We start from the raw sequence: 288,358 nt of genomic DNA, 5'->3' as shown, positions 1-288,358 counted from the left end.
TTTAAAAGACACACACACACACAAAGGAAAGAAAACAAAAATAAGTCTTGTTTCCTTTTATTATATTTTTAAAGATCCAGCATTTGAATAGAATTCACATTTTACTATCTGTAATACTCACAAAAATAACTCCAGGCAATATTTCCTAAGATTAGAATTCAGAATAAATGAAAGTAAGTTCCATATCAAATTAAAAATATATAGAGAATATATCAAAACTTGAATAATTTAATAAACTCAAAATTAGAACCTTCATCTTGAAAAAGAATCCTTTCTAAATTTCTATTAACGGCCTTTTATTGGAGGCTCTATTTAGTCTAGACTGACTTGTTAGGGTACTGTACATTCTTCCCATCGTCAGCCGGTAACATAAAGCTTTTTCTTGAGCCAGTTTATTTGAAAATCCTGACATCAAAATCATTCCTGATTTCAATCATTCCTGAGTAATTCTATCCAACTATCTCAGATATATATCTCTATGTTCTCACCTTTAATTTGACCTGCTCAAAGGTCTTGCCCATAGGAATATACACTCATTGCCTAAGCTGCTTAGCAAGGTTGTGTGTGTGTGTGTGTATGTGTGTGTGTGTGTGTGTGTGTAATGAAAACTTAGCAAGTGATATAGTAAACATTTTATAAATCCTTATTTTTATGTATCTAAATTTCCCCACATCATATAAATTTTTTAAAAAGGAAATAATATATCTCATTCTTTTATCCAAATGGTGTTAAGGATTTCTTTAGTTAAAAAACTGGAGTCTATAGCTTCGTTGGAGAAGCCCCCAAATGCCCACTGGTTTCCAGGTCAGTGACTGACTGATATTTCCCCCTAGATTTACCTTCATAAGCACTAACTCAACAAGTTTAAAAAAGAGAGGGGAAAAAATCTATCTAGTTAGTCCACAAGCCAGCTTCCTAGTTCTAATAACTGATCTATTACAAGATGAAGTCAGATATGCAAACCCTCACTGTCTATCTCGCACTAATATCAGATATTAGTTCCCTTGTTAGGAATGTCTCATCTCGGATTTATGGAACTCTGAAAGCCAACCATCTCTTACTCCCATAACGACCTTCCTTCCTTAATCTTCCCACTGCTATTACTCTGCTGCACATTACCCATCACTTCACAAACAGATCACGTGCCAAAATGTCTTCTTCCACCCTCCCCTCTCCCCCATTCATGTTATTTGCAAGACCTTCCTCCTCTTAGCATTGCCTACAACAAGACACCCACCTGCTCAAAAACGTTGACAGGTCAAGGTCTACAGCACCCAGTTCAGACAAAAACTGACTTTGCAAGCTCACCATCTCTCCCTCTCTGGGCTCCTCAGTCTCTTCAGTGTCCTCCAAATGAATTTTACCCTTTCCTCTCGAATGCTGGACTCATAGTCTTTTTTTCTTCTTTTGGATCCCCTGACATCATTCTCTTCAACTAGCTGAATCTTGGCCAAGATCTAACCCAAATCTCACCTCTAGGAAGTCTTCTTCAGCCACCCCAACTAAAAGAAATCACTCCTTCCTCTAAGTCAGGGGTCTACAAATGACAGTTGAGAGCCGAACTCTGCCCACAGCATGTTTCTGCAAAGCTTCATTGGAACACTGTCATGCCCTCTGCTTATGTAGTGTCTAAGGCTGCTTGTGTTCTACAACACCACAGCTGAGTACTTGCTGCAGCCACTTGTAAACCACAATGCCTAAAACATTTACTTTCTGGTAACTTGCCAGAATAAAGTTTTCTGACTCATAGAGGGACGATAGCTAACCTTTTTTTAAATGAGTACTATATACCAGGTACTGTGTTAAATGCTTTCAATGTAATATCTCAATCATCATTTCACAATAGCCTAATCAAGCTTGTTATCCTAGTACCCCCATTTGAAGATGTAACTCCACCCCTACTGGCACCCCTCTTAACCACTGTGTGGTGGTATACCACCATTCCTGGACGTGTGTAAATTATAAAACTTTAATATGCATTCCATCCATTTGATAAGTATGACTCATTATCCGGATTTAAGGACAGTACCTGGCATATTGTGGGAAGTTAATAAATATATGGTAAGTGAATAAATTGGTTATTAGTTATTTTCCCTGTATGTCTTATATACCCATATACATGGCAAGCTAACTTGAAAAGTATATACCTAATCTTCTATTTTATATCCCTCACAGCATCTAGCAAGATGTTTTTCACATAAAACTGACCCCAAAATAAAATTTGGTGTGTGGTGTGTGTGTGTGTGTGTGTGTGTGTGTGTGTGTGTATATATATATATATATATATATGTATGTATATATATGTATATATATGTATGTATATGTATATATGTATATGTATATATGTATATATGTATATATGTATATATATGTATGTATGTATATATATGTATATATGTATATATGTATATATATGTATGTATGTATATATATGTATGTATGTGTGTGTATATGTATGTATATATATACACACACACACAGTGAAATGCAAACCTAGGGGTATGTATATATATATATATATATATATATATATATATATATATATATATATACTTTAAGCATCTCATTGGAAAGGGGAATCTCGTAAGTACAGAGCACTTCCAGATGGTTCCTTCACAGATAACTATGGCTGTACTACACATAGCTACTACTTGATTTCTCCAAATAAAGCACTTACCTTTGCATGGTCAATACGACTACTTAGTTCTTTGGATGCAAATCCCCCAAATATGAGACTGTGGATGGCTCCTATTCTTGCACATGCCAGCATGGTATACATCGCCTGCGGTATCATGGGCATGTAGATAACCACAGTGTCACCTTTTTTGACACCATGCTTGACCAAAACACCAGCGAGCTTAGAGACCTACAACAAAATCATTACATCAGCAAAGTGTTTTCTGTGTTATTTCACTAGACTTCTAAGTTAAGACAGTAACACAAGAAGTTGATCATCCTCTTGGTAGTGGATTAAAGAAGGCTGAGTAACACATATTTGATGATGATGTGAGCTTAGACAGTGAGAGTAATAACAGTCATAACAAACAGTATGACAATAATTGACTATGAACCAACTTATTATTATTATGCCACATGAACTCTATGGCCTAAATTTGCTTAATTATTAATTCAGCAACATATTTACTGAGCAACTATGATGTACCAGACACTGTGTTTAGAGTTAGGAACATAATGATGAAAAACAAACACACAGATATATCCCCATGGAGCTTTTATTCTAAAGGGCAAATCTGTCAAGTGAACAGAAAAGTAAAATAATGGCAAATTTAGACATACATTGGGTTAACTATTAAAAGAGACAAGAACATGTTAGGAAAGAAAACATATCATCTACTTATAAGGTAAGTAAGATAGATTCTGTTATTATTATTCTTATTTTAAATATAAGGTAGCTGAGACTCAGATATAATAAACAGCTAACTCAGAAGCCGAGAGGTAGTAAATACAGCCAGGATACCATCACAAATATTTTGACCTCATATTCTTTGCCCTTTCTATTGCTTCGAGCCAATTATTTTTTCTTTGAAGTTTTTTATACTAATTATCTATACAAAGTGACTGCCCTGTACATTGAGACCAAACATACAAACTTTGCTTAAATTTTAACATGTGTTTTGGAAATTAAAACAGGTTATGAAAAAAACGCCCAGACCTATGAAAAAGAAGTTCAACATTCTTTCACTTAAAAAATGTATATTGAGCACCTGTATATGGCAGACATTATTTTCTGATACACCAGTAAACAAAACAGGACAAAGATCTCTTATGGTTTAGCAGAAGAAATACAATAAACATAATTAGTAAGTGATCTATTATGTGAAAAGGTAGTCAGTACTATTGGGGGGGAGGGCAGGACAAAATGGAGGGACTGAGAATACAGAAAATGTAATTCTCAGTGGGAAGGTGAGGGTAAACCTCATTCAGAAAGTAGCACTTTAGCAAGGAATGTAAAAGTTAAGAATGAGTGGAGTATACTATTTCAGACAAAGAGAACACCAGCACAGAGGTGTGAGGGAGATCATTTGTGATGTGATGGAGGAAAAGCAAGGAGACTAGGGAGCTGGAACAGAAAGAACAAGTGAGAAAGTGGTCGTAGATGAGGTCAGAGAGCTAACGAAAGGACTGTAGGGGTCCAGTGGGCAACTGGAAGGACTTTGGCTTGCCTTTGGATGTGGCTGCTCAAGATAATGAACAGAGGAGACCTGTGACAAGGAATTGGGCCGCAGGGCTATTTATATGGATCCTTTCATTTTATTCCGCCTTTCCTACTTTTTCAACAATTTGAAAGGATTTGGGATCCTGATCATTCTTCCTTTTTCTCTTTATTCCCTTCCTCTGTGCAGAGGGGGAAAGATGTGGTCAAAATTAAGGGCTCTGGTGAAAGACAGAAAGTAACAAACAGCTATCTTAGAGTTTTATTCTCTCCTATTTGTATGGTATAATTTAGTGCTATTTTTTAAGAACTCAAAGCTGCCCAGCATCAAGTTATGAGAAAGATACACCAAAGTGATATAATCATGAACTCTAATTCTTTCTGGAGCTAAAGACCAAAATAAACACTGGAAGGTTCTATCCAAATCCTCAGTGTGCAATCCATGCAGAAAAGTACCATGCTCTGTGATCACATTACTGGGTATCCCATTTAAGCTACAGCACTAGGAGAGACCAATGAGAAGTCTGTCCTATTTACAGCTATAACTTCAGCATCTTGAATAGTGCCTATTGTTGAATAAAAATAACCTTCAACCAACACCCAATCTAGTAGTTATTCAGTAACTTTATATTCTAGTCTCACTTCTCAATGTTGCTGAAAGATGTCCCCCAAAACTTTTCTGTCCTTTGAAAGAAATGAAATCAATGAATTCAAAAAAGTTTTTGAAAAAAAGATCTCAAAATGACCCAATGCGACCCCAAGAAGTATTTAAGTTGGAGTCATGTCACAGCTTCAAAAAAATGAGCCAACATATTAAATTAGAATGTTTCATATACAAATCCAGTTTTCCAGGTTCTCCTGAAAAACTGTCAAGTCTAGCAACACCGAGCCTGTGTTCTTGAATAACAACTATCAACTGAACCTGATGATCAGCTACTAGGTTGAGCTCACCATTCCTGGGGGTATTATTTACAGAGAATTAATTTTTCTTTCAATCCTGAGTTTAAAATGTATTCTTCTACATCTTGTTTATTTTATATCATATGCTTAAACCATAGTTCTATACCCATTAAGGTGTGATATATACTGATAATGAATTTTTTTCCCACCCACTTCTCCCACTTATGTTATCTACTTGGCTCCAGCATCTGAATTGTGAACCACTTCCCTGAACGAAGACAACCTTCAGTAAATTAGGCTGCAGCAGGTGTGTACAACCACTAGATGGCGCCCATCTGGCCTTCTTAAACTGGCTTCCTGTAGCCATTCAATGTTTTGATACTGTGCTAACCACACCAGAGTTGCTCTAGAGAAAAAAAGCTATATGTGATCAACAGAGAAAATCTATTTTTCAGTAGTTTTCCAGGGCTAAATGCCGCTCCAGTAAAAGTTTACATTGTAAATTATGTAAATGATATGCATGTATGAAATTATATCGATATAAATGATATACATATATGAAATTTTACATATATATTTATATATATGAATGAAAACAGGGGAAAACATTCATTTCTGGTGAGATTTCTAATAAATATGCATATGGAAAACAAAATAATAACTCATTGCAAGAATGGACATTGGTTTAATATGAACATATGTGATAATATTTCATTCAAAAGTATTTCTTACTAATATTAAATCTAGAATTAGTTTAATATGGGAGACCTAGAACAGAATACTTAGGTCTTACTTCAGACACAATACAATCATTTTGAAAAGAAGGGTGAGCAGCAGCAAACAGAGGAAAAATCTAGAAATCCCAGTCACCTGAAAGTTCATAATCACTCAAATAAAGTGCTATGAAGCTTCAACACAAAGGGGGATGTGATGATTGCTATTTCAGGGCTCGCCTTGCTTTTATTGACCTTCAGATGTAAAATTATCAAAGAGAAAGAAATTCTATATTCTTTTTGTTTAATGTTATAGTCTTATCCTACCATAGATATCTGAATGTAAATTTATAATTTCTATCGCTATCCAAAGAGAAAATATTTAACATATATCTTGTATAATTTATAGTTTCTCAACTATATAGTTAAAGGAAAGTTAAATCATGTGTAATTCACCCAATCCATATTCATTTTTGCACCTTCTTAAAGGTGTGTTTTAATTTGTAAACAATTTAATCATTTTATCACTCACATACCACCAAATTTGGTTTTTAGTCTGAGTTAAGGGCAGGACCTATGCTATGCGATCATGGTCAGGCCATGCCCCTCCGCTAGCATGATGATAACTGAGCTTTGAAGGAAGCCTGAAGAAACAAAATGAATACACGTATTCATTTAGATACAACATTATTTGTTTCTTCCCACTAGAGACTATATGAATTAATCATTATTTTGGTACTAATTTAAAACCATTCTAACATATGAGTGCCCTGTTATTGATTCAATTTATACAGTATCAGCTATGTATACTAAAGTCAAGTTTGCAAGTCAGATGCAAAAGAGGAAGACATAGTCCTTAAAGCAAAGCAATTCAGAGTCCAGGGAAAAATAATATGAATAAATAGTAATACCAACATAAGAAAATACAGTAACAGATATTTGTTATATAAAATAGTATACACATGTATTTGGTTTATATGTAACACGTGCTTATTTTGACAAAGGTAAAAACTTTAAATTTTAAAATTATAAAATGAAAACATGCTCATATAAATAATAAAAAAGAATTTTATAGATTTTTTTATGTATTCATCCCACAAAATCTTCATTCACAAGCAGTCTGTGGGTTAGTATAGTTTCATGATCAAATGCCCAGGACACAAATATAAACATTAGGTGAAACTGACCAAACACTATGTTCTATAGAGCAAATTAGCACTTGCTTCACAAGCAGCAAGTGTGTCCATCTAAAGAAAATAATGTTTGTATGAGAAAGATAGAGCTGGTGTCCAAATTATAGCAAAAAGATAATAATTATGGGCAATTTCAGGGCCATGTCAAAGAAAATTATATGAAAGAGAAGACATGAGGAAGCCTGTTTTCAAGCTGCAGTGATGTCACCCTGCAAACCCTGGTCTAATCAATCACAGAAAATATAACTAATTGAAAAACCAATTATAGTATCTGAGAAAACAGTCTTCTTTTCCAAGGATTCTACTTGAAAAATATTCAGAAACCTTCCCTTAGTATGCTATATAAAACCACCCTGAAAAATGGGGAGCAAGCAGGGAATTTACAAGTGGCTGCTTTATAAAAGTTCGAATCAGACTTGTTTCAAGCCTAGTAGGTATAGCCAGAGATCCTAAGTAAAGATATGCACATGGAATAGTTTCCCCAAGGCACAAAGTGGTGGTATCCTTTAAGTGCCCATGCAAGCAACTGTTGCTATCGTTAAGGAGATTTTAGGCTAAAGGGGACCTATTTATTTCTCTCTTGGACCATTTGTCATCTCTTGACTTCCAATCTTGCCCACCACAGCTTCCTCTTTGGAGAAATCAAAGTGATGGAGCTTTCCATCATACTTAGAATAAAATACAGTCTTTCTAATGGTGTGCAAGGTCCTATGGAATCTGACTCCCGGAGGCTCCCACAACCTCACCTTCTTCCACTCTCTTCTCATGGTGGGCCTCCGGGTGCCCCATGGTGGTCCAAGTCTGTTCTTGTTCTGGGGCCTCTGTTTCACCTGAACATGGTTGTCTCCCAGCCTGCATTTGGGTTTGTGTCACTGGGTCATCTCCTCGATGACAAGTAATTTTCTCTGACATACATCTAAAATGGCAGCCCAAGTCACTCTGTAGCATATTTTTCTTTACTTATATGGTATAATTTTTCATTTATGGTGTATTATCTTTTTATTCATAATGTAGCTCCCTAATTAGAATGCAACTTCCCTATGGGAAAAGATTATAATATTCACTACTGCAGTCTATGATGCCCACAGTAGTGCCATATAGATCAGGTGCCCTAAAAGTATGTTTTAATAAATAAATTAATTCATTTTAAAAAAAATGAATTCAAAACAGTCTACTGATTTTGTTGAGTTGACTTTCTAAAAGTCAGAGTTTAGCCACTCTGAAGATAATACAAATCATCTATTAAGAATCTATCAATGAATGATAAAAATAATCAGTTAAGCAAATGTAAGAATAAAAGCCATGAACCAGAATTTCTTCAGGCTTGCGAGAAAGCCAAGTAAGGTAAATGTTATAAGCAGAGTTTTAGCTGAGGCAGGATATAAACCTTCACAGTCAGGCAATGCACTAAAACAAGGAAATTTCTCACCATATTAAAAAATAAAAATTTCCCAGTGTAAAAAGAAACTCACAATGTGGAGGAAACAAGTGATATTTTTGGAAATAATTATTTCTCTCAGACAAGGATTACATTTTTCTTTACTTTTCAATGGATGAGTTACTATTCTTTCTATATAATATGAGAGTATGCTATGAGGTCTGTATTAGACATTGTGTTGGTCTAAAAACAAATACATAAATAAAATATTAACTCTATCTTCAAGGGGTATTACTTTAGCCAAGAAATACGCTAATAAGTAGATATACTAATAAGTAATGTAAAAAGCAAAAATAAACCCATACATGGAGAAAGGTACAAATAAAGTGTTCTGGACTTCAAATCATGGTGAAATAGTTTCTGTTGTAGAGGGAAGTGAAAAGAAGTGAGGTTACACATCAAACAATCTCAAAAAGTCTGCTGAGAAAATTCAAAGGGAATGGTTGCATTGTTATTTTGGTTGATGTAAAAATTTAATTTGGACATTTGTATTTTGAATACATGACTCTAAACATGGAAAAAGGAAGCTAGGAGATACTAAAATGTTGTTTTCTCATTTAATTAATTCCTATATTATCTATCAAATTGGTATAATATTTATTTTATTTACATGGAATATTCTTAGAATCTAATCTAACAAATTTTATTAAGTTGAGAAGTTATTCAAAACAAACTTTTAGCTACAATTTTGATAAAAATGTAAATCAGTAGTTGGTGCCTACTCACGTACAACTTCACATGAAATACAAGCGTCTACTAAAACATATATTACAACATTGCATTATACAAAATAGCTCACAATTGTTTTTAAATTTTTTAATGTTTATTTATTTTTGAGAGAGAGAGAAAGACAGGGTGTGAGTGAGGGAGGGGCAGAAAGAAAGGGAGACACAAAATCTGAAGCAGGCTCCAGGCTCTGAGCTGTCAGCCCAGAACCTGACACAGGGCTCGAACGCACAAACCACGAGATCATGACCTGAGCAGAAGTCAGATGCTTAGCTGACTGAGCCACCCAGGTGCCCCCAAAATAGCTCACAAAAATTAAGGCTTATGGGAAAATAAGACTTAACCAGACCACTCAAAAATCAACATAACTAGAACTCTTTAACATTCATTTAACATAATATCATGTTCAATAGATCATTTACAGCCTTAAACAGTGGAAAAACGCTTCCTGTTTTAAGGTATTCTATCAGAAGGCGTTCACTTCTAAATATCCTTGCAAAGAATGACCAGTCAAAATAGCACTGTGTAGACTTTATCATTAACGATTTTTAAAACAGGGGAGAATATTTTCTTAGCTTTAGATTCTGAAAGGCACTTAACTCATCAACACTTGCGCTAAAGGATCTTCATCATTTTTTTCTTGAGGTTTTCAGATATTGAAAAGATGTTCGCTTTAAATTGTGAGAAAGTTCCTGCAACTTGCTAACAAGGTAACAACAATCCAATAGGAGAATGAATGGGCAAAAGATCCAAATGAGCACTCCAGAAAAGTGAAACAAATGGCCAATAAGCACGGGTGAAGGAGCTCAGTTTCAGCAGTCATTAGGGAAAAGTATCACAATGTGATACCACCACACATTCACCCGAAAGGCCCAGATTAAAAGGCGCCCAGGGGGGGCGCCTGGGTGGCTCAATTGGTTAGGTGTCTGACTTCAGCTCAGGTCATGATCTCGCAGTATGTGGGTGTGAGCCCTGCATCAGGCTCTGTGCTAACAGGTCAGAGCCTGGAGCCTGTTCTGGATTCTGTGTCTCCCCACCTCTTTCTCCCCCTACCCTGCTCTCTCTCTCTCTCTCTCTCTCTCTCTCTCTCTCTCTCTCAAAAATGGATAAACGTTAAATAACTAAAAAAAGAAAAAAAAAAGACTTGGGATTCTCAATGCCAACTATTGACAACTAGCATTCTCATACACTGCAAGGGGGAATGGTAAATAGGTACAACCAGTCTGGAAAACTATTACACGAAAGAATCTCATGAACAAAAAGTTGAGTAAAAAAAAGCCAGACACAAATGAGTGCATCCTATTATTCAATTTATACAAAGTTCAAAAACAAGGAAATGTCATCATGGATGGTGTATCAACGTCTGCATGATAATCCCATAAAGGCTGAATGAGAAATGACTAACATGAGGCATGGTATGTGCTTCTGGGGGTGGAGATCTTCTGTCACCTGATCTGGTTATGAGGGTGTGTTCTCTTTGTGAAAAATCCAACACGGTTCTGTGTACTCATCTGAATGTATATTACATTTCATTAAAAGTTGACAAAGTGGCATGCGAGGAAAAAATCTACACAAAACACTGTGAATGAAGTTCAACCTCAAACCAGCATCATTCACGGAATGATGATTCCAGCATCAAGCACGGAAAAGGTAATTCACCTTACAGAGACGTACTTTTTAGCAGAGCCGACTGCAGTACAACTGAAGTTCTTATTGCTTATTTAAGAAGCTTAAAGAACGAAAACTGTGCACGCGCCCTGTTGCATTCTTTCCCCTCAACAAGGCAAGTGCTGGCAGGGCTGAATTTCTGCAGGTTCGGCGCATTTTTGCATTTCCAGTTCTTGCTTAAGAAAATGATGATGATGTGACAAAGAAATATCAGATTATCATACCCTGACATACTTCCGGAAGTTGGAAATCACACTTTGAAAAGAGCACCTTAAAGGGCAGAGCTGGAGAAAGGACTTCTCGTGGGACATGACCCTTGATTTCAGAGTAATTTTCTCCTCCAAATTACTCAAACTTCATAATTACAACCACTGTAATCATATTTCAAACAATTGCCTTCAGTGGAGATCATCGACACTTTCAGTTTCAATTAAATCAAGAAAATTTGGCACACTCTGGGCTTCCTCAATTCTCCCTGTGTATGTATATATATATATATATATATATATATATATATATATATATATATATTCATGAAAATTTCTAGTGGTCACGTTTTTATTTAGCAAATAAATAAAAATTCACAATTGTTTGAATGCCAAAAATAAAAATAAAAAAATAAAGCAAACTCAGAGGTAATTCAAAATGAAATTGGAGATAGAGAAAACAAACTCAAAAAAATTAAAGTAGGAATTTCTTAAAATGATGAATACGGTATATAACATATACAGCCAAATACAAACAAAAACTCTCATACACACCCCTTTACTTTGCTGAGGTTTAATATAACCACTAACTTGAAAAGAGCTAGGGACGCCTGGGTGGTGCAGTCAGTTAAGCGTCCGACTTCGGCTCAGGTCATGATCTCACAGTCTGTGAGTTTGAGCCCCACATCAGGCTCTGTGCTGACAGCTTGGAGCCTGGAGCCTGCTTCGGATTCTGTGTCTCCCTCTCCCTCTGCCCCTCCCCCACTCGTGCATGGTCTCTCTCTCTCTCTCTCTCTCTTTCAAATGTAAATAAACATTTAAAAACTTTGTAAAGAGAAGAAAAGAGCTACCAAGAGAAGGGCACAATAAACATATACATTTCTCCTGGAATGCAGACCTGGGTGTAAGTGTGGAAAATTCAAAGAGGAAATATTCATCTTGAACTTCCAAGCCAAATGTAAATAGGCTACAATTCTTCAGAGATAGTAAGAGGTCAGAATTTGCCTAGAAAGAAGTTCAAGTTATATTACTGATCCAATTCAAAGGTAAGAAGTTCCCACAATAAAGGAAGTTAGAGTCATTTAAAAATTTCAAATACAGTTTCATTCATTCCTTCATCATTGAACATGTTTGCTATGTACCAGGCACTATTCGGTGAACAGAACAAAAACCCCTTCCCCTTCCTTCCCTGATGGAAAGCACATTCTAGAAGAGGACCCAGCACTAAAGAAGACAGACAAGTAAAATATAAACAAAGGTACTGAGTAATAAGTGGCAAAATTAAAAAGAAAGTGGAAAAGGAAGATCCGAAGTGATGTGCACATGGGAACATTTGTGTTCAATACGGCCAGGGAAAATCTCATTGAGAAAGTAATACCCAGGTCCTATGAACCATAAGATATCTGGAAGAAAACTATTTCCAGCAGAAGGTAGGTAAGTACAAAGCCTCTAAGTTGGGAGTGGAGCAAGCTGACAGTTGGCTCCATGAGGCAGGGGGCTGCGGTGTGGGATGCAGTGGGGCTGGGGAGTAGGTCACCGGAGGCAATCATGCAGAAGCACAGGTCACAGCGGGGAGCGGCTTTTGCTTTTTTTCTTTCCATGCTCTCAGAATTAAGAACAAATCTGTAGTGCCACACTCAGAGTTCTCGAGAGTCTGGCTCATGGGAGTCCCATCCCCCAACCACTTGTGCTTTCTGCCAAAGCCACTGCGGAGGTGCTAGGATCTCCCTGCCCTGAAGATCTCTGGAGGTGCTATTTTCTCTGTCTACAGGACTCTCCTGTCCACCACTTCCCTTCCCACTTTTGGTGGTTTGGCAATTTTAGGCACTGATTCTTCCAGAAAGTCTTTCTATGCCATATTAACGGTTGGCTGAACTGCATGTTTTCCCATGTGTTTCCACAGAATATACTACTACCCTCGAACATCACCTTGATTGTGTTTATATGGGTTTCTTAGCTCCTTAAAGTTATGGAATGGTGCATTTAGCTTGTATCCTTTGTTCCTAACAGGGTTTGGCATACAAAGTCAATACTTGTTGAATGAATAAAGAATGGATCTTGAACAAGGTTCAAATCACTATACAAAAATCTTAATAAAGGGTTGTATGAACTATCAGATCTACATAAAAAATGAAAGTTTCAGAAAAGCTCTACTTCTGAATCATTCAGATCTTTTATGTCACTGAAACAATTTAGTCTAACATTTGTCTGTCCGCTAATTAAATAAGAAATGCTAACTAACTTAATCAAGTTTTACATAGCCAGAAACTCCCAGTAGAAACGAGATGGGGGAGGTTAAAACAAGTTAAAGTACAAAGCCACTTCTCTTTGTTTGTGCTCAATGGCATTACCATTAAATCTTTCTTCCTCTGTCTTCTCTACTTAATAAAATAAAGGCCACAGGGAACCAGGAGCAGGTAATCAAAGTCAAGCACAATGCCTCCCTCTTTCCTAACACTTCTTCCTTTAGTACTTTAGAGAAGAAAAGCCTGGGGAATCAGAAGCTGTCAGCAGGTGAGAGAAACAGGCCTTTTAAGTACTTTGATGTCAGGCTAAACTGAAACCAATGAACCAGTACAAACCTCAAAAGGGTCTAAGAGTCCAGACTCCATATTAGAAAATCAAGATGGGTTAGCAGAAATGCTTCTAGGCAAAATGTATGTTTATCATATACACTCATACATACAATTGACCAAAAAAAAAAAAAGAAAATGAGCAAATTACTTAACTCTTCTTATTTTATGATTCTCTAAGGCTTTCTCTTAGTTTTTCTTTAGTTTTTTTAATGTTTTTATTTATTTCTGAGAGAAAGAGAGTGTGCAAGCGGGGAAACGCAGAGAGAGCAGGAGACACAGAATCCAAAGCAGGCTCCAGGCTCTGAGCTGTCAGCACAGAGCCCAACACGGGGCTAGAACTCACATACTGTGAGATCATGACCGGAGCTGAAGTTAGATATTTAGCCAACTAAAGTCTTAGGTGGCCCAGGTGCTCCTAAAGCCTTCCTGTTGACTCTGATGTTTGGTTATGAATCAAATTCAATATTGGCATAGATAATACTGTGTAATATACAAATAAGCTTCCTAATCTGTATACTAATTAAGATTCACCAGTGTCTTAGGCCTTAAATTAATAAAATGAAACTGTGACAATATGCCCAAATCATAGGAATAAGATTTTAATCATAGACAAAACCTCATCTAAAAGCTGAAAATGTAAACCTACAATAAAACAAAGAGTATAACAGGTTATCGGGAAATTTCATTCTCTTCGAATAAAACATGGCTTCAGATGAGTAACAAGGTCATTTGCTAATGGAGTTCTTTCTCTCTTCAGGCTCAGTGTGAGCTCTGTCTCTGTTTAATTCATTCTGAAAATAGAGTTCCCACTTACACCCAATACAAAGTATCCAACAGTATCTTTGTGGCAGTATTTTGTTTTGTTCTGTGTTGGGCTGCCCAGCATTTGAACTTCCCTCTTACTATCTTGGAATTCCTACTATGAAATCAAAAGAGGAAAAGACATCTCTTTCTCCACTGCCTGGTGCTTTAGGCATGTAACCTAAAATTGGCCACGTAGGTGTTCCTAATATGTCAATCTAGGAGATTAATTCAAGTCAGCAAGTCTAGTTACCAATTTGTAGGTTCTCCTTAAATTTTTACCGCTGCCCCTTCTCTCTTGGGGCTACTTTTTTCTGAATCGAGCTCGTCAGTCTTCCCTTTTCATGAATTCCTCTTATATTTACATCAGCTGAAGCTGGCATTTGTTGATACAACCAGGTTGAGACCCAGCTTGAGCAAAACTAGTTTAAATTTTCTCTTAATTGTTTGCAACAACTCAGGATTGAGACATTGGATTGTCCCAGTTGCCTTTTTCGAAATCTCTTAGAAAAATAAACAAGAATATTGCTAACATAAAAGGGTATAATTTCAGAGAGTCAAGGAAAGTTGACCAGATTTTCTAAAAATCCAGCACAAACACCAAATAGGTTTAAAAAGCAAAAGAAGAGAATGTGTTTCCACAAGCCCTAACTTAAAAGCAAATGCTTCCAAACCCTACTGTGACACACTTTGCCCAATCAGTAGTTCTCAACTAGTAACCATTTTGCCACCCAGGGGACATTTAGCAAGGTTTGGAGACATTTTGGTCATCACAACTGCTGGAGGGGTGCTATTGGCATCTAATGGTTAAAGACCAGGAATGCTGCTAAACATCATACAATGTACATACCAGCACCCCACAGCAAAGAATTCTCTGCTTTAAAAATGTCAACAGTGTCAAGGTTGAGAAACCCTGCCCTATACTATTATCTCCCTTTAAATCAATATAAGTAAATGTCCCACAGAATATGTGTTACATAGTCCACAATACCCAAATCCTTTTACAATTACTTGTGAAACCTCATTTCCACCCTAATGTTCAAAGAAAATCTCATGGGGTATCTGGGTAGCTTAGTTGGTTGAGCGACCGACTTTGGCTTAGGTCATGATCTCAGGGTTCCTGAGTTCGAGCCCCATGTCGGGCTCTATGCTGACAGCTCGGGGTCTGGAGCCTGTTTCATATTCTGTGTCTCCCTCTCTCTCTCTCTGCCCCTCCACTGCTTGTGCATGTGTGCTCTCTCTCTCTCTCAAAAAAGAAGGAAGGAAGGAAGGAAGGAAGGAAGGAAGGAAGGAAGGAAGGAAGGAAGGAAGGAAGGAAGGAAGAGAAAGAAAAGAGTGAGTCTCATAATTCATCTGTCAGTATTATAATTCACCCAAGAACTAAACAGATGGGAAAGAACAACAAAAAGGAACAAATAAGGGAAAGGCACAGTATGTAAAAAGACCTGTAAAGGGCCAGGAGTGCCTAAGGGCAAGACAGGATCCCCAGGGTGAAGAAGAGTTGTGTTTATGGCAAAGAATATCTGGAAATAAAGCTTGCAGAATTGCTGTGATCAGATTCCAAATGTCTTCTACATCACAGGAGTCTAGATTATACTAAGTAGTAGTAATTTTTTTAAATGTTTATTTACTTATTTTGAGAGAGAGACAGAGGGAGAGAGAGAATCACAAGCAGGCTCCACTATATCAGCGCAGAGCCCAACACGGGACTCGATCCCACCAACCTTGAGATCATGACTTGAGCTGAAATCAAGAGTTGGACGCTTAACAGACTGAGCCACCCAGGCACCCCTAAGTAACAGTAATTTTTAAAGAAAACATTTTTAACTAGTTGTTCCTTAGGGAGAAAACTCTGGTGTCACACTAGGTGGTGATCTAACGTGAGAGGAGGCTGGTCATCGGGAGGTTGGGAGAGGCTGCTGCACTGGTACAAGAGCTGAGAGGAGCCAGGCTGACAGGATGGCAACATGGGTGGAAGCAGAGGCCAGGAGAGGATTTGAACATATTCTTAGAGTCTTGCTCACCTCTCCCTGTAAAATGAGTATTCTCCAGTACAATAACATATAAATATAAGGGATAAAAACTCAATTAGTTAACATACCTCTATTTTTTCCAATGTGCATCAAAAGAAAAGCAAAGTAACACGTCAGTGAATTAAGTGAATTAAAGTTTGAACAATATGAATGCATTTTAAGTAATTTCGATAGCATTTCCAAACAGCATATACAGAAAGTGTATGATATTACCTGCTCCAGAACTTCTTTGTAGGTAATAGTTGCCTTAGTATCAGTAACAGGACTGTCATAGATGATAGCAATCTTATCTCCTTGACCATTTTCAATATGACGATCAACGGCATTGTAACAAATGTTAAGCATTCCTTCCACAAACCTGAAAAATTGGAAGGTAAAGGTTAATAATCCTTTCCAAAATATACTGTTGCTTAACTAGGTTGTATATTTCTAGTTTGGCAGCGCTGCCCTTAAATTAGTGCTTCCCGTGGCACACATGCAATGCCAGGTAATATCTAGAAAGTAGACATTTAAGACGGTAAAGAAGTGACATCTTTGTTTTCATATGTGTTTGCTTTTATGTGCACTAGAAAAAAAATATACCTCACACTTCAAGGCGACAGCTTTGTAGATTTTATTGCTTAGGACGGAACGACAGTATAGACACCAAAATAATCTACGTGAAATGGATGAAATGAATTGTATGTAAGTACAGCGCAGCCCACAGAAGCGTTAGGCTGAGAGAACAAATGGCAGACGTATGACTGAGTTTGGGTAACTGCTGTAAACAGACCAGCTTACTGGAAAATTCAATTCTCCTTTAAAAGAGCTACACACACACACACACACACACACACACACACACACACACACACATATTTGTTTCAATTAAGTGGGATGCCTCCAATTGCCCAAATGGATAAGCTCTATTCTGCACGTTTGAAATGCTCCATAATTTGAATAAAGTATGGACATGCATATAACATTTTAATTAATTTTTTCAAAAACTTTTGCAATTTCGTACTCTTCATCTCCCAATTTATCAACGCCTTCCTCTGAAAACACAGACATCATGTAGATGGATGGAGATAACGTTTTGAAAAATATAGCTCATTTTTTTTCCAAAAGAAAAAGTTTTGCATTTGCCCCTTCTCTAGGAGGAGGGGATTAAACCAAAGCATATAAGGACAGTAATGGTCTATTTGTCCCAACATCAGGCTAACAAATATCATAACAATGCAAAATAACAGGAAAAAAAAAACATTGAAGCAAGAAGAAAAAGTCCTGTCAGATAGCAGAACATCACCTTCAGGTCTTCACCCAAAAAGCCCTATGTGAAATGAGGCAGTGAATTAAAAGCAGCTATAGATACAGTGGCAGCATTAAGAAATAACACATAGAGAACGCAACAGGAGGAGGGATCACTTACTCAGGGTCAAATGACCCTATATACTTCAATAACCCGAATATGACTACCTGACAGCATAGCACAAGGAGCAGTTAATGTAAAGATTCTGAATCACCAAGTGTGAAAGATTCAGTGTTTGTTCAAAAATACCGTCTCTTCCCCTTGCCCCCCCTCCACGAGTGGAGAATACTTCCCTTGTTTGGGGCTCATGCAGGTGACTGTGCTTTGGCCAAAGAGCTGACATAAGTCAAGCAGAGGCGTGAAGGCACCTGTGCCTGCTCTCCTTCACCTCTACTTTCTCCAGAAGAGCCTCCTTCACCTCTACTTTCTCCAGAAGAGCCTCCGGGTGTCTGTGACTGCTGCCTCCTCGGCCTAGTATCCAAAGCAAATATTTGCAGGTGGAGGAGAGCCCAAGAAGCAGGAAGTGTAGCCCAGTCAGATACATGTCTAGGAGCAACGTTTCCTGTCATCTGACCCCATGACAACCTAGAGATACGTGGAAATAACTGCCGAATATGTTATGATTTGGACATTTGGTATGATGATTTGACATGCAGCATAATTGTGGCTTTAATTAGCTAACATGCCAAGAAAAAAGATAGTTTGCTCAATGTTTTGTATCAGAAAGAAGAAAAGATGTTTTATGGAATTTTCCCACAAGAATATTTATTTGTATTGTTTTTGTTTTTGTTTCTGAAAAGAACACGTTTCGGACACATGGAATATTGGCTTGCTAGAATACTTCTTGATGTTGTTATTATTGTCCTTCTCTTTATCTACAACTTCTACTCTACCACTCTGTGCTCAACAGTTAATTACACTCATGACATTGCACAATAAAGAGGCCCTCTCAATGCCAAAGATTGATGAAGGATTCACTTTATCATTTGCTGACTATTCTCCTACGTCTTCTTCCTTCTCAATATCTTTCACGGAGTCTACTTCCTCTGCCAGATCTTTGACAGATCTTTGACAGATCTCTGCCAGATCTTTGATGGATAAGGTTCCATATCCATCCCTTGGCTCACTCTGTATATACTCCCTGGGTGATCTTAATACTCATATGGCTTTAACTTCCATTCTCAGCTCCAGCCCTGGCCTCTTTTCTGAACTCCATACTCTTATAGCCAACAGTCTGCTGGACATTGAAGGGAGTCCAGAATGAACCTCCCCAAAACATGCTACTTTGGAATGTAGGTTATTTTGGGTAGAAGACAATCAAGTACCAAGACTCAGGAAGACTTTTTAACCTCCCCTCTTTATTGTCTCTAAGAATTTAGATAGAGGGCCTAGTCCAAGGAAAGGCTTATCACTGAAGATAAGTACAAAGAGTATGGGCTGGGCATGGTAGGGGTGGAGTGGGGAGTGGAGAGTACTTGGCAGTTTGTTCAATTCCTCTCTGTATCCCGTGGCCTTTGCATGGCATGGCAAACGTTTGTTTACCAAACGCTTGCTCCTCCCATCTTCCTGTGAACTGTCTTCCTTCCCTTTGAAACTCTAGGCCCCTACCCCCTTCTCCTTAGCTCAGGATGGCATATAAACCTCAACAGTCTGACTCTCTTCAAACCTCTCATGTCTGTGTGAGACTCCCATACATCCAAAATTAATTTTTCTCCTATTAATTTCACTTTATGTCAATTTAATTAATAGATCAGCCAAAAGAATGACAAAGGATACAGGATTTCCTCCCCAACAACATCTATTTGGAAAGAATAACATGTCCAAAACAATAGCCATTTTCACCCTATCTCAACCCGTAGCCCCATGCCAAATGCAAACCCTCCCCTTCTCCTGTTTTCCATATTTCAAGGAACCACCTTGCATCCAAGGACCTGAATTAGAAACCCCACAGTCAGATTTGACCCCTCATTCTCTACATTCAGTTGGGTATATGTAACATTACATTAGTCTCTGTAAATACTCAGTTCTCTCATTCACAACCTGGGTTAGAATTACTGCCTCCTAATTAATCCTCCTGCCCCAGGCCTTACCCTATCCTCTCAAGTCATCTCTCTATGCTATTAGAATGTTTTTCCTCAATAAGTCAAACTGAGAAAGACAAATTTCATGATTTCACTCAAATGCAGAATCTAAAAAACAAAACAAATGAATAAACAAACAAAAAGGAGAATCAGACCTATAAATATAGAGAACAAACTGATGGTTGCCAGAGGGAAGGAGGTGGGGGATGTGTGAAAGGGAGTGGGAGATACAGGCTTCCAGTTATGTAATGAAGTCACAAAGATGAAAAGCGCAGCCTAGGCAATGTAGGTAATGATACAATAGCATTTTACAACGACAGAAGGTAGTTCCACATGTAGTGAGTGAGCATAGTATAACGTATAAATTGAATCACTATGCCGTACACCTGAAACTAATGTAAATTGTGTGTCAACAATACTCAAATTAAAAAAAAAAGTTTTTAAAGAATGTTTTTCCTCATAAATGTTCTCATACCAACTATTTGGTGCTCAAAGTCATTTACTACTGTTGCATGAAGTTCAGAATAAAAACTATGTATCTTTAGATGGCATGCAAAGACCATTCATCTCAGCTTTATTTCTCCTCATCCAACTTCCCACACTCCAGCTCTAATGAATTATAAAATCTATATTTCCTGAATCCGCTCAGCTGCGGATTCTTTCTGTGACTGTTCTCCACCTTTACCTTTACCTTTACTCCACCTTTACCTCCCCCAAGCAGTTCCAAAGCCCTATGCACACATCTCTACCATAGTACTTACCACATTGTATTAACAATTGGTCTACCTACTGATATATTTCCCTCATTATACTGTAATCTACCTTACAGCAGAGAAAATGCCTTATTCTCCTTATAGTCCTAGTGATGTCGGAGTGTGGGACAAGCTGAGGGCAAAACACAGGCTAACAGCAACCTCCCCACCAAGTGGAATGTGTGATATTCCTCAGACACTCCTGGCTACTCAAGAACAAAGGAAAGGTGTTTTAAATGCTTGCCATGGGAATGTGGGAAACTAAGGCAAATGAAAAATTAAATTCCCTTCCTGCCTACAGCCCATTGACAAGTCCTTGAAACTGGCAGAGTGACCTCCTTCTAGAAGCCCAGCTGCCTGGATGATGACACTTTTAGGAGCAAAAGAGAATCTTGGTTTAACATTATCCCAACCTTGAAGATCCTGTAAGTCTACTTGCTTTATCTCAACTGCCCCCAAGACATATGCTGGCAATCGTACTCCAAGATTATGCCCCCCCAATATGCATCTGAAGGGTCTCATGACTGAGGTTTTACTAAACAGTAATAAATGGTATTTCGCTACCAACAGCTAGCCCCTCAAGGTCTTGGAAATCTTGCTTCCAAAATTCCTTAGAGACTTACTCTATCCCTGACCCCCCGTCTCCCAACCTGAGGGTAGAGAGCTGCTCTTCTGCCCAAGTGTCCTATCCCCATGCTTTAATAACATCACCTTTTGCATCAAAGACTTCTTCAAGAATTCTTTCTTGGCTGTTGGCTCCAGATCACCCCACCATCACCCCAAAACTTCATCACTAGGATCTACTACAGAAGCTCTTCTGTATTTGGATGCAGTATATATTTGATAAATCAATGAATAAAAATATTAGCAGGTGTTCAAGAAACATTGGATTTAGAATCCAGCTAGAGTAGCCAAGGTAGTTTTTACTAACTCATTTTAAAGTTGAGAGAGCAGAGACTTAAAAAGAGTAATTCCCAGGACATTTGGCAAGAAATTCAAGAATGCCACACTTGTAACCCAAATCTTTAGGCATCTAGACGTGTATCATTATTCACATCATATTAATTCACTCATTTATCAATTATTTATTTACTATCAAGTTCACAGATTCTTTCCTCTGTGGTCTCCATTCTGCTATTGAGCCAATTCAGAGAATTTTTATTTTGGTAAATGTATTTTTCAGCTCTAAAATTTCCACTTGGTTCTTTTTTATATCTTTAATTTCTTTGCTGAAGCTTTCTTTTATTGAGGCTTTTTTTTAATTTTTTTTAACATTTTATTTATTTTTGAGACAGAGAGAGAGAGAGCATGAACAGGGGAGGGTCAGAGAAAGAGGGAGACACAGAATCCGAAACAGGCTCCAGGCTCTGAGCTGTCAGCACAGAGCCCGTCGCAGGGCTCGAACCCACGGACCCCGAGATCATGACCCGGGCCGAAGTCGGACGCTCAACCGACTGAGCCACCCAGGCGCCCCTATTAAGGCTTTTAAAAAATATATTTTGTGTATGTTTATAATTATTTGTTGAAGCATTTTCATGATGGCTGCTTTAAAGTCCTTATCAGAGTGTTCCAATCTCTGTGTCATCTCAGTTTCAGCGAGTGATTTAGGGTTGTATCCTGGACATCGTGGGCATCTTACTGAGACGGTGGAGCTTATTTAAAGATTCTATTTAAATTCCAGACCTCCTCTAACACTGTGTCAATGGAGGAGAGGGACGTCTCATTACTCCCAGGTACAGATGTGTTAGTCCCTGTTCCCCTAATGGCCTCTTTCGACACTGGTGGGCGTGAGGGGTATCTCATTACTGCCGGACTAGGGTAAAAGTTCAGGATCCCACTAGGCTTCCATGACACTGGCTAAGAGCAGGGGAAATACGTACCAGTTTAGTATATAGGTTACTATACCCTAGGGTTTCTTTTTGAAGGATACCCTTACAGAAGTTTTGAAAATTTTAAGGGCTCCCTTTAGGAGGGCAGAAAGGAAATTCAGAGGGAAGGGCCTGCAAACAGTGTTAAACAAGAACTGCCGCAGGAGATGACAAATTGGCACGGCTCCAGAGGTGGTAAGAGTTAGTGCATATACCACTATAAACTGGCTCAATTAAAGATTGGTTTACTGTGGTTGACTGGACCAAGTGACCTGCAAGGGGCCTTCCGGCTCAAAGATTTGATTATTCCACTATGACAAGATTCTTATTTCATTTTAACTCAAATCATTTCAGTAAAGGTCAACTGAAAGCCTTCTATGTGATAGCTCCTCATTGTCCCTTGTAAATTCATGAGTAGGTTCCAAAGGGTTTGCCTCCCCAGATTATTAAAATAACTGATGCCCCCCTCTAGACAACTGAGAAAATAATTTTAGAGTATTTTCTCTTATTTTTTATATATGTAAATATTTTGCCTCTATGTTTAAGATTGCATTATGAGCTTTTCCCAAGAGCCTGAAAATTTAAAAAAAAAACAACAACACACATTTAATGATGGCATCATATTACATTCAATGGCTATTCAATAATAAAGTTAACTCTGTATTGTTGCAAATTGCCTTTCATAATATTGTCATTATTTTAAATGATCCTGAAATGATGTTTCTTACAAAGAAATATTGGTTACATTGTTTTTTTATTACATTTGCAGGCAAATGTCATTCCTACAATCAAACACATACATCAAATAATTAAATTCCTTCTGGAAATATTGAATCAATTTATATTACAATCAACATTACCTGAAATTCCATTTTATCACACTCCTCCAAATACAGATTATTCTCAATCTTCTTCAATTTGAGAATTGAAAAATAGTTTCAATTTTAGTTTCTCTGGTTACTGGTATTAAGTATAATGTCTTACCAAGTTTTAAAAGCACTTTATACAGAACATTAGACTTAAGTCTGACACTATTACAAATTATTTTCTCAATTTATTCACTAATTTTAATTCATGCCATTTCCTGATATAAAAATATTTTAAATTTGTTAGGGTGCCTGGGTGGGTCAGTTGGTGAAGTGTCCTACTGTTGATTTTGGCTCAGGTCATGATCTCATGGTTCATGCCATCAAACCCCATGTCAGATTCTGCGTTGACAGTGCAGGGTCTGCTTGGAATTCTCTCACTCTCTCTCTCTCTCTCTCTCTCTACCCCTCCCTCCCTCCATCTCTCTCAAAATAAATAAACATTTTAAAACTATCTGAAATTTGCATATAGTCAAATACTCATCATTTTCCTTTACAATTTCTTTGTCTAAGAAACTTCATACTACTCTCTTCTGGTTTCAGTTTTTATATTGATCTTTGATATGAGCCAATAAATATTCATACATGTATAAAACTTGTAGGTAATACATGTTATACAGAATATATTATACATATGTATTGTAGGACAACTGTGCATGTATACATATTATGCACATGTACATAATATACGTGTGTGTGTGTATACACACATATTCAAAAGTTCTGGCTACAAAGAACCTTCAAATCACATAAGAGACATCTACACATAGATGTATCACATGACGTCTGTGTGTGTATGTGTGTGTTGATATTAAATGATAGTACAATTATATTTATTTATCCTTAGTCAATTTTACAAGCATCAATGTTTGACTAATGCTTACTGTCCTCATTTTTTTATGATGCTTCATTCTTCCCATATGTATTATGCATACATACACACACACACACACACACATATATATATATATATATATATATATATATATATATATATATATATCAGAGTCTCTGTCAAGGCTATGTAGTTTCTAGCTATAACTACTGGAATGTTCTGTCAGTAGAGTCTTGTGAATAGTTCTCTCTTTAAACTCAGTCAGCTTTAAGTTCTGTTGAAGAAAGAAAGGAAAAAACCTCATATTCTATTCTACCCCATCTCTGCCCTGAATTCCTTCTGCAGAAAATTGAAAGAAATCTGAATGCACCCCACAGCTCACTCGAAAAACAGAAAAAAATATAAAACTGAAATGAAATTGATAGCAGCAGTGGAACCACTAGAAATGGAGTGACCACAAGATCACAGCAGTGGCAAATTGGGGGACTACATGAAGCAAACAGAAGCAGAATGACTGCTAAACCCAGAAGTCATGCCAAACAGGGAGGATGCGAGTGGACTCCTGACATGGAAAGATTCTTAGATACTATTAGATTAAAGAAAGAAAATAATGTGTAGAAAAATTATGTAACCATACTATAGAATACATTTATGGGGAAACTATAAACCCCAAGCAGGTAATTAAAAGGCTCATTAAAAGGCTCTCAATAGAACTCTGAACTATTTCCAAGATCAGAGGCAAGCAGGAATAAAAAACAGGCCATAAATGTTTGGATGTATTAACACATAAGCCACACCTACATACATGTCGCACAAACTTGCACCAGCCCAGAGGCTAACTTTCTGAAACAAGTTTCTGCGTGAATGATCTAGGAGTAGGACAAGAACAAGGTTCTATATAATTTCCAGGAGGCCTAGGAACCCCACATACCATTGCCACCTGGAAATCCCCTCTTTTCTCTCAATCACAGTAAGAAGGATTTAAGTAACCAAAATCTACATTTACTGACACATGAACTAAGATCCTTACCTGGATTCTGAGATGAACTCCACTTAGCTACCTGAACTTGGCCACTCAGATGAGTGAGTGAGTGAGTGAGTGTGTGTGTGTGTGTGTGTGTGTGTGTGTGTGTAGGTGTTCATGTAGGTGTGTATGAACATATATATGAAAAAGAAGACAGCATAAAGCTGAGATGCGGGAAAGGCATATTGTCAACATAAATAACAAGGGGAAAGGCATATTTTTAACTTCAACAATATCTAAAGTGTACCTAAAAATCAATACAGAAAAAATTAAAAACCCAGTAGGTAAAGAATCTCAGCACACCATCCATAGAGGAAAAAAATGATAATGGTCAATAAGCAAAAAAAGATGATGCTCAGCTTCACTGACAATCAGGAAAATGAACATTAAAACAATAATAATATTCCATTTCTCCCCATTGGATTGATACAAAGATACAATACACAGTAGTGTTAACTCAGCCAAAGCAAGTTGCCTGTATGTTTATCTCTGTGCTTGTAGAAAAGCACAAGAAGGTGGGGCGCCTGGATGACTCAGTTGATTAAGCATCCGACTTTAGCTCAGGTCATGAGCTCACGGATCAGGGGCTCAAGCCCCACATCAGGCTCTGTGCTGAGAGCTCAGAGCCTGGAGCCTGCTTGGAGTTCTGTGTCTCCCTCTCTCTCTCAGCCCCTCTCCCACTAGCTGTCTGTCTGTCTCTCTCTCAAAAATAAATAAACATAAAAAATTTTAAAAAAAATAAAAAATAAAAGCACAAGAAAGAGTCTAGAAAAATGTACAAGAGAGGTAAAGTTGGGTAAAAGAAAAATTGAGGTGCAATACAGAAAATAGTCTATATTTTTCTGTAATAAATACTTCTGTGTGATTTGATTTTTACCAATATTCTTTTATGTATTAAATATATTTTAATAAAAATATAAATTTTAATAGAAGATTGCTTGGCTCTTGGATTGACCAAATCATCAACTCCATATCATTATAACTGCCACTAATGAAAAAAAATAATTTAATTAATTAATTAATTAGAACATCTCTTTTCAATTTTCTTCTGGTAAAAAGGAGTATTTCTTATACTTATGACAACATCTAAACTCAGTTTTAAAAAACTAAAACGGGCCATCAAATTTTTGCTTTTCCTTTTTATTTATTTTTCTCACCAGAATCAACCTCAAGCAGATATATAGTAATACTAAGAATGGCTAGACAGAACCTTCAAATCGCATAGACAGATCTACTATAAATCTGTGTTCATCATTCTTGCTTGCTGCCCACTGTGATTTTGGTTGCCCTCATTCCAGGCGCTTGTAACACTGCACTAGAAATGAGGCACGGCCACAAAGTTTGCTGTGGCCCATGATGTGGCTACAGAAATAATGCAAGAAGTCTTTAAGATTCAGTGTGTGTTTTCCACATTTCCTTCTCTGTGTCACAAGGACCAGTGACATTCCAAATGGTGACAGCACTGTCGATCTGTATTTTTTTAAGTTTATGTATTTATTTTGAGAGAGAGAGAGAGAAAAAGAGAGGGAGAGAGAGGGAGGGGCACAGAGGAAAAGAAAGAGGGAATCCCAAGCCATCTCCATGCTGTCAGCACACAGCCCAATTTAGGGTTTGAACTCACGAACCATGAGATCATGTCCTGGGCTGAAATCAAGAGCCAGATGCTCAACTGACTGAGCCACCCAGGTGTCCCCAACCTGTATTCTTGAGTGAACACGGATGATATGAAACAAATTTGCTGCGTAATCAAAGATACATTTACATGAGTGAGATACACCTGGGCTATTTTAAACTAGGGTTATTTGAAAGCTGTTTACTCCTGCAGCACAGCCTAGTCTATTCCGACTGAGAGAAAAGTCCCCAGACCCATCCATTTTGGTAAATTCAAACAAACTTTAAAATTGTCATGTTTTACAATTTTAGAGGCAGAGGGATACATTCCAGGGCAAAAGAAATGAGTGTAATCTCAGCTGGTATAATTATGTAGTCACTATAGAATTGTTAGATGTCCCTGAAAAGAAGCCAAGGTGCACCATCATCTGTGTCTGAGCTCAGAGAGGTGGAGCTGAGAGGCTTCAGAAGGAGCTCCTTTAAGAAGAAAGCTCTTGGGGCGCCTGGGTGGCTCAGTTGGTTAAGTATCAGACTCTTGATTTTGGCTCAGGCCATGATCCCAGGGTCGTGGGATCAAGCCCTGCACTGAGCTCTGCAATGACAGCACAGAGTCTGTTTGGAATTCTCTCTCTCTCTGCCCTCTCCCCCACTCACTCTCTCTCTGTCTCTCAAAAATAAATAAATGTCTAAAAAAAGAAGAAAGCTCTTGAAATTCTTTTGAGGCTTCTTCTTATGCATAATTTTCTATTTTCCCTTGCCTTTTCCTCATTAACCCTGCTAGTTTACATCCAGAATAAAAACTTTGACTCAGTTCTTCGGAGGGAAGCTTGTTTGAATTTGACTTCTTCTTTAGAAGAACTAAAGACTAAAATGTTCCTCTCAATTTCACCACTCCCTCCTATTTCAAGAACAAAACTTATTGTACTTTCAATAGCGTGGACTATGAAACTCTTTCACAAACTGCCATATTTCAATCTGCATGAAATAGTTATTAACATGAGTATATTTGGTAGTTGCAATGTTGCAACCCTCTCTGTAGTCCCAGCTAGTGATTTCTGTACTGGACATACATTTTCTACTAAATAACTGGAAAGTCCAACATATAATTTACCTTCTGATATGAGCTCCTTTTCCTGGATCATATTACAATGTCCTTCCTTGATGATCTCCTATTTGGGTTTTTATTTTGGCACAATTTCAGAAAAAAAAATTCAAGTTCTTTTTCAAAAGTTAAATAAATCTAAGGATAACATACTGAAAAGAATTTGAGGGTAATGGATATATTTGGTTATCTACCTACTAAAATACTAAATCTATATTAGGAATGTGTAACATTTATAAGAAATAATTTATTATATTATAGGCAGACTTTGGCAGATTATAACCTCCAATATTAACTATCAATAATTATTTCCTCAGCGCTCCTCGGTGGCTCAGTCAGTTAAGCATCTGACTTTGGCTCAGGTCATGATCTTGCAATTTGTGAGTTAGAGCCCCACATTGGACTCTGTGCTGATGGCTCAGAGCCTGGATCCTGCTTCAGATTCTGTGTCTCTCTCTCTGTCCCTCCTCTGCTCAAGATAAATAAATAAAAACATTAACTTTTTTTAAATAATGATTTTCTCTTCAAATGTTTTTTTTTTTTAGCCAACAAATTTAACAATAATTTGTTGTTGGTTCGACCTGAAACTGTTAAGAAAAGGCAAAAAATATAATTGGGAACACGTCCACCATTCTGATTTACAGAACATACTGATTTACAGGCATACTGATTTACAATAACTATAATAAGAAGCAAAATGTGGCCAACTTCCTGGCAGAGGTAGAAACAAAGTGTGATGAAAGCACAGTAAAAAAGAGATTAATTCTGGCTAGGGGAATGTGGTTAGGAACTGGTGATGTTGCAAGGAATGTAGTCTAGTTATAAAGGTCTGAGCCTTGAGGTCAAAAGACCAGAGCTCAAATCTCGGGCATGTCATGTAATAGTTGCAGGCCTGCAGGCAAATTAACATGCCTAGGTATTTCTTCCTCCATCTATAAAACCAGGAAAACAAAACAAAGAAAACCCAACAACATAGCACTTACTCTATACCAAGACAACACTATGAACATTTAACACACATTCATTCAATTTTCATAATGACTCAATGTAGACACCAATATCGTCTTCATCTTACAGATGAGGAAACTGAGGTATGGAGAGGTTAAGTGGCCTAGTCGAGGTCCACACTGGTGTGTTACAGGCTTGGACTGGATGTCAAGCAGTCAGGCTCCAAGTCACAACCTCTTATTCTGCACTGAGGAGTTAATACGAAAGTACTCTACACTCTCCACAAACATGCTTTCATACACATTTCCTTGACTCCTTTCAATAACCCTATTAGGCAATTACTATCATTATACACATTTACAAATGGGGAAACTAGATTAGATAAGTTATGAAAGCACAGTTTTGTGGCAATGGGTATGATTGGGGCTGAAGCAGGACATAAGGGGAGGGCGACTGTTTCAAGACTTTTTTGCAATAATAATGTTGTGGTGATAGAGATGGAAGGGAGGGAAGGGTTTGAGAAATACAGAAGACTGAAAAAAGAATTTTAGAGAAAAAGAGGAAGAGAATGAAAAGAATGCATATCAAAGAAACTGGGGCTCAAGGGGAGTCAGCAAACTATAGTCACATGCCAAATCTGGCCCACAATCTATGTGAATAAAGTTTTATTGAAACACAACCACACTCCATTGTTTCTGTATTCTCTGTGGCTGCTTTTGCTTGATAATAGCAAGATTGAGTGCTTGCAACAGAATCTATCTGACCCGCAAAACCAAAAATACTTACCATTTGACCTGTTAAAAACTTTGCCAGTCTTATCTCTAGTGAAGGCTTGTACAACAGAAATTTCTGTGATGATGGAAGTTTTCTGTACCTTCACTGTTCAATTGCATAGCCACAGGTAGCTGGCTAAATTTAAATTTTAATTAATTAAAAGTAAATGCAATTCAAAATTTAGTTCTTCAGTCACACTAGCCAACCTTTCAAGTGCTCAGTTAGTCACACTTGGCTAATGTTACTGCAGGACTGAATTTTAATCTTAATTCAAATTAAACTTAAATTAAAATAGCCACATGTGGCTACCAACTTTCCTGTTGGACACTGCACTTGTAGGGAATTTAGAGGAGGCAGAGGTGGTCCCCAGAGTCAAATACTGAAGGGAGATCAAATGAGGTAGGACTTCAAGTCAATCCATTGAATTAAGGAACAAACAGGTACTGGTGATCTTGGGGACAGCAGTTTGCATACAGTGATGAGGATTGAGGCTCCCTGCAGTGGATATAAGGGGTATAAGGGAAAAGGATATGTAGGGGTATAAGGGAGAGAAAAGCCTGGAGTATAGACAATGTGGCTGAGAAGTGAGGATATCAAGAGAAGGGGGATGCTCTGACATCTCTTTGGGCTTGTGCAAATCTTTCAACTGGCTTTTATCTAAAAGGGTGAAAAGTGAAGGCAGTTGAGGGGAGGCAGCATTGAAAATTAATGGAAATATGATTCTTTAATGCCAATGGCAAGTGGAACATGTGCAAAAAGTAGGCAAAGTTCAGGTTCTGTTTTAAAAGTGCATTAATGCCGCTGAAATAGGAGATGTGTGTTTAGCGTGGAGCATAACCTGAACTAAAGCAACGAAGATGAGAGTAAGCCTTATCTGAAAAGCCTGGAATGCCTAGTTAAGGAAGGGCAGGCCATTAAAGGGTTCAGAGCTGGAGAATGCTGTGCTTAGAAATGGATTTCAGGTCAGTCTTGAGAGGCAAAGGAGGAAATGGAATCAGCTAGGATCTATACTGACTAGCCAAGAAAGGCAAAGTAAGTAATGAAAACTTGGGGTAAGAGGAACTATTATAGAAACAAATTAAAAAGGAACTAGAAGTAGGGGAAGAGTGACATCAAAGAAAATTGAGGGTTTTTTTTCCCCATCTCTGGATGCCAAGTTTATGTTGTCTTTAAGGGAGACCTGGAATAAGAAGAAAAAGAAACAGTTTTGAAGTATGAAAAGGAATCACCAGTATGCCAGGTTCTGCATCTGGAAATTTATATGCATCAAATCATTTAATCCACACACTATCCCTTGAGGAAGACACTGTTATTCCCATGTTATAGATGAGAAATGAGCCTCAGAGAGGTCAAATAACTCCCCAGAATTATAAAACTAACACATGGCAGACTATAGCCCAGTGCTTTCTGCCTCTAAGGAAAATGTGATGAGTTTCCAATTTTACATGTCTGTCTGCTTATTTGAGTAATTCGTGAACCTTCACGAGAAGCTGTTTCCTGTGCGCAGAGACCACATGCTAGCTCATTAATGGCACACAGCAAATGCTCAATAATTATTTTTAAGTAAATGCCTGCAAGTGTGAATGAACGTGAATTGAAATAGTACTCTTCTGACACATTAACACAAAATAAGAAAAAGAGTCTCATGAGGTAAACACTCAGTAAAAACAATGACAAGCTCCAAAGACTACTATTGCACACAAACAGACAAGGCTTTAAGCATTTTGAAGAGGGCATCACATTGCTTTCTTCACACAGGGACATCTCATCTAAATTACAGATACTTGGCCTTGAGCAGTATCAACTGACTGTTCCAGGAAACCCTCCAAATTGGGTAATTGCCTACTTGGGGCAGCATAATAACCTTACGTTAATTTAACCACTAGGGATATTGTTTTTGTAAACGTACTTGGAAAGCACATCTCTCTATAGGACAATTATTTTAACAGAAAAACCTAACACAAAGAGAGCGACATTCTTTAGCCCTACCAATCCTTTATACATGAGTACGTGTGTGCAGAACCTGGCCCCATCCACCAGCCCTAGCCACAGACTGTCCCATCTCAACATGAAAGGACAGCCCAGGCATCTGCATCTCTGCCAGATCATCTCGGATTAAAACTGAGTGAATTGCCAAAGGTGAGAAATGCAGCCAACAGGAAAAAAGAATAGAAAGAAAGACTTTCAAGAAATCAATACCTGTTATCTGAACTGGATCCACACTGTCAATGAAGAGAAAAGGCATGAATGAAGGATTTTAAAGATCCACAGACTGTGAGTCATGTCCGACAGTTAAATTCAAAGCTGAAAGTAAAGACACCATTTTGCCTTGTTTGCCTCATTTTTATTCTAGAGGAAATGCAGGAAAAACAGGGTTTAAGCAAACAGAAATAGGATTCAGTTTAATATAAAAAATAAAAGAGAAAATTATAATGAATTAAATTAATATTAAAGGTCAAATGTTAAAGATACAATTGAAATACATTTGAATTTCAAAGCACAAATCTATTAAGATTTAAATATAATCATAAATGAATATAAATTTAAAAGAACATTTTAAAGAAAAGTAAACTGCATCATTCTGCCCTCTTCAAGACAGTATTTAGCATACTCTTAGGAGCAGAGGTCCTCAATCAACCAACTAAGAAACAAGCCATGATGAGCTCATAAGGAACTAAACTCCAAACTGGGGCAGGTTCCTAGAAAACCAGACTTACAGATCAGGGTGCTCAAAAGGTCCCCAGAAGGTAACCCTGGAACCTCAAAACTATCCAGAGAACCAGGAAGGGACGGAAGAAAAGGTACACCTCCAATGTCAATCAGTATTGGTTGAAGAGAAGAAAAAGAGGTCTCAGAATTTAATACTGATAACAATGATGAAGTGATGAAGAAAGAACAAAAAAAAAAAAAAGGGAAGAGGGGAGGAAAGGAGAAGAGAGATAGTGGCCCCAGGACCACGCAGCGGAGAAGGAAGCTAATTTGTTAATATGGTGTTACTTTACTCTGGTTAAGGAGAAATAGGAAGTGAGGCGAGAAATAGGTAAGGATTGAAACTAATGTGCTCTAACCATGAGAACGTTAGGACTGTATATTTTTTCCTATTTTCACATTGCATTTTCATCTTAGCTATCCATTTCTTTCTCTTTAAGGCTATAACTCATGTAGAATTACACACCACAATGTTCTGATGAAACTCTCCTCTACAGCTGAGGCTCCCAGAACGCAGACACCACGTTCATTAACTCATTCTGCACAACACTTAGCTCATGTCCACAGAGAGATGTTTAATACAAGCTCTTATTAAAGAGGAGGAATACAATCAGTCATCTTAGAATGTCTGAAAAGAGCTTTTTTTTCCCACTGAGCTACATAAATTATTCTGAGATTGTTTCTACAAAGATTGTGTAGTTGGCAGAGCTACAAAGGGGGCATCAATTTTGTTTTCCTGCTTAAAACAAAAAGATTTAAAGGAAATGTGATACAACATTAAGATTTTACAAAGCCCAGTGTTCGATGTCCACTAGATTATTATCTTTATTTATTCTTCAGATATTTCATAAGGAAGAAGGTTGTGATACCTTATTCACAGTATTAATGTTTTTGAACAAAAAATTTGACTCTATATTAGAAAGGGTATAATATCTCTTTGATCTAGAAATCTAAGAATTCATCAGCAAGAAGAAAGGAAAGAAAGAAGCAGAGAAAGACAGAGACAGAGAGAGAAATCTTCAGAATGCTGTATCCAAAGATGTAAGTATATCTGCCTGTTTATAATAACAATAAAGAGAAACAACCTAAATTTCAGCATGAAGGGATTGTGAAATAAATAACATTCATCCAATATGTTAAAACATTCTGCAAACATTAAAAATCACTGAATAGAAGAATAGAAGAATGGAAAAAAATAGCTTATTGCAGTGGAAAAAAGACCTGTCAATAGTATGGATAGTATAATTCCATTTTTCTGTAAGAACAAAAATAGAGACCTAGAGTGTCAAACAGACTTACAGACATATAGAGTTTTAAAAAGCAAAACACATACACAATAAATATGTGTGCCTGCAAACACTGGTGAATCTGATTAAAGTTTATTAGTTTAGTTCATTGTACTGTGTCAATGTAGATTTTGGTTTTGATAATATAATAGTTTTGGTTTTGATAATATACTAGTTGTGTAAGACATCACCACTAGGAAAGGCCGAGGGAGAGGCACAAACAAATCTCTTTGCACTATTATTGTACCTTCTTGTGAGTCTACAATCATTACAAAATAAAAATTTTAAATGAAATAAAAAGGCTGAAGGAAAATATGCAAAATATGCCAAGATATACACTGAGAATGTATTGAGATATTGAACTATACAGCCGATTTTCCATCTATTTCAGCTTTCCTGAGTTTACCCAATTAGAATTTAAAGAACTATTGCTTCTTTATGGGGAAAAAAAAGCATAAACCTAAATTTTAATCAAGTTTTTTTTAATGTTTATTTATTTTTGAGAGAGACAGAAATAGAGCATCAGCAGGGGAGGGGCAGAGAGAGAGGGAGAAACAGAATCTGAAGCAGGCTCCAGGCCCTGAGCTGTCAGCACAGAGCCCAATGTGGGGCTCAAACCCACAGACCACAAAATCATGATCTGAGTCAAAGTCGGACGCCCAACTGACTGAGCCACACAGGTGCCCCTAATCAAAATTATTTTAATAAAGCAATGTCACTGAAGAGGCCATGTCAATTCAAACCTAGGTCTCAAACCTAGGCCTTGTAATCATAAAACCTCTGCTCTCTTAATTAAACCCTACTATGTCCCATCCAACTTCCCACCTTCGTTCGTCACCGAAACAACCTTACACTCAGATACAAGCATGCATGCTATGGACATATCTACAAAGATCATCTAATTTGACTAGATACTATTGAACATAACTTAAAATTTTTATTATGCCTTTTTCCCTAGCCTTATCCTCAAAATAATCTGAGAACAATATCACAAACTGTATCTTTGCTTTATCCTTGTCAATGTCCCCAATATCTACATATGTATTATATTCATAAATAAAACATTTTCCATTAACATTTCCATAATATGAAACTTGAATACAGTGCAGTTTACTCAATTATCCAAGAGTTCATCGTCTAGCTGGTTCTAAGCCCATTATTTCCCTTTATTTTCTTTGTTGTTACTTGTCTTCTCCTCACTTTCCTGTGTATTAGCACCTCTAGCAGAAAATGAGAGATTGTACAAATGGATAAAATTTAAAATGGCTGATTCTCTTATCTATGAAAAGATTCATTAGTTAGAAAATGGCTTCTGTTGACCAAAATGTGAGGTTCTATACTCTAGCTATTCACACCTCAACAGTCAAAGGTAATTCAGGGTAGAGTCAATTGTCAAATAAAACAAATTTTATTACCCATATTTTCAAAAATTATAACTAGATAGTACATAGCACTCATAATTACTCTTTTTAAACAGGAAAATGAAAGCTATCTCATTGCACACAAACACACTTTTTTCCTTTGATGTATGAAATTGCCCTTCAAAGTTACAATCTATCTGGAATCTCATTCAGTATCTGGAATAGCTCCTGGATTGTAGAAGGCATTTAATAAATGTTCAATGAATGAACAAGAGAAAGAAAGAATGAATGAACAAATGAGTTAATGAATAAATAAATTCTAGAGCCAAAAATACTCCACTCTTATAAATATAGTAGGACCACAAACACATAGGTGTGTATATATGTATATATGTGCCTGGCTTGTTTTTAAATCTGAAACACTGGTATTATGAGCATAAAATAGGATTAACTGGAGAGGAATTATGATACAGTGAGATGCTGACACACTCCAAAGTCTAACACATCTGGTTTTTCATCCCAGATCTGCCACCTGCATGCCAAGTAAACATGAACAAGGTACTTAATCTTCCCTAAATTCTTCTTTCAGAACGTATGTGCTTGAGAAATTAAATAACTATGGTAACGATGCATTGTTATCATTACTGTAATAAAATATTATGTATTCTGTAACACTTCACCACTCACTCACAAACTCACACACACACGTGTGTGCACACTTACTCATACAAATACACACATATAGAGTAAAATCATCTTCTAGGATTTAAGCAATTCTGATTTAAGAGTATTATTATTTCCATCAGATACAGACTTTGAAATAACTAGATATGTAATTAAAAAAAGGAAAATCTTCCTAATTAAAGATATTTTTTACTGATTATAAATTTAAAAATTAAATTTTTTATAAGTTAATTAAACCTAGATAAGAGAAAATGTCATCAAATTAGATCGACTAATCATGTAATTACAAATCACATTTCAAATAGCTCTTAAAATATTCAGGCAAAATAATGAAATGTTTCTAGTAGACACATGTAGCAGGTGTTAAACAGTCAGGACCCAGAATTTTAAAACACTAATAAAGGGGCGCCTGGTGGCTCAGTCGGTTAAGCATCCGAGTTCGGCTCAGGTCATGATCTCGCAGTCTGTGGGTTGGAGCCCCACGTCGGGCTCTGTGCTGACAGCTCAGAGCTTGGAGCCTGTTTCAGATTCTGTATCTCCCTCTTTCTCTGACTCTCCCCTGTTCATGCTCTCTCTCTGTCTCAAAAATAAATAAATGTTAAAAAAAAATAAAATAAATAAAACAATTAATAAAAATCAGTTTTATATTTTCAAAATTTAAGTGCTTAACAGAATATATTCAGCTTTTACTCCAAATAACAAAATATTAAGATTTGTATCATTATTTATGGCAATACCATAAATGTGTCCTAGAAATATAATATTTTTAGGTTATCTCATTGCTATCACTTTTTTACTTTTTATTGTTTTTTTAATTAAAGTATAATTGACATATAGCATTATACAGGCTTCAGGTATACAACATAATGATTCAACATTTGTACACACTGCTAAATCATTACCACAATAAGTCTAGTTATCATCCATCACCACGCACAAAATTTTTGTCTTTTTTTTTCTTTCTTCTTGTGATGAGGACTTTTAAGGTTTACTCTCTTCATAATTTCCAAATATGCAATACAGTATTATTAAGTATAGTCATCATGCTATATCCCCATGACATTTATTTTATAACTGGAAGTTTGTACCTTTTGACCCCCTTCACCCATTTCATCCAACCCCCTTCCGCTCCCCACTCTGGCAACCACCAATCTATTCTCTGTATCTGTGAGCTTAGGTTTTTGTTTTGTTTTGTTTTGTTTAGATTCCACCTATAAGTGAGGCCATTCAGTATTTGTCTTTTATCACTTTTAAGCAATAATTTTCATTTGATCAATAAAATTTGGTTTATTTGGTTAACTTATTGACTACAAAATGACTAATAACTGACAATATGGTAATATGTTATTGGTCCAACTATTAAATCTGAAACTGGGAATCTGGTATGTTCCAGAGAGACTTTTTCAGTCCCTACTCACATGGGCACTGGGTCTGTACCACATAAGTAAAGTATTTTCTTTCCATGTAATATGTGTGTTTTTGGCTCGATGACTAGAAACTCATGCTGACTGTAAAATAGTCTCTACTACAACTTAAAGATAAATGAGCTAAAGAGAAGCAAAGAAAGCCAACTGCCTCATAATGGCACTTAGACCCATGAAGAATGCAAACTGGTGTACCCACTCTAGAGAACAAATGGAGGTTCCTCAAAAAGTTAAAACTACTCTACAATCTAGCAATTGCTAGACTTATAGCAGCATTATCAACAACAGCCAAATTATGGAAAAAGTCCAAATGTTCATCAACTGATGAATGGAAAATGGTGGTATATACATACAATGGACTATTACTCAGCCATCAAAAGGAATGAAATCTAGCCATTTGCAATAACACGGATGGAGTTAGAGAGTATTATGCTAAGCGAAATAAGTCAGGCAGAGAAAGACAAATACCATATGATTTCACTCATATATGGAATTTAAGGAACAAAACAAAACAAAAACATAAGGGGAAATTAAAAAAAAAAAAAAGGAGAGGGAGGCAAACCATAAAAGAGACTTTTAACTATAGAAGACAAACTGAGAGTTGCTGGAGGAGAGCTGGGTGACGGGATGGGCTGAATGGGTGATGGGTATCAAGGAGGGCACTTGTTGTGATGAGGACTGGGTGTTAAATGTAAGTAAAGAAACACTAAATTCTACTCCTGAAACTAATATTACACTGTATGTTAACTAACTGGAATTTAAATAAAAATTTGGAGGAAAAAAAAAGAAAATTTCAAACTCTTTGATGCCTTGATAGAAAGAAGATTCATAAGTCATTTTGGGTTCAGGTAGGATGGATGATTCAGGTAATATCTACCTACAATCTATATAGGAACCCCAATTTAAGATAGATTAAGAAAGTACATCTGCACATGGCAAAGTTTTTAAATCAGAGCAACTGATATCCACAAGGTTATCTGCATTCCACTGTGGATATAAAGGTGACTGAATCCTGATCCCTGCCCTTCTATTACCTAGTATGATTGGTTAAATTGCTGGTAAAGTATCCGCGGAGTGTGAGCTTATCAAGTGGATGTATAGTGGATGGAAATGAGTACTGAGTTATTCTTTGCCAAACTACTTAAAGGGAAATAAGATTCAAGGTGATGTGATTTTTAGGGGGAAAAAAACAACACTTAGTCAAGAACACATGTAAAAGTTGATTCTGGGAAAGCGGTGAAGATTTACAATTCCTCTAAGATGAGAGAATGGAAGATACATGGAAGCACAATTGACACAGGACAAAAAGGGAAACTACATCTCTGATTAAAAATTTTTAGAATTGTAACATAGTTCTCATTCTTTTGTACCCTCTAGGTCCTGATGTCTAAACAGTCACAGGACAACCAGACAGAAGTTAAAGAGCGCAGTTACAACTCATTACAGAAATTGTACTTCATAGTGTGTGACCCAACTGGTTGAAAAATTAAGTCCACCACTATATGGCAAGTCATTTAATCTCTCTGTCCTTTTGTTTACAGAGCTATAAAAGTGCATTATATCTATTTCATAAGGTGTTGGAAGGAGTCAAAGAATACATATATAGTTTTAGCACAGGGCCTGAGCCACAGTAAGTGTTCCATAATTAGTTAACTGCTTTTGTATTGCCATAGTTGTTAGTATTAAAGAATGGAAAAGCTCAGGCATGAGCTAGAGAACAATTACATGTGAATTCCCTTCTCAATCCATTACAGACTCTACAAACATCCCAAATTTCAATGTGGCACATCCTCTAAATACTCAAAGAAAGCATTTTAACATTTTTACATCACATGTTCCCCAAAGTTTGTTACATCTATGCAATAACACAGTAAGTGGGAGAGCCTACAACTCATTGTCCTTGTACTAAATTTTTAAAAATTATATATATTTTAAAAATATATATAATATAAATTATATATATCATAATCATATATATGATCCTATATAATATTATACATCATACATAATCATGTATATGAGTATATGTGATGATATATAATATTATATACCATATATAATCAGATAATCTATGATATATAATATTATATATATATAAGCTGTATGCAGTATGATTCCTGAGAAACTCATCTCTGCACTTAACATAAGCCATTTATCAAGGTCTGTCCATGCACACTAGGATCAAGATGAAAGCAACAAAAGAAAAACAGGAAAGAATACTGTAAATGAATGTGTAAATCAGTAATAAATGCAGTAAACAAAATCAACAAGTTCCATAATTACAAACATACAAGAAGTCAAGTATTTTCTTTTACTGAAAGGTTGGAGGGAAAAAAAGTTCAAATATTCATACTTAGATGAATTAATTAGACTGTTCCTATCTTCTAATAAAAATATTAAAGCATAATGCAAGCAATGAATAATGTGGTCATTATAGATTTTCCTTAAGCCAGAAAACCAACAGAGCATTTTTTAGAGAGAAGATTAATACTACTTTCTAGAGTCCAAGAAAAATTTCTAAGATAGGTAACAATTAATATAAAGCCTCTCTTCCCCCAACTTTGAGACTGTGGTACACATTTGAAATATTTTACGTATAAAACATGGTTTATTTTTTTCAAAGAGTATCAACATATTATTCCATATATATAATATGGATATTTTCCAAATGTTTCTGGGAATTAGATCTAGATGTTCTAAATTACTTTTAGTGGTTTCCTTGGAGAAGGGATAAAAAAAGAAAGAAAAACTAAAATTAATTGAGATGCTTTTTAAAAAAATTTTTTAATGTTTATTTTTTGAGAGAGAGAGACAGACAACAGAGCACAAGTGGGGGAGCGGTAGAGAGAGAGGGAGGCACAGAATCCGAAGCAGGCTCCAGGCTCTGAACTGTCAGCACAGAGCCCCACAGGGGGCTCGAACTCAAAAACAGTGAGATCATTACCTGAGCCAAAGTTAGACACTTAACTGATGGAGCCACCCAGGCGCCCCTAATTGAGATTCTTATTACAGAAACACTATAATGTATTTAGAAAGAGTACAGATGCTAAGCTCAGACTACCTGGGTTCAAATCCTATATCTGCTACTTACTAGATTTATAAGATTAGGCAAGTTTCTTAAACTCTCCATATCTTCATTCCCACACCCATTAAATGAGAATAAAAAACTGAGGAGTGCCTGGATGGCTCAGTCCGTTAAGCGTCAGACTTCAGCTCAGGTCATGATCTCCCAGCTCATGAGTTCGAGGCCCGTGTGGGGCTCTGTGCTGAGGAAATATTATTTCCTATTATTTCCTTCTCAGTCAAAAAGACAGGACAGATTGCACTGCAGTAACAATTGCAAACTCTCTGTAACTTGCAAAAACAAATGTCTATGTCTTATTCATATGACTTCACTGCGGGGTGGGCTCCCCAAAGCATTGACATCAATGATTTTTGCTCAGCAATGCAGATTACATCTATTACACACATGTTCCACGATGGTGGAGAAGACCGGAGAACTATAGACTGAAGCACTCACAGCTAAAGGCTTCACCCTGAAGTGACACACCTTCCTCTTCTCACCGCCTTGGCCAAAGCTAACCATATAACCCTGGGTATAGGGGGATATCCAATCCCCCTGCATGTCTGAGGTAGAAAACAGATACCACTGACTAATAATAACCATCACAGACTAATTTTATAATTCTCCCATTTTACAATTATTTTGGGCAAAGCACTGTTCAAAGACTGGAACCAAAATTCTAATCTCTAGGAATCATTTGTTTTCTCCACTAATAATGATCCTTGACTTTTTTTTTCTCCTACCCACCAAAATCGGGTGTCTAACAAACTCCCATTGGTAACTGGCAAACTTCATTTGGCCTTGATGAAGGCAGGGAGTAGGGATGAAGGCAAAGTCAGGGCATCTGTGGTTTAGAAAAGCACTTAACTCTCAGCTGAGAGTCAATACAACCCTGTAAAAATAAGAAAAACTGTGGAGAGAAAGCAAAGTTAGATTTGTACAAAAATGGACTTTTCTAAGCTCCAATGCTTTGCTTACAATTATTTAGCAAACAGTCAATGATACTGATGCTATATCCCTTTGACTACTATCATACCAACTTTTTTTTTTTTTTTTTTTTTTTACAAATATCTATATTGGTCATGTCTAAGGTAGATACTGAACATTCTTTTTTTTTTTTTTAAATCTTCCTAAAGTTCTTTTACCTAACTAATGCATCCACTTAGGAGAGAGGTCTTGAAAGATTATACTTGGGAAATGTTTTTATTCTAATATCAAAACCTAAGGAGAAGTTATTCCTATTGTCCAGAGTCAGCTTTTAAGTCAAAGACCTATGGAAATTAATTGCTTCCCTTCCACTTAGAAAAATTTATATTTTAAATCAGTAAAATTCACTATTTACCTAAAAGTCATAAACTAAATTCTACTGCTCTCTAGCTTAGAATCTGAAAGTGCTGCTTCTTTTTATCATTATTATTATTGTTGTTGTTGTTAGCTATTCTAGGACTTTCAACTGGACTATTTCAAACTCAAAATTCTTTTTTTTAAGTATATTTATTTATTTTTGAGAGAGAGCAAGTGAGTGGAAGAGGGGCAGAGAGAGAGGGAGAGAGAATTCCAAGTGGACTCCACACTGAGAGTACAGAGCCTGATGCAAGACTCAAACTCACGAACCACAAGATTGTGATCTGAGTGGAAACCAAGAGTCAGAGGTTTACCTGACTGAGCCACCCTGGTGCCCCTCCAAGTTAAAATTCTTAAACTTCAGTTTTCCTAGATATCATAAGAAGAATACCCCTCCTTTCCATGCACTGTCCTTTACCTCATTTGGCCCCAATACTAGCACAAGCACACAGAATCTGTCATAATAAATTCTCTATCTACATGGTTTAGCTAAAATATTTGAGTTCCACATTCAGATGTGCTTCTAAAACTACAATTTAAAGAGGTTCTTAGATTCATATATATTGTCACAAAGATTCATTAGCCTCCTACATATTTCTCTTGCAAATGTCACACCACAATGGAAAGCAATGAGTTGCTGCTTGTTGCTTATCAAACTGGAATTCTTTTTAAAAAGCAGCAGAAGCAACAGCAGCAGCGGAGGTAACAACAGAAGCAAATAACTTCGACCACTGGATTTCTTCCCCTCAACTAATAGTATAAGGCATGAACAAAGGAAGACTAAGCCACCTTCCAGGAGGTGCTAAGCCTTTGGATTTTCCCCTACACCTGGTACTTGATCAGGTCACAGCCGATTGAATTTCCATTGTTCATTGATTGTGCCATTTGTGAGGCAATCCATCCTTGCTTTTGTAATTGCAGCGTTCCTGTAGTTCACTTCTTTCTGCCCTGAAGGCTCGGCAGCATGAGGAGTGAGAAAATTAGATATGGCACAGCCTCAAGCTGCTGACCTTCAGAATATAAAATAAGGCCCATCTTTTAAAATTGGTCTTTCTTGATGAGGTTACTCTGCAGGACTATATTTCCAGCAGGCAATTTTTCATGCTGACCATGTACCTTCTTAAAATATTTTTTGTATTTATAAAAAAAAATGATAATTTAAATTTTAAATATGCCTGTACTGTGCACAATATTATGAATAAATTCATTTCATTTAGAGTTTGTCAAAAGGGGACCGATTTTTCATTTTTAGGTAAACCTCTCACCTTCAAACCAGAATTAAATATCATTTTAATAAAATCTGATAAATATGAAGGAAACTTCACAGACTCTTAATAAGTTTAAAAAAAATTCCCAAACAGTTTAATGTGGCTAACCAGTTGACTGCCAAAGTACTAAGATTCAGTAGCAAAATTAAATTACCTCCCGGTTACATAAAAATCCACATTATATTTTGCTTATTTGTTTTCCTTTGAAACACAGTCAAACTCAGAAAAGTTGCAAATACAAGAATAAAAAAAGGTTTTTTCCCTCTGAACCAGTTACTTACATGATGCCTAATAACCCCAGAATAATTTAACAAATCAACAAATTTTAATTATTTCACCCCTTTTCAACTGTCCGTATCTTCCCTGTCAAACTCACAATCAAATGTGGGATATCTAGCTTAATAGAATTGTTCCAGTATATAACAAGAACATACAGATTGCCTGAGTAGCTCTTTATTTCAACATTTAGGCTTTTCCATTGGGTTTCTTCCATGAACTTCTAGTATCTAAACAAACAAAAAAGATAAGAAACCACACAAAGTTCAACTTGCAAAAACAGGGAGAGCTGCTGATGAGGAATGGGTTTCAGAATAAGCAAAATTCCCTTCATTCCTATGTCACAGATTTCATCACTTCTGCCATTAGACAGAAGTTTCTCCTAAAAGGGGAGGAAGGAAAAGTAAAGATGATGAGGAAACTTACATAACCCAGGTACCTCCACACACAGTCATCTGGTCTCCGTACCTGTCTCTAACCCCTCTGCCATCGGTTCACTCTGTAACACACTATTCTCGCTTTGGCCTCCATCTCTACATTGATACCACATTATGAAAAGTCACTGAGGGTTTCTGAATCAAAACTGCCTGTTCAATCCTCAATAGCCTCAAAACATCTCCAGAGCCCTTGACCTCTACTGACTTCCCCTATTTTTATCTCTTCTCTCCCTCATGCTCCATGACACTAAAATATCCTGCTCTTCCTTTTACTTCTTTGACCAAGTCTCATTCTTACGGGGTATTTTTTTTTCTTTCTTCTACTTGTCTCCAAAGTTCACTTCTTAGTATTTTGCTCTTCCTCTCTCTCTCTCCCCCTCCACCCCACTCTCCACTCAACATTCACAGGCTTTAACTCTCACATCTTTTTAACTTATAGTTAAATCTATAATTCTACATAAGCTCCACCCAGTTTTCAACCCATTAACTTTCACTTCACAATCAGTTGCTCCAGTTGGACATCTGACTCAAATTCTTGCAGTTACCATAAATTCCTTCCTTCCCTGAATCCCTCTGCCAGGAAGTCATGATGTCTCATTTAGCCTTCCATAGGGGCTACTCAGTTCCAGCCAAGTGTTGCCCATTGCAGATGGATATTCAGCTTTTTTTTTCCAAAAGAAGACCAAAACTTGAATTGTTAATAGAAATGTAGATTTTAAATAAAATCTTCCAATGTTTAAATACTGAGAACTACCTAAATAAACAAAAACTCAGCACCTGGGGCAAACAAAACCTACCTTCAGGTTTACAGTCAGATTGTGACTTGTAGCCTAAGACATAAATACAAATCCCTTTTTCTTATTATTCCAAGATTTTTAAAACCATCCTGAAACTACCTTCTGAATCTGAGGTGAGTAGTGCCCCGCCTTCCCTGCCCAATTGTGGTTTCACTTTCTGGTGTTTCAGTTACCTGAGGTCAATCTCAGGCCTAATGTGATCTCACAGTGCCTATGTCATTCATTGCACTTGATCTCATTCTGTAGGCATTTTATCATCTCACGTCATCACAAGAGGAAAGGTGAGTACAGTACAATAAGATATTTTGAGAGAGAGAGACCACTTTCACATAATGTTTATTACAAGCTATTGTTATCATAATTCTATTTTATTAGTTGCTGTTAATCTCTTACTGAGCCTAATTTATAAATTAAATTTTATGATAGGTATGCATGCATAGGAAAAAACAGTATATAAGTGTTTAGTTCTATCCATGGTTTCAGGCATCCACTGTGGATCTTGGAATGTATAAGGGGGATAAAGGGGACAATCCAAAATAACCTCTACAAGCCAACTGCTCTACTACATTATTCTCTAAGCACACTTGATTCTTTCTAACCTCTATGCCTGTCATGTTTGTTTCCCACACACAAAAAGTTTTTTCCTAAGTCCTATTTTCAAACGCTATCATTTCTCTGAAAACCTCCCAGACCACATTAGCTTATGGGAATATCTTGCCCAAATCCAAAGACATTCATACCTAGTATTGTGTGTCAGGCACAGTCTCAGACACTTTACAAGCCCCTCTCCACCCCATATAATCCCAAAAAATTGATACTACAATCATTCTCATTTTATAAATAAGGGTATTGAAGCTGGCCCAAGGTAAGTGGCAGAACTGGAGTTGAACTCATAACTGTTTTTTTCCAGTGCAGAAAGAAGAGTAGGAAATTCATGTTTTGGTCATGCATTATATGATATATTATGTACCAGGAAAAAAAATCAAAAAATCCGTAACATGACTCACAAGGCCATTCACCATATGGCTATTTTCTTCCATTTCTTGATAATTTCCCCATCATTCCTTAAGCCCCGGCTACATTAGTCTTCTTTCAGTTTCTACAATCTACTGAGCTACTGCATACTTCATGGCCTTTGCATATACTGTGTTCTTTGCCTGGAATGTTCCTCCCCACTTCTCATGTCTAATCTCTACTCATTGGAATCTCAGTTTAAATATCATTTCCTCAAGACTCCTCCCATGATCCTTCTAGAGAAGACTATGTTAAATCCACCACTAACCATTGTACTGAATAGTATGTACTGCAATTCTAAATAAATAGCTCTGTGATAGTTTAGTCAATGTATGTCCCCCCTGCTACTATGTGGTGAGTTTCTTCACTACCTTTTCCACAATTTTCTCTGTATTATCCACACAGTAAGTTAATGATTGATATCTTTAACTCTATGAACCATTTTAAGACTTGGAGGGATTAAACAACCTTTATCTCATAGCTAGTAAGTGAGATCTTGCATGTTGAAAAAACTATACTCCATTATAGAAATGTTAACCAACCTGAAACCATTTTCTAATAATCTGCATTAAGTTGGAGTCTTTCCTTTTCAGCTTATAGTCACTGTTAATAAATATTAAATTCTAAATCAAATAGTACATGAGAGTCTTATCATGGAACATTGTTTAAATAAAAATAAACAAAAATGGGATTGTAATGCTTCCATAGAAAGGAATAAATTGATGAACTAGACAGAAGAGTCAACCACAATGTGTAATGCAAAAGTAGATTGCCTAATCTTTATATCACAGAGTGGCAGCTCGATTTCAACTTCAGGATAGGCAGCAGGATGCCTAATTCTTGAGGAGAAACTAACCAAACATCCATTTTGTTGTTTCAGGATTAGAGAAACTACTAGGAATTCTAATTGCTTCCCCTTTGGCTATAGTTTTCCACTAAAGTCTCTGAAATAGATATTTCATCACCGCAGAAACCAGGTGTCAACAATGTGAATTAACCACCAAGCTGAGAAAAAGGTGGTTCTTCACAACTTCCTAAAGCACCTACATATAACTGGGATTTATTTTCCAAAGATTGTAGAGATTACAGTACCAGAAGTGTATTGGGGCATCTGGGTGGTTCAGTCAGTTGAGCATCCGATTTCAGGTCAGGTCATGATCTCATGGCTCATGGGTCCAAGTCAGGCTCTTTGGAATCTGTGCCTCCGTCTCTCCCTGCCCCTCCCCAACACTCTCTCTCTTTCTCTCTCTCTCTTTCAAAAATAAACATTAAAAAAATTTTTTAAAGGAAATATATTTTACAGGGCTATTGACTTCAGTGGAAAGTTCCTTCAGTCTATCACCCTTAACGATTTCTATCCCATGTTGAAATACAAATCAAAACCACATTGAGATACCACCTCACACTGCTAAGAGTGGCTAAAATTAACAATTCAGGAAACAACAGATGTTGGCAAGGATGTGGAGAAACAGGAACACTTTTGCACTGTTGGTGGGAATGCAAACTGGTATGGCTGCTCTGGAAAACAGTGTGGAGGTTCCTTAAAAAAATTAAAAATAGAATTACCCTATGACCCAGCAATAGCACTACTAGGAATTTATCCAAAGGATATGGGAGTGCTGATTTGTAGGGACACGCATACCCAAATGTTTATAACAGTGCTACCAACAATAGTCAAATTATGGAAAGAACCCAAATGTCCATCAACTGATGAATGGATAAAGAAGATGTGGTTTATACATACAATGGAATACTACTCAGCAATGAGAAAGAATGAAATCTGCCATTTGCAACAATGTGGATGAAACTGGAGGGTATTATGCTAAGTGAAATAAGTCTGTCAGAGAAAGACAGATATCATATGTTTTCACTCATACTTGGAATTTGAGAAACTTAACAGAAGACCATGGGGGAAGGGAAGGAAAAATAAGATACAAACAGAGAGGGAGGCAAACCATAAGAGACTCTTAAATTCAGACAACAAACTGAGGGTTGATGGGCATGCAGGTTCGGTGGGGGATGGGGACAATGGGTGATGGGCACTTGGTGTTATATATAAGTGATGAATTATGGGAATCTACTCCTGAAGCCAAGACTACACTGTATGTTGGCTAACTTGACAAAAAAAAGAGATTTCTATCCCATGTTTATACTCCTGCATATGTAAATTACCATTGGGTAGTTTATGCCACTGTGAAAGCTAATATGCATTACTATTTATGTGTTGGAGCTTCTGATAGGCCTGCAGATTCTGAGCGGAGTTTACTTTCATGAAAAACAAACAGACAAGATTATAATGAAAAAAGAGAAGCCAAAGGGCATCAGAGATCTTGACTCCCTGTATGTCAGCTCCATCTAGAAGTTAGCTACAGCACCCTATGAACTCCTCAGTTTTCTTAAAGATTTGGCTACCCACATCCACATTTCCAAGACCCCAGCTTCGAAGAAAATAAGCAAATCTCTTTCACATCAAATTGTGCCTATATCCTCTTACTATCTCCCAAAGACATATAGTAGCAAAAATCAGCAAATCTATGCATTCTGTTACTTTACTATAATTTTTTAAACTCATGTCAGCTCTGCCCTAGACCCTAGGGATATAAAGATAAAAAGAGAGAGAGAGAGAGAGAGACATTCCTCCTGCCCTTGAATTTAGCTTTATAGAAAACTGTTAACCAATGAGGAGTGTCTGCAAATAAGTGTCCAACACAGTAATGGATTCTACTTGAAAATGAAAAGTCTTATTGATGAAGTTTAAAATTAGATATGTGATCTTCCACCTCGATTTCCCTGCCCAAATCTGCTCTGCCAACCAAAATTTTTAGTAAGATTGAATCACTCTTCTGAAATAAATACAAAGTCAAAGACTTATCTTTTTTCACTTTGATCTTTTGGGCTGCTGTAAACAGGTTTGGCCATGCGATTCCAATTCCAAGAGCTCAAAGATGAAGAGTTCAGCTACAGTATTATCAAAAATCAGTGACCTACAATGTACTGAAGTTTTAAAAATACAAAGACCTTTTGGCAAAAATTCTCATTAAAAACATTTTATGCACACAATTTTAGAAAATTTAGGCGAGGAGTTAAAGATGAAGAAGAAAAAAAAAAAAAAACAGAAAGAAAACCTCCAGGTCTAAAATGTCTACTTGATGAACTTTTGATTTCTGCATTCTCTGCACTCACCTAGGCCCTTGCCAACCCCAACCAAGCCTCTAACAATCTGTCCTTTCCCTTTCATTGCCACTGTCACTGCCTTACATCTGGCCCCCATTGGTTTTTACTTAGAAAAACTAACTTCTCTGCACATGGTTTTAAGGGGAGGGGAGGGTCACATAAATAATTTCAGTACCACACCTTAGGACAGATATGCAGACACAGACCTTTGAGAATACACTCTTAGGAAAGTTATTTAATTTCTGTTTTGATCTGAGAAACACAAAGAGGGTTTTCTGCTCCTGAAATAATTGTGGTTTAAGAGTGCAAAGATAGCTAGCTACTCTTCCTCCAACATTTATAAGGTCTATTTCATCCAAGACATGGTCTTCAGTCTTAATCCTCATACTATTTCCACATTTATATATAAAGAAATGGAAGCAGAGATTAAATAACTTGGCTGTGAACACACTGCCAGTAACTGGGAGAGCCAGAGCTCAAACCCAGTATTCTGGCTCCACAGACCATGCGGTTAGTCACCATGACTCCCAAAAAGCAGGGGTCTTATATTACTCATGGGCATACACACAGTGCTTGAATCACTGTTGGCCCTGTTAAAAAGGGTTAGTCGAACACCACTGAAACAACTGAACTAGAAGAGAACATGTGTTCAGATTCTAAAGGAAAACAATGTAAATATTCCAAACATTGAAGAGAGAACCAGGCATAGTGACAATATAGAACAGACTCTGATGGGCTTGGCCTTTCTCCATTCCATCTCCCCTGCTCTCAACAAGGAGACATTTGTCAAATGCAAACCTGATTGTGTCATTCCCCCAACTCACTGCTGGGAATTTGGAAATTTGGGAAACTCCACTGTAGTGTTTCTCAAACTTTTACAAGAAACAACTCTCCCTAATGGCTGGCAGATGAGAGCAACCACACATAGCCTAAAGAACACCCAGAACTCTGAGCTCTCATAGCTGTGTGCCTCACCCTTACTATTCCGGCAAGCCTGGCATTTATTCTACAATGTATCTGTTTTGTTGTAATGCAAAACTGATGTGTATAACTACTTATAATTTCAACTGCAGACAAAAAAAAATTGTATTCCTACCATGATTTCTAGCACTACCTGGCTATATGTGCATAATTTTGGAGAACCTCATATCACAGCTCCCTATACACGACAGGGCTATGGATCTAACCCAATCTACTGGTCAACACACAGAAATCCCTTCCCCTCCCAACCCTTGACCACCTCTCCGGTCAACACAATTATTTGCAACCACGGTTACCAGCCAAATTTCAGCCACCTCCTGGTCTTAATAATTAGATCTTTGCCGACCTTGAGAAGATATAACCATACTTCCAGACCCTACTTAGGTGTGATTTTATTGAAGTCTTTCCTCAAATCTCTTCCTCCCTGCAGTATAGGGCACTTGACAGTACTTCCCTATTTGTTTCCGTGGTTGTCTCCTACACTAGACAGTGCTGTCCGTGGAGACAGACCCTTGTTTTTGACCGTGGAACATCTCCAATGCCAAGTGGAGTCCTGCCATATTGGTAAATCTCTGGTCTATAGGAAGCTCGGCTCAAAATGGGTAAGCGAATTCCTCAAGAGAAGGGAGGAGAGTTGACTCTGGAACTAAATGAGATTCGAATGAAAAGATCTGAACACGTCTCCGCTCTTGATTTCCTGTCCGGACACAAGGCCGGATTCCCAGAGAAAGGGACGATAAGCCCTGTCGCCCAAAAGTCGTGAGAGCTCTGGCTAGGCGAAGGAGGCACTCACCAACTGGTGGAAGGCGGGTATCTGTTCTCCAGCGTTTTGGTCCAGGGCTTGTACCAGCTGATCTGCTCGGCGGCTTTGCCCCAGAACCTCTCGGGGTCGGCCACCGAGGCCGCGAAGTGGGTCTTGTACTCGCCGCCACCGCCGGCCGAAGACAGCGCTCGGCAGCCCCGACCCCCGAGCGCGCCCCGCGGGCCGGGGGCCAAGTAAGCCCTGCGGGCAGTGCCCGCGCCCCGGGCCGGCGAGGACCCGGGCAGGGGCCCCCCGAGTCCCCCGGCGCCGGTGACTTTGCGACACTGCAGCCAGGACGGCTTCATCGCCGCGGGCTGGCCCCCCGCCGGCAGCGCTGCCCGCGGTCCGGAGTGCACTTCTCGGGCGAAGACTGGGGCTCTGGCGACTTCCTGAGGCCCTCGGGGAGCAGGCGGGAGGCGGAGGCAGATCCCGAGGTGAGCCCGGGGCCCAGGAGTTTGGAAGTCACACTGGAGTTGCCGGGAAAAGCCGACCTGGAGCGGAGGGGGTGGGGACGAAGCAACAGGCTGGAGTGTTGGGGCTCGGGGGCTCGGGGTGGGAGGCCACAGAGAGGAATCCAGCCGCTCGGTGCATTCCCGACCCCGCGGCTCCCCCGGGAAACGCTGCAGACCCTCCAGCGGCCCTCGGAAGAGGCCGACGCGCCCAACTGTTTTCAAACAAACAAGTCGTGCGCAGCTTCTCGGGCTTCCTCTTTGGACTGCGAGCTGGTGGAAGCGCACCGCCTCTGGCCTGCGGCGGAAACCCACCGTCGTGGGCTTCGCGGCAAGGCCCCTGCACCGTTTGCGGTGTTCGTTTATTTTTTAAACTCGGCCCAGCCCCGGGATATTAAAAGCACAAGCGGCTCCAGGGCAAGGACTGCTCCAGGATTTCATCACAGCTGAGAGGGTAGGAGGAGTGGAGAAAGGTTGCAAAGAATTGAGTATTGCTTCGTGAGAGTGATTGACAGGCCGCTTGAACTCGGATTCACCTGCTGCCCGACTCCCCACAGGTGTAGGAGCTGAAAACAGAACCGACTTGTTGCATCTCTTCCTTTCCAATTTGCGTCCTTCGAGTTTCTGTGTCCATTTATTTATTTATTTATTTATTCATTCTTTTTTTTTTTTTAATGAGAAAACAAGAAAGCCAAAAGGAGGAGCTAGGTAAAGACGTGAATCAAACAAAAGGGAGAAAGAGGAAGCTGGGGAAAATGAAAACACAAAGGCCCTATAAATTATTATCTGGGTTTAACATTCTAAAAGCGCTTTCGCTGTTTTTTACACCCTAGTGAAATTCAGATGCGATCTTGTTTGCCTTAGCATTTGCCATTTTATTTGTAAAATTGTGTATCCCCAAATCAGAGGTGAGAAATAGCGGAATGTCCCCTGCCCCTGGGAAGGATAGTAAACTTGAGAAGCTGTTGCCAGTTTACTCTGTAGCAACAGAATAATGCAGAGATAAAGGCTAAACAGAACAGAGATAAATCTAATGCACAACTTAGAAAAGTTAAATAACCACTTCAGTTATTCCCTTTCAACTGAGAAACAAGGCACTAGACTTTTCCCTGACACCTGCAGCCTACTTTATTCCTTCCAAAGGTTTCACATCAAATGATTTCCAATGCCAAGAGTCACTCGCTACCACTTGAACTCAGAGATAAAGCCATTTCACTTCCTAGTCTCCTCCTTTCCTCTGCCCAGTTGCTTAATGCTGCTCCCTGGTATACAAGATCCCTTAACTCCAAATTATCCCCTATTGTATTACAATGATGTCCAGTTCCCTTATTTGCTTAAGAAATGTGTGAGCACCTACCCTGCAAGATATGGTTTGTTGGGGGAGATTTGAAGGAGGGAAGCAGACATTATTGGCACCTACTATGTATACATGTGGTGCTCCCCTTTCAAATATGTTAGTGCCTATGATTCTCAAAGAAGTGCTAAGAAGTTGGAACTATTATCCCCATGTTTACAAATGGAGATTAGAGATAAATTAACTTGCTTGAGGGCAAGCAAAATAGGATTCAGACCTTGTTGATGCTCAGAGTTTGGCAGCCCCTGCACATTTCAGAACTTGAATGCCCTTGACACTGATCACCATGGCCTCAAAGTGGAGGGCTCTCTCAGAGTCGGTTTGCTCCACTTCTGTTCCTTACCCCAGAATACTCTACAAATAGTATCATTTTCTCTGTGTGTCATGACTGGAATAAGGTAGGGAATCTGACTCTGAAATCTATCATTTTTGCACTAAGCTGATAATCTTCCTATTTAGAAAGAGACAGAGACAGAAACAGAAGGCGACAAGGAGGGAAGGAAGGAAGGAAGGAAGGAAGGAAGGAAGGAAGGAAGGAAGGAAGGAAGGAAGGAAGGAAGAAAGGAAGGGGAAGATTTTAGACCTCCAATAAAATATGACAAATTGGGGCGCCTGGGTGGCACAGTCGGTTAAGCGTCCGACTTCAATCAGGTCACGATCTCGCGGTCCGTGAGTTCGAGCCCCGCGTCAGGCTCTGGGCTAATGGCTCAGAGCCTGAAGCCTGTTTCCGATTCTGTGTCTCCCTCTCTCTCTGACCCTCCCCTGTTCATGCTCTGTCTCTCTCTGTCCCAAAAATAAATAAACGTTGAAAAAAAAATTAAAAAAAATATATGACAAATTGAGTATCCACATCCATTCCTCTCCTACAAACCCCACTGAAAGAGAATCTAAGAGGGGCAGTAGTAGTGGTGGTAAAAACCTACAAGGGCAAAGAATAGGAGAAAATATATCAAATGAGAATTACAGGGTCACTTAAAGGTGAAGAGGGTCTTGAATTTAACTGCTTTTGTTGGAGAAAGGGATTTTCTCTTCAGAAACTTGGAATGTCTCAGGATTTCAAGGCCCTGATTTCCTCTGAAGGTTCAGAATGAAGGTTTAGGGCTTAAAAACAGAAGCATTAATTGAAACATTGTGTGAAATGAAGACTATCACATTGCTGGGTGAAACCATTTTCTCTGGACCTGGCAATACATGGTCTTATTTTAAGTAATTGTACAAAATAGATTACTGGGTCCCTTGGATGGGTTAGTTGGTTGAGCCATCCAACTCTTGATGTCAGATCAGGTCATGATCTCACAGTCATGAGATCAAGCCCCATGTGGAACTTAGAGCTGAGCATGGAGCCTACTTAAGATCCTCTCTCTCCCTCTTCCTCTACCCCTCCCCCACACAAATGCACATGCTCTCTGAGAGAGAGAGAGAGAAAGAAAGAAAGAAACAAAAAAATAAAGAAAGAAAAAAGGGAGAGAGGAAAGAGAGACAGAGAAAGGAAGGAAGAAAAGAAGGAAGGAGGAAAGAAAGAAAGGGAAAGAGAAAGAAAAATAAAGAAAAGAAAGAAAAAGAAGGGAGGGAAAGAGGAAAGAGAGAGAGAGAAAGGAAGGAAGGAAAGAAGGAGGAAAGAAAGAAAGAAAGAAAGAAAGAAAGAAAGAAAGAAAGAAAGAAAGAAAGAAAGAAAAGTTCTTGAAAAAAAAATAGATTGTTAATGTAAGTTCCAGTTCAGGCCACAGGAAGAGCATGAGTGAAGACATAGTCCAGCAAAGGCAAAGATAATAGTGTATAAGTAGAACACGAGTGAGCAATGAGACTAGAAATTTTTATTGGAGCTCAATATGGAAGTGCAAAATAATGCCAAATGCAGACCAGAGTCAGAGGGTACACACTGGCCTTTAAATTAAGCCACTCAAAGCCTGTTGACTGGCCACTAAGCTTAAGATCATTAACCACTGAGTCTCATTTTGGATCCTAGTGCTGGTGAAATTTGGAAAATTATTTACTCTCTTACACTGTAATATCAGTATCTGTATTCTGAGGCTCACAATCCTTATTTAACAGGATTGTTGCAAGATTTAAATATGTGTACATTGATTAGCATCAGGTCAGTAGCAAAACAAGCCAATTTAGGACAGCAGCCAAGCCTATAAACAACCAACCAACCTTAAAGGTCAACCACAAAAGCCTCCAGCTTCATCAACATACCTAAAAATTTACAATCAGAAAATTATGAAAGAACTTATTTTAATTTAAATGTGCATGGGGGCAGTCAATTAAGCATCCAACTTCGGCTCAGGTCATGATCTCACATGTTTGTGCGTTCGAGTCCTATGTTGGGCTCTGTGCTGCCAGCTCAGAGCCTGGAGCCTGCCTCGGATTCTGTGTCTCCCTCTCTCTGCCCCTCCCCCACTTGCACTCTGTCTCTGTCTTTCTCTCCCTCTCAAATATAAATATTAAAAAAAATAATAACTAAAAACTTAAATTTAAATTTAAGAAAAAGCATGGGGATATCTGCATGGTTCAGTCAAATGAGCATCAGACTCTTGATTTCAACCCAGGTCATGATCCCAGGGTCCCAAGATTGAGCCCCACATCATGCAGGCTCTGTGCTGAGCATGGAGCCTGCATATGAACGTTTCTCTCTCTCCTTCCCCTCCTCTGTCCCACTCTCTCTTGCTGTCTCTAAAATATAAACAAGCAAACAAACAAACATGCATATACATTCTGTACTGCTTCAAAAAATAAAACTGTATATTTAACTAATTTGGGGACAGGTTAATCACAACCTTTGCAATGGTTATACCTCTAAACCTCCAGCTTTTTAATACAAAATATTTATTTTCTTGTGTGTCAATAAATTGTGTATATATTTTTCATTTATTTATCATTATGATAAGTGTACTCTTTAATCCCCATCCCCTATTTCCCTCATCCTCTCCCCACCTCCCCTCTGGTAACTATCAGTTTGTTCTCTATAGTTAAAAGTGTGTTTCTTGATTTCTCTCTCTCTTTTTCTTCCCTTGCTCATTTATTTTGTTTCTTAAATTCCATATATCAGTGAGATCATATGGTAATGGTATTTGTTTTTCTCTGAGTAACATATTTTGCTCAGCATTATACTCTCTATCTCTATTCATGTTGCTGCAAATGGCAAGATTTCATTCTTTTTGATGACTGAATAACATGCCATTGTGTATATATACCACATTTTCTTTACCCATTTATCTATCGCTGGACCCTTGAGCTGCTTCCATTGTTTGGGTATTATAAATAATGCTGCAATAAACGTAGGGGTGCATATATCCCTTCAAATTAGTGTTTTTGTATTCTTAAGGTAAATACCCAGTAGTGTGATTACTAGATTTTAGGGTAGTTCTATTTTTAATTTTTTGAGGAAACTCCATATTGTTTTCCACAAAGCCCGCATCCATTTGTATTCCCACCAACAGTCCATGAGGATTCCTTTTTCTCCATATCCTCCCCAATACTTATTGTTTTGTGTTTTTTATTTTAACCATTCTGAAAGGTATGAGGTGATATGTTATTGTGGTTTTGGTTTCATTTCCCTGATGATGAGTGATGTTGGGTTGTTTCATGTGTCTGTTGGCCATCTGGATGTCTTCTTTGGAGAAATGTCTGTTCATGTCTTTTACCCATTTTTATATTGGACCACTTGAAGGGTATTGAGTTGTATCAATTCCTTATGTATTCTGGGTTTTATTTATACTTAACTCTTTTTTTTTTTTGGTTTCAGGAGTAGAATTTAATGATTCTTACATACAATACCCAGTGCTCATCATAACAAATGCCCTCCTTAATACCAATAACCCATTTAGCCCATCACCCAACCACCTCCCTCTCCCAACTCTCAGTTTGTTCTCTGTAGTTAAGAGTCTCTTATGGTTTGCTTCCCTCTTTCTTTTTTTCCCTTGCCATATGTTCATCTGTCTTCTTTCTTAAATTAGACATATGAGTGAAATTATATGGTATTTGTCTTTGACTGACTTGTTTCACTTAGAATAATACACTCTAGCTCCATCCATTTGTTGTTACAAATGCAAGATTTTATTTCTTTTTTATGACTAAGTAATATTCCATTGCATGTGTGTGTGTATGTGTGTGTGTGTATGTATGTGTATATGTATATATATTTATATACATATATATTTATATATAAATATATGTATATGTATATGTATACATATACATATATATGTATATAAATATATATGTATATGTATACATATACATATATGTATATATGTGTGTGTATATATGTATATATATATATTTATATACATATACACATACATACACACACATAACACATATCTTCATTATCCATTCATTAGTAGGTGAACATTTGGGCTCTTTCCATAGTTTGGCTATTGTTGATAATGCTATTCTAAACATCGGGGTACATATGCCCCTTCAAATCATTATTTTTGTATCCTTTGAATAAATACCTAGTAGTGCAATTTCTGGGTTGCTGGTTAGTTCTATTTTTAACTTTTTGAGGAATCTCCATACTGTTTTCCACAGTGGCTGCACCAGTTTTCTTTCCCACCAATAAAGTAAGAGGGTTCCCCTTTCTCTGCATCCTCACCAATGAAAAAAAGACAGTCTCTTCAACAAATGGTGTTGAGAAAACTGTACAGCAACGTGCAAAAGGATGAAACTGGACCACTTTTTTTACACCAAAATGAAAAATAAATTCAAAATGGAATAAAGATTTAAATGTGAGACCTGAAACCATAAAAATTCTAGAAAAGAATACAGAAAGTAACTTCTTTGTCATTGGCCATAGCAACTTTTCTCTAGATATATATCCTGAAGCAAGGAAAACAAAAGCAAAAATAAATTATTGAGACTACATCAGAATAAAAATTTCTGCCCAGCAAAGGAAACAATTAACAAAACTAAAAGACAACCTACATAATGGGAGAAGATATTTGCAAAAGACAAATCTGATAAAGGGTTAATGACCAAAATATATAAAGAACTGATACAACTCAATGCCCCAAAATGAATAATCCAATTTAAAAATGGGCAGAAGACATGAACAGACATTTTTCCAAAGAAGATATCCAGATGGCCAACAGACACATGATAAGATGCTCAACATCACTGATTATCAGGGAAGTGCAAATCAAAACTACCATGAGATTTCACTTCACACCTGTCAGAATGGCTAAAATCACTAACACAAGAAACAATAGCTGTTGGCAAGGATGTGGAAAAAGGAGAACCCTCTTGCACTGTTGGTGGGAATGCAAATTGGTGTAGCCACTGTTGAAAGCAGTATGGAGGTTCCTCAAAAAGTTAAAAGTAAAACTACCCTACAACCCAATAATTACACTACCAGGTATTTACCCAAAGGATACAAACATTTAAAAAGTTTTTTTAAAGAAGTATGGTCATCTGAAAGGGCAGGAGAATCTGGACTGTGTTCACTCATGTGGCTGTTCGCAGAAAACTGCTACAGCTCACTGAGCTGTTTAGAGGGCATGGCAGCTGCCTTTCCCAAGATGAGTGATTTAAGGGTGTGTGTGTGTGTGTGTGTGTGTGTGTGTGTGTGTGAGAGAGAGAGAGAGAGAGAGAGAGAGGCAGAGACAGACAGAAAGAAACCAAGACAGACTCCACAATCTTTCATGATCCAATCTCAGAAAGGCAATTTGTCACTGCTTTTATGCCACTGATCACACAAACTCTAGTGCAAAGTGGGAGGAGACTACACGAGGGTGTGCATAGCAAGAGTCTAGATGATTGGGGACCATTTGGAGACTGGATACCTTTGGTTTGTTATAATGACTGGTGATTGTTATTAGCATGGGCAAAGAGCAAGGATTTTAAAGTCTTGAACAAGAAAGAATTGTATCCACTCTTTAAACTGTCAACAGTGTTGCCAAATAGCTCTTCTATGCTTTGTGTACATTACCTTTTCCCATATGTACACACCTGGGCCTCTCCATACCTGGCTTCTGGCAATTCCCTATAAAATGCTATTTCTTCTGATCTCCACAAATCTTCCTTCTGGCTGCAGTGCCTTCTTCACTTTGGCAACCCTTCAAACTCCCTCTTTAGGATTTAGTACAAATACCTTCATCTCCTGGATGCATTCCCTGATCACATTAAGCAGATGAGCCCTTGCTTTTCTCTGCCTTGTTTACATCTTTGTTATAGTACTTACAGTACTTATTACACTGCTGTAACTACCTTTGCCAGCTTTCTCCCTTAGAAGACTAAGAGTCCCAGCAGGAACATGTTGTATAATCTTAGTTTAATCTCTGCGTCCCCATACCTTACACAGTCCCTGCACACAGCAAATACTTCTTAATACAAGTTTGTTGAATGAATGAACCACTTAGTGAGATGTTGTGTGTGTTGGTGGACATGTGTTTACAAGGATGGTGGCATTTGAGAGAGAACTGCAGAACGTAAGAGCTTGAGAACTGGTGTGTTCTCTTTCAACCCATATTCTGCTTTGTTGCATTCATGTCTTATTCAAGTGAAAATTCACCTTCACATTTCATATGTTTTTACAATAAACATCTCGTATCTTTGACAAAAGGATAACCGAAAGTTGTGTTTTCATAGATCATGTTTGCAAATTTTAGGGGACACTACCTGATTAATACACTTATCTTTTGGAAAATGTTCATGTTAAAGAGCTTAGGATCCAGTACAAACCAAGAAAGAAGAATCGTGCCTCAGTATATTTAATGATGTTTAAATGTTGAACTCCAAGAGTTAATACATGCATCTTATGTTGCAGCCACTACAATTTATTAAACTGGATCTACAATAATAGGATAAAAGGTTACTATCCTCAAAGATAAATGGGCTAAGTTATGAACAACAGTAATCTGAAGCTATGAAAACTGAAGTTTACTATGCTAAAAGAGTTAATGCAGTATGTAAATGGATTAACTTAAGGAGTAGCTTATTAACAGAAGCACCTGTGCTATTTAGGCATCATTTAGTAGCCTCCTAAGGCTTGGGGCTTTACTTCTGGTGTTTGATCCCAGAATTGTCTGTGTTTGTGTATTTCTATTTATGAAAGATTCAGCCTGCCAGTCATGATCATGCCTTGACTGACTTCCACTAAATCTTCCAGATACTGAATGGCTTCCTGGACCTTCACATGGTCCTAAACTCCTCCGATGCTCTTAGAAATATAGCTATTTCAATGTATATTCATTCATTCAGGTAGCCTTTTGGCAAAGAGCAATTCAATGTCAACTATATGTTAGGCATATATATGGATAATAGAGGTCAAAAAGAAAGACACTTTTAGCTATATCTCTTGATATTTAGTTTCTAGTGGGCAAATATCGGAAATACTAATCTAGCACATTATAATACAATAAATAAATATTACAGATAAGGATGTGAACTGTGGTGAAAATAAAACAAAGTAAAGGGTGCATGAGTGACTTCCCTTAGGAGGTGATATTTAAACTAAGTCCTGAATTATAGGAAAGAACTGCCATGATGAATATCTGGGGAATGAGAACTTTAGAGAAACAGAGACTAACAAGTGCAAGGTTTCCATTGTTGGAACAAGTCTGGCAAGTATGGGAGTCAGAAAGTTAACAAGTATAGTTGGAGCATGTCAAAAGATGGAGAGGTGCAGTATGAGAGACGGGAGGAGCTAGATCAAGAAGGAAGACTATGGAAAGAGGCTCAGATTTTGTTTTAAATTCAGTTGAGAGCCATGGGGTAGATTTCAAAAACCGAAGGGATGTTCTGACCCTCCTAAGCTGGTAACATAATCATTTGCTCCTGAATTTACATCTGTGACAAAAGATCTTCAAAGTATCTAAAAGTAGAGGTGGCTTGGGTTTCAGAAGAGTACACTGTCTCTTGTATTTACAATGTTCACATATCATGGAGCTTCAATACAGAGTCCCACCCTGACTCAAGTTCAGGAAGTCCTTTCTCCTAGATTCTATATTCTACTTTTACCTTTTGGTCAGACAGGCACTCAATTCTTCAGTCATTCTCAGCCTTTTTAACTCCCTTGTCAGGTCCATATTAGAGAGCTATAAGGAAACTTCCCCCTCCACATCTCCTCCTCCCCTCCCAAAAAAACAAATGAACCCCCAAAACTCAAATGTCTCAAACTCCATCCCAGGCTTCTTAAGACTAAAAATGATTAAATGGATTAGGCCCTTAAAAATACAATTTTAACACAGCCAGATAATGCCAAATATTCCTTGCTCATTCAGTGTCATAACTGATCATTATTTTTTACAAATTGGAGCACATTCAATGGATATTCTAGGCCCAGAACATTCAGACCGCTTAAGAAAGTTCTTAACCTACTAACTTTAGATAAAAGATCATTTACTTTAAGATATTTCTTACCCCTGGGGCACCTGGGTGGCTCAGTCAGCTAAGCATCTGACTTTGGCTCAGGTCATGATCTCACCATTTGTGGGTCCGAGCCCCACATCAGGCTCTGTGCTGACAGCTCAGAGCCTAGAGCCTACCTCAGATTCTGTGTCTCCCTCTCTCTCCCCTCCTCCCCAGCTCACCATCTGTCTTTCTCCCTCTGTCAAAAAATAAATAAACATAAAAAAAAATTTTAAAGATATTTCTTACCCCTTTCCTCAAAAATTCTCCTCCTCAATATTATCAAGACCATGCTTTTTCCATATAAGGTTTCTATAATGGAAAACTATTAAAAACAAACAAAAGTGCACCTTGTATAAACAAGTATAACCGAGGTAGAAAGAGACTCAGTTATGTGGATGCCCCCTTTATACTTTGTCTTCCTGGGACTCGATGCTTCAGGAACTAAAGTAAACCTTTATTTCTGTCTTTGAACAATATTGTTATAAATAACTCTTAGACCCCAATCAATATTTGAAGTAAAAATTTAGATTTAAAAAAAAAACAAAATGTCCTTAAACATGAGCATTTATGTTTTTGGGATTAGACAAGGAATAATAGAAAAGTGACTAACTTTGCATCTCTGTACTTCTTTATTATCTACCAGATGTGTAAATATATAATGTCCATTGGTTTTGATAGCACTACAAGGAACGTCTGTGTGCAGCAGCACTGTTGTCAGACTCTGTAGAGGGAAAATAAATTTGAACCTCAACACCATAAATGCATTTTTGGTTATGAAAAAGTCCAAGCTGTTAAAATTATGTTGTAATTAAGGTAGGTAACAAAATTCTTAAGTTTATATGGAAGTCAAAACAATTACGTATGGCAAAGCAAATGCTTTTACAGTGAAACATAAATTAAATATATCCTAAGGATTTGGTTGTGTTGTATATAACTGAATGATGATCAAATTTTCTTTTGTTAAGTTCACCTTCAAGTTGGCTTTTTTCTCCACAAATAGCATTAGAAAATAACACTTAAGTGATTTATTGTAATATAAATTTAAATGAATTCAAAATAGAGAATGATGTGAATGTTTAACTGAACTGCCACAGTTTTACTTTTGGTAATTTGATCAAGATTTTGTGCAAGATCTAAATCCAGGAGACTTGGGTTTTGTAGGTAATACTTTTCCTTCACTTCTCAAAAAATAAACTTAGCCAGCTTAGGTTAGAAAAATTATAATTGGTAAGCTTGCAAAGGAAAGGTTCAGCCCAGTTCAAATTTCTCTTTTGGAGATGGAACATAGGTTTTAAAAAATAACATTAACAAATAATAATGATTCAATTATCATGCAATCAAAACAGATTTATTAAGAACTAAAAGAGCAGAACTTTTTTTATATGTAATTTATTTATTTTTTAATTTATATCCAAGTTAGTTAGCATATGGTGCAACAATGATTTCAGTAGTAGATTCCTTTTAATGCCCCTTGCCCATTTGCCCATCCCCCCTCCCACAACCCCTCCAGCAATCCTCTTTGTTTTCTATATTTAAGAGTCTTTTATGTTTTGTCCGCCTTCCTGTTTTCATACTATTTTTGCTTCCCTTCCCTTATGTTCATCTGTTTTGTATCTTAAAGTCTTCATATGAGCAAAATCATATGATATTTGTCTTTCCCTGACTGACTAATTTTGCTTAGCATCATACCTTCTAGTTCTATCCACGTAGTCGCAAATGGCAAGATTTCATTCTTTTTGAATGCTGAGTAATACTCCATTGTATATATATATATTGCATTTTCTTTATCCATTCATCCATCAGTGGACATTTGGGCTCTTTCCTAAAAGAGCACAACTCTTTATTTAAATTCTACTCTGAATTTACCTGTAAGCTCCCCACTTATTAAAAAAAAAGTGGTCTTTATCCATTCTGTAGAGGTAAATTAATAAAATTTGAGGTGCACAATTTGAAGATATATCTGTTCAAAATACATGTGGAAACATTGATAATAAACATGTGTAGCTAACATTTATCCAGAGGAGAGAAAAATAGAGAAAGGAAACAAGAATATTTAAAAATTGTATGATTTTTTCCACTCTGCACAATAACCTTTGATGTGGACCAAATAAGCTGTAAATTCTAGGCCATCAAAACAAAGGAGTAATTATCAAAGAGAGAACCAGAGAGAAATTATTATCATGTAGACGTTAAGAGTTCAGGCTCTGGACTCAGACAGTCCTTGATTTCAGTCCACATTCTGTCTCTTATTAGCTGTATAATTTGAGGTAAGTCTTTTATTTCAAGACTCAGTTGCCTCATGTTTAAAATGAGAATAATACTGGGAAGATTAAGTAAGGTCATGTATATGAAGTACTTGGTACAATGCTTAATTCATTGTTCACACTAAACAATGGTTATTTCCATTCATCCATTCAACATCTATTTATTAGGTACCAGGTATATATGCAAGGTATTCTGCTGGTGAATAGGAATATAACAGAAGCAAGATTCTTGTCATGGAACTTAATAAGAAGGACAGAAAATTAAATAATCCATTATAAGAAAGTGCTGTGGGAATATGGGAGCACATGATCATTCTTGAAGAGGGTGGGGGAAGAGGTAAACCAGAGAAAGCTGCTTGGAGATGATTTTTAAAAGTTTAGAAATGCAGGAATAGACAGGGGTTAAGCAAGAAACAAGGTAAGAAATGCTCCAGACAGAGGAAAAAGCATATGCAAATAGGCCTATTACTTTTCAGAGATTGAGATGGACATACACTTTTCCTATCGTCACCTCTAGTTATTTTTACTTACCGTGACCTCTGTCTAGCATACTTTTCTGCCTCTTTGTATGCTCCCTCCCCATTCCACCTCACCCATACACAGTGGTTTCTAATGGTCAAGGAAAGGTGTTATCAGGACCTACAAGGTCATATTAGTACTGTTTAAATCACACAAAGTTATATGAAATTTATTTTCAGAGCCACAAGAAGTCATTGAAGGTTTTTAAGTGTGTGTGTGTGTGTGTGTGTGTGTGTGTGTGTGTGTGAAAGAGAGAGAGAGAGAGACAGAGAGAGAGAGAGATAGAGTGCATATGTATGTGACACCATTGCTTCCTGGAGGGTACTATTCTTCATTGTACTTTACTTAGACAGCATCAACTTACATTGAGAAGAGGAGAAATGGATCTTCCTGGATGCTGAGAAAAAGACCCACGGATGAAATGGTCCAGAAGCTGAAAGTTATAGCATTAATTTAAGATTTATATAGCTCTATAGTCAGTGTGAAAACAGTACCTGCTGTGATACTAAACTCATATATGCAGCAAGAAGAGAAACTGAACCCAGCAGAGTATAAAGGCATAAATGTTCAGAATGTGCAGCCCAAAAGATAGTGACAGCTGTGGTGACAACAGAAACATGACTGTCTGCTGAGAAAACTCACAAGAGGCTTTTATGCCAGATTGCGATGCAAGAAATGGACCGTAATGGGTCAGAGACAGAAGAGAAATTGGGAAAATAATTTGATATGCTTATTATACTCCAAATAAACTCCATATTTCTCCACTTAACTTAGAAGTTTCTCTGATGTCTATGCTCTCTTTACCTCCCTTTCCTCATCTCTTGCCACATCCCCAAGTTGCCTCTGGACTTTCACTTTCTTTATGCCTGCTTCTCATCCCCTGCTGCTTTATACATGGTTTCATTTTGCTAGATCATTCTTTCCTTATCCACTTGCTTAATTTCTCCCTAGCCTTCAGATCTGTCCTTCTATGTTGATTGTTCAAGAAAGCTTTTCTAAGCACAGTATATGCCTCTGGTTACATTCTTCGCCTGTCAGAGCACTTCCCACACTTTACTCTCTGCCCCAACAAACTATAACTTGTGAAAGTAAGGATCGAACTTCCAGAGGAATCATGGAATCCATGATAGCACTGTTGCATAGTGGCCGTTTAATAAGTGTTGGAGGCTGGATCTGACCTGCCAGTTGACTGACTGACTGAATGAATGAATGAGATAAAAAAAAATCAAAACAAAAAGACTTAAAAGAACACATGAAAAGAAAGAAGGGAGAGCAGGACACTGTAATGACGCTTTACCCACAATGTTTAAAAAGATTTTACTGCTCATCTTTGTATTGCTTCATTATCAGTGTATAAAAATGTAACAGATTTCTGTATATTGATTTTGTATCCTACTACATTCATTTATCAGTTCTTGTAGTTTTTGATGGAATCTTCAGGGTTTTCTATGTATAGTATAATGTCATCTGCAAGTTGAGAAAGTTTTACTTCTTCCTTACCAATTCGGATGCCTTTTATTCCTTTTTGCTCTCTGATTGCTGTGGCTAGGACTTCTTAGTACTATGTTGAATAAAAGGGGTGAGAGAGGACATCCCTGTCTTATTCCTGACCTTAGGGGAAAAGCTCTCCGTTTTTCACCATTGAGTACGATGTTTGCTGCGGTTTTTTCATATATGACCTTTATATTGAGGTAGATTTCCTCTAAGCCTCTTTTGTTGAAGGTTTTTTATCATGAATAGATGTTGTACTTTATCAAATGTCTTTTTTTCATCTATTGAAATGATCATATGGTTGTCAACCTTTCTCTTGTTGATGCAATGTATCACATTGATTGATATGTGAATATTGAACCGCCCTTGCATCCCAGGAATAAATCTCACTTGATCATGGTAAATGATTTTTTTTCATGTATTGTTGGATTTGATTTGCTAGTATTTTGTTGAGGATTTTTGCATCTATGTTCATTGGAAATATTGGCCTGTAGTTTTCTTTTTTTGTAATGTCTTTATCTGGTTTTGGTATCAGGGTAATGCAGGCTTCATAGAATGAATTTAGAAGGGTTTTTTTTCTCTTCTATTTTTTGGAATAGTTTGAGAAACTAAGTATTAACTCTTCTTCTTTGGTAGAATTCACCTGTGAAGTCACCTGGTCCTGGACTTTTGTTTATTGGGAGGTCTTTTGGGGAGGTTTTTTGTTTCTTTGTTTATAACTATTTCAATTTCATTGTTGGTAATCAGTCTGTTCAAATTTTCTATTTCTTCTTGGTTCAGTTTTGGTAGGTTAAATGTGTCTAGGAATTCCTTTCATTTCTTCCTAGTTGTTCAATTTGTTGGTGTAGAGGTTTTCATAATATTCTGTTCAACTGTTTGCATTTTTGTGGTGCTGGTTCTTATTTCTTCTCTTTCAGTAGTAATTTTGTTCATTTAAGCCCTCTCTTTTAAATTTAAATATCAAATGTCTGTAATGCAGTGTCAATTAAAATAAATTAGAAGTGACACCTGTCGCCAAGCTTGAGTAACTAGAATTTTGAGAAAATAAGAAACTTAACGTTCTTCATATGACTCTTTTGAATATACAAAGCAATAGGCCATGTTTCAACATCTAGTAAATAATAGAAGGCTGAATAATATTTACAAGTCAGATACCTTTGAAGACAGTAAGATATAACAGCAAGTTTTGGGTAATATTCCTTTCTTGTTATATCTTGCCATCATAAAATTTATATTTTATCACCTATAAATGTAGTAATTTGTTTGAAAGAAGATCTCCTATGAGATTTTAGTTTTATGATCATTATTTTTATTACTAACCTCAAGATTCTTGTTGCTTGTTTACTTGGGGTTATGGAAAATAGTACTTAATCTCTGTAGATATTTTTCTTTAGTAAATTGGATTTAAAAGCAAATTTAACCTGCTGGCAATTATTTAATTGCTCTTATTATAATTAAATCAATCTTTGCAAAAGAATTAAGTCAACATGTATACAAGATTGTTCAGAGTCTCAGGAAATTAGGATCAATGAATTAATTCAATTAGGATTAAATAAAATAGTGTTGAGTGTAACAGAAATATTTGTAAAAAATAATGCCATTACTATATCAGCAAGAATCTGTGAACTTAAACCAAGATTCCTTAATTTTTATAGAACACTGGCAAAGCCCACCCAGTTGATGATCAATATCTATGTTCTCTTATGTTTGGCACACTACTACACTACATTCTAGCCCCTTATGATGTGGGGCCAAGAGTTCAAGTTCTGGACAGCTAATGTGGGCCTGAATGATGTGTATTCTCCAAGCCTGGTTCCTAAACCTTTGAACAAGATGCTCCAGATCCTTTTTCTACCTGTTTGCTATCTAGCTGCAGAAAATCCTTTGGAAGTCTCCAAGACCTTAGAACGTAGTGGAAATACATGACAGAAGCCTACATCCCTGAGAAACCATGAAGAATAACATCTACCACTTCCTGGCTTAGAGGTGATATGAGTAAAAAATAAATCTCTACTATGGTAAGCCATCGAGATTTAGGGATAGTTTATTACAGTAGATAGTCTAATCTGAAAAATATAGAGGATATGAAGAAGATTCTAAACTTAGTCTGATGCTTTCCTTTCTTAAATACCACCCAACATGCTCAACCTTGCTACATACTGAATTATCATTAATTGTGTACAAATTGGTCTCAACAAAGATAGCATTGATCTGGATATTGCTAGGAAATCTATTTATCAATTGTTTCCTGCATTTTTATAATAAAAAATGTGAGTTTAAATTAGAAGTATATAGTATTTACCGTAGAGCCAAACTATTCTCCTTTTGTCCCACAGAACACTAAAACACCTTTGTTAGTTCTTAGTAATACTTTCCTCTCCCACATGGTCTGTATTTTCTGTAAGATCATTTTACTGGACAATTTCCTATTGGTAGAAAAAGAATATTTTGGGCTTCTAGGGAGTCTGATTTAATGAAAATCCATATTAGTAGTCAAAACCCATTTTATCAAATCCTATCATGAAATACTCATTCAAATTAAAGTTAATCCTCATTTTATTTCATCTTATAAAATGAATATACTTTCTTCTGTCTATTTAAAAAAAAACAAAATTATATGCTAGTTATCAGACTGACTAGCTATTAGCAATATAAAGTTTCTCATTCTTTAAATACATAGAAAGAGTTTGGTCATGATGGCTAACAAAAGTAGTACCATTATTTCTAAAGTACTATACATTATTTTCACTTAATTATACCCAGAAGCCACATCAGAATAACAAGGAATCACTGTTATTCTAAAATAGCATTTTTGGATTACTAATTTTATGTGTGAATGCAATGTTCCCCTTAATTCTAAAAGGAAGTGAGCATTTTGTATTACATTAAATTTCTCATTTTACAGATGAAAATATTGAGATTCAGAGCAGGAAGGTAACTTGTTTAAGGATCCACAGCTAATAAGTGGGAGAGCTGCATTTGACCCTAATGAGATTGGCTCTGATAGCTTGACCTTTTAATGACTAAATCCGTTGACCAGAATTTTTCAGACTGGAGAACTTACAGATTGTTGAGAATGTATCTGTGGTTCCCTAAGGGTCTATAGACCCTAACTGAGAAAGACTACAATTAACTACTGAACATAGTCTCATTATAGCTTGGTCTAGTACAACTATAAACACAAATTTACACAGAAACTACAAGGCAGTTGCACGATGATAAAAGAAGCTATAGAATTACCTAAAATATGTGTGTACATACATGCACATCTGTCTATCCATCCATTTATTCATCCAGTTATTGAAGACTCTGGACTTGGTTGTGCACAAATAGAGACATTAGTTTTCTCTAATCACTGCCTTTGCAGTGCTCTGGAAGCAGTCTCTAAATCTAGGTCTGCACACAGCTGTAACACCAAGACTTTAAAAGTAATAAAGGAGCAAGGGTACTTGAAAGAGTATCAGTTTCCATACACTCAATTTCTTATGTGTTCTTTTCTAATACTGATCTAGTTTTGAGAGATCTGTGGGAGAGACTCAAAGGCAGTTTCTCCCTCTCCATCTCTCTCTCTCCCTGTGTCTCCCTGAGGCACACACTTCAAAAATCTCCCTGGACATCAAAGAAAGTGATTTCAAAATATTGACCTAAGAAAATATATCACCGTCAATGGATAACCAAGGAAATATACACCATTTTACGACTTGTGCCTTTCCCTATCTTGTAGACATTTCTGTTAAAGCTGAAAAACTGACACTCAAAATAGATTGGTTTTGTTAATTATTGTTTAAACAATACATGTTCCATCTTCCCACTTTTGCCAAAGAATGCATCAATTTTGAGGGGGTTCCACAAAAGCAAAGCAAGTAACATATGGGTAAGAAATATTAAAAATTGAAAACAGCTTTTTTCATGTATTTAAATGTAAGCAGTTCTTTTCAGCTTTCTCATCTTTGGGACATGTTTTTAGATGAAAAGAAAAATTTTGAAGAGTTAAAGCAGTATAGGTTAATGAAGTAGATCCTTTTAATATAATTGGAATATTTTTTGAGACCACCAAAATTTTCAAGATACTTTGGATAAAATTTTTATGATTTCTTTCAGAGTTGGTATGTATTATTCAACAAAGGAGTTAAAACCTGTTTTATCAAGTCATATCATGAAATACTTATTCTAATTACTCAGTTCTCCTCTTATCTCATCTTATAAAATGACTATATTTTCTACTTTTTATTTATGAAAAATAAAGGTATATACTAGCTTCTAGACTGGTTAGGTTTCAACAATAGAGAAATTTCCCTTTGTTAAGATATAAGGAAAGTTTGATCATGATGGCTAGTAAAATTGATAGTGTTCTTTCTAATTTCATATGGAAAAATTTAATTATTCCCAGTGACCAAGTAACAGACCCTGATAGATGAATGTACACATATTTAACAAGGAAATATTTCTGGGTAAATAAATGATTTATGATCTAGGCTTTGTATTACATGCATTACTTTTAAAAATTAGTAATAAGAAATAGCACATTGATTTACAATTTTGTTTTATAAATTATTATAAAATTGTATGAATTAATCTTATCTTGATTGAGAGGATTCTATCTTACAAGACATGTTCTATACTATTTTTCTCAGTTTTTTGTAATACTTTTGAAAACGAGTATTAACATGCTTACTTGACTAGAAAAATGCCATTAGACTTTCCTTATCACAAAGTATTTTTTTCTGTTTTCCAAGTTTTATTTTTAAGAGGTATCTATTGATATTTCTTGAATATGTCTCTTCTTTATTCACTGGTATGTATAATTGCATTTAAACTGCAGCATAATGATTTGTCCAAGTATTAGTGTCATCAGTTCAAGTGCAAAAACTTGCTTGGCAAATAGTAATGTTATGTTTACAATTAGTAGTGTCGTTGACTTATTAAATAAGTGCGATGATAGCCATTTTGTAACATAGTATTGTTTGAGGATGAGAAGACAGAATCAGTAACTATGCTATAAGCCAGCATACTGTATTTTGCTAAGATTTTTATTGCCCAAATTGAGATTTAGAGAACACCATCTAATCTGTAGCACACAGCAATCCATGTTGTATCACACAAGGAGTCTGTGGTGTGTGCCAAACAACTCTATTAACAGGCAAGAGAGAGTGTAATTTAACGAAACAAACAAGGATAGGATAGGCTGCCACTTCAAAAGGTCACAGATAGCCAATTTAATGTAAAACTTTTTTCTTTTCTACTGATGAACACTACTCTGGTTTGGATTCAGTTTATTAGGTTTTCTGTTCCCTCTTTCTTGATTTACTTTCACTTCTGTAAGAACACATTCTCAAGTCCCTTCCTAACAAAGAGGTCGTCAGAGGTAATACTGCATCTATGAATACTTTAAAATGGCTTTAGTTGACCCTTACATTTGATTAGGTGTTTTGGTTGTTTATTAAATTCTGACTAGCAAATCATTTCCCAACAGAATTTTGAAGATGCTACTCCATTAGATTCTCGCATCCAGTGTTACTGCTAACATTTTGAGATTGGTATAATTCCTATTATTTTGTAAGAAGACTTGTTTTTCTGCCTGAAAACCTGTTAAGATCTTCCCTTCATCCCTGGAATATTGAAATATTCAAAGTGCCTCACTGTGGGTTCTGGGTATTTTTGCCCATCTATTATACGAGGTATTTGATGGGTTCTTTCAGTCTTAAGACTCCTGGCTCTTTAGCTCTGGGAACTTCTTTTCTGTCATTTCGTTAGAATTTCCTCTTTATCACCTTTGTTCTTTTTTCTGGAAATTGTAGTATCTGATATTAGACTCTCATCAGAAAGCATTTTCTCTAAGATTTTATTTTGAAGTAATCGCTACTCCACCATGGGGCTTGAACTTACAACCCTGAGATCAAGAGTTGTATACTCTACCAACTGAGCCAGCCAGGTGCTCCAGATAGTATTTTTGATAATGTGTTTTTCTTTCTTTCTTTGTTTTTTTTTTGTTTGTTTGGCAATGAGAAATGGTTTTACTAACTAAATTGCACAGTAATCAAGCTTAGCTAAATCTGCAGCTCCAAAGTTTTTTTTTGTAAAGCTTATTTAAAGCATATGGCCAGAGAAAAACATATTATCAAAAATATTATATTGGCAAATATATATTAAAATTTAGATTAATTTATTTTCCAAACATCTCTGAGTACATTGAGGGGAGTTTTAATTTAGTGGGTGAGAGAACAAACTAAAGCAAGATGATCTGAATGGAAATCCTGGCTTCACCACTTTCTAGCCAGGAGATATTAGGCAAGTGACTTAACCTCTCCATGCTTCAATTTTCATCTTTTTTTAAAGAGGTTTATTTATTTATTTATTTTGAGAGAAAGAGAGAGAAAGAGAGAGAGAGAGAGAAAGAGTGAGGGAGAATCCAAGCAGGCTCTACACTGACAGCACAGAGCCCAACGCAGGGCTTGATCTCACAAACTGTGAGATCATGACCTGAGCCAAAATCAAGAGTTGGATGCTTGACCAAGTGAGCCACCTAGGTGCCCCTCAATTTTCATCTTTAGAATGAGGTATCAACAAGACCCATCCATAAGGTTGTGATGAGGATTGAATTGTTAGTAGATAGGTTAAGCTGTATGAAATTTCTGTGCCAAACCTTTTGACCTATAAGTTCAGTTTCATGGGGTTCAACCTAATATAAAAAGTTCTTAGAACAAACAGTGCCTGTCATATGGTGAGAAATATACAGAATAAGTCTAAGCTATGATTCAGTTCAACTAGATACTATTAGAGTAACTGTTACAGATAACAGTTGTTTGGTAAGTTTTGGTACAGCCATTTCAGAATACTTCCCAGAATTGGAGAAAGCAAATGATTTTCGCCTCTAGGTAACAAATCATTTTGCAAGTCGGTGCTTTTCAAATTATTCGCTTTTGACAAAACTGAAGGAAGACCTAACTGAGCTATGACTAAATAGCTCATTAGCAGTTATTTTTGGTGATAGATTACTGTGCTATTTTTACTTATAACATAGAAAGAGTTCAAATAAGTGAGTGATGTTTATATTAAAAAATACTATCATTCCTATCAACATATTTATATAGGCATATTTTTAGCTCTATACAACTATAAAAAACAGATATGGAATTGATCCTTAATTTGTTGTATTCTAACATTAAATGATATTAATCTTTGCATGTATTAACTAATATTTTTAAATTTAAATTTATAGATAACTTAATCTCATTAGGAGATTCATTTTTAATTATTTTATATTTGTAATAAAATTTTACCTTTTGTTATTTTGGATGACATTTGTAGAATATGTTGTTTCGATGAATTGCACACAATTTTAAAATAACTTGATCCAGAAAAAAATACATGTTAAACCTATAGGAAATTTTTAACAAATTAATAAATTAAGTTTAATGTATATCCTTAATCTAATTCTCTTAATTCTGAACAGATAGGCATAAATCAACAAATATGCTACATAGAAAAATGTTCAACTGGGGAATAAGATACTACTATTGACTTCTAATTTCGTGGAGTATCACTTCTTGAGGCTTTCTCTCTTGGATTTAGTAAACACCATTTCTCCACTGTTGAGGCAAAGAAGTGAAAACCCTGGGTTAATAATTTACAATCTGGATACAGCTCAGCTGTCCCTATTCCCTGAGGTTCTGCTTAAATAAATAGGGTTGGGATAGAAAGTAGGGCAATGATAGGTAGGTAACAGCTAAGCTATTTGTAATCAGCCATCAGAGAGATCGTGGACCCTTAATTATTTCTAACATTCTTCAGAATGTAGAATTGTGCTGGAATCCAGCTCCAGCAAGTCCAGGGGTTCCCGAAGGATGGACGGCATCCAGCGAAAAAGTGAAAATAAAACAAAAATAAAATAAAACAACTAAAATATAAGAAACTAAAATAAAATAAAAATGGGCACAGACTTTTCCTCAATATTGAAGCCAATGACTAAATATATTACAACTATTTAAGGCGATGCATATATTTATTAATATAATAGTATTGCCCAAGAGTACAACATGTTGTTTCCCAAATGGCAGTGTCTGTTTGGTAAGATCATCTGATTTAGTCAGTGGTCAGTCTTCTGGCAGCTTCCACATCATTAACAACCTGAGAACCTGATTGCAAGTGGGACATTTCTGACCTATTGAAATACCTGGTGTTCGAAGATTCGTGCAACTTGTCTACTAGCTACAACCTTGATTCAATATTTTATATTATGAATGGACATTTTCAACAAGCTTGGGTATTTGATTTCTCTGCCCACATCAAAGGAGAAGGAGAAGAACTGAAAGCTTCATTTGAGAATTCATGCATTCATTCCAAAGACATTTTTGAAAGAACTTCCCATGTGCTCAGCCCTGCACTGACAAACTAACATGTTGTGTAATAGTGAAATAACAGCAAGGGGTGGGATAGAAAAACAACCATACTAAAACCAAGAATAAAACTGATGGTCATGAAAATGACTCTGAGTTGTTAAAATAAAGCTAAATTGTACCTATGATTTTCTTTTTGTGAAAGCAAATAAAAATGTCCTTATATAAAATATTGAATCAAGGTTCTAGTCAATAGACAACAGAAAAACAACCATACTAAAACTACGAATAAAATTGATGGTCATGGAAAGGACTCTAAATTATTAAAGTTAGAGCTAAATTATGCTTATGATTTTCTTTTTCTGAAAACAAATAGGAAGTGTGTTTATTTTAGTAGAATTTTTGAAATTTTCTCATCATTTTATAGGATTGTAACTTAAAATACATATTGTTGAAAATGTGATCTTTAATACTTAATTTGGTATTCTTATATAAAATTCATTTATTGAAGCAGTGAATTTCACAACAGCAGCAGGTATATGACAATATTACCACGCAGTGCCTCACTGTTTCTTTAGAAACTTTTAGAATTTATTTTCATAAAAAATAACAATCTCTAAAGGCCAGTAGAGAAATTTAATAAGCTTGAGATTAATTATGATTCCATTATGTCTCAGAAAATGGACATTGTGTAATAAGGCACAGCTAGATTCCCTGGAGAAACCACAGTAGTTATTTTCAATTGGCTATTTCTATTAGATACAGGAACAGCACCAAGAAGCTTTAAAAATGTAATAGTCTCTGTCCATCCTAGAGGACTAAATCAGTAGTTTGAAATGCAATGTTATTCTGGATTTCAAAATAGAATATTCTGAATATGTACACGCATTAATATTAGCGGTCATTCAGAAAAGTAATCAAACATCGCGCGTGTTAAACTAGCCATGTAGAATGCCATGAGTTCATAAGTTCAAGAGCTTCATAAAATATTCCTGTGGGCAAGTAAACGTTTAAATAAAAATTGAACAGAGAAGCCTCAGGTCTATAGCTTAATGTATTTTCTGGTCTAAGTTACATGTACATTATCACATTTTGTGCACATATAGAATGCACAGTTTCCAAAAATAAACACAAATGGTCACCACCAATCAAATTATTAACATCCCAGTAAAATTCAATTTGGCTAAAACCCAAAATTGGCATTCTCATGTCTGATCTCCTAAAGATGTTCTTTGTTTTCTGTATAATATGTACTCATTGTTTTAACCTACCAACATACCTCAAGGCTAGTCATTACCAAAAATAGCTATACATGATCATTCACATATTTTGAAATGTAAAGTTGATAATTATTTCTAAGCAAATGTTTTATATTTTACTTGCAACTTACTGATTTCTAGGCTTTCCCCAAGAATAGCGGTTTTGAACCAATAATCCTACATTATTCTTGTTATGTTTCTATAAAAGCGTTCTGTTAACAGTTCTTATTATCCCATTATATGTAATTAGAGTTATAAGTGCAAATGAAATAAAAATAAAAATTTGACCGGATGTTTGGTTCATCCATTTGTAAAGCAACTGAATAAAATGAAAACCTGCCATCTGTTCTATGTATTAAAATTCCACCTCTTTGCAACATGGTCTATTGTAGCCTTTTCATGTTATTTTGATTTCCAGAGGAAATATATTCAGATCTTTTTTGATGGCGTATTTCAAAATATTTTGGACTCTCAGCAACTTTATGAATTTATGGTTCTTGATACATATCAGTTTTACCTTCCATTCCTTACTTTTACATTACAAATCTATGGACATGTTTTAAATAATTAAAATAACTTTTACCTTATTTTCTTGAATGATAAAAAAAATTTAAAAAATCTGTTTCCCTAGGCACAATCACTGAAATCCCAAAAGAATGAGTCTTTAGATGTAATAAAATTGGGAAAAAATAGAGTTTTTTAAGTAATAATATTGTATAAAATCACCAGATGACATCTCCTAGTCTCTATAGAAGATTTCTGTTCTCTTGGTAGAAAAAACATTTGAAAGAACAAAATGAATTATTCTGTACCAGAAAGGAGCTGTTTCCAAGTACTCACTTTATTTTTGTATGTCCTTTCCTCACTTGTTAGTTTCTTGCTTCCATGTTTACTGATGTTAACAAAAAGATTATTTATTGCCTATGTAAACTATAAGGTTTATTACCAAGGAAAGACCTAGAAGCAACCACTAAAATTCTCTTCTTAAAATCTCTCTCTAAGAATATAAACTCCAGGGTGTAAATCAAATGTCTGACTGATGTTCATAATGTGACAGTGGTACTTCTGATTCAAAGCTGAGTTCTGCTGTAATAGGCATAGCCAGAAGGCAAAATTAAATGTGCAATGTCTAAACTGAGTTCACTGATCATCTTGTTTTCCTCTGAGAACCTCAAGCTGTGGTTTACAAACAGTTTTCTTACAGGATGTGCCCTAAAATAAAAAACTGATTTTAACTTATCTGTTACCTTGGGGCTTTGTTTACTCTCCTAAATGGAAAAGCAGCAGGATATTAAAGAAAGAATTCTGGAAAAGTACGCGATCTAGAACTGTTTCCCCAGCCTTTTGATGTGGTCACATGTTATGTAGAAATAACTGACTCAACAAAAATGAATGTTTTTGTGTATCTGCTTGTTTGAGATGGCTTAGGGGTTTTTGTATTCTAATGTGTTTGGTGAATCCTCAAAAGGAAATATAGATAAAAGTGGTACAAACAGTGGTTTCACCACAGCATGCATGTTTTGTTGATTTCTTATGAAGATTTGATCTCAAATGAAGGTACTTTGGGAAATGTTGGCCTGGTAGAAGCTAATGTTAATACTTTGTTTTAAAGAAGCAATTATGAAAAGTTTAATACTATCATTAATGATGTTTTTTTCTTCTTTAAGTGTGATATTAGTGAATGAGAAGATCTGAAATATTTTTTGATTCCAATTTTTATTGGGACATAGTCTATAACATTTTAGGTGTGATGTGTATCATCACATATTTTCTCAAAGAGAAATGTCTGTATATGTGGAAAACCTGAGTGAGTCACTGAATTTTTCACATTTCTATATGAGATGTGTTGATGCAGACTGTGACGTGGCATGGATTGTTCAAATAAATTATTTGAAAGTTTTTGCTGAATCATATAGAATATTAAAGTATGAAGATGTCAATGGAACTGTTTAATAAATTTACCTCTCTTGCTTTAAGGAAATCCCAGTTCAAGGAGATAAAGTAAAATGTTCAAGTCTAAGTATTAGAAAAGAAAAAAAAAACAGCAAAAACTAAGAAAAACAGTAATAAACAGGATATCTGTTTTTTTTCTCTCTTGTATCTTTAGGGAACCCAAAGATTTCCAGCCCTGGCTCTTGTCTCGATGACATGGGCTTCCATTCCCAAGGCCCCATCATGGTCCCTGGTAGCTGCTGGCATTTCAGCATTTATGTGTTTGTTCTAAGCAGCAACAAGAGGAGGATGAAAGGATTCTCTCTTTCTCTTTTTTAAAATATTTATTTATTTATTTATTTATTTTGACAGAGAGAAAGAGAAAAAAACATGAGTGGGAGAGTGGGGGAGGGGCAGACAGAGAGGGAATGAGAGAGAATTGTAAGCAGGATACATGTTCAGCAAGAAGCCCAACTTGGGGCTCAGTCTCACAACTGGGACATCATGATGTGAGCTGATATCAAGAGTCAGATGCTTAACTAACTGAGCCATCCCAGTGCCCCAAAAGGATTCTCTTTAAGAGCATTTTCTGGAAGTTGCACACCCCTCTCTCCTCATATCCATCATTAGAATTTAGGCATATGGTCAAAACCTAAAGGCAAGGAAGCCATATGCCCAGATAAAAATTGAGAAGAAAGTGAGAATAGTGATTAAGGGATAATTAACAACCTCTGCCACTCAGGAAGCCAATTAAGGCATCAGCTTTTTAGATTTACTGTTTTTTCTTTAAATTAAAAAAAAGTTTATTGAGGGAGGGGCCAAGATGGCCAAACAGCATGGAAGTTTTTTTTTTTTGCGTCACCCGTCCCTGAAATACAGCCAGATCAACAATAAACCATCCCGCACACCTAGAAAACTGATTTGAGGATTAACACAACAACCTGAACCAGAGAACTCAGCAGGTACCCGGCCTGGAGAGGTGAACTGGGGGAGAGAGAAGCTGCAGAGGGCAGGGAGCTGTTTTTGCTTGAGGAGAGAGTATGGAGATGGGGGAACAGAGTATGGAAAGCATCCCCCCCACCCCTGCCCAAGCAGCTGGAGAGAAAAGAAAGAGTACACAAGGGACTGAAGAAAAAAGGGATAAAGGAGAAAGGAGAGGGTTTAAATTCCATTAAGACTTTGTAAACAGAGGGAGTGCAGAGTCTGAAACTCCACAGCTTGATACCTGGCGGTGCTCTGGTGGGAAGGGCGAATCCCCAGGAGCAGAGAGCGAGGTCCTCAGGGTCCTCAGGCCACATGGGAGAGGCAGTTCCCCTGCTGGGAGGACATTTAGTAAAGTCTGTGTGGCCACCCCACAGGCCAACGTCCCAGCAGACCCTGGAGAACAACCACATTGCTGTTGTTGGAACAATGACATTAAGGAGGAAGCCTGGTGCCAGATGCGTGTTGTGATTTTCCATAAACCCTGAAGCACTGCTGCTACATGATCGCGTGAACTTTTTCTGGGACCGGCTGGCATTCAGCCAGAGTCTCTGATCATCATCAGCAGCACGGTCTCCCAAATGTTCCTGGAGGCAGGCCAGCACCCAGCCATTTCTCAGTGAGACCCTCTCCCAGAAGGTATGACCCTCTCCCAGAAGGGTCAAAACTATAGTCCCTCAGAAGTGAGAGGTTGGGAACCCCACAGCTGCATCTGAGATAAAACTCAGGAGGGAGGTGCTGCCTGGCAATCTGATGGCTTGGTCATGGACAGTGTAAAAGCAGACAGTGGATGGAAGCCAGAGACAAAGGAGGAATGTGCAATTGCTAGTTGGGGAGAACAGAGTTCTGATACTAAAGACTGGGTAGCTGGATGACGCCATTTTCACTCCTCCAACACCTGTGCATACACACCTACAGGCGCCACAGCAATCCACCTCAGTAAGCTAAGCAACATCATCTAGTGGAGAATGGAGCTGTTACACTAAGCCCCGCCCACCTGGGCCAACCTTGCTCTTCAGGAACATCACAAATCTCTCTGCTTGTTTAGTTTACAGACTATAAAATGCTTCATAGTTTGACTTCTAAGGGAAACCTATGTAATTTCAGTTGTACTTCAGTCTGATTGCTGCTCCATCTGTTCAATTTTTTTTCTTTTCTTATTCTTGAATACAGAAAGAGAAAAAATTTATTTTTATTTTCCATTTCTCTTATAAATACTTTAATTTATTTTTCTACTATATTTTTTACTTTTTTGTAAATTTTTCAAATTCTATTTTATTACTTCCATCATTTTATTTTATTCTATTTCATTGTATTCAAATTTTCAGATTTTCAAACATTTTCCTATTTTTTGTTTGTTTCTTTCTTTTCTTATCTTTCCCTTTTTTTCTCTAATCTATCAAGTTCCTTTCGACAACCAGACCAGAACACACCTAAGATGTAGCATCCCTTATTTGATTTTTTGTGTTGTTTTTAATTTTTTAATTGTATTTTTTTTACCTTATTAATTCCTTTTCTTCCTTTAAAAAGATGAAATGAAGGAATTCACCCCAAAAGAAAGAACAGGAAGAAATGACAACCAGGGACTTAATCATCACAGATACAGACAAAATGTCTGAACCAGAATTTAGAATCATGATAGTAAGAATACTAGCTGGAGTTGAAAACAGATTAGAATCCCTTTCGCTGGAGATAAAAGCTAGTCAGAATGAAATAAAAAATGGTATAACTGAGATGCAATCTCCAATGGATGCCACAGCAGCAAGGATAGTTGAAGCAGAGCACCAAATCAGTGTTACAGAGGACAACTTTACAGAGAACAATGAAGCAGAAAAAAAGAGGGAGACTAAGACAAAAGATCAAATTTAAGAATTAGAGAAATCAGTGACTCATTAAAAAGGAACAACATCAGAATCATAGAGGACCCAGAAGATGAAGAGAGACTAAAAGGGGTAGAAGGGCTATGTGAGCAAATCATAGAGGAAAACTTTCCTAACCTGGGGAAAAACACAGACATCAAAATCCAGGAAGCACAGAGGACTCCCATTAGATTCAACAAAAACCAACCATCAACAAGGCATATCTTAGCCAAATTCACAAAATATTCAGAAATATTCAAAAATGTGCAGCCAAGACTTCTTTATCCAGCAAGGCTGTCATTCAAAATAGAAAGAGAGATAAAAAGTTTCCCAGACAAACAAAATTAAAGGAGTTTGTGACAACTAAACCAGCCCTGCAAGAAATTTTAAGGGGGGCTTTCTGAGAAGAGAAAAGACGGGGGGGGGGGAAGAGCAAAAGCAACAAAGGCTAGAAAGGACCAGAGAACACCACCAGAAACTCCAACTCTACAGGCAACATAAAGGCAATTAATTCATATCTTTCAGTACTTACTCTAAATTTCAATGGACTAAATGCTCTGATCAAAAGACATAAGGTAACAGAATGGATAAGAAAACAAGATCCATCTGTATGCTGTTTACAAGAGACCCACTTTAGACCTAAAGACACATTCAGATTGAAAGTAAGGGGATGGAGAACCTTCTATCATGCTAATGGTAGACAAAGGAAGCCAGAGTAGCCATACTTATATCAATCTAGACTTTAACATAAAGACTGTAACAAGAGATGAAGAAGGGCATCATATCATTATTAAGGGGTCTATCCACCAAGAAGATCTAACAATTGTAAACAGTTGTGCTCTAAATGTGAAAGCACCTGAATATATAAATCACTTAATCACAAACATAAAGAAATTCATTGATACTAATACCATAATAGTAGGGGACTTCAACACCCCACTTACAACAATGGACAGATCATCTAATCAGAAAATCAACAAAGAAATAATGGCTTTGAATGACACACTTGACCGGATGGACTTAACAGATATATTCAAAACATTTCATCCTAAAGCAGCAGAATACAAATTCTTCTCCAGTGCACATGGGACATTCTCCAGAATAGATCACATACTGGGACACAAATAAGCCCTCAACAAGTACAAAAAGGTCAAGATCATACCGTGCATATTTTCAGACTACCACGCTCAAAATCAAAATCAACCACAAGAAAAAATTTGGAAAGATAACAAATACTTGGAGACTGAAGAACATCTTACTAAAGAATGAATGGGCTAACCAAGAAGTTAAACAGAAAATTAAAAAGTACATAGAAGCCAATGAAAATGGCAACACTGCAGCCCAAAACCTCTGGGAGGCAGCAAAGGCAGTCATAAGAGGGAAGTAGATAGCAATCCAGGCCTTCCTAAAGAATGAAGAAAGGTCTCAGATACACAACCTAACCTTATACCTTAAAGATCTGGAAAAAGAACAGCAAATAAAACCTGAAACCAGCAGAAGACAGGAAATAATAAAGATTAGAGCAGAAATCAATGCAATCAAAACTAAAAAAACAGTAGAACTGATCAATGAAACCCAAAGCTGGTTCTTTGAAAGAATTAACAAAATTAATAAACATCTAACCAGTTTGATCCAAAAGAAAAAGGAAAGGACCCAAATAAATAAAGTCAAGAATGGAAGAGGGACATCACAACCAACACAACAGAAATGCAAATAAGAGAATATTAGGAGCAATTATACACCAATAAATTGGACAGTCTGGAAGAAATGGAAAAATTCCTAGAAACATATAAACTACCAAAACTGAAACAGAAAGAAATAGAAAATTTGAACAGACCATAACCAGTAAAGAAATTGAATTAATAATCAAAAATATCCCCAAAAACAAGAGTCCAGGGCCAGATGGCTTTCCATGGGAATTCTACCAAACATTTAAGGAAGAGTTAACACCTATTCTCTTGAAGCTGTTCCAAAATATTGAAATGAAAGGAAAACTTCCAAACTCTTTCTATGAAACCAGCATTACCTTGATTCCAAAACCAAAGATCCCCATAAAATGAGAACTGTAGGACCAATTTCCCTGATGAACATGGATACAAAAATCCTCAACAAGATATTGACCAACCGGATCTATCAATACATTTAAAAAAATATTCACCATGACCAAGTGGGATTTATACCTGGGATGAAGGGCTGGTTCAATATCCACAAAACAACCAATGTGATTCATTACATCAATAAAAGAAAGGACAAGAACCACATGATTCTCTCAATATATGCAGAGAAAGCATTTGACAAAAGATGGCATCATTTCTTGATGAAAACCCTCAAAAAAAGTAGGGATAAAAGGATCATACGTCAAGATCATAAAAGCCATATATGAAAGCTAGTATCATCCTCAATGGGGAAAAACTGAGAGCTTCCCCCTAAGATCAGGAACAAGACAGGGATGTCCACTCTGGCCACTGTTATTCAACATAGTATTGGAAGTCTTAGCCTCGGTAAGACAACACAAAGAAATAAAAGCATCTAAATCAGCCAGGAGGAGGTCAAACTTTCACTCTTTGCAGATGACCTGATACTCTATATGGAAAACCCAAAAGATTCCACCAAAAAACTACTAGAACTGATCCATAAATTCAGCAAAGTTGCAGGATATAAAATCAATGCACATAAATCGGTTGCATTCTTATACACCAACAATAAAGCAACAGAAAGAGAAATCAAGGAATCGATCCCATTTAAAACTGCAACAAAAACCATAAAATACATAGGAATAAATCTAACCAAAGAGGTGAAAAATCTATATGCTGAAAACTATAGAAAGTTCATGAAAGAAATTGAAGAAGTCACCCAAAAAGAATAGAAATAGATTCCACGCTCCTGATAGGAGGAACAAATATTGTTAAAATGTCAATACTACCCAAAGCAATCTACATATTCAATGCAATCCCTATCAAAATAACACCAGCATTCTTCACAGAGCTAGAACAAATAATCCTAAAATTTGTATGGAAACAGAAAATACCCCGAATAGCCAAAGCAATCTTGAAAAAGAAAACCAAAGCAGGAGGCATCACAATCCCAGACTTCAAGCTATACTACAAATCTGTAATCATAAGAAAGTATGGTACTATCACAAGAACAGACACTCAGATCAATGGAACAGAATAGAGAACCCAGAAATGAACCCACAGACGTATGTCCAACTAATCTTTGACAAAGCAGGAAAGAATATCCAGTGGAATAAAGACAGTCTCTTCAGCAAGTGGTGCTGGAAAAACTGGACAGCGACATGCAGAAAAATGAACCTGGATCACTTTCTTAGACCATACACAAAAATAAACTCAAAATGGATGAAAGACCTAAACGTAAGACAGGAAGCCATCAAAATCCTCGAGGAGAAAGCAGGCAAAAACCTCTTTAATCTTGGCTGCAGAAACTTCTTACTCAACACGTCTCCAGAGGCAAGGGAAACAAAAGCAAAAATGAACTATTGGGACCTCATCAAAATAAAAAGCTTCTTTCTGCACAGCGAAGGAAATAATCAGCAAAACTAAAAGGCAACCGACAGAATGGGAGAAGATATTTGCAAATGACATATCAGATAAAGGGTTAGTATCCAAAATCTATAGAGAACTTATCAAACTCAACACCCAAAACAAATAATCCAGTGAAGAAATGGGCAAAAGACATGAATAGACACTTCTCCAAAGAAGACATCCAGATGGCCTACTGGCACATGAAAAAATGCTCAATATCACTCATCATCCAAGAAATACAAATCAAAACCACACTGAGATACTACCTCACACCTATCGGAATGGCTAACTTTAACAACTCAGGCAACAACAGATGTTAGTGAAGATGTGAAGAAAGAAGATTTCTTTTGCAATGTTGGTGGGAATGCAAGCTGGTGCAGCCACTCTGGAAAACAGTATGCAGGTTCCTCAAAAATCTAAAAATAGAACTACCCTAGACCCAGAAATTTTCACTACTAGGCATTTATCCACGGGATACAGGTGTGTTGTTCTGAAGGGACACATGCACCCCCATGTTTATAGCAGCACTATCAATAATAGCCAAAGTATGGAAAGAGCCCAAATGTCTATCGATGGATGAATGGATAAAGAAGATGTGGTGTATATATATATGTGTATATATATGTGTGTATATATAATATGTATACACACATATATATTATATATACACACATATATATATTACTCAGCAGTCCAAAAGAATGAAATCTTGTCATTTGCAACTATGTAGATGGAACTAGAGGGTATTATGCTAAGCAAAATTAGTCAGAGAAAGACAAATATCATATGACTTCATTCATATGCGGATTTTAAGATACAAAAGAGATGAACATAAGGGAAGGGGAGCAAAAATAATATAAAAACAGGGACAGGAACAAAACATAAGAGACACTTAAATATAGAGAACAAACAGCGGGTTGCTGGAGGGGATGTGGGAGGAGGGATGGGCTAAATGGGTAAGGGGCTTAAAGAATCTACTCCTGAAATAATTTTTGTACCATGTGCTAACTAACTTGGATGTAAATTATGCAAAAAAATAAATTATAGAAAATTTTAAAAAGTTTATTTATTTATTTTTAGAGCGAGAGAGAGTGGATAAGCAGGGGAAGAGCAGAGAGGGAGGGAGAGAGAGAGAGAAAGAGAGAGAATCCCAAACAGACTCCATGCTGTCAGGATAGAGCCCTACACAGGGCTCGAACCCAAGAACCATGAGATTATAACCTGAGTTGAAATCAAGAGTCAGATGCTTAACCGATTGAACTACCCAGTCACCCCCCTGTTTATTCTTTATTTTTATTTGTTTGTTTGTTTATTATTTTTACCACATCTCCCCTTATTATGTGAATATACTCAGGTTCTCCATTATTAAAGTCTTCAAGCTCTATTTCAAATCTTCCCTTCCTCATAAAGCTTTTCCTGATTATCAAACCTCATTATGATGATTTATGTCTCTGAATTTTCATGTATTCCATCTATACTATAACTTCTGAGTGGTATTGTATTGTAGGCACTTCTGTTTGTATGCAGACTTTTTCCAACTGCATCTCAATTCCAAAAGGCCTGAGAGTACAATGTTACTATAGAATTGTAACTGACCCAAGTTTTTTATTTTCTGGACCCAATGACACTTGAACCTTCAATCTAGTTTAGCAGCTGTAACCTTGTTGACCAGAATTGTTTACAAAGCTTCATCCCACCCCTTGACTTCTGTGGTGTCACACATCAACTCTTCTTATGAGTTGCAACTAGAATGTTAGTGTTAGAACACTGTGTTCTCACAATCCATAGTAGAAGAAATCTTGCACTTTGAGCCCCACTCAGTGCTCACTTGTAGGATATTTTAATACAGTCAAAGTTTGCACACTGTTAGCCTACAGACTGGATCTGATTTATAGACCTATTTTACTTGGCTCATTAAGGTCATTAAAAGAGTGATTTAGTTGCCAACATTTAAAAATCAGGAGAAGTCATGTTAAAAAAAGAAAATAGAATTTCTAGATGTTTTTGAAAAAATTCAGAGATCTGGCAACATTGGGCCAACATGCCTTCATTCTATTAATAGGCTTGAGCTGAGTAGCTGTTATCCTGTTAGAAGATACAATGCTATGTGTTCACTAAATCTCGTTTCTTTTTCTTGTCTTCTTTTCTGAGCACTTGCAATCAAACAGGTATGGCTGTTTGAGTTCAACCAATACAATATAGTTAAAGTGATACATGTAACTTGGAGGAATGGCTGCTGAAAAAGTTGCCTATATGATACTCACTGTTCCCTTTCTTACCCTGTATGTCAGACTGGTACAGAGGATACAATTGGAAAACTTCAAGGCTATAAGAGACAATAGAGGCATAGAAGGAGTCTGAATCCTTGAGCTATTACATGGAACAGAATTCCCATGCTAATCTACACTATAACATAAACAATAAATAAACCCTCACTGTATTAAACCATTAGGATTTGAAGATTGTTTGTTACAATAGTTAGCCTAAACCCCTTTTTTTGAACTAATCTCTACACCAAAGTGGGGTTCAAACTCACAGCTTCAAGATCGAGAATCACATGCTTTACTGACTGAACCAGCCAGGCATCCCTAATACAGTCTCTTCAGACAGTGGTAGGCAGTCTATAGTTCACCATGATCTCCACCAATCCCAATTAACCTTCCTAATTCCAATGAGTTGCTTTTTGACTTAATTATGCACTGAGAGCAGTCATAGAGCAAATTTTGAAGACTGAGTTTAAAAGGAATTTGACAAAGTGAAGTATTTAAAAACTATTTTACTAAAACCTGGATTACTTATCATAAAAAGAACAGTTGAAAGAATTATGAATGTACAGCTTGGACATTTAGAAGGTATTTTAAACAATCTCCAAATATTTGAAAGGGTTATGCAATGAGGATTTGAGCTTGCTTTTTATATCTCTGGAAGACATAATTATGACCAACTGGACAAAAATAGAACTAAAAAACACCTTCCAGGATGTAACAGAGACTATTTTTATATTGGATTAGTAGGTTGGACTGGAAGACTCCTGAATTTCAGAAAAATTCTTAGATTTTATTAACTTTGTGCTAAAAAATTACTCATATTATATGTGACTATACCTATTGTATGTGACTCATATTATATGTGACTATACCTATTATAGGTTCTGCTATCCTTGGAATATTACAGTTTTTGTTTTGTTTTAGTTTGGTTATTTTTATTGTTACAATTAACTTATTATGCTTTGTTTTTACAAAGTGAACTTCAGGGGCGCCTGGGTGGCTCAGTCAGTTAAGTGTCCGACTTCGGCTCAGGTCATGATCTCGCGGTCTGTGGGTTCGAGCGCCATGTCGGGCTCTGTGATGACAGCTCAGAGCCTGGAGCCTGTTTCAGATTCTGTGTCTCTCTCTTTCTCTGACCCTCCCCTGTTCATGCTCTCTCTCTCTCTGTCTCAAAAATAAATAAATGTTAAAAAAAATTAAAAAAAAAAGTGAACTTCAGCTGTGTTACAGATTGATTTGTTTATTATGAATACAAAATGAAATTGCCTTGGTAAAGTAATTAATAATCAATAGACCCTAATGATGCTACAGTGTTACTTTCATAGCTCCTAATATTGAAGATAGATGAGCTTTTATGTTTCTTTATGTGAATCTTCTTAAATAGATCCACTGACTATTCAATTTATAACCATTTTAAAATTTCGTGATTTTTTACAGAATCCTAGCTAATGTTAACATCATTGAAATATAAAATATATTCAAAAGACTTTCCTAAAACAATTCCTTTATCTGAAAAAAAACAAGTATATCTGTCCTTCTGCCCTTTTCTGAACTTTTCAATCTATGTAACCTAATCTCAAATAAAAATATGAGGGTGCCTGGGGGCTCAGTCAGTTAAGCATCTGACTTCGGCTCAGGTCATGATCTCACGGTTCATGGGTTTGAGCCCTGTGTTGGGCTCTGTGCTGACAGCTCGGAACCTGGAGCCTACTTCAGATTCTATGTCTCCCTCTTTCTCTGTCTTCCCGGATCATGCTCTCTCTGTTTCTCTCTCTCTCAAAATTAAACATTAAAAAAATCAAAAATTAAAATGTGAAAGTTACTCTTGAAATCACTTGGCTTTCCTTTCAATCCTATTCATTTCTTTATCTTTCCAGAAATAACCATTAACCTAAATTTGGAATTTATTGTTCCCATGCATATTTTGGAATTATTACTACATAAGCAGGTATTAATAAATTATATATTATTGATTTGGCTGCTGTGAAAACATATATAGTTGACCCTGAACAATGCAGGGGTTGGGGGGTCAATCCCCCACACAGTCAAAAATCCATGTATTACCCCAAAACTTAACTACTAATAGCCTACAGTTGACTGGAAGCCTTAGCAATAACATAAACAGATAATTTACACGTTTTGCATGTTGTGTATATTATACACTATACGCTTATAATAAGATAGAGAAAAGAAAATATCTTTAAGAAAGTCAAAAGGAATGGAAAATATATTTACAGTAATGTACTGTATTTTTTTTAAAAAATCCACCCATAAGTTGACCCCTGCGGTCAAACCCAAGGGTCAAGGGTCAAGGGTTGTTCAAGGGTTAGCTACATATGCACCACACGCAATGCAATTTGCTTTTTCTTATTCAACATTATGGGCTCTTTTTTTTTGGTTTGTGTTCAAAAGAGCGAATGCATTCCTGTTAAATATTTTACTTCTTTTTCTCCTTAAGCATTTAAACAATTAATTAATTTGTGCTAATCCATTCATATGGTTCCAAAGTCAATAAAAATAAAGCACTGTAGAATTAAGTCTTCCTCCCACCCCTGTACTTTAGCCACCCAGTTTCCACCCACCTCCATTCCCCAAAATAGGTACCCATGGTTACTGATTCCTTGTGTATCTTTCCAGAAATGTTTTAAATGCACAAATAAATGATAGAATGCTATGTAACGTTCTGTAGATTGCTTTCTTTACTTAATAATGTATTATCTTTTCACATCCATGAAGAAAGAGCATCTTTTACCCCTTCCTAGTGTAGCATGATGCTTCATTTTATGATTGGACCTTTGCATATTTACTATTCTATTAATGTACATTTAAGCTGTGTCTATTTTTTTAGCCACTACAAATAATGTGGCAACATATAAGTATATACCCATATATGTAATTTTGCACATATGAATTATATTAGTTATCTATTATAGCATAAGAAACTTTTAGCTTAAATTGACAAATACTTATTATCTGACATTTTCTGTGGGCTGAGATTCCAGATACAATACACATACAATCTTTAGCTAGATTCTTCTGCCTCAGTAAGTCTCATGAGGCTGTTATCAGGGATTGGTCTGTGTCTGCATCTGAAGGCTTGACTGGAGGAGGATCTGCTTTCAGGCTCACTCACATGGTTGCTGTCAAGATTTAGTTCCTTAGAGAACTTTATTTAGAATAAACAAATATTAAAACTATACCCACTATTTCAAAATCAGTGAAAAGGTACCAAATTATTAAATAAGAAATAAATACATAAAAATATTGCAACAATTAGACTTAGAAAAGCCTAGAAGTGTGATGACAGAACTCAAAAAATAATCAAATTTTATTTTTTAAATACTTTGATGAATAATTGTGCCTGTAGGTTGGAACACAAGTGCTAGAGTTTCCCTGCGATATATGCCGAGATGTGGGAATTGCTTCGTCAAAGCACCTATACATCTTTAAATTTACTGAATATTGTTAAATTGCTATCTAAAATGGCGTAAAAGATAAATAAAATAAAAGTAGTTTTGCTAGTTTACATTTACATCAATATTTTAGGAGACTTAACAGTTCTACATACATTTATCCACATTTTTATTGTCAAACTGTTCCAATTTTGCCAATCTCTTGGGAGAGAAATGCTATCAAAATATTATTTAAAATTTTAACTGTGTGATTACTCATGAGGTTTTTCATTTCAATATACTTATCATATTTTTTCTGAATTACCTGCTCATATCTCCTATTTTCCTCAGTTTTCTTTTCTTCTTCTTGATTCTTTGATAATAATTCTTCAACCTACTCTGGAAAGCTGTACTCTTTGTTATATGCATTTCAAGTATCTTTTTCTTAAGTTTCAGGTATGTTTTCTTAATTTTCAGTGTCTCTTTTTGAAATAAAACTTGTCACTTTAAGGTAGTATATATCCCAACAAATGTTCACATATGGCTTGTGGTGTTAAGTTTTTATACTTTTCCTCATCTCCTGTCCCTGTAAGAAAAATAATTGTCCTATACATTCGTGAATATTTTTATAAAGTTTTACTTTTCCTTGTGAGTCTTTAATCCATAGATTTTAGTTATCATTTGAGGTATGGTTCCAAAAGTTTATTTTTGCTTCATCAATAACCACATTGAAACCATTTTTTCACTAATATAAACTATGGTGCAACTGGCTTCCTTGTGCACATGAGCACATGGAAAAGAAAAAGAGGAGGTACTGGGGTGAAGAATATGCATGTTTTCGTATTCACTAGCTACTGCCAAAATTGTTATCCTAAGGAAATTGTTAAATTGGTTCTATTACTAGTAAAGTATGAGTTCTACCTCCTCATGAGCATTAACAATCATTAAATTGCACCAATCTGATAAGCCTTAATTGTTCTATCAGTAGTCATTTTACAAAGATGTTTTTCTCTTTCAATTTGTTTACTTGAGATATATTACACACTTACTTTTCCAAAATGGGTGGTCTGTGTTCTAAGTTTGCATGATTTGTGAATCCCAGTTTATTTTTTTCAGTGAGAAGCAAATATCCCCAAAGAATGTATTCAATAATGTATCCTTCCCCCAATGTTACCTTATATATAAGACTATCTTAAAGGTGATCAAGGAAAAGGAATTTACAATTATTTATTTGAATTTTCTCACCCCTGGGCTTTAAATAGTCATAATACTAATAATATCTTATACCTTATGAGCACTTGACAATTTTAAAGCGTTCTAAATGCATTTGACAAGCATTTAAAACTCAGATTAAAGTTTCTTGTAACTAAGCATAATAAAAGTAGTAAAATGTTCTTTTCATGTGGATGACTCACTTTTAGTTTCTTAGTTATTTATTATGTTTAATCAAAAATGCTTGCATATTTATATCAACTTTCTGTTTACCCCTTAGATTATTCATGCCTGAGTGAAGTGTCAGCTGCAGAAATAGGAGGTTTAATGAGTTTCATGGGGATACCTCATTCCAAGAACAAAAACTGGAAAAGGAATAAAACACAAGTGCCTGCATACTAATATGGCCCATTGTCAGAGCCAATCTCAGGAGCACAAGATGACAGATAGTCCCTACACAATATACACCTCATTTAGAGAGGCCTTTAGTTCCAATTTGGTTTTCTTTTTATAAGTTAATCTCTTACAGACACCGTGCTAATGCTAAATACATAAACGACAAATACCCAAAGGGAGAGGTTACCACTACTCTACCCTAAATACTGCATTACTCTGCACCTGCTCAGGTTTTATTTTAGACTATTGCTTTGTTCTGCTGCTCTTTTCCTTCCTCTTCTTCTTTTTTTTTTAAGAACCATTGTTGTTTGTTAGAAATGGATGCCGTAAGAATAAACATTTAGCTTATTAGCATTCTACACAGACATTCTTTTTCTTTGACCAAGAGCCTTAATTTACTTTGGTGAAGATAATGCATTATAAAGTACCTTTTTTACATATTTAATATATGCTATGTAGTGCTGGTCTGTTGGGACAGCAAGCAAAGTTAATTTAAAAGAGCGAAATTTAAAGTTGATGTATGAAATGCATGAAAAATGGAGAACTAAGGCAATTATTTATGCTTTTCAGATTAAAAATTCCAATATATGTATAAATAAAAAGAGAAAGATTTGGGATCTGTATAATTTTGATATATTATTTTGTGTATGGTTTCTGTGTGTGTGTGTGTGTGTGTGCATGTGTGTGTGTGTGTGTGTGTGTGTGTGTAGTAAAATACATGGAATTAAATGGTCTTACATTTTACAGTAAAAATCAAACAAAAGACTTCCAAGGGACCTTACATTTCTTAAGCCACTTGAAGTTTTTAAAGTAACATTTTCCATTTCCAACCAACATTTTCCAACATTTTCAGAAGGATTTCATTAACTCATCTGAAACATAGAAGGAAATATTGTTTGTTTTAGTTTTAGCATTGTTTTGAACTATATTCAGCACTTTTAAACTATATTCAGCACAAAGAGAATAAATTTCATTCATTAAAGCAGAAAGATGTTGATTTTTCCACACATAAAAGAATACTCTGATGTGGTGCACGGGTAACAATGAGGAAGAAGATAGGTAAGAGAGACAAATGGGAATGAACATTAATATAATGACTAATTCCTGGAAGACATTTTATGTATTATTTATATTATTATTGTGGTTGATGCTATTTCTTGTAATTCACTCATTTATTTCTTTTCTTTTCAAGCATTCTTTTTTTTCTTTTAGGCAAATGACCTGAGAGAAGTAAGCGACTTGATCTATTAGAATTCAAAGGTCTCCAGGGGCGCCTGGGTGGCGCAGTCGGTTAAGCGTCCAACTTCAGCCAGGTCACGATCTCGCGGTCCGTGAGTTCGAGCCCCGCGTCAGGCTCTGGGCCGATGGCTCAGAGCCTGGAGCCTGTTTCCGATTCTGTGTCTCCCTCTCTCTCTGCCCCTTCCCCGTTCATGCTCTGTCTCTCTCTGTCCCAAAAATAAATAAATGTTGAAAAAAAAATTAAAAAAAAAAATTCAAAGGTCTCCAAACTTCTAGTCCCCTAAACTAATACTCTTCCCACAACTCCAAGGGGTCTATTCAATACATCAGAGAAGGAGGACAGTCAAGAGCCCAACAATGACTTCAAATTAAGAAAATGAGACAATTATTGCAATTATACACACTTCCAAAATTCTTTTTTGTACAGTGTAACCCAAGTATTCAGATTCCAAAACATCCAAGTAATTATTTCAATCTTTTCTTTCACTTTGCCAAATAAATTAAATGAAAAAAATACTTCTCCATCAATATTTTTTGAATTAGATAGAGAAATATTAAAGAAATACTCTTTAAAATTTCTTGAATAAAAAAAAATTGAACTATCGTTGAAAAATAAAATAAAATTTCTTGAATGTGCTGGTAGTAAATGCTACAATGTTTTCAGTCATCAATTAGGAAGGCCATTTATCTCACACTGGGCTTTGGAGTTCTGACTTTCAGAATCCAAATCCTAGCTCTAGAACTTATTTTCTAGACAGTGATACAACATTTCTGAAACTATTTTTTCCATGCATGTAATGGAGACAATAATATGCCTATGAATCATTTATGATGCTTGATTATAAGTTTTATAAAACTCCTCAAAACAAACCTCCATAACCAAAATGCAGTGGCCTATGTAAATTAAGAGTTCAGAGTTCTCAAGAAGTCTTTGATCCCAGCTCTGGCTTCATTTTTCTCAAGTTTTGTGACAATGTTGGCCTACTTCAGGATGGCCAAATGCCTGCAATAGTTCTGAGCTTCCATGTCACACTGTGTCCTTCCGAGTAAGGGAACTCTCTACCTTACAATCATCAAATGCAAGCCCTTCAAGTTTCATTGGGATTTAACTATCTAGAAGGTTTTAAAAATTGTTTCTGCAGCAGGAAGAATGAGGAGTACTCTTAGTGGCTTAAGCCAATGTGTTGATCTGGGCACAGGCTCAGTAGTAAACAGACCAACCACATAGCAAGCTCACAGTGAGGGAAGAGACAGAAATGGCAATGGAGAATGCCAAAATCATTGTCCCCTGCAGCCTTCCTTATTGGGTGGTTATAGAGTGAAAGAAGTAATCTATGCAGTGCGCCCAGGAGAGTTTCTGACACACAGTAAAAAATACATAAACATGAGGTAATGTTTTTCCTCTAATGCTTTTACTTTATTTTCATTTCATTTGATGATTTTATTAGCAGACAATCTAAAATATAGGAGGCACAATTATATAGAGTATCTTATAAGTAATTTTTCTAGGATACTTATTCTATATAACTAAATTAAACTGTTGTTATTTTATGTGCTGAATTTGACTTATACAGAGAGCCTAATCGTATATCTTGATTCAAACAATTCTTTGCTCTCATCCTCCCTTTTTATTTCCATAAAAATATTTATAATTAAATTAATTATTCAGCAATGGTTTATTTGGAAATAAAAAACTACAGTACAGTAATTTCATTAACTAGCTCATTGGTTCTCAAGCTGTATGTGTTCATGATACACTTTCAAATGCACCAATTTGAGCTGAATATTTAAAGGGATTAAAAGAAAATGAGTAATTTTTTTAAAGCACATTTCAGAAAATTAAAGGGAAGAAATCCTCTCATTGAAGTTATTCAACTATCTTTTTCAGAACCGAGTGACTGTGTAGTTTTATATTATGTCCTACTCTGACCACAATCTTGTGAACTTGCAAGATGTTTTCACATATTCTGATAAGCATGCCATCTCTCTTTCTTTTCCCTTCCCTTTCTAGGCACCTCTCTTTTTTTTATCATAAGAGATTCTATGTCACTTCACCAAACCCAATTTTTTATAATGATAATATTAGCTAAAATTTATTGACTGCCTATTATTTCCCAGAGGCTGTGTTATATTTTTATATGCCTTAAATCTCTCTCTTTTTGAAATGTTTCTTTATTTATTTTTAGAGAAAGAGAGAGTGTGAACAGGGAGGGACAGAAAGAGAGAGAGAGAGAGGGAAAGAATCCCAGGCAGACTGCGCTGTCAGCTCAGAGCCAAATGTGGGGCTGGAACCTATTAACCGTGACATCATGACCTGAGCTGCAACCAAGAGTCAGATGCTTAACTGACTAAGCCACCCAGATGCCTCACTTTAGCGCTTTTAATCCTTGAAATGGTAACATTCCTTGTGAAAGATGTTATGGTCCTTTTAGCACATATTAGTGGGAACTCTGGAGTCAGTCTGTCTTTCATTGCACTCTATGCTTCAAGGAGTTGCTTTTATAGTTTGAATAAGTCCCTACACAAAAGAATGTTTATATTGTCATCTCTCCCCTCCCCCACCACACACACATCTGCTATGTGCTAAGTTTAGAGCTCTTCAACCAGGAGTTTCCATGCACAAGAACCCCAGACTCCCTGAGTTTACAGCTTCATATTCATGCACTCATAAAGACAGTTTCTCTTTGTTTTTTAATGTTTATTTATTTATTTTTGAGAAAGAGAGAGAGCGTGAGCCGGGGCGGGACAGAGAGAGAGGGAGAGAGAGAGAATCCCTAGCACGCTCTGCACCGACCATGCGGGGCTCAAACCTACAACCATGAGAAAATGACCTGAGCTGAATACAAGAGTTGGACGTGTAAACAACTGAGCCACCCACGTGCCTGGTGTCTACCTATTTCTAAATCATAGTTTCAAATTCCTGGAATAAAGAATCTGATTGATCCAGCTAAGTTTAAATGTCCATGAATGATTCACTCAGCTATATCTAGTAAGAAGAATCTTATAGTTCAAGAAGATGGAGGAGGAGGAGGACGACGACGAGGAGGAGGAAGAACAGGAGGATGAGGAGGACAGGAATAGACCAGTTTTTGCTATTAGTATAACAGCTCTGATAAAAGGAAACAATGCTATATGAATGCGTAGTAGGATTAGAGGAAAACGGGGCATACAGAGATCAGAAGAAGCTGGACAAAGGAACAGGAAAGATACTTTGCAGAGGCACAATTCCTTAGCTTTGTGTCTAAGGGTCTGGATAAGTGCTTTAGTAATGAACATGGGGAATTTATGAATTATTTATAGTTATTACTTATGTTTAACTTCATAACATACTTGTTTTTTCCTGTAGTGTGAGTTGAACCATTCTTACCAATTTCTCATAATATGAGTCAGAGAATCCTTCCTGATAGTTTTATAAAGTTATATCAAAATAGGGACTTTCAGCAGAATTGTAGTTAAGGTTCTTATAGTTGGTGATGGCAGACCATGTAAGTAGCACGTTTTACAGAATATTGCAGTAATAAGACATTGCTGTCTGGAAGTTTTGTGCTATTATACTCATTCTTTTAAAAAATGTTCTTTCCAGGAGCAAAGAAGTAAAAGAGAATATCAAAACACAACACAACATAGAACAACCAAGAACTCATACTCGGAAGTGCAATAATCACTTCCCTGGACATAATGGCTATAGATGTCTCTTCACATCCTTTTATAGAGAGTGGCTTGCACTATAACTGAGTTTTCTCGTCCAAAGCTATCCAAGAGCTTCCTCTCTTCTTAGCATGTTGGACTCTTCTCTCCACTACACTGAAGAATACCATAGTTTTCTTAGTTACCATGAAGAGCCACAGATTATCTTTCACAAGCTAACTAGTTAATATCTGTAATGTCCATTGTGGATATTAACATAAAAAGTAAAAGAAAGAATAGGACCCTGCATTAGCAATTCAAACTCAATCCCAAATCAAGATCTGAATCATACTTTCCAACCAGGTTCTTTTTTAACAGGGAGAGATATAAGAAGACAACATTTAGTATTATCAGCCTTTTTTTTTATCTTAACAATTTCAGTTGCTGTGCAATGATACCTCATTTCAATTTTAATTTGCATTTCCCTGATGACTAATGATAAATGCACATTTTGTGAGTTTTGGCCAACTGACTCTTATGTCTTTTGTATGCCTTTGTCTTTTTCCCATTTAGAAAATTGAGATTTATGTTTTCCTATTGACTGTTTTTTTTTAACCTTAATTTTATTGATGGATTATTTATTGAATAAGGTAGTCTGGAGACAAGTCCTCTGAGGAATGTATGTGAGACAATTATCCATTCTAGTCAGTGGCTTATCTTTCCAGTCTCATAACAGTATCTTTTGTGAATAGTCTTAATTTCATAAAAGCTAATTTATCAAACCTTCTTTTATGATTTGCTTTTTGTGAACTGTTTCAGGGATCTTGCATACCTCAAACATGAAAGCCTTCTCATATTTTATTCTGGAAGATTTATTAATTTACCTTTTATATTTTAATCTATGATCTATCTCAAACTAGTTTTTAAGAGTCAAATTTTTAAAAATGTTTATTTATTTTTGAAAGAGAGAGACAGCACACACATGGGAGTGGAGAGGGGCAGAGAGAGAGAGAGAGAGAGAGAGAGAGAATCCTAAGCAGGTCCATGCTGTTAGTGCAGGGCCTGACTCAGGGCTCCAGCCCACAGTCATGAGCTCATGACCTGAGCCGAAATCAAGAGTCAAATGCCTAACCGGCTGAGCCACCCAGGTGCCCCTTTATGAGTCAAGTGTAATTTTATTAGTTATAAATATCCAACTGGCACAGTACCATTTATTGAAAAGACCATCTTTGTATAACAAATTGCAGTGGTGTTCTTATCACAAAACTGATGAACATGTATGTGTGAATCTGTCTCTGAACTCCTCATTCTGATTCCTTAATCTCTATATCTATACTCGTGCCAATATTACACTTTCACAATTACTGTGGCGTTATACTAAGTATTGATACCTACTAATATAAGTAATTCAACTTTATTCTTCTTCAATATTTCCTTGACCCTTCTAAATCCGTTTCATTTTCTTATACACTATAGAATTAGCTTAATTTTCATTAAAAAAAAAGCTGCTGGGATTTTGATTGGGATTTTATTTAATATAAAGACTAATTTGGATGGGGTCTAAAATCTTTAGTATTTGAGTTTTCTGTCACTACCTAGCAAATTACCACATTTAAGGAATTAAAACAACACATTAATTATCTCAATTTCCATAGTCCGAAGTCTGGGCATGGTTTATCTGGGTTCTCTGGCCAAGGTCAAGAATCACAAGGCTGTTTGTCTACAGCCAAAGTGTTGGTGGGATCTGGGGTCTTAAATGAGGCTCGGGGTCCTCTTCCAAGTACTTGTTCCTTTTTTTTTTTTTTAATTTGCTGTGTAGATCACTTTTTTGACAACTTGTTGTGACGATGAAAGTAATATCAGAGTTTGAATAAGTCCTGCTACTGAAGTAAAATAAATTGGAGGGGAAGGGATGGGATGCAGGGCAGGAGAGGAGAGATGAAGAGACAGCTAAATAATCCAACTTGGGGATTTGGGGAAGGGAAAGGAAGTTACCACAAGAAGAAAAATATAAACCCTAGTGAAAGCAGTCCTGCAAGAGTGTCCAAATTTAAACACTTCTAGTTGGTAAAAAGTGGTTGAGATTTTTCAAATCTGCGTTTCTTAAGTCAAGCCTGAAGGGGGGAGCATCTGAATAATTAGCGTAAGACAGAGAAGCCAGACACCTTCTAAGAGGGGCAATAGCAAATAAATACAGGTCAGTTGGTCAGAAGGATGGAGATGTCAGAAGAAAGGGAGAACCAGATTCTAGCTGGCCTATTCTTACTACCCTTAGACTTGGGTGAGTTTAAAAATGAGCAAGGCAGTTGGGCAATGTACTATGATATAGATTGACCAAAGGTTGGCTTTACCCCTTGGGTTAGTCCTGGTTTAGAGCCAGGCACCCCTAATCTAGCTGGCTCCACAATCCCTCAGTTCATGTAGATAAGAAACTGGCTGGGGTCTGTGTCAGCTTCTGCATCAACTCAAAGATGAATTTCACCTGGTTCTTATAGGCTTGCCATAAGATTTTCTCCCTGATTCCTTGGATACTACTGAAGTCCTGAAGGTAGAGGTCAATTAGGTTAAACCAGTAGATGCCAGTGGTGAAGTTCATATAGTGTGGCTGTCTATGTTATGCATACAAATGGTGGGAGACAATATTGACTCCCAGGAAGATGAATTGCATGATCTGTTGGTGCAGCTGATAGCCCAAGGCCTGGTCATTCAGAGGGGTTCAACACACAAAACTGGACAGTCATCAGCCACAATGCTCTTGATGAGCTCTTGTCTGAATGTGCAGGGTGAATCTGGAAGTGGATTGTGACCTGGATCATTGGGGGAAATGACATTTACCTTGACCTCTACATTAAATATGGTGAGTGCCATGGTGGTTCTCACCAGGTCATTGGTTATGTTTTTCCCTCCATTAACCCTAGGACGGGCCTCTCCTTACTTTAAATCAGCCTCAGGGGCACTCAACGGTCAGGAATCAGTATTTGTTCCTTACTATGTAGAACTCTTGACAGCTTGCTTCTTTAAGACCCGGAGAGTCTCTGACTTCTTCCTTCTTTGCTGTCTAAACCATCTTTAAAGGGCTCCTGTGATCAGTCAGGCCCACCTAGGAAAATTGCACTTTTCCTTAACTTCAACTAATTAGAGACATTAATTATATCTGCAAAATCCCTTCACTTTTGCCATATTCCTTAGGTAAGAAGCAAGCTAAGGGCCCTGACCACAGTCTAAAAGAGATTATATAAAGTATGAATCATTAGAGCTCATTTTACAGTTCTGCATAGTACAAAGTAGTAAGTCTTCCAATACAGGAACATGCCATTTTCTCTATTTAAGCAACTTTTATTATTATTTTTTTAATCTTTGGTTATTTAAAAAAATTTTTAACGTTTATTTATTTTTGAGGCAGAGAGACAGAGCATGAACAGGGGAGGGGCAGAGAGAGAGAGAGAGAGACACAGAATCTTAAACAGGCTCCAGGCTCTGAGCTGTCAGCACAGAGCCTGATGCAGGGCTCAAACTCACGAACTGCAAGATCATGACCTGAGCTAAAGTTGGACACTCAGCTGACTGAGCCACCCAGACGCCCCTATTGAAGCCACTTTTAAATTTCTCTCAACCATATTTTATAGTTTGCATTGTAGCACATCTATTGGAAGATTTATTCCTAGGAATTATTTTTGTGCTGTTATAAATAATATTTTAGTGTTATTTTCTAACTGCTGTTTTCAGCATATCAAAATAAAATTTACTTTTGTATATTAACTTTGAATCCAACAACCTTGGTAAATGTACACAGTAACTTCTACTAGTTTATCTATAAATAAATATTATTAGATTCTATATACAATCATGTCATCTGTTCTTTTGTCCCTTCAATTTTATGCTTTTTTTTATGTCTTTTGCATTGGACAGAACCTATTGTACAAATTTAATGGAAGTGGTGATAGTGGCATTCTTGTCTTGTTCCCCCCCTAAAAAAAAAGTTAAATATTTCACCATTAGTTATGATATTTCCTATGGGTTTTTTGTAAATATCCTTTACCCAATCAAGGAAGCTTCCTTCCACTGCAATTTGTGGTTTCTTTCTTTTTTAATATCTAATGAGTGTTCAATATTGTCAGATGATTTTTCTGCATCTATTAATACGATTATATTATTTTTATTCTTTATTCTCTTCATATGATTAATTATATTGATAACTTTTCTAATATTAAACCAATCTTGCTTTCCTGAAATAAAACATTCTTCATCATGATACCATATCATACATTCTGCATATTACTTTATTCGACTTGCTAATTTTTATTTAAGAGTTTTACTTACACACCATGAAAAACACTACCCATAATTTTTCTTTCATATATTGTTCTTGTCAGGTTTTAGTATCAAATTTATTCTGGCTTCCTAAAATGCCCTGGGAAGTATTCCTTCTTTTTATATGCCAAAGAAGTTTTTTGCCTTTTGATTAATATTATTTCTTCCTTATGTGTTTAGAAGACTTCACCAGTAAAGGTTGGAGTTTTATTTTTTGTGAAGACTTTAAGTTACAAATTCAATTCCTTCAAAGCATATAGGGCTGTTCAGACACTATTTTTTTATCATGTCACTTGTGGTAAATTGTCTCTCTCAAGAAATTTTTCCTGTCATTTTCTCCTGTCTTCCTTCCATGTTAGTTCTACAGGATTCTTACTTCAGGCTTTCAGAATTCCCATCTCTGCTCAATTACCAATGAGAGAGTACGTTAATTCTTGACAAAAATTCTTTTCAAGCTGGTAGGTAAGCTTACTGACTATCAATGATTGGTATATTGCATAATTTCCCCCATCTTTCTCATAACCAATCAACCATAACCAACAATCAAGTAAAGAGTTTTTTATTTGTATTTGGTATCTTTCAAATAACTTTTTTTCTAAAAGTTTTTTGTTTTTATAACCTTTGCTAATGAAGTCTCAGTACCTGAAGGGCAAAAGCTAGTAAAAAATTTGAAAGGACTGAAGACCCTTCTGTGCGTGTAACTGTATCCACTGTAATATAGGTGCCAATTGATCATCTAAACATCCCCCTGATAAGTCATCAATGTGGCATAATGTAGATATGCTTCATAATAAGTATAAAAATGAGGGGTGCCTGGGTGGCTCAGTCAGTTGAGCATCTGACTCTTGATTTCATCTCAGGTTGTGATACCAGGGTCGTGAATCAAACCCTATGTCTGGCTCCATGCTTAAGCATTCTCTTTCTCTCACCCTCTTCTCTCTCTCTCTCTCTCTCTCTCTCTCTGCCCCTTCCTCACTCATGTTCTTTCTCTCTAAAAGAATAAATATAAAAATGAAGATAATTTTTACATGTCTTGATAATATCAAAACATCCTAAAAATGTGGAAGAATCCAATTAACCATTTGGGTTTTGTTAGCTTGTACCTAAAATATATATTTTTATGACTATTTCACCCTTTATAACGGCTATTTATTTTTAAATAATTCTGAAGTCACTTCAATATGTGAGAGCTAAGATTTTAGCAAATACACCTGAATTTTGGGAAATATGGATTTGTTCAAATATAGTAAAACAATGTTTATGCAAAATACATATACCGTTTAAATATTTTTGAAAGATATTGACAATAATACATAAATTGGTGAAATGGCAGTCCTAGACATTTGGGAATTTTGACTTTTATTTCTTCATCATAGCTTAGATAGCTTTTAGCTATTCCCAACACTTATAATTGTACCAAATGTTTACTTATTTGAAACTAGACTTAAAAATACTGTATCATCTGTCTAATCAACCAGAGAGGTATTTATTTTTATCAAGTATAAAGGAATAAGGTTTTCACTTTACACCATTCTGTAAAATGATTTTAAAAATTAAGCAAAAAATTGTCTACCTGATTTCATTTGCTGGTTGGTTGATTGGTGTTTTGTTGGGTACTCTCAGAAGGGCAGAGCATTAGTGAAGGATCAGATGGAGGGCACGTATGCTCAGACAAGGACAGTCTTCCACAAGTGTAAGTTGAACATTCTAAGAAATCTGTTACAGCTTGATCAGCATCATCAGTGTTTCACACACCAGATATAAAGTGTACTCTGAAATCCAACAGAGGCTGCCCCTCCAGTGCATTTTTGATGCTTTCCCCCTCTCTGCCTGAGTAGGTTCCTATCTGTTGATGCTTGATTGGCATGACAATTACTCTTCCTACTGCCAAAAATCCCTTTGATGGCCTCTCTCTAGACCTAGTTCCTCATTACCCCTAACTTTAAACTTGGAAACCACTTATTCCTTTATATGAGTGTGAGTCGACGTGAGTGTGAGTGTGAGTTTGTGCCCAAGAAAATAGATTTGTTAGAGTTTAACACAGAAGAGCAAATATATGACCAGCTTTCCCTGTAGGTATCTATTTGGTAGTCTCATGGAAGACAATTTCGTTTAAATAAATTGTCATATCAAGATTTCAACACTTCAGTATTCACTCCTTTGGGTCCTCAGTATTAAAGTCTAGGTATTTCTCACTGGGTAGAATCATACTTAAACTTGCTGGCTGCTTGCCCTATAGGGAAGAATCAGTTGGAAAGTAGTCTCAGTACTTGTAGGGTAGGAAAAAGAACTGCCCAGGTTAGAAAAGGTATCAGGATAATGGAAAGAGAAGCCCAGTGTGATGATTAAATATTTGAAATTCAAGATGTTTTCCTATAGATTCTTCGCAGATTTGCCTATATTTAATTCCATAAAAATAGGGGCGCCTGGGTGGCTCAGTCGGTTAAGCGCCCGACTTCAGCTCAGGTCACGATCTCACGGTCGGTGAGTTAGAGCCCCGCGTGGGGCTCTGGGCTGATGGCTCAGAGCCTGGAGCCTGCTTCCGATTCTGTGTCTCCCTCTCTCTTTGCCCCTCCCCCGTTCATGCTCTGTTTCTGTCTCAAAAATAAATAAACGTTAAAAAAATTAATTCTATAAAAATGTATTTGTTTTGTAAGTGGGATTAACTGCAAAATGGATACTTTAATCAAAGTTAAAGACTCTATTTTAATCCTTTCCTATGGGTTATTTAAATATAGAGAAGAATTCTATCTCCCTTCTGGTGTCTTTGGAAGGGCTTTCAGTTAAACAGATATCTCTTCTATGTGTATTAAAGTTTTTGTTTTGTTTTGTTTTGTTTCTCCCTAAACGCAGGAGATATGTACAGACAGAGATTAAACTATGGGAAAGGAAAAGACAAGACACATAGCTTATCTTCTGGCAAACTCTTTGCATTTTCCATTAAGTCATTGTTACCGTAGTTTTGGAATTCTTTGTGTGCCTAATATTAGTATCATGGAACTTTAGAGCTGATAAAGACAATCTAATTTACACTCTTCATTTCCCAGGTGATGAACAAAGATTTCCTAAATCCCAGTTCAGAAGTGATTGTGCAATATCAAAATGTCTCCTTACATATGCATTTTTATTTATAATTGTTTCAGGAATGGAACTGATAACTGTAAGAGAATAATGTTCAGATAAGGTAGCAGAGTGAGGTAATTTTTGAATAAGTATTTTAGGAAAAACACATTGTTTTAGTAGTAATACGATATTTTGTTCAAAACTGAGTAGCTATTTTGCTTATTTTAATGTCATATAAAGATACTAAAATAACATTATTAGCATTAAAGCCTTACAAATGAATATGAAATATAGTCAAAACTTTCCCTTAGCTAAGCAGAGTTATCATAAATAACACATACATCCTTTGAAATTTCCATTTTAGAAAAGCATAAACCCAAGCCTTCAAGTGAGAAATATCAACAAACAATTCATCTTTAGAGTTCAAGTTACTTACACTTTAAAACATGGAACTTCACTAAAAATTCCTCTTTTAAATTCACAGTGTTTTTAATTTTATGCAGTGCTTTAAGTATTGAGGGTCTTGTAGCTCTGGTTTCCTTCTATTCATTAAATGTTTTATTTTGAACAAAGAGCTGCCTCCTTGGAATGCATGTTGTTGCATTTCACTGAATGAATGTCTAAGTAGATCAAAATTGAATTTAAAATTTTCTGACTTAACAGAGAATATTTTAGTACTACACAATAGAGAACTGGAAACCAGCTTAGTCACTTGGAATTTTAGAAGTTACGTGAAGTAAAAGTTACCTGGGAGAAATGTTACCATATGGCACATAAACTTAGATGTTTGAAATTATTAGATCTATAAAATTCTCAGATCTGTACAATTTCACTAATTATAAGAATGTTTACTGCTTAGGGATACTCTGTCTTGAGCAATTTTCTCTCTCCCTTCCAATTTCAGAAAGTGGGATATTATAGGAAAAATAAAGAAAAGGAAGTGAAATCACTATTAAAAAATACCTGGAGTGCCTGGGAGGCTCCACTGGTTAACCATCTGACTCTTGATTTTGATTTCTGCTCAGGTCATGATGTCATCATTGTGAGATCCAGCCCTCTATGGGGCTTTGCCTTGGGCATGGAACCTGCTTGAGAATCCCTCCTCTCCCCTGCTACTCCTTGCCTTCTGTTCCAACCCCTCCCACCCCAATTCCCACTCTCCCCACCCCCGTTCACACAGGTGCATGCTCTCTCAAAAAAATAAAACAAACAAGCAAACAAACAAAAACCCCTCATCATTATTCTTCCAGGTTAGCTATATTTTGGTCACCATTTCCTATGCTCATCTAAAATCGTGGAATTATTGACTTGAACCTCTTGACCCTAATCTACTTTTTCCTCAAATCTATCGCACTTGCTTCCTCTCCTAAAGTTTCGTTTTGCTCATCCTGATTGAACACTTCCTCCTCTTCTGAATGACATCTTATTCTGATAGATGCAATATATATATATATATATATATATATATATATATATATTATTATCTGCCATTATTTTAAGCCATGTAAGATTGCCATTTAAAATACTTAAAGCATCAAAATGTTGGCAATTTCATATAATTCAGATTAATATATGTCAAGCAAGAAGTGCATGCTCTCAAATGTGTCATTAATTTAATTCCCTGATGTACTCATTGTATACATTTTATTGTATGTAATTAAACATACCATTTTCCCATTTAGCTAGAAAAATCCTAAGAACTGTCACTTTTATTTGTTTCTAATGAAGAAGAGCACATACACACACACACACACACACACACACACACAAATTGTTGAAGGAATGAATGAGTAAATGAAAGTAGCAGTAGGGAAGAAGCAAATACAGTTATTGCATTAACAAATCCACTTGTAACAACTCTTAGCCAGGGCTTCTTTTATAAAACATAGCCAGAAAAGATAGAAGTAATATAAAATTTCTTCAACATATGATATGTAATTTTCAATCCAGAAGCATGGATATTTCTTCACTCGTGTATTCATTCATTCAACAGTATGTGGTCTATACTAACTATTGTTTGGACATAATACAATAAGTATGAGAGACAAAAACAACAATATCAAATATTCCTTGACCTCTTAAATGCCAGGCACCATTTTAAATGCTTTACACATTTCAAGTTATTTTACACTCACATGAAATGTATGAAGTATTATCTATAGTTAATAGTGAAAATGAGACACAGAGAAGTTAAGTAGCTTCTTCAAGGGCACACAGCTCATAAGTGGTAGAGGTGGGCTTTGAACCATTCAGTCTAGTTCCAGTCTGTTCCCTGAAACACCCTCCAGTACTGTTCCTCAAGATAAAATCTATACACAACACCCACTATATGCTGAGGCCAGAAATCATTTATATTGTTTTCATCACTGCATCCTGAGCACCAGACTGATGGCTGATACATTTTATGTACAGAATAGCTGTTGTTGAATAAATAAATGAATGCTCAAGAATTCCTCTAGAGAAGTGATATGGTGAGATAAAATCCGTACTAGAGACCTGAAAAAATAAGTATTACGGAAGGTCTCAAGTGCAGGATCTGATAGAATTAGGACAGGTTTCATGAGTAACATGTGAGCAGTGTTTAAAAGAGATTATCCATAAGAGTATTGTTAGTGTAGAAAACAACATTTGCAAAGCTGTGAGGCTTGAACAGAGGTAAGTTCTATTGCTGGGTGTTAGTAGAATATAGCGGAGATGAGAAAGCTGGGAAGTTCCTCTTGGATGGGACTATGAAGGGTGATGTATGTCATTCTCAGGAGATTGCATTTCATCCTATGGGCAATGGAGAAGGCAGCAGCCTTATTTTCTTTGTCTTTACTCTCTTTTTGTTTGAATCTATCCTTCAAAAGTTTTTCACTTCATTAGAAGATTTTCTTGTTGCAGTTATAGTTGTTCCCAACTGTGTCTCAGCTACATTTAGTGAAAAATCATTTATTAAAACAATAGGTTTCAGATTTTATAAAAAATGTAACAGTATTTCTTTTTATTTATTTAATTTTTTTAATGTTTTATTTATTTTTGAGACAGAGAGACAGAGCATGAACAGGGAGGGGCAGAGAGAGAGGGAGACACAGAATCTGAAGCAGGCTCCAGGCTCCAAGCCGTCAGCACAGAGCCTAACGAGGGGCTCGAACTCACAGACAGTGAGATCATGACCTGAGTTGAAGTCAGATGCTTAACCGACTGAGCCACCCGGGAGCCCCCAAAATGTAACAAAGTATCAAACCAAACCTCCACAAGGTCTAGGGGAATGATGAGTAATTTAACTGCCTGTTAGAACAAAAATAAACATTTTCAGAGAAAGGTAGCAGAATGCACAGTTTCTACAACTCCCCCCTCCATAATGTCTAACATGTAATAAAAAGTACTAGGCTTCAAAGAAGCAAGAAAATATAAATCATTGTCAAGCAATTTTTTAAAAAAGTGTTCAATAGAAAACTCCCTTGAGATGGCCAAGGTATTAGAAGTTAACAGACAAGGGCTTTATTTATTTATTTTTTTCTAGGTTAGTTTTTACTTTATTTTTTAATTTTTTTTAAATATATGAAATTTATTGTCAAATTGGCTTCCATACAACACCCAGTGCTCATCCCAAAAGGTACCCTCTTCAATACCCATCACCCACCTTCCCCTCCCTCCCACCCCCCATCAGCCCTCAGTTTGTTCTCAGGTTTTAAGAGTTTCTTATGCTTTGGCTCTCTCCCACTCTAGCCTCTTTTTTTTTCTTCCCCTCCCCCATGGGTTCCTGTTAAGTTTCTCAGGATCCACATAAGCATGAAAACATATGGTATCTGTCTTTCTCTCTATGGCTTATTTCACTTAGCATAACACTCTCCAGTTCCATCCATGTTGCTACAAAGGGCCATATTTCATTCTTTCTCATTGCCACGTAGTACTCCATTGTGTATATAAACCACAATTTCTTTATCCATTCATCAGTTGATGGAAATTTAGGCTCTTTCCATAATTTGGCTATTGTTGAGAGTGCTGCTATAAACACTGGGGTACAAGTGCCCCTATGCATCAGTACTCCTGTATCCCTTGGGTAAATTCCTAGCAGTGCTACTGCTGGGTCATAGAGTCGGTCTATTTTTAATTTTTTGAGGAACCTCCATACTGGTTTCCAGAGTGGCTGCACCATTTTGCATTCCCATCAAAAGTGCAAGAGGGTTCCTGTTTCTCCACATCCTCTCCAGCATCTATAGTCTCCTGATTTGTTCATTTTGGCCACTCTGACTGGCGTGAAGTGATATCTGAGTGTGGTTTTGATTTGTATTTCCCTGATGAGGAGTGACGTTGAGCATCTTTTCATGTGCCTGTTGGCCATCCGGATGACCAGACAAGGGCTTTAAAGGAACCATGATAAATACGCCAAATGTGCTTAGCATGAGATTAGAGGTGTCAATGAACTTGAACACAAATCAGTTGAAACTATCCAATCTTAAGATAGAGGAAAAAAATTGTAAAAAAAAAAAAAAAAAAAAGAACAGAACACAGTCTCACTAAACTGTGATAAATATGAAGAGGTCTGCAAATGGAGTTCTAGAAAGAGAAGAAGAGAGCAGAAAATATTTGGAGACATTTTTCACCAATATGGTGACAAGCAAGAAAGCTCAGCTAACTCCACACAGGATAAATGCACAGAAAGTACACAAGGAAAACCATAATTAAGGTACAAATGAATATCAAAGATACAGAGAGTGTCTTCAGCAGCAAGAGGGGGAAAAAGATATATTACATTTAGGGAAATAGCAATATGAATTAAGTGGGCTGATTTTTCACTAGAAAAAAAGATAGAGAATGGACTGATACCTTCAATGTGCCAAAAGAAATCAGGATTCTATGTCAAGAAAAAATATTCTTTAACAATAAGGATTTAATAAGATATTTTTCAGTAAAGCCAAAACTGACATAATCCATACCAGAGATCTATACTACAAGAAATGCTAAAGATTCTAGATGATGAAATGGAATTGGGCAGACTGCTCTTTCTCCTTTATGTATTCCTCCCATCGCAGGTCATGGACTTACTCAAGGTAGGTGCTCAGGAATTAATTTCTTACAATCCATTATTGTAATTAATTAACAAATAAAAAGTAGTTTCCAATTATCTGAATGATCAATAACTCATTTTCCAACTTCTGCAATTTTTGTTTTCCTAGCCCAATTCTGCTATCCCTCGCATTTGAAGATTTTGACTCACCTGTCCTACCCCAAAATTTTACTAAAATCAGGTCAATATTTACAGAAGGAATGAGATTTGTGCTACCCAAACAGAAATTCTGAATAACCAACAATTATCCTTGAAAGATTTATGGTTATATATTATTACTGCCAGAAGCATCCGAGTAATTGCCTTTTATTTTGAGATGTTCCACATTATCATGGTATAACATATTTACATATTTCTACCTTTATTTTCTAGACACAGTGCAATTTAAAAAGTATCAACATGCATTTTGTTGGGATATATTTTAAGCTATGGCCTGCAGAAAAAGTATTATGGGAAATATTCTGCTGCTGTGAGTTTTCTTTCCAGGACAAAAATTTATTAGAGCCCTAAACCTTCCCTTCTGTATTTTAATTTTCCTAATCTCCCAAACTAGAATACACACTCCTCATGAATAGAATAGAATTTTGTTTTTGAAATCCTTTGATATAGTACTTTCTACTCACTAGCTGCTACTGGTGAATAAAAGGAAAAAAAAATGAATGAATTTCCTAAATAATAGAATCACTAGTTAGATACACAATTTTCTAAATTCTACCTATTCCCAGGTTGATATTAATGAAGTTGGATTGCTAGCCACACAATTTAATTATTTATATGTTGTTGACCTTATAGCCAAACACCATAAGTTTACTATAATTCCTCACTGTATCCACCGAAATTCTCCTTATCACGGTTACAATGATTTTCATCTTACAGAATGCAAGGGCTTTCTATCTTCATCATATTCCAACTCTTAGAACCAACAACACCTACCCTGGTATTGAAACTTTTTTTCCTCTGGTTTCCATGATTCTACCCTTGCCTCATTTTCCTCCTAGTTCACCAGCTTCTAGACATATAATTTTATTACATATTATTTCGCTCACTTGTTAAATGGTTGTGTTTTCTTTATAATACATTGATGATGTATCAATATATTTCCTGATATTAATATATCCTTGAATTACTATGAATACCTACAAGATTATAGAGGATTATTAGCTATTGCTGTTTGTAATCAATTCCAAAGTTTTTTTTTTATTCTACATATTCCTAAGCAGGTTTGAATTAAGTGAGAAAGAGAGAGAGTGCTTTCCTGTGTCTTGATCTCAGAAATACATATGTTAACTTTGAAAATAACAGAAAAAACTCTCCATTTTTCTAACCTCTGGTAGTTCCCATAGCACTTGTTACATCTACAATAAAGCTATTCAGGGAAGAATTCTTAAATAAATTTAGCAATGTCTTTAATAAGTTTAATAATGTGCTTTCATTTTTTAAATATTTATTTAAATATTTAAATAAATATTTATTTTATATTTAAATAAATATTTTTCAATATTTATTTATTTAGAGAAAGAGAGACAGAGCACAAAACGGGGTAGAGACAGACAGAGAGAGAGAGAGAGCGAGAGAGAGAGAGAGAGAGAGAGAGAATCACAAGCAGGATCCATGCTGTCAATACAGAGCTTGATCTCACAAACTGTGAGATCATGACCTGAGCCCAAATCAAGAGTCAGACACCTAACGACTAAGCCACCCAGGAGCCCCATAAATTTTTATCATGGTTAGTTATTCAGAATACTTTTTTTTTTTACTTCTGGTGTCCATATTGGTAACTTTTCAGAAAATTATCTATTTCATTAATATTTTCAAATTTTTTAGGTTTATGAAAAGCAGTCTCTTAAAACCAATTCATATTTCTTACTTTTATGTCTAAAGCTATTTTTTCCCTTATTACATTTGTCAGAGAGTTTATATTCCATCTTACCACACCTCTCCTCATTCCCATCCTCCACACACATGTAAAAGCAAAAGCAAGTACAACAGAAATCACAATTTTTAAATTTATGAATTATGTTTCTTACTAAAATTTTATAAGTTATCAATTTTCTACCTTGATCCCATTTATTCCCATTTCAGTACTCTCTGTTAACTATTTTTGTCCCTTCTGTATTCTTTATTTGAATAATTCATATTAATTTCTCCTTCTTTCTTAATAACGTATTGCCCTCTTTGAAGCAAGTTACTTTACCTCTGAGTATACGTTTGGCCATCTGTCTTACAAGCTCTCATTTTTCTTTTCTTTATATGTAAGAATTTTATTAATGCAGATTTTATTTTCTATTTAAGCAAATAATTACTTTGGGAATTTTTTTTAATTAAGGTTTTAAATTCTTACTCTGTGTATGGCTCTTTCTCTCTGAGAAATATTATTTTCCATTAATGTCTGATACTTGCCAATCAGACCTCCCTGTTCAGCCCCAGGCCCCTGTGCCCAGCTGTTTCCCCTGCTGATTCCCCAAGTCTCACATGCTTTTGCTAGATGCACATACAATTTCCATCCTTTATAGTTTTGCAGAAAATAATATTTATAACTTCCTCTTTTTTCACCTCCATTCTCCTTGATGCTTTGTAGGAGAGCAATGGGAAGATAAGTAAGTCATTGCTACTTTTTTTGGAGATTGAATTTGTAAAATATTTATAGTGACTTAATAAATCTGCCATGGCAGAAAGGATCTTTTCTCTCTGCTACGGTCTCTGCTCATTGAATATATGAATATTCTTTTTATAGCATCTCATCACTACTGAAGTTAATTTTAAATTAAACTTTTTCATCAACTAATCTAACTTTAAGTTAATTAATGTTCAGGCATCCTGTGTCTATTCAAAGAATGTGTGATTAACATTTTAGAAGCTAAATTGAATTTATATCTAGGGAATCATACCAAGAGTGATAGCTGGATTACAAGGTATTTTGGAGGATAATGATACAAATAAAATGAATCCAAAGAAAAACAGTTAATTGTCTATTTGAATGTCTTCAATATTTGGAAAGCTAAGTAAATCACTAGAATAGTCTATATTTTTTATCATGCACTTATTAATTATTCATATGATCTAGTGAACTATTCTGTGACTTCTTTTATTAGTTTGATCTGATTCATTGTATGTATGATGTTATCAAACTAATTTGTGTCCCGGACTTCTTTAGCTTTTACATATAAAATGAAAGGCTATCCAAATTTTTTAAAAAGTTGAGGAAGGACATTAATACCTATTAACATTAATATCTATTAATGTAAGTTTTAAAATATCTTTTAAAAAGAAGTATTAGCAACTTCCTAATTTTTATGTTTTTGGTAATAGGCTCTAAGTAATGATCACTACACAAGATCTCTTATCCTAGTTACACGTAAGCTGTCTACATGTAAGCTTATTATTCATCACAGTTGTACACTCTCTCCTCCCACTAACAAAATTGTCTCTAAAAATTCTAGTGGTAGATTTATATTAATGAGGACTAACCTGTCTCATAATATTACACTATATGCATTTTTCAAACTATCATATATCATTACCTTTAAAAGTTGCCACCTTCTGCTTGGTTAATTTCCAGCCGTCTAGTTTGGATATGATTTTGAACACAGCATATTGTGAGCTTTTTATACTCTTATTTCAAGTTTAATTCAAACTTGCCATTGTTATTTGATTCATAGTTTACAGGTGCTAAATGCAATCTGCTTCTGAGAGTAAACTAAATACTTCTGTCAAAAGTACTAGAACAGCATTGTGGCTATTGTGTTAATAATTTCTATGATGCCTACATTAATGCATTCTTATGGAGTTCACCTCCAGCCACCCAAACCAATTTTCTTACTAATAACTTAATTGTGATATACACAATGTTTGATCTTTCTCTTCTTTCAGGTCTTAACTCAAATGTTATCTTCCTGGCAAGCTTTTCCCTAGCCATCCTGTTTAAAAATATGCTGCCAATGTCCCCTACCCTGATTTATTTTACCTCATAGCGTTTACCACCCTCTGATATTTTATATTTTACTTATTATTTGTTTGTTTGTTTATGGTCTGCCTCAGCACTCTAGAACTTAAGTTTTGAGATGTCAGAGATGTTATATGCCCTTGTTCATGCTCTAATCGCTGCTACTAGAATAGTTTCCGGAATGGTTTCTCAATCAATATTTGTTGAACAAAAAACAAAACCCAGGTTGAAATGGAAATGTATTTATAGAAAATGTCAAGGGTGTTATCGGAAGTAATGGAGAACGTTTTTAAATAAAACTTTTTTATTATATTATGCAATACGGCATTTAGTATTCTTGGTAACATGTGCCAACAGAAGCTGGTCTATATGAGTTTCCATATTCCCACATAATAGTTATACAGTTGGATAGGACCATAATATTTGATAGTATCTTGAGATAGAAAATAAGAATGAAGTTCTCAGTACTCTGGATTCATACTGACAATGAAAATATTAAATGATGGCATGAGCATGTGCTATGAAGGGTGGGAATATAGTAGAAGATGGAAAACTGAACCAGATATGCTAGTGATAGGTTGCTTCTCCATTCCCAGATGCTGTGTCTCATTCAGTCATCTTCATTGTGACTTCCTCCTCACTGCCAAGAGCAATATAAGAGCTTGAAAAATATAAAACAACTCTGTACTGATTTTTTCCTATCTTCTGGCATGCATAGTAGAAGGTAAATAAAGACACTCAATAGAGTTTGTTCCTCTAGCATTCAAGGTGCTCCTCAGTGTCTACAGAAGCAAAGTGTTCTACAGCTGAATAGGTAGGGGCATACCAAAGCAGCAAATATTGGAACCATAGCTCATTTTGGCACTAGTTCCTGATGCAGAATGAAGAAAGTAGCAATATGCCAGGTGGAGATAAATCACTTCGCTGGCTGATTACATCAAATTGCTTCCAATATAAGCAGCCGGGACACATTTACCAAATTGGCATTTCAAATCATTATAAGGAAGTGGAATTAGTTACCCATTTATATGGGTTAATATTATGTGCTCAGTATGTGCCATTAGTAGGCACTTAAAAATGTTAATTATTACATATGGAAGGGAAAATAGAATAACATCACAGCTAATTTTTTTTTTGTAACATTAGACTTATCTTTACATTATGACTCCGGAATATTGTCCTAAATATAAACTCTATTAGCTGTCAATGAATGTTTTTGATTAACCTAAAATATGTACTGAGGCATCAGTGGAGAAAATTAGGAAAAATAGACCTCACCCTAAAACATTCAGCACCTGAATTTCCTTGTGTCATTTTCCATTTAGAGTCAATCAAAATTAGATTGCAACTCATTTTAAAATTTTCCTAGTTCTTCATTGCTATGTGACTGCCAGCCCCTGGATCACAATTCGGCTGTGTTGTGTCCTGTGTACATTTTTCTTGATTAAAAGGCTTTATTGGGTGGTTGTAATGAGGTTTTACACAGTCTTTCGATCCACCGAGTTCACTGTCTTGCCGTTTTCACATTTCATTACGTAGAGAAAATGAAGCATGGGGAAGACTGGGGCATAGTATACATCATTTTTCTAACCTTTGAAACTGATGACATGACAAATGGCAATAAAAATCCATTTTAAATCCTAATATAGTGACATTGAAATTAATGTAAGTGGTGATTCTGTGACTGTCTTCCTTCTCTATTGAAAATAAGTATTATACTACTGCCTTGATTTCATAACAAAGATTTTTTTAATGCTTTTTTTTAAGCTGTTTTCAGAGCTAAAACGTTCCCTTTCGTAGGGACTTTAAGACTCTGACAACATCAAAATTAAAAGTATAAAGAGTGAATGGAGGCTTTTTTTTTATCACTTCAAAGTAATTTGGTCAGAGAAGTCTCTAAAATTGCACTCCTGACATAGAAAAAAACCTTCCAAACTATTAACACTGGCTACTGCAGGAAGGATTATAATTTTTTGCTACTTGTTAAAATAAGAAATATTATTTTTGAAATTTAAAATATTTAGCAACATAAATTTGATCACAAAAAATAATGAGCTCTCATTTCAAAGAAGTTGGTTAGTCCTTAGTATTTATAGAGCATATTTGTTATAGTCCATATATTCATTTGCCATAATAAGTAGATGTATTCCACCGTTTTTAGTTCCTGGATGTTTTTGTAAGATAGTTGAAAAAAATAATTTCTCTTAAGTTCTCCAGAATTGATAGTGTTGCTTACAACAAAAGCTCTGGTGAAGAAATTGGCTTGGGGGAATAGATTGTAGACAGCAGATACTTAGAGAAATAAGAAATTTTGAATTGGTTATGGGCTCAAGAATGTGGAAGGGGAATGGGAATCTCCTGTTATTATGATGCATGGAAATCTGGCAATAAAGGTATGCAAGGCATGAACAATTCAAGACTGTAAGGTGGGGTGGCTACTTTTAATTATGTTGGAAAGAAAAAGAAAGAGACTAAAACTTGTGTTGTCCATTGTGGTAGTCACTAGCTCCATATGGCTAAACTCTATAGATATTAAAGACTTAACGCTTGGAAAAAAGAATGTAAAATATCTCAGTATTAATTTTTATACTGTTTTATGTTGAAATGATAATATTTGGGGTATGTTGGATGAAATACAATACAGAAATAATTTCATCTGTTTAATTTTTACTTTTTAAAATGTGGCCACCAGAAAATTTTAAATTACATGAGATATTTCTGGCTTATGGGTTATGGCATTGGTTGAGAAAGTGAGGACACAATAGGGATAGATATGTGAGATTCTGGAGGACTTGAAATATCCTCATTCTTCAATCCTACTGAACTCCTTTTGCCATATAAAGAAGCCCTTTCTTATTTGCCTAAAACACTGTAATTCTCTTGCATGAGAGTGTTACATAGAAAATTAAGCCAATTTCCTTCATATCACACGGTCCATCCTTCATGGTCTCTGGGCTTCCAGTTGGAGTCAGGTATTAACATGGGTCCTATAGGCTCAAAGAATTTCAGAATGTTGATATTTATTTCTGTAAATGTGTGGGAACATGAGTGAAAATAGATTCTAAGAGTACTCAAAAAAAGGGACTAATATAATTTGAAATTGAGCTGAAAGTATTAATGTAAATATACCTCCCAGAGATTACTGATTCAATATGTTAGGTCAGTCAGCTGACATGAGCCTAATTGTTTATTTCCTAAAGCCACTCGTGACTAGTCACCCACATAACGGGCCCAAACACATCAGGGAATTGGTACACTGAGCCTGGTTATCTCCTATTATCCCACATCACCACTGAAGTCTGTCAGTTAGAATGAGTTTATTGCAGTCAGAAAGATAATGGAGTTCTGACCAAAGAAATTCTGCCTCATGGTTGACCCCACTGAAACCTAATTCATAGAGATTTTATCCACAATCCCTGAAATTATTTTGTAAATTGCATTTCTGCTAAAGTTAACCAGAGTCCATTTCTATAGCTCACAATAGAGGACATTCACTGGCTGATTAGATTTATGGAACTTAGTCATGTCTTTCACTTATTGGAAAGGGTATTGATATGGAGGAGAATATACCATCTTTTAAGTTCAGCTTTGAAACTGAGTAACTATGACTTTGAGTACCTAACATCTTCACTTACAAAATTAGAATATTTGACTATCATTTGAGTTGTTCCCAAGCCTAAAATTCTTGATACTTTAACCATAATGGAATCTACATGCAGTAAATGTCTGCAAACTAAATTTATATTTAACCCAGTGGTTTGACAGCTCCTACCCCAAATATTCACGTGTCAACAGAATCAGAATTATTGACAAAGCCTGCAATAAATCTGGTTTTTTTTTTTATTTCCCTGCTGAGTGATATGTCCACCAAAGTTCTAAAACATAAAACCACATTTACTAATTTATCTCCTCAAAAAGTACTCATCATTTTTTAACCTTGTAACTATAGACTTGGATTATTCATTTACAATTAAACAAAATTCTTGAGGCTACAATTTAACATAATCTCCAGGCCAAAGCAGAAAACAATTACAAAAAGAGCAATTTTATAAGCATGTCACAACTGTGGTATGTGCCACAAAAGTTGAACAGGGTGCTGTGAAAACACATCACGAGGCACCTGGCGGGTAAGTGCCTCCAAGAGAAGCAATGCATTTTTCAAAGCTGTGATAAAGGTGGAATCTGGATTATATTAAGGCTGGCAGCTGATGGGTACAGGGATGTTCTCCAGCTGATGTGTTTGATGAAGATCAAACTGAAGCACAGGGCAATGTATGGCGTCAGTCTGCTGACATGCTTTATTAATCCTCTTTTCCTCTTGGAGTTCTGGAGCCTCAATCCTCAAAGGGCTTGGATCCAGTTTTCCCCCCCTCACCAACCCAAAATAGGTGTTCACATCACTTGAGAAAGACAGTCATGAAAAAGCAAATAAATGTCTCCTGGTCGCCTCAAACATCAAGTTATCTGCAAAGTTGTGCCATTCCTGTGTGCAGCCTTTACTTCTCCTGGTTAGGTCCACTTTCTTGTAAACTCAGAGAGTAGAAGTTTCCACCTGCAGGAAATAAATCCAGAATTCTCCTTGAGAAACAGAGTCCCATAAAAACCCACTATCCACAAAGCAGAAAATAGATTTTCTTTTAGGCTAGTGTTCTCATTTTCTTTGCCACTTCAGTTTAATTTAGGTCCTGGGCATGAGTTTATTTTCACAGAGGTATTTATAGAGAGAAGACGAGAGAGAAGTTTAAATTTGAATTTCTCCAATGCCTTTAAGATATCAGGGCTCTCTCCAAGGAACATGAATGTATTTCCTTCATAGTGGCAGCTTCCTAAACATGATAGCCCGATGGCTAAAAGCCAGGCTCCGAAGCCAATAGAGTAGGTTATTATTTATAACTGTCACTTTCATGGGAAAATAGTTTAATCACCTAAGCCTCAATTTTCCAGTCTGTACAATGTGGGCAGTAGTAAGATTCTGGTGAGGAATGAATGAAATACATTTGTGATGGATTTCGTACAGTGCCTGGCCAATATCTCCCCGACAGCTGGTACCAATTAACATAGCCATTATCATTATTTTTTCAAAAGAGTAATTATTTCAAAGAGTATTATTTCAAAGAGTAATACCAGAATAGCAGTGGAAGTTTTGGGCCACAGAAAGATAAACAGGGAAAGGAGCACATTCATGTCACATAGGCAGCCTCTGGAAACATTTTAATTTATATAAAACCTATGCTCATCTACATTATTCATTCTAAACATTTTTATTGACTATGCATCTTTGGATTAACCTTTATTTATCACATTACAAGCAGCTCAATAAATGTTGAATAAGGTCTCTGGAATCAGGATGCCTGGATGCAAATGCAGTTTCTGCCATTTTCAAGCTATGCAGTGTCAGGCAAGTTACCTCTCTGAACCTCTGTTTTCACATCTTCAAAATAGTGGTACTAATAGTGTATACCTCATAGAGTCGTGAGGATTAAATGAGAGAAGATAGATAAAGTTTCCAGAACAGAGCCTAGCACAAGGTAAATATTCAAGAAATGTTAGTTCACTATAATGATATTATAGAGCATCATAGATTTATTATGTTCTTCCCTCAAAATCAATAGTGTTCTCATTTCTTATCCTGTAGAGTCTGTTAAAGGATTTTGCTCAGTGTGGTAAATGTTGACCAAATTTTCACCAAAAAAGTTTAGGCTAAAACAGGTAGTGTTGCCAAATCTCAAATTTTCAGGATTGATTTAAGCAATTTGTGGTATCAGTCAGGGTTGAGTCAGAAAAATGGACTACTCTGGTATTTCGAACAGGAAGAAATTTAATACAGTGAACTAGTGACTTAAAAATACATAAGGGATTGGGGCACCTGGGTGGCTCAGTTGGTTAAGCATCAGACTTTGGCTCAGGTCATGATCTCATGGCTTGTGAGTTTGAGCCCTGGGTCGGGCTCTGTGCTGACAGCTCAGAGCCTGGAACTTGCTTCAGATTCTGTGTGCCTTTCTCGCTCTGTTCCTCCCCTGCTCACATTCTGTCTCTTCTCTCTCTCTCAAGAATAAATGAACATTAAAAAAATGTTTTTAAAAATACCTAAGAAGGGCTAGAGGAGTAGTGATTGTGGAAAGCACCCACAATTACTCAATGTTATTCACTTTTATCACCAGCCATGAGAGGATTAGAAAGTTCCAGGAGTCACAGGAAAGTTCGCTAATGATCTCAGCTCACCACAGCACCAGATGAACAATTTCCAGGGATCCGAAGGAGTTGCAAAGAATCACATCTGTTGAAGCCCATGAGGTCTCCTTACTGGACGAAGAATAATGGTTTCTGCTTCTTTCCTCCTTTGTGACCTCTGCTTAGTGGACTCTAAACCAGAAAGCTGTTAGCAAGGGACTCTGGGAAATGTGTTTTCTAGACTCTCAGCCACTGTGATGTGAGGACAGCAAGAAAAACAAAAAAGTGCATGCCAGTCGTTCTGGGAAAAATAATATGCAAGTCACTTCTTTGGCCATTCAGCATCCATATAGACCCTTCTACATATATTTAAGTTTAAAAACAACAATAAAAATAACAATGTTCCTAAATCTAACATATTGCTATTATTTCTTATTTAAATACAGGTGTGCTTACTCTCCTTTTTTTTCTAAATTTTTTAATGTTTATTTATTTTTGAGAGATTGATAGTGTGCAAGCAGGGGAGGGACAGAGAGAGAGGGAGACACAGAATCCAAAGCAGCTCCAGGCTCCTGACATGGAGCTCGAACTCACAAACTGTAAGATCATGACCTGCGTGGAAGTCCAACACTTAACCAAGGCACCCCTACTCTCTTCTTATAAGGGAAAGATACCAAATTCCATCAGATACTTTATCCAAACAGAGTGATGTTACTTACCCTTCTAGTTTGGTCATGACACTGTTTTGATAAACTTTAGCCTAAACAGTAAATTTTTAAGTTATCCACCACCAGAATACTTTATATAAAATAGGAGAAAGGAAAAAAATAATATAGGTTAATATACACAAGTATATTCATAATGAATCCGGCAAGAAATTATGTCTGGGCAGTATAGTGATTTCTGTACCTAGATAGGAAACAATAATTGATTTTAATAACTTCCTTTTTGTGGTAACTGTTTTGTCACCTTTGTGCTCAGTTGGCACTTTAGCTCCATGTAGTTCTTTACCTGGTGTGTTGCCCTAAACCTCAGTGGTCCCACCTGCATTAGGTTGCTATGGTCCTCCATAGATGCAAGCCATAAGAATGTCCTAGAAAATCCCTTCTGTTTCACACCCCATCCCACTGTGTAGCAGAGATCTTATTTTTCCTTAATAATCAAGACCATTCACTCCAAACCCTTTAGTGAACCTCTTCTTTGCCTATTGATTCATTGGCAATCTCATCTTCCAGTTTCATAGAAATTCCATTTGTCCTATAGTAGAAGCATTCCTCCCTTGGGACCCAGGGAGGAAAAGTTGTTAGGACAGGATGTGGGACATTAAGAATGAAATGAGCCACTCCCACTTATTTCCTTAGTTTCAGACCCTTGTATTCTCATTACACTTCTAGGTGATTGCGTGTCTGATAAGACCAGTGGATCCTTTGGGTATTAGTTCATTCCCTCACTTATAGCACAATAAATCAGTTCCTTGGTCAGAAACAATGTTTTCTCTGACAGAAACAATGGATCCTATGACAGGAAGTTCGAGGTTGACTCTGCCAGCAAAGTTTATGGGACTGGCGAGGAAAATCTATACCCACAGTGTCTATTGAACAGATCTCAAATTGCTACCTTTAATGAGATATAAAAATTCAATGGATCAACTTGCCGCCATGTGATTGGCTGATGGTAGGGAATGGTGCACTACTGGGGACTCAGGTTTCATCTCAGCCCTTGGTGGACTGGGGACTCAGTGATAGTACTCATTGGCTGGATTAGCATTAGAGAACTTCCACTCAAATGGCTTAACTTTGCATGACTTGCACCTGAACTACATTGAATACTTTGTTTTTTAATTCATTGAGCAAACGCTGGGGTGGCTGTTAAAAAACAGTGATTAACATGCATGTGATTATTGAGAGTTTCCTCCTCAGTGTATGACCTTTTGGTGAGGCAGCGTATAGGGACACAAGAATCCTTACACTAAGCAATGACTTAAAAAGTCCTCTTCTGCTGATCTTTCATTTACTTCCTTCTCTGACTTCCTTGTCACCAGTGTTCCAGTGATGTTCCTCCCATATTTATCACTATTTAGTAAATCCATTAAAATCATCTATTAATTGGTGTATACCTGTATATCTGGTCATTTCCAGATTACCAGCAAAGTGAAACACTAAACGCCTTGCTCAAGGTTCAGTCTACTAGGAAGATTTCTCTTTCCCAGCCTTCTAGGACCCCAACTGAGTAGAGTTATTATGCTACTGTTGTGTAGTTCTGACAGGTTGCAGATCTCTTTTTATGTGTAAACCAAAACCAGCCTTGGAATTTATCTTTCTTACACAATCCGTTATAAGAAACTCCCCACGAGGTCACCCTTGTAGGCCGAGAGAGAGGTGGTAATGCTTGCTAACTGCAGAATCTGAAGGGGCTCTTTGTTCTCAGTGATAGTGCAAGGTGTAGCAACTTCTCTTGTACTTTGAAGGGAACATGTTAAGATGACAGAGGCCACTGGCACTTCAGAAACTTTGCTGAGGTAGCAGGCTCCAGAATTTTCATGGAGATTACTTGTGACCTTCTGGCACATTATTTATCCTACCAAGGGCATCTAGGATATCTGTTGATTCTTGTCAACGAGATCCAAAAAAGATGTCATCAGTGCAGTAAACTTAAAAAAACCTATGGGTTGTAAGGATGATTAAGATTCCTGTAGAGAGGTAGAAAATTGAAATAACCGTGGTAAGCAAAGACAAACTGCTCCTAGTAATCTTTTTAATGGGTTTAACTTTAAAGACTAGCTATAGGCTTTTCACTTGTGTGAATTAGTGTTTTAGAAAAACTGACTACAGAACAAAACATAAATGCTCATCGTCTTCTGGTAATTTACAATCTAATTCATAAACCACTCTAAATCCCTCCTCATTTTATACATCTGTGAATTTAAAAAAATCTCATTTCATTGTTTTATATTTTGGATTTTATTTTATTTTATTTTTAATTTTTTAAACGTTTTTATTTATTTTTGAGAGAGAGAGAGAGAGAGAGAGAGAGAGAGAGAGAGCACGAGTGGGGGAGACACAGAAAGAGAGGGAGACAGAATCTGAAGCAGGCTCCAGGCTCTGAGCTGTCAGTACAGAGCAAGATACGGGGCTAGAACTCATGAACCATGATATCATGACCGAGCTGAAGTCTGATGTTTTACCGACTGAGCCACCCAGGTGCCCCTATAGTTTGGATTTTATAACATTACGGTTCTAATGATCTGTCAACATAAGAAGTTAAGTGGTATGCGTTTTAATGTTCGTTTTTTTTTCCTTCAGATTTCAGCTCTGGTATTTTATAAAATTTGTTTTATTGAAATATAATTTGCATACCATAAAATTCAACCATTTGAAATGTACAATTCAGTAGTCTTTAGTATATTTGCCACTATCTAATTTTAGAACATTTTATCATCCCCAAGAATTCTGGAGCAATCAGTACTCATTCCTCCTTTATCTGAGTCCTTAGGATTCACCGCCTATTTGTCCATTCTGTATATTTCATATACACAGAATCATACAATATGTGGCTTTCTTCATCTAGTTTCATTCACTTACAATGATATTTTCAAGATTCATCCGTATGGTAGCGTGTATCAGTACTTTCCTCTTTTTATGTACAAATAGGACGTGTGGACATATCATATTTGTTTATCCAGTCATCAGTTGACTGATAATGTTGATTGTTTCTACAGTTGGGCTACTATGAACAATGCTGCCATAAACATTCATATACAAGTTGTTGTGTGGACATACGTTTTCAATTGTCCTAGGTACACACTTAGGAGTGGAATTGCTAGGTCATTTGGCAACACATGCCAGTACAAATAAGATCCATTCTTTAACAAAATAACGCGTACACGGGTTATAAATCTTATGAATGTCTTTGTCACACCAACCTGGAGGGGTATAAAAGTTATCAGTCATTATCATCTCTGATTATTGGAAATTTATCATCATTCCTAAATCATCTTATTCTGCATCTAGGTTGGCAGGTTTGTGGACTGAAATTTTCATGAGTTTTTCATGAAAAGCCCTCCTGTGAGAAATAAAAGCCACTGGTTGCTCTTGGATCAACAGTGGGATACATGTGAGATTCAGCAGATGTGAAGTTTTGCCATAGCCTCTGAGAATTCTCCCATAAATTTCTGCTTGGATACTATAGATGACTATAAATATACATAGTGAATCTTCACATTTCCTGAAGTTGCTTAGGTCTCAGAACGTTAACAGTGAACCTGAGACTTATAGAGCCTTTTTTTTTTTTTACCTTTTCTCTTCCAACATACCCAATGGTTTTCCAAGTTTTTAAGTCCTTGTATTAAATCTTTGCCTTCTTATATTACTTAGAATAATTTTTGTTTTTCCTTATTGAAACTTGATATGTTTATGTTGGAGGCTTTACCACACACACATTTTTAAGTCCTGTGAAATCAAACCTGTGTAAGAGATTTTATTTTAAACATTATTACAAGAAACTTTCTCATGCTGCTATATCCCTTGCCTTGGTATTGCTGTAGCTTCATCCAGATTGTCTACAAAAAGAGGGAAAGTTTTCTACTGGTGCTTTATGCTGAGGTCACTGTCTTAGTGCCTGTGGCATAATGGGCTCCGCTGCCTAGCTCTTAAAATATCATAGTCCAGAGAATTTTCTTCCCACTTCAGTCAGATGTCTCTGCATGGACAACATGTGGGGGAACCTCTGATTTCTTATGGGAGGCTCTGCTTACTTATGAGACTTTGTGGGAATGCATGAAGAGATAGTATTCATTTTCATCTTTCACCGTTTTTAAAATTTAATTTTTTAAATGTTTATTTATTTTTGAGAGAGACTGAGAGACAGAGCATGAGCAGGGGAAGAGTAGAGAATGAGGGAAGCACAGAATCCAAAGCAGGCTCCAGGGTCTGAGCTATCAGCACAGAGCCTGACGTGGGGCTAGAACTCACACACCATGAGATCATGACCTGAGCCGAAGTTGGACACTTACCCAACTGAGCCACCCAGGTGCCCCTCATCTTTCGCCTTTGAAAAAGAGTTCTTAGAGTGTTATTTTCTGCTCATTTTGTTTTCAGCCAGTTTTCCAATTTTTTTCTTGTATAATACAAATCTGGTACTACAACCAAGGCATGTAGATAAATACACTGATAAAGATGTTGATATCTATAAATACACGTGTAAAGACTGCCATTTTATGAGAAGCAACTATGTGTCAGATCCTGTGTGATGCATTTTATATAATAATGAGATAGTAATTTTTAGTGCATTGTATGTTCAAGGCACTACACTAAGCGGTTTATAATCATTATCTTATTTAATCATTAAACAATTTGGCAAAGTAAGTACTGTTATCATCTACATTTTACTGATGAAAAAACAGAATCAAAAAAAGGCTAGGGGCCTCTGGGTGGCTCAGTTGGTTAAGTGTCCAACTCTTGGTTTTGGCTCAGGTCATGATCTCACGGTTCCCATGTTAGGCTCAGCACTGACAGCTCAGAGCCTACTTGGGGTTCTCTCTCTGTTGCTCTCTCTGTGTCCCCTGTACACACTCTTCCTCTCTCTCAACATAAACAAACATTAAAAAAAAAGGTTAAATAATACTTCCATAGTCAAAAAGTTACTAGGTAGTGAAGCTAAGTATCAAACCCAGGTTTCTGTGTCCTTGAAGCCCAAACTGGTTATACCAGCAGATTCTCTGAGTTATATCTACACATATAATAAAGAAGTCTATAGTCTTCATCTGTATTATTCCAACCCATCTTCCATAACCACAGGGTGTTTTGTTTTCTTTTTTTTCACAAGCAAGTAATATAGTCATCTCTTGCTCATAGTTCTTCAATGGTTCCCTATCACCTACACTATAAAATCTATACTTTTTAGGATGGCTCAAAAGGCACTTTGTGCTTTCACTCTTTGAACCTTAGTTCCTCCCAATTCCTCCAAACTACATCTTTTCCTGACATCATGTTTTTCCATCTGTTTGGAATGCTTATATGACTAGCCAACCCGTAATCATTCTTTAGGTCTTCTGTGAATGTTCTGTGAAGGTTCTATTGATTTGATTTCCTCAGGAAGATGGATAGAATTTCACCTCACCTGACATTGCTTCTTGGCACATCTGAGTTAGTAAAGTATGGCTGTGTCATAGGTGTGTTACAAAGATTAAGTAAGAGTGTCCTTGGAAAAGGCTCAACAGAATGCTTTTACTGCTAAGCGTTCCCTAAATGTATAAAATTAACACATTGTAATTTAATTTGTTTTTATTATAGCTTTCCAGTTTTGATTATTCTACCTTTAATACTGTAAATTCTTTTATACGGTGTTTATGCTTATGACCAGAAAAATTCCTGAGAATGTTCTAGTCATGGTTCATTGGTTAATACTCACCTGCTGCCGAGACTCTCTAGTCGGTCACCAAACCACATTTGAAAAGTTTTTAGGTCCTAAGGTGAAAATAATATGTGATGATGCTGTACATGTTGGTTTGCACTCAAATAGTGTTATTAACTGGGAAGAACTGAAGTGAGCCAGTGAGCATCTATAAGAACAATCATAGTTTCAGATGCTCAGCTACTTTAAAAAGTGGTGGTGTAAAAAAAAAAAAGTGGTGGTGCTAAGCCTCCCTTTGGGAACAGCTTGAGGGAGCCACAGGCACTCTGCCTGTTCTATTGGCTGCTGGGGCATGATGAAGGTACCATCTATTTTCTAGCAAGGAGATGACAATACATGACTCACAGCTTGTTAAAACACAATAATTCCTATTCCTTCTGGTAGGAAAGCTCATGAAGTGTGGCCTCAGTGAAAGCTAACAATAACGTGGCCTTTTCAGTTCTTAAACTGAAAGTGAGTATATGTGAATGTGTCTTGTCATTGTCATCGTCAAACATGAAAGAACCCGAGATCTATGACCTGAGTGACATTCTCATCCATTGCTAATGCCCTATCTTTTTATTTTGTGACCACAAATTCTTAGCAATATTCTTGTGCCATATGAGGTATTGGGTGAAAGCTAAAAGAAAAAAAAGAAAAAGAAAGAGGGAGACACACACACGCGCGCGCGCACACACACACACACACACACACACACAATGAAGGAAAGGTGGGAAGGAAGAAAGCCTAATAGTCGTTACCTTCCTGAAGAGGAAACTCTTTTTTTTTAATGTTTATTTTTGAGAAAAAGAGAGAGAGAGAGAGAGAGAGAGAGAGAACGAGCTCATATGCGTGCTTATGTATGGGAGGGGCAAAGAGAGAGGGAGACAGAGGATCCAAAACAGCTTCTGTGATGACAGTGCAGAACTCAACATGGGGTTCACACTAACGAAAAGAGATCATGACCTGAACCCAGGTGGGACACTTGGGTTAACTAACTGAGCCAGTCAACTGCTCCCCCCATCCTCCTGAGGAGGAAACTCTTACAAACCTTAGCATTCTTCATTTATTTATTCATTGAACGAATATTTACTTTATAACAAAAGTCATTCAGACAGTTTACTGTATGCTGGGGGCCCTGCCCTCATGGGGACACCAGATAATAACCAGGAAACCAAATGAACTAGAAAACATTAGATAGTGAGAAGAGCTACATATAAAATTAAACAGGATGGTGTGCCAGGCAGTGCCAGGGAATGGGTCGCTTTAGATTGGGTGGTCAGGGGACACTCCTTACCTTATTAGTGTGACTTCACACCTATTAGTGTGCTTTTCTGAGTGAGCTCACACTGCACCAGGTGCTGTGCAAAACAAAAACAAAACTAGCCCCAAACAATTGCCCACAAATGTATTAGTGAGTTTGGGAAGAACTATGACCAAATTGGCCCCAGAGAGCCTGATCAGCTTCCTCTGTTTTGCCAGTCACACCAGTCACCCTTCCAATATTGAGGCCTGGTCCAAATCCAGTCAAAACAGTTTCCATCACAACGAAATTGGTTTATGAATGTGGTGATTCACACTGCCATCTGACTCTGTGCATTTGGCTCGGAGCAGTGCTCCAGGCATGGAGACATGTGAAGCCAATGCAATTCAGATTTAAAAATACCATCAGTATTATATTCACTAAACACTCCCATTTTTATCACAGTGTTTTTATTGACAGATATGAAAAGGAGAATTATTCTTATCACAACTGCATTTTAAAAAGGGTCAATGAGGGGAAGTTCAAGTGCCATGTAGTACCAAGGATATTTTGTTCTGTGTTGACAGCAAATGAAATAGTCATTTAGAAAAACTAACAGCGTGTGGATTAAGTGGGCAACAAAACTGCTGCACCCAATGAATCTGAGTCATTGACATCTAGGAGGGCGTTTATTGAACCTCAATGTACAGAAAGCCAAAAATTCTCCCTCTGAGCTTTTCACACATGCTAATGCAGAAGATGATATTCCATAAATGGGACAATTGTTTAGCTGACACCCACAATCTGAAGGAAGGAAGAAAAAGGTAGTAGAGATTTAGAATGTGCTTGATACTGTGCATGTATTTCCTCACTCCAGGTGTCCTTCCATGTGGCGTTGAAATACTTCCCCAGGGCACCAACCTCTGCCTTTGATAAACACTCTTCAGTTATGTTCAAGTCTTCTGCAGCTTTTATTGGGATGTAAACATGCAGACTCCATGGCTATAGTTACAGTTTATCAGTACAGAAGAGCAGTGTGCCTATTCCCACAAAAGAAGTAAATGCATGCTCACAGGGGCTAAGGCTGCGTATTTATAAAACCCCCTCCTAGAAAGTGTATTTAGGAGATGGATAATCCTATAGTGTAACCATATTTGAAATATACATACATAATCTCTTTCATTAAAAAAATAGAAAAGAAAGAACAAAGAAAGAAAGTAAACAAAGGATTCTGTCATCTTGTCTCTGACTTATTTTTAAGCTTTTTATATGGTAATATCAAGAAAGGAAAGATAATGTCAATACTGCAAAGAGATGAAGGGAAGAGCCAAATACTGGAACACAGGTTGAGAGCCTTTGTGGCATACCCCCTTAGGCTAGGACATAAATTAAACCATTCCCCAAGGGTTGCCTCACAAGAACAGACTGTCTATTAAGGGAAGGTTTAGAGATCATCTTATTTATTGTCTGGGTTTTGTTGTTTCTTTTTGTAACTAAAGCGTATCGGACTTTTTCTCCCCGTATTTTCTTTTGAACCAAGGTTATAAAAGTAATCTGAATTATATATGAGCCGTTTACATCCTCACGAAATCTCTCAACATGGCAAATTTGAAAGTGAATGATTATGTGGGGTATGTTTAGAATAGTAATGCCATAATGGGAAATGTGAACTGCATTTTTGACATTTACCCATAAGTTAATTACTCAAGTATTCATGCGTAAGTGGAAATTGTTGAATTTTCTTCATATGTTAGTTATTGACCAAAATCGTATTATTAATAGCTAGATACACATCATTCAGGCATTATTTTCTTATGTGGAGTATACCTCCAGAAATAAAATATGAGCCTCTAGGGTAATTGAAAAACCGATACATTCTACAATTATCAGATAAAGTCTAAGGCAATAAATATTGTCTTTAAAACACCCGAGAAACCATTATTTCTGAAAATAAATTGTAAACTAAGCATGATTTTATTTTGCAGGGCTTTGAAGCTATAAATCAATTTATGCTTGCTTCTATTCGTTTAACCTATTGTTTCCTCACTTCCTTTTTTCCAAGGAGGTGATAATAATAACTCCCCTGTGTCTCACAGGGGCTATTATGAAGATAAGTGGCATAATATACGTGAACATGTTTTGGGTTACTTGAAAGAGTATGCATAGAGACTTGAAAGAGTCATTTAGAAGAACAGCCTGTAGATTAAGAGGTCAACCAGACTATATTATTAATTGCTATTGAGAAGCTATAGAATGGGCATTTAATAATATTTTTATACTTTAATGTAAATAAAATTACACAGATATATTCAACATATTTTTAAAAAAGCATCAGTGATTTATCACATTCTCTGATTCAGATGATTCAGAATAAATGCTATTGAGTTTTTCTTCTTGAGTTCATTAGTTTTGATCATTCTAGTAAGTCCTCATGGGCCAGCATTCACAGCATTTCTTTCTGGGCCATCGAGCTTAAACCCAGAATTACAGACCCAGACCTTTTTATCCTGTGTTACAACTATAAACAGTTAAGTCAACGGCTATATAGAGTTAACAAATTATATTCCTCACATTAATTCATAAAATCCATTGTGTTGTTATCTTCAATCTTAATTGTGTTATTTCCAAGCCACCATTTTACCTATAAATAGAGATAAGCAATGATGCAAGTTATCAGAAACAACAGATAATCCATTGATCCCTCTGGCAGAATAAGCAATTCTATGCAATGGGGACAGTTGTGGGGATTGTAAAAATGTGACTGTAACTAGGTTGGATTTATTTATTTATTTATTTATTTATTTATTGAATTCAATATATTATTGGAAAGGAGTCTCAGCTGGGGTCTCCAATCCCTCAGTTGAATTGTGGTTATTCATGGGTTCAAGGTCATCAACAGTCATTAAATGAATGCAGATTAATATGGGGAATTGAATTTAAATCTCATTACTCTGGAGAAATAGCACTGAGAATGGAGGCTGTGCCTGCTTGTCTAATAGATCCCTTCTGTTCTCCCAAGGCACCTTGCCTACAGAGATATTTTCACTTGGATAAATAAATAAGCCAGGCAATGACATGTATCCTTTACATGACCAAAAGCATCGATTGTGCATTTTTACTCCCAGCAACTAGAATAGTGGCTGGAACGAAACAGATGCAGTATAAAATATGCTTGTGTGAATGAATAAATGTCTTGAAAAAATAGTCATTAACCATTTTAGATCTCAATTTGGAAAAATATTATTCTTGAATTTTGAGGTCAGCTAAAATTAGAAAAAGAGAACTGGAAAGAAATTTAGGAGAAAATGGTGGAATTCGAATAGTCCTTTAAAGGACAGTGCTTTGTTGGGGAAAGGAGACACTTTATTAGGCTATTCAGTTACACATAAACAAAGCGAGTTCTCTGCCTCCTCTTTGTTCTTAAAGGAAACTGGGGCAATTAATCAGAGCTCTATTTCTTTGGGGAAGTTACTCATAAAATAAAGAGGGGAGGGAGTCTCACTCAAGGTAAGGAGTATCGGATCTTTAACCAAGAATTAAATAATGTGCCCAGCACTTTACAGGGATCCACGTATCACAAACACTGGTCAGGAAAGGTTCCCCATCTCTTGCCCAGCGTTTTCGTGTCTTCAAAACAAAGGCACCTGCTGTTAGGTGTGGAGGTTTGCGCACTGTGCTGTGCCTTGCTGAAGTTTGAGACAGACCTTAGTACTTCCAAAGATAGGGATTATTTAAGTGGTGAACAATGGCGACAAGTGAGAGAAAAGACAAGTAACTTCTCAAATTCCTTCTCTTAGGCATGCAGCAAAGTCTCGCCTAACGAAATCTCATTTCCCATTTGTAACTGGGTGTATGTTTTCTTGCCTACTGATCCAATTCATAGTTTCAGAGGCAGTTTCAAATCGTACAATATTTGTGCCAGTCACTTGTGGAGGCTGGAAAACAGTTTACAATATAAAACAATTCATATTTCTCTTAAATGTGAGTATAGGTTGGTATTTGCTACAATTGACAGTGTAAAAATGTTTAGGAAGATTTAATTGAAATTTCAAAAAGTGATTAAATGCTTCATTTTATTTTACTTAAATAGGTTAGAAGACTAATAAAATAAAATACATGATAAAGTTAAATAATGTTAAGGGCAAGCTCACGAATTAGTACTAAATTCAAGAATTGCAGCCAAACACTTAGAATCACATTGTTTGCTGTGTATGAGCTTACTTTAAACTACTGCAAACAAACAAACAAAAACAAACAAACAAACAAAAAAACCCAGGGCTTCAACTAGGCCAATAGTGGAAATATTCTTTGAAATATCTGGTGAAATAAATACCAAATCCCACACTCAGACTCACTATGAAAATGTCTACCACATGGTTTTAAAACAAGACACACTAGAGAAATTAAGGAAAAAAAAACCAACAAGGTTCTCAAATTAGGAGTGATTGATAAAACCAGACCCCAAATTCAAAGAGTGCCAAGAAAAGGAGATGCTTGGAGATCTTGCTCCGTTTGGGGAAAGGTTTATAAAACTTTCATAGTCTATATGTTATTCAAATATCACAACAAAATCTTATATTTATTGTTTTGTTAAATGAAGTTAATTAGTTCATATGTTGCCCCCAGAACACCCAAATTATTAAGAATTTGTCTTGAGCAAAGAACTCTCGTATCTCTTTGACCAATTCCATAATAGGTCTGAGAATCTCATGGGATGTGTATAAATGTGGAGCTGTATCTTTGAAATAGTATCAGATCTTTATACTGCGATGGGAATTTGAGATGTCAACGTTTATCAATACTTTTGGAATCTGTCCTTAATTTTGCACAAGTGATGTTTAAAAGTGTTGTCTATGTGCTGCAAAAAATTAACTACAGATAATGTTCATTATATATTAAAAATTTCCACTGGGATTAATGTAAATAATTGGATAAGGTATTAAAATAGTAAAATAATCTTTCAAATATCAACAATAATAAAGGAGTGAATTAAGGTCTTTGGCAGAAAATGAAAACAGTTTTAATTTTGTTCTATATACAATTGTTTGGTATGAACTATTGCTTGACATTGATAATGTTAGAAAACACTAATGTTGGACACCTCAATTTTAGACAGTTTAAAGCACACTATTTCAAAATCTAGAGAAAATAATTTTTAAATGGAAAAAACTGCATATAAGATATGCAACAAAATTGAATTTCCAATAAAATGTGAAGAAATTAAGGGAATGAAAATACTTGCATAACTATAAAGGAGAAGATTCACATCAAATAATAGTGAAACTGTCTATAGATACTATTTTCTAGCTATTATAAATTCAAAGTATAAAATACTATAAATTCAAAACTAGAATATTCAAAGTATAAAAAGTGTAAATTCAAAGTATAAAACATACAAACTGAAGCAAATATTACTACTTTCAATTTTCATTATAATATCTTATTGGAAAAAGTCAAAGAAACACGTATAGTTCTAGAAGTTGTATTATGAAACGGCAAAAATTTGATATAAATAATATAAAATAGTGTAATTAGATATTTTTGTAATAGCTTCTGTGAAGTGTTAATTTTTCATGTATTACTACCAATACAATGTTCGAACATGTAACAATTCCAACTATTGCACTATAAATTTATAAACAATTCCAGACAAATTTCTCCAAATTGAAGTTATTAAAGCAAATACACTGTATTTAAGCACTGTGATGATTTGACAAAAGTCTAATTTGGCATTGCTGTCAATATAATAAAAATTATTTGAAAACCTTGATGATAGCAATATAATGAGTAATTCTGCTGACATGAGAGCTAGAAAATTACGTGAAATAAATATATAATAATTTATGATTTGCTTTGCTTTATTATTCATCCAAATACCTTCTTCCTTTCAATAGGATAGCCAAGCATGTGTCATATTTAAATTTGTTCATTTTTGATGTACTGCTGACCTTCAGTAATAAAAATTACCAAAGCTTAGTGCACACATTTCAATGTATTCATTATGAAGGGATGTTTGTCAAGGTAAAAAGGAAGACTATATTTCATTTAATTGCCTGTAAGTCTAATTTATAACTTTTAAATATTTCATCTTATTGTATATAGACCTAGATTTATAATATTTTCTAGGTCTCACAAATAGCAGGTGTAAATCTGATAGTGAGTCTTGCTTTGAAGGAAGTAGGCATTTTTATTTTCACTAATCTTGTGAAGAAGCCAGAGCATCAAAGTATAATTTTCTACCAGTTAAAAATATAACTCATAAAAACATAAAGTAAGCTCATGTCGAAAACATTCATAGGGGACTAAGCTAAGGGTTAAACTAGTTCAGTGAAGTATAGGAAAGACCAAAGTGTGCATAGTCACAGAAGGGAAAAAAATGCTGAAATGGCATTGCTAAATTAAATACAAAACTACTTAATATCTTCCAGGTCCATAAAACATAACCTTTGGGGTTATCTTTTCTATCAGACAGAACTCATTTGTATCTCAACTGAACAAAAATCATTTGTAATTTAACAATCTTCTAAAGGTTACATCTAATTGCACAGAGTCTGGAACTTTATCAATAGTAAATAGTAAATCAAAGAAAACTGAAGCCTCCTAGAAAATCAGATAAACTTTGACTAGACCTGTTAGTGTTCTAGCATGTCATGGACAGGATGTGCAGTCATTCTTTGTATCCCCAAATTTTGGATACTTTTTCTCAGTAAGGGAAAGGAAATAAAATAAAATAAAATATTGGGGTGAGAGAGGGACTTCTTTAACTGGAGCTTGGGCTGTGGGCCAGGACTCTGATGACTCTAAGTAGACTCAAAAACATGCCATGTAGTAAGAGTAACTTGGCTTTGCCCAAGCAGAGGCATAAATAAGGCCAGGAGGTGCCCTGTGACTGGGATTCTTCAAGGATCAGCCAGGAGGGGTGCACTCCAAAAGTAGCCTTATTTTATTGTAATTGTGTTTATTCTGTGTTTTGATAGCTTTTCTGTATCTCCAGCCTTTGGTAAAACCCAGTCATGGATAGCCTCTTGGCTACGGATAGCCAATGGATAAGAACTTAAACAGAGGGTCTGTTGCATGACTGGGTGAAGTATTCATGTTAAGCACGGAGAGAAAAGGGAGGGACAGTAGCTTTCCAAATGCTGAGGCCAGTATAGTTAGCAGCAGTTGTTCAAGGAAAGGTGACCAAGCAAGACAACATATATGAAATTACATAATGTTAAAATCGTTGGTTATACAAAGAAAAAGAGCTGTATAGATTGAATTTGGCCAACATCAGTGGTAAGCAAAGATCAGGTCATATGAAAGACCTAGGCTGGTGTGTATCACAATGCTTAGAAGGGGGTCCTGGAAAAAACTAGCTTTCAATTTTAGACAAATGAATGAGGGTGCTGAGCACCTGTGCTTGTTGAATTGCAGTACAATTGCAGGTATGAACTCTAGAATCATATTGTCCGGGTTCAAATTTTAATTCCACCTCTTGATAGCTATATGAGTTTGATTGATGTGATCTAGCTTCATATTGCCTCTAATTCCTTGTGGTGAAATACATATAAAGCATACCTACCACACAGGGTTGTTAGGAACTAAATGTATACCCATCTGGGGCACCTGGGTGGCTCAGTCGGTTGGGCATCTGACTTTGGCTCAAGTCATGATCTCATGGTTCCTGAGTTTGAGCCCCAACTCAGGCTCTGTGCTGACAGCTCAGAGCCTGGAGCCTGCTTCAGATTCTGTGTCTCTTGCTCTCTCTGCCCCTCCCCCGCTCATCGTCTGTCCGTCTCTCTAAAAAATAAATAAACATTAAAAAAGTTAAAAATATCTATCTATCTATCTATCATCTATCTATCTATCTATCTATCTATCTATCATCTATAACTATCCATCATCTTAAAAGACTTAAAGCGGTGCCCATCATATCGCATATCTTTTGGCAATCTTCTCTTGCCATAACTCCTTCTTGCCTTTCAACACTCCCTTGTGAATTATAAGAGCCATAGCCTGAAAATCGTATTTCCCTTGTTAGTTAGGCTCAGATTTTTGGAAAGCAAAAGGAAGAGAAATGCCATTTTCCTTTCTTTTGGAGATGCCTTCAGCAGAAGGTGTAGCAGCAGTGTCAGTAGGCTCTTCCGTGGGAATGTCGCTCTCAGGTTTCCAGTCACCTGCAAAAACAAGAGAGACAGAGCCCCCATCAGAGTGGTGGCTAGGCAGGGCTTTGGCCTAGGCGTATTACCAGCTCGGGATCAATGAAGAAACCCCTGTACCCTTTTGTTCACCCAGCTCTGCCAGTACCTAATACTGTGCATTCAATCCTTTTACACTTGAAATATCTAATGGTTTCTGTTTTTTGACTGATGGACATAGTTCTTATAACTTTATTATATTATTTCTATTATTAATATCAGTTATAGCATTAATATTACCATTCATATCCTCTGAAACATTATCCAGGAACCACAATGTCTAAGAACATAACATCCCTATCCAATGTTTTCAATCCACTCCTCTACTTCTTTTCCCCACAGACTTAATCCTTGATCCAGAAGCATATATAATGAATGGTTAATAGTTGTATGAACTGTCATCTCATTTAAATACACCACTATGGGTTTATATCTATCATTGATCAATGACCTAATGGGTGGACAGATTTATTTCCTTTGACACCAGTCTAAGGAAGATCATTGGTGTTTTGGAGAACAGATTTTGAACAATTAGAAAAATGTGTAATCAATAATAGAAGAGTTCTTCTGTCCTACATAAAGCAAACATGTCAAGAAATATTGTGTGATTTACCTTTAATACATTATCTTTCTTTAACTCTCTATTGATTACCCATGACTTACAACAGTTTGAAGGAGAAAATATATACCACACAGGTGACCTTGTACCGCTGAAACAACTGTAGTTTATTTTCAGTATCTGGACTGCCTTGCTAAGAGGAACTTTGATCAATGGACTTAGAATCTAGAATTACAAAGTCACAGAAAAATCTGTAAATGTGAGGGTTTAAAACCAGGGAATAATTTAAAAAAATTATCTGGAAAAGATAAAACTGATGTAGAGGGAAAGCATCTGGCTCAGCAATGCACTTAAAATGTTCTAAGAGATCAATCTGGCTCACATTAGGGTCTCTTCATTTTGATTTGGTTCTCATTCTTCTCTTTCTTCAAGGACTTAATTCTATCTTAAAACTGTCATATCTGTCTTTCCTCATTGTCTTCTTCTGTTGCTGTCTGACAAAGACTATCACTCACTTTGTCAGCCCTATATTCTTGTTTTTGCTGGCCAACAAGAGGCTCCTTATTACACATTAATTGTGTTAGCTGGAAAAATGTCTTTACTTTGAATGGCTGCTCCCAACAGTATTTTTCAGCAAGCAGTTTTTTTTGTTTTTTTTTTTAATTTTTTTTCAACGTTTTTTATTTATTTTTGGGACAGAGAGAGACAGAACATGAACGGGGGAGGGGCAGAGAGAGAGGGAGACACAGAATCGGAAACAGGCTCCAGGCTCCGAGCCATCAGCCCAGAGCCCGACGCGGGGCTCGAACTCACGGACCGGGAGATGGTGACCTGGCTGAAGTCGGACGCTTAACCGACTGCGCCACCCAGGCGTCCCTCAGCAAGCAGTTTTGTTGGTTAGGTTGATGCCTTTATTAATAATCTGGAGTTGATAACCATGCCACATATGAGTAAATATAAATAAGATCGATATCCAGGCATCACACTAGAATCGGCATTGTTGTTACAGTTACACTACTTGTGACATCTGCTAATTCTACACATGAAACAATTTATTGCTTTCTGAAAGCTGAAAGAAGAAAATCCAAAGAACTGCTGGAACGTCATTTGCAAAGTTGTTTACTGGAAGACATTATGGTGAAATAAAAATAACACTGACTTTATAATGAGAAGCCTTGAACTCATTCCTTGACTCTTTTTTTTTTTTAATTTTTAGAAATGTTTATTCATTTTTGAGATAGAGTGCACGCACAGGCGCGGGGGAGGGGGGTAGGGGCAAAGAGAGAGAGGGAGACACAGAAACCCAAGCAGCCCAGAGCCAGACAAGGGGCTCAAACTCACCAACCCCAAGATCATGACCTGAGCCAAAGTCCGAGGCTTAACTGACTGACCCACCCAGGCGCCCCTGACTTTTATTCTAAGGATTAACTCATTTAATTCATCTCTCTCTTTCAGTCCATTTGTCTGTCTGTCTGTCTGTCTCTCTCTCTCTCTCTCTCTCTTACACACACACACACACACACACACACATGCACCCACATGCCACACATTTGGCTTATATCAGGAGCCAGCCAACTATGACTTGCAGACTAAATTCAGCCTGTCACCTATTTTTGTAAATAAAGTTTTATTGGAAAACAGCCATATCCATTTGTTTACATTTTCTCTATGGCTATTTTTTCACTTCAAAAGCAATTTAGTAGTTGTGCCAGAGACCAAATGGTTGCAAAATCTAAAATATTTACTATCTTATTCTTTATAGAAAACATTTGCTGATCTCTGGCTTAGATTATAGCAGAATACCAAGAAATAGTAGTCTTGTCCCTTTTAGCTTGAAAAAATATGACAGAACACCTAGTGCCTTGGGTCTTATTTTTTTCTAAACCAACCTCCAGTAAAAAAAACCAGGGCTTCTTGGAGAAATGATTGATTCTAGGGCTGGGGCAGGAAATACACAGGATGAGCCTGGAGCACCCTGTAGTGGCAAAAAATAAAGAAGCGATTAAAAAAAGCAAAATAAATAATAATAGGGGTATGTCAGTGCGACACAAGAGACAAATGAAGGTTCTCCTGATGGCAAAAGCTGAAACATTTGAGTAAATAAATAGACAAATAAAAAATGGTATTGGATTGTAACTCAAGGTCTAAAATAAATCTCCATGAGTCCAAAGTGATATAAATACCTGACTGAATAAATAACTAATAAGATAAAACCAAAGAATCTCCAGTACAGAAGAATTTTAAATAATTTATGTAGATACTCTGCCCTCAAGGAGGTGTAACATAACTGTCCATTCCTTAAGCATGGCTGCACTAGTGACTTCCTTTGAAGAGTACAGTACAAAAAAAAAAAAAAAAAAAGGAAAAGAGTAACTTTGGAGTGGAGAAACCTAACTAACACTACTGCAGCCAGGGGATCAAGGTCAACAGTAACAAGAATAAGTCAGATTGATAATATGTACCCTTGATATGATGGGATGAGAATGGTACTTTGCCTCCATGGCCTTCCTCTACAAAACATATAACCCAGGACTAATCATAAGAAAAACAGCAGAAAAATCCCAATTGAGACTTATTCCAAAAGTGTCTGACCAGTATTCCTCAAACTCTCAAGGTCATCAAAAACAAGGGAAAATTTGAGAAATTGTCACAGTCAAGAGGAGGCTAAGAAGACATACCTACTGAATGTAATGTTCCTTCCTGGATGGAATTCTGGAACAAAAAAAGGGTATAGGTAAAAACTAAGAAAATTGGAATAAACTATGGATTTTAGCTAATGATACTCTATCAATATTGCTGCCACATTAATTATAACAATGCATCATACTAATGTAAGATGTCAATAATAGAGGAGACAGTTTGGGGTAAACAGAACTCTCTGTTCTATTTTTATACTTTTTGTATATCTAAAACTATGCTAAAAGAAAAAGTTTATATAAAGATTTGGGAGAAAACACTTGAAAAGCTAGTGTATTTGGATGGCTATCTCTACACATTTAGATGTAGAAATTATTTTACCATGTGTCTCTAACAAAGCAGAACAAAATGAACAAAAAAGTTCCAAATATTTTTATTCTCTTATAGTAATCTACTGTACTAAAATGTTTACTTGAAAATTTCTGCAGCTTTTGCATTTGTAACTAATGGGCTCTGATCCTAAAAGTACTAAAGAAATAAGAAACTCTATTTCAAGTAGAAAAGACAAAAATAGCAGGAAATAGCAGTCATGTTCTGAAATATAATAAAGTCATTCAGAGGTTCTATGTCATTGCAGTACAAAAAATGAGAAAGGGATACAGTTAAAGGGTAAAATCTACTGGGGACATGTTTAATTCAAGCATTGTGTTTTGGAAACTACCCAAAAGCAGTAAGAGACTTAGCACAATGTCAGGAAAATTAGAGAGAGCAGTACAATAAAATGGCAGTTCATTTGTACATTGGAGGAAAGACATGGGCATAATAAGAAAAAAAACTTTTCCTACTTTTGAAAGAAAAAATACTCTAAGCCATAAGCATATTTCCCAAAGAAATAACTGTTTTTAGGTTAAAAAAATGTGCAGCTTATTACGTGCAGCTTATAATGCAAGGGCAATTTTTGGCCAAGACTAAATCTAAAATTGACACACAGTTTATTCTAGAGACTGCTAAAGTTTGAATGCTTTAAAAGTTAAATAAAAAGGGGCGCCTGGGTGGCTCAGTCGGTTAAGCATCAGACTTCAGCTCAGGTCATGATCTCACGGTTGGTGAGTTCAAGCCCCACATCGGTCTCTGTGCTGACAGCTCAGAGCCTGGAGCCTGCTTCAAAATCTGTGTGTCCCTCTCTCTCTCTCTCTCTCTCTGCTCTCCCCCGCTCATGCTCTCTCTCTCTCCCTCTCTAAAAAATAAACATTAAAAATTATTTTAAAAAGTTAAGCAAAAAAAATCCAAAGTTGTCATCTGAAGCATTTTAAATCCATGACACCATGCTTGGTTTTAAAATGATGACTCTAAGCCAAATTAAATCATACTGGCAACCTTTCCCAAAAGAGAAACTGGATATTTCACAAGGGCTGTTGTCAGGGCATGTTGGAGTAAGGTATCGATACCCTGGGCCTCTGATGCTAGAAGCAAAGGGATTCAATTCTCAGGAAATATCTTTTTCAATCTATTCAAATACAAGGAAGCAATGCAACCTTTCAGAAAATGATGTTATTCCCTTCAGAAGACATGTTATTGTGAATACAGTTAACCCAAATCACAAGTTTCAATGGTTTTCCCTGAAAGAATAGAAACACTCAGAATTATACCACCTTTGCCTAGAAAATAATTTTTTAAAGATAGATAGTCCTCAAACAACTCAAAGTATATAAAGCAATTTAACTTATCAGTTCCATGATACTAGATGGGAGAATATCTGTTAAATTGAATGTATTTATTGGCTATCGATATTCTATATTTGTACTTACATATAGAAAAATCAGACAATGAGCTATTAGGAACTTCATTGTCAAAATTTTATTATAATGACTAACTAAAAACTGAACATTATAAATTCTACATATGTTTGCTTTAGCCTGATGTCCATAGTGTTGTTGTTGCTGTTGTTGTTGTTGTTGTTTTAATACAACTGGTATTTCATTGAAGAGTAAAACAGTAAAGGTGAAACAGACAGACTGATCCCTTTGACTGCTTAATAGTTAATGTTGTTTCAGTTCTTGGATCCAGAGTAAGAATTAATTTTGCTTATTCCAGTATAGCCTTAGCATAGATTAATCAAGTTTCATTTATTTAACAAATGTTTACTGATCACAAAATTTGCATCAGATACTATACTAAAACTCTAGGGATACAATTGTAAGCAAAATTAAAAAGGGGTGTCTGTCTTTGTGGAGCCTATAAGACAATAGAAGAGACAGATATTAATTAAATAATCACATGAGCAAATGTGAAATTCCTCTTATATAATTGGCAGGAAGGACAAGTACATAGTGCTATGTGGTATAATCAGAGAATTGGAAAATCTTCTCTGACAATCACACTTGAGATCAGACCTAAAGAGTAAGTCAAAGTTCACTAGAACACGAGAAGAGGGAAAATTTCCCAGGTAGAGGGAAAAATGTATGCTGCTACATTCTTTGAAAGTTAGTGTGGACCATGAGGAGCTTTGGAGATCACAGTAAAAATATCTGCCTTTATCTTAAAAGAGTAGGAAAACATTGCGTTTTAACCAAAGTGGTGTAACTATTTTTGCCTTTCAAAAATGCCATGTAGTTTACTATGTGGATAGATGACGAGACAGGGTTGATCCAGTTTCAAATACACTAGTTAAAGGGCTATTACAGTATAGGGGAGTTAGTTTCTGAGAACCTGAGTCATGATGTTTTCTCTGGAGATTCTAAGAAAGTGGACAGATTTGAGCACCATTTAAGAAAGAATATGCACTGGACTTGGTGATGGGTGGAACATGGGTTGGGAGATAAAAGAGAGAAAGAAAAACAGGTATAAAAATTAGCCTATAGATTTCTGGTTAGTGTAGTTTCTGGTCAATGTAGTGTAGTGTAGTTTCTGTTAGTGTAGAAAGAAAAACAGGTGTAAAAATTAGCCCATAGATTTCTGGTTAGTGTAGCGGAGATTCATTGGGACAGACAACAAAAGATTATTAAAGAAAGAAGATGATGTTGAATACAATGAGTCCATTTTGGGATGTTGACTTTAAGATACCACTGGGATCTAGAAGAAAGGATGGCCACAGTGGCACTTCCTGAATGGCAGAATAAGGATTTCTGAAAATTTGCCCCCCGTAAGAACAATGAGAAGACTGGCAACAATTGTCAAAATCAACTTTTTTAAAACTCTGGAAATCAAGCAAAGGCTTACAATGATTACAGAAGTTTTCATGTAAGGAAGATGGCTGAATCACAACAGTGAGCTCTGTGGCACTTTAATTTGCCTTACTCCCATCACCCTGTTCCCAGCTGCTCAGTAGCACTGAAAACCCACAAGCTAACAATCAGCACCCATCAGCCCCTGGAGGGAACAGAGTGGGTTTGGACCTTCCTAAAGCCCCATCCCCAGAGAAATGTTGCTATTTGGTCTTTCTAGCAGCAAAGAAGGTATAGCTCCCTTCTTAGGGCTTGCGTTTAGTTGACATAACTCAGAACTCCTTCTCTGTTTGTTTTACATCCATTGCATTCACGGAAAATGGTTACTAGTAATTATTTAACATTACGGTTGCTTTAGGCAGCAATACCAGTTTTAGCTAAGAAATAAAAATCACAACCTTAACAAGGCAAATGGGGTAATGAAATGTCCCCTGGGGGATTTGAAAGGGTCCAGCATATTTCTGGAAATCCAGAAGGACATGCTCACCTGCGAGGCTGTGCATATGCCCAGGAATGACTTGAGAAGGCTCTAGTCTCTCACCTTTGGCTGATACTGATGCTCTGGCCAAGAAGGAAGTAGAGACTAAGGCAGAGTTTAACTGCATAATGGGGCATTGAAGGCATATCCCAGCACACAGGGCCCGTCAAGAAAGACTGAATGACTTAGTGGTTCAAGGCCTCTAAGGAAATATTTGTCTAATCGCTAGCTGATCACTAAGTTAATTGAGAAAAGTCCTCATTGGCTGCACATAACAAAGAACACAGGTGGAAATAGCTCAGGTAAGTCACTAAACAAACAACTTTGTCAGTGAAGTTGCAAAGTGGTGCAGCCATTTTGGAAAACACCTTGGCAGTTTCTAAAATTCTTAAAGGTAGAGTTACTTTAAGATCCAGCAATTCCATTCCTAGATATATGTCCAAGAGAAATTGAAAATCTATGTTTATACAAAATTCATACATAAACGTTCATAGCAACATTATAATAGCAAAAAATTGGAAACAACACAAATATTCATCAACTGAAGAATGGATACAAAAATATGGTGTATCTATATAAGGGAATATTATTTGTCCATAAAAGGGACTGAAGTATTGATACCTGCCGGAACATGGATCATCTCGAAACATCAAGGTAAAGTGCACAAAACTAGACACAAAATTATTCCATTTGTATTAAATTTCCAGAATAGGTAAATCTAGAGAGAGAAAAGATTGGTGGTTGCTAGGAGCTGGGGGGAAGTGGGAATAGGGAGTGAAAGCTTCTGGATATGGTGTTTTCTTTTGGGGTGGTGAAAATAGCCTAAAATTATATAGAGGTGATGAATGTACAAGTATGTGAAAATATTCAATTGTACACTTGAAATGGATGAATTTTATGACATGTGCATTATAACTCAATAAAATTGTTACAAAAAATAAAAAGGATGGAATGATAACTTTCAATGTTTGGTGTTTATAGGAAAGATAATAACTTTGCATGCAAGGGTATAAAGTTTTCTTTAAATTTTTAATATGTTTAGGGGCACCTGGCTGGCTCAGTCAGTTAAGCATCTGACTTCGTCTCAGGTCATGATCTCGCCGTCTGTGGGTTCGAGCCCCATGTCGGGCTCTGTGCTGACAGCTTGGAGCCTGGAGTCTGCTTCGGATTCTGTATCTTCCCCTGTCTCTATCCCTTCCCTGCTTGCACTCTGTCTCTGTCTCTCTCTCTCCTTCAAAAATAAATAAACATTAAAAAATCAAGAAAATTTTTAATATGTTGTTCAGTGGAAAGTTTCATCATTGTCTTCATTTAGGCTGCAATAACAGAAACACGATAGACAAAATATATTTCTCACTGTTCTAGAATCTGGGAAGTCCAAAATCATGGCACCGGCAGACTATATGAAGGCCCACTTCCTGGATCTTCCAATCGGTTCTCATAAGGTAGAAGGGGCCAAGGAGTTCTCTGGGGTCTCTTTTATAAGGGCACTAATCTCATTTGTGGGAGCTTCAGCCTTGGGACCAGATCACCTCCCAAAGGTTGCATATCCAAAGGCCATCACATTGGGGATTAGGATCTAAACATGTGAATTTGGGGGAGACACATTCAGTCTATAGCAATAATGAAGTTACAGAGCACAATTTTTAAAAAGAATATAAAAAATAAAGTAGGGGAGATAAGGGCCCTAGGGACTCAGCAAAGAGGTGGTTGAAGAAAACATCTCAGAGACATTGCATGTAGGTCCCTGGTTTATATTGCCATAAAGCTATCATGTTAGAGAAAGTAAATATGTCCAAAGTAACTTTGAAACTGGGCAAGAAATATTATTAAGATAAATGGAGCTCACTAAGGAGATTAAAACATATGGTCCTTTCCCGTTTCTTAAACTTCCAAACTTTTCAAAGGCATTTGGATGATAGAACAAAGCATAAAAACAGAGAGAAAACTGAAAGGAGCCATTCACAGTAATTGAAATAGCCAAATGTAAAATGCAAATTGTCTTTAAGGCACTGGTTCTGTGCTTTGAGAATGCTTGAAGGTTTTTTAAGAGGAGCTGGAGATGGGCACGATTTATATGGATAAACAAGAGATTTAAATAAAAAAGAAACAACATTACTTTCCACTTATGTGGTACATTCAAACCACTCCTCAGATCTGAGGGCCAATTATATACATATATAAGAAAAGCTAAAGAAAACATTTGAGTGTGTTCTTTTTGTGAGAAATACATTGTAACTAAAAATCAACCTCAGCATCGATCCTCATTGTCTTATATAATTATAGCATTTCTATCTGCTTTGTCCACATTACAGTCTTATTCAAAATAGTGTTCATATCAATACAGTTCCTCTTGGCCAGCTAACCTGCTGGCATTTAAACAATTGCCAGCCTTGAATATTAATCTCAGAATTATTAACAAGGAAGATTGGGGAGGTGATAGGTGAATTCAGTTTTGAACAGTGGATGAAAAGCTGATATGGTCCAGGGTAGGTCTTTAAAAGCAGCTTTTTGAGAGGTGGAGATAGGGCCGAAAGAAAGAGAGGTGGGCTTTGAAATCAAGCTCATGAGGGAAAGTGGCCTGTGTATTGATTCTCTATTCTTAGAGAGTAGTATCTTCTTCACAGAGATACAGGAAAGATTAAGTAAAATGATGTTAGAATCAAGACATCAGGAAGTTCCTGACTCAAGTATTTGTCCGTGGGCTGCAGGTTATAAGGAAATTCAAATTTTATCTGCCACTTCCTTCTTGCCTTTGTTCCCCACATCACTATGGAGGGGAGGGTGATTTGGGGGCTCCAGGAAACTGAGTCTGTAGGTTTTTGGGGATTAGGCTATTAATAGATTGCTTTTTCTTGTAATTTAGTAAGATATTTGTAAACTGATGGAGACTCTATCAGTTTAACCATTTGCTTTCTGTCCTTTCCTTTGTCCTTGGGCAGCCAGGAGTGCCTGAGGAAGGTCACATGTATCCCACCCTTGGGGGGAGGATTAATGCCAGCTTGTGCTTGGCCCTCAGCTTGCCTTATGGTCCCTCATCAACTATATTTGCCCCTCACATGTGAATAATACCTGAATGTTGACAAGTGTTTCATATCTACGTAGGATGTGGTCTGGTCTTGCTATCCTACAAAGGAAAGTTAGGTACAGAGTCGCAACAGTGGCATATATTATAGCAAATTTTCATTAATATAATTTTCATTCCTCCCTTCCAGCTCATAGGTGTCATGAGATCAGTGTATCTTCTTCCTCATCCATTGGTCTCCTAAATGCACTATGCGATCTCTGGTAGGCTGCGATACAGAATGCATATTGGTTTGGTGACTGAGATATTCAGACTAGGTATGCTTTCAGCAGGAAAGGGTACAGTCTGCCCTTACACTGGCAGAGGCAGGGGCTCTCCTGACTGCTCTACCAGGCAAAAGCTCAATGGAGGCAATGGTGACAAAGAGGTAGAAGTTTAAGTAACTGGAGTTACAGAACGTGTGTGTGTGTGTGTGTGTGTGTGCAGGGTGAATAATGGACCCCACAGCTTTCAGACAGAGCACCTAGAGAAACCTTTCCTTTGGAAATTCTAGCTGGGGTTGGATATGCTGTTGAAACTTGGTGAGCTATAATACTAAGGGGGGGCTTTTTGGCCAAGAAGCTGAAAACGTTTTATGCAGAAGGAGTGACCTGGGAGGTCTAAGTGCAGTGGAGTTATATTATAGGTACTCTTGAGGTGGATTTAGAACCTAACCCTTATTTCATGGCATTAATGCCTAAGAGCACGAGCCTGATTCCTGTTCAGCGGGGCCTCAAATAGGTATTGACAGACTGGAAAGATAGATGCAAGCAGTCAAGGTCCTCTCCATACTTTTTCCAAGAATAGTATGCAAGTCCAGCTGCGCACGCAAGATTTAACTTAAAATCCAGTAAGCATTTACCTACTGTGTGCCAGGTGACATTTTATCTTGTTACCTCCTCCCAGGAAACAATTTATTTATATTCATTAGGTTTGCAGAGGCTGATTTATTAAAACAGAATGGACTAAATCCTTCAGGCAAACAGAAACATTTTATAATTCTCATCCATCATTTGCTCTCTATTAGGATTTTTATAGTTTTCAAGTCAGGAGGAATAGCGAACACATTTACTACATGCCAGACACGGTTGCAAACAGCTTATACAGATTATCTCCTTTGACCTTCACACCAGCCTATTCCATAGGTACAATTATAATCCAATTTTACAGATGTGGAAACAGAGCAAGAGACACTGTCATTTAACCAAGGTCACACAGGTGCTAAGTGATGGCTCTAGGATTCAAAGTCTGATTTCAAAGGCTGATTTCAAGGGAGGGACTCTTAAACTCCGGCCACACTGTCTCCCAGCACCAAGTTGCTTGCTACCTGAAGGTTTCAACTTTGGTTTTAAGCTTAGCATAGTAGTCCTCAGATTTTAATGCATTTAAGAATGAGGGCATAAGGGGTGTCTGGGTGGCTAGTTGGTTGAGTGTCCGACTTCAGCTCAGGTCATGATCTCATGGTTTGTGAGTGTGAGCCCTGAGTCGGGCTCTGTGCTGACAACTCAGAGCCTGGAGCCTGCTTTGGATTGTGTCTCCCTCTCTCTGCCTCTCCCTAGCTCGTGCTCTGTCTATCTCTCTCACTAAAATAAATAAACATTAAAAAAAAAAAAAAAAGAATTAGGGTATAGACCCAAATCAAGTTTTATAGATGATATAAAGGAATTCAAGGACAATTTTTGCCTTACTAGCTGACTTGAGAATTTAACCCTGGCAAGAAGCAATCTCACTGTAATGTGCAAAATCATAGCCAGCCTGTGAAGTAAATGTAATGTAAGTAGAAGCCAGCCCTCCCTAATAGGGTGCTTGGACATGCTAACTACGGATAACTTATCTATTCGTTTGGGCCTAGGCATTTTTTAGGTACCATTAGTGTGCCTGCGGTATTACAGTTAGTATATGAAATGCAAAATATAAAATAAGTACTTAGAAATGTATTTTTATTGGCACTGCCGTATTTGAATGGCTCAGAGTGGGGCTTGGCCCAGCAGCGGAGGGACGTTCTAGGCTGCCGGGCGCAGCTTGTCAGCCCCGGGGCAGGGCTGAGGTGCTGTGGTACCAAGAGACGCCGGTATCTAAGACATGATGACATCTGAAGCCCAGAGTGTTAAAAAAAGAACTTATTGTGATACTATGGAGGCCTATTCCACCGGTCTTCCTAGAAAAAGGGTCTCTAATTTTACTAATAAGAACACGAAGGAGGTTAAGAAATCTCCAAAACAGTTGGCTGCTTACATAAATAGAACAGTTGGACAAGCTGTGAAAAGCCCAGATAAACTACGTGAGGTGATCTATCGCAGAAAGTGCATCATCCTTTTCCAAATCTTTGTCACAGAAAAAAACAGTCCCCTAGAAGTGCAGGCTGTGACATGGCAAATAAAATGAACTGGCTTGTGCAGGCCACCCACCTGAAAAATTACGCCATGATAGTCGAACATACTTGCTTAACTCCAGTGATTCTGGTTCTTCACAGACAGAAAGCCCATCATTAAAATATAGTGGGTTTTTCTCTGAGGTTTCTCAGGACCATGAAACAATGGCACAGGTTTTGTTCAGCAGGAATAGCTTTAACGTTCTGCAAAAAGAAAAGTATAAGTGAGCTTGCAGCTTATTTGGTGAGGATAGAAGACCTTGGAATTGTCATGGATTGCCTTCTTGTGCTCACCAATAGTTTACAGAAGGAAAAACAATACATCTCACTTGGCTGCTGTGTAGATTTGTTACCTCTGGTCAAGTCCCTACTTAAAAGCAAATTTGAAGAATATAGAATAGTTGCTTTAAATTGGCCTCAGGCAGAAATAAAAAGGTGGTGGTCAGAACTATCATCCAAAACAGAAACTATAAATGATGGACATATTCAGATTTTAAAGCAACAATTAAGTGGACTATGGGAACAGGAAAATCACCTTACTTTGCTTCCAGGATATACTGGTAACATAGCCAAGGATGTAGATGCTTATTTATTGCAGTTGCATTGAGACACAGTCTATTATAAAGAACATTTGATTATTTAAAATGTCCCCAGACTAAGATTAAAAAAAAAAAGTCTCATCTGAGAACTGTGAATTGCGGAAGAAATCGAAACCTTTTTTTTTTCCTTAAAAAGCCACATATGAAACCACTAATGAAACCCTAACAAACTACATCACACTGAAGTGGAAAAATATACAAAAGGAGCAGCTTCAACTTCAATGAGGTGAAAGTGCACAGTGAAGACTGTGGCCTTTGCTGCATTTGGGACTAATATGGTTATTTGGTAACATTGTTCAAGAGCTACTGGGTCTCAATGCAATCCTGCATAAGAATGTAATTCATGCTAGGGGTGCTGGGGTGGCTCAGTCGGTTAAGCGTCCGACTTCAGTTCAGGTCATGATCTCAATTTGTGAGTTTGATCCCCGTGTCAGGCTCTGTGCTGACAGCTCAGAGCCTGGAGTCTATTTCAGATTCTGTGTCTCTCTGGCCCTCCCCCTGCTTGTGCTCTGTCTCTCTCTCTCTCAAACATAAATAAACATTAAAAAAATGTTCTTAATAAAAAAAAGAATATCATTGATACTATGTCAAAAAGAAGACAGGACTTATTACTAGGAATCACAATGACCAATCATTGTGACTTTTTTGAAGATTGTGTTTTATAAGAAAACACTTAAATGTGTGCAGCCATTTTCTTATTTTGAAAAGATTTTGCAAGTTTAAACTGTCATAGGAAATAATCAATACTAAAAATTTGTTGTCCACACTGAGATACTGTGTATACAAAATGCCTTAATTACTAATAAGCCAATGTGTATGATATGAATATCTGTTTAAAAAATTAATACCAACCATGCTTCTGGCATGATAAAATTATGGAATTAAATCAGGGGTTTGCAATCAGGTAGAATATTGTTAAAACTTATTCCATACCATTTTTAAAACTTGAGAATATTTTTAGTATCTCTGATTTTTTTTTTTGCCAGAATCGTGTCATGTATGTATGTGCTATTCCTATATAAAAGGAAAAGATGAATATATATTTGTATGAATGCTTAACTAGAAATGTCCATGGAGTTGGTTAATTTATATTCACTTTTTATTGTATGTAGAGTTCTAATATTTTCAGTTCTGTATCACTTAAGCTTTCTTCATTTGAGTAAATTCACTAAATATTTCTAAAAAAAAAAAGAAATGTATTTTTGTCAATATCGCCTTTTCAAGCAAGCCTTAATCACTCTTCATTAATTTATTCACTCATTTGTCCCTTTACTCTTTCTCTCCTTTCTTTCCATCTATTCGTAATTCATTCGTTACTATGTGCTGGGTATGTGGACCAAACAAAACAAAATAAAATAAAACTCAAACATGCTCAGCTTATGCCCTTCAAATGACTAAGAACCAGCTACCTTTCTCAGTAGTGCCTTCCCTCCTAGGAACATGCCTGGGTGGCTCAGTCAGTTAAGCATCCGACTCTTGATTTATGATCTCATGGTTTGTGGGTTCCAGCCCCAAAACTGGCTCTGCACTGATGGTGCAGAGCCTGCTTGGTATTTTCTCTCTCTTTCTCTCTCTACCCTTCACCTGCACACTTTCTCTCTCTCAAAAATAAATAAATAAATGAATTAATTAATAATAAATAAATAAGAAACATGCCAAATATTAATCAGTGGAACTAGGCCTTTTGCCTAAAACCATAGAAAAATTTAAGATGCGTAGAATTATGTCTTGATACTTATATTTTAGAATTCTAATGGATAAAATTGCGGCAAAATAAGAGGATTAAAATAATCTCTTTTGAATTTGGTACATGTATTTGCTTGTCATCATAACACTTTCTTTTATTGCTAAATAATAGAAATAATGTGTTTAGCTCCTAAAAACGTCCATCTGTTATCAAGCTAGGATATCTGTATTCTATTCTATGCAGTTATCTGTATTCTATTTTTATGTTTCCACATTTAAAATTTCCTTAGTAAGAATTCCTGGATTTTAATTTCTAAATGTTCCAACATTACAAATAGAATTACAAAGTTTGATGCCCAAATGCTATTCTGTCCAAAAGAAAATTTCTAAGTCATGAATATTACCAGAATATTATTAAATGAATCTTGTGAGAAGAATCCAGGCCAATAGGATGAGGAAGTTCAACCTACATCTGACTCTGAAGGAAACACATTTATATTCCCTCATTGCAATAAAGTGATGCCCGTTGGAAAAGATCTCCGTTAGTGGAGACAAGGATATTGTCAAGTTTTAGAAAGACATCTTAATATATTTAAAATTTTATGATGAACTTGTAGTTTGTATATCCAGGAAAATGAATGTATGACTCACGTTTTCCATATAGATAAAACAACAATCAAAATCACTGGTGAGCTTATGAACAAATATATAAGCTTTTTTACTGTAGAATACACACAGTTTTGTAAAACTTAAAAACCAATTTTAAGTGATTGTTTTTTTTATCAAAATAGGCATTTTCTGACAGAGAACTTAAAGTGTGAGGTGGGCAAGGTAATGACAAGTTTTTTTTATTTTTTAATGTTTATTCATTTTTGACAGAGACAGAGCATGAGTGAGGAGGGGCAGAGAGAGGGAGACATAGAATCTGAAGCAGGCTCCAGGCTCTGAACTGTCAGCACAGAATCCGACACGGGACTCGAATCCATGAACCATGAGATCATGACCTGAGCCAAAGTCAGACACTCAACTGACTGAGCCACCCAGGGACCCCCATACAATTTTAAACATGTAAGTGATGACAAAGGCCTATAAATTTAATTTGACTGTTTCACTAAACCACCTAATAAAATTTGGAACCCAATGGAATGTTCTTTTCCAGAGCTCTCTTTTAAAGGTGAAGAGACAAAAGAAAAGTAAGTTTTGTTTATTCCTTTTTTAGTAATTTTTGAATTTAATAAGCATGACAATTTACAGTTCACAAAAGGTTGTTTTATACTTCTCTTTGCCACCTTAACTTCATCAAGATTTGTGTGTTTCCAAACTGAACAATGGAATGTCTTAAAATATATACATTTGGAAAGGTAATATTAATATCAATAAAAAGGATAAAAATAAAAGCAAACATAGAAGTGGAAATTTGAAGAATGACAGCGTGAAGAAAAGAATACATTAGTAGATGGAAAGAAAAATGTAGCTATTTTTTAATTTACATAAATATTAACTTTCTGAATTAGCAAAGTAAACAATGTTGATAGTAATCTGAAGTCTCAAATTTAAAGACAATGTCAACATGAAATTGATAATTAGGTAGTAGTATCCTAGTACATTATTATAGTATAATCAACATCTAAATCACATTGTAAAGATGAGGACTCAGATACTATGAAAGCCAAATTATTGAAACTGCGTATTTGAAGTCAAAAGTTCTTTCTTAACAGGGAAGAAATTTCTATAGTCATTGAGTAGGTGGATCCCAGAGGACTAGAAAACTACTAAAAGAGAAAAATGACCTGTCAGATAATAATTAAAATTACCTGCAGGCTTAGCATTGGTGATATACCACAATCTTTAGAATGCCATGGAGACATCTAGTAAAATACCTCTTTCTTCATAAAATCTATTTTTCAAAAGGTTACTTGATAATATTTTCCATGAAACTGTATTTCCAACTCTATATTGAAAATGAATAGATGAATGGCATTTTCTTTATTTTGAAACTGTCTTGAAAGTCAACTTTATGGAATATATTTCTTCAATAACCCAAGGAGTTAGGGGAGGAAAAAAATCAGACATGGGATGTAAATAATAACAAGTGAAGAAAATCTAAGAAGTATAGAGATGAAGGAAAATTGAAGGGCAGAAATATAAATGCTGTAATTTTATCTCCACTTTTTCTCCTGAATGATGTTGAATGCAACAATTAACCTGGCACTAACCTCCACCTACACTTCCCATTGACTCAATGGGAGCTCTTTACAGAGCTACAATTATGAGCTGCACATAATACAAAACGGCTACCTTGCTCATTTACCATCTCTCCTATTCTTTAAATATTTTATCTCATCTACTAACATGAAGGTTCCACTGACGTCAAATGCAGATATTTTGTATCTTAAGAGCTATAACGTTTATATACATCCCATATGAAAATGAAAGATAAATCTCATGTCTTTGCTTAAGATATGTCTTACACACATGAATCTTTGTCTTATATAACCACTTGTCTGAAGACAAATGGCAATCACTGTGCATTAACACATTATGATGCTGAAAGTCTCTGGTAGGAATGTTGTCCAAATAAAGACTTGGAGTAAGGAGAGGAAGATTTCTCCTACCTGATAATATAATCTCTACAGGCTCAGTGACATGTTCCATTTTTTTCCCGGGTTTTGTCTCTAATCTAAAAATTGGTGTTAATAGTAATTGTAACAAGAACGACGTAAGTAACCCCGTGTATGCGCCGCCATTTAAATCTCTATAGCTATTCTCTCTCCTCGCCTAGTTCATTTTCTTCAAAACATTTCGACTGAAGGAACATATCATGATTTCAAAACTCATCTGGGAATGAAGAGGTTTCCTCGATAATTTCCTAAAGCCTTTCTTAATGAGCATCTTATCCTCGGTGTAATACCATATTTTGTTTATATCCTATTCACATTAAAATTTCTCATCTCCCGGGGCGCCTGGGTGGCGCAGTCGGTTAAGCGTCCGACTTCAGCCAGGTCACGATCTCGCGGTCAGTGAGTTCGAGCCCCGTGTCAGGCTCTGGGCTGATGGCTCGGAGCCTGGAGCCTGTTTCCGATTCTGTGTCTCCCTCTCTCTCTGCCCCTCCCCCGTTCATGCTCTGTCTCTCTCTGTCCCAAAAATAAATAAAAAACGTTGAAAAAAAAATTAAAAAAAAAAAAGAGAAAAAAAAATTTCTCATCTCCCAATAAAGAAAATGGTAGTCAGTGCCATCAAACCAATGAATCGAGGTATAGTTTGGTGTAAAGGTCTGTATCTATAACCTCAGAATGGATTTGTTGTCTTCAAATGTGACGTGGCTAGAACATCCCTCATTGATATGGATAATTTTGACTGTTTTATCCAATTTAGAACTTGTAATCATTTTTCTGTAATAAATCCTAATATACCATTTCAAGAAGAGCCACATAGGACTTTCTCACTCAAAAAGCTCTAAGGGCCGTCTGAATAAATTCTAAGTCTTGAGAGTGACTCCCAAAGCCTTCTGCAGTCCCTGCCATTCCCCTTCCCTGCCAGTTTCTTTCTTGTCTTAACATTTGTTTACTTCATGTCTTCCATGTTCTAGTAAAGTGAACCGTTTCAACAATAACACGCATGCCATTGTTTCCTGACTCCATTTACATGCTCTGTCAGTTTAAGTAAAACGTCTTCTGATTCTACCTCCATGTAACAAATCCTCCTATTTTTAGATACCCAGCAGAAATGCCATCTCTTCTATAAAGCCTTCCATGTTCCACATAATGCTTTGTTCATATGTCTTGTATGTTGCATTTACCACACACTACCCTGTTGTGCAGATAGTTGTAATCTCAAATTTAATCTCTCTGGATCTCATTTACCACTGTTGGTTAGATTTGATGTTCTTTACCATCTTTTACGGCTCAAAAATATCATTATATTTTATTTTGACTCTAGAGAAACACAGTGGATGCAACTTGTTCAATTATATATATGTCAATATCAATGCTGTCTTTTTAAAAAATAATTAGATTGCTTTCTCTCTGGGTAGACCAGAGTACCGGCACATGTATTTACTAAGTAAAAGCACTTAATCTTAAGGAAAAAGAAATCAGCTTCAAATATTTTAGTAGGCCTAGTATAATTTACAAAATGTTAATAATAAAAATTATAGGATTAGTATGTATTGCTTCAGACAAATGATGACCCTCCCTATTGGAAACTCCTGGCCAGAAAGTGCGCCAGAGTTGAGTGTTCCCTCCAGCCATGTTTATTCAGTCAGATAGTCATGATGGAAAGATGACTTTCACAAGATTAGTTCAGTGCTATAGGAAGGAAATAAGGACACTAAACAATGGCTAACCCATAAACTATAGAATGTTATGATCTACTTTGAAGAACATTAAAGAGAGTAATTCACAAAGCCATTCAGATTCCACAGTTTGGCATTTAAGGGATTCGAGATCAGAAGACCTTACAGACCCAGTCATTATCAGTGAACGCAGGAGAAAAATCCCTCCAAGACTGACTGAACCTGGACCTATAGCCACTTTTATCAACTCTATAAAATAGTTGCTTCAGATAGTCTCTACTCTTCCCAGACCCACTTTTATCTCAACAGATGGGCTTGTTTCCTACATCATTGAAATCATAGAAGCCTTGCCTTCACAAACTCTACAAACCTGCCTTCAACAGCTTCTATTCTCTCCTCTTATCAAGACCTATCTTGCCACCTATTCTCTAGATCCCTCTTACCTTCTCCTGCCCTCTGCTACCTATTATTGTTTCTCCTATATCTTCAACCTTCCATCCCTGGTAGCTACTTCTCCCTTAAAAGTATTTAAACATGCTCAAGGATTTCCCTTAACACACCATAAATATTTCATCTTTGGAGAAGTTTTTTCTGAATCCCCAGATTGGTTTAGGTTATAGACTCTCATTGCACCATGTACTTTCCTTAATAGCATTTATAACTTTTTAAATTGAGAAATAATTCAATAAATACCAATTAATTCCAGTAGGGTACTTGTTGTCTTAAAAACTGCTTTATCATCAAGGCTTAGCACATGGTAATCACTTGACATGAAACCACAGAATGAATGAATGTATTTTCCTCTCTCTTTCTCTCTCTCTCTCTCTCACACACACACACACCCTTCTGAAACAAATGGCTTGCATAAGTACTTGTAATAAAATTTTCTCCTAAGCTTTAAAAGAAGCACCAATATGTTGATTGTTTTAGTATTTGCAGAGTGGTATAGGAAGGAGTGGTAGAGAGAGAAAAGAGGAAAGAGTCCATGGTGGTGGTCACTGTTTACTCCGAATTGCCCATATACACGGGCACCCATTCCCTTGGGAGGCCTTCCCTTGTATTTTCCAGGGATCAGGGAAAACAAGTGCCACTGCTTATTAAAACAACTGTATACGAAAGTATGCCTTACATTAAAGCTCCCCATTCATTTTTCTGTATTATCTCTTTAATACATAATTATTTGTGATAATGTATGACAGCAATTCATTTGCAAAGTTCAAAACTAACTTTAGTATAGAAATTCAAGAGTGAATATTTATGTACACACATACATATACATGCAACACACACACACACGGTTAAAGTGGAAACCAAATAGAGATTAAAATAAAAATACTAGCAGTCTTTTAGGATAGAGATGATTTTTGTAACTCTGTATAAATAACCATTTGACACTGATTGTAGTTGCAATAAATATAAGACCAGTAGAGAGCACTGCTTGCACTAAATTTTTAAATATTCTTTCGAATACTAACTAGTAACAACATTTAATGAAAGGATATTATTTTTCATCTTAAATATTACTTATGTTTTTCTCCAATTAATAATCAATGTGTTCTTTTTATTTGAAAAATAAGGTACTTAAACATCTCCTTTTGTTTTCATGGTGTTCCTATCTCATTTCATTTGGTGGAAATAGAAAAATCAATTAAAAAAACATCTAAAAGTGAATTTTTAAGTTTTTAATTTTCACTTGCTTTAGACATATATACTGTTAGCTTCTTAGGTGAAAATTATGGTAATCATCATTGACTTTCTGAATTGCTGGATGGTGCATCATACCACATATTTTAGACAGAATAATGGACATCAGTCTATGGCAACTAATTTTTTTAAATCACTTTGTCATCTTAGGTTTCAAAAATTCAATTCAATATAACATTTCTGTAGCTAAGAGGTATCAGCTGGTGTATGATAGAATGTTAATGGAGCAGGAATAAAATAGTCACAGGTATTATAATCTGGAAGCATATCATTGAGAATGGCCACATTTAGCACTGGATTATACAAAAGTACAAAGCTTTCACTGAGTGGAATCTACGTTCATAATGATGATATAAATAACAAAGATTGTCAATTGTAGCACTGTTTGACATAGAAAAAAAACCTAGAAAAACCTGGAAGAATACCTGTAAGAGCCTATTTCAATGGAATTTTGTGAAGTACTTAAGAAATGTTATATATATCTATATGGATTGCTATGAAAATATCAGTATATAAAATAATCAAGGTGTAAATATGGTGTACAATATAAAGCTATTTGAGCTTTTATTTATTTATTTTGAGAGAGAGAACACGTGTGCATGAATGGGGAAGGGGCAGAGAGAGAGGGAGAAAGAGAATCCTAAGCAGGTTCTGTACTGTAAGCATAGAGCCTACACAGGGCTTGATCCCACCAACCGTGAGATGATGGCCTAAGCCAAAGTCAAGAGTCAGATGCTTAATCCACTGAGCCACCAGGTGCCCCAAAGCTATTTGAGTTTTAAAAAAGATATGTGCATACACATGTGTGTATCTATAGAAATTAAAATATTGTGTATAATATTTAATACATGTATAATATATAATATTTAATAAGATACGTATAATATAATAATGCAATAATATAATGTGACATAATAGGTATAATATTTGGAAGAATACACCAAAAAAAATCCCTGTTAACATTTATTGCTTGCAATGAGTGAGAGAGCTTTTGCAGTACCTTTTGAGAATTGTTTTCCATGTGCATGGTCTTACACTTAAAATTTCAAAACAAAAACACTTGTTAAAAAGAGAATACAGAAACCATATAAAATATTTAATAGTTTATTTACTTGTCCTAGACGAACGGTAGAGATTTGTTTACTCTCCCCATTTATCTGCCAAAAATATTTGTTTGGCTTGATTTGCCACTACTGATCAAGACAAAATTCCAGGTGACAGGAACGTGAAGATATTTGGAATTAAAACCATTTCTATTTGCCTCACTTTTTTCTTATTCTAGTTAAATCCTCAAGAAGCCAAAATACAAGTCATAATTGGATTTATTATGTGAGTACATGCTTTGAGTAAGAAGTAAAATTAAGAAATCTTTAAAAAAGGAAATTTCTCAGAGACACTATTTCAGGAGGCAGATCTACCTTGTAACTACAAACTCTGGAAAAGGCAAAGTGAGATTATAAGTGTCAGAAAGGGCCACTGACATAGGCAAGTGGGTAAGAGTTCATCCAGTACCAGAAAGGCAGGGAAGGCAGAGAAGCTGAAAGAGAGGAACTTAGCTTAAAAGAGCATAATTTGGGGCACCTGGGTGGCTCAGTCAGCTAAGGGTCCGACTTCGGTTCAGGTCATGATCTCGTGGTTTGTGAGTTCGAGCCCCGTGTCGGACTCTGTGCTGACAGCTCAGAGCCTGGACCTGCTTCAGATTCTGTGTCTCCCTCTCTCTGCCCCTCCCCCACTTGTGCTCTGTCCCTCTCTGTCTCTCAAAAATAAATAAATATTAAAAATAATTAAAAATAAAAAATAAAAGAGCATAATTTAATCCAACTGCTAAATTACAAAAACAAACAAACAAAAAACTAAAAACAAAAATGAAACAAAACAAACAAAGACAAAAAACAAAACCAAAAACTTAATGCTTTGGGTTGGGGTCAGAAATTTAAATGCAAACCAATTGAAATTGTAGCAATTTTTGCTTTAAATTAGAGCACTGGAGGATAAAAATGAGAGTTTTAAGCTCTGTTCTGAATGTGCTGTCCATGCTAATTTTGCATTTTGCTGTTAAGCTTGCTAATTACTGACATATATGTCCCTCAGCACACCTACAATAAATTCTGTTACTAGCCTCAATTACTGTACTGTATCACAATCTGGGAAGAATTCAAGGATGCCCTTTTCATCTGTTTCTCCCTAACATCCTTAATTAATTCCATAGCACCAGAATTAGAGAAAAATAAGTAAGTTGAGCTGGATTTTTTTTTTAAGTCAGGATTGAGGTGTTTTTCAATAAAAACCCATGTAAACCATATTTTAATTGAAGCTGAGAACCTAAACAAACAAACAAACAAACAAGCCTTGGCCACAGTGCCCTCTTCAAGGATCAAGGTAAGAGTGTTCTCTTTTCACCATAGTCAGATTCTCCAACAATACAGATGCCCAATTACAATGATCACATTCCTCCTTTTTCTTTAGTTTCTCATCAAAAGATCCTGGCCCACTTGGTTAGCAATCCTTTGATTCAAAACCGCAAAGAGTAGCTTCCTGTTCAAAAGTATAACATTTTATGCTAGTCAGCACTCCATCAACTACGGGGTAGATTTGTCATTTAAACAAATTTTCTATCAAGTACAATGTGACCTATTTTCTGACCATTCTAAAGTAGACTTACCCCCTGAGGCATATTTCATCACAACTTCCTTTTTTATTTTTTTTGTGGACTTTGTGGTGTGCTGGTAAATGTTTAACTTTCCGGGGTGGGTGGGGGGAGAAGAAAAACAAAACAAAAAACTTCGCATAGAGTATTTGCCAATGCACAGGGTGTAAATGCTCCCACCGTGGCCATTTGTACGTGATGTCACTGAAAGCAATGTTGGAATATTATGCACATAATTGGGTCTTGTGAACAGTGTGAACAAGTTTCAGCAGATCACTGTTTGTGGTTGTTACCACTACCTAAGATTACTTGGTATAATGACTGTTTCTTCGTAGTTTATCTGTTTCCCTTCATAAAAACTAAGGTGCATAAGAAAAGGGACATATCCTATTTTACCATCGAATGTCTCCAGCCATAAAACAGTGCCTGGAGCATAGCAAGGACATAGTAAGCAGTTTTTGTAAAACACGTAATTCTCCACTCAAAATTGAATACATTAAATGTTAAAAAATGTAACAGTAATAATTGCTTTTATTGAACCTTTCCCAAAGGTTGTGAGTTTTAAACATTTGGAAATATCTCCTAAGTAGATGTGAGAACGAGATAAGTCCAGTATCCCTTGTAAAGATCATTTTATCTTGCTTCTCTTAAATCTCTTAGGCTTTCTCAGTGGTGTATATAAAAGGTTGGGATGCATAAAGAAAAAAAGAAGAAACTTGTGAGCTTTGAATTTAAATTTCATTATAAAAAGATCAGTCATAATTTGCAATTGTGAAAACAGAAAAATGTTCATTTCAAAATGAAACAAAAACATCGTTACATTCAATGAGTTAAATAGGCATAAATAAAAAACCCTAGTACCAGAAAGACTTTGGACTTATTATATGTGCCATTGCCTGTGGCAGAATCAGAGTACAAGTTAATTATTATACTTATGATTTGCAGGATAACTGGTAATGTAAAAAAATGCAAATAAGACCGTACCACTGAGGAAAAATTATTCATATTTCAGGTTTCTGTCTCTCAAAGTCTTTTTTCGTTTTTTTGGAAAGAAATAAAAAATAATTAGAATTGACTTTTTGTATTTTTATTTCATCTTTAATTTTCTAACATCCAACTCTGAATTAGTAACTCTTCATTTCATTCTGATGCGAGTGATTTTTAATGTAGATGCTACAATACAATGTTTTTTCTTATCTGCGTTGTATCGGTACACTTCATTGTATGACGGACACAAAGTAGTTCATAAAAAGGTTCATTACATTTCTGTTAATTAGATTATCTTTCACAACCTGACTGTCAGAGGCCCTCTTTAGGTTTTTCTTTTACTCCAGATTAAATAGCTTTTTTTCCCCCCAAATATACACCATGTCTATTCTCCCATCCCTGGTTTTGCTCTCCTGCTTCTGGGAATGCCCTTCTCCCTATCACTGTCTTTTGTAAACCTAATGTTATTCTAGACCCAGTTCCGTCATCAAATCATTCATTCTTTGCACAGCACTTAGTCACTAATTGATCTCTTTCATGTTTATTACTCTGTTTATTGTCTTTCTCTCTCCTGCAGAATATAAACCAAGTGAGAATAATTGTTTACTGCAATATCCCAGTGCCTAGAACATAGCAAGTGCATTAAGCATTTGTTAAATGAACAAAGTAATAATCAAAACAGATCCAAGGATTAAATAAATTTAGTAAGATTCTATATTTATGATGACTAAAAAAACACAAACATTTACATTCCAAAGTATAGTTTGGCACTTCATCTTAATCTAGTGTTATTTTGACAAAGCTGTGAGAATCAAGGAAGATAATGTGATATCTTGAATAAGTCAAAAATAATTTCTAACACCTAAGGTTGAAAGAACTCCAGTTTCAAGGTGCTATTTTCCTCATATGAAACTGTGTTTATTATACTCCATTCATAATCTAACTAAACTCATTTTCTTGGTATACTAATTCTTCATGCAAACACTCACCTGGTTTTGTCATATAATTCAAAAAGATTCAATTAAGTGAAACAGACCTTAACATAGGTTTGTAATACTTTTTTAGAAAAAACAGATTTTATATTTCAAAGTAGGTCGTCATTTTAATATTAATCTATATGGATATAGAATGGATTCAGGATCACACTTCTTTTCTCCTTTGACCTAAATTTCTTCCATGCATTCCTCTCTTTGAGGATAACTCAAGCATAACAAAAAGAGAGAAGAGATATTTTATACATACATTACATATATATATATGTTACATATATATAAACTACATATATATTATACATATTACATATATATTATACATATTACATAATTACAAATATAATATAAAAGGTTGAATTCCCTAAATCTTCAGTAATACAAAATGAGGTGTAATATTTCTTAGCAGAAAGCACAGGAGCTCTTGAACCTCGGTGCTACTATTCTTAAGCAAGGTGCTTAACCCCTCTGCTCTCAGTTTACTTATCTATAAAATGGGATAACAATACCTACTTTTTTGGATTAAAAAGAGGAGAGAAACCAACCTGGCACTAAGCTTAGCATATAGTAAGTGCTCAATAATCATTTATTGAATTAATGAATTCCACTGAAAACATAGTTACCACACATATACTATACATGATTTAATGAAAGACTGTAGTGATTGTGTAACCCAATAGCTAAGGTACAAGTGTAATTACAGGTGTTTTACAATTCCCTGAGTAATACACAATCAACAAAGCAAAAAACATATGAATAGATCAAATATATTGACCTTGATGAAATGCTATGGTTAGTATAGTAGTGATCCAGGCAATTATTCATGAGACCTAAGTATGATCACATCTACTGAAGCAAAAGAAGAGGATAAGGAACTTTTCTTATGTGTCTGCATGTCTTAAGCAGACACTCACAAATACTATTGGAGATAGTTATTCATATTCTATAAAAAATAAATCTTAACAGATAATGCAGTGTTTGCTGTTAATTTTCTACACCTACATACACATAAGCTAAGACACTGAACTTGTCCCTACTAGAAATAATAACTAATGAATATATGGTGATTTGTGCTTTCTCTTACTTTTTCTTTTAATCCTTACAAAAGCCCTACAGGGTCAACATAGAGAATGATAGAGCAAATTTTCAATTAGGGAGCTCAAGTTATAAGTATAGAAACACGTTATAAAATGTTTGGTGCTGGGGATATATCAGAAAACAAAAAGACAAAAAACCTAATTTTATAGACCTTACAATCTGGGATTTGTGTGGAAATTGGTACAATTATGGCTTTTAGACTTATGAATAAAGCCACTCAAACGCATATTCATAATAAACTATGTTGTTAAAAGAGCTACATTAGTGACCAAGAGATTTGTATGTTCTTTTCATCTTCAATTATTGAATGAGGTTGGATATTTGTGCAAATCCACAGAACATACTCTACTGTTTATTGTGCACAATTAAACTTTTCTCTGTTGTTTGATTTAAGGGATGTGAATAATGATAACCATAGTTGTTGCTTCGTCCTGTCCTTTCTATGCTGCTTGGAGCACTTACTTCATGGAATTCTCACAGCTTGCTCATTTTTTGTCTCCCAACTTGGACTGAGCACTGTCCAGGGAGAGGGCCAACTCTCTTTAATCTCTGCATGGCCAGCACCCAGCATAGTGCTTGCTGGACAGTTCATGTGGGATGTATGTTTGTTGTATGAGTAAATGTATATATACTTTACTGTTTCCAAAGCATGCTTACATGCAGAGTATCATCAGACCTTCACAAAACTCAGTTTGATTGCAGGGTAGAATTACTTCTCTCATTTTACAGAATCTCAGTGAAATGGAAGGTTATTAATTCCTTTGTTTGACAGATGAGGGAAGGGGATCAGTGAGAGATTACATGATTTCTGAAGAGCACATAACTAAGACTTGAATTTCAAGATCAGGGTTCTTTCTTAAACACTAAGTGAAAACACAGGCATTTTGAACTACTATTTTAAGTGTGTCTTTAGGATCTATTTGGTGTGTGGCCAGGCATCTTTGACTTGTTCGAATCATTGGTGAAATCTTGCTTTTTTTTTTTTTTTTAATGTAGAAAATGGGATAGAAAAGATCTTCAGAAACCAGTGGTTTCTATAGTCCGAAGACAATGAAGTAGATAATATGCAAATATTTTGCTATAAAACAGTGTCTGCCTCTAAGAGTAGATTGCTAGCCAAAACAATTCTGCTTTGTCATAGGGAAGGGGATGGAGACAGCCTTGTCATTTTCAATCCTGAACCCACAGTCATCACCATTCTGCTTATATAAGATTTCTATATGCTCCTTATTTTCTTGATCAGAAAGTGAAAGTCCCGACAGTGGCAGGGTAGTGAAAACAGTCTGTTGGGGTGAAGGGGTCACAGTCAGTATTTGAAGGTTCTAGTCATGGAATCTTTATCAACTGACTCTAAAATGACCCTTTTAATAGCATCATCTCCCCCTAGACCACAGGCTACATGAAGGCAGGAACTGTCCTGAACCCCCAAGTCAGACCATGGCACAGGGCATGGAACACTCCTAGCTAATTTCCTGTCACACATGCTAATTAATCAGTAAGTGGCAACTCTCAGTAACCACTGACTGACTATAAATTAACCCGACAAACTGCTAGGTACTTGGTACATGTTCTTCAAACCGAGTGACAGAAATTTCCCTTTGTGTTTTTTGATTCAAAATCATTTTTAAGAAGTTTGTGTTTAAAGTAAGTAATTTTCTAGGCAATACACTCAGGTCCTTAATGGAGACCTAATGATGGAACCCAGGCCTTAAGTCAGTTATCTTATATACTGTTACAAACCAACATTCCAAAGGGGGGGGTACTTTAACAGAAATTAACAGCAACTATAATGAAATCCCAACATTTCTGAACTAGAAGCATTTTGTCTCTAAGGGATGGGATTACCGGATTGACAAATTCTCCGAATCTGAAAAAAAAAAAAAATCCATCTCTCCAACTCCCTCCCTCTCCTCCCCACCCCCTTTCACTCCGCCTCCCCCCTCTCCCCCCCCCCCCCCCCCCCCCGGCACACCTACACTCTGACCATTTTTATTTGAGTGGAAAGTTGAAAGCGAACACAACACCGGCTGCACCCATCCGGCGCTCGTTGGGGTGGCATAGCAAAGTTCTAGGGCAGAGCCTTCCTGCCCGGAGCCCGCGATGCAGCCGCCTTCCGATACCTGCTCAGCTTCACGCCGCAACTGAAGGTCCGCCCGCCGCGGAACAGTTGCGTCTCCATCTGGCTGCCAACCCACCCAAGCTTTCTTCTCCTCCACCACCACCACCTTCCCTCCTTCCCCCCGCCTCCCCCTCCTTTCCGTCTTCCCTCTCCACCCCCGCCCCCAATCTCCTCCTCTTTTTCTCACTACAAGCGGTTGCTGATGCTGAAGCCGAGCGTCACTTCGGCTCCCACGGCAGACATGGCGACATTGACAGTGGTCCAGCCGCTCACTCTGGACAGAGGTAAGGGAGCGGCTCGCCCGCCAGCCCACTGCGTCCCCTCTGCCTGCCCCTCTGCCCCTGCCAACTCCCACCGGGACAGCCGGACGCGCTCGAGCAGGGGCTGCGGGGCGGGCGAAAACGAGCGATAACGAGCGTAGAAGGCGTTCGCGCCAGGAGCAGGACACTTTCTTCCCCTTTCTCTGCCCGCCACGTCCCCACTGCCCCCGCACGCTGCACTCGCCCGGCCGAGGGATGCCTTCGTCGGGCTCTGGCGCCCCCGCCGCCACTCCCAGCCCCTCGCCGGGTCGCCTAGGGGCCGCCGGCTTTGTTGGAGCTGAGGCGCAGGGACCGGTAGGCGCCCGGGCTCGGGGCTGGAGAGGGGCAGGGAGGAAGCTCGCCGTGCCGGGCGAGGGCGCCTGCAGCCGGAGACCAGGGAAGTCTGGCGAGAGAGCCGCCTGCTAGCCAGCGCGGCCCGGGGAAGGGGGGGGGGGGGGTAGGGGAGGAGGGGGGTCCAGGAGGGAGGAAGTTTGTCCGGGCGCCGGGGAGGACGAAGGTCGGTCCGGCTGCGGGTGCTCAGGCGGCCGCCCGGGGGCGGAGGAGGCGCACCCGGGGTGGCCTGTGCCGGGGCGCACGGCTGCCGGGCTGCGGCGGCGGGGAGTCGCCCTCGGCCGAAAGGGCAACGCGGGGCGCGGGCAGCAGTGGCGGGGCTAGGGGCGCAGCGTCGCTGCAGCGGAGCCCGACTCTGCTCGGCTTCGTGCTCCGAAGGTGGCCGGGGTGTCCTCTGCCCCCGCCACCCGCAGCTCTCCGGTGGTGGCAACTCAGTTTCTCCTGCCCCAGCCAGCCTGGTTTCTCTCCCAGCCCGGGCGCCAGCGCGATGCCGGGGCTGCGGAAGGCGCCGGGACACTGCGCAGGCTGGGTTGAAATTCAACTTCTGACCCGCGACCCTCGGCGCCCTGCTCTCAGACTTGAATGGGGGAAGCAGTGTTTGCTTCCCCCCAGAGCCTTGCCAAGCCTAAGGCTAGAAGGCTCCGCTGCGCTGGGGGCCTCTCTGGAGCGCGCGTGCGAGGTTATACCTGTGCCTGTGTGTTCAGGTTTCCTTTCTGGCTTCCGACGTCTAGTTATGTTAGCGCTGGAGTCCCACGACGCCGCCGCAGCGGAGGACACCTGCTCGTCCCGGTCCGCAGCGGCCGGATTTAGGACCCTGGGCGGCCATTTGGAGATGGTGTGCTCAGTCGAAGATGATTTAGTCCGATGTGCCTCTAAAAATATTCTTCTAGCAGATTAAACTGGACTGTGGAGCAAAGCAAAAGAGCATCCTGCTGCGAGTACAGTGCAAAGCCGGTGAACTCAGTAGGGCTTTAATTTGGAGAGACTGAGGATGACTTTAACGCAATCTGTTGGCGCCAGAACAGATATTATGTGGTGCCCATAGCAACCTTACTTGGGGTAAGAGTTGAAAAATTAGCCAAAAAAAAAAAAAAAGTAATAATTGATTTTGTGTTGGGAAATGTTGATTTGCAAGTTAGTAAATTAATAACAGTACTTAAAGAGCTCAGAAATGCACTCTATAATCCATGAATGCACCCCAGTATCATCATCTATACTAAGCAGGATAAATCCATTGCCACTAAGCGCCGAACAGATGGCGAGCTATTAGAAATTATAGATTTCCCATGAATTTCTGTTTTAATGTAATGGGCTCTTATGTTGTCCCATTACTAAATCAGTCTTTAAACATCCCAAGTAAAACGACTACATTGGGAGAAAAAACAAACTCCAAGAAAACTGCATACCTGGGCAATTTTACATATTGCTACTGCTGAAAATACTTCACTTTTTGGATTTTATCCTGACCCTTAGATTCCTTACTCAGTTGTGGAGAAGAACCGCAGTCAGACCTAGATCTATTCTTAAAGTTTGTTCTTGTTCACAGCCAGACAGTACCTGTCCTTTCCAGTGTGATTAGGTCCGTTTAGTAAGTAGCTCAAGAGGCAAAATGAGGCTGTGGATGTAACTGAATAAATTAACCAGAAGCTAACTGCAAAGTATGTAATTAACGGAGATGGGTTATTGACATCATTGCTGCGCATGAAGTCAAATATTTTTCCCATACCTTATTAAAATGTGATTAATTAATTGATTAATAGCATCATTAAACCAATGAAAGAAGGGGTTCTGAAAATGTTCCTACAAAAAAACCAAAGTCTTTTTAAAAAGGCAGCATAATAATATGTACGTTGGTCCCATCTAGTTATAACTGTCATACTTACATTGGATGGCTTGGTTAGCATCTTTGGGCATCAGTTCTTTTGTGGGGAGCAGGGAGGTTGTTTGTTTTGTTTTGGTTTGTTTTTTTTGCTCCATAAGGAATTTAGATGAGATGATTCTGACACTGTGCAGCTTTAACAGTCTATAATTCGATTAGTTGCAATCAGAACTCAGTGTCTGATCATCTATTGCAAGGTTTTCCAGATTACTCCCTCTCCCAGGTTGTTGCGGTGCCCTTTGATGTGCTTGGAGGTCACTCACTGATTTGGCCCTATCAAAGCATTTCTCACATGCTGATGATGTATCTGTCTCCTTTCTGAATGGTGCTCCTTGAGGGAAGAGACCATTTCTAAAATCATCTTGGTATTCTCTGTGCCTGTCATAGTTCCTGATGCACAGTAGATCAAAAATTAATGTAAGTTAGTGTAAGTGAACTAAGGACTGCAGTGATTTCAGCAATGTTAAAAGATAGGGATTTAGTAGTGAACCAAGGTACAGTTCATGGATTCGCAATATTTTGGCCCTGGGAAAGATGGCAGGAAGAACACAGGCCAATGATTCTTAACCTTTCTTTTCCGTTTTGTGTTTGTTGGATTCCAGTCAGTAACCATAGCTCACCAAAGTTATGATTAATAACCAAGAGGAGTTGGGGCAGGTGGGCAAAGGAGAAGAAGGAAAGAAGATGCTTGACTAGACCTTCCAAGGGCATCTCAGCAAACCTAAAGCATGAATCCATAGTTTGATTTTTTTCTAGCATCTTTCCTTTTCAAGTGAAAAATATTGAAGAAGCAATGATAAGTATTTTCAAGGTTACTCTACTAGTGAGTGGGACATTTTATGCTAAAATTTAGATTTTCTTGTTTGATGCCCTTTGCACCATAAACTGATTTATCTGGAATCTTCAGGGCAAAGGTTTTAATTAAATCAAACCTACGATTGAAATTAAGATTTACTCCTCCCAGAATTTAAAAGATACTATCTGAAAGCAAGATGCTCAGAGGTCTGCACTAGCTTCTTGGATCTTATTTGGGAAGAAAGCCTTTGCCAAGATCAGACTGGGCCCTGGAAGGGATGAACAGAGTTACTTAAGGTTTTCACCACTCTGTGCATATTCCAAACTCTTTTCCACCTGTCATTAAGACCTCAGATTAACCCTGTGTAGGCCTCTGGGTGGCTATGAGCCAGAGTAGGCTCCTGTTCACTCTGGTCCCAGTACTTTGGATTCTTCACTAACCCATTGAGTGCCTGGTATAAGCCAGACCCTACTGTGGAATTGGTTAATACAGTGGTAAGCTAAACAGACATATTCTAGTCTCTGTGGCAATTAGAGCCCATGCGGGGAGAGAGATTAATACACACACATACACCCGCACATACACGTACACAATTTACTCATTCAATAAATATTCATTCCTTGAATGTATGTATCATATATGTGTATCTGTGTGTATATATATATATATATATATATATATATATATATATATATGATAATAATATACTATAGAAATGCCAGAAACAAAGTTTCTGCTTTCCTGGTCCTTAAGAGCGTAGTGGGGGGTAATAGATAATAAATAAGGGATTAATTAATTAATTCAGCAAATAAGTATTAAGTGTCAGCCTTATGGAAAGCACTGTTTTCAGGTTTGTGGCTAATGAACATAAGAGATAAAGTCTAATGGAGTTTATACACTAATGAGTGAGTGACTCACAGAACATATACACGTAAAACTAAGTGCCACGAAGAAAAAATAAGACTGGGTCAGGGACAGTGGCAGGGGCTGCTGTTGTGCATATGATAGTCAAGAAAGGTCCTCCTTCCTAAATGGATGATGCTTGAGAAAAGATCCAAAGGAAATGAAGCAAACTTTGCAGATGTCTTGGGGAATGCACTCTGGAGAAGGAGGTCACGTGTGCAATCTGGGAAAACAAGGAAGTCAACATGGAAATGGGAGCACAGGGAAGACTGGTGGAAAATGAATGTGTGAAGTTGGTGGCCAGGGGTCAGATGATGTATTTTATGATTAGGATTTTAGATTGTTGGTTGAAAGCATGAAGTACTATGAAGACAATGGAAATGACAAAAGGATGGAGACTAATGGGGGAGGACCTATTTATTTAGATTGTGCTGGTCAAGGTAAGCTCCATGAGAAAGGAAAATTTAAACTGAGTTCTGATATATTAATAAGATTCTTAGGAACGGCATTCTGGATAATTCTGGATAAAGGGAAGAAGACCCTAAAAGCAACTAGTACGTGTATATCTTGACTACCATCCCATTAATACATCTATAACCAAACATATAATCAAAAAGAAAAATTACCAAGAAGTAATAGCACTCTAGGTATTCATCCTAGGATAGGAATATGGTTTCAAGTATACTAAGAAATCTATAGATCAGCTTTTGCTTCTTATTACTAGGCTAAAATATCATATAATTAAACTTTCAAAGGCATACCGAACACTGTAATTTACATGTCACTATGCATAAATCTACATGTCGAACCCAAGTGGTCGTAATATGAGATATAGTTGCTTTTAGTCTAGTATTTTATATTAGTGATATAGGAAGTAGTGTCTATAACTTACCCTTGTGGCAAAGAGGAGAGGCTGATAAGGAGATTAGTATGGAGTCTTCTCTGCCAGAGTTTAAGATGTTTATAGCAATTCTTCCCTACACCAGAGGTTAGTTTGCCCCATTATAATCTCTAAAACCAGGAATGACCTTCAGCTAAACTCAAGAGACCAAAGCAGGATGCAATCTACGATACTTAACACTTTTGTAACAACACAGGAATACTTCACTACATTCAAGACTCCATGGATTTAGGTACTTTCTTAAATATAGTAGTTCAGACTCTCCTTCACTCTCCATCTCAAGGTTGGAAAAGGAAATACAACAGAATTCTTCAAAATTTCACGTCTGTGTAACTTCTCCCTCTAACTTTAATCAGAGGGAGATTTTTTTTTTTAAATCATCATTCATAAACAAATAATACAAAACCAGGTCTTGTAGAAATAGGGATAAATAAAGCAATTGCTAGGAGTAATTAAAAGTATCTAATTTTAAATATTTGAGACTTTGTTAATGACACAATTGATAGTTTATAATCTGTATTAGGTGCCTGTGTAAAATAAAATGTTGTCAGTCATCGAACTTTTTTCTGTGAGTTAAATACAACTTGGTTAAGTCACAAAAATATAAATGGAAATCTTGATTCCTGGCTTCTAAAAAGAATTTTAATCTAAGATATTGATTAAACAAATCTTGATGTGTTTTCCCTTTTAAAAAAATAAAACTTTTAGTCCTTCAGAAATTCTAATATAAAACCTAAAACCAAGAGCTTATATTTTGTGGGTTTCAACCTTATGGGGGAAAAAAAAACCGAAATTGAACGCAAATGAAAATCCCATGGGCACCACACTTTTCATGGAATTTGTGATACATTAAAATTTTTCTTTCTTTTCTTTTCACTTTTCAAGGCATGCAGAGCTTATTACTTTATATATCTCCCAATTCAAGCCTTGGGCAGCATATAGCTTTCTAATCGACTGTATTCACCAGTTTTTATAAAATCTATATTTGCCTGAAAATTGCTTTTGCTCATAGTCCAAAGAGACTTGCCCCTTTTCTCTCTCCTTACTATTTTTTTTAACATGAGGAGAGATTAAGAAAGGAAAATAAAAATTAAATTAGTTCAGGGTGCCTGAGTGGCTCAGTGGGTTAAGCATCTGACTCTAGATTTCAACTCAAGTGATGATTTCACGGTTCCACAGTTCTTGAGCTTGAGTCATGTGTCAGGCTCTGCACTGACAGTGTGGAGCCTGCTTGGGATTCTCTCTCTCCTTTCTCTCTGTGCCTCCCCCCCCCCCTTGTTCTATTTCTCTCTCAAAATAAGTAAATAAAAATTTTAAAAAGTAAGTTATTTCTTCTGTTGCTTTAAAGATGTATACCCCAGTGATCATGATTGTGGAGAAAAAAAGAAGAGGGGTTGACTATATATGGCTCTTGTCCTAAAACCTCACAGCAGCAGCCAGAATGTTTTAGTCTACAAACATTAAGTGCTTGCTTGATTTCTCATGTTTTCTGTGAGCTTCACTACCCATTAAAAAAAATACTTTCACTGAACTTTTTTTTTGGCAAATCAATGTTTGAGTCTTTCATTCTGCACTATATAGTTACAGAACTATGAGGGATCACAACTAGGACTTAACTATTAGTAAAGAAAAGGAAACATTGAGAGAGTAGCATCAAATGTATACTGGATCTTAGGGATGCAATTCTAAGTGCAAGGCCAATAGAGAGTTCTTTTCTTAGTCTTGACATCTGTCGATTAGGATACAGTCTTCGTCAGATCAGAGACCATGCTGGATTTGTTTATGTAGAGCCCAACACATTGTCTGGCACATAGTTGGCACACCCTTAATATTTGTTGATTGAATGAGTGAATGCAATTGACCTAGCTGGACTCATTATCATGGACACATTTTTAGTGCTTAAAAAAACAAAGCCTTCCAACCTATAATAATATGAAAGGGATGACTACCTTACTTTATCACTTTGTTTCTGTGCTTATGTGTAACAAACTCCTAAGAGTGACAGCTTTCCCCGGCCAAGAAAGGATGTGAAGTGATGGTATTGATATCATAGCCTACTTCCATTGCTCACCTCCACCCACTATTTTAACTTGTTATTTGAACCACATAAACTAAGGCCAAAATACAACTGAAAAGCAACCCCCATCCAAAAAAAAAAAGTGTGTGTGTGTGAGGGGGAGAGGTCTAGCAGAATTTCCTCTACACACACACACAAACACACACAAGCTACACTGCCTCATCCTTTTTTAAAAAATTACAAATGGATGAATGAGAAAGCTTTGTCTTGATAAAGCAGTTAAAATGGATTTAATTTGAAATCACTCTGTGTTGGCAAGTGAGCACACATTTTAAAAGTCATATTGATTACATCAATGATTTACTAATGGTTTAAGTGATAGACATGTTGTTTTATGATTGAATTTTACCACCGTTATGTGCTAGCTGAATTTGAAGACTGGTCTTATAAAATATAAATATGCCCAAGGATTACTTGCAAAAAAGTTATGTTGAATTGAAACTTATTTTGAAGTTATACTTGGATAGTTATCTGTATTGGACAGAAAACTATAGCTTCTTTTTTAAACTGATGGTAATTTCCCACAGAAATAATGTGGCTATTTCAGGTCCAGCCAGTTCTGCTATTTTTGTTTACTTGCTCAGTGTGGTGATAGTTCTGATATTTCAGTATAAAATCTGTGGTTTTTTTCCTACCAAAGAATTATCTGTAATCAAAAAAGGATAGGATAATGGGAATCCAAAGTGACAGTACAAGTTAAGCCCCCAATTTATACGGGGAAGAAAACCATTAAATTACAGCTGAATCTATTTAATAATAATAAGAGAGGTGGGGAATATGGCTGAGAGACTCCTGAAAGAGATCTTTGAGAAAAATTGGGGAAGAGCAGTAATTGCTGATGGACAAATATCCTGGGTTCCAAAAAGGTGAGAAAAGTGTCTTAGGAGACTACCGTTCAATCTACTGTTTTTGGTTTCTGGCAAAAAAAGAAAAAAAGTCTAATGATATTAATAAAAGAATGGGATATTGGCACTTATAAAAGAAAGTGGTGATCCCACAGAGCCTACATGGGATCACTAAGAATAGATCTTGTCGAATTTCAAGTGTGTGCTATGGCCCTACCATCTTCATGACACCCATGACATCACAACTTTTATAGAAGCCTTGTGGAAAATGTAGAAATACGTCAAGTGGATGATTGCACTTTTGGATTTCTAGTGGTTGAAACACTACTACAAGGCAGTTTGCTTCTCTGTCCTATTCGACATTGTTACTGATATTTTGGATGAGAGTCCCTAGAAGATTTATGTAGGTGACATAGAACTAGGAGGAGTAGCAAATTATTTGAGAAACCCTATCAATATTCTAAAATTATACCTAGCTGGAATAGCAGGTTACAATATAAGAGAAAAATATAGGGACAGTGAATATAGCCTCCATTCATTCATTCATTCATTCATTCCACTGGGAAAAAAGGAGCCAGCCTTGACTATTCATTGCTCTTGGTTAGACTGTCCAGTGAATACTGCCCCACTAGACTCCACTCAGTTACTTTGAAAACCACAGACGGGCCATGTCATCATGACTCAGTCCTGGGCTGGAGTTAGGGGTGGTGTCAAATGGCAAAGATGCATTCCACAGCCCGCCTGCCTGATTTTGAAGCCCTGTTTTTCTGTTTACTCGCTCTGCAAACTTCCAAGGTTGCTAGACCGCTTTGAATCTCCATTGTCTTATCTGTAAAATGGCAAATGACAAAAATAGCGCTAACTCCATGAAATGTTGGCTTTAAATGAGTTAATATGTATGAAGTAGTTAGAACAGGTCATCCTAGGAACCACTCGACAATGATAATTACTTCTTCCTTGAGTCCTGGAAGTTCTGTACTCCCACCCTACTGCCAAGGGGCATAGACAGAAGATATTTCTTGTCTTCAGGCTATACTAAGAGGTAGAAATTATTTATTTTGGTATTCTCTAGAAGCAAGATGCATTTGGAAGTGCCTGGAGGTTGAAACCAAAAGTTTCTTCATTTGCCGACTTCCTCTCCCCAGATCACTTCTTTCTTGATGCTTAAATGACACTTTTCTTCATAATTCTATTGGAGTACTTACCACACAGGATTAACTTTTCTTTTCTTTTACACTGCTGTCACCCTAACAACATAAGTTATTTACATCTATCTTTGTGTACCCGTTGCCTATCACAGTATATTAAATAAATCACTGGTTTGTCTTCACATGTTGCATAGTTTTGTGGGGGGATAAGATTAGGTAAATGAGCTGGTGGCACAAGATGATAGCTTTTTATTCAAGAAAAATTCCCTACACCTATTCTGCCCAAAATTCAAATGAGTGCCTTCCAGGAATCAGTGAAAATCCTTTTACTGGATTATTGGAAATGTACAGACAAAAGTTGAATGACAAACTGGAAAAGCTACAGAATGACTTTAAGATTCAGTAATAGCTTAAGACAGGGATTTGAGTTTATGTAGATGTTCATTGTTTATGTTTGATTTGATTTATATGCAGATATCAAACAAATATGTATTAAATAGTTGGCTGGGGAAAATGCAACCGAAAACGACTTTTTAACTCCTTTTTAGGGCTATTTAATTGTTAGGCATCACAAAATGCTGAGAAACATACATGTGCCCCTCAGAGGTGTGAGCTCTGGTCCAGATGCCTGGGTTCAAATTCTACTTATCCTTGCCTCCTCCTTGGTATGTAAACTTGGCCTGTTGCTACCCTCTCTGTATTTGAGTTTTCACCTGTAAAAATGAAAATAGTATTTCTTTACCTCCTGAGATTGCTATAAAAATGAACTGGGAAAACATATGCAAGTGCTTAGAACTTCCAGGTCCATACAAGTACTCAATACTGATTGATTATTCCCCACCTCTTCTCCCCAGGGCATGCATTTCCCCCAGTGCAATAAATGGGAAGTGCACAAGCTTCAGTTTCAGACACATAGAGATTTGAATTGCAATTCTGCCACTTACTATCCGTGGACACTTAAAATATTGCTTATTCTCTCCACATCTTAGTTCTCTCATTCTTAATGCAGGGATGACATTCACTTTGTGTGGGGATACAGTCCTTTGATTCTTCCTTCACTTAGTCATTCAAAGAGGAGTGAATGAGAGTCTACTTTGTGCCTGGTAGCAAGTCAAGGGCTAGAGGTAGAGCTTGCAGTCTAGGGAAGATGGACATTAAGCAGATGACTTATGATAACATAATTTAAGGATTATAATAATAGCTCACACATTGAGCATTTACTACATTACACTGCATCACATTACATAGACTACTACACAGCCAGGTGTTGTGCGTAGATCTCGTCTTTTTTTTTTTTAATGTTTATTTATTATTGAGAGACAGAGAGACACAGAGTGTGAGCAGGGGAGGTGTGGGCGGGGGGGAGACACAGAATCCGAAGCAGGCTGTAGGCTCTGAGCTGTCAGCACAGAGCCCGATGCGGGGCTCGAACTCACTATCTGCGAGATCATGACCTGAGCTGAAGTCAGTCGCCCAACCAACTGAGCTACCCAGGTGCCCCACGCATAGATCTCTTCTTATTTCATTCCAGTTAGTCATCAAAATGAGCCTTTGAGGCAGATGCTATTAGTATTTTGAAGATGTGGGAATTGGAGCCTTAAGAGGCTAAATAAAGTGATCGAGGCTCAGGCTGGTTTATTCTTGAGGCCTTCAGTTTACTCACTATGCTACACTGGAGAGCAAGGGCATAGGTGTGTAACAGGGTCTGTATCAAGCTTGGAGGAATTTGAACTTACTTCTAAGGGACAGAAGATGCAGAGGTGCTTGTAAAGTCTTCAGGAGACAAACAGACAGAAGGCACACGAGGAGAGCATGTGACCCTGGACTAAAGAGAAATGACTTTCTCCAATGCTCACAAAAAGGACCTTATACTAATGTTGGTAAAGATTAACATAAGTGATATTTAAAAATTTTTTTTAACTTTTATTTTTATTTTTGAGAGACAGAGAGAGACAGAGCATGAATGCAGGAGGAGCAGAGAGAGAGGGAGACACAATGTGAAGCAGGTTCCAGGCTCTGAGCTGTGTAGCACAGAGCCCGACGCGAGGCTGGAACCCACAAACTGAGATCATGACCTGAGCCGAAGTCGGACGCTTAACCGACTGAGTCACCCATGCGACCCTAAGTGATATATTTTACAAGTTTAGCACAACTGTTATAAATTAGCAAGTGTTTAATAAATGGTTGTGCTTACTGTTGATTTCTTAATACCGAAGAGCAAAATACTCATAAATGCTAGTATCATGAAGTACTAGCAATATTCTGTTCCTTCCCATGTTGTGCCAGTGAACCAAGAGAAAATGACTGTGGCATTCAGATTACCTTTCAGTGACCTATATTGCATTGCCAAAATTTCTTTAATAGACATAGAATTTTGACAGGCTCTTATAAGTGAGTGATAATAGTGTCCCAAATCCCCTTTCCTTACAGTCCTTGCTTCTAAGTGGGATTAGTGAGAGGAATTTGGGAATATAGTAGGACCTAAATTTCAGACCCAAAGAAAATTGTGACTTCTTTTTCTTCTTCCAAATTAGCTTTAAATATCTTGAAGATTATAAATACTCTCTGCTTACTCATTATTATTAAAATGCATGCACTGAGGTTTTAATATGGATTCCAGTGGTCCAAGTAATGCTGTATTTGCTTAGCATTAAATGTGAAAGAGATGTTCCATCTAAATAAAACTTAACAAATAGCTGAAGTTTATTCCTTGAGGCCCCAAACTTACTAATTTTTAACCTAAAAATTCATTTACTTTCCTTCTTTGGTACAGTGTATATTCTCCAGAAAGTGGGATTTTTATAAAGGAATTGTGGAAGATAAAACAAAGAAGTCAGTGAGGCTTAATGCACATTACTGAAGGAATGATGAGGTACTTATTTGGCTGGCTCAAAGGGAAATTCTGCATCTCTCCTGCTTCTCAGACCTATTTTAGTTACTTGAGGTGGACAGATAACCTGCCTCTGGATAAATGAACGATTCTGGATCACGTAGGCACTCATTTCTTCTGATGTCATACACTTTCCAAGCATTGCCAATTTGGCATCCAAATGATAACTGTAAATAGAAAAATATTAAGTTGGGCATACGTTATGGACGGACTGTGTCTCTCCCCTTCTTATTTGTATGTTGAAGCCCTGGTCCCCAAGATGATAATATTTGGACATGGGGACTTTGGAAGGTAATTAGATTTAGATGAGGTCATGAGCGTGGAGCCCCAAGATGGGATTATTGCCCTTATAAGAAGACATCTGAGTTTTCTCTTCACTGATTGAGTATACACATCCAGAAGGCAGAGGCTGCAAGCCAGCAAGTGAACTGAAGGAACGGAATCTGCTGGCACCTTGATCTTGAACGTCGCAGCCTCTAGAAATATGAGAAATAAATACCTTTTAAGCCACCTATTCTATGTTATTTTGTGATATCTAAGTCATTGCATTGACTATATTGACGATACCTATAGTCACTCTGAACTAAAACAGTGTAACATTCACCCCACGGTCTTGGCCTTAGCAACCCTCTGTCCTAGCAGCTAAACGAACTAGCCATAGGCAAGATGTGTTGTACATAGACACACACTAAAGCATGCCTAATTTCCTACCTAATTCCATTTTCTCCCCTCTCCGGGTTTAGAAACCTCTGTTTTACATGTACTAACAAGTTTTCAAAGCGTCTTCTCTGGGATTGCTCTCCATTGTTTTCAGGGCTTGAAAAGAAAATACATTTCATTTATCTTTCTTAAAAGTTTCTCTGGAATATTTTTCAAGAGGAGATTTTCTATTTGCAAATTATATCTTTTCCAAATGTAAAGGATCGCTCACTAATGTTGTCTTATATTCAAATAATACTTTACCGATCTGTTATTGATTCAGGCCTTTGCTTATCTTGCTGTTACCTTCCTTTTTCTATCTGTGGTTGTAGGCCCTAGGGTGTATAGTATACGTCTTTAATTTAGCATGGTTGTGCTTCAAACAATATACCTCGCTGCTCACTCCCATCTTTTGTACTATTGTTGTGCCCATGTTGGAAACCAATGATTCACAGCTACTAATTTTGCTTTGAACCAGGGGTCACAGGCTGTAGCCCCCCAATCCCATCCAGCCTATGAGCTAAGATTGTTTTTTTTTACATTTTTAAATGGTTAGAAAACTCAAAAGAATATTTTGATGGATGAAGATTCTATTAAATTCAAATTTCAGTGCCCATAAGTAAAGTTGTATGGGAACACATCCATGGTCATGCATTTACATTTTGTCCATGGCCTAGCTACAGAGGCAATGTTGAGAGTTGAGGAGCTGTGACAGACCATTTGGCCTATAAAGCCCACACTGCTTACTATCTGATTCTCTGCAGAAAATGCTTGCTGACCTCTGATTTTAGAGCATTAAAAAAATAGAGAAGAGAACATGTGTTTTGTATTTACCTTCAATTTAAACATTTGAGCGTCTTCACCCTCAGCTTTTAGTCTTCTCAGTCTTAGTCACCTGTGTTCCAGAGGGTTCTTTCATCTTGCTCTCTGCCTTCCCCCCAAGGGCAGACTGCTCTTGCTTGTCACTTGATACTTATTAGTCTAGGAGGTGGGGGGAGGAGAGGTTTCTCTGTTTTCCTGGCCCAGCCTCAGTCTCAGGAAGTCCCTATAACTAAGTCTCAAGAATGGGGCTTTCTCAGTGATAATGCCTGTCTTTGTTCTACAGACTAAAAATTGTGCCTTCATCATTGGAGGGTCTTATGTGGGAGAGTTCCTGGTGGTAGGGGATTTCTAATAGCATTCGCCTAAGATCCTGGAACTAGGACTGTTTTTCCTCTTCTTTTTCCTCCCCCTCGTTGTGGAGGGTTTTTTTCTTTTACTTTCTCTTGGTTGTAATGGGTCTTCATTTCTGATCCTCATCTTGGTCCATTCTTTCTCATGAGCTCGCAGTAAACATTTGTGGAAAAAAGCCTATGAATATTTGCCTGTGCTCATTCTCCCTCTCAGCTTGGAAGAGTTTCCATACCCTTGCAGCTACTGTTTTGCAAAGTTAACTCATCCTGTGTGAGCTATAATTCATACTAACCTAGTTGAATAAGGAATTGTGTTCCCAGTTGGGAAGACAGGCTTTGCAAGCTTTTTTACAGCCTAGTTAATTTTTGGTACTGATTTGCACATCTGAGTATCTATTAGGTTAGGTAGAGTGTCTTTATGTTGTTAGTCATATTTCACATTAAAATCTAATTTAGAGACTAATTTGACTGAATCTGTAATGTGGTAGACTGAGCTAACACAGAACCTCTCCCATTACAAGCATCAAGATGTGCCAGATAAAATCTAACAATTATAAAACTATCTATAGCTGAGATTGCAAGGGAGAAAGAATAATCTCCAGATGCCAAAAATGAAAAGGGAGGTGAAGGCTAGAATGGTAGTGATTTTGAGCTGACATCTTGGTAGAAGTGAAGGGGAAGGGAGATGAAAAATGTGTCAAGTGGTTCTAGACTTAGAAATTCGCCCCATGGCTGGGGGCAAAGCAGGAACGGGGGTGAGGTATTAGATATGCACTCCCATACCTTAACCTGTGTTACTAAGCTTGGATTCTAAATATACACTACGGAGTTGGTTTAGGAAATGTTCTCTCAAATTTACATAAAATGATTCTTAAGCTAGAACAAACTAGAGGAAGAAAATTGAAGACAGTACTCTTGAGAAACATCTAGCTACACTGGTTTCTCATAAATAATCCCTGTCAGAGGTGCACTCACAGACATTAGAAACATATGAGAAGAGGGGCACCTGGGTGGCTCTGTTGGTTAAGCATTTGACTCTTGATTTCAGCTCAGCTCATGATCCCAGGGACATGGGATCAAGCCCTGCATCAGGCTCCTTGCTGAGCTTGGAGCTGCTTGTGATTCTCTAGATTGCTCCCTTGGCCTTTCTGCCCCTCTCGTGCACGCTCTCCCTCTCTTTCTCTCTCTCTCTAAAAATAGCTAGCTAGCTAGCTACCTAGATAAACAAACAAACAAACAAACAAATAAATAAATAAATAAATAAAAAGAAACATGTGAGAAGAAGCTAGAACCTTGGACTGAGTCAGTATTCATGACAAATCATTAAGTGAATAAACCCTGCATTTCTGGCAGAGGGAACAGAAATTTGCAGAGAATAAGGTGTGTCTGAAAAATGAAAATAAGTTGATGTAGGAAAAAAACATCAGAAAGAGACTATAAAATTAGCAATTTATAATTATTTTAAAAATGTAGTTTAGAAGAATGGAAACTAAAAGGAAGGAATGTGGCCCTGAAAAAGTAATAGGTATGTTTGAGAAACATAATTGAAAAATATGAGAAGAGAATACTGAAAGAAGATTGTTTTAAAAATAAAATGACATTAAATGATATTAAAGTTCTGAAAAATTTGAAAACTTTTACTTATAAGACCATTATTGTGCATTCACATACAGGAAAAAAATTACTTACATAGGAACCTTTTCACTTTATCTGATGTTATTAGGCTCAATTAGAAATTACTGGGGAATCTGAAAGGAAGTTCTTGTGGGTTACATATTAAACAAGCCAGGTACTGGGGGTGAGCCTTATGTTCGGTTTTGGTTTTCTGAGTATTAATCTGGTCATGCCATCCCTAGCGTTAAACTCTTCGGTGTCTTCCCTTTGTCTAACATTCTTGCTATGTTTTATATGTTCTTAATTTTATTAATTGAGCATATGCCAAATATTTTATTCTGCACGACCTTTCCCTTTTGCTCTACGTCCCCAATGCCTGGAACAGTCCGGTACATTGTAGGTGTTTAATAAATAGTTGTTGAATGAACAGATAAACTCAAGGTCTTGGCAATGTTGTGCTTTGTGGGAAAGTTCTTCCTGTCCACCTCATCCCTTTTCCTGGCAAGAAATCTTTTCTTGTTCTCTCAGCCTTGTTTCCATCCCTGTTTTGTGCTTCCAGAGCACCTTATAATGCCCGGTTATCACTCAGTCATTCACTTAACAGATGGTTTTTGTGTGCTTGCTATGTCCCAATGCCTTCCTAGGCCCTGGGAATGCAGTCCAAAACAACAGGTCATCCCAAGTCTTATGAAGTTTATATTCCAGTGAGGTTGGGGTGGGAAGGGACAGACAAGAAGTACGTAAACAAGTAAATACACAGTATTGCATTTAATTGTAAGTAACCTGAGGAAACATGAAGCAAGCTAAGGGGGAATGAGAGAGCCGAGGAACTAGGAGTGGCTCCTTTACATAGGAGACCACGGAGGTCCTCATGCATTAGATGTTTTTAAAGAGAATGAGGCAATGGCCCTGAGGACTACTGGGGGAAAGTGGTCCAGTTACAGGGAAAAGTAAGGGTAAATGCCTTGAGGCACTAATGTTCTAAAAGTATTGTGGGACAGCAATGAGTCCAGTGTGGTTGGAGCAGGGTGAACAAGGGGAAGGGTGAACAAGATGAAGTCAGAGAGGGACTTGTTTGTTTGTTTGTTTTTAGTGATGTTTTATCAACCACTGGGATGGGCTTGGCCGAGGGGGAAGGGGATGGGTGTGGCTTCTGCCTTGCACATGGTCAAAGGAGCACCCCGCGTTGAAGGTGTAGCCCCAGGACCAGCCGCGAGATGGCGCCAGGCTGCACTGGCCGCTTGAGAATGTGCGGCCCCCGGCTGGGAGATGGGAGGCCGCCAGTGATTCTAGGGGACTCCAGGACCAGCCCTCTACAAGGCTGGTGGGCCTAAACTCCTTTCCTCAAACCTCAGAGGGGGTTCGCTCCACTTAAGGGATCCGGTCCCCAGTTCTGGAATCCGTTTGAGGTACAGTTCGGTGGTCACAGCCTGGGACTGGGTCCAGCTCAGCCAACGCAGCAGAAGGTCAGCATCACCCACCTCCTTTACGTGCTGCTCGGACGGTCATTGTAGGGAGGGACCCACACAGCCCAGTCCCTACGACTGTGGCTGCTGAGGGCCACGTTGGCCACCTCCTGGAAGAGGGCATGTAAGTTTTCCTGGAGATGAGCCAAGCACTGGAGGGAGGCCACTGCGCTCAGGGACTGGCTGAGGCTGAGCCTTGCTATTTTAGAGCTTTGGTTTTTATCCCTAAGGTATCAAAGCCACGGGAGGGATTTTAGTTCGAACAAGGTCTCTGCTATGTTAACCATAGAGGGTAAAGAGTAGACAGGGAGATTAGTTAGAAAGTAATGAAAAGGATCTAGAACAGAGATGATGGTGTTTGGGATCTGGGTAGTAAAAACTGATAGGTGGTCAAATTCTGAATACATTGGAACGTTGAGCCAGCAGGATTTGATGAGAGATTGAATGGAGAGTGTGAGAGAAACCAAGTAGGCGAGGATGAATCAGGCCTCTGGCCTGAGTATCTGGAAAGAGTGAGGCTTCAATTTACTGAGATTGGAAAGACAACAGAAGAGCAGAGCAGAAGAGGTTATTCCGGGAGGAGTGTAAATTTGGACACACAAATGAAGAGTTTGAGTTGGCAGCTGTATATAAAATTCTGGAACTAAAGGGAAAAGTTCAGGATGGAAATGTGAATAGGGGAATTATTAACATATAGATAGTATTTAAATCCATCTGGAGGATGAAAAGATGAAGGTTGTTGACTCGGCTCTGGGCAACTCCAACATTTAAGGATGGAGAAGATGAGGCATCAGCACCAGCTGGGGAGGAAAACCAAAAGAAGATGGTGATCAGAGTTCAAGAAAAGGTGTTTAGGAAGATGACAAGGATTATTTGTGTGAAATGATACTAGGTGAGGGGAGATGCCATTTGGAAATTGACCATTGTGTCTACCTGTGTGGACGCCATTGGTGGTTCTGACATTTTGGTGAAAAACAGGTGAAGCCTTCATTGGAACAACTACGACAGGGAATGGAAGCAGATATTTTAAAGACAGAGTGAATTATTTTTTGGAGAACTTTTGCTTTCAGAAGTAGACACATCATAGAGTAGTTGAAGGAAGAGATAATACTCAACGTGCTTACAGTGCCTGTGTCTGTAAGAATGGTAAGAACCGTACGTTGTGGTTAACAGTTATGTCCATCTTGTTGACTCCTTTTTGCTTACCATAATACCTGACCTAAGTGAGATGTAGAAGTACAAACAGACAGGTACAATTTAGCTAAAATTGCAACCCCAAATTTGTTATCATTTAGAAGTATTTTCAATTGATGCTGCTTTTTCAGAATATGTATTTTGACAGTGGTAAAAAAAAAATGAAGTGATCACAGATAATATGATTATTTCACATTTACTCCCCAATTCTCCAGCTGACTTAATTGTGCGAACACTGCATACCACCTTTATTTCGGAAAAACCATGCAATGTGACAGATTAATTTGCTTAAAATATTCAGGACAGGTAGCTTTAATTATCTGTAGCAGAGTTTTTCAAACCATGGAGAAAAGAAAGTAAATCTATTTTTCTTCAATAAAGTAGACTTTGATTTAGGTTTGGAGAGTCTTTAAGGAGAACAGTAGTTGTATGTGAAAGGTTGATTTATTGCTAAGTGATGGTACACATTTATTTAATGAAACGCATTTATTTTATATGAGAATGGTCAATTGTTGTACTATAGATCTGACATCTAGGAAAGCCTGACATCTAGGAAACTACAGAAATGAATGAAGTCACAAAAGATAAGATGAAATATCTAGGTGCAGATAGATAGGAGTGCTTAGCTTTGTTTGATGGATAGTCAAGAGTGAAAGTTTTAAGCAGGGAAGTGAAATGATCTGAGCTGTGTATTTATTAACTAATATGAAAATTGGTTGCAGGATTGAAACGTATGGAGAAGAGCAGTGTTTTACAAACACAACTCTGAGAGATTTTATTGGATGCTCCTTGAAAAAGTTCCATGGTGAAACAAATAAGGAAATACCAGGTTTCCAAACACTGGATTAAACAGATTTAAAGATGTTTCTTTAATGTAGTCTCTGACGGGCTTTGTGAATCTCCCGAGTCGAATGCACATCATAGAACTCTTTGTTCAAGAACTCCATTTTTCTTTGGAACAGTTTGACAATTTGGGGCTGTATTATCACTGTGATCTGGATGACCCAACCTGAACTTGAGGAGGAATTATAGGAATGGGAAGGAAGGAAGAGACAATAATGAGCATGCCTTATTGACTAATAGGTGGTGAAAATAGGGAAAGGAAAAAGCCAGAAGAGAAACATCTTGGTCCCCAAAGCTGAATGAGTTTAGCTTAGCACTTAATGAGCTTTGAGATGCTGGGGGAACAACGAAGTATAAACCAGGGCTTTGACCTGGGAAGGGTTCAAGACTGGAAAGATTTCAGAAGCACAGACACCTGGAGAATAATGGGAATGATTAGAGCATGAATTAAGGATATTGAAGAAATAATAGCTGCTGCTATTTTTTTTTCCAGGAAAACTGCAGGGTAGAGCAAAAAAGACTAGTTTTAGAAGAGATATGGCAACAAGTACTTTAAAATAAATACTTTTTTTTTAGTATATGACTGCATCATTTTCAATGTTCAGACTGAAATATAAAAAAAAAACAACCAATGTAAAAAATGTTTTTCTGCTCAGCATATTAATTCACCATGGCAGGAAAGTGTGATGCCTCCTTCAGAAATCCTAACATACTCAGCATACTTGGGCACTCAGTGTTTTGTGACAAGTCAGGAATTCCTCACTCTTTTAGCTTTGTCATCTTTCCTGTAAGTATTGATGGCGATCCATCAGTGGTATCCACATCAGGATTACAGTACTAGGTTCCTGTCTCCTCTCCTTGACATGCTCAGAAGTCTACGTTCTGGGCTTTCTGGAGAGCCATCGTTCTCAAAGAAGCATTTGTCCTTAGAACCGTGCATGTCAGCAGTTGCAGGTGTATCAGGGAAAGTGTAGGAATTTACTGACTGGCAGAAAAGCTGACAGAGCGCCACCACCTGAAACAAAACCTTTAAAAAATCCAGAAATCTGAAATTAAATGAAATATAACGCACTATGTCCTTTGTTGTATGAATATCCTTTATGTAATTGGGTCTCCCTGCATTTATGATCAGAAAGAAATGGATGTAGCAAAACATGTAAATGCGTTTTCAAGGTCAGGATGTGGAGTTTGGAAGAAAAATATCGAGCAGACGGTAAACTCATAGGAAAATTAAGTCAGCCAGCTCTCCCCAGATGGTCACCTTTATACTGTTTTTGTAGCTTGTGAATTAGGCACCTGTGTTTTCTTCAACTCACTCCCTGCCATGTGATTTCTTGCATTTGACATTTTAATTGAAAATGAAAACAATAAATCCTGATTTTTTTCACCAAAAAAAACCCTTATGTTTTTTACTCTTAGTTTTGCTTGGAATGAAGTAACATATTCATATTTGGGGATTCTTAGAATGCTTGTTTGAATTTTATAATTCAAATTGTATGATATGTTATGATAATAAAAATGCAAGTATAGTGGTTTGACACACATAAAGGTTTTCTTTTTTGCATTTTTCAGGAGACTGGCTTGAGTAACTTTTAGGATCTGTTCAATTTCAAAATATATATTACATCTTTTCTATAGCCTGCATTTTTGAAGTAGATCAATGACGTATGATACGGATAACCATATAGATTTCATACCTAATTGAATTTAAAATGTTCTTGAATGTGATAGTCACGCGTTCTACTGCACACATCATCTACCCCATGCTTGAGAAGAACATAATATCTTTAAATAAACAATGATTTTCAGGTAAACAATGTACTTTTCTCAGTCACTGCTTTCAAACTTCTATGGCATTTGAACTGGCATTCTGTTATTGAAATGTCAGGTAAAGATAATAAGGCTACTTCTATCAGTGCCTAATAAACCAACACAATGATTTCTTTTGCATTAATAAGTGTTAACATTGAGATGCATGTAAAAGAAAAGTGATTCCTAAGAGATACCTATTACTTTTTTCTCTTTCTGTTAGAGATACCTTTGATCAATGTAACGGGAAAATAAATGTGCCTAAAGCATTAGTAAAATGTGATGAAGTACTTATTTGCACGTGAGTTAAGGTGCTCTGTGTATGTACAAGTAAAGATAAGATAAAACTACTCAGTAAATTATGGCAGGAGTGGTTTAATACCACTTGAAAAACAAATGCCTTTCAAATTAAACTTGTTCATGTGTGAGTAATTTGTCTTGCATTAAAAAAAAGAGAGAGAGGGAGGGAGAGAGAATCCATGGTCAGATTTAAGGATTGGAATCTTGTTCCAAAGATAAAGTTAAGCTTATTTTATTTAATATTCTCTCAAATGGAACAAAACCAAGTTATTTACTATAAATTTGAGACCTTGTTGAGTAAGTCATTTCAGGTTTATTGCATTTGCCTGTTTATTTTAGTTAATTAGATCCTAATGACTCATGAATTAGAAAAGGTACAAGTATAATTTTAAGGACATCTAGTGGTCTGTGGGATTAAATTTTTTCATCTGACAAAATATTAAATTACTATTTAATCTAATATGAGCTTGTAGCATCTGTTTTTATGCAATTATGTTACTTGTGAATTTAAACATTAACTCCTCATGCTGTCTACAACTCAACGTCCCAATTCATCTCATAGAACTTCCTTAAAATTACATTTAAAAAAGTTTCTGATACATTTTCATGTACATACAGATTGAATTATTGTTATAGAGTCAGTAAACAGCCTTTTGAACAACAGTGTGTGTTGAATAGCATTAAGCAATTCAACCCAACTCCAAATATTTCCTCTACCCTCTGGACAGGTATTTTGTTTTGGCTCACTTATTTATTCTGTAAATATTTAATGAGTACCTGTCATGTTACAAACTTTAAGCTAGGCATGGACGTCAAAGCAAAACAAAAAGCAATCATGGTTCTTGTTCTCATGAAGCTTACAATCTACAGGAAGGAGAAAGTAGCCAAATAATTATGGGGATAAATGTAAAGTTCAAATAATGGTAAATGCTAGGAAGCAAAGATAGATGGTACTATGAAAGAATGAAGGCACGTGGTAGGCATTTAATAGTAGGCACTTAATATTTGTTGGCTGGATTAATGAAAGAATAACTGAAGGAAAGGGATAACATAGAGACTTCTCTTAGAGAAAACTTCCCTGAGGATGGTATATTTGATCTGAGATCTGACGCCTGAATAAGACTTCACTTGGTAAAGATTGTAGGAAAGGGGGTCTAAAACAAAAATGAAAATAAGGCCTTGGTGGCAAGATAGAACATGCCAGATAAAGAAGAATGAGCCTGTAATAAAAGTTCAAAATAGCCGGAGTGGGTGGTCTTTATTCACAGACAACATGACTGTCTATGTAGGAAATCCTACACAATCTACCAAAAAAGCTACTAAAACGAATAGATTTTTATAAGGTGAAAAAATATACAGTTAACATTAAACTATCAATTGTATTTCTACAGAGTAACAATGAGCAATTAGAAACTAAAAAAAGAAACAGTAATATTTACAACAGCATCAAAACCATGAAATATTTAGAGTCAAGTGTAACAAAATATGTGCAAGAACTGTATACTAAAACCTATAAAACACTGCTGAAAGAAATTAAAGATTTAAGTAAATGGAATCGCATGCCATATTTATGGTATTGGAATACTCAGTATTGTAGGGATGTTAGTTTTTCCTATACTGTTACAAAACTTCAAGACAATCCCAGTGAAAATGTCAGCAGTCTCTTGTTTAAAAAAGAGAAAAATTAACAAGCGAATTATAAAATTTTCATGAAACTGAAGAGGGTATAGAATAGCAAAATTGAAAAGCAGAAATAAAGTTGGAAGATTTATAGTACTCCTTTATTTCAAAACTTATTCTAAAGGTATAATAATCAAGAAAGGGCGGTATTAGTTTAAGTATTGATATATAGATCAATGGAATAGAATAGAGCTTAGAAATAGGTTCGCATTGGGGCGCCTGGCTGGCTCAGTCGGTCTGACTTTGGCTCTGGTCATGATCTCCTGGTTTGTGGATTTCAGCCCTGCATCGGACTCTGTGCTGACAGCTCAGAGCCTGGGGCCTGCTTTGGATTTTGTGTCTCCCGCTCTCTCTGCTCCTCCCCCCCTCATGCTGTCTCTCTCAAAAATAAATAAACATTAAAAAAATTAAAAAAATAAAAAAGGCTTACAAATACATAGTCAATTGATATTCAATATTTATGCTCAGAAACTCAATGAGGAATGGGTAGGCCTTTCAATAAATGGTACTATACAAATTGGATACCTGTATGAACTATATCTGTGGTGCCACATTAAAAAATCAACTCAAAATGGGCCATAAATATAAATGTAAGACCTAAAACTATATTATTTTAAAAGAACGTATAATAGAAAATCTTTAAGACTTTGGGTTAAGCCAAGATTTCTTAGATTGACTGTAAAATGCATGAGCCATAATAGAAAAGAGTGCCAAATCTAAAATGATTGGTTTTCAAAAAAATGAAAAATAAAATAATTCGTTTTCAAAAGAGATTAAGCAAAATAAAAGCCAAGGAATAAGAGAAAATATTTGTAAAATATATCTGATAAAGGATTTTGTCTATAATATATAAAAAACTCTTAAAATTCAATAAAAGAAAAGAAATGACCCAATTTAAAATAAAAGATCTGAATAGACACTCCACCAAAGAAGATATATAAGTGGACCCAAGTAAGCATCTGAAAAGATATTCAATACCATTAGCATTTAGGGAAAAGCAAATTAAAACTACACTAAAGATACTCGTATTAGGATTTTTTTAATAGTCCTTATTTCTGTGTATGATTTTTTTTTAAAGGTAAACTGTACCGTGCATGATTATTGTCTCAGTTACAGACAGGATAGAAATGGTTCTTCTCTCATACAAGATCTCTTATGTAGTCTCCATGCCTTCCATCCTCTTTCTCTAGTAGTTACCTTTCATTTGATAATAAACACTCATCTTCCCCAAATTATCCCTGTCCAAAACCTCAGCCAAATCATATTGTGTCCTTTGACCCCAGTTTCCTCAAATGTAAGATGTAGAGTTTGGAACATTAAGTCTCTTCCAACCCTGTGACACTAGTTTACTCTCCTAAAATTGAGACAACTTTTGGATAAAAATCAAGCAAAAATAGCCTCCTTCAGTTACATTTGCCATATCTATGCTATGAATAGATGCAGATAGATATCTAATTCTGGTAAGACCTACTCCTCGTACAATTGTGCATTTTAAAACCATAGCATTTATTTTGATTATTTTTCATAACCCTTTCCCCTGAGGCAAATTCTTACTTTAACTCTCATTACTGATCTATCTGAATTCCACCCCCCCCCCAAAAAAATGAATAGTGATAGAGTAGACACGTGAGTATTGATTTTAGGAAATGTTGGATTCATTTTTAAAAATTTTTTTAATGTTTATTTGCTTTTTGAGAGAAGTAGAGAGAGGCAGAGGCATGAGCGGGGGGAGAGTCAGAGAGAGGGAAACACAGAATCTGAAGCAGGCTCCAGGCTCTGAGCTGTCAGCACAGAGCCGGGTGCGGGGCTGGAACTCACGGACCACGAGACCATGACCTGAGCCGAAGTCAGACGCTTAACCGACTGAGCCTCCCAGGAGACGCTGGACTCATTCTTATAATTGGTACACATTTCTGTATACAGCAAGCTATTTTTAATTAGAACTCCAGGACAAAAGCAAGTCTGAACAATTTCAATTAAGTATTGAAAAGGATAGTGGAAACAGATCTGCCCTGGGATTCAGAGTATCTTAGTTTTGGTTCTGGCTTTATCACTATTTCACACTACTTAGAAGTACTCAACCTTTAGATCATGGACAAGTAAGGTTTTGGTTTCTTCATCTTTAAATTTATGGAGTCTAATTTGATTACCACTAGGGTACCTTCCATTTGGATAGTTGATTGCTTCTATTCAGATTTATTACTTTCAGGCACATAGGAAAATTTAAATTAGGCTCACTGTCTATCGAGAGCACTTTTAAATAACTCATTTTCTTTTACTGTCTTATATTTACTGTTTGTTTACCTGGTGGCAGGGTATTCTATAACCTCCTTTTTTTCGAAATTCTTCCTTTTGAACTCACCTCTCTGAACCCATCTTAGCATAAATTCTGTGTTGGCCTGTTGTTTTGGGAACTCAAACTGCCCTCTCCCACCCCTCATGTTTTGTGTCCCACTTGTTACTTAATAGCACTCTTGTTAAATGAACCAGTCTTTCATGCAGAACACTTCTTGTTTTAAGGCCAAAAGAGGATCAGCTGGTCCAAAACACTCATTTTATAGATAAAAATGCTGAAGTTGACAGAAATTAAGCATATTTCTAAAAATTAAGTTAGAGTCTCAGTACTAGAAACCAGGGCTCTTGGCTTTTTAAGCCTTTGTGTTTTTCATAATACCATGATGTGTTTCTAGAGCAAGTGGATCATGATAAAAGGAAGATTTGTACCAAGGTTGTAGGTTTTTGTTTCCTTTATTTCCTCCCATCTCAAGCATCATAAATGTCAAAAAGATGTGAAACAAACAGTAAATTTTAAAAGGTGATGGAGGAGGGGCACCTGGGTGGCTCAGTTAGGCATCCGACTTCAGCTCAGGTCATGATCTTATGGTCTGTGGGTTCGATCCCCACGTCGGGCTCTGTGCTGACAGCTCAGAGCCTGGAGCCGGCTTTGGCTTCTGTGTCTCCCTCTCTCTTCTGCTCCTCCTCTGCTCACGCTCTGTCTCTGTCTCTGTCGAAATTAAATAAACATTAAAAAAATAAAATAAAAAATAAAAGGTGATGGGAGATAAAGGGTATTATTAAAAGACAAAATTTTGAAGAATTCCTGGAAGTAACAAGCACATAGGATCAGATCGATGAGTGAAAATGATAATAATAATCAGTAGTAACATTTATTAGGCATTTACCAGGCACTGTGCTGACCATTTTCATTTATTATGTTATTATGTTATTTAATCCTCAACACACACACACACACACACACACACACACACACACACCTGGATAGGTTCTATTATGATCTTTGTTTTAATGAAAAGGAAACTCAGGTAGGTTAATACCCCCATCTAATCCCCTATGCTCAAATTCCTCAGCTTCCCTGCCTCAGTGTTTTGTCTGTTTCAAATCACTGTGATATTCTGCCAGAACAGAGAAGACTAAAACTCAAAGCATCAACCTGAGAAAGTAGTGCATGGGTATGGGCAGATCCTCCCAGTGAAGGCTACAGAAAAACCATAAACTCAAATACAAAGGGCAGAAGGGATTCCTAGTACAAACATTTGGTAATTGATTAAAGAACTCAGTTGATCAAGTGTATCCCCTCTCTTTTCTTCCTTCTTTAGACTTCAAGACAGTAGCAGTTGTTCCTAGGTTAAAACCTCTCTAAAGTAGGACATTTGAATTTTGGAGTAGGAGCTGAGATGAGAAAAGAGGCATAGCAATATCCCTAGATGCTTTCCAAAGGCCAGGGGTGGACTGAGCCACCATACACAGTGACAGACCATCTCTTTATTACCCCTTGCTGAAGTGGCCATTCTTGAGTCACTTGCATACCTACTCCTGGAAATAAGCTGTTATTATTAGAAACTGTATCCACTGACAGATAGAAATGCATATTTGATTATGGAAGCATATAGTTTAATCTAAGTCTTTAAGTATACATATTAAGCAGAGCAAAAAAATCACTGACTCTTTGAGAATTACCTTCTTCTTTATGAAGAAGGTGTATGTATATCTTTATATATAAAATTATCTCAGAGGAAATAGAATTCATAGAGCAAACAGATTGCATTCTTTAAATATCAGAGAAAATTAAGAAAATAATAGGCTGATATGAAAAAGAGACAATCATAAAGAAAAACTTTGAAAATAAGAGATGAAAGATGTAAGGAACCTATCAGAGTTGAAGAATACAATAACAAAATGAAAAATACACTAAAAAGAGAAATACTAGGAATAATTAGCACAAAAATATGGCAAAACAATATTAAAATACCAGTCAAAATTGAATTTAAGCCAAAATTAAATGTGAGAAAGGATAATACTTAATTTAGAGAAAAATTACAAAGAATTTATTAGCCTCCTAAACTTTCATGTATCTGGCATCAGAGTTTTGAAATATATGTGAATGAGGCAAAAACTGATAGTGAGAAAAATTAGCAATTCACACAACTTTCTCAGAGATTAATAGCTCAAATAGACAAAAAAGTAAGACTATTTGAGATTTCAGTAAATTACTTAACAAGCTTGAGTACACATATAGGTTTGTATATATATTTATCTATTGTTTTCAGACATCTGTGGAATATTTACCATGTAGGACTCCAAAAATATTATTAAAAAATGAGAAATCACACAGGTAATATTCTCTGATGAATATGTAACAAAATCACAAAATAAAGAATAAAAGTGTAGTCTTCTTAAAACCATTCCCTTGGAAACATTTTTTTTTATCTAAGTAACATTTGCTTTAAATAAGAAATCAAAATTGAATGTTAGACAAGAATGAAATGATCCACTCTGCCAAAAGAAACAAGATACAGCTATAATTGGGATTCTGAGGAAACATGCAGGGTCATTAACACACCCATAACCTAAGCAAACTACAAGGAAGAAAGTAGTAAGAATAAAAGTATACGGTACTAGTAAGTCATAATGACACAAAATATATTTCATAAAAACAAATACTGGATTGTTGAAAAGACCAATAACGTAAGTGAAATGTTTTCATGTTTGTCAATAAAGAGAGCACTGGTACAACTTATAAAAAGAGAAAATCCAGGGGCGCCTGGGGGGCGCAGTCGGTTAAGCGTCCGACTTCAGCCAGGTCACGATCTCGCGGTCCGTGAGTTCCAGCCCTGCGTCAGGCTCTGGGCTGATGGCTCAGAGCCTGGAGCCTGTTTCCGATTCTGTGTCTCCCTCTCTCTCTGCCCCTCCCCCGTTCATGCTCTGTCTCTCTCTGTCCCAAAAATAAATAAATAAACGTTGAAAAAAAAATTTTTTTTAAATAATAAAAAAAAAGAGAAAATCCAGATGAAATACACATTCTAAGACCATAGAAAGTATTAAAACTGACAGGTGATAGAAAACTGAAATAGCTTAATAACAGAAGAAATTGAAAAGAAAAGCTAAAACCTATCCTTAAGAAAGGCCCCAGTTCCAAATGAATTTACAGAAATCTACCCTTCAAAGAATAGGGACTTCTAAAATGTTTTAACTAAAACTAATGGAAAATAGTATCTTGTAACTCAGTAAATAAAATATTAGCCAGCATTTGATTAATTCTAATATAACAAATGATCTGATGTCAGAGTAAATGAGTATCATAAAACTAACATTTTATAGAATGGAATCACTGTATACCCATGATTACAAGTCTTGATAAAATAATGATTTTTAGGAGTCAGAAAATTACATACAATAATTATTTTGAGGGGCACTTGGGTGGCTCAGTCGGTTAAGCGTCCGACTTTGGCTCAGGTCATGATCTCACGGTTCGTGGGTTCAAGACCTGAGTTGGGCTCTGTGCTGACAGCTCAGAGCCTGGAGCCTGCTTCAGATTCTGTGTTTCCCTCTCTCTCTGCCCGTCCCCTGCTCACGCTCTGTCTCTCCCTCTCAAAAATAAATAAACATTAAAAAAATTTAAAAAATATATTATTTTGATTTTAACCTAAAGTTATTTATTTAGTTAAATTATTTTGCATCATCTTTGAAAATCTTCATTTTAATTTTAGGAAAAAATGTAGAAAATCTTAAAAGATTTTTTAAACAAAGAAAAAATGTCTAAATCACAGGATTGAGATTCATACACCTCATAAATTCAGAAGATGTGATTTTGTTTTATAATTAGGAGAAAATGTACTCAGGTTTGTTTTTGATAATCTTTAATTTTATCCAATATTCTATATAACTATACTTATAACCAAGCAACGCTTCATTAGTTACTTGTTAGTTTGATATGAAAATGCAGTAAGTTACTAAACAAGTATTTTTCTTCTCTATCCCAAGCTTTAGTTTATAAAAGAAACATCAATAGAAAGCTAGAAAGCAGCCCCAGGGAATCTAACATAATGAGGAGAAACTCATTATTTTGTTTTTTACTTGGAAGTTTAAATCATCTTAATAGTAATCATGTTCTTAACAAAATGCATAAACTATTCACTATAACCATTTCTGCAAACTCCAAGCTTCACCTTGTCCTATGAACATCTTTTAAAGATATAGACGTAGATAGTATCACGCTAACCTCACTATGCAATTCCCAGAGTAACTAAGAAATTGGATGACAGTATGATATAGCAGCGATAAGGTAAAAGGGGCAACATATTGTTAAGTAGCTTAATAGCAGAATAATATATCAAAGTGTGTCAGTTTGGATAAAAACATTCATTCATTTTCTAGTAGAGGAGACACTCGAGGACATGAAAAGTTAAATTGGTAAGGTTTCTTTATAACAAGCTCTCTGAAAACTTACCCAGCTTGATTGGGTGTCTCTCCAGCAATTTCTTGATAAAGTCTTTCTCTTCCAATTTCCTGAGCACTATGAAAAAGGGAATTGGGATTTACTAATGACAATTATGAAAAAAGCCTCCCAGTTTTACAATATGCACGGGTAGAATCACTACCAATATAAAAGCTTGGTTGCTTTCTTATGTGCTAAGCTAGGGAAATATTACAGAGCCGAAGGGTCCACATAATTTTGTGTCTAGTATTTTAAGATGCTGAATAATAAGTATTTAACTTTGAGAAATCATTAGATCAGGAGTTGTGGAAGAAAAGGTAAAATACACACACTTCAATTTTAAGGTAAACTTAAAGCTCTGTGAAAGATATTCTGTTCTTTCATCCAGCTGCATCTAAGGTCAGTTGAAGTCATAAATGAAGCATAAATAAATAATAGTGTGGCTGGACAGGCTGGGTAGCTGGAGGTGCACTATTGAGGTATCATATTGCTAATTTGTATGTGGTAGTTTTATTGTATTCCTACAGTCATATATCCAGTATACTTAACTGGCCAGTGGATAAGTGTTCATTATATTCATTTTCTAAGAAACTTCAGAAACAACTTGTCTACACACAAAATGTTGTAGTTTGGACAATGTATTTTAAAATATCTCCCCAGAGAGCTTAAAATAAGACTTCCTTAAAATTTTTCACAAGTGCTAAAATGAACTTTGATGTATTTTTGAGTCATACCCACTGGTTCTTACTTCTCCCACTTGTGGAAGGAAGATTAAATTTGATCATTGTAGAAAGATGGAGTCCAGTCCCTTAAATCCTCATTTTCTCAGAATTCACATTTTGTAAGAAGTCTAAATCTTGTCAGTAGGGCCTGACACAGGTATCACTGTTAACTAGTGAATACAAATACTTATGTTTATGTCACAAGAAAACCTAATTCCATACAATCAGTTCCACTCAACAAACAATTTTTAAGTGCCTACAACTGTCATGATGCTGTATTGGATACAATGGCATATACAAAAATTAGTAGGACATGGATGTCCTAGTATTTAGTATAGGAGAGGACAGTAGGTTGTTCAACGTCTTTCAAACATGCAAAGACAGATTACATTTTGTTCAGGTCTAATCCCTGACAGATTCCCAAAACAATCAAATCAGGTGTTCATTTGCATGGATGCCATGAAGGTTGGAAACAAGAAAAAATGAAATGAGCTAATTTCAAGGAGCAAGGGTATAGTTGGTTGTCATGATGTACAGACATAGATGCGAGATTAAATAGAAAAGTGAGGTGAAACTATAGAAGAAAAGGGAAGACATCTAATATTATAGAAAAGAAAGCTCAAACAAAAGGAAGTGAATTTTGATTTCCTGAGGTCTCAGGTAATGCAGGCAAATCAAGATTCAATTTTAGCTGCTTGGGAAAATTAGAATGAATTTAAAAAGGTGGTGAGGGAGAAGGAAGAAGAAGAAAAGAAAAAGGACGAAATGCTGAATATAGTTCCTAGAAAAACTGGGAAGCATTACTCATTCTGACCACATAATGGATTGTTTAACAAAGAAAACTGTATCTTAAGCTTTGTATACCTAAAGATTTGTTTATTGGGTAAGTAATCACTTTCAAATGAAATAGGTACCTTCCATTTCAGAGACTCTCTTAGCAACTACAGCTTTTCGTTTTGGAGCCTAAATTATTCCTTTGGTTGTGGTAGGTTTGGCAAACACTTTAAGCAGAGTCTGGGCCAGGATTTTGTCATTATATAAATTCATGATTTAACAATTCTAGTACTGTCAAACGTTTTTTGTTATATACTCCAATGCCAGCCCAAATCCCATGAAGAGAAGTCATTCACTTTTTGATAAATAACACAGAGTAGAATATCTTTAACACCATAGGGAGTGAAGTTTTTAATTTGAGCACATTTAAATTGGGCTGATTATCTTTCGGGTTTACCAGTTAGTCTGCATTTAAGAAACATGGCGAGTTTTTGGTGGATGAAAGCAGAAATGATTGGTAGATGAGAAGGACACACTGATGATCATGTCTTATTAGTAACCGGTAGTGTGAGAGTGTTTTCTTTCACAACACAGCCATGGAAGTGCAAAGCATTATTGACCATTTATTTCATTTTCTTGGCACATATGCTCTGTTGTACAGCTTTAGATTTTTAAACTGACCATTTATCTGTGTAGTGGGAGCTGATTATGAAGTAGTGAAGAATTTTATTGGTGGTTTGAAACTGCTTATGGTAGGAATATTTACACAACAGAAATCAGCAAATGGTACCAGTCAGGGCTTCTGTTTTGTTCTGTTTTGTCAATTTATTTTGGAGAGCTGGTTACTGATTATTTACCAGGACACCACTCTTGCTGTTTTGCTCTGTGTCTCACTCACCATGTTCCAGTGACACTGGTTTTGCCTATTTTTCCAACATGGAGACTTGCTCCCCTCAGTTTAAGGTCTTTGCCCTTTCTATCCTCTTTGGATGTTCCTCCTTTGGATTTTCATAAGGTTGTCTCTTAACATTCAGGTTTCACTCTAAATGTCACCTTTCCAGAGAGGCTTTCCAAGACTATCCTCATCAAGGGACCACCACATGTGATTCAATGTTATCAACCTTAGCTCTGCAGCCTGGAATAGTGTCTTCAAAGTGTGCTCCCTGGGGCGCCGGGGTGGCTCAGTCAGTTAAGCGTCTGACTCTTGGTTTCAGCTCAGGCCGTGATCTCACGGTTCATGAGTTCGAGCCTCGTATCGGGCTCTGTGCTGACTCTGTGGAGTCTGCTTGGGATTCTCTCTCTCCCTCTCTCTCTCTGCCCCTTCCCTTCTTGTGTCCTTTCTCTCAAAATAAGTAAACAAACTTAAAAAAAATGTTACATGTTCTTGTATCAGTTCATTTGTATCTGATTGCAAGTCACAGAAAACCAGGTGAGAAAGCATGTGTTTGTCTCAGAGGCAAGGCTAGTACAACAGCTCAGTGATGGCATCAAGGGCTAGGCCCCTTTCTTCTTCCTGCTCCACCTTCCTTAGCATGGGAGCGTTTTCTGTATGATCGCAAAGTGTGAAAAGAGGAAAGGTGCAAAGACCAAATTGCTGAAGGCATATGTCAGCAGTTTGTCCACTTAAAAAGACTTCCTGGAAGCCATACCCAGTGCCTTTACACTTAAAACAATTGGCCAGATGACAAGAGTCTGGAAAGAAAAGTATTTTTGCTTTCCAGCTTTTATAGTAGAAGGCAAGGGACATGCGGGTTTTAGATGGTTTTGGAGTAGATAATGTGCATTGTTTGCCACAGAACCCAGTGCATGTTTATGGAATTAGTGGACAATATGCTTTAAATGACCCAGATCCATCTTCACCCAGGTTCCAGATTCAGATGAGTCATAGGTCAAATTCTTCAGTCTAAATGTCAGTCAAGTTGATAAAAATTCACCGCAAAGGAAAAAAGAAAATGATAATTGGATTATTCCAGATCACGAGAAGCACATGCCATTTAAGTCTCAGTATTTTCTTGGTTTGGGTTGTAATGTCCAACCTATCTTAAAGGAAATCTTTTCAAGATATGTTATCTTGCTACCATGAGGCAGTTGATGATTGATCACTTTTCAATGGTCAAAATATGTTATCAATAAGAACATATTGATTATAACATAATATATTGAAGGGTTACCTCCTGAGACTTTGGGTAGTGTTATTTGCCCCAGCATATAATGTCCCATGATGCTATGTGAAAAAAAAAATTAAACAAATTTTAATGTTTATTTATTTTTGAAAGAAAGAGAGGGCAAGTAGGGGAGGGGGCAGAGAGGCAGACACACACAGAATCCGAAGCAGGCTCCAGGCTCTAAGCTGTTGGCACAGAGCCCGACATAGGACTCAAACTCACAAACCGCGAGATCATGCCCTGAGCCGAAGTCAGACGCCACAGAGCCACCCAGGCGCCCCTAAAAAAATTTTTTTTGGCCATACCTTTATTTTATTGTTACTCCCTTTTCTGTGGCAGCATAGAGAAATAAATAAGAGCGTGGACACTGCAGTCAAACATGTGGTTTTGGATCCTGGCCCTATCATTTATTCGTTGTATTGCCTTGACCCAGATAATTCATCTTTCCAAGCCTTAGTTTTTCGTTGTTTATCTTTAAGTACACAGAGGAAACAATAGTAATTCTTTTATTTATTTATGAGGATATTACAAAATGATATAAGTAGGGTCAGTAAGCACTGAATAAATGATGACCATTACCTCACCTTGCTCTGGATCACATAAAAAACTGTCAGTAGTAAACTGAAGAGATGCCTCTGTGATCAGCTTCCTGCATCAGCGTCATCTGAGAGGACTAATAAAAGAGCAGATTTCAAGGCTCAACCCTCCATGTTCTTTTTATGTCAATTGAAAGAAATTTATGTTTATTTATTTTTGAGAGAGAGAGAGAGAGAGAGAGACAGAGTGCGAGCAGGGGAGGAACAAAGGGAGAAGGAGACACAGAATCCGAAGCAGGCTCCAGACTCCAAGCTGTCAGCACAGAGCCCAATGCGGGGCTCGAACCCACAAGGGCGAGATCATGACCTGAGGCAAAGTCGGACGCTCAACTGACTGAGCCACCCAGGCGCCCCTTTTTTATGTCATTTTTAATAATAAATGGTCCAGGGTTAAATTTGTTTATTGATTAAAATTTGAGAACCACTCAAATTCATTTCACCCTCAAGTAAAGGATTTGTTGATCAGCTTATCTTAATCTCTGTTAACAACCTTGGAGAAATGCTGGGAATGATTTTAAGAATATGGATTCTGAGTCACATCTCAGTGTAGCCCAGATTCTAGAGCCATGTCACTGAGATTCAAATCTTAATTCTACAACTTAACTGTTTCCTTGGGGAAGTAATTTTAACTCTATTGGTCACAGTTTCCTTTTCTGTAAAATGAGGATAATAGTACCTATCTCATAGTGCTGTTAGGAGGAGTAAAATGCTGGGTGCGGGATGGGCTAAATGGGTGATGGACATTAAGGAGGGCACCTGTTGGGATGAGCACTGTGTGTTGTATGTAAGTGATGAAACCCTGGGTTCTACTCCTGAAACCAATACTACACTGTATGATAACTAACTTGAACTTAAATAATTTTTTTTTAAAAAAAGAGGAGGAAAATGTTTAAATAAGTGTGGTACTAAATATTATGTATAACTGATACTAATATTATAAGTAGCATTTTTATTTAAAATCCCCAGGGTGTAGGGGGATGGGCTAAATGGGTAAGGGGCATTAAGGAATCTACTCTTGAAATCATTGCTGCAGTATATGCTAACTAACTTGGATGTAAATTAAAAAAATAAAATCCCCAGGGTATATCTTAAGATTCCATATCAGTGATTCTCACTATAACTATACATTGTAATCACTGAGGAGCTCTGCAGATCCTGATGTCTAGGCCATACCCCAGAGCAATGAAAGCAGAAATATATGTAGGTAGGATCTAGGTATGTGTTGTTGTGTTTTTTTGTTTTTTTTTTTTCTCCAGCGCTCCCAGGTAACTACCGTGGGTAGCCAAGACTGGGAACCACTCCTTGTCATTTAAAAGCTCTCCGGGTGATTCTGATGATCAGCGAATACTATCTGAAAGGGGTCTAATGGTAAATGGACTAGGGATTAATCTTTATTGAGAGAGGAAAGATTAAGAGCTCAGCCTCTGACCAGGAAAGCCTGCAGAGCACAGAGCTATTATAAAAGTACTGAATGTTGAAGGAAAAGCTGCTAAAAGAAAAGCTGTGAATGGAATAAAAATAAAAGGCACAGGGTTTAGAATCACTTAGATTCGGACTCCAGGCCCAGATCTCCTGTTTGTTAATGAGATACTTAAAACTCTGTAGAAGCCTCAATTTTCTCATTGCAAAATGTGGATATTTACTACCACATAAAGGTTGTTGTAAGGAGAAAATGTAAAGCTCTTAGTATACAGTGACCCCTACTTCATAGACATTAAATAAAAGTTTATTGTTATTGTTGCCTTTAGAAGCGAGGACTCTTGGGGCGCCTGGGTGCCTCAGTCGGTTAAGCATCCAACTTTGGCTCAGGTCATGATCTTGCTGTTCTCACGTTCAAGCCCCGCATCAGGCTCTGTGCTGACAGCTCAGCACCTGGAGCCTGCTTTGGATTCTGTGTCTCCCTCTCTCTGCCTCTCTCCCACTCATGCTCTGTCTCTCTCTTTTTCTCAAAAATAAATAAACATTAAAAAATTTTTAAAAAGTGAGGATTATTGTATAGCTAAAATTAACACAGGAAACAACAATGTTGGCAGATGTGGGGAAACAGGAATCCTCTTACACTGTTGGGAATGCAAACTGGTGCAGCCACTCTGGAAAACGGTATGGAGGTTCTTCAAAAAGTTAAAAATAGAACTACCCTACACCCAGCAATTGCACTACTAGGTATTTCCCCAAAGGATACAAAAATACTAATTCGAAGGGATACACGCACCCCGATGTGTATGGCAGCATTATCAACAATAGCCACATTATGGAAAGAGCCCAAATGTCCATTGACTGATGAATGGATAAAGAAGATGTGTGTGTGTGTGTGTGTGTGTGTGTGTGTGTTACTCAGCCATTAAAAAGAATGAAACCTTGCCATTTGCAATGATCTGGGTGGAGCAAAGGAGTATGAGGCTAAGTGAAATAAGTCAGTTAGGGAAAGAGAAATACCATATGATTTCACTCATATGTGGAATTTAAGAAATAAAATAAATGAACATGGTGCGGGGGGCAAACCAAGAAACAGACTCTTAACTATAGAGAACAAAGTGATAGTTACTGTAAGGGAAGTGATAGGGGGGTGGGTTAAATGGGTGATGGGGATTAAGGAGGGCACTTATGAGCACTGGGTTTTGTATGTAAATGATGAATCACTAAATTGTACACCTGAAAAAAAAAAGATTGTAATAATATTGTTTGGTGACAGATGTTATCTGCACTTATTGTGATAAGCACTGAATAGCATATAGAATTCAAGAATCAGTATGTTTTATGCCCCAAACTAATATCACACTGTATATTAATTATATTTCAATTAAAATTACATTAGTAATAAAAAAAAAAAGAAGTGCGGTTTAATGGAATCCAGAGTATGAGAAAGCGTGAGGGGGCAAAGGTAGTACCCCAGCATTTGCTTAGGTAATGAGTAGGGGGATGAACCTGAGAAATGGTGGGCCAGAGGAGGAGTGGGTTTCTGGAAAATATTCTTGAGATCTTCTTGCTTTCATTGTTTGTCTGGCAGCCTCCCCATCCTTCCCTAATATTCCTCCTAGCCTGAGCTAAACTAGTTAGCCCAAACTTCTATATTAGTAACCAAATTTGGTAGGATAGTTTCATAAAATAAGTGCAAGGAGGTTCTGAATAGGAACATTGTGTGGACTCGTAACTAAACTACGCACACTTTATTGCATTAGTTTTAAAAGCAAGCATTTTGCTGACTCAAAGGCTTCTTTTGCTCCCTTCCAGGTCCTGGCCTTGTAGGTTTCTGGTACTTTTACAGAGCTAAAAGAGATCAGAATTACTTTGAAAATAACAGTCTCATATCCAGTTTATCCACTCATCACCTCTTTGTTTGTAGCACCAGCCAAGTCTGGGCTGGAGGGATCTGATTTCTCCCACGTTTGGTTCTTAGACTTCTTTTGGCTTTTACCAACTGCTATATATCCCGTGACCTCATACTGCTCGATTCTCTTGGGTGGGTACCGACAAGATGGGTCAGGCTCCAGTGGGCTCCGCTGTCCAGTTCTCTCCCTCTGATCACATAGGCATAGATGGCAGGCAGACCACCAAGTCCGTTGCGTTTCCTGTGCACCCAGGAAAGAGTCTAGTCTGCCTTCGTTCAGGCCCCCCCAGTGGCTACCATTGGTTCTACTGTGAACACTTCTCAGTGACACAAGGGAAGCAAAGACAGTACTGTGACCCCAATTAGTGATGTAACACTTCTCCATGGATTTTTTTTTTTTAATCTCACAATTACTGTTTACTCAGGACTGGAAAAGGCCTATGGTGTAATGTGACAGGGCTGGCCCAGCCTTTATTTTTTATTTTTTATTTTTTATTTCTGGCTCAGCCTTTAATAGGATGTGCCTGGTTTCCTTGATCGCCTTTTTTGAATGATATATCTTAACCTTGAATGGTCACAGGAATCATCTGGAGCTTAAACAAACAAACAAACAAACAAACAAACAAAAATCCTGATGACTGGATCTCAGGTTTAGAGATTTTGATATAATTAGTGTGGGGTAGCAGACTGGTTTAAAAACTCTTCAAGTGATTCTAGTGACAGCCTTTGCTAAGGAACACTGTTTAGAATGGGGTGGTACTTAACACTAATTACTTTCATCCATGGGCTTTTATCAGTCATTCTGAGACCCTTGGAAAAACCCCATTTAGTGTTATCCAGGGCATTAAAGAATAATGAAAAATCATTTTATTTACTTTCTCAACAAATGGGGTCTGTGAACCGGCAACTTTGGAATCACTTGAAGTGTTTGTTTAAAAGGCAAATTCCTAGGCCTTACTTTCACAACCTTCTGAATTAACCTCTCTAAAGTGGGGGTGGGAGAGGGGTCATAAACATACATTTTAGTAATTTCCCCCAGGCGACTGTTAAGCATATTCATGGTTTAGAGCCATTAATCTGTACCTGAGTTCTTCAACCCCGACTGCACATTAGAATCACATAGGGGCTATAAAGATACCTATGCCAAATAGACCAGTGGTTCTCAACCTTGGCTGCACTTCAGCATCACCTGGAGGCTTTTTGAAAGCCTCATACCCAGGCCTTACTCTGCCAATCACATCGGAATCTCCCAGGTGGGACGTAAGCATCTATGGTTTTTACAACTCCCTAAGTGATACCAATCTACAGCCAAGGTTGAGAACCAATATTCTTAAAAAAATTTTTTTTAATGTTTATTCATTTTTGAAAGACAGAGAGAGACAGAGCACAAGCAGGGGTGGGGCAGAGAGAGACGGGGGGCACAGAATCTGCAGCAGGCTCCAGGCTCTGAGCTGTCAGCACAGATCCTGATGCGGGGCTTGAACCCACAAACCGTGACATCATGACCTGAGCCGAAGTCGGATGCCTAACTGACTGAGCCACCCAGGCGCCCCTGAGAACCAATATTCTGAATATTCTGGTATAATCTGCGGGGTGGGGGGGAGGTGAGTCCCAGGCACTAATAATTTTTAAATGTACCTCAGATGAATGTAATGTGCAGCCAAGGTTGAGAACTCCTGAATATTCCGCTTGGTGTCATTTTCAGCTTTTCTGAACTTCCCTCAGTGTGGTTACTCAGTGCCCTTTAGCCTACAGATGCAGGCTTGCCTCCTTCCCCACACCAGATCCATGCCAGTCTTGATGAAGGTTCATAGTGATCTGGAGGTTTAGTCTCATGAGAAGTTATGTGTCCACCTAGACATAAACCCCTAACCCTTTGAGTTAGTTTCATTAATTAATCTATTGCTCATTCTGTAAGTGTGTATCAAACACCTAATATTTGTCTAGTACTCTGCATTGAACAATGGATACCATGACAAATAAGATATTGTTCCTGGAATCTCAAGAAGCTTATAGATTTGCAAGGATAAAGGGGCGTGTATACATGCAAACAGAGGTGTAGTATCGAGTAGCATTTATTACAGTGGCTGAATGAAAAGAGAAATGTAGAACATAGACATAGACATGTCTAAGGAGATGCTATTTAAGCCAAGTCTTCCATACATGATTTAAAACACCTTCCATGATATGATATCTCTCTACTTCATCTCTTGCTACTCTTACTCTGGTTCCAATTTCAGCCTGCCTAATTCTTTTCAGTTCTCTGAATGCCCCACACTCTCTTACAAGACTTCAACCTGCATTTATTTGCCTAGAACACTCTTCCCATTTTCCCCACCTGCACCTCCTACCTAGGATTCTGCTTAGCTGTTACTTCCACGAAGAGATCCTTCCTGACCTCCTGAGCTATGATAAATGTCTTTGTTATACATTCATCCACTAACCTTAAGCAATTCTTTTATAGGACAAGCCCATTTTATTGCATGTCTGTGACTCCTCCCCCCCCCCCCGCAAACCTATAAATTTCATGCAAGTGACAGCAACCAGCTATCCCCTTCACCACTATGTCCTATGCATACTGCAGTGTCTGGCCTTATTGGATGAATGAATTAACTGCATTCCAGGAATAAGGGATGATATGTGCAAAGCCATATAGGTATGGAAATCTGTGGCATGTCCTAGAATAAAAAATATTTTGGATGGCCAAAGTATAGAATGGGCAGGAGGAGGTTTCTAGAGATGAGTCTGGAGAGGATGGTTTTTAAGGGCCCTGTATGTAACCCTAAATGATCTGAACTTCACCCTGTAGGCAGTGGGAAGTCAGAGGTTTTATGTGGCGGAGCATAATAGTGAGGTTTATCATTCAGGATAATCACTCTGGTAGCAAGGTGGAGGATGGAATGAACAAAAAAAGGCTAATTTAAAAAACAGTTGGGAGATGTTCCAGTAATACAGGTGAAAAATAATAAAGGCTTTTCTGAAGTAATCAAGCGAAAGGGCTCCATTCAAAACGTACATTTCAGATAGAATATACAGCTCTTACTGACTAACTGCATGTGGGGATGAATGTGAAAGATGATGTTTAGCTTGGAGGACAGGCTTGGTAGGAATGCTATTCATGGAATTATGGAATAAGGAAAGAGAAGAACTAGTTTCAGGAAAAAAATTAATGAGCTCAGTTTGTAACAGTTGAGAGTTCCACATACCTGTAGACATCCATGTAGTCTTTTGTGTAGTTAAAGATGCATACGTTCTTAGCTTGGTAACTTATTGATTGTGGATACAGTTGGTATTGTCTAATTGACTACGTTGACTTCCAATTTATGCACAAAAAGACAAACTTTTCAGACTGGCAGTGTTGTGTTGATTTCATGATTTTTGCTTCATTGGGCCACAATTAACAATCAGTTGGCAATACTTCAAGGGAGAGTCTCCATTAAAGTCACTCACTAGTTATTTTCTTTGATAGAGACATATATGTATGCCAATCCCACCCAAATTCTGAGGAGGTAATGATTTTATTATAGGTAGCAATGCTGTTATATTTTTTTTCATTTGATTGTGAGTTCAGAAAGGAAGTATGTCTTAACTCTTCCAGTTAAACTTAGTGCCAAGTCTAATGGGAAGAGAAATTAGTGGCTGGCTGGCTGGCTGGCTGGCTGGATGGATGGATGAATTTATAATCTGGCAGGGATATGGGATGCTTTCTGGAGCTAATCACTTAGAAACTGAAAACCTTCCATCTTAAACATAAATGCCTAAGTGACTGCACTGAGTTATTAACTACAACAGATAGAAGAGGTCACTGTAAGCTATTTTTAAAATGTCCTTTCATCGTATCATTTTCTCTAGGCACTACAAAACCATCCTGGGAATTTTAAAGCTATGGGTATAAAAGACAATGTCTCTTGATACATTAACCTTTGATATTGTCCAGCAAAAGATGAGCCTTTAACTTATTATTGAATTTTTTTTGCTTGGTACTGTTCTTAGAAGCTGGTAGGTGGGTACACAATCAGATTATTTTAGGAAAATAACCTTATGGACCATATGAAGAGGCTGGAGAAGAAATGACTCTATTTGGATAGAGGGGAGATGATGATAAGAGCTTGGAATAATAATAGCCATATGGAGAAAGCCCATTCATTCATAAATTTATTCATTCCTTCCTTCATTCATTCATCAAATATTTATTCACTGTATTATACTATGGGGATGCCAAGGTGACCCAACTTAGATAGAGTTTGGGTAAGAGTTTAAACTGTAAGAGTTTATAGATAAACATTTGTTATATTAATAAATGTAAAATTGCAGATGTGATAAATGTGGTATGGGAAAGGAAAAGTCACACTGAAAACAACATCTCAGAGGCAAAATTGACAGGCTTTCTTTGGTTATTGGGGTATCAATGAAAGACACGCTACCTCTTCTTTCCCGAAATAATATTCAAACTGATTTGCGTCACAGAGAACATATATGAAATGCCATTAAAGAAGGTGTATTCAGTGACTAATTGTGTAGAACAAATTAAAATGACTTTTTATCAAAAGATGAGATCAATAAGCTATGAATTATAAGTTCTGATTTTGCAATTTATTCCACTTACTCATTACACCATCCCATTGGAATGATGGTACTTTGCTGATAAGAGACAGTTGACTCTAGATCCCTCTATTTTGATTTTTTTTTTAGATGTCGCCAGAGCAATTGAATTACTGGAAAAACTACAGGAATCTGGAGAAGTACCAGTGCACAAGCTACAATCCCTCAAAAAAGTGCTTCAGAGTGAGTTTTGTACTGCTATTCGAGAGGTATGACACTAAAATTTTAATAACGATATTTAGCTATATGTCTCCTAAATAGAAAAGATGTCTTTTCCACACAAACAGTTGAAATAGTTAAGATTGGAACTACATCTTAGCTTTCTGTTTTTAGCTGCTTGGACAGATGATAAAATATAATTTAGTCTGCTAAATTCATAAATTAGATCCAGTCAGGATTTATACAGTCATATAAAACCAAATGTTGACTTTATGGTACCAATGAGGTCACTGCCTCAGCAGGTAGCTGTTACTTACTTGCAGTCTAAGTTATTTAGTGGTCACATGAAGTCATATGGATACTCAGTTCAAAATAGTCATAATTAGTGGGGGATTGTGCTTTTCTTAAAACAACATTCAACTGAACCTTAGATAAATCTGGAAGAGTAACCTCCTACTGACTAATGTTACAGTTATCCAAACATTACTGTCTAGTGCAATAATGGAAAATCTCTGAACAGACTGATATGCCCCTCTAACAAATCTTCGCGATGCTTTCCTTGCTAGAGATTTTAAGAAGCCTAACATAAAACAAGTGTGTAGAAATGACTGTTTGAATCTTGTATTGACTTGTGGTGGAACTGACTAGTCCGCTAATTAATTTAATTGTTAAAATAAAGTTCATTCAAGATGTATATACCATATTGTTTCTTGAATAAAATAATATAATATTAAGTCCATCATTTCTTCCCCACCAGGTACAAAGTAGTAATTCATTAGTTAGGACCTGAAGTCCATAACTCAAGCATATTTGCTCTGCTAGAAGTCCCCACTAATGAATTATTTACTGTCATCTCCCAAACCAGTTGAACCCAGTGACTTTCTGGAGAGTTTGTTGTAGCAGAGGACATACACTTGTCAAGGAATACTTGTTACCAACTTCCTTTCCTTTTTGCAACTCTACCTGTGGCCAATGCATATATTTTTACCTCAACAATGCTAGTATATGAGTAGTCACTACATAGGAAAGACCCAGGTGACTAAGACAGAGACATACAAAACTTCTCTCACTATAGATTTAAACTGTAGCCTATCTAGTGAGGTACAGTTTAGATTTTGCTGAGATTTGATTTAGACTGTGCTTGTGCTAAATCTTTATCAGGTGAAGTTGTTCACTATTTGATTTTTGTTTATGATGAACACAGCTTAAGTAAATAACCATAATTGTGTCTCCAAATTCTAACCTATGAATTTAACCAAAGGCTGAAAGGACATTTCTGAAAGTGTATGAGTTCTCGGCCACTGACTGCTCAGTGGGAAAGGTATAGATATGTGGAAACCCCATGGGCCTCTTTCAGGTCAATTCCTATAGTCACTCTGTAGATCAAGGTTAAATCCCCTACACGCTCTTTTCTTCCTTCACAGAGTGCTTGCTACTCCCCTGAGATTTGATGGCCGACTTTTCATTTTTAGATATTCTATCATCTCTTTTACTTTCCACAGAACTAACTAAAGGATAGGACACATCAAATGTGTATCTCTGCTAAGTGGGAATTTGGCATGTGAGCAATGCGAAGTCTCTACCTTTGTGGAATTTACATTCCAGTGAGAAAATTATGATAAATAAATATGCAATACAATGTCAAAGGGTGACAAAGCTATGGAAATAAAAGAAGCAGGATTAGGGGAAGTAGGAATAAAGCTCTATTAAGTTAGGGTGGTAGGAAAATAACCTAACTGAAGTAATGGAATAGGTCACAAGTATCAGTGGGATACAGTGTTCCAGGTGGAAGAAACCACAAGTACAAAAATCCAGAGCCAAGAATGATCTTAGTCCATGGAAGGAAGATCCCAAAAGCCAGAATGTATGCAGTGAGATAAGCCAGGTAGGCTTCCCAGAGGCAGCCAGAGAGCAGATCACATGAGGCCTTGCATGCCGTTGTTAGGAGATTGGATTTCATTCTAAGCATGATAGAAAGCCCTTGGAGAATTTTGCCTTGACCTGATTAGATTTTTAAAAGGTCTTTCTGAATGCTGTGAGAATACAAGTGTGTGGGCAAGAGAGGAAACAAGAGAGTCCAGTAACAAAGTAATGAGTAGATCAAGTGAGAGATGTGATGATGGTTGCTTGTGTGATAACAGTTTAAGCTGTGGGAAGTCTTCAGGTTCAATGTGTGTTTTTTGAGAGTAAAGTCAACAGGCATTGTTGATGCATTGGATGTATGGATGAGAGAGCAAGTCTCAATCGCCTTTTAGGTTTGGGCTTGAACAATTGGATGGATGGTTACATAGGAAATAGAATCTTTGCATTTGGACCAAGTTTGGAGAAGACTGTCCAAGAATTCTGTTATGGACAAAGCAAGTTGATGATGCTTTTCTGACATCCATGTAGAGAGTCTAACAAGCATCTAAGTCTGAAGCTTGGGGGAGAAGTTGGGTCTGGAGATATAAATGTGGTATAGATATCTGTTCAAATAAATGCACAGACCTTTTTCTTTAAAGAGTTTACTAACAAAAAAGAGAATAAGAGTAAAATAGAAAAGAAATGAAGACCTTGTATAGGCATTATAAATATATCTTTCAAACCCAGTTTGTGGTAAAGTGTCCTATGTGCATCATTAGTGGTCCATGGAAATCTATAACTGAATTATGGGCAGTCCAATACTTTCAGAGGGAAAAAATCATATAATTTTTCTGCTTTACATTTTATAAATTTGGACTAGCAAGATTAATTTTAGATTCATACTAATGCCCTTATAATAATTTTGTCCTTTAAGGGCAATGCATGTTGTACAGATATTATTTTGATCAATTCATCTTGACCCACATTTTACACTAGTTTTATGATATTATTCATATTTAAGTTTGGAGTGTTCCTCATTATTCCCGTTATATCACTTTACATTAACTACAGGAAGTAATGATAAAAATAGCAATAGGTATTCAATAATTCTGAATATAGAATAATATTGTATACCTATCTAGTGAAAAGTTCTTCAATAAAAACATAAAATATGAACCCATGTTGCCAGACAGGTGACTGCACAAGCCGGTAAAGAAAAGTGCAGCTGGGAAGTATGGCAATATACAGCAATAAATATCTGAAAATTAAATTTTCTTGAGTCAAGAATCTTTTCCATCCTGGTCTCTTGGGTACTGACTGTTCTACTGGCATGAAACCTTTGAAGGTTTAGTTTCCTATTCAAGTTATGCTTAGAATCTCGATGGTTAAATTATTTGAGTTTTTTCAGGAATATTTGTTAATTCATACTTTCCAGTGTGACAGTTATTAATTTTGTCATGACAGGTAGAGAAAGGACAAAGAACTACATGGGCGTCATTCTTAGTTGCATTCACCAGAGCAAAAACAGATAAAGGTCATTGTCAACAAGTCTGTGAAACCCAAATTATGCAAAAAAAAAAAAAAAAAAAAAAAAAGGGAGAGAATCAGTTGCCAACTCTTTAAATTGCCATACACCTTACACTAGTGTAACAGTAGTTATAGTTACATGTTGAGGCAATCCCGTGTTTTGCTTTACATTTGGATGAAACCACTGAATCAGCTCTTGGCCTATGGGTAGCACTTATATGGGAAGAATGGTTTAATGAAATTTTACTTTGTTTTTTACTGAAAATGAATGATTAAAAGAGATTAGATGTTTTCTCTACTTAATTATTCTTCTGTAATCTGTAATAAAGATAGAAAAAATCATGTTGAGACCAGTACTGAAACAAGACCATTTATGTACCCAACTAACATTGATGTATTAATAAACGAGTTTCATTTGAATGCCAATCCACATACAGCTGTAGCCATAGAATAAAGGTAGTAGATGGCACTACTTACCTTGATATTTTATTTTCTGGTTGAAGGATCTCAAAGGACCTGATTAATAGTTAAATTGCACCATTCTGTGCAAGTAATTTTGGGGTACATGGCGATAAATGGACTGACACATGATGTTCCTTTTCCAATAGTGAGAGGTACCAGCTGACAAGAGAAAGTTCACAGAACTTTTTGAATGAGAGATGAAATAAAAAAACTTTATGGTAGTGATAGTCCCAGTAAGGGCCATTTCTGGGCCTTTTTAAGTGTCTTTTTAAGTGTCTTCTTCAAGTTTTTGTTCATCACTGTATTATTTAGGTTGAACGACCTAAATTTATAAATTGAAATGTAAGGAAATACATGGGTTGAAATATAAGGATTGTAAAATGTTGGCTTTGGTAAGAGAATTTCCTATGAGACTTGAATGGTGAATTTGAATTGAATTTAAATAGTTCGATTGCCAAGCGATGAACTTTTTCCTGACACTTCATATTCTTCATGCCTCAGAGAAAGAAATCAATAGTATATGAGTGGTTATATTTTAAGAGGACATCCCATTTCTGCAACACAGTTCAAAGAAATTCTTTCTGAAACTAAAATAATAAAAAAATAAACAGACAATCTATTTACCATCACCATCTTCCAAGTTTTACAACATTCAGGCTTCCTGCTTTCCAGGGGAATGTGCTCATCGATCTGGTGTTTGATGTGCTGCTGAGAGTGGTCTGTGGTGAGGACTTGCTCCCGCATTTATGGCTGTCCTATGCATTTTTGAACCAAAAATGCAGAACCAAATGACACAGTTGCCAAAAACTGCCTTCTTTGGCCAACTGCCAGATGCTGTGTGTTAGTATTTTCTAATGTAGTAGAACTGTAGATTAAGAAAATAAACCAATTCCATATGGAATCATTCTGATAGTCAGGATTGTAGGAAGACATTCTAGTTCTCTTCTTCTCAGCACATGTTACAACTGGATTTCCCCATCCTCTTCAAGGCAAGATGTGGTTGATGCCTTGGCTAAGGAAGTGTGAATGGAAACGGTGTGGGCCACTTCCTTGGTGAAACCTTTGAGTCAGTGCATGGTATGTTGTGTTCCTTGTCCTTTGCTATGCTACTAGTGATGTTTTTAGTTGGTGAATGATCAATCAGTCTGGGTTGCAGGGTGAGGAAATGAGAAATACAGGCTCTGCGAACCCTTTACGAACAGGTAGCCTGAGCAAGAAATACACCTTTGTGACTCTAAGCCTCTAAGAATATTGGGTTGGAACATAATCCAAGGCATCCTGACTGATAGTACACAATCATCAAGCCAAATTTAGCTTGGATAAAGGTTATAAGCAGTAGTAAGCATCCTTTTAACTGCTGTAAAGCAAAATTAATGTTTAAAGTCTATTATTTTAAATAAGATATGATAAATCTTTTTAAAACTATATGAAATTAATAACCAATATAAGTACCACACCCATGGGATGGTTCATAAATTTTAAAATCTGAGACACTTGGATCATAGATCTTGCTTCTAGATTATTTTCCATTTGCTCCTATTCTCACTTTTTCTCCCTGAGGATGGAGCCCATTAACTATCCAGCACCACCTTCTACCCCATCCAAGTCTTACACTGTTGCTTAATAAAGGGATTTCTTTGTTTATATACTAAAAGTTATAATCAACATGGAAGGAATAGTTAGGATGTGTCAATCTGCTATTCAGTTGCTCTTAGTCTCCAGTGAGATTCTTCCCCTGGAGAGAGCTATAGATTGGGAATTACCACAGTGACTCCCACCAATATCATGTGAAATTTCTCAGTGAGGCATTCTGTCAGATCATGGGAAGCAGCAACATCATTAGAGCATTGTTGTAGTCAAGTCAACCACTGTTCAAATCCCAACTTGGCTGCTTATTTCAGAACTCTCTAATATTTTATTTGTCAACTTTTAATAATGGAATGATACCATCAGTCTTGAAGTGATTCTGATAGTTAGAGATCATATATGTAAAGTCACATAGTACAGAGTCTGGCATCCAATAATTACACAATCAATGGATGCTATTGTAATTAAAGGGTAGAGTCCTGAATTATCACTAGGTATAGTGTTTTGGTAAGTCAGGAAATGGGTAACAGATGGGAAGAGAAATGTTAGTTTCTATAGGCTAGATCTAAGTAAATCCATAGGACTAATAGACATAGTCATTGCCCCACCATTAATCATGAAAACAAAATAAATGGAGCCATTGTATTCTAATTCCACAATCATATGAGACATACCATTATGACACACATGTTTGTTTTTGGTGTTGTTCTGTACATCTTAATCTACTGTGTGGATGAAAACATGGTCAGCAAGTGTAATCAGCTTTATGATAAAACTAATGATGCGTTGTGTGATAGAAAACAGATTTAGAATTACCTTAAGAAAACATACTTGGATCAATCCTGACAAGATGAGACGAAATAAGGATACATAGAAAGAGAAAAAAGTTGGTGGTAGGGAGGGTGGAAGGGAAAGAAGGTAGAAAGGAAGAGATAGAGGGAAGGCAGAAAACAGGAAAGGAAGAAAGACAGGAAGAAAGGAAAGATGGAAGACAGGCTGATGCTGAATCATGGCTTGTTGTTGTGTATTAAAAAAATGGCAAGAACATGGAGTCAGAGTGTTGACAATCGTTTCAGACAACCTGCACACAAATCCTTTAGCCATCTAATTATATGATCTTGTACTCATTACTTAACTTCTATGTTCCTGGTTTTGTTTATTCTTTTTTTTAAACATGAAATAAGACAATAATAACATTGGGAAGATTAAATCAAATGAGATTAAAAACTATAAAATACGCACGATCAGGGGAGGGGCAGAGGGAGAGGGAGACACAATCCAAAGCAGGCTCCAGGCTCTGAGCTGTCAGCACAGAGGAGGCTCACATTTTAAGAAAGATGTTGGCAATCTGGAGTGGTTTTAGAATAAACCAATATAGTAAGGAATCTGGAAACCTTGTCATTTGACAAAAAGTTAAGGACTTGGTGATAGTTAGCCACAAAAGAAAAAAAATCATGTGCAATATGCTTGTCATTTACTGTTTGGTAGGATGAGGTGAAAGGAAGGTAACCATGCTAGACCACTGGGTGAAAAGTAGAAGGATGAAGATAACTAGCGGTAACCAACAATGGGCTCATTTATAATGTAAGATGCTTCCTATAACAACAGCAAAGGTTAGATGATCATATTTCAGATCACTTTTTCACAAGAGCTTTTAATTTAAGGTCATATATAAGCTTCATGTTATAGGTGAAGTAAAAGCAAATATACATGTATGCTTTTATAATGTATAATTATATAAATACTTCTATATAAATACATATAATTTACTTTCCCTATTTCTGTTCCCTTCCATTTACACGCAAAAAATTTATGGCAAAATGTTTTTAATGTTTTACTTTAAACATGGATTTCATTATGTAAAATTAGAATCCTGTTATATAATGGCATTTAAAATAGCACTATATTCGCGGGAATTAACAAAAATATATCTGACATATGTTTACACATATCTTTCTGTTCGTATTGAACTTAAGTTGGCAGATGACAAAGGAAAGAAAGCTTGATGGCTCTTTCATTTCCTTTGATTTTATTTGCACTGCCAAATGTGATAGGACACAAAAGCCAGATTGTTTCTTGTGTGATAAGTTTCCTGCCAAGAAGAGCATGAAGTCAATAAAGCTTATTTCTGAACATCCTGAAAATACATTGCACAATATAGAATTTTTATTTTCTGTACCAAAACTTAGATTTGTCCCAGCATGTCTTGACACGTTTCCAAGCAAAAGAAACCAGGAATAATTGGAGAAATCTCGATCAAGTCCTGTACTTTAGAAACGTTTGAACTGGTGGGTTGCTCAGAAGCACGAGAAGAGCAAAAATAGTGTCTCTGTTCACATGATATAACCTGCTTCTGAACTCTGACATTTTGCTAATATTTTGAACCAGTTATGGTGAAAATAACAGCTGTGCCATTTGTACTTGGCAGGCAATTAGTGAAAACTATGATTGTTGCAGTAAAGCTCTGATTTTTATCCATCATGTGAATGCTGATGGTCCTATTGAAGTCTATGTGTGTGTGCGCATGCGTGCCCATGTGTGTGCGTGCTTTTGTGTGTGTGTGTGCGTGCGAGTATGTGCACATGTGGGTTACCCCATTGATATTTTAAAGACCAAGTTGTTCCAACAGTAGAAAGTTTCTTTGTTCTGCAAAACTCCTAATGGAGGAAAACTCTTCATATTCTGTGTACATGTGGAGTACATGTGGAGTTTCTAGGTCCAACATCCAGCTTGATTATTTTGGTGAAGAAGACAAAGCTTTTACTTTTTATGGAGGTTTATTACTTTTCAACATCAGCATGCATTGGTGTCAAAGATTCTGACAATTATCCTAAAAGATGCCTTGCCTGCTCTGTGAAAAGTGGTCCAGTAATTTCACAGTCATAGCTTGGAACCTATATTTACATTTTTATTTCTAAATAGAGCAAGTTGTGTTCTTTTCACTGTCAAAAGTTGTGGGTTTTTTTTTTTTTTGGTCTTTTTGGTTTTCTTTAGGCTTTCCAGAGGATATGTGTTAATGTACTTGGTTGAACTTGAGTCAGAAATTTCACTTTATTTATTTATTTATTTATTTATTTATTTATCTATCTATCTATCTGTTTGTTTTAAGTGTCTGATTTATTTTTTGCTGTATCTTAGAACAGTTTGACAAGAGAGGTTCATTTGTGGCTAGACTTTCTTGTAGTAAACTCTAAGATGGCCGTAAGAAGGAGGCTAGTCATCAGATTCCAGATTCACGCATCTTGTATGACTGCTGCTAGCAATACCTGCCGTTTTGGAAGGAGAAATTAGAGCCGAAAACTTGTGACCTTTCCAGAGCTACAGAAAGGATACCTGTGAGGGCAAAGGGAGTCAAAAATGAGAAAGCCTTGTCAGTTTAACCACAGAGAAGAACTACAACAACTGGAAAGACTGCAAAACTTTTCAAAGGTTACTTCCGCTTAAATGATTTAAATTGAAAAAAAAGGTTTCAAATGTCTTTCTTTGCTGACAGAGGCTGCTCTGATGCCAACCTTTCTAAAAATAACTTCATTTACCTTGAGGACAAAGTATTAGGTAGGACCTAAATTCAACTTGAAGTGTCTTGAAGAAAGCGCAGGTGTCTTGACACAAGTCTGTTCTGCTGTAAGGGAATTTAATTCTGTTTGCTTTTGAAAGTGGTGTGAGTGGCAACTTTGAGCCCTTGCTGGTATTAAAACAGACTCCAAACTGATTGCATACTAAAAATGACACAAACATTTCCTTGTAAAAGATCACTCCAAATTTTGGCTTCTTCCAAATCAAACAGCCTTCTCACTGAAATTTATTTCAAGCAGACAAAAGTTTTCTTTTCCTTAATGTGATTTGGTTAATTGGGATTTTTTTTTCAGAAAGCCACCATTAATTTTTACAGGAAAAAGTCACAGAATCTTCTGTAATAAATAAAATAGCTCCATGTCAAAGGCAAGAAGACGGCATGAACATTTACACACGATTGTATTTTTCTTGAGATAACACCGTAACTTCGGGAGATTCTCAAAAAGGCCCATGATATATCTTTCCATCTTACCTGCCAGAAAATGAAGACTACTCCCTAATAAAGGATTTTGGTATCAGTCGACATATACTACTTGACTAGTTGGTCTTCATCTCTAAAATCCTTCCAATTCGATGAATCTGTAGTTACATAGCAAGTAACCCATGTTTTTCTTCACATAAATGACGTGGAACTACATAAGGCTCAGGATGTATGCATCGTAGGCATTTGTGACTCTGTGAGACTCTGTATGAATGGGTAGGGAAGACAGATACTATAAAGATTTTTAAACTGGTAAAAATAATGAGAAAAGTAAATGTACTCATTTTATTGAGTTTTTCAAAGGATGTAGTTTATAATTTTATCACAGAAAATTGTGAAAACAGAATGACAATTCACTAGAAACGGAAATTTTTAAACTAAGTTATATTTCTGCAGCTTTCTCAGAAAAGAAACACTTGTAACAATGTGAGGGGTGTTTATAACATCAATATGTCACTTTCTGGTAGCAAGAACAGGGTCTGTGTGGCAGGAACCATTTTAGACTATAATTGCACTAATGGGTCATTGATCTTAAAGGTATCTAAACAGACCCTCACAAGCAGTCTATAATGACTCTGAATGCTGTTAGCATCACTGTTGGGTAAATACTCAGCTTGGGCTTTCTATTTGCTGTAACAAATGGTAAAATAAACAGTACATATTTTGAGAAGCTTGTAATTACATGCGCTTACATAGTAGTTCAAAATAATAGAGTCCTCCAAGAAGTTGTATTTTATATCAGTCAGATAAAGTGAACATCCTGTCTTCTGTTGAGATCATAGGACTGGAAATCAGAACTTCTATTTATGGCACTATGGATGACAATTTTTATTTCAGTGAACAAGTCATTTAACCTTTTATTCCCTCAATATTGGCAACATATGTGTAGACAAGTCCAATTGTACAAGCCATCTAAAGTGAATGTTAAGTTACAAATTGCCATTTAAAAAATGTTTTTTAATCTTTATTTTTGATAGAGAGAGAGAGAGAGACAGAGTGTGAGAGGGGGAGGAACTGAGAGAGGGGGAGATACAGAATCGGAAACAGGCTCCAGGCTCCGAGCTGTCAGCACAGAGCCCGATGCAGCCTTGAACCGACGGACCTCGAGATCACGACCTGAGCTGAAGTCGGACATTTAACCGACTGAGCCACCCAGGTGTAGTTCATTTGTTTTGACTGCAATGTGATATTCCATTGTGTAATTTAAAACTCACTTTCTCATTGATGAGCATTTATGTTGTTTCCAAGTGCTTCTGTGAACATACATGCATTTCTTGTCACATGACCAAGATTTCTTTGGGGTACATATCTAAATCTGGAATTTCTGGATCAGAAGGTATACAAATATTCAACTTTAAGAGATAATGCCAAACAATTTTTAAAATTAGTTGCTCCAGTTTATACCTCAGCAAGCAATACAGAAATTGTGTATCCACACTATCTCCAGCATTGTCATAGGAGACATTTAAACTATATCAGTTGTGGGGCACCTGGGTGGCCCCACCATTTAACCTTCTGGCATCGGCTCAGGTCTTCATCTCAGGGTTCGTGAGGTGGCACCCCCATCAGGCTCTGCGCTGGCAGCACAGACCCCGCTTGGGATCCTCTGTCTCCCTCTGTCTCTGCTCCTCCCCTACTCTCTCTCTCTCAAAAAACAAACAAACAAAAAAAACACATATCAAGTGAATACTTAAATAATATTTCATTGCAGTCATCATTTGCATTTAGTTGATCACTAACTTGCTGCATAGCACTTCTTGTAATTACTGGCCGTGGATGTTTCTTTTTCTGTGAAAAATTCGTTCGTGTATTTTTTTTTACTGATTTGTGCTTATATTTTTTTATATATTCTTGTTATTAACTTTTTACTGATGGTATATGTAGTTCTCCTACATTGTATCTCCTACGTTATAATTTGTCTTCAAGGTGTCTTTGTTTTTTTAGTTTTTTTAAGTTGAGGTGTTTTTAAAAATTTTTTTTTATGTTTATTTATTCTTGAGAGAGAGAGAGAGAGCACACGTGTCAGCACAGAGCCCAATGCGGGACTCAAACCCACAAACTGTGAGATAGTGACCTGAGCCAAAGTCAGGTGCTCAACTGACTGAGCCACCCAGATGCCTCTTAAGATATCTTTATACATACAGTTCTTAATTTTAAATATTCACATTGATTATCTATTATTTTACCTTTTTGTATTTTTTTAAGTTTATTTTGAAAAAGAGAGAGTGCCAGTAGGGTAGCAGCAGAGAGAGGGAGAGCAAGAATCCCAAGCATCAAGCTCCATGTGGGACTCAAACTCATGAACCTTGAGATCATGACCTGAGCCAAAACCAAACATCGGATGCTTAACTGACTGAGCCACCTACGTGCCCTCCATTGATTATCTTTTAAATAATCAATGCTTTTTTGGAGTATCTTACATAAGAAATATTTCCTACCCCAATGTCTAAAAGATATTCATCTATGTTTTCTACTAAAAGTAAAATTTTTATTTTTGAAATTTATGTTCTTAATCCATCTAGAGTTGATTTTTTTTGTATGTAGTGTGAGGAGGGATCTGATTTTGTCTTTTATCTATAAGGGTAACTATATCTTGCTCTATTTGTTGAATAATTCATAATTTTCTCTGTCACTTGCCCAATTAATATATACCAGACTATGTACATGGATCTGTTTCTGAGTTTCTAATTAATTCATCAATTTCTCTGTTCCTTCATTAATGGCTTACCTATTTCATTTGGGAGAATCAAGGCAATGAGTTGGCCTGGGGGGGGCACATAGTTTTAATCTTCACTTTTATTAGAAGATTTATGAAATCTTATTGCATGTGTGTGTATGTGTGTGTTTGCATGAAGGTAAATTAATAAAAGCAAACCATTCATGCATCAGTGAACAATAAGTATGTGCCATAAACTAAAGATTATTATGATAACTCCAATTCTGTTTTTTGCACTGGAGGTACCATGGGGAAAGAAAAAAAATAACATAGTTTAATGCTTTCAAACCGAGTAGTTTCACATTCACGATTTGTGGGTCTCTTTCAGTTTCCTTCATCAAGGTTAATTCAGGTTTTAAGTACAGTCATTAATCTTATTCAGCAGATGGCAGAGAATGTTTCAGTTATCATAGCAAAATTAGCGCCTACCATACTGTCTACCAAATAACGAGCATTAATAAATATTTGTTGGATGCATGAACAAATTCATTAAGATGACCTTTTCATTAGTAGACAAACATATATTTGATTTTCATAGGCCTTGATTTTCAGATGGGGTTCTGAGCTCATACAGATCCCAGACAAAACCTGATGACACTGCTAGTTTAGAATAAGATCTTACTTACGTTAAAACGGCTTCCAACCTCGAAAGGTGGTCAGTGATTATGACTAAAATTTTATTTGCATTTAAAAATTGTTTCCAGAGATGAAAACTGATCTTTAATTAACATAAAAATGTCTAGGTTTTTTATGTATTTGCATAAATATATACACTGGTACAGATGTGCAAATATGATTTGTTTTCATGTCATGAATGCATAACTATTGTATTTGACATAAAATTTAGTAATGTGTATAAGGTGAAGAAGGAACCTTAGAAAGCCCATCATCCTGTAGTTCTTAGACATAGGGGAGTCATACACTTCTTTGTGAATCTCATGATTGTGAATCTTGTGAAATTATGGATCACTTTTCAAGGAATATGTATATGCAAATTTTTTTGAATGCCAGTGGTTGGTAAATTATCTAAAACGGATCCAGTTGGAGTCTTAAGCTGTTATAACTTTTTAATTTTAGAGCTGAGGAAATAGATCTGGAAAGTTTAAGTTGTCTTTCAAGCTAGTCAGTGCCTGAGTTAGTAACAGAGCAAAGTTTCCTGAACGTTAGTCCAGTTCTAATTCTATTTGCTATGGACAGTGGCAAAAACGGAACATTCTGGAATGTGGAAACAATGAAACATTATTTCACTACTTATCAGTAATGAGCCAAAATAATTAGAAAATCGCATCGTGGTTCCCGTTTCTGTAATTTCTATTCATATCAGTGTTCCATGTGTACCAACAGCATTCTTTAATATTTTGCCTTCTAGTTCTTTCTTTGCCTCATTTAACACAAGACAATGCATTGTGGCTTAGTAATATATCCTCTCATATGTTTGTAATCCAAATTTCCAGGAGGCAGTGTAAAAGTTTAGTTACTAATCATTGTATAATTGGCATTATATCACCAAAAGCGTTAGGATATTTCCAGAAAATTTCAGTCCCTGCTGAAATCATTTAGTATTTTTGAGATCAGACTTTTCCAAATGTGTTTCAGGATCTATCACAAATATGCATGTCTATTCAAATATGCCTTTAGTCCTTTTCTTTCTATGTTAGCACTAGAAGCAGTGAAGCCATTTTCAACTAATAGATATTTTAGGGAGAATGCTTGCTCTCCCAGAAAAAGAAAAACCTATTACAGGTAATCTTGTCTTCCAGACTACTTGGTTTTCCTCATGTCTACCTCTCGATTATATAAGAGATATCAAATATTTATTAAGCCTAATACTTGGAAATTTTTTGAACTGCATTTTTTCCATGCTGTTTCCCATAGGTCAGCAATAGTGCATCCCAAATTTATCCCACTGCCTAAAGTCCTGCCCAGAATTACTTTGCAGTTCATTTCCCATTTGCTAGCACCTAGAGGTACAGTCACAGTTCTTAGGTAAGAGACAGTAATCACTCTGAAAAGCATCTTTCCAAGTTTTTCAGGGGCTATGCAAAGAAATAAGCAAATATAAAAAATAAACAAGGAACAAACCCATCAACAAAAGGGACCAAAAGAGATACATCCTCTTCTCCTCAGTCTTTCTTCTGGAAGGATGGGGCCAGTGACCAGAGACAAGTGACAGGGCATTCATAGAGGTGTGAATAAGCAACAGAAGCATTACCTTGATGACAGTAAACAGATGTGTGTTTTCCATATTAAATGCAGTAATGTCGTCCCTCTTTATTTAAGGTCAAGAAAGGAGAGGGAAATTAGTCCTTCTGGAACACACAGTAGAATAGATAATTTCTCTCTCACTGATTTTGTTGACATCATTTTTTTGCACACACCTTTCTAAACAATTCCCAGCTCCTATCCACCTGGGGATATCAATGCAGATATGCAGCCATAGCAAAGATGACGGTGCCACGCACATCTTTCTAAAGAATACCTGTGGCTAACCATTCGGAGGAATATAAACCCATATGGAGTCAATGTGGGAAAGGTTACTGGCAGTGCAGCAAAATTAAAGAATCCTACCTCCCGAGTTTCTAATTGAAAGGATATTCTGTTAAATTTCTTTTATGACCACCTGCTTGACTACCAGATATATTTTACTCCTTGTTTCGGAAAGTGAATTATAACTGGATTCTATTAAAATTTCTATGAAAATCATTCCATTTCCTCACAGATGGGATAGTAATTACTTCTGTGTCCAGGACAGAGACAAGCCAACTACCACTATACATCGAGAGAAATGGGATTGCTAGATATTAGCTAAGTAAATCAGACTTTCCTAAACAAGGTAAAAAAATGTGTCTTTTATCCAGATATGACAAAGATCTGCATGTCAATTATATTTTGATAAAGATTAAAATGGCCAAATCGTAACATTGGAGAAATTTGAGGTCTTAGACAATTATAAAGACACCATAATAGTTCCATAGAACTTCTCAATAATAAATATTTTCAATGTCTGAAGATAGTCCCATGAGAGGACAATAATTTATTAGTTACTATGGTTGAAGAGTTTGTAATTATATGATTCAAATCACATTGTTGATATCTCATGCAAAATACCTTGTCAAGCATAGGCAATTACTCAAACAATAGTTAGGAGGAAAAGATTCATTTAGAATGTTCATTTGCCTTAATTAATTTTGGCACATTACTACAGCCAAGGGAGGAATTTTTAAGATCTCCATGACATACTGATGGAAAATAATAGAACCACTGAGTCATACTTGATACTCATATTTTCATCTTAGAAAGGATAAACTTGCGTAATAAAGAGTCCATTTAAAATGTTGATTTAATCATCATGGAATTAAAATTGTTTTTAATGAAATTGTTTATTAGTATAATTATGGCTTTACAATATTTGCATTGCCCAGTATAAAGACAAACTGAAGTAGCCACACATTTAAACATGTGAATATATAAATGAATGTTCCCTAACTTGAATTTCTATATAATTAAAATTGGACCCAGTAAAGCTATAGCTTAGTAAAAGAAAATCTCAGAACATTTTTTTCTATTTTTAGTTTAGTTAGTTATAATGATCTACTAGTGAGAAAAATGAATAATGCCTAATGTGATTATATTCCGTAAACTATTGCCATTTCCATAAAATATTTCCATTCTGTAGAAGACAAAATGGCATTTTTTCATTGAACTCCCAGTGATGAAAAGATTTATGTTTGTTAATTTATTATAAGACTTCAGAAAATTTGTGACCATCAGATACTTACATTTAATCTTGAAAGATGTTTTACAATGAGTGCTTAATTAAACATGTGTTTACAAGCAAAATATTCACAACTTAATCATCTATCAGGCTATTTTGTTTATTCACTATCAAATGTTTAGAGGTTTACAAACATGGATTTTCTTTTAGGAAAGCAATATTTATAATTGGTAGAAAAACATATGCTTATTGAACTATATATTTCAGTGCATTTGGTATTGATGTACATATTGGCAGCTAAAAAAAAGAGTAAAAGGAGAGTTTTCCTCAATGACTAATTTGAATTTAGAAAACTATTTAGTTGGATTTAAAAGCAGATGAATTGTAATTAAGCTTGTTGACTTGCTTTGCTAATATAGAAATAATTTTTTAGAGATCTTGTTCCAGACACTGCAATTCAATATACATAATTTTATTTTAATGTAGCAGGTTATTTAGAAAATAAATTCATTATGTGTTGTGTGCTCACTGTGAGGGGCATTTCCTGTTTCCCCATTCTTCTTCATTAGCTTCCCTTTCAATGAGCCTCTAAAAAATCAAGTAACCACTGATACATTGTCTTTACCTCCTCTCACCCCACTGCTTTTATCCTCTAATGTGTCTGGAAGAGAGAAAGAAGCCGAATGAGATGGATACATTCCGCCCTCCCCCACCCCGCCACGGTTTTCAGCTGAAGATTTCTTACTTCTGACTGTGATATCGGTTCTTTCAAAAATGTAGCAGTCACTAGTTTTGTGACCTCGGAGCTTAGATCATTTCTACGTGAATGCTTTTTCCATTTACAGAAGAATATTCCATTGACCTTTCCTAAGGTGTACAAATAATTCCTTCGAATCTTCGTTTGCGGCTAAAAATAGTATAGACACATCCCATTTGCAGTGTTAATGTACAGTGGTAAATTAGACACCAGATCAGTGAATCTGAAGGTATTCATGATAGTCAACAAAAATGTTTTCCCCTGTGCAAAGAAATACTCATTTTCCATTTGTAGCTGGCATGTAGAGGAGCTCGTGGTGAAAGAAATGACTCTACATAGTCTGGCCATAGTCCTGGCTCAGCCAGTTTTCCCCTGTTTATAATCTCTAGTCACAGGAGACTGTGTCTTCCTTTGTGGTCTCTCCCCGTAAGCCACAGATGGGGGCACCAAACACCTAGGAGGTGTTTGCGATGCCAGTTGTAATTTCATGTATGTCTGGAACATTTCTTCTGTCCTCTCTGCTTGCTGAGCCCCCTGCTCTACTTCACATCAGCTGGTCCTCCATCCATCCTGTGCCCAGGACTTGTCCAGCACTTGTGTGTGGCATCGGTCTGATCACCTGGCCTGGCAGGATTCCCCTTTCTTCCTAATGAAGAGGAGAGGCTACTTGCTCTAGTTATTCCTCTGGAACTTCTCAAGGGTACCAAGTAAGACTGTGCAGTGCACGCCTTAAGGACATCACCCATTTCTGTGGTCATCCCGGATTTATATTTATTATTGCCATTTCCTGGCAGATGGCTGTGTCTTGAAGAAGTGCCAGCTTCTTCTAACTCACACAGAGGCACCAATTGTGCTAAGTACGAGACTGGATTTCTCATAACATATTCCGTGTCATTTGGTCTGTTCATAAAAGAATGGTAATACATTGTCCACTGAAATTCTAAGAGGGATATTGAGCCTATTAGGAGTTAGCAGAAGTTCTCAAAGCCTTGCAACCAGCAAGCTGCCTCTCCTGAATTTAAGCATTTTTATACCCTTTAACTTTCCTCGTACTGGTCACCTCTCTATAAACTCCAAAGTTCATGAGAAATGCTTACTGAAAATATCTGATTCTATAATTTTAAGCTTTGCCTGATTGGTTTACATGCAACACGCTTATGTAATTCATGACCCCTCAGTGCCCCGTGGGCTAAATTTGAGAGCATTCAAGTGTGGCCTTCTCTCAGACTGAAGAGAAGACAAAATGCATTATATATTATATATATTATGTACATCATGTATATATATTTGGTAGTGATGTACATATTGGCAGCTTAAAAAAGAGTAAAAGGAGAGTTTTCCTCAATGACTACTTTGAATATATGAAACTATAATATATATCATGTATACATACACACACACACACACACACACACACACATATATATGGCTTTAGGCATAATTCAGTTATGCTTTTAATAGTTATATCGTCATCTAAATTTCTAACAATACATATACTACTGTATGGCCGTCTACTTCTTAGAATCTTCCAAAATACATGTTATTCAGTGAAATGATTTCCAAAAGTCTTTAAGAATATGTCCATTCCAAGGATACCTGAGATGTGATTTTAAAAAATAAAGGGTTCCAACAGACATGGTTTTCAGCCCAAACCTCTGGGGAATCTTTGCCAAGAGCATCCCACAGTGCCTTGATGGAGTGCAGTGCCCTGTGCCTGAATGACTCCACACCCGGCCAACTCAACAGTCTCCCCAAGCAGTCTGAATTGAGTCGAAGGGACAGACATGCCCACAGAATTCCCCTCACAGAGGAATCCTCTAATTCATATTGACCAGAAAACATATGCATGTTAAATACTAAAGTGAGTTCCCATGAAGCCCTCGGTTGAACTTCATAGGCTTTTGCTCATTTGTCTCATATACAACATGACATTTAAAAAATATTTTTTTTACCGTTTTATTTATTTTTGAGACAGAGAGAGACAGAGCATGAACAGGGGAGGGGCAGAGAGAGAGGGAGACACAGAATCGGAAGCAGGCACCAGGCTCTGAGCCATCAGCCCAGAGCCCGACACGGGGCTCGAACTCACGGACCGCGAGATCGTGACCTGAGCTGAAGTCGGACACTTAACCGACTGAGCCACCCAGGCGCTCCACAACATGATATTTTAAAATAAAGTTTAAGATACTTTGGCTTAAATGGTTAAATGCCAATGCCTTTTCTGCACCTAATTCAAAACTAAGACCACCTTACCTTCTTCACCTTGTGGCTTCTCCTTGCCGCTTCTTGATGGCAATCATGTCACTGTATAGATTAGGTGTCACATCCTTATCAACCTTAAGTGTCAAATACAGAGCAGTTGTGATGCAGTGGGTCTGGGTTTTGACATTGGAGAACAGTCTCTGCTCTAGGGTTTCCTCAAGGGTGAGCCCATCCTGCTACCTGATAGTGATTAATAACTGATAGGAACCCGCTTGTGAAACCAGCCAAGAGGCAAATTGCAGCCTTCAGTGATCTTATCCAATAGGTTTTATATGCTCACTTCATTAACTAAAGCTGAGTAATAAGTTGGCAGGTAGTGTTTCTGATCTATCTTGTCAGGGGACAGTTAAATGAGATACTAGCCACTTCTTGGTTTCTGAATTAATTAGTTCCTGGCAAGTTTGACCTAAAAGACAAATAACACACAGCTGTGGAGAAAGGCATACTTCCTGCCTGGTTCTTTCCTGTCTTACCGGCAGGGCTGATGTCCCTGTGTCCTTGAGTAGGCAAACACTGACATGTTGGAAGAACTCTGCGAGTGATTGTCTTGCTACTACAGATGGGCTCACATAATTACTATTACACTCTTGTGGGAGGCAACTTCAGCATTACCAAGAGAAGGAATGCTACCAAGGTGCAGTCAAGTTGCTAACCATCCATTATTTCACTACAGGAGGCCCAGAATAGCTGCTTCCAGCTTTTCCTTTGCTCTGCTGTCAATATAGTAACACTTCAGGGATAAGCATGTTTGTGCGGACTGTATACATGAAGTATACTTAAATGCAAATCAAAATTCTACTAATATTAAATTGGCAATATAAAACACATGTGGCAGACATTTTTTTTACACATTTCTGGGTCTGAAGGGAATGGGTTGCAAATACTAACAAAATGAAAATTGAAAAAAACCGGAATGTACGTACTATAATAAGACTGGACCACTAAGGACATGCTTTAAGAATGGGATTGTTTTGGGGTCCCTGGGTGGCTCAGTTGGCTAAGCATCCAACTCTTGATTTTGGCTCAGGTCATGATCTCACGGTTCGTGGGATCAAGCCCCATGCTAGACTCTTGAGATTCTCTGTCTCCCCTGCTCATGCTCTATCTGTGTCTCTCAAAAATACATAAATAAACATTAAAAAAATGAATGGGATTATTTCCAGCTGATATTCCTCTGAGCCCTGCCACCTTCATAATTTCTTATTTTTATTGAGCAAAGAAAAATGGAAGAAAAAATGCATAGAAGTTTTATTTAAGAGGACACCTATACAAACGATGGAGTAGAATATGGAAGAAAAAGAAAGAGCAGGCACTCCATGTTTTCTACCAAAAAGCTTTCATCACTTCTCTTCAACTGCCAGAAATATAATTTTATTTAGGTGCCTACACCTCCCAGCATAATTCAGGAAAGGGTGAATTTACTCCCTCAGCTAGGAGGGTAAATCTGATTGGCTTAATCTAAGACAGATGCCACAGTGTCATTCCCCTTGTGAATGATTGGTTTAGCAGGGTGGGGAAGTCACCCTGATCTAGCTAATGTGGCATGAGGGGAAGTCCGATGACATGTTTCAGAGGAATATATCATAGCTATTAAAAAGAGACATAGGAACAGATGATTACCTCTTTTCCACGGCATATTGTCCTGTCTGGATGTGATTTTTGGAATGATGACAGCCTTTGGAGGGCTACAAAGAGAACTCGTCTCCAAAGACAAGGCTGACATTCAGAGCATTCCAGAGGAGTAAAAACCAGGGTCTCTGATGAAAAGGTTAAGTCCCTGAGCTAATTCTCTAGATTCTTCTCATCTTGAACTTTCCTCAGTGTTTGAGCCAGTATTTCCCAAACTTTGCTGCACATGAGAATCACTGGGAAATCTTTGAAAGTTCCCAATGCCCAGCCCTCACCCCACTGCAGTTGGATCAGAATGTTGGGTAGGAGCCAGATATCAGTTTATTTTAAGGATCCCCAGGTGATTCCATTATGTAGCAACATTTGGAAACCATCTGGTTTGAGCCATTTTGAAGTATATCTTTTGTTATTTCCATTTGAGTGCTTCCCAACTGAAATGACAGAATTCAAACAAACAAAAACAAAACAAAAAACATTATTTGCATTATATGAGTAGCTACACTGAATAAGAAAACAGAAACAATATTAAGAAGAGTATAATAGTAAAAAATGCTTTCATAGTTTTCAAGAGGAATTCTACTTCAGTTACTAAGCAATTTAATTGAACCATATTCAAATGTAATCAAGTACCTACAACTCTTCATAGAGTAGTCTTACTGAATATTTCCTTTTATACAGCTTCATAGCTATTTAATAACCTGAAGTTTAATTTATGTAAAATAATTAAGAGTGAGAGAACCCTTCCATCTTTATTAAATTTAGTCCTTAAAGAATGTCCACAAAACAGAAACAAATGTTGGCTTCTATTATATATAATTTCAAGAAAGGAAGACTCATTATCCTTGTCAGCTATTACAAATAACCCCTAACCACACATGCAAACACACACACACACACACTGAATTTATGAAACCATCTAAGAAATGGTCCATAGTGATTTACATTCCACATGGATAGACAAGGCAAAAACCTAACAGCTCACTATGACTCTATGACTCTATGACTTAACCAAAAAGAAACATTTTCTACTCTCCAGAAGGCTATATTTTCTCTCATTTTCAGGGGGTGATCTTCCCGTCTTCTACCTCGTCAGGGTGGAGATTACAGAGCAATAACCCTTCAGCTGTCTCCTTATTTAAGAGCCAGAGGGCAGCAGCCTGCGTCTCTTCCCACACTTTTAAAACACTGCAGTGGACTGAGGATCTTGCTGAGAATCTGTGTCATCCCCAGTCCAAGAGTGGAAAGTTTTGGTACCCTACGCTTTGACCTTGTTTGTGATCATACTACCTCATAATCTAACATGATGGCTTCCAGAAAAAACCTCCAGTTTTTGCAAAAATGTTCTTGGTATCACCTACCTATCATTGATTCCATTCCTCTTCTTCACTGCTCGGTTATTGGACCAGGGCCTTTACTTCCTACTTTGTCTTCAAGTAAGATCATAAAAAACTGGATAGGTATTATGTAAGTAGGCATCCCTAATCTCATTAGATAGAATGATAGGCCACTCAATTTTTTTAAATTTTTTATTTTATTTCATTTTTTTAAGATTCAAGGATTATTTATTTATTTATTTATTTAATATAATTTATTGTCTAGTTAGCTAACATACAGTGGAAACAGTGTGCTCTTGGCTTTGGGAGCAGATTCCCGTAATTCATCGCTTGTACATACAACACCCAGTGCTCATCCCATCAAGTGCCCTCCTTGATGCCCATGACCTGTTTTTCCCTCCCCTTCCGCCCTGCATCAACCCTCAGTTTGTTCTCTATATTTAAGAGTCTCTTATGGTTTGCCTCCCACTCTGTTTGAAACTACTTTTTCCCCTTCCCTCCCCCCATGGTCTTCTATTAAGTTTCTCAAATTCCACGTATGAGTGACATATATGCTATCTCTCCCTTTTTCTGACTGACTTATTTTACTTAGCATAATACCCTCCAGCTCCATCCACGTTGCTGCAAATGGCAAGATTTCATTCTTTCTCATTGCCAAGTAGTATTCCATTGTATATATAAGCTGTATCTTCTTTATCCATTCATCAGTTGATGGACATTTGGGCTCTTTCCATAATTTGGCTATTGTTGATAGTGCTGCTATAAACATTGGGGTACATGGGCCCCTATGAATCAGCACTCCTGTATCCTTTGGAGAAATTCCTAGTAGTGCTATTGCTGAATTGTAAGGTAATTCTATTTTTAATTTTTTGAGGAAACTCCACACTAGTTTCCAGAGTGGCTGCACCAGTTTGCATTCCCACCAGCAGTTCAAGAGGGTTCCCATTTCTCCACATCCTTTTCAACATCTGTTGTTTCCTGAGTTGTTAATTTTAGCCATCCTGACCTGTGTGAGGTGGTACCTTAATGTGGTTTTGATTTGTATTTCCCTGATGATGAACGATGTTGAGCATCTTTTCATATGTCTGTTGGCCATCTGGATGTCTTCTTTGGAGAAGTGTCTATTCATGTCTTCTGCCCATTTCTTCATTGTATTATCTGTTTTTTGGGTGTTGAGTTTGGTAAATTCCTTATAGATTTTGGATACTAACCCTTTATCCAATATGTCATTTGCAAATATCTTCTCCCATTCCATCGGTTGCCTTTTAGCTTTGTGATTGTTTCCTTTGCTGTGCAGAAGCTTTTCATCTCGATGAGGTCCCAATAGTTCATTTTTGCTTTTATTTCCCTTGCCTTCAGAGACATGTTAAGTAAGAAGTTGCTGTGGCTGAGGTCAAAGAGGTCGTTGCCTGTTTTCTCCTCTAGAGTTTTAATGGTTTTCTGTCTCACATTTAGGTCTTTCATCCAAATTGAGTTTATTTTTGTGTATGGTATAAGAAACTGGTCCAGTTTCATTCTTCTGCATGTTGCTGTCCAGTTCTCCCAGCACCATTTGCTAAAGAGACTGTCTTTTTTCCATCGGATACTCTTCCTGCTTTGTCAGAGATTCATTGGCCATACATTTGTGGGTCCAATTCTGGGTTCTCTATTTGATTCCATTGGTCTATGTGTCTGTTTTTGTGCCAATACCACACTGTCTTGATGATTACAGCTTTGTAGTACAGGCTGAAGTCCGGGATTATGATGCCTCTGGATTTGGTTTTGTTTTTCAACATTACTTTGGCTATTCGTGGTCTTTTGTGGTTCCATACACATTTTAAGACTGTTTTGTTTTAGCTCTGAGAAGAATGCTGGTGCTATTTTGATTGGGATTGCATTGAATGTGTAGATCCACTTAATGTTTTTTTTTTTTTTAAAAAGCCTTGTAAATTGACAGATAAATGGACTTTGCATTTCATTGGTCACACCAGTGTAGAATTTTTAAAATTTTACAATACAGAGAGATAATTTCCTCAACACATGAGAAAAGTGACTATCCGACCTTTTTCTTTAAATAAAAGACTTTTGAAAATATGTATTTACATAGGTGGGTAAGAACGTAATATAGAGGGCACTATAGATTTAGAAATAGGCGTGGTATCAGGAGGCTTTTTTCTTTTAGTGCTGAGTTACTCTGACAGTTATTTCTGATAAAAATGAATGGGCAATGTGACAGAAATAATTAGTGGCTGAGAGAGGGATTGTTTGCAACAATCTGAATTGATAACATTTACCTGATTGAGGATACGTAGTAATGAAGCACTTCAACCTGATTAAACTTTCTGAGCTTTTCTTCCCCCTGTTGAAACTGAGATTTTTACAGGATTTAATTTGAAGGATATGGAAATACAAAGGCAGATTTTCGTCACGCCTAAGGACAGGTTAATAATGCATTCAGATTCACATCATCTTCCATGTTGATAAAACTGACCTACTTTTTCTTCAAGAGAGGAAATGTCTTATGAAATATTTTCACATTAAAAATGTTGCATTTTGGTGTCTTTCTTCTTACATTCTATAATTAAACTTGGCATATCACTTCCAAAAGTTAAATGAAGTTTAGTTCATTTTCAGGTCTGGGCTGTGTAATGAGTTAGCATCTCCATTGCTCGAGATGAGTGGCATTTGCTGCTTTGCATGCCAGGGAATTTTTCCGACAGTAGTGATAATGATGCAGATGTTTTTCTTTGTAGGGATCTCCCAACAATATCCCTAATGAAAACACATGCCTACTTCCTGGCAAATAAAAACAATCATTTTTGAAAGCAAGAAAATCCAAATGCTTTCATCCTAAGATGGCAAATGTAAACAGTCCATTATTTTTGTCCCATCATTTTTGCTGTGTTCTGTTGCAGCAATAAAGTGGTTCTTTTCTTTTACTTTTTTTTTTCTGGCCCTGATATGGAACCAACTTTTACAAAATCTTATGCAGGTTCCAAGTAGAGAGGGGGAAGTGTGATAAGCAGTGCAGTTGTAGTGAGAGCAGAGGGTCAAGCCTTGTGAATTGACTTTCATTTGCCATCTCATCTTGAACCTTAGGTCCGGGTAAACTGATTTCCTATCAAGAAAGAAAGAAATACAGTTGCTAGAAGTAATATGCCCTTAAACTTAGGAATGTAACTTTGGCTTTTGAGATTTATATAGATGAAAATAATGAACGATCTTTGTAAATCTGTATAATAAATAATCTTTAACAAATCCTTTTACAGGTATAATTGGTATATAATTGAACAAATCTTTTTACATTGGAAAAAATGTGAAATTTTGCAAAAATGCAGCTGAGATTTTCACAAAACTAAACTCTAGATATATTTTGGGGTTAAAGTGAATGTTTGCTGCTGCTCTTTCCTCAAAGGAACATTTTAATATGTTCCAAAACACAAGCCTTTCATCAGTTACCTTTTAAAAAAGAATTTCCACATGTATGCACAAGAGATGCCCTTTCTCCATTCGCTTTTTAAAATGTTATTTTATTGTAGTAAGAACACTTAATATGAGATATATCTTCTGAACAAATTGTTAAATGTACCATGTGTTATTTTTGACTATAGCTACAATGTTGTACAGCAGATCTCTAGAATTTACCTTGCTTAATTGAAACTTTATGCCCATTGTTTACAAACTCCCATTTCTCCATACCCCCAGCCCCTAGCAACCATTATCATTCCACTCTTTGAGTCTATTAATTTGATTATTTTATATCCCTCACCTAAGTGGAATCGTGAAGTATCTGTCTTTCTGTGACTACCTTATTTCACTCAAACCAAAGACAACACATGTTGGTTAGGATGTGCAAAAATTTAGAACCCTTGCACATGGTTGGTGGGAATGCAAAATGGTGTAGTTGTTATGGAAAACAGTATGCAGGTTCCTCAAAAAGTTAGAAATAGAACTACCATATGATGGAGCAGTCACACTTTTGAGTATTTATGTAAAAGAATTGAAATGAAGATCTTGAAAAGGTATGCATGCCTTGAAAGCCATGACAGCCTTATTCCTAAGCATCATAGCAAGCCTGACCCACACCAATAGATGGGGTACAGAATGGAGTAAAGGCCAGAGATATCTGTTATAGCCATTGCTTGGTCATTAAAAAATATATAGTATTTTAAATTTACTTGTTTATGTTAAGAGAAGTATGTCAAAATGCCACGTCAGGTGGACCATATCAAAGTATTCTCATTTTCAAAACTTATTTACTACCACAAGGGATATTTTGAGCCTCTTTTCTGTCCTTCTTGGGTGAATGACCTATCATAATCATAGGACATATAGGTAAACAACTCATCAGAATAGAATGGGGAGGAACCTGAGCAGTATGGATAATTAAAGCCAAATAAAATCTGTCATTAGGAACAACTTGGTTGTTTGTGTGCACCCATGGGTAAGTGATTTTGTTCTCTCTCTTACCCGTGAGAGGACACACTGACTGCCCTTCTGTATGACCAAACTTAGAATATTTTTAGGCTCTACCTTCATAAACAAAGTATGTTTAATTATTTTTATTTACCTACTCTACTTCAATTACCTTTTTAATCTGACTAGAAAATGGAGAACAAAATCACCAATTTCTGTGTGTCTCTTTAGCCCTTGAATGAATGAGCTTGAAATAGAACTGTAACAGAAGTCTGCCTTAAGCCAGCAGTTTTAAAATCCCCTTCATTTCCTCCCTCTTTCTTTTTATCAAACCTGCACATGTTTAAGAGCTAGGGGGTCGTCTTTGAGAACAAATTAGAACTTAGCGATTGTTTTATGGGCTTTACGAGATTAATTAAACAGAGCAAAGCCTGGTGCCTTGAACATAAGCTGAATTTAATAGAGCACATCAGAGAAGACGAAATGGAAAACTCTTCACAAAGAGGATAGTCTGGTGTTTTGGTAACAGTGAGCCAGGACAGTGTCAGGAAAGGCAAGCGTTTTCTGATAGTTTTCATTTTGCAGCTTCTTAAATGAATTATCCTTGCACAGTCCATCTTCATTATTCATGTACTCCGTATTTGTGAATTCACCTATTTGCTAAAATTTATTTTGTGGCCATTCTCTAATGACCATTCTCTCAAAACTCTGCACAGAGTTGTGAAAAATGTGAGTCACCTTCATGTTTCATGTAAGTACCTTCATGTTTCTGGTTGAGACAAAACGAGGCAGTGCTCCACTTTCTTGTTTCAGCTCTTATATGGCAAAGATGTTTTACATGTTTAGTGTCATGTTTATTCAGTGTCATGTTTATCTCATTTTTGTATTTTGGTGATTTTGCTGTTTGAACCGGCTCCCATGCATAGTGGTAAAGTGCGGTCCAATGTTCCTAAGTACAAGAAGGCTGGGATGTGTCTTACTGGAGAGAGCTCTTACTAGATTAACTTTGTGCAAGCATAAGTTATAGTGCTGTTGGCCTTGAGTTCAATGTTAATGATCAAAAATACTTATTGAGTAAAGTGTCTTTAAACAAAAAACACACATAAAACAAGTTAATAAACTGATAGGTTGATGGAAGTGTTGTGACCAGAGGCTTGTAGGAACCTAGCCCTGCATTTCCCGTAAGAACAATGGCTCAGTGTTTGCTAATTCAGCACTTGCAGACTTTATAGACCATAACTATGACAAGTAACAAGAATCAGTTGTAGTGCTCGTTTTCAATATAATCTCTCAAGAAGAGAGATCAGGACCACGAATGCAGTTGTAGAATATAAAGTTTCATAATTTATTATTTTCCAAGATACCTAGAAATTATGATGAAACTATTTGTATGAGTTTCACAGAGATCACCAAAATGTGCCTCGCTGTAGGGTTGGTGGCAGCTGAAGGACTTGGTCAGAGCTCAGACAGTTATAACATCTGCCTTCTGGTAACTTTTTTGGAAAAGAACCGTATCTTCTACTTCTCTGTTTTGAAGATTTATTTTGAGAACTGCACAACCACTATCTAAAAAGTCTTTATTTTTTGAAGTTTATTTATTTATGTTGAAAGAGAGAGAACAAGAGTGTGAGTAAGGGAGGGGTGGAGAGAGAGGGAGAGAGAGAATCCCAAGCAGGCCCCTTGCTTACAGTGTGGAGCTTGATCTCCCCACCAGAGATCAGGACCTGAGCCAAAATCAAGAGTCGGATGCTTAACTGACTGCCCCACACAGGTGCCCCTAAAAAGTCTTTAAGTGGTGAGTTAGCACATCCTTTAAAAATATTTTCTAAATAGTAGGAGGAATCATGGAACATATACAAGGTCGGAGTGATGATGCAATCTTAGTAGTTTGGTATTAAAACCCAGACCAAAACTCAGGATTCTTTTTCACTCATTTTTCAACATGTGCCTGTAATCTCTCATGTTCTGAAAGTTCATTTATTAAATGATCTTTCCTGGCAATTACCTAATTTCAGAAATATCTGTTTTAGGCATGCTTGGGTGGCTCAGTCAGTTAAGTGTCCTATTTCAGGTCAGGTCATGATCTTGCAGTTTGTGGGGTCAAGCCCTGCATCAGGCTCTTTGCTGATAGCTCAGAGACTGGAGTCTGCTTTGGATTCTGTGTCTCCCTCTCTCTCTGTCCCTTCCCCACTTGCAGTCTGTCTCTTTGTCTCTCTCAAAATAATAAATCAATATGAAAAAAAATAAATACCTGTTTTAGTAATTTTCTTACTTGTTATGGAAAATTTTATCTATAGCAAAAATTACTTCCTGTAGTAAGTATAAGAAAACTTTGTTTCTGTATACCAAATAAATTGGCAGGAGGTTCAGATAGGGAATTACTAGAATTAATTTGTTAATATCTTCTCTTTTTATTGAACTGTAATCCAGTTTTAACATTATTAAACTTTCAAGTAATCAAGTAGAAAGAAAAATAGTAAAACAATACAAAAGTAATTGGTAGATTATAACAGTAAGTCATACAACCTGATCCCAATGTTTTTTTGCATGAGCAACAAACTTTTGTGGTTTAAAAATCATATGACTATCACCAATAGGATTTTTTCTAATTCACACTTTCTTATGAAAATCAGAATTTTAGGCACTACCTAACACGATTGTGCATTAGGATTGTGATGAGTAATGATCATGTATACAGGCTGCTTTTGTGTTTTAATGAGCTGGCTATGCTAATTGGTAAAATGCTCAGTTTATTTTTATTTTTATATGCTAATTTTTTATGCTTAGGACGTAAAGAAAATCAGGACAAGTCTAATGTATATTTGGCAGTAAACATATTGTAATTGATCAAGAAATAATTATAGTCTATTTCTCTTTTCTATCGACCCCATCCCATTTCTTGCATTGTTTAACAGACTTCTAGTTACAAGTAAATGGGCCTGTATTTCCTTGAGTCTATCTGAACATAAGCGAGAAGAGATAGGAATGAATAAGCATCAAGTATATAAACTATAGCAGGAAGGGTAATTGATAAATTCACATGGACAGATGGTAAGATCTATACCTAGAGTATAGAGTGACTCTTATTTTCCTATCATCCTTTCATAAATATGTCATGGCACATTTTATAAGATCAGATATGATGGCACCATTAAAATAATGTGAAAGAGTATTTAATAAATGGGAAAAATATTCTCAACACTTTAAGTAAAAAATTGATTGTAAAAAGTATACAGTGACTGAATTGATGTTGATTTTTTAAACAAATAAGGCAGACTGGAAATAAGTCTTCCAAAATGTTGACAGTAGTTGTGTCCTGATACGGAATTATAAATTATTTTAATATTTTTGCTTATACAGGTCTATATTGTGCAAATTTTGTGTAATGTATATGAATTACTTTTACTGTCAACTCACTTTTACAAAATGCACTTCTTAGTATTCTCTTTCTCTTGAATATATTCCATTTTAAAAGGCATATATGTGAGTTATATAAATTCAAAACAGATAAGACTAAAGCAGGGTGCCTAGGTGGCTCAGTCAGTTGAGAATCTGACTCTTGATTTTGGCCCAGGTCATGATCCCAGGGTCGTGGGATTGAACCCCACATCAGGCTCCACACTAAGTGTGGATTCTCTCTTTCCCTCTGCTCCTCACCCACTCGGGTGCAAGTGTGCACACACTCTCTCTTTCTCTCAAAAAATAAAATAAGACTAAGGCTTGGCTGATAAATTACCTAAGTAGATATCAGAGCCCCTCAAGACCTCCTTATCTTCCCACCCTAAATTTCTCCTAGAGGTTAGCGTATACACAGAGGGCTTCATTTGCCAACTGAGTAGATCACTCACAAATTATATCTTACAGTCTATATTCTTCCTCTGATCTTCAGATCTACATATCTAGGTGTCTGCTGAACATCTCTTGGAGATCACAAGGCAGCTCATACAATATCATCCAAAGTCAAACCCATTATCCTGCATGCCTGCCCACACCTCCAACCTGGACCTCTTTCCATCTTTTCTCACCCAGAGCCTACCAACACCAAGCTCCATTCGGTCTACTCCTTAATTGTATCCACTAATTTGCTCTGAATTGCATCCAACACTTCCTGCCTGCCAAACTATAATAGTCTCCTTTTCCATCACAGTTCATTTATGATGTCCCAAATATTGTGTGGGACACATTTAAACTAAAAATCTGCTCATTGTCTGAAATTCCAATTTAATTGAGCATCCCTTATTTTTACTACTACCTCTGGAAACCCATTATTAGCCATAATAATTTTAACTCAAACAACTGAATAATCAGGTTGGCTTTTAATAACTGAGTTAAATTTTTTCTTTAGTGTTTACTTATGAGTTCATATGATACCTGTGACAATGACAATATACACTGAATTGACTCAAAATGATTAATTCACTGACCACATAAAGACCTATTTTTGGAAGTAAAAACTAACTTTACAACTCTTGCAGAATTTTAAGTACATGGGTAAATTTTAACCTCACTGAGAAATATTCTAGCATTTTGGGATCCTCAGTGAGATTTTACATCATCTTCATCCAATCAGTATATAGAGACAAGTTTTTAAACCCCAAACCTCATTTGAATTTTACCCCAAATATGAAAATAGAGATAATCCAGTCCCTTTGAATGGTGTTATACTAATTGGAAATGACATCCTCCCAACATTTTGCTCAGGCATTTCCTGTCACAGAGGACTCTGGCTGTGTAACAAGGACAGGATGGGAACAGCTGCCTTAAGGGAATCCTTTTTTAGACAACCATAAGGAAAGAGATTTCTCCCTGGTGGCTTGGCCATCTGCCATTTGGACTCTGTGGAAATGTTGTTATTTATGATTTCACTTTTTCCTCCAGTTATTAAATGATTTGTACAAGGAATTTAATTTGTCTTACCTCATGAAAGTTATATGTGTAAAGAACCCACTAGGAAATACAAACCAATTATAAAAATAAGTAGAGAAATTAATAGCTAATTACACATTTTTAAAAATTATAGCCATTCTTCAGTTTTATGGTTTTACAACTAATTATTCTGCTTTTATACAATAGAAGAATTAGTTACAAAACTATAAAACTGAACAAAGTATTTTCTCTTGCCTTTGGAAATAAGTATAAGTATAGTCATTTTAATTCACTTAAAGCGAGTGATATAAATAACCTCTGGAAATTTCAAAATTGATAGAGACTTGAGGACTGTGTTATGTAGCATACCAATAGTTTTGATGCTTTCCTTCTGAGTCCCTGCAAAACCAAAAGCAAATAAAAAGATGTGCCATTTACTGTCAGGCACAAGGGGGCGTTTAATCCTCCCTGTTAAGTGGTCTCAGAATACCCTCCTTAAGGATCCTTTCATCCCTCCCACATGTTAGGAGGTAGAGTGCTGGAGAACTTTCTTAATGTGTTCTCATTAGAATTAACCTATACACACTATTTCAGAAAAGCTCCTAGTTCCTTTGTAACTTGGCCAGGCAGGTGGGTAGATATTTAAAGGCATCACTTTGTCCAAAATATTCCCGGTCTTCATCTAACTCTAAGCATCGGAGATCACTTGCAATAGTAATGCTATTTTCACATAAATTCTCTAAGACATGGTATTGGTCACAAATTATGGACCCTTTCAATTCAGCTTTTCTACTGCTGTAGGTTACTTAGTGTCCTTTAAAGCAAGTCATGAATGGCATGTATCACTTTGCAGCAGAAAGTCTGAGTCATGTAGTTGAACTTGGGCATGCACACGTGGATTGTGAGAGATAGACTTGAAGTTTCAGTGCTGTTGAGATGCTGTCATAGCTAGTGGTCCAGGAGTACTCAAATCTTCATTTCACCTTTCCTTCTCAGGGAGTTAGCAACCAAGAAAGCTAGATGAAAGGACCAAAACGAAGGAGAAAACAAATTACCACTTTGTTAATTGTATTGGAAGTACCCAAATCCTCTCTAGTGCAGTTCTGTCTGGTCTAGACAGAACTTGTCTATATATATCCAAATATATAGATTGGATAATGAAGCTTGGGCTCAGACACCTAAATAACAGCCCCCCCCCCCCCCCCCCCCCCCACCAAACTTTCCTCCACTCTGAATCTGAGATGTCTGGTTAGGCCTAAGAAAGTAGAATAGAAAACAACAGGACCATTTACATCTACCCTAAGCAGGCAACTCCTGCCTGATTTCTTGTGACATAGATACAGTAAGGGATGAAGGTATGTCTCATGACTGCTAACTTTTTAGAAATACTATCAGTACCTCTAGTAAAATCATGGCCCAATACAGTTCCTGGTTGCTGACCAATTGCATGAGCAAGTAGGCCTTCCTTCCCAGGGGGTATTGGGACAATAAGTAAAACTGGAATGCAGAGACTAACATGTGGGAGGGAGGGCCAGAAGGTTTTAGTCCCAAAATGTCATATTTGTTTTCGATCTTCAAATTCAGTGCTTTGTTTGTTTGTTTGTTTCTGTTTTTAGTTATAGGTAATGCCATCCCATTGATGACTTAGTTGTCAGATGTATTTTGTCAGGATACAAGTGAAGTAGGAGCTCTACAGTAAGGCTGATTTGATTCTTGAAAACAATATAGTTGCACTGGAGAGTGTCAACTGAGATTTTTTCTTGAGTGCTAAAAGGAAATGCTGCCTTGTCAAAGGCACTTACTATATACTGCATCGGCATGGTTGAAAAAAATAGTAATGAAGTAATGAAGCATACTGCCTAAAAAAGGTCTTTTGTGTCCTTTGTGACTAAAAACTGCAGAGTCCATTTAACTTCCCCTTCCTGCTTTGAGAACATAAAGAGTACTTTGCATGGCATAGTTGTCACTGAACCAAGGAGGAATGCTTCTTCAAGTCGATGGCCCATTTCTGGAAGCAATATCAGTTGCCATATTGATTTCACCAGTAATACCATCAAATGTCTGCCTTAATGACTGAACTGTTTTTTGCAAATCATTTCAACCTAATAGAGATGTATTGTCCTTTGCTTCTTTATACCTGTCAATATTTTTCTTGTCCAGTGGGTGGCATGTTTTCACTAAAGTTGATGGCCACACAGAAATGTAGAAAAAGACATTTCTCTGGAAATTTTATCCTTCTTGGACTTTCACAGGATTGGTTTGAGGCTTGATGGTCTAATTATAGCAGACATGACTTGTAACCAGTAAGGGTCTTTTTTTTTTTTTTTTTTTTGCGAACAAAATGGTTGGTTCTAGACATTGTCTCATACCTTAAATCCCTTAGTTTATAGGACTTCCAACACTACAATTTTAAACAAAATGTTTCTGCAGCTACAAAAGCATATGGAAACTATAGATGATAGATACATGGATAGCTATAGTTCTAAGTACACAGCATTTATTTATGGTTCCCATTTTTCCAAAATGGAAGACAAATTCAAGGCAAAAATTAAATACTTTTTGGATTATTTCTTCCATTATTAATAGATGAACCAATTTTCAGTTGATTTGGAATTATTTCTACAAAACCTCCTAAAATAAGCAGATTATGTTTTCAGCAACTTAAGCTTTACTTCTCTTTCATTCCAGCCATATGAAGGACAGTGTACACATTCATATCAGGGCACTTATTTTTGCATGGATGAAACCCACTCCACTACATGCAGTTAAATTTAGAGCCACAAATTCATTATAGATACCTCTTCCCCTGCCTAAACTCTGCCTTCAGAAAACCTGCCGTGTTTTTTATTATATTATGATAAATATATTGTGGCTTAATATTATAAATGTTGTCCACCCAGCCAGGTGGCCTATAATAATAAAAGGGCACGGAAGGAATCGATTTTACTTTTAATTTATGAGAATATTTAAATATTTTAAAATCAGATACCGCATCAAATAACTTTCCTTTATTCCACTTTTATCTGAGTTTCCAAATCTGAAAAATTAAGAAAACCATTAAAAATTGTAAATATAGATACAAATATCAGTGTTTTTTTAAGAATTTTGATTTATTTATCTTGAGACAGAAAGAGCACGTGTCTACGTATGAGTGGGAGAGGGGCAGAGAGAGGGAAAGAGAGAGGATCCCAAGCAGGCTCCGTGCTGTCAGCACAGAGCGAGACACAGGGTTCGAACCCACGAACCCTGAGATCATGACCTGAGCCGAAATCAAGTCAGATGCTTAACTGATTGAGCCACCCAGGAGCCCCTACAAAGTCTTAATACTTATATTGGTTTTTTTCCTACTTTAAAAATATACATTCTTGCTTGTTTTTTCAACAAAAACTATACATTTAACAAGCCTTAATGAACACTATAATGTGGTAGGATTTGGACCATATCATTTTCCCATTTGGACTTTGTTCCTCATTAATTTGCTCTAATAATTCTGATCATTTGTCTTTCTACTTGAAGTACCTTGGTCTAATGTTGGACATTTTGATTTTTCATGGTTACTGAAAGGTTTATTTCTTTTTTGCAGTCACTGATATAGAGGGGTGTATCCTAATTGTAATTCTATTGACATTTTAGTAGCCAGCCTGTTCACAATGATGCACTACAAAATCTCTGGAGTATCTTGTACTTGAAAGAAATGTTACCCTCCATTAAAGTATATGTTGCTTTCCACGTTTATAAACTTTAAGGAATGGGAGCTAATGTCATCTTTTTATTATATTAAACATATCTTAAATATAGGTAGGTCTTTGTGTTTCAAAGCCCTTATTTTTAATTTCCAAAATCCTGATGAGGTTTCAGAATATTTTCATCTAAAACTATTTTCTTTTTTTTAAAGTTGCGTTTATGGAAGTATAATTTTCATAGAGTATTGGTATTTCCTCTTTTCAGTGTACAATTCTGAGACTTTTAATTATGACATGCAATCATGTGATCATCACCATTATCAAGGTATAGGAGTTCCAGCACCCCCCAAAAGTTCTTTATGCCTGGTAGTCAACTCATCCCCATCCCTAGCTTCTGGCAACCTTTGATCTATTTTCTGTTCCTATTATTTTGCTTTTTCCAGAGTGTCATATAAATGAAATAATCATAGAGTCTGACTTCTTTCACTTAAGCAATACTCATTTGAGATTCATCCGCATTGTTGCATGTATGAGTAGTTTATTCCTTTTTATTGCCAAGCAGTATTCCATTGTACAGGTGTGCTTCCATTTAATTATTCATTCACAGTTGAAGGCTATTTGAATTGTTTTCAGTTTGTGGTGAATATGAATAGAACTACTGTAAGTATTTGCATACCAGTTTTGCATGAATACACATTTTTATTTATCTTGTATAAATAGCTAGAAATACATAAGGGAATCTTAAGGTGAGTGTAGGTTTAACTATATAGAAAACTGTTCATCTTGTTTTCTCATGTGGCTGTGCCATTTTGCATTCCTACCAGCAATGTACAAGAGTTCTAGTTGTTCAACATTCTTGCCCATACAAGGTGTTCATTTTTTTAAAAATCTAGACATGTTAATAAAAGTGTAGATGTATCTAATTATGGCCTTATTTTTAATTTTCTTAGGGACTAGTGATATTGAGTATCTTTGATGATGGGTATCTTTTCACATTTGCCACCCATAGATCTTCCTTGCTGACATGCCTATTCAAGGAGTTTATCCAATTTTTAATTAGGTTGTTTTCTTACTATTGACTTTTGAAAATTCTTTATATATTTTGGATATGAGACCTTTATCAGATATGTGTTTTACAAACATTTTTGCCTAATCAAGTTGTTTTTTCATTTTCTTAAAGTTTTCCTGAGAGTTAGTTTCTACTTTTTTAAACTATGTTTTAGTCAGATTCTCAGTTTCCAAACCCTGACATTAACAAATTTTCACTAATTTCTAGTGAACAAATTATACAACTCTTCGAATTGGAGGGGGCTCAAAGAAAACAAACTCTAAAGATAGCACAGTTCCGTATAACATTCACTTAAATAATACAGCAATCAGGAGTTCTTTGGGCTGAAACTAGCAGAAAATGCAACTTCATTGGCTTAAACAAATATTTTTCTTCATTACAAGTTGAGAGATAAAGGCAGCTGCTTACAGTGTTTGAGGAGCTCCACATAATCAGAGCTGATATAGACACTTTTTCTTGGCCTTTCTCTTGCAGTCGTAGGTTGCTACTACAGCTGACCATCTTCACACTCAGAACAAAAAGTAAGGAAGGGAAAAAGGATAGCGCTTGTACCAAGAGGACAACACTTTTCCAGAAGCCTCTCACCTACTTCCAATTAAATTCTTATTGGAAAGAACTAGGTCATATGGCGAGGCAGTGCTAGGAGGAGGAGGAGGCTGAAAATGGGGGCTGGGCAAGGTGAGCCTACCTAGTATCTGCCTCACACAGCCATTTGAAAATAACACGAAATACAGGGGTGCCTGGGTGGCTCAGTCAGTCGGGCGTCCGACTTCAGCTCGGGTCATGATCTCACAGTCCATGAGTTCGAGCCCCGCATCAGGCTCTGTGCTGACAGCTCAGAACCTGGAGCCTGCTTTGGATTCTGTGTCTGTCTCTCTCTCTGCCCCTCCCCTACTCACACCCGGTCTCTCTCTGTCTCAAAAATAAATAAAAAACATTTAAAAAAATTTTTAAAAATAACACGAAATACAAAAGGCAGTAAAAGTGTAAGAGCAGAAGACAGAGCAATCAAAATCTGATTTTGAACTCAAGGTGTTTCCACACTTGCTGACCAAGCAGCTAAATTCTAAAGGTGTAGCTTCCATTGCATTTTAGGCATGCATGTAATAGTAATAATAGAAACATAGTAGCTATTATCATAAGAATTTAATAAGAATAATAGGTTATGGTTTATAAAGCCACATACTTTATCTTCTTTGACTGCCTCTCAAAGATAGGGCTTTACATAATGGAAAACTAAGATGCATAGATAGTAGGTCACTTAAAGTCACACACAAAAGGGAACCAGGATGAGAAACTCATAATACAGATTTATCATCCCATACCTACCTCTCTGTACCAATCAGGGTACAGAATCAAAAAGAATAATTCAATGTAAAGTTTATATTTTGATATTATCTACATAACCTGTGTGTAAATGAAAGCTCAGAAGCAAAAATCCTATTGCATTGGAATTTTAGCTGTTCAGCTTAATTTATCTAAATGGGAATTCTGTTGTACAGTTGGTAAATAAGTTGAAGTAAAAGTGTAACTTTTACTTTATTTGTATTTGTTATTCTCTCAGTGATAAAATTTCCATCTAGAAAAAGTAGTCTATTTGCTTTCTTAATATAAAGAAAAGTAAAATTTATATTATTTATTTAAAAATTTTTGGAGTGCTTGGGTGGCTTAGTCGGTTGAGCATTCAGCGTTTGGCTTTGGCTCAGGTCATGATCTCGCAGTTTGTAGGGTTCGAGCCCTGCTTCAGGCTCTGTGCTGGCAGTGTGGAGACTACATGGGATTCTTTCTCTCTCCCTCTCTCTCTCTCTCTCTCTCTCTGCCCCTCACCCACTTGCACTGTCTCTGTCTCAAAAAAATAAATAAACTTAAAAAAACACTTAAAGCCCTTCTATAGTGAAGATTTATGTTAATTCAAAGTTTTAGAAGATGCCTTTAATTTTTTTCTTTCATATTTTGGTCCAGGTGCTTGACACACTGACTAGAGTAACTCCTAAACGAATGTTAGCAGAACGAATGAACAAACGAACTTTCTGAATCAAGTGACTGCAACCCCATTGCCTTAATTGAATCGATCTATATTTGTAAATTTTCGATAGCTTGGAATAAGTTCCAAATATTCAAAATGCTATTGAATCTGTGAGATTTATTCAAAGTCAGTAAATTACTGATACTAAAATGTAAGCTCAAACTGTGTACAAGAGTTTCTGTAAATTATTCAACTTTCACTAGGAATTAACCTATCTTACCAATGGAATGTGCTTAAAATGCTGCTGTAGCTGACATTGCCCAGAAATTTGGAGACCCAAGTGATTCTGGAAACTATAAGCCCCACTGTCCTCTGTTGAAGCTCACACAACCATTTTCTCTTCCTTTTAAGAATTCTCTGAGGGCATCTGGTAAAATACTTTAGCTTTCTATAACAATTTCCTTCAAAATTTTACAAATACCTGTACACTTGTCCTTGAAAAGTAAGATAGGTAGGGATACATTTTGTCCCTAGAAAATGAGGAGCTAAGAAACTTTAACAAGACAATATAACCAATGGAAATAGAATTAATGTCTCCAAGTTCTGACTTGACTCTCTAACTAGACCATGTCAGCCAGTGTTTAAAAACCAACTAATCAGAATCTGTTGTGCTTTACAAAAGAAAACACTAAAAATAATATTTGACTTCTTTCTTTGAATCATAGTATATTATAATCATAAAAGATTATTAAAAATGCTATTTCACTTTCATTGGGAGTGATGAATTTGTTGGTTTCTGAATCGTATTGTACATTTGCAGCCACCACATGTATAATGATAAGCGTCATGTTGAACCTAGATACCTTTATTCAAAATATAAATAAATACTTGTGACATCTCCAAGTTTTTGTTTCCTCAGTGCAACCAAAATGGTAGTAGTCCGATGCTGTCTTAATAAGAAAGCCTGATGTGGTTGAAAGAGGAAAGACGTTGGAGGCAATTAGATATGAATCTCTGTACCAGATCTGCCACTACCTGTGTGGTCATAGGCATGTTACCATCTCTGTGATTGCTTCCTTGTGTGTAGAGGGCCTCAATCATAAGTTGTGAGCATTGACTGAACTCTTAGATATAAAATGCTTAGTGGCCTACAGTAAGTCCTCATTAAATGCACACCAGACTTGTGGTTACTTACTTCAAGACGTATTCGTTGAATAAGACCCTTTAATTTATTTACAAGATCCTTTACTCACTGCTACGCAAGGGTCTTTTTATGGCCTACTAATTATTATGTATAAGAAGAAATGATACAGCATGATTTCTTAGTTCAGGGTTTCTCGATCTCAAGACTATTGGCATGTTGACATAGTTCTTTGTTACAGGGGGCTACTCTGAGCATTGTAGGATATTTAGCAGCCTCTTGGTCTTCTAATACTACATACCAGTAGCATTCTCCTGCTTTTCATTTGTGACAACCCAAAACGTCCCAAACATTGCCAAATAAATTGGTGCAGAAACGCCCCAGGCAAGAATAACAGTCTTCCATCAATTCTCTGTAAAATGTATTCACGGACTTCTAGTCCTAGGAGATTCTTCCCCAAAGATCCCAGTGTCAAATAAGTTGGGAAACATTGAATATTAATAATAATAATAGTAATAATAATATCTATTTTTTATAAACTTACTATATGCTGCAAACTGTTCTAATCTTATTTAATCCTCCTAATAGACCTAGAAGTTAGTTACAACTCTAAGGCATATTTTTCAAATTAGAACATTGCACTTGGTCAAGTAACTGACCGAGAGCATACACTTAATATGTGGCAACTGCAGAACTTGGGCGTTATCTGTACATCGTACTGCCTCTTGCATACTCCACTTTTTAATTCACAGTTCAAATTAGAATGTTAAGGATAGTTATTCTTACATTTTTATTTCTTTATTTTAGGAGCTTACAAAATTAGTTTTTGCTGTTATCAGTTGATGACAATCTCCTAACTGTGTGCAAATGATTGTATACATAAACATACTTTGATGCACGTAAATATATCATTTTCCCTGGAAAAGATAATCAAGATGTCCCTGGAAAAATTCAAATGGTCCAAAATCAAGAAGGGAGAAATTTCTCTGCTTGGAGGAGGCAGGGAACAATGAACAGAGAAAATGAAATTTGAATTGGGTCTTTTATCATCATGTTAAACTGGGTTAAAGAAGATTCTGCCAAATGAAAGGGCATTCCAAACAGAGCAAACAGCATATCCAAAGGCCTAGGCAACTGGGAAGGCATTGTATATTTGGGGAATAGTGAGGATGGAGGAAAGGAAGTTGGGGAATAAAACTAGAGAAAAGGCTGCGTTCTGCATTATTATTGCTGGTTTGACTCGTGTGGGCATTGGACTTTGCAACCTTTACTCCAAGGGCAGTAGACAGCCAAAAGCTCGGTAGTGACACGATCAGGTAGGTACTTGACAATGATAACTAAAGTCAATAGTGTTTGGTGGTGGAAAACCCAATTAAGACACTAATGCAGAGCTTTGAGCAAGATATAATGAGTAAAGACAGAATGAAGGGCCAGATTTGAAAGAGTTTCTTAACAAGAAAAGCAGAGTAAGGAAAATCTTCCTCCCAAATGGGCTGTAAGATCAAGTAAGTGGAATTTATTTGTAGAAGGGATATTTCTGCAAAATAAAGTGATGTACTTTCAAGGAAATAACATGGAAACATGTTAAGCAGCTATTCTGGTAACCTAGAAAATTTGCATTAACAAGTCCCAGGCTCCACAAATGCTTTCCTGGAAAACTCTTCCTTTTTCATTCCGATTTCTCACTAAAATTGTATATACTCCAGTTATTTAGTGAAGTTTCAGCCTACCTGATAGATTCTAAATAGTGCCCCTACCTTTTTAGTCTAGACCACTTTGTCTTTTTCCCAGACATGCTACTTGGGAAAGATGAGTCAGCATTGATGGAGATTCAACCAAATGTATTTGAAAAATGATGAGCCAGCCAAGAAATGTTGGAAAGAGATTGGTCAGAGATACTCAAAGAATGGTTGTGGAATGGATGTATTAATCACATTCTGAATTCACTTTAATAACTTTGGACTTAAGTGTGGAAAATATGATTAATAGAAAGGAAAAAAAATCTTTGATTGCAACTTTCTATTTCATCTTTTACAAAATAGTTAATGGGCCAATCGCAAAAAATATCCCAGCGAAATCCCAAATGGACTTTTACCTCTGCACATTATGCAGTTGATTTTTATGACTATTATTTAAATCTTTAAAATGGGCATATAGTCTAACATACTTGACCTTGTTATTTTTTTCTATCTTCTCAAACTGTCCTTTATGAGTCATTCTGTATATGTAAGTTATTTATAATGAAGCAATTTATTTTGCCACCGATATACAGATTTTGTAATCCCATCCCTGACAATTTAGAAGGAAAACATTTTTTTTCTACTCACAATTTTTGTAGTTGTGCCTAAAATCATAAATAATAATAATACCTGCTGTTTAAGGAGTGCTTATTGGGTGCCAGGTGCCTCGAAAGTATTATTTCAAATGAAACCCATACGAAATAAATATTCTTTACCCATTTTTCAGATGGGCAAAAAGAGAATCAACATGGTGAAGTGGTTCTGCCAGGACCTCACAGTCCCTCAATTATACTGCAAGGCTGAAACTTAGGTCCGTTAGTCAACAAAACCTATGTGCTTTCTACAATATCATTTTGGGTCCAGATTTTACCTGTATTTTTTTTTTATTTCATTTAAACGTTAACATGAACCAGAGCTGATAGGTTGCTCTGTGTTACTAGTGCTAAAATCTCTTATTTTACTTGTTCCTGCCCCTGGATATCATTTTATTTCTATATTTATGAATTATGAATATGTGTCACAAAGGTAACATACATTCCGATAAGCAAGGAAAAGATATTGTTACACAGCTTTATATATAAAATTTTTATCAGATATTTGAGAGAAGGCACTATATGTAGGGGTAAAAATTTTTACTGACAAAGTAGCTTTTATAAAATCAAGTATCCGAGTTTGTATACCTGATGAACACAGATAACCAAATAATAAGTGCTTGCCTTCTCTGCTGCAGCCCTCACCCACCAAATAGGAGAGATTTTTTTTTGGTCCAAATCATCAGGATAATTGATTCAGACTTATATCAGTTTGTAACAGAGAATTTCTGTTTTACAAATGAAAATTTGTCATCCTATCTGCAGTGAAAGAATTGATGCTCTTAATGTTCTTACACATTCTTTTTTTTTTTATGTGAACATTTTAGGTGTATCAATATATGCATGAAACGATAACTGTTAATGGCTGTCCTGAATTCCGTGCCAGGGCCACAGCAAAGGTAAGACTTGAGTAACTTTAAAAATACATTTGACCCCAGTGATCTAGTAATTGATTGTGCGCGTGTGTGTTTCAGGTATTCTCGTGTGTACACTGTAAGAGAATTTAGACATCAGTGGCAGCCCAGAGTCTAGAACCAGTACTGCTTCCCAGGTAAAAATCCTAATGGAAAATTGAACGTTTCTGCTGCTTCTGTAGCTTAAGAAAGGAGAATGATTTCATTAAACTCACTAACTGTCCATTTGGCACAAGCAAATCTACTGGTTCATTGTATGAAATAATACATGGTTTTCTGACACACGTTCCTTTGATCCAAAAGAACCTGTTCGCCTTTCAGTGCATGAAGATTTACTTGCACAAGTTGAAAGCTTTGACTTGAGTTAGACATGAGGAGAACTCACCTGAGACCCACTGACATAGGATCCTTCCAAGTATACAGCTGAGCAGTGGGTAGCTTGCTGAAAGAATGTGACATTGACCTAAAGGGAAAGCCTGTACCTTTTGTGAGAGTGACCACATGTGCTCTTTAAAAACTCAAATCCAGACATTGCAGAGAAATCTAATGGAAATCTTACACGAATGGTAAGCTTATAGCAATAGGATAGTGAAATTATCTGGAAAATAGACCATTAGGAAACAGTAGTTTTAAACCAAAATTACTGATGTAGTTCTTATTTTACAAACAGAAGTGCTATAATCGATGCACAACAGCTTGCTTTTTAAAAGCTCTTATCCTTCTAATAATGTGTAAGAAATAAGAACTGGTGAAAATAATCAGAATTTTCCATTTAATTCTTTTGTGTTATATCACCTCTTGTTTGGTTTCTCTCCTGATTTCTTAGTTTTCATTCTGTAACTGAACACTGTAGATTTGTAAGGTTTTTTTAACCCAGGCAAAAGGAGGGTATTATTATCGTTACATCATGCTTTGCTTGTACTGAAGTGGAACACACACAGAAAAATGATCCCTACATGGTTTAATTAAGGGGAAAGTGAATTATGTAGTGTTTTACCATTCTCATTTCTTATTCATGTAGAACAGCAGGATAGCAGCATAATGTTGCAATAGCACAATATTTTCTGGTTGTTTCTGGGCTGTCTGCATTGCATCCATGTCAGCCATTAAAATCTATGCATGACGACGAGGTTTGCATGAGCAAATGCATGTAGCTAAAAACAAGCCATTATTTCCATATCATTCACTAAACTTCACTAAATGCAGACAGTAGCATAATGCTCAATTGATGTGATAATGCTGTGTGTGGAAAAGAATGTACAGTCGTTGGCAATCAATATTTTCACAGTGTTGAGTAAATCACTTTATAGTAGGCATCTAATCAACTGTGGTTAAGTCAGGTTAATGAAAATGGAAAATAAGAAGCAGGCAGAGGATCTTTTCTTGATAGAAACTACTTAAATGCTGTTATTTTATTTCCATGAGGGGTGGGAACTAATGGTAAGTTGTGTTTCCAGCTTATTTTTAAAAATTCATGTATGAATTTTAAAATAAAATGACGTCCACATTAAATGATACCTTGTACATCTAGGTTTAGAACCATGAGCTGCTCATTTTGCCCACGTTGCCATAGGAGTTGAAATATTAATGTAAAATGTACGGGGAAACATCTGTACCAGACAAGAGGACCTCTCATAACAATACAGAGTACTGATGTGAAATAATAATAATCCGTTTGAATCTATTTCCTATTTTAGCTTTTATTTGCTTTTAGGTATCCTCAATCAAAAAACAAAAAACAAAAGCAAAAACAAAATGTGCCAAGCCAGTGTTCTGGCAATAGCAAGATTATATATGTATTCCCCAGAGTATACACGTGTAAGTGCTTTTAAGCACATTGAATAAACGTTCATGTACATGCACCGGGGTAGACTGGGTGTCCTACAGAGAAGTGGATTACATCATCTCTGCCCTTCAGGTGCTCATAGTCAACACGTATACATAACAGTTATGGCATGTGTACCGTATAAAGGTAATATGAGGACGCAACCTATTTTGGAGTCCAAGAAAAGGAAGAATTGCATCTAACTAAGGTAACTGGGGAAGATTTTTATGAAGAAAGGAAATTTGTATCATAATGGATAAGCTCTAGAAAGCCGGGAATAGCTAGGCAGGGCTTTACCAAACAAAGGAGTCATAGATGACGTTTAAATGAAGCGAATCTTCCCACCACCCCACCCCCACAGCCCCATCTTGTTCTTTCTTTCACAGGAGAATGCTATAAAAATAAGAGGAGTTGCCTGATCCTACGCACTGCAAAGCATACGATTAGCCTTATTTCCCTCGTTGTATTACCAAATGACCATCTTTTCTTTCAGGCAACAGTTGCAGCTTTTGCAGCTAGTGAAGGCCATTCCCACCCTCGGGTAGTCGAACTGCCAAAGACTGATGAAGGCCTTGGTTTTAACGTGATGGGAGGAAAGGAGCAAAATTCCCCCATTTATATCTCCCGCATCATTCCTGGAGGGGTGGCCGAAAGACACGGAGGCCTCAAAAGGGGAGACCAGCTGCTATCAGTGAACGGAGTGGTATGTTCATAAAATAACCGGAGGTTTTCTCCCCTAAGCACATTTTTTGCCCCCTGCTGTTTCTAAAGTTAATGGTGAAATCCTAGAACAAATCATCATTTTGTGTCCAAACAGCTTCCTCAGCATTGATGGACATTAACCCTACAAAAGCAATAATTTTATAGTTTTTATGTCTCATTTTCATCTGTTCGGGTATGATAAGTGTGAACTAGTTGGAAAAGTATCCCAAGAAATTATCCCAACTAGTAGAGTTTTCCCCCATATGATACTCAAGTTGAATTAATGCTTAGAAGAGCATAATAATAGCTCCAAGGTTCTTTCTATTCAAATTACTATAAACAATTACACGCATTTTAAAAATAACGACAAAACTCCTCATCCTGTGTTTTTTAATTACAGAGGAAGGATATTTTTAATATACATAATAATAACGCACATGGAAAAAGAATGCGCAGATAATTCCTTAATGTACAGCTATAGTATGATAAAAACATAATAACCTCTTCCCCAAAAATGTTTGATTATGTTATCTATTCATCATACATATTTTGACTTTGACATGAAGTTTAGGTAGATTAAATGTGTAACATTTTAAAGTAGAAGTAGGAACATACTTTTTTGTTCATAACCTCATATTCTTTGGATGCCATTACCTCCACATGTAATTATGACCTGCTAAAGAATAACTTTATCTGAAAAGAACAATTTTCTCCCCATAACTTCTACACGTACTAAGAATAATCTAAAACCATAAATTTCAGAAGTTTAAATAAGAACACATCAATGTTTATGTTTGTATTAACCTAAGATCTTTTCCCTAAGGACTTAAGATTTTAATAAATAAACTAGACCTGGGTTATTTGTGACCTTGTTGATTTCTGCTCAGAACACAATATCCAAAATAAACAGCTTTTAGAATGTGATATTGGTAACTATGGGGTAAATTGTTGTGTATTTATATCTTTTATTTTGTTTATTATTTATTTTTTATTTTTAGCATGACTAGCAGTTTTGTAGAACCCAAAACTACTCATTTAACTCTGCTGACCCCTGATATACATCAAAATCATTAATCCATGAATATTCTATATCACTTCAGAATTCCAATTCTAAAACTACCATTTCATTCACTTTTTTGTATGTAACCATGTTTTGAGATGAGCTTTCTTATTGACCTTTAGGTAATTATGACTTTTTCAAAGCATGTTCCAGCTGATAATTTCAGAGTCCAACTTTCCAGTAGACGGTTCTGGAGCTAGGTCATGCAATTATTTCACAAAGTAATCTGTGCCTCCGTGTATGAATTTATTACAATTGATCTAAATATACTGGGTACATCAAAAAAAGTATAGATTTTTTAAAAATGAAAAGTACAAAAAAGAACCAAAAACACAGTCAGAGAAATTGTGATTATATGAAGCAGCAATAGATATAAGTGAATTCAATGTAGTAGGTGGTTGACTTTTAACTATCTTTAAAGGAGCTAAAGAGCCTGTGTTTATTAACCCGCGTATAGGCACAGCTATCAGCATTTCATAATCTCTCATCCATTCCTTGCAATGAACATGTGGCTTTATCTGCAGGGGGTATTGGAGAGTGGAATCAGACTCATCAGTCTCTATCAGTCAGTGTTCATGTGATTATAAATTAATATCCCCTATACTTGAATTTCCTAGTCTGAATAAGGGGAGTAGTAACTAAAAGCTCTGATGAAGATTAAAATGAGGCAGGGCATCTTTTAAGAACGGTACTGTGATAATTTAGTCCCACAGACTTTTTCTTTTCTTTCTTTCTTTTCTTTTTTTTTTTTTTTTTTTTTAGAGAGAGGTAGGGGAGAGAGAGCTAATGTGGGTGAGGGAGGGGCAGAGGAAAAGGGAGAACGAGAGAGAGAGAGAGAGAGAGAGAGAGAGAATCTTAAGAGCCTCCATGCCCAGCATGGAGCCTGACGAGGGGCTTGATCTCACAGCTGTGAGATCATAATCTGAGATGAAATCAAGAATTGGACACTTAACCAACTGAGCCACCCATGTGCCCCAGTCACACACACCTTTGATGAGTAAGTGTGGTTACTGAAGAAGGTTGAAGAGGGTTAGCAGTAGCCCTATGATATTGTTAATGCTAGTCTCGTTGAAAGAAAATCTTGAGGCAAATTCTGCTACACGTGTAAGCATATTTTAGCAAACATAGTAGCAAAAAGGCATTCATGCAGCCTCTGTCATAAGCTGATGAAATTCTAGTTCTCTGTCCATTCAGATGTTCCAGTCATTACCTTGGAAAAAAGGTTTACTGAGGCAGATGAAACAACATTCCAGGGCCAGGATTTTGTTACCCTTATATTCAGCCTCAGACAACCAGAAATTCTAGTAAACTGGCAGTTGGAAATAGGAAGGTTTAGTGACCAAACTTAGGCCACTAATCTTATGGTATGGGCTATGAGCCTTCTTAAGATTTTTGCATTCTTATCCTGCAAAGGTGGGCAATGTCTCCAAAAGTCTTTAATATTCCACATCTATATAACACTTTTAATTTTACCATTTACATTCCATTTGCCATGCTAGTTAATGAGTCACTGATTTTACGAATGAGAATCCATTTCTGACCTATTTTTGCTAATAAGCAAAGCTTCGTTTGTTCATTGAAATAGGTATAACAAATGCTTTTGTGGTAGCCAAGCTCTGGAGTATTGCTTAACTGATTTAGTGCTTTGCAGACGACCCTGGACTGGTTTAAGCTCCTGAAGTTGGGGTTTAAAAAAATATTGTACATCCATATAATCAAACTATATATTATAAACTACCTATTTTAGAATCTTTGGAAGTAAGTTATATACATTTTAACAGTACCCAGTATTGCTCAGATGTTCATCAAGAGGTAGTTTTTATTCTGTAAATGAGAAACTTCATGCATTTCTCATAGTCATGCAGAGTGGTTAGCCCCAGGCAAGAACCTGGCCTTGCTTCTAAAACCCAATCCAGAAGTCTTTTCAGTAGAAATTTCAGTCAGATAGACGTACTTAAAAAAAAAAAAAAAAGTAACAACTCTGTAATGGAAGAGTGAAAAAAGAGAAAAGATTTAGCAAATGATCAAATTATTTCTTCTTACACTTTAAAGTACCACATGGGGAAATTAATATGAAAGCTTTTCAGAACATGTCATTATGAAGCGAGAACAAATTTTAGAAGAAAGTGATTTGAAGGGCTGAAGCAAACCTGAACTATTTCAGTACACGACCTCTGGGAAAAGTTTCCTAAAGTCCCACTTAAAAAGTGAAGAAATTATTCCAGGGATCTTATCTGAAAAGACATTTGAAAGGATGTCTTGATTATGTACGTTTGTTTTTCTTCCCTGCCTCCTTTTAGAAAGGATATATCACAATATTTGGTGAAAAATACAATATGTGCATACAGAACTGTTAACATGGCATGTTAGGTAGTAAAGTAGGATGATGGAAAGAGGGGAAAAATCAATAAGTAGAAGTAAAGAAAAGATACAGCAATTGAGCAAGTGTTTTTCCGTGTCTCTATTAGTATCTTGGAAGTCAAAACAGAAGGAAACTCATACAAGCTCAGCTATCATTGGGAGGAAAGCTTTTTTTTTTTTTTTTTTTTTTGTATTCCTGAGCTCCAGAGAAATTTCCCATGGGATTCTTACAGATGAGACACTGAATCACCTAATGCAATTTTATAGAAAATACAGAGGCCTTTGTATAGGGCTACTTCTTAGGTCAACCCTCAGTAAAAACAGCAGAATGCTCAATTAAAATTTAACATTAACAGAAGGTCAAAATGTCACAGTTTGAATTTATAGCTTCCTAATGATCTTCTTTTCACCCTTTTATGCCCAAGTATTTCATCAGCAATTTTGAGAAGGACTAAAGAACCATTTATAAAGGCTGCAGCCAATGTGGAGCCAGCAGAGACAGTAAATAAATTTAGTGATAGATTCCAGATATTAAAAAATCTCAGTAGAACAGTAGCATAGGCCGAATTTAATGAGAATCTACATGAAATCCTGCTCCTGTGCCCAGAAAACTTGCTACATAGGTGCAAAATCAGGGAAGAATGGCTAACCATCAAAACCTGAAAAAACAAACAAACAAAATCCTGGGGATTTCAGTTTATTTTAAGAGGAATATTAGGGAAGTTAGTTGAGGGAAAAAATCACAAAAACATGTTAATGTGAGCATAGGGGCTAATAATACAAATACAGTGTACAGACATCGAAGGAGATTGGTCGTGCTCTGGAATGTGCTCTTCAGCTCACACCCCATTGTGCTCCAATCTGGGTTCCATCCTTGTGGAGGACAGTTCAATTCATCTGGAGATGAGAAGGCTTGTATACAATGAACAGGTTAAAGAAGGACTTGAGCTGTTTAGAAGGAGAAGAGGATATTCAGGGGAATTCTGGCTGTCTTCAGTTGTCCTGCATTGTGTCAGGTGCCTGATGGCAGAACCAAGACCCCTGGTAAAAGCCACAAGGAAGACAGATTTCAGTTTATTATATTAAAGAGCTTTTAAACACATAGAACTCTATGAATAGGGAAAGACTGAATCATAAAACATTATGTGCCCATGATTTGAAGTTTTAATCAGATACTAGAAGACCACCTCGAAGGAGTACTTTAGAACATGTGTCCTGTAGAGACAGCTGGAACAGTTGGTCCCTTCTAACTCTGTAGCTGTGATTCTATGCCCTTCGATGGGATTTTCCTGACACTGCTATACACACCCCCCACACCCTTCCTTATACAGGTAAGTGGGCTCCACCTACTCTCTGTGTACACTACTAAGGAGAGATTTTTCCTAAACAGATTAGAAATCTACTACAATATAATACTTTTTGTTTATTTAGCACTTAAAACTTACGAACAGCTTTTACAAAAGAGATTCTCCCATTTGTTCCTTAGAACAGTCTCATGAAATGGGTAGGGCCAGAATTTGTTCTCTCTCTCTCTCTCTCTTTCTCTCTCTCTCTGTCTCACACACACACGCTTGCACACACACACACACACACACACACACACACACAAATACAGAAATGGATACACAGAAACCCACATGAAATACACACAAACTGAATTTCAGCCTTTACTGTGATCATCACTGATACTTACCAGATGTAATAATTAGTTCTTTAAAAAGCACCTGGGGGCGCCTGGGTGGCTCAGTCGGTTAAGCGTCTGACTTTGGCTCAGGTCATGATTTCACCGTTCGTGAGTTCAAGCCCCACCTCGGGCTCTGTGCTGACAGCTCAGAGCCTGGAGCCTGCTTCAGATTCTGTGTCCCCCTCTTTCTTTGTCCCTCCCCTGCTCACACTCTATCTGTCTCTGTCTCTCTCTCTCAAAAATAAACATTAAAAATAAATAAAATAAAAATTAAAACAATGTCAACCCCAATGAAATATGAGTAAGTTCTGTGGATTGTGCCAATGTCAGTTTTCTGTTTTTAATATTATACAGTAGTTTTGTAAGATGTTAATATTGGAAGGAGCTGAGTAAAGGGTACATCAGACTTCCCTGTCTATTCCTTTTCAACTTCCTATAAATCTATAACCTTTCCTAATAATCTTGTTTTAAACAGAGAAAGTCCGAAAGAATCAACCTGAAATATGATGCCCTACTGGTACTGATGGGAGAGAGGGCAGGTGGGAAGCAGAAGGCAGACAGAAAGATAAAATAAAAGCATGAGAATTTTAAAAATATGTCACAGTGAAAAGAGGCTTTCATTAGCCTCTGAAATCCAAGCATGTTTTTAGAGCATCATTGGTGGGAAAATGGAAGTTGAATTCGCCTAGCTCTGTAGTTAATCCTAAATGAAGCTGTTGCTACAGTGTATGCACAACGCTAATTGATTTTTAAGCATAACAGATGAATGACTAAAAGTTTAGGGATGGAACAGAATAAATTGTTTTCCTGGAATTTGGCTTTTTTCCCATTTTATATATTACCTGTGCCAAGTTAAGGGTGAGTACTCACAGTCTAAATTATTTATGCTGAAAGGCTGTCAGGTGTGGGATGTGGATGAAGCGAAGTGAGAATTCCTTAGATCTGAGCTCTCTGGGGCTGTAGCATCCCAGAAGGGAAATCTGCATGAAAAACTTATTTACCTGTTACCTGAATGAAGAGAAAACACAAATAAAATGATTTTTAAAATTACTATGAAATGCACTAAGATTTCTATGAAAATTTAAGCTCCACATCAAAATGTGTACCCGTTGACAGCAGTAATTTTTGTTCATTGCCTTATCTTCAGCCTTAGAACAGTCCCTGTAAGTAGTCGAGGCTCCATACAGAATCATTGAACTCCAGACACCATTGTAAGCCCTTTACGTAATGCATTTAGTATTTCCCCATAATGATCTTTTGTGGTAGGTGCCATTGTTAGTACTCTCATTTTACAAACAGGGAAACTGAGAGAAATCAAGTAATGATAGAACTGGAAATTCTAACTCAGGCAGTCTGGCCTCATTCATTGTAATTTAAAAGTAAGTATATACCTTAGCCATTAATAAATTAGTGTTTTTATGTATCTGTAGAAAACATCAAAGTTTCTTAACCTTTATGGGTTTATGTCAGTGCATTCTTGACGGGGAGAGGATCTGTTCTTTTTCTCAGATTCTCACAAGGGGCTTTACCGTTTCAAAAGTTAAGAACCGTTCCTAAAAATAGTAATGTTTCGAAAAAGGAGGAGTTTACTTGAATTCAAATGGCTCAGAAAACTGAAGAGGCCTGAAGAGTTTAGTTTGAATGTGTTTGACTTGTTCTATATCTGGCTAACCCTTTCCTCCACTCCATGCCAGACATAGAAATTTCAGAGTCTAGAGTGTGGCCTAAACAGCCAATTACAGCCCGGACTGATCCACACTCGATGCCGAGGTCTGCTTGGCTGTTAGAGGGGAGCAGGCACAGACCTAAGGGGGCAGGCAGAGAGTTTGAGCTTCAGTCTTTGCTTTCCCTAGAGGCCTGGCACCAGGATCCCCAAGTGTGTTCTGGGCTACGAGGCCTCAAGGAAAAGCTATTCTCCTCCCATCCTCTCTCTGTCTAGGAGTCATTTCCAGATTCTTTACCTTTCTTGGCAGCTAAGTAGGAGGTTGTTTGGGTTGTAACGAAATAGGAGTGCAAGCTGGAATTCCAGTTAAGTACTGAAAATTTTTGTTCTCCGATGGCATCATGTGACACTCCACTCACCGTTGTCAAGAAGCCAAGAGAAATGCGATCATGTTGTTTTATCCCAGTCACCTTTGGAATGACACACACAAGGCACCACAATCCAGTATATGCTGCAACCCTGAGCAGGCGGTGGTGTGGTCCCCCTCATTCTGAGTTGGCTCAGGATCAGAGATCTTTTCACTTAAAAAGTGGAATAGGAAAGAACTGTGCTGTGCCAATAGAAGCGGTAACAGTAGCTCACAGATAGAACTGCCACATCCCCGCCCTGTGATTTCAGCCTGCAGAAATGAGCGCTGGGTATAGTGGTTCTCAGACATGAACAGATCAGCTTGAGCTTTGAGCATGCACTGAGATTGTGCTGATAAGCTGACTTAAAGTGTATCTGTGCCAGGACACGCTCACAGTCAGTGAGTAATGAAGTACAAATCTGGAGATGCTAGAAAGCATTCCTACGTATGGGGTCAGACTGACCTAAATCTCTATTTAGATTGCAGATAATGGGTGTGTGACTGATAAATGTAGTTGCTGGTGCAGTCTTTCTCAGAGTTATTTTTACCATGTGTTGTTTGTGTTTTCCTCATTTTCTGCTGATATTTTAGCATTTTTTTTCATTCATCCGATGATTATTTGTAGAGCAATTATTATGTGACAGCTGCTGCGCTAAGCCCTGGGTATAGATGGTGAACAAAATAAAAAAAGGTTGCAACTCTCATGGAACTTTCTGCCTGGTAGAGAGTAAGAAAATGATGGTGATGGTAATAATAATAAATGATAAATGTGTGTGTAACTAGTGATCTATCTATCACTTATCCCAACCTAAAGGAAATCCCCCCAAAGCTTCAGTGCAATTCTACATTGGTCGGAGTTTTCACTCCAGGTATGGGTTAGTTTGCTCCAACAAATTACCACAAACTTGATGGCTTAAACAACAGAAACATGTTCTCATGTAGTTCTAGAGGCCAGGAGTCTGAAATCAGCTGAATGACCCCAAACCAAGGTGTGAACAGGACTGTGCTCCCTCCTGAGGCTCTAGAGGAGAATCCCTTCCTTTCTTGTTTCTTCTAGCTCTAGTGGCTGCCTGCATTCCTTGACCAGTGGCCACCGCCCTCAGACCTCTGCCTCCATGGTAACGTTACCTTTTTCTCTTCTGTGTCAGATCTTCCTCCACTCCGCTCTTACAAGGACACTTGTGCTTGCATTTAGGGCCCACCAAGATCATACGGGATGATCTCCTTATCACAAGATTGTTAAACACATCTGCGGAGACCCTTTTTCCATGTAAGGCAACATTTACAGGTTCCAGGGAAGAAGACCTTTGAGGGCCATTATTCAGCCTCCTGCACATTATGCAGTGTGTTAATATCCTAAATCCAGTGAGCTGACACATGTCCAGGACTATGTCATAGGACCAGTTGTCCGCAGGCCATGCACAAATTGGTTTTCGACGCTCAAGTCAGCATGTGCTGAATCTTTTCCACCCTACTTCTGTTCTGACATTGCAACTTCCTTCTTCCCTTCCCACTTTGGGTACTTTTCTCCTACTTTTTGTCTATACAAGCAGTGAAGCCCTTCAGCCTTCTCTTTGTCTTTCCTCCAGCCCCAATTCTATCTTGTCTTTGGATGATGAAAAAAAAAAAAAAAGCTGCCATCTCTTTCTTTCTTACAGCCAAGGGTTTTCAGCTATTTTTGCGTCCTTTTTTTTTTGCCACCTAGGTGAGACTGAAGGACGCTGGGTGGGGGAACACGTAAAGAACACAAATTTATATTTCAGGATATGAAACTTCCTCATAATTAAACACCATGACAAGTATGACAAGTGTTAGAAAGGGAAAAGGAGCAGAAGAAAACAAGTCACCATGTAAAAGAATACAAGGAGCTACTTTATAGTGGTAGAATAGTCCCTTTCAAGGGTGATATATAGGCTGAGGCAAAGGGCAAGGAAGAGTACATCATCCTCAGAGGAAGGGGCTTGGGTGAAGATACCCAAGTAGGGAAGTCAATGACTAACAGTGGCTGAAAGAAGAACAGAGCGACTGGGTCATGGAGAGTCAGATAAGATGAGCTGAAGAGTTGGTTGGAAACCAGATAGGGCAGATTCTTCTAGGTGCTACCAAAAAGGTTTTATTTCCTTTCATTGTAAGTACAATAGGAATCTTGATGTTCATCAATTCTGAAATCTGGTGATAGGCTAAGGATTTCTTTTTTATAATTAAAAAAAATTTTAACGTTTATTTTTGAGAGACAGAGACAGAGCATGAGGTGGAGAAAAATTTAATGTTTATTTTTGAGAGACAGAGAGTGACAGAGCACGACGTGGAGAGAGGCAGAGAGACATGGAGATATAGAATCTGAAGCAGGCTCCAGGCTCTGAGCTGTCAGCACAGAGCCCAACATGGGGCTCAAACCCTTGGACTGCAAGATCATGACCTGAGCCAAAGTTGGACACTTGCTTAACAGACTAAGCCACCCTGGTGCCCCCTATTTTTTGTAAGTTTTTAAAATTTTTTAATGTTTGTTTATTTTTGAGAGACAGAGAGAGTTAGGCTAAGGATTTCTGATACCTTCTATGGCTATTCATTATGAAATGAAATGTATTATCCTTTTTTGCTATTTTAGTAGTATTGTTTTTTCTATACTGACGTTCTCTTTCTATACCCTTAAACCACTTGACCTAAGATCTGGCACCTGAGAACAACTTCAGAAGCCATTTTCTGTCTTTCTATTGTTACTTTCAATGGAAATTACAAAACTTTTACTTTATTGCCAATTGATATTTTCAACATTTCAAATAAGACAAGAAATTTCAAGTTCTTATAGCTTCTGAGGAGTGTAAGGATATTCTAATCATAATATGATCAGTTACTCTTTGAAACTCTGTTTCATCATGTATAATGCAGAAATAACCATACCTCTTTCACAGAGCGGCTGATACGAAGATTAACTAAGAGAAAGTATGTGGAAGTATCTGCCACTAACTGTTAATTCTTATTAATAGTATTTATATTAGCTATCAGGGTAAATTCCTTTCCTTTAAGACAGGTAATAGTCTCTTTATCTTACAATTTTGCCTACCTATGCATTTAACTCTCAGCTCAGACCAAGCCATTCCCTCTGGTCTCTGCTTATCTTCAAGAGGCAGTAAATGCCCTCCCCCCCCCAACCCTCCCCATTGACCATCTAAGTCCAGAGGCAGTTGGATCCTATTCATTGGTTGTTATTGTTGAGTCATTGGATTTTTTGGTGTTCCTACATCTGCAAAGCTGATATAGTGGCACCTGTCCTATCTACCTTGCCTAATAGTAATGAGGGTAAAAGAGAGAATTAATAAATATAGATAGTATTGGCCAAACAGAAAACCCAAAAAACAAACTTTATCTTCCCACAAAACACACACCATGATTGGTGTATATTATTATCCAGCAGCCTTTTCACCAAGCTCTTAGATGGGTCTCTCTGTATTTCCTGTTGCTACAAAGTCTTAATTTGCAAATGCAGAAAATGGAAGTAATCATCCTTCTTCTGTTGGCTGAGAAATATGTGGTTTATCTCAAAGGAATACAGCATCTGTCTTAAAATTCTGTACTAGATCAAGTTCTGGTATCATTTTTGCTTTAAGGAATTCACCAAACCCAATCACCAGTTATTGTTCTAACCATTAGCAGAGAAGCCAATTTCTATGACCTAAAAGCTATGCTTTGTGATTCAGTTTAAGCCTAACTTGCTTGAGAAACAACATTCTTTTAGGTTATTAAACGTTGGTCTATAGACTGCTGGCACCAGCCTAAAGCACAGTTAAGATGTTGTTAATATACCACAGTCCCAGAGGTATACCTAATGAAATGCAAACCAAGTCAAGTCTTCGAGTTTGTGCAGTTTTCCACAATGGGTTTTGATCTGGACTTGTTCTTGATTTTATTTTCAAAGAAAGAAGACACTGGTACAGATGGCAGGCACGTAACACATCATAAACTATGTGTGATTACTGAGACGTTCGTATGAGATGCCCAAACTTAGGTGTAAGTTGCTGAGCCTCAGATACGGGAAATGGGGTGAGAGAGTCTCAGCAGTCATGATGCCAGGACTACACCTTTCTAAGTTCAGCCATGACCACTTTTAATGAAGTTGCAAAGTGTGTCATATTGAACCATAGGCCTTCCTTCTCTCCTTGGTTTATTCTCTCTTCTTCTCTCATAGATACAGAATCATTAGTGGGTAATTTTATCACTGCTGACTACTCTGAAATGTAGAAACATAGAGTGGACTTCTACCAAATCATCACATGTAGGGAATTTCACAAATGACAACCATTCTGGAAAGGAGACTTCATCCAAGGCATGTCTCAGAATTACAGGATCCATGAGCAGGAGCCCTGCCATTGACCTTAGTTACCATGGGTGATAAAGGCAAAGAGATTGACAGCTCTTCTATGACTGAATCTGTGTCTACAGGCGAGCCATATTTTAAGAAAATGACTTTAATGGATTCAATCAGACTGTCAAAAAAAGAATTATTTACCATGTGCCCATGCTTGGTACTGGGAAAAGATCAGTTTAAGCAAAACATAGATCATACCCTAAAGGGGCTCGCTTTTATCTAAGTCTCCTGGAGACATCAAGTTAAGTTTTTCATAAATAGAAATGGCTACATTACTCATAATTGGCCTTCTATATAGTTTTGAGTGATTTGTAGAAATATTGTGCCAGTGTGTCATAAACAGAAATATGCTAAGGCTGTGCAACTTTTCTCTTCTGCCTCAATCTGGATGGCGCAGTATCTGTTTGACCATTCTATAAAGTCAGGAACTGAAGTCTGCAGGGAGCCTGAGACTGAGAGCTGTCTGAGTTTTATATGGGTCTGGAATGAGGCTTGCCACCAGGCAAAAACAGGACGGACAGCTGCTAATCCTTAAATTGTCTTTATTTTTGTGTCCTTGCTTTTAGAAAATTTAAATGATGATTGCATCGTTACTCGTTCTTAAGCAATGTAAGAAGCAACTTTAAAAAAAATTTTTTAACGTTTATTTATTTTTGAGACAGAGAGAGACAGAGCATGAACAGGGGAGGGTCAGAGACAGAGGGAGACACAGAATCTGAAACAGGCTCCAGGTTCTGAGCTGTCAGCACAGAGCCCGACGCGGGGCTCGAACTCACGGACTGTGAGATCATGACCTGAGCCAAAGTCGGACGCTTAACCGACCAAGCCACCCAGGTACCCCTAGAAGCAACTTTAAATATCACTGCCCATGCTATAGCAATTGAGACAGAGCTAACTACCACAGGAACCCACTGCACACACCATTTCACATGGGCCTTATTTTATTAAATGGAATTGGCAGGAGGGATGATAAACAGCTGTATGATACTAACTCGCAGATCACACATCATTTTATGGTGTCAATATTTGTAGATGTTAAAAATGTGATTTCCTCTGGGTGCATTGAATATATTTTGCCCATATTTGGAGTGTTCCACAAAGAAACCCAATCATTTTTAACCTGCTTGACCTCTAATAAATGTATTGTTTAAGAAAATCCTCAAGAAGTTAATTATGTGCAACTTATTAGGCATATTTGATTATTCTGGGAATAAACTTAATTATACTCATTAAAATTCCCTCTGGTGCATTTTCAATTATTTATAGAAATGGGGAACCTGAGTCAAACTTTAAACTTTAACTATCTCTGTCGTGTGGCTCTCTCCTGATCTAACCACAGTCATTTGCTTTCTCTAATAGCCTACCTGCTCAGTTATTCCACCAAAATTTTAGTTTGAGAGATAAAAATAGAGCAATCAGTTGACAAAAGACAGTTAAGTTCTCTGTATCTAGAGCACATATGTGGCCAAACAAGTTTACACAACATTGCCCGGTTGTAGTCTTGATATTCATTCATTCATTCAAAAAGTACTTTTTAAGCATCTCGAGTGTGCTAAGCACTATTTGGTATAGTCAGGATTCTCTAGTGAAAAAAAAAAAGAGAAAGAAAGAAATTCTTTCCTTCGTGGAGTTTATATTCCAGATAAACAATAAATGAAATAAATAAACATATACAGTGTTAGACAGTGGCAAGTGTGAAGGGAAAAACAAGAAATGTAAGGAGGATAGGGAGTACCAGGGTACGAGAAGGGGAGGGTGCAGTGCTGGGTGGTCAGAGAAGGTGATACTGGAGAGGATGAGAGGGGATGAGGGGGTCAGCCACGTGAGTATGTAGGGAAGAACATTCCATTCAGAGGAAAGAGCTAGTGGAAGAACACCTGGCATGTTGGAATGTTGGAGAAGCACCAGGGGAGCCACAGGTGAGGTCAGTGGTAGTAACTCCTTTTTTTTTTTTTTAATTTTTCAAGTTTGTACTAATTTTTAAAAATGTAACTAAATATATATATATATATATATCTTCTATTCAATATATATGCCACTACATTAAAATGGCAATTTACAATTCCCTGCATACTTGGTTTAGAAGTAAAGCAGGCGGTAGTCACAAACTCAGGAACAAAAGTAACAGAAAAGGCTTCCTCTGAGAGCGTCTAGGCATTTGCCAAGCGCTCTGAATGTGCTGGGTAATTTAATTCTCACAAACGAATTCAATGGAATGCCTGGAATTTGAGAAGTAATTTGGTAATTTCTCTGAACTTTAGTTGCCTCATCGCGAAGAGATGGTAACAGTGGCTACCTCGTTTTTTTAAGTTTTGGTGTTAAAATGCCATAACACGGTTCCTGACAAATAATAAAAACTGAATAAATGTTGATAATCATGGCTAGTTTATAATGACGGCACCAGCCATTAATTTAACTAAGAAATCATTGTTTTCTCAGAGAGCTGACAGCACAGCTAAGTTACAAATTGGTTGATGAACGTCAGTTTGTAAAATGTAGGTATTCGTTCATTCAGCAAAATATCGCTGGGTCTGGTGTTGTCTGAGTCATTGGTGACATAAAAAATAAATACCTCTAGGGGTGCCTGGGAGGCTCAGTCCGACTTCTGCTCAGGTCATGATCTCGTGGTCCTTGAGTATGAGCCGGGCGTCACTCATCAGGCTCCGTGTTGACAGCTCAAAGCCTGGAGCCTGCTTCGGATTCCATGTCTCCCTCCCTCTCTCTGCTCCTGCCCCACTCGTGCTGTCTCTCAAAACAAAACAAAACATTAAAAAAATTTTTTCACATAAATAAATGAATACCTCTGATTTTATCTTTATAGGTATGGGAAAGAAATAGGCTTAAGTATGGGGTTCTGTGGGAGATTATGGATGGGCACCTAACCGGGGTTGGAAAGGCTAGAGATGGTTCCTCCTGTGGAGGAGACTCACAGGTGAGAAGATGCTGTAGGTGAACGGAGGCAGCGAGGAATATCAGAGCCACCTCAGGGAGAACGATACCAGAGTCCAGACATGAGACAAAATGGCCAGTTCTTCTGTCTGGAGCCTGAAAATATAATCAGGGGCCATATTGTGATGAGGCACACTGGCCTAAAGCCACTGGGCTGTGTCTGAGCAATATGGCAACCCAGAAGGACTTCAGGCAAGACAGTGACATGATTAAATGTGCATTTTAGAGTGATTACTCTGATTGCAGTGTGCAAAGTGGTTTAGCGAGAACCACAATTAGAGGCAAGGCAACCAGGCAGGCATGCATAGAACTTAATGTTTAGTAAGAGGAAAAACATGCATCTAATTATGAATCTATTATATAGAGAATGTGTTTGTTACAACACATTGTTACTTGGGGGACAAGGGGCAGAGGATCAATAATAACCATATGAAAGCAAGAATATAAAGCCAACTCATTTCATTTGCAAAAAAATTCCTAGGTGGACTGATGTGTACCTCCCTCTGGGAGCTCACATCTATCAAGCTGGAAATCACTGCTGTTTTTCATCTCAGGAGCCATTAGGTGAAAAGCAAAAATTTAAACCTGCAGTATTTCATAATTCTTTCTCCATTTCTCAAACATCATTCCCTGAAAACCTGGATGTAGAGCATTCCCACTTCAACATGAGTGATCTACCAGGCCATGTCACTGAAATGCTAGCACAGACCAATAAACCGAGAGGACGAGGAAGAAAGGAAAACTCAGGTTTCTGCAAATTAATGTACCAGCAGAAAAAAACATTCAGCCATGACTGGTCAAAGGGAATCTCAGTCACATTCTCTCATAATTGGGGTTTTGAGGCTCACACAGACCACACTTCTACATCCATAATTTCTGTGGTAATGCAGCTAAAATCCCTTCATTTCACCTAAATTACCCAGGCAATTACAGTTATGATTTATTTTTGCTCAAATTACTTCAAAGCTGTGCTTCAAAGCACTTTTTAAACACAATTGGCCTTTGTCCCACCTCTTTGGTTTATTCTCATTTTCCTTATGATGATGCTGAACTATGGTATTAAAACAAATTATACAAAAAATATGTGAGTACATCCTTATAAAATTCCCAAATAATTCAGTGAGAAAGACTGCTGTCAATTTTTTGTAAAAGCCCCTTTAGTCATTCGCCTCTTCTTCCATTCTAGTTCCTTTCTCTCTCCAAACCTTCCCCATGAAGATACGCTATGGTGATGTGTATTTATGCAAACATTTTCTTTGCACTCAAGTACACACACACACACACACACACACACACACATTTAATTACGTGTTTATTTTAGACGTAAACGTATGAGACAAGACAGAGCAGTGATTATAAGGCAAGCATGGAGACAGGGTCATTTCCCATTAATAGTGTGCCCTTGGAAACTTACTGTGCCTCAGTTTCCTCATACAAAATTAGGATGATAACATTACATACCTCACCACGTTCTTATGAAGAGTAACTATTTTGATAAATTTAAAGCACCTAGAACAATACCTACCAGTAAATAGTAAATCGTGAATATTAGGTATTACTATAAGTTTTAAAAATGTACGGATATTTCCACATGCTTATTATTCTATGACTTGCTTTCTCAGAAGTATGTCTTGGGTATCTTGCCATGTCAGTTTATATTTACATTTTTTAATCTGCTCTATAGTATTCTATGGTGTGTGAGTACCACAGTTAATCTAACCGTTCCCCCAGTGATGGACATTTACCTTGCTACCCAGTTGGCTTTTTGTTTTGTTTTGTTTTGTTATTGTGAACACTGCTTCAGTGAAAATCTTCATGTATACCGGTGACTATTTCTGTGGGGTGAATACTGATAGGGGGCAAAGATTAGGGAGATAAGAGTGGGGGAGGGGCAGAGAGAGAGGGAGGCACAGAATCGGAAGCAGGCTCCAGGCTCTGAGCTGTTGGGTAAGTACTGTGCACCGTGCTGGGGACTGGGGAAGAACAATCGACGTGGCGCAGTCCTTCGCCTCTAAGACAGTGTCTACCAGAGCTGTGCATTTTCTGCCCTTCACTAGATTTAAGCAACAGCATGGAAAGACCAAGTGACTCCGACAAGAATCTGGAGAAGAGTTCTGATGAGAGAGAAGGTAGAGGATATTTTAAAATCTAGGCAAGAAATGATCAGAAATAAGAGGGAGGAGAGGATGAGGTGAGATGTTACACGGGGAATGAATATCAGTCAGTAGAGTGTGGTGGTTAATTGGATGTGAGTTGAAGGGAGCATTAAAGATGTCCCCAAAGTGTCCAGTTTGGATGGCTGCGTGGCTAGTGATGGCAAGAACCAGAGAGGAGGGGTGAAAAGAATCTTTGGAGGTTAGAGCCAGTTAGAACATTGGCAATAAGTTTTATTTTGTGAACCTACATGAAAAATCTTAGTGTAAGTCACTGGTGACGGATCTGAACATGTTCTGTGGGTGTGCTTTTAATTGGTAAAGACGTGTATATGCAGAGCCGGAGAGGTATTGGACAGTAAACCTGAAATATCCTTTAAATGTTCACTTCTCCTGCAAGAAGGCATCCGTAATGTTGAGTCTCTGCAATTAAATCAACTGTTTAGCTCTTATTAATGTTTGTCATTCATGGTACACAGCGACATAAATGTCCCTGCTGTTTCACACGTCACAAGAAACACATTTGACAGCTGTGGACTCAGACAGCCCCTGCCTAGGTTTGTTTTGTTTCTCCCTTGTGCTTTCTATGAATTGCCTGGGTGTCTAGGATTCCAAAACGGGTTAAATAATAAAGTGTATCCTTTGAAGGATTTGATTGAATAATTTCAGGAACACATTATTATTTCTGACACCCCTTAGAAGACTGTGATCTCCGCGAGATCACTAGAGTAAGATAACTGAAGGGGAAAACAAAAAAACAAAAACCCGGTTCTGGTTGACAGAATCCCAGTGTTATTGCAGGGAGGAGATAGGATGCTGTGTGCCACACTCAGTTAAATAAGATTCCCCCAAACCTCCTGTAGACTAAACCTTTATTCTAAGTTGTAAAATCTTTCATAGACCCTCCCTTCCAGCATTAGCCTTGTCCCTGACATAATAACAGCCCACCCATCCTAAAATTCAGAGGAGGGACTTCAGTGTTTGTCTTTAGGGATCGCAGCCAGTGTCCGGATACGCAGCACGACTTCATTGACATTTAAAACCTCAACTGAATCTGGGTACCCCTTCGAAACTAGTTTGCCGTTTTAAGCCAGGCTCCACCATTCTTGGGTTTCTGCAGCAGCAGAAGGAGATCATGCTCCATGGTACCAGGTCTGCATCTAAGGCCGTGGCAGAATTGCAAAGTGAGCAATAATGACCTGAGTGCCAGAAAACCTACTCTTTCAAACGTGTCTTCTAAGTCAGATCTCTTTCTCCCTTCCTCTTCCTCATGCTGCCCTTTGGTGGTCAGGGGACCTGTCCTTGTTTGGTAAAATCTCTTCCCCTCATGTCCACTGAAAATTCAAATTCCACAGGGCTGCTGATTTAAAAAAAAAAAAAAAAAAAAAAGACGAACAAACGTAACCAAACGTATACTAAAGAAATAGCATGTACCGGGCACTACTATTTACACTCAGCAACATCTTCCTGCATGTTAATGGATGACCAACTGTCTCTTATTGCTTGGGACTGAGGTACTTCCTGGGACATCAGTGCTAAAACCCAAGACTGTCTCTGTCTGGGAACTGAGGCACAAAGAGGAAGGGCATTTCCTAAAGATCAGACTCTTAGTCAGTGATTTGTCTACTCTTCACACACCCCGATCTTCTTGACTTCAATCTCTGGGCTGTTCCCGCTGTCACATGGGCTGGGCTAAAGGTCAGTTTGATGATTTGATGGAGTCGCACTAAGTTTTAGTGACTGAGATATATTTGCATGTTTCTGTAATAGTGCTGAGTATGGAGGAGGAGACAGTTTTTGGGTGGTATGTAGGCTGGTGGTCATTACACCTCCACACCTCCTCCCGTTTGCCAAACTACACCCGGAAGCAAATACCGAGAACCGGCGATTTCTACACACCTGTTTCTGAACATTAGCAAGTCTCTGCTCCTCAGGGGTTTAGTGTCACAGAGTGTCACGGCTTGGGAGAGTGTGAGCAGACATAGCATGCCTTGTAGAAGGACAAATCAGGTGAATCATGCCTGGAAAGTGTTTGCCGCAACCTCGACATCTTGGTGAAACCTACCACTCAAAAATTAACAGATTTCATTGGAAGATCTCATTTTCTAGGAATAATTTTCCCATGCAGCTTTCTTCTGTTTCCAAATCTCTAGTGCTCACATTTGTATTCCTGAAAATGGCTGTGTGTGCGTGTGTGTGTGTGTATTTATGTGCACATATGTATGGATGTGTGTGTCTATTGTATGTGCACGTGTATGTACATATGTTTATTGAATGCATGTGTGTATTTATTGCATGTTTATGTGCAGTTGTGTGTGTGTGTTTATTCTTCATTCCCAAAACCATCAGGAATTGGTTTTACTCCTCTTGGTGCCAGAATATCAAGGGTTGAGCAGTTACTATAAAGCATTACAACTGAAATGTAGCAGCTGAATTTGTTTCCAATTTTAATCTCCAGATCTGAAAGGTGAGCTGAGATCACCTAAATGCTAGATTTGTGATTGCTGGTGCTGATTTTCTCTAAAGCTTTTGCTCCCTCTAGGTTTTCTGCCCCTGGGGCCTGCTGGTAATGCTCTATACTCTCCACGCTCACGGTTCAGAAATTTTTATATTTGTAACTAACAGGATGAAAATGTGTGTAACTACATACACCTTTTTTCCTGTCAACCTCTCTACTCCTTTTTGTAGTGTTTGGTCATTCGATGGCTTTCCCCTCTCAAGTTTGCTCACATCATGCATCAGGCAAATCTTCTGCACACTTTCCCTCTTCTTAACAAAATATGACCTAGTGGAAGGACTGAGAAGAATAATTTTTTTATGAATAAATAATGATTGTTTGTAATTAACATATCAATTGTATGTATGGAAATGATGCTTCTAAATTACTTAACAGTGATTAGAAGCAGTTGATTTACTTAAGTATCTTGAAACATTCTTCCAACAAACTGTTAATTTATTTAGTAAACTTTGCCCCAGGATAATATAAAGGAAACTTCTGCTTATTCCAGAATTAGATTTTGTTGTTGCTGTTGTCCTTAAGCCCCTGAAGTCCTACAGTAAGATTATCACAAAGAGCTAGCATTTGTTGGGTCCTTTTTAAATGTCACACACTTTTCCAGGTGCTTTGTGTATATTAAGTTTAATGCCCATAATGAAACTTTATACATAGATACTCTATGATACCAGTTTTACAGATGAAGAAATTAAAGCTTGGAGATACTAAGCAGCTTACCATATATATATATATATATATATATATATATATATGAGAGAGAGGGCGGGAGGGAGAGGAGGAAAAGAGAAAGATGGTTTATTCATTGACTATTAATTGAGCACACAATAGATGCTGGGCACAGAGATGAATAAGACTCATCCTACCCTTGGACAGTCTGGTGACAGCAGAATGACTGTAAACTGATAAATCACAGTGCACTGAAATAGATATTATCATTTAGGCAGGAACAAAGTACTCTGGGAAAATATTAGCATATTTTTTCCAGGGGATAAATGTGATACTTTTTATACACTTGCCACTTTCCTTCAGCAAAAGAGAATATGTTTAGAACAAGAAATTAACATATTTGAGGAAAACAGTGGATCAAAAGTCAAAAAGTTTTTTTCTGAATATGTCCTGTAGCTTGTGCAGAGATATTCCATTCTTAACACCCGATCAATATGTATACGTTTTCTCAGTGACCAAAAATGATGATTCTAGAGCTACTACAAGGCAAAATTATGAGTTTCTAACCTACCCAGGTCTCATTCCTGGAATAACTTAGTAAAGAAACTCTTACTTTTTACTATTTGGGTTAGTTATAGTCTAGAGCACTGTGCCCAAACACTAATCTACGTGTCAGGGACTGGCTGACTGGCTATATCAGAGTTTTATAAAGTCACATATTCCTAGGTCATACCGCTGTGGATATAGCAAGTTTGAGACCCAGTCTAGGCCTCTAATATTTTAAAAATGCCTCGATTGATTCCTATGTATATACAGGTTTAAAAACTACTGGTCTAAAAAACCGCAAATAAGGAAGAGCCACCCATATGGTATTTACTCTCTAGTATCTTGTTTAAGGCTATGGATTTTGTAGGTAAGAGCCTAATCTCTGGAAACAGATCTCAGTTCTGCTTACTACCTGGGGACCTAGGATAAATTTCTTAAACTCTCCAGTACCTTTCTTATAGAGTTGTGAGGATTAGATATGATGCACAGAAAGTAGCCAACAGTGCTCTGCACTTAGTAAGTGTTCCATAAATGTTAGACTATACGCACACACACACACACAGGAACACATTTATATGTATAAATGTATGCATTCTTTTTATTATGTTTATTTTTGAGAGAGAGAGAGAGAGACGGAGACATAGCGTGAACAGCAGAGGGTCAGAGAGACAGGGAGACACAGAATCCGAAGCAGACTCCAGGCTCTGAGCTGTCCACCACAGAGCCTGATGTGGGGATTGAACCCACAAACCCTGAGATCATGACCTGCGTCGAAGCCAGACACTTAACCGACTGAGCCACCCACACGCCCCTAGATGCACACACGCTTAATAAAATGCTTTAACAGACTAAAAGGAAAGCTGTGATAAGAACAAAATGATTGATCACTGTTAACTTTGTGGAAAAGGAGTTGGTCTGTCTTCGGCTATTTCGGGTCATTTCAAACTTGAGAATCATAATCTACTAATATTAAGCCCTTCACATAGACTCATGCTGCTCCTTCACCAGCCAACTCTTATAGATCTTACCCTTGTCACTAGTTCCTACCTTTTCACATGGCACAAACAAGTTTTGTACAAAAGGTGCAAATTTCCAGTTATAAAACGAATAAGTCATGGGGATATAATGCACAGCATGGTGACTGTAGTTAATAATTCTGTATTGCATATTTGAAAGTTGTTAACAAAGTCAATTTTAAAAGTTCTCATCCCAAGAAGAACATCTTGTAACGTGAACGGTGATGGATGTTAGCTAGACAAACACTAAAATGCAAGGAGATAACTAGGATTGTTTCTAAGGGTCTTTATAGCTACAATGTTCTGAGTTTCTGAGCTACCTAGATATTGTAATCCAATGCTCTTCATATCATTTACTCCCTGATAACATCATTTGGCCCTTAATCCAAAGGAATGACTGATGTCATTTAGGAACCCATGCATAAACCTCGCTCAAGATATGCCTAGAATAACTGAGAAGCATAGCCAACTCTTGGTTATCAGAAAAAGTGTTTAAGCAACTTACCTATCAGCAAACTCCGTGAAGATTATATTCATGTGATCCCCACAGAGAAAGACCTGCATAAAGACCTGGGCATGGGCCATTTGACAGCTAATTATGCACAGATAACAAGCTTCCTTTCCAGGGCAGGCATCTCTTCCATCTGAGGGCTAGCCAGGGTCAAAATTTAACAACTAGTTTCTCAATTGCAGCGAGGAGAAAACACAAGTCATGAGCAAATTAGTGTCTGCGATGTGATCCAAAGTCTCTTTTATGAGAGAGAATTCTTAATCAACTAGGAAATTGAGCATACCATGAAAAAGCAACCATTCTGATATCTCACAAAGTGTGGAAATAGAAGAACCATTGAAAGATCAGAATGGCCATATTGTTAAGTTGGTTCATTTGCCAGCCACCGATTTGCTAAACCTCCATTAAATTAACTAGCTTTAAAGCTTCCTCGAACTTACAACTGCATGGGATTGTTGATGCAACAAGTATGCATCTGGATTTTACTAAGCTATTTTTCCCTGGCTTCCTGAATGAAAATATCTTCTTTTATATATTCACATTACAGGAGATGCAGCTCTTACGGTTTTGTATCAATTTAATATTTCATTAGCTTGTATTTATGCATCTGGAAATGGCAATAAAATGATTTTAATTCTCCCCATATTGATTTCTATGTGTATTTTTAAAAGGTTCGGCAGAAGGAATAAATCTTTTCAGGATGGAAATGTCCATTCTTCCTAGGGCATTTTAATTCACTTCAGTGAATGATCATGGCCAAAGTATGCCTAACTGTAGGGTAGATCATATTTCTTTTTATGGACCTTTTCTCTTTCCGGTCCGTGCTTCTCTTTGGTCTAAATATTTCCTAGGGACCTACTATATACCCCCATGCCTTCTTGACCACCCCTCGCCTTTCTTACTGAAATCTGACTTTCACCAGATGTCTTTATTAAATGAATCCTTGCGGGGCACCTGGGTGGCTGAGTCCAACTTAGGCTCAGGTCACCATCTCACAGCTCATGAGTTCGAGCCCTGCGTCGGGCTCTGTGCTGACAGCTCAGAGCCTGGAGCCTGCTTCGGATTCTGTGTCTCCCTCTCTCTCTGCCCCATCCCCACTCATGCTGTGTCTCTCTCTGTCTTAAAAATAAATAACACATTAAAAAAAATTAAATGAATCCTTGCTAATGAGTTCCTAAAATTGCAGTAAGTACAACAAAACTCCAAAGCAAGGGAATGAAATCTTAACATATAGGAAGGATTTCAGGTTTTAAATGCAAGAGGGGATTTTGCTGTAAAATTGGAAGGCTTGCTCAGTCTCTTCACATTCCAGTAGGGCCACATTCTCCTGATGGGTGAAAAACTGGAGGTGCAGGTTCTCAAGTGACCGATCAAACTGAGCTGGTTGTTACAGGACAATGTTACAGAACAAGTCAGGAGGGCTTTTAGATGTGCAGCCTTGACAGAAACAGTTTAATCGTTTACAAATAAACTATTGCATTTCAAAACATGTTTTAAACATTTAGCTCAAAATAAGGCATACTTTCATTAAGAGTGAGAGATTGAAGAAGCCCGAAGTAGGGATGGGTGATAAACGTTCAGGGCTCAAGGAATACCTGTTGACAAGTGCTTGCATATCAATATGTGTCTCCTAACTGAGCAGATAGTTTGGCTTCTTTTTTTGCATGGAATAAGACATCCATGCGTAGGTGATCTGCTTTTTTGTTCTTGCCTTAAAAGAAAAAGAAAGGAGAGAAAACGGCCTTCGTCTTCTAAAAAGCTGTACTGAGGGGAATGGGTTAAATGGTGGATGGGTGGTGAGGAGGGCACTTGTGATGAGCTCTGGGTGTTGTATGTAAGTGATGAGTCACTAAAGTCTACACCTGAAACTAATACTACACCGTATGCTAACTAACTGAAATTTAAATACAAATTTGCAGAAAAAAAAAAAGTTATGCTGAGGGACTAAAAGCACTTAAGAGGTAAATTATAGGTTGAAGAGATAAGCAATTGCACCCAATAGTATTCACCAAGTAGGCAAAGCCAATGGAAAAGGGCATCCAGATCAGTCATTAAGACAAGAGTTAAGACATTTTTCTAAAAACAATTAAAACATAAAGTTAAACAGTGTTTGAAATAATGCATCTTACATACTTCCACTTCTTCAAATCTTGGAATTACCTCTTAGTTTCTATTATACTGTTCAATCATGTAATTTCTACCATTTTCATAAAGCATTTTTGGAAGCAGAAGAAGTATGACACTCGGCCCAAACCTACCTTCGGAAGGTTCTGTGCCCTGGTGAAGAAAGCAAAGCGAAAGGCAGAGTCCAACCAGGAGAGCTATTGACTCTGGTGAGCTCAGAGGAACCTGAGTCATCATCTAAACCAGAGATAGAGAATCAAGGCAAAAATTCTAGATTCGAAGACCATGGCATCTGCTCCTTTATAAATTGCTAACTGTGTGGGGAGGAGCGGAGCTGGGGGTTGGAGAGGATAACTGATGGTTCAGTGGGGCTCGGTATGGCATACCAGCCATATTTCTCTCAGCTTTTCGTCCCTATGGTGAGAACTTGATGGCCCCATGTATTAGTACCACAGGTCTCCTGTGGCAACTCAAAATTGCAGGCATAATGCCTAAACTGGGATAATGGGCCTCCAAAGGTCTGGCCTAGAATTTCCAACCCTATTAGATGAAAGCAAATAGAACAAAAACCAAAAGGAGTCTGGAGACTAATCATCTGGCCTAGAAAACATGTGAACCAGTGTTATTGAACCATATCAACAAATACATTTTAATATTAAAGAAGAAACTAGAGAAGAGCAGGGACAGCCAAATCACTTGCCTTTAGAAGGAGAGATTCACACAGTAACAATTCACCTTGGGGCAAATTAGAAATTTTGTGCACACTGAAAACAGGGATTATATTGTGCACAGTTGTCAAAGTGTTCACCTGTCCTTTATGTTCTTCTAAAGTACTTAGAATATAATTTGTAGAATATGTGCTAAATAAGCATCTGTTGAGTGATCATGTCAATGATTGAATAATTAAAAGAATACATTCATCAATGAATAAGTCTATTTCCCTAAGCTTTAGCTTAGGCAAAAAATTCACTCTGCCCAGCAGCTTTTTTTTTTTTTTTTTATAAGCCCTTGTTCTCCATTGACCACAGAGTTAGTGAAGGAGTAGTCATGGAAGTTGCCTCCAGGGCTCACCACGGTCATCTCTTAAACCCTTAGTATCTGCCTAGTGCTCCAACACATGAGGAAGCCGCATTCTTACACACCAGCGTGACTGCCTCATTGCTAAGTTCAAAGTTTTTTGGGTTTTTTTCACTTTTTTGTTTTCTCAGTCTACTCCAGCTTGCTGAAGCAAGTGATAGAATGGAACATAATCTTTTGTCTCCAAATCTGTATAATGTAGTAATTATGAATCTCAAGATAAGCTGAAGTGTGCTTAAAATGCAACTTACTTTACTTTGAGTAACTCAATATAATATCCATTTTGAGTCCCCTTTCTGCTTGGGTTGTAAAATGTGATCTCAACCAATTTTGGGTGGCTTCTCGGCCACCTTAGCCCACTCTTAGGTTTTCTGGAAGTCTCTCAGCCTATCTCCTCACACAGATGATTCTCCTAGGAGCTCTATCCATGAAGCAAGTCAAAAGACCTTTGTACTTCGATCCTACAAAATAGGAGTTATGTCATCTGCCCTGAAGATCAGCTGAGAGGGAAGAAGATTATCTCCTTTTCTCAGAGCCCTTCTAATATGATTACAGCTTTTTTCTGTTTTGCTTCTCACTAATCCTAACCTGGAGAATCTTTAGAAGCTCTGGGAAAAGAAACCTCTTTGTATTTCCTTGTGGTAAAAACATAGTTTCCCCAACTATTATCTGTACCATCTGGACCATGATGCTCAAAAGACTTCGTACTCCAAAGCGGAGAACTGATTTATTTTTTTGCTTTCTGCTTTATCACTCCTACCTTATAGGTATGTGTGCATATCTGATTATATCCTTAGTAAATTTCTCTGAAAATAAACTATTCTTTATAAAGGGCTTATTCAATGCATAACGATAATGCCCTCTGGAAAAATTGTACCAGTTTGTGTCAAGTTATTAGCAGTATATGAGAGTGCCATTTCCCTACATCCTTGCAAATACACCATATTTACCATTTTTAAATTAAAAATGAAATATTTTGTGTTCATCTGTACTTATTTCATTACAAGAAAGCTTAAACATCCTTTCATGAGTTTTTATTTTTGAATTATTATGTGTCCATGAGTCCATGTGCCCATTTTGCTTAGGTCTTTACTGGCATTTAAGAATATTAAAAATTTGTCAGAAATTGAGAATGTTTTTTTTTCTGGTTTGTTATTTGACTTTTATGGTATATGAGATAGAGAAACTTAGAATTCATAAATCTGATTTTGTGATTTTCCCCTTGGCATTTTTACTTCAGAATTCTTTTTCCATTGCAAGATGAATGTTCACCTCTATTTCATTTTAGTTGCTTTATGGTTTTATTTTTACGTTTAAATTTTTGATCGGTTATATTTAGCATAGACTATGAGGTTTGGGCTCCACATTACTTTCTATCTTTAATTATTATTTGTTTCAGCATCCTTATGTAACAGTCCTTTCCCCCTTTGGTCTAAATCCCACATCTGTCCTATAACAGAGTTTTACATAATCATGGATCTGCTTCTGGACTCTGTTCAGAACTCTTACTACAACAATAAGACACTGCTTTAATCATTATAGATTTTTAACAACATTTAATATCCGATAGGGAGAGTTTACCTTTATTACTCTTTTTTAAAATTTTGTCAGAATTTTCTTGACTAGTGCATTTGTTCTTCCAGATGAAATTTAGAAATCCCACTCTAAACGTTAGTGTGATATTTGAGGTCTTGATTGCTTCTGATCCTCTGAACGTGAGCCCCCATTCAATCCATCCGATACCCTACTGCATCCTAACCTGCCTATACTTCATCTACAAATGCAATAAATAATGATAATGGCAATGAATGCCACTTGCCCTACCTTCTTGAGATTTCAAACTGGGATTTTAATAAGATGCTAATTTCAGATTGGTCTTGCAGGGAAAAGAACATGCAAGCTCTCCCCTTTAAGAGATGTCACTGTTTTTTCAGAGCGTGGAAGGGGAACACCATGAGAAAGCGGTAGAACTACTCAAGGCTGCTAAAGACAGCGTCAAGCTGGTGGTCCGATATACCCCCAAAGTCCTGGAAGAAATGGAGGCTCGCTTTGAAAAGCTCCGGACCGCCCGGCGTCGGCAGCAGCAACAGTTGCTAATCCAGCAGCAGCAACAGCAGCAGCAGCAACAAACACAGCAAAATCATATGTCATAGGTAAGAAGTGCCTTCTTCCGCACAAGGGAAGTCCCTTACGCATATAAGTTTGTTTCGGTTTTTAATATAGTTTCTTAGCTGGATTAAAGTCATTAGGTTTGACAATGCCTCCCAAAAATCAATCAAGCAAATAAAAAAATGATGATCTCAGAAAATGTCAAGAAGACAGTTGCTGACTTTATGTCATTCAGCCATATTTTCTGCAAAGGTAAAATATTTTGGAAAATAATATACTTGTGGGGGGCAGGTACAGATTAGGAGATGCCTTTATACAAATTGAGAAAATACACCCTCTGTGTAACCCAGATCACTGGGCACATAGCCACATGACAAGAGTGTGGGTTGGATTCCAGCCCCACTCAGCCCCTTAGCCATTTGCCTTTGCACAGTGTACAAACTAAACAACCTGATCTTGGGAAGACCCCTTTAGAATACTACAAATTATTGGAAAACTACTCCACTCTGAAGAATGAAGTGGAGACCAGTGTGCATGTTCTAAGAGATTCGAAATTCTCTGTGGGTGCTCACTTCAAATGTGATGCTCTTCCCTTTTTTCTAAATTTCACTTTGTGACAAAAATGCTAAGTCAGGTTTTGCTATATGTTTTTAAGAAAATTCAAGAAAAAAATGTTAAGAATCACCATCTTTGAAGTGCCTCTATGTGTGAAGTTCTTTTCACGTATTCTTCCTTATCCTCAGAAAAACTCTTCAAGGTATCACTAAAATCCCATTTTTTAGACGAATGATATGAAATTGCAATGGCTTTGTGGTGTCCTTACAGCCACACTTACAAGTGGCATAGAATTATTTTCCTTTTTGCTCTTTGCAGGCAGTTCATCCGCCAACATCAGATATTCTGGTGTTCTATAAATTGTCCTTGCTATCCTTTGGAAGAGAGTTAATAGCATTGTAGACCTCTATGCTGTGATGTCTGCAAATGTGATTTTGAAGTTTCAAATGTCCTTGGAAAAATGACATTTTTGAACCCATTTTGAACATTAGGTAATAGTGGTTTTAGGTCATTCAACATCAGATTACTATTTGCACAACTGGAAACATTGGATATGACGTGAGACTTTCTGTTGCTTGCAACACAAAAAGGAGAAGCTACAGGGGGAAGTATAAAGACTATAGGATTTGTCCTCAGACAGTGCTGAGGATTCAGTCTTTCTTTTATAGTCTGTAAGTGCTATTGTATATACCACAGTTTGGTGACTTTATCTAAACTCACCTTTCATTCATTCTACAAATTACATTTATTCAGCAGTAAATATCTATTTGGTACTGCCGTGGGCCAGGCACTGTTCGATGGGCTGCAGAAACAACATGAACAAAGCAAAGTCTTTGCTCTCATGGTGCTTACATTCTGGTTGGGGGAAATGGTTAATATACAGGTACATGAAAATATCCTGTTGGAACCAGTACTTTGCAGAGTTAAAAGGGTGCTTTGATAGAGATTGGCTAGGTGACAACTTTTGATTAGGTGATCAGGGGAGACATCTCAAAGGAGAGGACACTTAAGCTGAGGTTGAAGGATGAGGAGAAGCCAGAAATGAGCATAAGAAGAGGAGGAAATAGCCAGTGTGTAGCTCTAAGAGAAACTCCTGAGCTATTTGATGTTTGAGGAATAGAAAAAGAGCCAGTGTAATTAGTTAGGAAATAATGAGTGAGGAAAGAAGGTAGATGGGGGCCAGGTCGCAGAAAGCTTTTTAAACCACTGAAAGAAGCTAGATTTTATTGCAGTGGAAGCCACTAAAGGTTTTAAGCAAGGGAGTGACATGATCTGATTTATGTTTTTAAAAAGATTACTCTGGTTGTTCTGAAGAAAACAGATTATTGTAAGGTGAAAGTGAGAACAGAGACTAATTACAAGGCTATTATATAGTAGTCCAGGCAAGATATATGGTGCCTTAGCCAGGATGATAGGGTTGAGATGGAGTGATAGGGATACATCTGGACAAGTCATTTCGTCCACATCCTTCTCCTCTCTTATCCATTCCAAATGTACAGGTATTTTACCTTGGTGCTTTCAGAATCCCTTCAAAGATCTTTTTTCTAATAATGACAATCCACAATTCTTTAGTCAAACATGGACACTCTTTCCACTAACCCCTTTTTTTCTTCTATCCTCAAAAATGCAGACTTGTACCATTTTTCTAATTGGTTTGCCACACTGGCCCAGAGTAAAATTACTCTAAAGTGTTTTGAAAGAAATATGTTGCCATTCAGACTTCTGAGGTCTTACTAAAAGCTTCCACCATTATATCCATTCAGTCTTCATATCTTTCGAATATCTTTGTATTTCCTGGGCTGTGCCCTCAATTCCATCTCTCTGCTCCATCGGCCTTCATTAAATTACTTCAGAATTTCCTATTGTCTCATCGCCAAAGATTAACATAAAACAAATTTGTTTAATGTTTATTTATTTTTGAGAGAGAGAGAAAGAGAGCACGGGCGGGAAGGGGCAGAGAGAGAGAGGGAGACACAGAATCCGAAGCAGGATCCAGGCTCACAAGCTGTCAGCACAGAGCCTGACGGGCTCGAACTCATGGGCCATGAGATCATGACCTGAGCCCAAACCGGACACTTAGCTGACTCAGCCATCCAGGCACCCCAAAGACTAACATTTTTAATAGAAGACATTTACTAACTGTTTTTTTTCCTTATACACGATATGGTGATTCTACTTAAGTGAACATGAAATTTATATTTACGCCTGCCAAGACAGCACTTCCTACACACACCATCATGGCCCCTTGAGATGAAACCGTAGTGACCATTTCAAGTACAAGCCAAGTACAACCAAGTCATGTCGTGCACGGATTTTATGGTGAATTCAGTCAAAGAGACCTACATTAGGTCTTGTTCAACTTTTAATTAATTAGATTTTAAGGATTAAATGGGATTTGTTACACTTCCTAACTCATACTATGACTGCTTTTGGGAAGAAATTTGAAGCTAATTTGACCAATTGACTGAACAGATCTCTGATTTTTTTTTTTTTTAAGTTTGACAAGTCAAGCAAAGACCAGGTAAAGCAACATATTCATCAGATACTGTCTTATTGTTTACCACATGAAATACAGTTTCTCTTCTCTAAATGAGGAATTTTTTAAATCCAAAATGGTATATGTTATGAAGTAACTAATCATGGTAAGTGGTACATACAAATGGAAAATATGTTGAATGCAAGTGGTGTGTGGAGAATATCTGTTATGCTCACTTTTAATTTTAAACTCACCTGAAATAAAACTCAATTGTTTTTTTCCCCTTTTATGTTTGATAATCAGGAGGAGTAGATTACATTTTCTAAAAGGTAATAGATATGATCTTTATACAACTGTATTATAGAAACCGAAACAGAGAATAGGCATATAGGTATTTTTATTCTATACCCACTTTCTTGACAGAGAGTGTTACATTTATTTGGCTTGCAGGATCTCATTTTTTAAAGCATGAATTTGTATACATATTCCACCCAGACTCTTGACCAATAAAAGGGGGAAAGAAGAGTAATCCTTCTTGAGTTGTCTCAGAAAAAATTCTGAGGAAGTCAAGACTTAAAAGATTGTCAACTTCCTCTGCCCTCTTGTTGCTGGATTGAGAGTGGAGAATTCATGGCATCTGAAACCATTCTGGATCTTAACATATTTACAAAGTAGCTGGAGTTTGCTAGTGGCCTCACCAGCTGTCAGTCCCCCACTTCCTTTACTTTGTCCACTGCTGACTGTTCTATATCCTCCACTACCACTGCCACAGCCGCCATCTTGAGGATCCGATCCAGAAAACCACGGCAGAAGTGAGAAAACCAGCCTCAAAGGAAGGATACCTCTGATAAAATTGAATCCAAGGAACCCAGAGTGACCGAGTAGAAAACTGGAATAATAAAAATAATAATCATAATGCTGGATAACATTTATTAAGCAATTAGGGTGTGCCGAGAACTCTTCTAAGTGCTTCATATATGTTAAATTACTTAATCGTCACAACAATCCTGTAGGTATTAGGTAGTAGTTTAAATCTCATTTTAAAGAAAGAAAATGAGGCATGGAGGATTTTTTTAAAACCATTTCACAGCTAGTAAGTAAGTGATAGGGCCATGATTCAAACCCAGAAACATACGTTCCAAAGCCTCTTTCTCTTAATCACTGTGCTACCCTGCCTTTTTCTTCGATGGCTCTTGCCCATCCTTCCTCACAGACATGTTCACATAAGCTTTCCAGGGATTCATTCTCACCCTACTTACAGCTGGAGTTACCCAGTTCACCTTTACCACTCATCCCATACCTCAAAGCACTTCCATCACTTTGGTTTTATTAATTTCTTACTGCTGCCCTAAAAAATTACAAGTTTGGTGGCTTAAAAGAACAGAAATTTATTGTCTTGTAATTCTGTAGGACCGAAGTCCAACACAGTCTCACTGGGCTTTAGGAGGCTCCAGGGGAAAATTCATTTCCTTGACTTTTCCTGCTTCTAGAGGCTCTCCACATTCCTTGCCTCTTGGACCCTTTTCCTTCTTCAAAACCAGCAAAGGTGGTTAAGTCCTCACATTGCAGTGCTCTGACTTCTGCTTCCTCATCGCACCCACTCTCCTGGCTCCTTTTCTCTCTCCATCTTCCACTTTTAATTATATCAATTATAGATCCCACTTGGATAGTCCAGGTTAATATCCATATTTTAACATCAGCTGTTTAGGAATCTTAATTCCACCTACACCTTTAATTTCTCTGTAGCATGGAATCTACTAGGTATTAGGACGTGGCTATATTTGGGGTCCATTATTCTGCCTACCACAATGACTCATTAAAAAGTTAGCAAAGCAGGGGCACCTGGGTAGTGCAGTCAGTTAAACGTCTGACTCTTGATTTTGGCTCGGGTCATAATCTCACATTTCATGGGATTGAGCCCCGCAGACCTGGTTGGATTCTCTGTCTCCCTCTCCCTCTGTCCCTCTCCTGCTCACTCACACGCAATCTCTCTTTCTGTCTCTCTAAATAAATAAATAAACATTAAATAAAATTAACAGAGCAATTTGATCAGTAAAATTTACACTAATATGGAAAAAGAGCTTTTATTGAAAAGCATAAAAAGAATAATCTATGGAATTACAAAGCAAGGGAATAAGAAAAATAATGAGAACATTTGGTGCAGATGGTTCTTCCCAGTGGGTATTTCGGTGACCCACATTTTGGAAGCCCAGTCATCTCTCAGCTGCTGGCATATCCCTCAGGCCTACCCCCTCCCCTGGATAGATGAAAAGATCCAAGACTCTTACTAAAATTCACCTGTTCTGAGTCCCATTCCCTTCGGACGTGTAACTATATAATAAGTTAATTCATTAAAAATTCACTTGGTAATTAGGGGACCTGTAGACAGTTATTCAATATAGGACCCAGTAAAATGGTCTGTTCGTAAGGAAAAAATATGTAAAACTCATAATAAAATATGTGGCAGTTAGTGAGCACTCCAAAGTGGTAAGGTAGTGGTAGAATTACAGTAGTAAAATGTCACCAACAGATACTGCTTGTGGGTAATATGTTGTCAGGTGACTCCTGAAGAAGCACAATGGCCTTGTGCATGGCTTTCAAGCCACACTGCAGGCCCCAGGGGCTTTTAGGCACATCTCTAGAAGGCATGCCAGCTGGAGAGTGTTGACGCAAAGTAGGCAGATTGCAAGGCCTGCCACAATTTGTGAAAATCTGTTTTGTATATGATGCTTCGCATTCATTGAAATAAAAATATCCACAGCCTTGAAAAACAAAGATTGGAAACCACTGTTCTCTCTGGAAGGAATGATTCCATAACGGCGGAAGAGGGACAGGTCTTGGGGGAGTGTTCAGGGAGGCTGCTCCTCCAGATCTGACCATAAGGCAGCTGCCTACTCTTTGCTACCTGGTGTCAGGCCTGAAACAGGCCTGATACCTGCTTCAGAGAAGGGATGTTGGTGCTTCCAGCCTGTCAGAGAGAAGCTTTGCTGACTGCACCTCAAAAAGATCCCTAAGACTCACACTATAAAGGTTATCTATCTTTTGCTTTTATGAAGAAAAACAGAGTCATCTGGAATAGGGAGGAAGAAATGTTTTACATTTGAAATGTTTCCAAACTGGGGTTCTGTCTTTCATTTTAAGGAACAACTGTGTCTTTTCCATCCTCATTCGATAATTACTTCCTTTGCAAACATCAAACAATTTTTTTTTCATATGTGGAAGATTGTGCACGAGTGATAGGGCCTAAAATAATCCTTGCTGTTCTCACATAGCACATGCTCTTTTGATATTTTTAGCATATTGTAGTTGACAAATGAATACTAATCACTGATTTCCCTTCACTCTTTTCCCTCCTTTCAGGTCCTTAAAGAGAGGCTACTTGATCAAACATCTGATAGTCACAAATTTGAAACCGTGCTTCACAATCCCAGCACATAATGAAAGGAAAAGACAACATTGATAATTATACCTGTCAAGAAGCTGTGACCACGTGATATATAAGTTCTTCACCCAGGCAACTCCTTTCTCTGGGGCTGAATCCCCACTGCTCATGCGCTCTTTACACACACAGACCTTCCATGCACTGCAGTGGGAATTCTCAGTGTGTAAAGGGAGCAGTTTTCCGGTCCGCAGACTGAAATAGTACAAGAAGAATAAAGTCCATGACTTTCCGATAAATCACCGGGCCAAGATTAAATGAATCTTTGTTCTACAGCTTTTCCAGAGATTAACAAATCCCTCATTAGGCTATAGTTTAAACTGCATCAGTTCAAGGTTGTCATCACTTAAAAGAAACCTACTCATTGCCCTATACCCTGACCTCTTCCACATCCATATTGCTGAGTTGTCTGAATTAGAATTCCAGTTAATTGCAAATGCCACCTTTATTCCCCTTATGCTATATTTATACTCTGTTCAGGTTCTAGAAGCAATTGGCTTTTTATTTTCTGTTTCCAAGAATTTTATTATGCATTAATGGAGAGGGACAATTTTAGCTCAACTTTTGGTTTGCTAGAGACACGGATAGAGAACTCTAGTACTGTATATTTTTTTAATTTAACTATCACTTGTATCTATGATTATTAATTCTAACAATATAACATGTATTTATTCCACAAAATATATATTATCAGAGTGTATCTGTTACAAACTGAGGTCTTTTCTTACCAAATGTTATGAATCTGGTAAGAGAATACTAGCAAAGGACCTAGCTTCATGAACTGATCCTCCTGTGATATTTCCATATAACCCTGCTCTCAATATTTGTTTGTTAAGTTTTATATTTTTTGATTGATAAACTCTAGGTAAGTCAGATATCTTTCTGTCTACACTGATATGTTGTCATAGAAATTTATTTAATATGTTAAAGCCTAAGGCTTTACAAAACTCAATTATATATGTTCATACATATACAAATATATGTGTCACACAAGGTTTAAATCAGTTTCCCCAAAGACAAAGTGGATGTTTTTGGCAATCTAAGATCAAAAGTAGTATTCCTTTCAAAATTAGGCATATGTAAATGAGGATATTAATTTTGTGAATGAAAAATGCTGCTCCTTCTAGAGGGAAAAAATACGTAATTCATTACACACATTCATATAGGAAAATAGACAATGTGATATCATCTCTCAGAAAGTATCATTTGCTGGAAAATGAGCCACCTCTACAGATCTTCACTTTGGACTTATGGTAAATCTAAGCACATAAGTCTGATTTTACTCATTGGAATGAATAGAAAGCAATAATTATTTGCGCAGTTAAATACCTTAGGCACAAAAATGTACCTGAAAAAAGAATACACGTTCAGTTGAAACATTCTAGAAAGATGATTAAAACTGAGGCCAATATTTGAATGTTTCTTTTTCTCAAATGCAGAAATTGATTCCCCAACATAAATAAATTTTACATTTCAGATAGTCCCCCAAATTAGAAATTTATGAAGCTCACTTCAGGAGCTATTTCTTGAAAACAAAACAAAAAAACCAAAACAAAACCAATCAGAAGTACCCAGTACATTTTATTTTGCCCTTTCAAAGGGTGTTATTATCAATATCAAGTTCTGCCTACTCTTCACAGTGCATCACCCAACAGAGAGCAAAGAGCAAGGAAGCTAGGAGGTACACCAATTCCAACAACCATCCTGAAAACATATCATTTTTTACTAGAGAGAAATGAGGGGGGAGGGGAGGGTAAGGGGGATGACCCTGAATGTTATGTGAAATAGATTTACAAAAGAGATAAGCATGACTAAAGGGAGTGAATGGAGACTAAGTGAGTATTACTCAGTTTGAAAGAAGTAGTTCTCATTTTTATAAGAAAAATTTAATAAAACATATATTTTAGTTATCATTTAACAAAGAAATGTTAAAGCTATTCAGGCAATGCCACAGATTCTCATAAAGGGAAATATTTGCACCCTTGTAATGAGAAAATGGTCATTTCAACACATTTCAATGCCTTGTATAAATTTGAAGTTCAAGATACGTTTTCATTTAGCCATAAGTGTATGGTTGATATTAAATTATCATATATTTTCACATCAATATAAATCTTATCATGGTGTTACAGAAGCAGCTATCAAGTGAGCAGATACTTTACGTTTGTGTTTTCTAGATGTCTTTGTATGTTATGCTTCATTTGCATAATGGTTAAATGCTAATAAATGTATGCCAAGTCCTTTGTCAAAGTGAAGGGGAAATCCATCACAACTAAGGTATCTAAAGACAGAGTACATGTCACGGTGGTCCTACATACAAATGATACAATGGCTGGTCTTTTTTTTTTTTTTTTTTTTTTTTCAGTAAAATCTGGGTATTGAAATATAAACCTTCCCTTAAAGTTTTAATCAAAAGTAGCTGACCCTAAGACTTAGAGAGGTCCTTTTGAGGTTATCTAAGTTTCACTGAAGCCGGAGGGAAAGGGAAAAAATTGTACTAATGTTGTTTACTATTAATGATCTTGGTAGAGCTATTGGCATGTCCAAAGTCATATTAAAGACATAACAGGTGCCTCTTACATAAAGCTCAATCCTGAATATCATAAATAAATTAGATATTCAAAGTTAGGGGGAAAATCTGGTATGACTGTATCTTCTTGATCCTGGTGAATTTTAGTTCTTTCCCCCGGTCAGATTGGTGGCCAGATTTTTCTAAACTCTTTTCTGCGGTGATTTTGAAGGCCAGTACTCAGAGCATACTTCAGTAAAAAAAAAAAAAGAAAGAAAGAAAAAAAAAAAAACAAACCTGAACCTTTTCATTTGGAGCATTTACATTTTGATTCTGTTCCCATTTGAAATAGAACATCCGCATGGAGATAATGAGCTTAAGTTACAATTGACTTTGGAAAGAATAACAGACTTTTGTGCTCCCTCAATCCTGTAATCAATAGGGAATTCTCTTGTTATGTGAACTACCACTATCTTTTAAGACAATGCTAAGATCTAAATGCAAAATCTAGCTTTCAGGGGCTTTTTACGAATTCAAGGCTGCGAAGAACTTGGCTAGAGATGGATTACATCAATTTACAAATGCAGTTCTCAACCCGTGACAAATCAAACTGATGTGATCTCACTTCATTTTACTCAGCTGTGCCTATAGGACTCCAAGACGTTGGGATATTTTGTCTACATTATCTTAAGCCTCTATAGATATCTGTTAATGTGTGAATAATGTCTGAGTTTCTCATCTTTTAGCTGGTTTGTGTTTATTATACAGCCTGTTAACAAAGACCAGCTTTAGATAGCATTGTGAAGTAGAAATCAATGTTCTGAAGATTCAGGGAAGCCAGTGTTAGGCAGTATCTCCCCAAAAATGGGGCAGTCCTACCCATCTCGTCCCTCTCTGGATCATAAACTCCAGGAGCGAAAGGTCTGTGACTGCCTTGTGAACTGCCGTATCCCTGGCATCTGGTATGATGCTTGGCACACAACAGGCGCTCAGTTGGTGTTTGTTGAATGAATGAACAATTGCATAGGTTGATAGACAAATAAGTGAATGTTGCTTTCAGATAATCTGAAAAATTTCACCAACTTACAGTAATTGGCACTGTAATTTCTGAATTTCATAGTCAGAACCAGATTTACTCTTTTCATAAATAAATGCTTTTCAGATATATGAATTTGGAATCAATTACTTCAAAAGCTTCAAGGATTTGAGGGCATTTAGATAAGGGATAGTGTCTGGGGAGTAAGATATTTTAACAATGAATAAAACTCAGCCTTTCTAGTTTTTTTCTGAAAGCTCCCTGAGTTATTTTGCAAGGGCGATTAAAACATAAAACCCCAGTGATGAATTTTATAAAATATTATGTTTTAATTTTTAAAAAGGAAGAGAAGTCATGTCATCAAGCACATTTTTAATATCTCTTTCAATGTTTTATCTCTTTACTAGCAACATTTCTCTAAGGAGTTCCTAGTAATTGGGGACACATCTCTAAATCTTCTGCTTTCAAAAGATCATTTCTTTCCTATTTGATTTCTAGGATGTACCTGAGCTAATGCTTAATCGCATAGCAATTAAGACTTTTCCACGTGTTTATTCCTTTAACAAATATTTATTGTGCACCTACTACATTGCTAGGTCCTAGAAATGTAATGGCAAACAAGACAGACCTAGTGCCCTCCTGGAACTTACTATGAGGAACTCCTCAACACTTTGGTAGAGTTTATTCTCCATCGGGTCCCTCTTCACAGCCGACAGAAGAAATAAAATCCCTAACTCCGTGGAAATCATGAAAGAACCCCCTGCAGACACTTACGTGAACTTGCTTTTCAGACACATCACTCAAAAATACTGCTCAGTTTATCCATACACCATAGTTCTACCCCAGTAAGGTAGGTAAGTCGTAATTTATTCATAATGAACACTTACTGAACTCTCACTAGGTTCTACTGTTCTTGGTACTTTCCATAGACTACATCATTGAATCCCTTCAACAACTCCAGTAGGTTTCGTTTCATAGACAAGAACACTGAAGCACAGATATGTGACTTGTCCAAGGTCACACAGCTAGCAGATGAAATGGGGATTTGAACCCATGCGGTGTAACACAAGAGTTCATGTGTCGAACCGTTATCTGTGGTTTGGGGGACACCATTACATTAAAAACAGGAGTCATTAATATAAATGGGTCACTGTATATAAAAGCACTTTGAAGTTGTAAAGTAGTATGCAAAAACATAGTAGTGAAGTTATTATGCTCAACAGACCACATCAGTGGCAGAAGCAGACTAAAAACTCAGTCTTATGTTACAGCTTACTCTTGTGAAGAACACTTCAAGCCAGGGACACGGATAAAGTACAATCCAGGACATTTCTGGCATGTGGGAAATATGTCAATGACTTTTCAGAATTATTTGTTAGCCACTGTGTCTATCTGGTGCTACAAGAAACAAAATCCCTTGCTGTAAGGGCTTAAAATAAGTACACAGTGTGGAGCTGAACCAACGATATTTCACATTTATGGGAAAAGATCGGGCAATAGTACTATTTTCTCACCATTGCATGTGATCGCGTCTTTCCAATTGTTTTCTTCATTTTTCTGAAAGAGCTGCAAAATTGTGCAGTGGTTCAACCTGACCAAAGTGGTATTATGCTGCTGGGAAGTAAAAGTATTAGACACCAGACTGGAAGTATTGTCTTCATTATCAAATGACTTTTAAGTTCATTTAAAATACGGATATTGAAAGATGTTTAGATGCTGATGGTGCCTGAATATTTAGACGCCAAGTTCCTTGCCCTTTTTCATTCCAAACCATACAGTGGGGGTCACACTACTGAGGGGTAGATTCTAAAGCCAATAGGAAAGGCAGAAATTGAGATTGGCCTAATGTTAGAACCACAATCAGATGGATGTGACCACATTTCCAGAGGCTAACAGGAACTGACACCTTCTGTGGGGAGAGGGAACACCTGCTTCCATCTGATTCACTCACAAAGACGGATCCCACACATGATTTACATCTGTTCTCTCTCTGCCCCTCCCAGTCAAATGGGCATGTTCTACATCTTAAGTTCTGGTTCCTATTGGTGGCAGCAAGGAACCTTCTTAAAACTTTTAATACATCATTATTCTTCCCTAAGCAATTAGCCCTTTCAAAATAATTAACATTTTGCAAAATTTAGCTTTGCACATAATACGCCAATGGGGAAATTCAAATACTTTATTTCCAAAGTCATACTTTTTAACATCTCTCTACCTGCCTTTTGTCAAGTTTATTTTTACTGATATTACCATTCTCTGTACAAATATTGTCCTCTTCCTCACTTACCGTTTACATCGATTCTTAGACTTTTTAGATTTCACCTTGGCAAAGTCTTTTGAAACTATCTTCTCTTACCCATTCTAACTATTCCTACCCATGCATAGCACCTTAGTATTTTTTAACCAGGACTTTCATGAACTTTTAACTGTTGTCACAATGAACATGTCTCCCTAAATTTCCCTATATATTGGTGATAGGTAACTCGCTCTATTCCTTTGTTCAAAATCCTCTGATGGGTCCCCTATCTCTCTCTCTCACACACTCACACACACACACACACACACACACACACACACAATCACATTCTTAGTCTGAACCAGAACACTAATATGGTGTTGGGGAAGGAGGACGTTATAGTGCTCTCCCATCCACAAGTGCAAAACCTAGAATACAAAACGTGATGATATTGAAGTCTGGTGTATGGACTTTGAAATAGAAGTCATGGGATTTCATGACACTGAAAAAATTACAAGTTCTTTTTCAAGGTGAAGTTAAATGCAAAGAGAGACTAGCAGTGTTGTATAGTGAAAATACCAAGATTCCATCAAACAGTGACCCACAAATTCCAAAGTATTTGCTTGAGGTGTATGTATGTGTGTATGTGGATGGATAGGCCACCATGCCAACATTAGGGAGAGGTATAGG

The 288,358-nt window shown here is 37.0% G+C and overlaps 2 protein-coding genes and 1 pseudogene across 2 annotated transcripts in view; 2 read left to right on the top strand and 1 right to left on the bottom strand.

Moving 5' to 3' along the window:
- Window positions 1-50,997, bottom strand: part of ACSS3 (acyl-CoA synthetase short chain family member 3) — a 152,094-nt gene extending 101,097 nt beyond the window's left edge. Inside the window, exons 1-3 of the mRNA XM_015063671.3 lie at window positions 50,190-50,997; window positions 16,642-16,786; window positions 2,678-2,866 (exon numbers count right to left, since the gene is read on the bottom strand). Of these exons, the coding sequence (XP_014919157.2) occupies window positions 2,678-2,866; window positions 16,642-16,786; window positions 50,190-50,503 (648 nt within the window). The 5' untranslated portion in view covers window positions 50,504-50,997. The remainder of the gene's footprint in view (window positions 1-2,677; window positions 2,867-16,641; window positions 16,787-50,189) is intronic.
- Window positions 50,998-145,070: 94,073 nt separating this feature from the next.
- On the top strand, window positions 145,071-146,028 carry LOC106967438 (KATNB1-like protein 1; annotated as a pseudogene).
- A 15,298-nt stretch (window positions 146,029-161,326) lies between these two features.
- LIN7A (lin-7 homolog A, crumbs cell polarity complex component) lies at window positions 161,327-282,762 on the top strand. The gene is made up of 6 exons (XM_027071170.2): window positions 161,327-161,763; window positions 203,359-203,477; window positions 245,595-245,666; window positions 248,000-248,209; window positions 275,243-275,461; window positions 281,809-282,762. Exons 1-5 carry the CDS (start codon window positions 161,682-161,684, stop codon window positions 275,459-275,461), a joined length of 702 nt encoding a protein of 233 aa, XP_026926971.1. The 5' UTR covers window positions 161,327-161,681; the 3' UTR covers window positions 281,809-282,762.
- Window positions 282,763-288,358: the final 5,596 nt, after the last annotated feature.

The sequence above is a fragment of the Acinonyx jubatus genome, chromosome B4 (genome assembly GCF_027475565.1).
Source record: "Acinonyx jubatus isolate Ajub_Pintada_27869175 chromosome B4, VMU_Ajub_asm_v1.0, whole genome shotgun sequence".
Classification (NCBI taxonomy): domain Eukaryota; kingdom Metazoa; phylum Chordata; class Mammalia; order Carnivora; family Felidae; genus Acinonyx; species Acinonyx jubatus.
Note: the sequence above shows the minus strand (reverse complement) of the source record. Positions and strands in the feature narration are given on the sequence as shown.

Excerpts from the sequence above, each read along its gene's own strand:
- LIN7A (XM_027071170.2), top strand. The coding sequence starts at position 161,682 with ATGCTGAAGCCGAGCGTCACTTCGGCTCCCACGGCAGACATGGCGACA. Across the intron at positions 245,667-247,999 it reads GTGCCAGGGCCACAGCAAAG|GCAACAGTTGCAGCTTTTGC; the intron begins GTAAGACTTGAG and ends CTTTTCTTTCAG. Across the intron at positions 248,210-275,242 it reads TGCTATCAGTGAACGGAGTG|AGCGTGGAAGGGGAACACCA; the intron begins GTATGTTCATAA and ends CTGTTTTTTCAG.